The 226,274-nt window shown below is 48.9% G+C and overlaps 8 protein-coding genes and 1 long non-coding RNA gene across 10 annotated transcripts; 4 read left to right on the top strand and 5 right to left on the bottom strand.

The window, feature by feature from the left end:
* Window positions 1-6,097: 6,097 nt before the first annotated feature.
* Window positions 6,098-7,341, bottom strand: LOC118496913 (WAP four-disulfide core domain protein 15A-like). The gene is made up of 3 exons (XM_036010132.1): window positions 7,076-7,341; window positions 6,791-6,939; window positions 6,098-6,236 (listed from the first exon to the last, which is right to left on the bottom strand). The coding sequence occupies exons 1-3, from the start codon at window positions 7,161-7,163 to the stop codon at window positions 6,219-6,221; spliced, it is 255 nt and encodes an 84-aa protein (XP_035866025.1). The 5' UTR covers window positions 7,164-7,341; the 3' UTR covers window positions 6,098-6,218.
* A 4,568-nt stretch (window positions 7,342-11,909) lies between these two features.
* On the bottom strand, window positions 11,910-13,529 carry PI3 (peptidase inhibitor 3). The gene is made up of 3 exons (XM_036009877.1): window positions 13,415-13,529; window positions 12,285-12,582; window positions 11,910-12,076 (listed from the first exon to the last, which is right to left on the bottom strand). Exons 1-2 carry the CDS (start codon window positions 13,489-13,491, stop codon window positions 12,309-12,311), a joined length of 351 nt encoding a protein of 116 aa, XP_035865770.1. The 5' UTR covers window positions 13,492-13,529; the 3' UTR covers window positions 11,910-12,076; window positions 12,285-12,308.
* An 8,041-nt stretch (window positions 13,530-21,570) lies between these two features.
* On the top strand, window positions 21,571-26,423 carry WFDC5 (WAP four-disulfide core domain 5). Its single transcript, XM_036009878.1, has 4 exons — window positions 21,571-21,725; window positions 25,015-25,155; window positions 25,254-25,394; window positions 25,757-26,423. Exons 1-4 carry the CDS (start codon window positions 21,647-21,649, stop codon window positions 25,759-25,761), a joined length of 366 nt encoding a protein of 121 aa, XP_035865771.1. The 5' UTR covers window positions 21,571-21,646; the 3' UTR covers window positions 25,762-26,423.
* A 4,443-nt stretch (window positions 26,424-30,866) lies between these two features.
* Window positions 30,867-36,004, top strand: KCNS1 (potassium voltage-gated channel modifier subfamily S member 1). Its single transcript, XM_028524812.2, has 2 exons — window positions 30,867-31,907; window positions 34,196-36,004. Exons 1-2 carry the CDS (start codon window positions 30,882-30,884, stop codon window positions 34,676-34,678), a joined length of 1,509 nt encoding a protein of 502 aa, XP_028380613.1. The 5' UTR covers window positions 30,867-30,881; the 3' UTR covers window positions 34,679-36,004.
* Window positions 36,005-40,834: 4,830 nt separating this feature from the next.
* Window positions 40,835-127,324, bottom strand: STK4 (serine/threonine kinase 4). 2 transcript variants are annotated; one of them, XM_028524061.1, is made up of 11 exons: window positions 127,179-127,324; window positions 121,986-122,066; window positions 116,057-116,185; window positions 112,918-113,032; window positions 109,997-110,161; window positions 107,064-107,231; window positions 105,370-105,507; window positions 102,196-102,324; window positions 101,417-101,603; window positions 79,122-79,279; window positions 40,835-44,807 (listed from the first exon to the last, which is right to left on the bottom strand). In XM_028524061.1, the coding sequence occupies exons 1-11, from the start codon at window positions 127,211-127,213 to the stop codon at window positions 44,649-44,651; spliced, it is 1,464 nt and encodes a 487-aa protein (XP_028379862.1). In that variant the 5' UTR covers window positions 127,214-127,324; the 3' UTR covers window positions 40,835-44,648. The 2 variants fall into 2 exon arrangements, with proteins under 2 accessions (XP_028379862.1, XP_028379864.1); XM_028524063.2 differs by lacking the exon at window positions 40,835-44,807 and adding an exon at window positions 59,457-60,025 and having other exon boundaries at window positions 127,179-127,290.
* An 83-nt stretch (window positions 127,325-127,407) lies between these two features.
* Window positions 127,408-128,969, top strand: LOC118496845. The gene is made up of 2 exons (XR_004899405.1): window positions 127,408-127,671; window positions 128,679-128,969. It is a non-coding gene; the product is annotated as an uncharacterized LOC118496845 (long non-coding RNA).
* Window positions 128,970-131,535: 2,566 nt separating this feature from the next.
* On the top strand, window positions 131,536-147,528 carry TOMM34 (translocase of outer mitochondrial membrane 34). Its single transcript, XM_028524070.2, is given in 8 exon segments — window positions 131,536-131,814; window positions 136,485-136,584; window positions 137,745-137,897; window positions 140,421-140,590; window positions 143,306-143,453; window positions 146,241-146,326; window positions 146,329-146,387; window positions 146,599-147,528. Coding segments are annotated over 8 exon segments (939 nt in total). The 5' UTR covers window positions 131,536-131,687; the 3' UTR covers window positions 146,695-147,528.
* A 1,169-nt stretch (window positions 147,529-148,697) lies between these two features.
* On the bottom strand, window positions 148,698-169,908 carry PABPC1L (poly(A) binding protein cytoplasmic 1 like). The gene is given in 15 exon segments (XM_036009876.1): window positions 148,698-149,443; window positions 149,843-149,973; window positions 151,260-151,287; window positions 151,289-151,354; window positions 152,166-152,260; window positions 152,907-153,035; window positions 153,673-153,775; window positions 154,522-154,788; window positions 158,810-158,905; window positions 159,199-159,336; window positions 162,492-162,586; window positions 162,749-162,888; window positions 164,254-164,369; window positions 166,653-166,846; window positions 168,761-169,908. Coding segments are annotated over 15 exon segments (2,034 nt in total). The 5' UTR covers window positions 168,954-169,908; the 3' UTR covers window positions 148,698-149,200.
* A 540-nt stretch (window positions 169,909-170,448) lies between these two features.
* Window positions 170,449-189,314, bottom strand: YWHAB (tyrosine 3-monooxygenase/tryptophan 5-monooxygenase activation protein beta). The gene is made up of 6 exons (XM_028523958.2): window positions 189,103-189,314; window positions 176,634-176,936; window positions 174,589-174,712; window positions 173,571-173,734; window positions 172,551-172,646; window positions 170,449-172,254 (listed from the first exon to the last, which is right to left on the bottom strand). Exons 2-6 carry the CDS (start codon window positions 176,931-176,933, stop codon window positions 172,198-172,200), a joined length of 741 nt encoding a protein of 246 aa, XP_028379759.1. The 5' UTR covers window positions 176,934-176,936; window positions 189,103-189,314; the 3' UTR covers window positions 170,449-172,197.
* Between the last annotated feature and the right edge of the window lie 36,960 nt (window positions 189,315-226,274).

Below are 226,274 nucleotides of genomic sequence, written 5' to 3'. Positions count from 1 at the left end.
CAGTCTTAGCAGCTGTGAAGTGCGGGGGGGGCGGTAATAAAAACTGACCAGGTGCCCGAGCAGGATTTGAGATACAAAGGTGGAAGGACATTGAGGAGACTGAACACACTCCTCCTTGAGGCTGATGTGAAGGAAATGACATTTGAGCCACTTTTTCTGAGATCAGCTGAGAGGATTCTTCTCAGCAGCCAGGGGAGCAGCCGAGGGGGGAAAGGAGAGCTGTTGAACATGCCCAGACCCTCCCCCCACACCCCAGACAAGCCCCACTGCCCTTTCATCGCTGTAAGGAGAAGGCTCTCATTTACCGAGCACTAGCTGAGTGCAAGGAGGTCAGGGAGAGCAATTCTAAATAGCAGAGGAAAAGCTATTAAGGTGAAATAAAGAAAAAAATGCATGGGATTCAGGAAATAGAACATAAAGGAGAAAAGAAGGGACCTTCCATCCCACGTCGCTGGTGACGGAAGATCCTAGAGTGACAGTGAGGACCAGAAATACAGGGCCACCAGCCCGGACCGGAGCAGACCAGAGGTCTCTAGGAAATACATCTTCTGGCAGGTGGACTGAATAGAACACCAGATGCATGTGGATGCACGGAGGGGGGACTGGTAGCTGGTGAAGAGTTGTGGTTGAATAGGTGATGGGGAAGCATAAGGGCATAGAAAACTAAGCAAAGGCGAAACTCACAATTTTCCATTTCAGAACGGATACAAAAGTCGAGCCACCAAGGGAATGTGGTGTAATGTAGGGCACAGCTCAGCTGTGGTCCGTGTCTGCCCAGTCATGACAATGGGCACGGTGGTGCCAAGGGAATGAGGATGCTCATGCGACTTTAACGGGATGGGGGGGGGATGGAAGGAGGATGGAAGGGTGAGCCTGCCTGCCGCGGGTGTGTGGGGGGGTGGTGGGAAACCTCCTCTTCCCTCGAGGGAAGTCAATAGATGATAAAACTGGACAGTCAGGATGTAGCACAGCAGGAGTTCTGCTTGGAGCCGGGGAGGCAGGTGCCAGTGAGACCAGCCGGATGGTTCCCTCTGGGGTGCGGGGTTGTGTGTGTGGGGGGTGGTGGGCGCTGCGTTCCTCCCAGCTGTGTGACTCTTCGGTCTCCCTGTATGTATAACTCTGGTAAAATAAAGACAAACATTTAGAAAGCCTCTCATTTCTATTATTTCGCTTAGCTCGCGTGAGGACGTGCAGTCACCCAGGTGAGTCACTAAGCGTCATTCTCCTTAGGATAGGGTTCCTTTGTACATAAGACTCTCTCTCTCTCTTTCCTGTGCTCCGTCTTACCCTGCACTGAACAGTTTCTTCTTCTTTTTTTTTTAAAGATTTAATTTATTTTTAGAGAGAGGGGAAAGGAGGGGGAGAGAGAGAAACATCAATGTGGATGTGCAAGAGAAACATCCATTGGTTGCCTCTCGCACGCCCTCAGCCGGGGATCTGACCCACAGCCCAGGCATTGGCCCTGACTGGGAATCGAACCAGAGACATTTCATTTTGTGGGACGATGCCCAACCCACTGAGCCACACCAGTCAGGGGCACTTTCTTTTCTTTTTTCTTAAAAAAAATTTATTATTGGCTTTAGAGAGAGAGGAAGGGAGAGAAAGAGAGAAACATTGATGTGAGAGAGAAACATCGATTGGTTGCCTCCCATACATGCCCCAACCAGGGATTGAACCTGCAACCTAGGTATGTGCCCTGACTAGGAATCGAACCCCCAACCTTTTGGTATATGGGACAGTGCTCCCACCAACTGAGCCATCCAGCCAGGGCAGCACTTACCACCGTCTTAATGATCATCAGTGCCAGTTTATGGAAATGCCTCCCCATGAGAATATAAGGTCCTAAGGGAGAAGGACTGTGCCAGACTTGTCATTGTTGTGAAATTCACCCTGTTGTGAAAGTCACCCAGTTCAGTGTGCCGTCCTATGAGTTTTAACAAAGGCCGTGGAACCACCACCACGATAAAAGAGAGAGTTTTTTTTTGCCACCCCTCAGAATTCACTTGCATCCTGGTGGTCAGTCCCTTCCTCTGCTCTCAGCTCTCGGCAATGACAGGGGTGTGTTCTATTCCTGTAGTTTGGCCTTTATGAGGGTGTCATGGAAACGGATCAAACAGCATGTAGCCTTTTGAGTCTGCCTTCTTTCACTTAGAGTGATGTATTTAAAACTGGTTTCTTTTCCGTGCTGCGTAGTATTCCACGGTGTGGCTAGGGCATGGTTTATGTGTCCACTGCCCAGCTGAAAGACACTCGGTTTGCTGTGTTTTGGGTGATTATGAATAAAACTACTATAAGCATTCATGTCCAGGCTCTTGTGTGGCTATGTTTACATTCCTCTCAGTCAGCTCTAGGAGCAGGGTCGGCTGGTGGTATGGTAAGTGTGTGTAAACTTTAGAATAAAGTATCGTGTTGTTTCCAGAGTGGCTTCCCATTGTGTGGTCCCGCCAGCAGTGTGAGAGGTGTGATCGCGCTGAGGTTTTACTTTGTATTTCCCTGAAGACCAATGGTGAGGAAATATTTTTTTAAGATTTATTTATTATTTTTTTCAAGAGGGGAAGGGAGGGAGAGAAACATCAATATGTGGTTGCCTCTCATGTGTCCCCAAGTGGGGACCTGGACCGCAACCCACGCAGGTGCCCCTACCAGGAATCGAACCAGCGACCCTTTGGTTCGCAGCCCATGCTCAATCCACTGAGCTACACCAGCCAAGGCTGAGTGAATATTTGCGTGTGCTTGTTTGCCATCTGCGTGTCTTCTTCAGTGAAACAATTATTCAAATCTTCTACCCATTTTTATTGGGTTGCTTGTTTGCTTCTTACTGAGTTTTGAGAATTCTTTACATCCTCTACATAGAAACACTTTATCGGATATGGATTTCGCCAATATGTTCCCCCAGTTGGTGGCCTGTCTTTTATTTCTTAAGTGTTTTTCAAAGAGCAGCAGTTTTTAATTTTGATGAAACCCCAATTTGAAAATGGATGAAATCATTGCCTTTTCTTTATTATGCTTTTGGCAACAGACGTGAGAAGTCTTAGCATACCACAAAGGCCCAAGGATTTTTTTCCTTTTGTTTTCTTTTAGGGCCGCGTCTCCAAGCTTTGGCAGGTTCGTCTCCCTCCCAGGGCCCAGGGATCCTTCCCAGGGGCCAGGCCGCCACGGGCCGTCCTCCGAGGTTCTGCGCCCTGAGGACTGTGGCCGATGGTGTTGCAGGGATGAGGGTCCTGCTGGGGTCACATGTGAGCAGCCCCCTGCCCGTGAAGGCAGAGCTCCGAGGGATCTGGGCCACGTAGCGGGGTCGGGGGGTGATGGCAGGTGGGCCATGGATCTGAACCTGACCTTTCTTCTTACCTTCCTCGGGGACAACGCGCCACTTCCTGCCCTGCACGGCTAGCTCTTCAGGCTGTGTCAGCGCTGAGCATCACTTCTGCAATTGTTTGGGGGGTTGAGCATCTAACCAGTGCCTTTCACCACTGAACACTTCCCAGGCCTCACCTGACCTGGACAGAGCAGGTCCAGAGCTGAGACCCTCTGCTGTGCAGGACCACAGCCCCATCTTGTCCTGCTCCATAGAAGCCAACCCCTCCTCCCTGCCCCCAGTCCCCAAACTGAGGCCTAAGCAGCCCCATGAAAGAAGGCCGGGTTCTTTTAATCCAGTGCGCCACAGTGGACGGACCGCCGGCCAGCCTGCAGGCAAGACGACTACTGTTATTTCACTAGCTGATCGAGTGACCAGTAAAATAAGATTTACGAACTTGGCAGCGGCAGAGGACCAGCCCTACCCGGTTCTTGTCCCCAGCCAGATACAGAGGGACTCCCACCTGTACCCCAAGACTTACAGTCCTCAGTCTCAGCCTCTGCCCCTTCCTTGAAGGTAGGATCCTGTCCCCAGGCTCAGCAGGTTTGCAGGCTTTGTGGGACATGCAGTGCTACGCGCAGTGGGACAGCATGCTACACATAGTGGGGCAGCTTTTCCCCTCTGGGCAGCAACACACACCGGCACAGCGAGGGCTGACACACCTGGCGCCACTAAGGGGCGACAGGAGGGCAGGCTCCGGCTTTGTCTTCCTCTGAAGACAGACGACGTGAGAAGGAGGGAGGTGGGTTTTACAAGGGCTTAAGAGACCATCTTCCCAGGAGGCAAAAGGAGTCCCCAGAAACCAGGGTTGTGGGAAAGCAGTGAGGACCCAGAGACAGGCGAGGGGGCAGTAAGAGGGCAACGAGGGGTCCCTGGCTGGAGACGGAATGTGTAGGGTTCGCATTCAGATGTTCCTGGCCCAGAGAAAGAAAAAGAACAGAGGATGATGGAAACAGAGAGAGGAGAAAAAAAGACCAGCACGTGACAACATCAGGACAAAAATTCAGAGCTAGAGACCAAAGTACTAGGAGAGAGAGAGAGAGAGAGAGAACAGCAATAAAAATATAAATGAACCTTAAGTTTTTAAAAAGCCAGAGAGACACAGAGAGAGAAGGAGACAAAGAATAAGAGAACAAAGGAAATGTCGAAACGGAGCAGAGAGCGAGGCACAGCAGAACATGGATGGGGCGCATGTGGTGGACAGAGCTCTTCAGCCAGAGGACCATTTCAGGTGGTCCAGACATGCTCCCAGAGGAAGCCCTGACCGAGAACTTGGCCCCTATTCGCCGGGGCTCCCTTGCCTGGGCTGCCCAGTGCAAGGGCCTGACTGGGTGCTGGCTGTAAGAAAAGGAGAGGCGATCACCTACCAGGTGGCTAGGGTCCCTTCCTCTCTGAACCATTCCAACAGGTGACTTTAGTTCAAGCCCGTTTGGTCCACCTGACACTCTCCTAAAACTGTGCTGTGTTCAGAAACTCCTGCCCCACAACCCTCCCTCCTTCTCTCCTTCCCTCCCCCTTGGCAGGAGTGAGCCCTGCACTGTGGTCTGAGGACTCTCCTCTCACCTCCCATTGACCCCTCCAATAGGCGTTTCCCCCAATCAACTCTTCATTGTCTACTCCAGTCTTGACATCCGCTTTTCAGAGGCCCCAGATGCACCTGCTCACCCTTAGTTTTTCTTTGCCTTGTCCAGGCAATGAAGGGAAAGAAAGTGGGCCAACAGAAGAAGGTTAGGAAAAGAAAAAACCACTTGTTTTTTCTAATAGCGATTACTATCAAATGAAGATGGTAATTACATTCCATTGAAAACACTAAAAAAGTGAGGTCTCCATTTTATTCAAATGAGAATATTTATCATAGACCTAAAATTTTTATCACTTGCAACTATGTAAATTATGCTGGAAATCTCGTATGTCAACTTGAAACATTCTAAGGACTAAGCTGTTTTTTTTTTAAATTTTTGTTTAAGATATATGAATCCCAAAAATGGATTTTTTTGTAGATTGTGCTTCACAACCTGAAATCCCTGTGTGGACCCTACTCAAGACAGACTCACATAGCTGGAAGTGGGAAAATACAAGACTAAATAACACTTCATTGTTGGCTAGATTAGGGGTTAAACTCCCCCAGATTAAGAGTCAAGGTAGTTAAGCTGGGCAACAGATAGATCTTTCTTTTCCTGATTTATACTGGCCTAAATTTTAGACCCTAAATGTAGCCCAGAACTAAGGCCGGGTCCTCCCCCACTTCCAGCCAAAGCCCCAAATCCAGTCCTAGGTCACACTGCTCCAACAGGTGGAAAGGCCACCAGCTGCAGCGTCAGAGAAAATGTAGCAAAAAGCCTCGCTCCTCCACCTCGGAATAATGTGTGCACCTTTCATGGGATCCACACCCAGAGAACAGGACTCAAAATGCCCCAGGGCCCCAGGTCAGATTTTGGAATCTGACCAACAGAGGATCCGAGTGTGAGCAGACACTGGAAGAAAGGAACACACCAGAAAAACAGAAGTGCAGGGACTGATCGAAACTACATGGGAAACGGTGCCCTCATCCTTTATTATTATTTTTTAAACAAACCCTAAATGAAATGATCTTCCCGAAAGGCTAAAGACAGGGAAAGGGGGGTGGGGGAGCAGAGAGAGAGAGAGAGAGAGAGCGCACACACGCGTGAGCAAGATCCAGCAGCCACAGATATTCAAGGACGGTCGTTGTAAATATGTAACACTTTATTTCTTTGTGTTGTTGTCATACGAATAAGCACTGAGCTCGGACAAAAGGAGGCCTTGGGGGCGAGCAGAACCTGGGAGAACTGGAGACCAGTCATCCGGGTCTGAGCCTGGGTCACCAGTGTCTTCTCTGGCCTGGTTAAGAAGGGGTTTCTACCTGAGAAGGGAAGACAGAACCGGAGCTATAAGACGGTGCAAACCGTGCAGGGGACCTGGACCGGGTCCCAGGACCGCTGGGGTCTGACTCCTGCTGGGTACTCTCCTCCCAGGAGCCCTGAGAATCGGGGCCTGGGCATCAGCAGTTCTAGGTAAGCCATCCTAAGGAGTGACACAATCTTATAATCCTTCACTTCACAATTTAAATGGGAAGAGGAAAGTGATTCATTATTACAAGCAGAAAGGACAACTGAAAACGGCCATGATAAAAACTCAGTAACAGCTGAGGCATTTCGAGATCGTCTCGAGATGGGCTCACCCCAATGTCCCCATCCTTCCCAGGAGAGCAGGAACGCCCATTACATGAAAACGAACTGTGCGTTTTCTGAGCCAACAGGTCTCTCTACGCCCTTCAGGCAGATTTCAGGGCAGATCCCAATTGAAAAGCTCTGATCGCGAGAGTTGCCAAGGGCACTGGCAGCCCCTCTGGGGCACCTGGTTCTCCCGGGACGTTTCTGGGGCAAAGTCAGGAAGGGCAGAGGGGAGGCCTCTTACTTCAAACCACGGGTCCATACACTGGTTACGGCAATTGTAGAAACAGCACTTCTTGGACTTCTTGCAACCTTTGTCGCGATGGCACAGAGGTAACATCATGAAAGGGCAGGAAAGTGTGAACTCTGGGCAGTATCCAGGTTTGTTCACGGCTGAGGAACGAGGCCACGGGGTGAGTCGGGGGCAGCCGTGCCAGCGGGTACCCCGGACGCCTCGGAGGAAACGTTCCCCACCCCAACCAACCACACAGCACACACCACACACGGAACCGCCTTGCCCTACACGCACCTTTCGTCCTCCCAGGCTGCGCCACGTGGAGGCGGAGGAGGAGGAGGAGGAAGGTCATGGTGAGTGCAGAGAGGCTGCTCCGCTTCATCTTGCAGATCCGTGTGGGTGAACGTTGAGGCTCAATCTGTTTATATCTGCTATGCAGGGGCCCGCCGGCAGGGGGCGCTGTTAGGTCCCACCGCCCGAGGTCAGGAGCGACTTGATTTGACCTTTCCTATCAGCTGTTTTTTTTTCACCGCCCCCAGAGGCTCTGTAATAACCTCTGGGCATAACACCGAGCGCCCACGGGCGCTTCCTCTTTGTCAAGCAGCGTCCTGGCTGGCGGCCCTTCATAATTCTTGCTCTATGCGGTGGAGTTCGAGGCAATGGGAGGCCATTGTCCTTCCCAGGGCCTGCCTGCCTTCCTCCCTCCCTCCCTTCCTTCCTTCCTTCCAATTAAAGTATAGTTGACATATATTATTTTGTTAGTCAGGTGTAGAGCAGTGATTTGATATTTATATACCTTATGAAGGGATCCCCACAATAATCTAGCAACCATCCATGACCACACAAAGTGATTGCAATGTTGTGCTGTGCGTTGCGTCCCTGCGAATGACTTGCTTCCTAACTGGAAGTACCTCTTATTCCCGTTCACCCTTTTCACCCCTTCCCCCACCCTCTGGCAACGGTTCATTTGTCCTCCATCTCTACGAGTTTGTGTATGTTTCGTTTTCTTTAGATTTCACATATCAGTGAATTTACACGGTATTTTCTCTCGCTATTTGACTGACTTCATTTAGCATAGTACCCTGTAGTCCATTCATGTTGTCGCAGATAACAAGATTTCATTCTTTTTCACAGCTGAATAATGTTCGGTTGTGTGTATGTAGTACCACATCTTTACCCATTCATCTGTCCCGGACCCCTAGGTCACCTCTATAATGACTGCTGTAAATAATGCTGCGGTGAACGTACGGACACATACATCTTCTTGAATTTTGTTTTCTTTGGATAAATACTCAGAAGTAGCATTGCTAAATCATTTGGCAATTCTTTTAAATTTTTTTGAAGAAACTCCATACCATTTTCCATAGTGGCTACACCAACTTACAGTCCCACCAACAGTGCCCAAGCGTTCCCTTTTATCTGCATCTTCGCCAACCCTTGTCGCTTGTTGACTTTCTGACTGCAGCCATTCTGACCGGTGTGAGGTTCCTGTCCTTTCTTTCTGGTGCAATCTCACAGCTCCCTCACTGTATCTTTTCACTGTGCATTTCCCTGCTGTCTTCTAGCTGTGGCTTGGCCGGCCCTTTGTGCATTTTAGTCAAAAGTTAGGGGAAAAAAATCCTTCCCAATTTGTTTAACAGGCCAATAACTCAAAGTGTCTGCATGTCTAATCTCAAGACGTTTATTTTCAGCTCCACAACCCTCTTGTGACCTCCTGTTTTCAAAGAACTTTGGTATTGCAACTTTGATACCAAAACATGACAAGAATATTACATGCAAGGGAAGCTTTATGCTAATCTTGCTAGAAAAATAAGGCAAAAATCCGGAACAAAATATTAGCCAATGAATTTTGCCATACATAAAAATGGTGACGCATTATGAACAAGTGAAGTGTTATTTCAACCAGGTATAGTTGGTTTAACCCTCAAAAGCAGGTCAATAGAATATTCCCTATTTACAGTTACAGGGGGGAAAATCATATGAGTAGTAGTAAAACATGTGAAAAATCACTTAATCAATTAATAATCAATTATCTATGAATGATAGAAGAATATCATGGTACAGGGTTAGAAGTTCACTTTACTTTGATAGCAAGTTTCTAAAAAAGCCCCCTACTGCAGAGGGAAGGACTTCCAGAAAGCCTCTTGAACAGGCTGACAGGGACCAGAGGGGAGAGGGGAGGGAATTTCAGGGGAATTTCCGGGGAGAATGGGAAGGGTTTACAGGAACAAATATAAAGGACACATGGACAAAAATTAGGGGGGGGTGGTGGAAATGGGAGGGAGGTAGGGGGGAGGAGTGGGTGGGCTGGGATGGGAGTAAAGGACAGAAAACTGTACTTGAACAATGATTAAAGTAAAATTAGGGGGGAAAAAAGAAAGCCTCTAGAACATTAATATGTATCATCAAGGATCAATCTTCTCAGAACTCCAGACTTTAACCAAAGGCTCGCAACAGTCCCTGGAGGGTTCACTCAAGAAAAACAGGTGAACCTCGGCAAGGAGAGGGTGCCGACCTGCCCCACTCCCATCCCTGCCTTCCCAGCTGTGCGGCAGCCTGCGGGCAGCAGGCCTGCGCTGCAGCCCGTGGGGAGCAGCTGTGAGGACCAGCGGCCCAGCCACCTCTGCAGGGGAGGACAGAGTTGACACTTCTCTGAAGCGCTGTCTCCAGAAAACTGTCACCCTGTGGCCTGTCTGGGAGCTTCATAAAGAGTTCCATTCCCAGGGCGTGTGTTTGTTTCACCTAACTCAGAGCTTGCTTTGGGGGGTCAACTCCATCCTTGGGCCAATTTTTTGACGTCATAGCTACTTCATACAGTGAGGCCCACTGGCGCTGATAAGAAGCAGGCCAAAGAAACAGAGAAGGAAAAAGTGGGGAGTGAAATATCTGGGAGGTTTTGAAATTTCCTTTCTTGCTCCTGGGGGTTCAGAAGGCTGCACGCGTGTGGGGTTGCACCCGTGCCCGGGGCTGTGTACGGGCCCCAGGCACTGTGAAGTGAGCGGCCTGGCCTCCTAACACCCATCTTGCGTGAGGAAGACTCGAGATTCTAAGCAAAGGTCTCTGCCCAGTGAGGAGTCAGTAGGCAAGAGAAGAGCCGAAAGATCGTTGACAAGATGCCTAAAGAATGCAGAACACTTGGCCTTCTGTGGAGTGTCCGTTTATAGCTGAATTGTTCCTGTCTTCTCCCCAAATTTGCATTAGCTTTGACTCTCTGCTTTGGTTGGAGTCATTCTATGATCCTGAAATTCCTGCTGCAAACTTGATTTCTGGTTCAGGTAAAACGAATAGATCAGCGAGTCCTTTTTTATTTTTTCAAGGCTGAGTCCTCCTGACTTAGTCAACATCCTACAGAAGAGAAAAAAAAAACACATTGGGACAGGTAGTTCCCTGCCTCAGGTGTGCCCTTGACTCCTAGCATGAACTTGAATGGCACCCCACACTTCGGTTTCCCCATCTGCAGGATGAAGGTGTTTGTCTGGATTCTGCCAAAGGGGACTTTCAAGTCCAAATCCATGGAAGACGGTGGCGCAGGGCCTCTGCGACAAGCCGAGAAGCGTGTGGTGTTTGCATGACCCTTGTCACGCCGGACGCCTGGGGGCGGACACACGTGGCTGGCTAGAACAGAGTCTCCTGGATGAGGAGATTCTGCACACGGAGGGCCTCAGGAGAGGCCCAAGAATGCCCAGCGATGCTCAGTGACCCTGGCTGCTCAGCCTTCCGGGTGCACGCAGAACTGAACCTGCAGATAGGACCTCAGAGTTACAGCTCGAGGAAACTCCTCCGCGGGAGAACGCTCTGTCTCTGGCGGAGCCTGCGAGCAGCTGAGCTGTTCCCGATGAGCCGTGAATTTGAGGACTGCAGGGCTCATCCGGGGCACCTCAGCGAGCATCTCTGGGTCGTTTCCTGAATCTCTGCAGCCCCAGAGCGTCTTATCTTCCCCATCATTCTTGCCCTCTCCCTTCCCCTTCACACAGAGTTGAAAAATGCCTTTTGTGAGGCGGTAGGTGGTTTGGTGCGTAGCAGCCAAGAGGCCTTGGAAGCCTAACTAGTTCCAATCTCCTTCCTTTGTATAGCTGGTTAAACTCTAGGCCAGAAGCTGGGCTTGAACACAAAGTGCAGGGCGAGTGCGTCGCAGCCACCCGGTGCTCACGATGGGCATGAGAATGGTTTGGACAACTTTCATTGCTTGGCTGCTATGCATGAAAACACCGTCCCTATCATTAGAGCGTTGCCACCGGTCAGTCTTGGGAGTGGGAGGCTGAGCCCATGTTCCCCACGGAAGCTGGAAGGCCCACATGCCTGCTTTCCCTGCAGCCACCCCATGTGCACGGGTACTGGTTCAAAGGACACACGCAAAGGCTCTGTCACGGACGTGAGGACTAGTGACGGTAAGTGGCAGACACGGAGGAAGGACACAGTTAGAAGGTACTCCGGCAGCCAAGGGCTGCAGCGTCTCACTCTAGGGAGAGGAGTGGAAGTGATGTCCACAGCTGTGGCACTGCTGGCCGCACAGGGTGTGACACCACCTGCCCAGAGGCAGCGGTGGTGAGCTCTGCTGTGATTCAGCAGTTAAAGGTTAGGGGACAGGTATTACGGATGCACGGGTGCCTCTGGGAAAACACCGAGCTGCAGACAGGGACAACGTGGGGTACGGAAGCTGACTGTGTAACCTGTGGTTAAAATAAGGGCCCACAGAGACCCTCCTCTCCTGTCACTCCTCAGGTCTGCCTGCCCCCAACTTTATGCCTCCGGAGAACACCATTCAACGTCCCTACTAAAGGATGGAGGACTCGGTGTGTGTTGTCTCCTCATTCACACCTTAAAATAGAATGTGGGAGAGGATATTGCTTAACCCGAAGGAGTTACGTGTTGTTAATCGAGGCATCTCATGCACAAACAAGCAAAATACCCAGATGTCCATTTCCTGGTGATACGGAGACTATAGTTCTTGGCTTGATTGTTGGATTCCTGATATGAAGGCCGAGGACTGTCTGTCCTTCCCCCACCCCCACCCCCGGGACCAGCTCCCCTCAAGCTGCTCGCCCCACCTTCCCTGGAGAGCGGGAGTCCCAGCCCCCCACCCACCTCCAGGAGCTGCCAGGAGCACAGAAGTCACAGGAACCAAACAAATGGTGCGGAAAACAGTCTTTTATTAGAAAGTCAATGCGAGAAGCAGCCCCAGGCCTGGGCATGCTCAGCGAGAGGAAGAATGAGCAGTGTGGGAAAGGGGTGTGCTACAGGGACCGGGGAGGGCAGCCCCCGGGGCTTGGCGGGTGCAGCGAGGACAGGCTCCACCTGGTAGGAGAGAGGAGAACCAGGGAGGTGACTCAGCAGGTCAGAGCACTCAGTGGCTTGGATGTGAGGTCCACACGTCACGCCTCTCAGGACCCCAGCCACAGCCCCTGAGACCCCTCAGCCTCCCCCTCACCTGCCAGTACCCTCCCTCCCACCCACTGAGGACCATCCCCCACCTTCCGGCCTTCTCCGTGCCCTTGGGAGTTACCTCTTCCTGCACTCGGTTCTCACGTCAGTGGGGAGTCATGCACGCCTTGCCGCACGAGCCCTCGCAGCACTTCTTGGGTCCCGAGCACTCGGAGTCCCGCAGGCAGGCGTTCGGGGGGTTCAACATGGCGCATCTGATCAGGGTCTTGGGGCAGGTGCCCGACTTGGTGCCCACCTGGTGTGGCCCGCGGGTTTTGACCGGACCTTTCCCTTTGGCTGGATGTTGACCTCCAAATGGACCTTGTCCTTTGACCAGAACATGGCCTTTGTCTGCTTCTTGACCTTTATAAGGAACTGCCAAAAGAAGAAACGTATTCAGACCCCGCGTCCCTGCTTCAAATATCTCATCCCTATCCAGCCACTGTTCACTCCAGAGCCCCCAAACGGTGACCTGAGATGGGGAGGGTCACCAAGGCTGACTTGGGTCTGTGGTCTTGGAAGGCGACTCCCTGAGCTTTGCAGGGAGGGCCTACAAGTCCAAGGTTGCCTCGGGCATCCTTCCCTCGGCCACCCCTCCATCCCAAGTCCAGCTGCTCTCTCAGGAGGAGACGCCAGACTGGAGTGACTCCCAACTGAGGAAGACACCTTGTGACTTCCAAGGACACCGGTGGAGGGGAGAAGAGCCCTGAGACAAATGGCCCCGGGACCTGAGTTCCGCCTGGCCCTGGAGATGGCCTTGGTGATTTCTCCCTCCTCTCTGGGTCCTGGCACCCTCCTTGGTAACATGGTGGTCTTCAAATTACCCGGCTTCTAAGGCCCCGTTGGTTCTTAGCCTCCTCTTAGAGGGCTGATGACTCTCAGGTGCTTTTACGGGGCAGTCGGGTGGGCGACAGACCCCACGCCCAGGGCCCTGCGCTTCCTCACTGCATTCTGCATATCTCAGACACCGCAGCACCTGAGGCCACGGCCACCCTTCTTCCACCAACAGTCCTCAGTCCTGGGGTGGCAAGCTCCTGGGGTCTGCTGGGCAACTGCCCGCTCTTTCTGGATATGATGGAAGGGACCACAGGCTGACCTGTAGGCCTGGACCCCCCTGGGGCTGCAGAAACGCTCCCCACCAGGACCCAGGTTGCCCCTGACAGCCTCTCCTCGACCCAGCCCAGCCCCGGCGGGGCACCTGCCCACTCACCCCCGACGACGGCTGCATGCACTGCCAGCGCCCCGAGGACGACCAAAACCACCAGCACCAGGAGACTGCTAGACCTCATGTTGTCAGGAGGGTGTGTGGCTGAGAGCAGAGGCCAGGCCTGTTTTATGTTGCCGCAGCCTGGCCCGGCGCCAAGGGCGGGTCTGTGGTTTTACAAGGAGCAGGGCCTACAATTTTGTGGTTCTGCCAGGAACTCTCCACCCCCATCCTGGGAGGGAACCTGGGGCTTTCCCTGCAGATTATTGTTCACAGAGAGAAACGGCGATCGCCCAGTCACCTCCCCTCTGATGGCGCCGAGAGCTGTCCTACTTTCCCACGGGCCTGCGGGGCTGCGGGCCCTGGACGCCATCACGGCCATGTTCTCTATATTTAGAAAGAATATGAAGCCCAGAGGAAAGGCACACCTCTCCCAAGGTCGTCCAGCAAGTCAGGGGTCCGCTGTTCTGATCTCAGAACCGGAGTGGTGTTCCCCCATTACTCCTGACCCCACAAGCCCCCCCCCCCCCCCACCGTGAGCTGCCCTCACAGTTTGCCCCTCCCAGCACCAAGCTGGGCTCCCCTTGCACTCTCCCCTGGCCTGAAGAAAACTCTCGAAGGCAAATTCGCCTTAAGAGTGTCATGGCTAATCACTGCACGGTGCCATTTCACAGTTTGTGTCTGAGAGGGAGCACAAAAGGAACTGGGAAGATGGAAGTCTGGTTCTGGGTAGAAGCGGGGGAGCCCGAGGAATCACAGCAAGAAGAAGGAGAGCACTCGGAAAAGTAACAGGAAGGAATAGAAATTATCTGTGTGGTGGGCATTCTCCTTCTTAGCAGAGCCCCCCTGTTTCTTCTGAAGGACTCTTGGGTTTTTGTAGCGTCAGCCGAAGAGTTTAATGGGGACTGCTCGTCAATCACAAAAGCAGGGGTGTGTGCCCATGCGTGTGTGCCTGGCGCCGGTGGGTCAACTGACATCCTTCATTTGGATGGACATTAAGGGGCAGAGGGAAGGCCCTTCTTTTTGGTGAATGTGCTACAGATGAGCCTGGGAATTCCAGAAGCGATGGTTCCAGTCTGGGAGGAGTTCAGCTGTGAAAAAAATAAAATGAACCTAGTAGTAAATGCACTGACAGAAGCAGAGGGAAAAGTGGCGGGAGAGGATTCGGCAGGCACCAGCCCACCGTTCACTGCCTGTTCCCCTAAGAGCAGCTTTCCCACGCCCCTCCCACAGCTGGGTTATGACCCAGTGACCCAGCTTTCCGCCTAAGCGAGTCTGACTTGGTATTTTGTCACAGCTACCGACGTTGGGAGGGATAGAGATTAATGCCCAGGAGTTGGGTGTTACCGGGGACAGAACCTGAAATGTGGAAGTGACGGAGTGGGGTTCGGATGAGGCGGAGAAGAAAGCATACTAATTACTGGGTAGGAGAGCAGCGGGCTAATCCCCAATTCTTCGGCTCTGTGGATGCAGACCGCGTGTCCACCGATGCCCGCACATTAAGGGTCAGAATAAACAAAGGTCAGAATGTTGGAGATGTTGGTGACCGAAATTAAAAAAAAAAAAAAAAGACAGGTTATTGCAGAATAAACCACACAAACAAAAGGTGTGTAGAACAAACTACATTCTTGAAAGACTAGCATTAAGTTCGGCAGTCTGTACTGGCCGCCAGGTACAGAAGAATGCTTCCTGAATGTGAACCCCACCGTCCTACCCTCTTGCCCCATGTCCCCAACTGCCTCCTTCCTTCCCCTTCCCGGCGGTAACCACTTTCCTGGGGTTCCTGTTAATTAGCCTATTCGAGTATCTTGCCCATTTTTAATGGGTTGTCTATCTTTTTTTCTCATTGGTTTGAGGAGAAAAGAAATTCTCATGTATTACTAGTGAGAATCTATATTGGTGCAACCTATTTGAAAATTGATTGGGCATCAGCAATTAAAATTGAACATGTGCAAACTCTATGACCCAATTACACTCCTAAGCATATACTTGAGATAAATGTCTTCCCATGTTCACCAGGAGACATGCACAAGAATGTTCACGAAAGTGCTCTTTCTAGTAACAAAATACTGTAAACTGTCCATATCAGCAACAGGAAATAATGGCCATATAGATTGTGGCATATTAATACAATGGAATATCTTATAAGTATAAAAAGAATGTGGCTATTTGATATTTATAAATGTAATATAATTTATAAATATAAATATAAATACTGCAACAAAGTGACTCCAATTAAAATAATGTGGGAAGAAAAGTGCAAGTCCCCAAAGAAAATATTTAGGATTGCATGCTGTCATAAGGCTCAAAACTAAGGAAAACTAAGTAATAAATGGCCTAGGCACACTTATATATGTAGTAAAAGCCAAAAAAGGGTAAATGAAAATGAGGAAACTGTCCACCATGACAGATGCACACAAAGAATATTATATTTCATACATTAACAACACCAGCCAATACATAACATTTTAATGATTTTTAAAATCGTATAAAAATTATGAGGGGCTTGTAAATGAATTTAATAAATTCTGATCAGAACCACTACAGAGAGAACTCTGTGACTCCAGTAAGAGACATTTTTGGCACTCCCAATGAGAAAGGTGCACATGCTAATGCACTGGAAAACTTGGTGTGGTGAAGAGGCCAACTCTCTTCAAACTGGCTTTTAGATTCAATGCCATCCCAACGAACCCCCCCAGAAAGGCTTTTGAAAAAGCGAGCCAAAAAGGTTTTGGCAGCATGATTCTAAAATACATACTAAAAAATGCAAAAGGCCAGATAGCCAAGACACTCTTATATAAGAACAATTTAATAGGACCTTAATGCGGCAGCCGTCAAGGTTTATTTTAAAGCAGTAGTAATTAAGATAAAGTGGTATTAGAACAATGATAGGTAAATATGTAAATGCAACAGGACAGAGGGCCTCAAAAGAGAGGCATGCATGTGGTGAGAGTATGTTTCTAACGTGGTTGTTCTACGTACACATAGCTACAGTTATATCATGAGGGCTGCACGTCTCAACAGCAACATAGTTTCCTGAGTGGCTGATGGGACCAAGGTAAGGAGGGAGAAAAGGAGGGAGAAGCAAAAAAAAAAAAAAAAAAGAGGAAGTAGATAAATATTACTTCATTTAAAAACACAATTGTCTGATGTGATCCTATTACATTTATAAGTATCTTAGAAAAAGAACAAATATCACTAGTTCTCTGCTTGCTGACTTCTGGAAATGTCCATGCAACCTCACCAGCAGAGAGAAGCAAGTTGGAGAGTAATAGCTGTGTTTCGGGGATGTTTCAGTACAAACACAAAACTCGCACGTATGCCTGTGTTTACGTACAGAAAAGAGCAAAGGTATCAAGGAGTCCGCACTACGCTGCTCACGGACGAGAATTTCCAGCCGGGAAACCTGTGCAAGCAGCTACCACCACCGCGCGGCCAGCCTGTCGCAGGACGCCCAGCAGGTGCTGCAGGTCCAGAAAAGCCTGTAAGGAAAATAGCCTGAGGCTGAAGCTGGCCGAAGAGGCTGGGGCTGAACTTGCACAGTGCCACCTGCAGAGGGAGAAGGAGTTCAAGGCCAAGGGAGCTGAGGCTCTGGGATCCCCATGGCAGCTGCCACAATGAAGTGAAGGACAGCCAGGAGGAGGTGACCGTCCTCCAGACCTACTTCCCGCCGTACAGGGATGACGTCCGGGCTAACCTCTTGGCCGCCGTCGGTGACATCCGGCCAGAAACCGACGCAAACCACCGCCTAAATGGACGGGGGGACCAGAAAGAAGCGCCTGTTCCGTGGGTTGGCATTCGAGATGCTTCCCGGGAGTGGGAAGCTCTTGCAAAGCTGGAGTTACATTCTCATGAAAAGGCATTAAGTTATTTCTGTCTGTTCCACAGCAGGTCCTTTTACTTTTGGAGAATAGCAAATCTCGTTTCCTTGTGCAAACTCAGAGCTTATCCGAAGATTTCATCTTTTCGCCTCATCTTTCTTAGAAATTTAATGGGTATACATTGTTTTCCGAGCCTTTTAGCTCAAGATATGTATATTGACCTTTTTTTTTTCTTAGATGAAGTAAAAAAATCCTCACCATTTTTAAAGAAAGAGATTTTAAAAGTATTTTCCCCCGAAAGCTTTCTTGAAGGTCAGGGTCTTTATCTATGAGAAAGCAGTAGTTACCCATAACCTGTGTAAAGCCACAGCCAGCCTTGAAATAGCCCTCTCTGGCTAGGGGTTAGATAATAAATATAATTGCTTGGGCTGCTTTCAGTGTCTCTTAACCAAAGTTACCAGATGATAGAGTTCAAGAACTTTTTACATGTTATTACTGCGTGTACTGACTGATAATCATTTAAAAGTAAAGACTCCTTTAAAAAAAGAAAGAAAGCAGCCCTGGCTGGCATAGCTCAGTGGATTGAGCGTGGGCTGCGAACCAAAGTGTCGCAGGTTCGATTCCCAGTCAGGGTACATGCCTGGGTTGCAGGCCATGACCCCCAGCAACCGCACACTGATGTTTCTCTCTCTCTATCTCCCTCCCTTCCCTCTCTAAAAATAAATAAATAAAATCTTTTAAAAAAAAGAAAGAAAGAAATGTTTGCAGGAGTTAGCAAAATAGCTACCGCTGAGCATGGAACATTTGGATCGCAGAGCTAGCCCCAGAGCAAACACAGAACCAGACACGGTGAAACTTTGACCAGCTAGGACAAGGGGAGAGCAGGTGGATGAAAGAGTCAGCCCTCTGATGGCGTTATCTGTAATAGTTTGAAGTTTTAGTTTCCGTAAGAGAAAAGAGATTTTAAAAAGATATGCTCTTCGAGAAACATGAAACTTCTACACGGTAAAGCTGTCCATCTTGGCCAACATAGTTTACACCTTCAATACAACCACAATCCATACCCGGTGGGTTTGTGTCTCCTAATGAACCACTGACCCAGGCAGTGGTCATCTTGGCCTCAAAAATCACTGGGTGAGAAGCCTGATGGCGCCTGAGTGTTTATGGGGTACCTGCTCCTCACCCACTGTTTGTTGGCGGTTTATAGTAGACAAGCCCAACTTTACAAGGGGGGCATCAGGCCACCCCACCTGAAACACATCCGTCTGTCTTTTCACCACACTGAAAGTGGGTGGGCGAGACCCGTGTGCCTCCTGAGGTGAGAAGGCGCACCTGTGACGTGTGCACGCCGAGACAGCTGAACTTGAACCTCAGCGAGCCTCCAGAGCTAATAACGTTCACCTCTGGAAATACAAAGGGTAGAGAAGGAAGTTGAAAGAAATCACAGAGACGTAACGAGGAACATTCTAGAGGACAATCCACCTTCTTTCTTCAACAAATAAATAGCATGCAGAAGGAGGAGGAGGAGGAAGGGCAGGAAGGGAAGCCAGAGCTGGAGGCCGAGTTCTAGGTTAAAGTAAATGTAAGAGACGTTGCACCCGACACAAGGTGTGCGCCTTGTTTAGACTCCGACTCGAATGTACCAACGGCCCTACGCCATTTCTGAGACAATAAGATAGAATATTAGATGATATTCTAATTAACAATGCTAATATTGTTAGGAATGACAACAACATGGCGATTGTGTGAGAAAATGCCCTTCTTTCTTCAGGAAGTCTCCTGTTTCGGGAAGAGCATATTGAAGTTCTTAAGGGTAAAATGTAGGATGCACGGGATTCCCTTTAAAATCCTTCAGCCGGGAAGGGGTGGGAATGCATGATAAAGAAGTGGTGGAAAGTGTTCAAGGTCGAGACTTCCGGTGATGAGAGGAACCGTTTCCGGGGCGCTGGTGTCCAGCACAGAGACTACAACAGTCAGTACCGTGTTGTCTACCTGAAAGCTGCTCAGAGTCGCGCTCCACTGTCCTCAGAGACAACAAGGAAACGGTCGTCTTCCCCCTTCTCGTTTCCTCCATCCTTACATCTGTAGCTTAGCAGTTACCAACCAGATGCGTTACCTAAAAATGACAGCATTCTAAAAACAGCATCCAGGGCCAGGGATTGTTCATGGGTGGCCTGTGATATTCAGAAGAGGAAATGGAGTTTGGAATTGAGTACCCGTCCCACCCAAACGATAACTGCGGGAGGTGAGGGCAGCGTTACACAACTTGTCATGTTAAGCATCTCATAGTACTTACATGTATCCGACTGCCACGCCGCACACCTTGAACTCACACGATGCTGTGTGTCCGTGACAGCTCGGTGAGGCTGGGGAAAACACTCTTTGTTGAATCTGGGTGAGGGCCACAGGCGGCTTCATGAAAGTACCGCCTGTTCTTTTGTGTATTGTTGAACATTTTTATGAGGATTTTTTAAAATAAAAAGCAATAGATTTATGTTTGGAACTTAACACACGATGATTAGGTCAATAGGGAAGGATAAAACACTTAGGACATGGACGACTGAAAATGTAGAACAATGAAGGGTAATGGGACCCTGCCATCACTAAGCTGGATTGTGAAGCCACAACAGTTGCAGAAGCAGTTCTGGCCCGAGAGCCGAGAGTCACAGGAAGATGACAGGAAACTGGATTCGGCTTGTTACATATAAGACTTAAGATTTGATAAAGTTGTGCTTCCCAACCAATGGGCAAGGTTGGAATGATTTACTAAATGGTACCAGGACAGCCGTAGAAAAAGGGCATTGGCCCACCTCACACCTTTTGCCCAAATAAATTTCAGCTGGGTTAAGGAATTAACATGTTTGTTTTTTTTAATCACAAGAGAATTATATAGTGAATTATTATCTGACATTGGAGTCAAAAGGATTTTTTTGACTGACCTCACATGCCTAATTTGACAAATTTACCCCAAGAAATAGTCAAGAGATGTGACTCAGAATATATCCACAGAAAGTGTTGTCACAGCTTTACTTCTGGGAGCGGAAAAGTGGAAACCCAGATGTGTCACGAAAGGGAACTGATTATGCATGTTTTGGCATATCAGTCTTACCAAATACCACCTCGCTGTTAGAACTGGTGATACTGGAGGACACAGCATCGTCCACAAAAAGTCTAGAAAATAATCTTAATTGAAAAAGCATTTCTTTAATATGCACATGTAGCTTGAAAGCAGGGGGAAAATAGCCTCATAAAATACTGCTCCCAAATAAGGCCCCCCAGGGGATGCTAGAATTCCAGAAGTAACGTCAGATCCTGGACTAGAAGGCCCCTGATTCCTGGGATCTTAGGAGTCAGCATTCCAGCTTCAGCCCCAGGAAGAGCTTGCTCTGAGGGCAGCGCTGGACCAGAACATCCTCTTCTCCCTCAGCATCCTCGGTCGGAGGCCCAGGAACTGGTTGGGGGCTGCGGGGAGGCAGTAACAGAAGGCCCAGCTTGGTTGGAAATTAACTGCGTGTGCGTGGCCTGCAGTTTCCTCATCTTCCCAACAGGAGGGGGCGGGAGGGAGGTCCCGATCTCCTCCACTTCCGGAAAGGTCCCACGGTTCAGTGGGGTTTCTGTTCGGGGCCCCTGGGAACCCTGAGCCCCAGCTGCCTCTCTCCCACCAAATGATGTGAAATCGAAGGTGGGGTCCTTGGCTGAGACAAGTTTTTGGCTCAGGATCCCTTAGTGCCAGGGGAGGGGTCCCAGGAGCCACCTAGAACCGCTGTGACCAGCAACCTAAGCCAAATCCAAAACTTTGCTTCACCCACTCCCGACGGCTGAGCCAGACCCAGGCCCAAGGCAGTTCTACCAGATGCCACTGGACCTGAACTCATCACAGGCAGGGAGCGCTGTCCCTCTGCCTCTCGTGGAAGCCCAGGAGGAGAGGGCAGGGCCGGCCTTACTCGCAGTGCCAGCCTGGGCCAGCCTCCTCCCGCCCAGAGGAGGCTGGCCCAGAACTCCGCATATCCTTGCCGTCCAAAGCTGACTTCTACCCCTGCCTAAGCCACTGCTCAGGCTTCAAGATCATAGAGAGCCAGGAAAGGGAGTATTTGACTCAACAGCCTTCACCCATTATACAGATGAGGAAAACCGAGGCCCAGTGAGGGATAAGACTGGCCCACAGTTACCAACCAATTCAGCAATACAGGCAGGACCCCAACTCCCAGGCCCCGCCCCCACCCATCATCAATTCTTGCACAAGCGCCCCTGCGTTGAGGCTCTTGGGCAGGGGGTGGGGCCAGGATGAGGCAGACACCTGCCACTCCATCCGCCCCTTCTCCTTCCTTCTCTTACACAGCTGCTCCAGCTTCCTTGGGGCCGCAGGTGTTCATTTGGGGGCCCCTGGGCCCTGACCTCATTACGTGCCGAAGCAGAAACATGAGGGCCCAGAGCCTTCTCCTCCTGGCGGCCCTCCTGGGGAGCCAGCTGCCTGCCGCCTTGGGCAGGAGGAACAGAGGTGAGTGTGGGCCGGTTCCTCTGCTCCAGGTACCCAGGGGCTCCCACCCCTCTGGGGAGCGTGAGGGTTTGGGAGAGGCAGGGAGCTCAGTGCGTGTCTGTGTGTGTGCTGTGGGCGTCTGCTTCTCAGGGCTTGCGTGTTGTTTGGGCTTCTCCGTGCCCGCCAGCCTGCCCACGTCCGTGCCCGCAAACGCTGTCTGGCCGGGGCCTCCGCGCTCGTCTGGGCCTGTCTTCACAGCCGAGTGCGGGGCCCCGGGTGCACGCATGCCGTCTCTGTGCTGTGCGTGTGTGTCTTTCTTTGTGCCTCCGCACGTTGTGGGGACCAGCCCGTCTGTACCGCTTCTGCTCTGGTTGTCCCCACGGAGGTGCGTGGACCTGTCATCCTCTGTGGCCAGCAAGGCCGCGCCTGGTCTCGTCCTGGCCCGTCTTGTTCCCGTCTGTCTCAGGCCTTCTCCGGCCCCCAGCCGGGTGTGTGGATGCGACTCTGGGATTGAGCAGGGGCGTGGTTTCTGGGGTCCGGGACCTGCCGGGAGGACATTGTAGCCCTTCTTCTCTTCCCCCTGCCTCCCCCCAGAAGGCTGGGGCTGACCTGTCATTAGGTGCGGGAGGCGTGGGCTGCCGGGGTGGTTAGACAGGTGCCTCCCACCTGGGCGAGGCCTCCACTTCCATGCCCTTCTGGGGCCGGAACCCTCTGACCTACATACACCTGTGCCACCCCAGCCCTGCCTTGGGGAAGGCGACAGGCATGGGGACAGGTCCCCTCCTCCACAGGGTCCTGGGCAGCAGTTCCTGGCATCCTCTGTGTCCCCTCCAGCCTGGCCCCGGGGACGAGGTGGTTTGGGGAGGAGACCACTCGGAACCCCAGGCTACGGAGGGCAGGGTGCTGGCAAGTTCCAAGGCCGGACCCCATGCTGGCTGTGACTCACCCATCACCACACTCCTCCTCACCGCAAGGCTATGAGGTCACGACTATGTTTATCCCCACTTTGCGGATGAGGAAACCGAGGCTCGGTAGGAACCAACTTGCCCGAGGCCAAAGACTGACTCTGAGTCAGTGTCAGAGGGGGCCGTTGAGGGCAGTCTGTGGAATCCGGACCTCCCTCCCACCTCCCAGGCCCACCTCCCGTACAGCGGGGCCTCCCTGCACTAGCAGATGGTGTCCTGGGGAGTAATACACGCTGGTCTCCCCGAACGCCTCGCATCTCCGTCCTTCCTGACCTTCCCTGAGATCGCTGCCCAGTTCTGCCGCAGCCCCGACAGGGGAGGGCAGCAGCAGGGTGAGGGAAGGGACGTCTCTGTTTACTCCTGTGACAGCCAGCACAGTCACCTCGGTGCATAAGACCCACCCCCTCCCATACGCCTGGGAGTCTGTGACAGTGAGAGGTCGTGGCACAGGCCCCGGGAGGAACCATCTAAAGAGTGCTTCCAGTGGTCACATTGTGTTGCGAAGAGACCCGTGCTGGGCCGCATTCATAGCCATCCTGGGCCACACCTGGCCCGTGGGCCATGGGCTGGACACCCTTAGACTTTAAGCCCACCCAATTGCACAACCCAAGTTGACTTTGAGCACTTACTGTGTGAGCAAGGTGCCTACTATGCGAGCAGCCAGCACCCAGTCAGGGGCTGGAGCGGGGAGGCAGACACAAGGTGAAGTCACAGCCCCGGATCCAGCTGCCCCTGGTGACCCTTGTCTCAGGTGCTAGACTGAAGGGAAGGCCGGGAGCCAGTCCTGTCCCCAGGGCTCAGCGCCGACCAGAGCCGAGGGGGGGGCCGGTCCCAGCGGGCATTGCCCTGGGAGATGAGGACCCCAAACCCATATGCCCCTGCAGGCCTTGGTTCCTGCCTCTGAATGGAGGGAGGTACGGATTCGAGCCTTTGCATGAACTCTGGAGATGGCCCAGATCCTAACAAGAGCAGTGGCTAGGTAAAGCTCCGGGACAGAACATTCTAGAGTCATTCAGACGACAGCCTAAGACACCAAGTTAATACCAACCCCTGAAACAATGCCACTTGCAGCAGTGACGAGCCCAGTGCAGCCACGGCTGACGGTGGCTGCGTGACGCTGCACCGGGTGGCCGACCGCTGACACAGCTGTGGTGCTGGCTCTCCCTTCAAAGCCCTTCCCTTCACACAGTCCCTGAGCCCCTACGGTTGGTGTCCCGGGCTACGCTCCAGCCTAACGGTGAGCAGAGCGGGCAGGGGCCTGCTGCCGCAGCTGCTGGCCAAGTGAGAGAGGCAGAGTCACCAACGCCGGAGGAAAGGTCCTTTGGGAGTGTGTGGGGTGCGGCGGGCTGACCTGGTTCATCTGGGGTTAGAGAAGCAGGGTCTCCCGGGGATGTGGTGTGTCAGCTGAGACCCGATGAACGGGGTGCAGGAGGGAGCCCCAGGCGAAGGGCAAGGCCAAAGTAGAGAGAAGGGGCTTGGGGTGGGGCAGGGGCCACAGGGAGTGAAGGGGATGAGGCCAGAGGGACAGGCAGGGGCCGGACCAGGCGTGGCCTTGTCAGTGCAGGTGGGGATTTGAAACTTTGGTTTGTTCCCCATCCTTTCTGTCATCTGAGTCTTAAACCTGCCCAGAAGCAGGTGGGGCTGGTGGGGAGGTGTCCAGTTTCCCATTTCACAGACAAAAAACTGAGGCTTGGAGTAAAAAACAACCCCAAACTTGCCAGCCATTTGCGATGTGGATGGACCTCAGTGGCACAAGTCAGACAGAGGAGGACAAAAACCGTGTGACCTCACTTACCCGTGGAATCTAGAGACCAAACAAAACAAACAAAACTGCAGAGCACCAAGCCCGCAGACACAGAGGACAGGCTGGCGGTGGCCAGCAGCAGAGGGGCGGAGGGGTGCAGAAAGCACAAACCTCCAGTTACAAAATAAACAAGCCACTCAGAGGCGATGCACATACACACAGCAGGGCAGCCACAGTGAGTCGCACTGCAGCGCACACCTGGAAGCGGCTCCGAGAGTCGATCTTACACGTTTTCCTCCCAAGAAAGAAAAGTGTTTAACACTCTCGAGTGTTATGTATATGAGGGCGGATGTTAACGAGGCTTACTGTGGTGGTCCTTTTGCGATATATAACAAATGCTGAATCATGATGTTGTACACCCCAGACTAACATAATGGTATAGGTGGACTATACCTCAATGAAAGGACTAAATAAGAAGTAAATAAATAAAAGCAAGCTCACCCCAAAAGACAAATAATGACTTGCCCAAGGACAGGCAAGAACTACAAGGAGAATCCAGAGCAGGTGATTGCAGCTTCAGTGTTTGGGGGCTCTCTTACAGAGAAACCTGGGGGGTGTCCGCCGGACGATGGGCTGTGCCTCCGGTCGGTGCCTGACCAGTGCCTGGGGGACAGCCAGTGCTCCTCCATGATGAAGTGCTGCCGCAAAAACTGCTTCCGCCAGTGCGTCCGGATGGTCTCGGGTAAGTGTCCCCTCTGTACCTGGCTGACCCACCGCCCAGGCCCCGAGCCCCCAGCCGAGCGGAGCCTCAAGCGGGGCTCGCCGGCCCCTGTGTTGCAGTAAAGCAGGGCACCTGCCCCGAGGACCGACTGCAGTGCCTCAGCCCCATCCAGCACCTGTGCCACCAGGACTCCGACTGCCGGGGCCTCAGCCGGTGCTGCCTGGGCGCCTGCGGCCGGGACTGCCGGAACCCCGTCAAAGGTAGGGCTCGGTGGGCCAGGGCGGGTGCGTTCCCTCTCTCAGCCCTGCTCGAAGATGCCATCCCAGGTCGACAAGCCTAACAGGATGCCTCCCCAGAAAGCTGGAGCCTCCCTGTGGCCATCACTGGGGAAGTGGCCCAGGGGTGTGAGGGGTCCTGTTAGGATGACGGAGGTACCGGGAATCCTCGGTTCCCCTGGACCACAAGGGAGCTCCCGTGTGCCCTTGGGAAAGTCCTGCCTTCGCTGGGAGTCCTGCCTCAGCGGCCACCAGGGCTGCACCCATGGGGTCTGCGTGGGGGATCCAGCCCAGGAGTTAGAGCCCTGTTATGGGAGGTGGTTAACCCTTTCCTTCTCTCTCCTCAGGCTAATTCTGGTTCAGGCCTGGTGGCTCTGAACCTCAGGACGGGGTCCCCCGCAGGAAGAGGTGGTGACAGGGGCCCTGGGACCTGCCACCCGGGCAGCACCACCTCTGCCGGCAGCAGTCCCAACCTTCTGATAGACACTGACCTGCCGTGACTTCCCCTGCCGCCCGCCCGCCCCTGGCTTTTCCTCCTGGGAATCACAGTCCATGGCCAGACCTCAAACGACTCCCTGGTCCCACCGCCACCCGGGCTCCCCGTCCTTCCTAACACTCACCTTCACATCTCTTTGTATGTGTGTTTCTCCCACCTAAAATGCCTGGTTCCGGTAGGCCCCTCTCTGTGGGGGCCTGACCCCCCACCTCAGGGAGCCCGGCCGCCCGAGTGCACGTTTCAGCAGTTTCCCAGACGTGTCTGTTCGCACGGTTCGCGATTTCGCCTCGCCTGCAAGATAGCATCGTGCGGTCTCACGCACACAGCCTCTGCTCCTATGTATCCAATGCTCTTCCTTTGGCAGACTCACTTTTGTATATAAACGTTTTCAAAAGAAAACCTCAATGTCACTACTGTAAGCAGGATACCCAGGAGCACTGGCCACAAATAGAATGTAATTGCAAAAGCAAATGCAATGAAAAGAGTGAAGTTCCATTAAAACCATGTCTGATTCAACAATATCAAATGATGTTATTAAATTCTAGCCTGGTACTGCCACCTGCCAGGACTGCGCGCCTGAAGCCGGCTCTCTGTAGCAACCGGGGAAGGTCAGCAAGGGTTAGAGCGCTTTGGGACACAGGTCTCTGACCTGAGACTGTCCCCTGGTGACTCTTTCTCTCCGAGAGTCAGTGTTGATAATGTTGCATCCACGTGCACCCTAAGGTCATTTCAGATTGCTCCACATTTGGGGAAATGCCGCTTGAGCCCCTGAGATGCCAATACTTTGGGGAGGGTCTGAGTGCACCATTGGATACTACCTCATTCACCTGCATTTCTTGAGGGGCTCAATCTGTAGTCAGGGCCCTGTAAGGAGGGGGGATGTCAATGAGGGAATGCCAGCCATCCCAAGGGACATCCCTGGACCCAGAGAGCTGGATTCCTGGCTGTCCCTTTTGCCCAGGACTTGCTTGAGGGAGACGGTGGGGGTGGGCAGGCTCCTCCCTGCTTTTTATGCTGGGTGTGCTTGTGGGTGTTCATGGAACCTGAGGCTGGACAGTCAACTGTGGCGGCAGAGTTGGGAACCCTGGGTCTTCTTCCCTGGTTCCCCTGACGATGCACCGCGGTCACAGGGGAGTCACCACCCCGCCCGCCTGTCTGCCCTGCCGGAAGATGGAAAGAATCCGACTTCCTCACTGCCGGAGTCCTGCTAGTGGGATTCCAATGCCTCCGCTGTTGACTCTAAAGCAGCAAATGCCCGTTATAGGGACACACGGCGAGGCCTGGGAGAGGGGAAGAGCAATGTGAGGCCACTGATGCTGTGAGCGTGGGGTTCCCACCCTCTTCGCGGGCCTCAGTTTCCCCATCTGTAAAATCAGGTGCTTAACACAGATAATAGGGCACACTGTATTGTTTGGGCACACGCACCCCTTGCCTCCCCACCCTTATGTGCACGCTGGGCGAGCGTACACACCCCTGGCCCTGTGATGAGGGAGGGCTTTGGCCCTGGACTTGCGCTGGCTAATGGAATGTGGATGCAACGACAGTGTGACAGTTTCAGGGCACGGCACCGGCCTTCCTGCCTGCAGCTTCCACCCTCTGCCCTGGGGAGAGCTTGTCCAGAAGCCACTGGTCTCGGGATGGAAGACACGGGGTTGGGGGGGGGGACAAGGGGGGCAGGCTGAGATGTCTCAGTCAGTCCTCACACTCGCAGGAGGAAGCCAATGAGATCTGGGGATTGTTTGTTCTAAACTGACTGCAGTAAGAGCTTGTCTGATTGGGGTGATGATTACTACTCTGTAGTAAATCCCTGCACTTGTAGCCATCATTTCATTCATCCACCCTGTAACCCTGAGAAAGATGGGCCCCAAAATTCCCATTGGACAACGAAGAGACAGGGGCTTTGAAATGAGCGACTTGCCGAGACTGCCAGCTAAGAGGTGCACTAGCTGGGATTAAACCATCCTGTGGGCCCCATTAGATATTGATACAATCAGCAACGTTTCAAGTGACTGAGCACTTCCGCTGTGCACGGAGTTCTGCTCCAGGCTTCACAGCCAGCAGGGAAGAGCCAGGTCCAGAGTAGGCTGGGGAGGGCCCGCCGCTCACGGTGGGGTGAGGCCACTTTCTGCCCAACGCAGATGCCCAGGGGCAGCCTTAAAGGGCGTGAGTGTCTGTCTCAGCTACTAAGTAAGTGCCCCGAGCAGGTGACTGGGCCTCCTTTGGAAAAGGGGGATCCTACGCCCCAGTCCCTATCAAGTTGGAGTCGGCGATAACTTAGACAAGCCACCTGAACCAGAGTGACTGACACCGACCCATCTGGGAGGCTGATCTTACTGCTGCTGCTCCTCTGTCAGAGGAGCTCGGGTTGAAATGCCTCTTCAGGGGGGTATAGTCCCCTAAAGGACCCTTCCTCCCCCTGGTCCCTGACCCGGGAGGATGTCCCAGCTGTAGGGCCCAGTCCCCAGACACCCTCGCAAACCCCAACCGAGTCAGGAATAGAAACCACCGCCTCCGGCCGCCCGCGGTCTCCCTCCCTCCCCCGGCAGCGATCGATGCGGCCTCGGCCGCCGGGGACAGAGGGAGACTGAGAAGGAGGAGGAGGCTGCAGGGCCTCCGCAGCAGCGAGGAGGCTCGGCGGGGCCGCCGGGGCAGGCACAGAGCAGCCGCGTCCCGCAGTGGCTCCCCAGCCTCCGGGGACAGACGCGCTGGGCCGCAGGTAAGGGGCCTCCCTCGGGGAGGGGCGTGGTCGGGGAAGGGGCGGGGGCTGCGGGAGACCGAGGCGGGGCTGCCAGCTTCCGCGTGGTCGCGCGCTCTCGCCTTGAGACCCCCAAGGAAGGAGCGGTGTGGAGTGGCCGCACTTGGGGCCGGCCCTGTCCCTTCATCTGTCAAATGGGATTAAGAAAACCTCCCCGGCGGGGCTGGGGGAGGGATTCAAACCACCGAAGGGTGCACGGAGCCCGGGGAGGCAACCAGCACACAGCAGGTGACCAAGATAAGCGTGGAAAGAGTTTTGAGAATCACAAAACTAGCTTCACGCTTTACCTGTGCCACGGACGAGCTGGGTAACTCTGAGCACATCACTCAGTCTTTCTCACCGGTGTTCAGATTCTTGTCGGGGAAGGTTTGCTGAACTCACTGTCCTTTCTCACAGAGCAGGGAGGTGAGTTCCAGAGAGAGGAGGGGATCTGCCCCCAGAGGGGCAGCTCGTGGGTGATGGATCCGGGTTAGAGACTTCATTCCCTGACGCCAAGTCCAGGCGGAGGGTGGGAAGCCGCTGCAGCCCACACGTCCTCATTGGGCACGGTTCACGCGCCAGGGACTGTGCTGCTGATACACACCTTGCCTGGTGCAATCCTCATAGCGCTCAGGGCAAGGGCAGTGTCTCCCACTTTACAGGTGGGGGGACTGAAGCTCGGAGAAGGATCTGCTCGAGGCCAGCAGTAAGAGGCAGACTCAGAACTGGAAGAGAGCTCCGACCAGAGACACGTGCCAGGGACTAACATTTATCCAGCACAGGCTGTAGTATCAGGGGTTTTGCACACATCCTCACAATAACCCTCCCACTGAAGTGTTACTATCCCCATTCTACAGATAAGGCAGCTAAAGTCCAGAGCAGGAGGAGACTGGCATTTGATCACACAAGGAACAGAACTAAGGACTAAACCCCGGCCGGATTAACGCCAAGCCCAGGGTAAGTGAAGGACACCCTGCCGGCTCCCTGCCAGGCACTGGGCCAGCCGCCTGACGCACACTCAATCCCCTGTCCGCCCAGGAGGCAGGCATCACTGAACCAACAGCGAGGATGGCGTTACCGAGGTAAGGGGGTGAGTCTGGCCCTAGGTTCCAGCAGAGCTCAGAGACGGAGGTGGTGACAGGGTCTAAGATCTCCTTAGCACCCTCCAAGGCTGAGCCCTCCCTTAGCCTCCCATAAGCCTCCAGCCTTCCTTGGGCGCAGGTGGCATTGTCTGCATTGTGCAAGAAGCTAACGTGGAGAAAAGCATCTTCCTCAAGGCGCCAGGTGCACCCACAGTGGAGATAAACAAAGGCTCGCCTGACCCCAGGAGACAGTGAGACAGGTGGACAATTTACTAAACCACCTTCTGAGCACCAGGCCCCGTGAAGACATTCATCTAACCTTTTTCCTCGCAGTGGGAGGTGGGTATTTTTATCTCCACTTGACAGGAATTTAGGGAGGTGACGTGACTTGCCTCCAGTCACCCAAGAAAGCCCAAGTCCAAACCCACAGACCCTTTAAGTAGCGTCAACCAATGGCCGGCGCACTTGACTGTGAGTCAGAATCACCCTCGGAGCTTGCTAATAGACAGCGGCTGGTCCGCATCCCCAGACACTCTGATTCAGCAACTCTACAGCGGGCTGAGAATTTGTATTTTTGACAAATTTCCAGGTGATTTCCAGGTGATGCTGACACTGCTGGCCCCGGGAACACCCTTGGAGAACAGCACGGCCCTAGGTGGTCGGCATGCACTACCCCCATTTCGCCGAGGGAGAAACTGAGGTTCCGAGTGCTCCTGTGCGAGACCCCGCAGTAGACCTCCGGGCTTCGAAAATCCAGGTCTGTCTGGGAAAGGGAAACGTGCTATAGGAGCGCCGCTCCCTCCCCCAGCCAGGCGCCGGGACATCCAGGACAATGGCGACTCAAGCACTTTCATAGTCCTCCAAGGTGGAGCGCTGGAGCTCGGATTGTTTATGCCAGTGAGACGAGGGTAGGAAAGGTCAGTGATCTGACCAGAGCCCAGCCGGGGAGTGAGGGCTGGTCAAATCCAAACCTGGCTCTTCAGTACCGGGGGGGCACCTGACACCCATTGCGCGCCCGGGCACACCAGGGGCTTCACGCGGAGCATCTCACACCCCTGCCTGGTGAATGGGGAGGGGGGTTTGATAATCTTTTCGGAAGGGAGGTCCTGGCACCCCCTCAGCAGGCTCCTCCCGTGTCCTTAGGCCGGCGCGCGGAAACCATGGTGAGCGAGTCCCCTGGTCGCGGCGCCAGGGTCCCCTGGAGGCGAAGCGACGAGGCTCTGCGCGTGAACGTCGGCGGCGTGCGACGGCGGCTGAGCGCGCGCGCCCTGGCGCGCTTCCCGGGCACGCGGTTGGGCCGCCTGCAGGCCGCGGCATCGGAGGAGCAGGCGCGGCGCCTGTGCGACGACTACGACTCGGCGGCGCGGGAGTTCTACTTCGACCGGCACCCCGGCTTTTTCCTGGGACTGCTGCACTTCTACCGCACCGGCCACCTGCACGTGCTCGACGAACTGTGCGTCTTCGCCTTCGGCCAAGAGGCCGACTACTGGGGCCTGGGGGAGAGCGCGCTGGCCACGTGCTGCCGCGCGCGCTACCTGGAGCGGCGCGTGGCGCGGCCGCGCGCCTGGGACGAGGATAGCGACGCGCCGAGCAGCGTGGACCCGAGCCCCGGGGAGATCTCCGACGTGCAGCGCGAGCTGGCGCGCTACGGCGCCGCGCGTTGCGGCCGCCTGCGCCGCCGTCTCTGGCTCACCATGGAGAATCCGGGCTACTCGCTGCCCAGCAAGCTATTCAGCTGCGTCTCCATCGGCGTGGTGCTAGCCTCTATCGCCGCCATGTGCATCCACAGCCTGCCCGAGTACCAGGCCCGCGAGGCGGCCGCCGCCGTGGCTGCGGTGGCCGCGGGTCGCAACCCAGAAGACGTTCGCGACGACCCGGTGCTGAGGCGCCTCGAGTACTTCTGCATCGCCTGGTTCAGCTTCGAGGTGTCGTCGCGCCTCCTGCTGGCGCCCAGCACGCGTAACTTCTTCTGCCACCCGCTTAACCTCATCGACATTGTGTCTGTGCTGCCTTTCTATCTCACGCTGGTGGCCGGTGCCGCGCTCGGCCACCAGGGAGGTGCGGGCGGCGAGGACCTCGGCGACCTGGGCAAGGTGGTGCAGGTGTTCCGCCTCATGCGCATCTTCCGAGTGCTCAAGTTGGCGCGCCACTCCACGGGGCTGCGCTCGCTGGGCGCCACGCTCAAGGTAGGGTTTCTGAGGCCGGACCGGGGGTCAAGGGGGGAGGCAGGTGTAACCACGGAGCAGGTTTGCAGGTGAACTTAACAAGCCTGCTGCGTCCAGGCGCTCAGTGAAACTGAAACAGCATCCTTTGTGCCAGACACAGGGCTAGGTGACAGGTGTACGTTTTCACAGCCAGTTTGACCTTCCCAACAGCCCAGTAAGGAAGCGCTTCCGGGCATCTCTGTGTCCCAGGGGAGAACACCGAGGCAGAGCTTTGCTGGTCTTGCTTTCATAAAAAAGAAAAAGAAAGAAAAGGAAAAGGTTCGCTTTTAATCTATATGTCAAATACCAAATAATACACAGCATCAAAATATGCAACGCAGGACGCTGCCTGGCTTCCCCACTAAGCCTTTCTGCTGACGTTATCAGGGGCACCGGCGTCAGAGGTCACACGTAGCAGGCCAGGTCTACTAATAGCCCCGGGGCTAATGCTTACCGAGGGCTAATTCTGTGCCATTTCCACATCCATTATCGATTTCATCCTCAGCATAACTTCCTCAGGAAGATGCTGTTGCTTATTCCGTTTCTGTAGATGAAGAACCTGAGGCTGGCTTTTTAAAGCCTGGTTGCAATGTGCTGAGCCGCCCCCCCTGAGCCACGCCCTGCACTGGGGGTGAATCGCTGCCCTGGGGAGCTCACCCTCCAGGGGGTGAAATCAGCCTGCTTTGCGGGGGAGGACGTGTGAACATTTTGGACAAAGGCCAGAAGGGGGAACAGGATGAAGGATGGGAGGGGGCATAGGCGAAGGGGGTGCCGGTTGATGAGGCTGAAGAGGTGAGTGGGACAGGGGATGGACGGGCCATGACCTCTTGGCCCAGGAGTTTGGACTTATTCCCGAGGGAAATGGGGTTTACACCGAGGCAAGTATTATTATCTTGACTCTGCAGACGTGGGAACTGAGGCCCCAGGAGGTGACAGGACTTGTCAGAGGTTCCTCCACGAGTCCGGGGCAGAGCCTAGGGAAGGACCCCGCTGCGCCCGACTCCGGCACCTCATGTTCTTTCTCCTTCAGCCCCGTGTAACCGTGCTAGGGATCCTGAGAAGGCACTGACAGATTTCTTCCGCCCGTAAGGCACGTAAAGCCTGGTGCATGCGCTCATGGCAGGGCAGCCAGGATGCTGGGTGCAGGCAGGGTGACCCGGGCAGAAGGCGGGGGCTTTGGGCAGGTACAGAGAATTCCATTGGCCATACACCCCGAACTCAGCGCCTCTCCAGGGATGATCCCTCCCATCCCGGAACTCACCCTTGCCTCCACCGTGTGGAGAGCCAGGGCCCAGCACTGCCGGCTCTTTCTGCAAGGGGGGAGAAGAGTATCGGCGGAGGCTTCCGGGGCCCAAGACACAGGTGTAAGACTCCAGACGAGAGCCGTGCTACTCAAAGTGAAGCCCCTGACCACTAGCAGCTTTCTCGGCAGCTGCAAGCTTGCTGGCATTGCAGGATCCCTGGCCCTGTGCCAGAGCTCCTCAACTGAGTTCTGCCTTTTAAACAAGATCTCTACAGGATTCCTCTGCAGATTGCAGTTTGGGAGTCTCGGCCTCGAAGAGGAGCTCTCAGCCTCTGTTAACACTTGGGGCCAGATCACGCTTTGTTGTGGGGGTTGGCCTGTGTGTTGTAGGATAATGCTTCGCAGCATCCTTGGCCTCTACGCACTAGGTGCTGGTAGTGCACCTCTCCCAGCTGATACTGCCCAATGTCCCCTTGCGGGGGAGGGGGACAGAATTGCCCTGTGTGAGAACGCCGCCCTAGGGCTGGGCCGCGGGGGCAGAGCAAATACACACGCCCAGAGGCCAGTGCATTCAGCGAGCAGTGTAGGGAGCATGCCCATCCTCCCAGCGTTCTTGGGAGGCAGAAAATATTTTTCTCCTCATCAGAAATGTGATGAACCAGTCAAAAGAACATGAAACCAGTGCTTTGCATTGTGGAATCTAAACTGTGGCTCTCGTGGCTCTGCAACAGTGCAAAAATCACAAGCTTTTCATTAACTGGCTGGTGCCACTGGCCACCCACATTAGAAGAAGCAAATGTGGCTCAGCAGGCAGCTTGGACCCTGGAAATCAGGCCTGTGTTCAGTCCCAGGGAGTTTGGCTGCTTCTTGTAGTCGAAAGACCTTAGTTTGGAGTCAGCGGAGCTGGGTCCTGGTACCAGCTCTCCTTTGCTCTGTGACTTTGGACCTGTCCTTTCTACTCTGCGGGCCTCAGTTTCCCCACATGCCCAAGGCCAGCTCTGACTCAGCGTCCTCCATTCTCTTCCAGCACAGCTACCGCGAGGTGGGCATCTTGCTGCTGTACCTGGCCGTGGGGGTGTCCGTGTTCTCCGGTGTGGCCTACACCGCCGAGAAGGAGGAGGACTCGGGCTTTGACACCATCCCTGCCTGCTGGTGGTGGGGCACAGTGAGCATGACCACTGTGGGCTACGGGGACGTGGTGCCGGTGACCGTGGCTGGCAAGCTGGCAGCCTCGGGCTGTATCCTGGGGGGCATCCTGGTGGTGGCGCTCCCCATCACCATCATCTTCAACAAGTTCTCTCACTTCTACCGGCGCCAGAAGGCTCTGGAAGCTGCGGTGCGCAACAGCGGCCACCAGGAGTTTGAAGACTTGCTGAGCAGCATTGATGGGGTGTCGGAGGGGTCTCTGGAAACGTCCCGCGAGACCTCCCATGAGACCTCCCAGGAGGGAAGGTCTACAGACCTGGAGGCCCCGGTCCCCAGTGGGCCTCCAGACTCTCAGATTTACTAAAACCAGGGCTTCACACCCCCTTCCCACACCTCTGCAGCCAGCTACAACACAGCAGAGAGCGTCCCCTGCTGAAGTTCTTCGTGGTCACATACCCGCTCAGGGTCACTCACCCTAGCTGAGAAGTGACACCCAGAGGCTGGGTCCCTGCCCCCAAAGGCTCAGGGCAGGATGGTGTTCCCCTAGATTCTGTGAGCCGGGAGAGCAACCCAGCGACCTCCGAGCCATCGGGGAAGCAGCATGAGCCACAGGGAGGAAGTCGGAAGGGTGCTAACCATTCCCGAACACCCGCTGTCTATCAGCCGGGTCACGTTTGGCCTTGCATTGGAGGATGAGAATTATCCCCATTTCACGGATGAGGAAACCGAGGCTCAGGGAGGTACAGTGAGTTGCCCAAATGTTACACAACTAGTAGTAGAGTCGAGTTGGGAATCCATGCTTATTTGTCTGCTGAAACAGTGTTTCTTCCACCCTGTCTTCTGCCCTCGTGCAGTTTGCATGGAATCTTAGTGGGTTCATGGGTCCCCAGAGCTGACCCATAGAGTTAGAGCCCTCTGTCAGAGCTAGGGAAGGGACCAGACAGGACTCAGATGTAGGAGCCCTGGACCTCAGCTGCGGTCCTTTCCAGGAGCTTCCTCAAGGAGTCAGCTCTCTAAGATGGGGGCGGGAAGGAAGAGGGAGCCGTCTCCTTGGCTGACATGCGCAGCACTAGCTGAAGCTTCCTTCCCCGGGCTGGCCCAAGGCCTGAGGTCCAGACCCAGCTATGCCAGAACCTGATGTGTGAGGCGGGCAAGCCCCTGCCCCATGTCCAGGTTTCAGCCCACCTGTCGGATGGCCACCCTCTGGGCCCAGAGAGAGGTGGGAGCCCAGTGGGACGGGAGGCACTGATTCCAAGCCAGCCTGGCTCAGCAGTGTTGGTGGCAAGCAGCTGCCAGGTGGGGACACCCATCCCCACACCCCCCACCCCAACTGTGGCAGTTCCCGTCTGCCCGCCCTGCAGACCTCTGGCCGTACCTTGAGTTACCACCCCGGCAAACGCTTGAGGCTCCTGTCCCTTTCAGCAAGCTCCAGCCCCCTCATCCTTGCTGGGGGCTTGTCTCTTATGCTCGCCTATTGAATCCTCTCCACTTGCAGAAAAGTCGGGAGGCAAAGGGTTCCCTTAGCCCTTTCACACTGATGCCGGAACCTCCATCACTATACCCTCATTGCCGGGCCGTGACTCCGTCTGCCCCAGCACACTGAGCTTTAAGACGGAGCACGGTGTCCAGTTGAACCTGAACTTGGAGCGGAGTAGGCGGTTAGGGAACGCTGAGTGGATCAAGCGATTCGCACAGCTACTGTGTGCTGAGCCCTGGGGAGAGGGGGGAAAGAAGGAGCCGGAGGGGGACCTTGGCCACGAGAGAATGTAGACCCAACTAAAAAGGAGGTCCCTTCAGTTCTGCACCCCCTCTTCCTCCTCGCTCTTTGGAGGCTTTTACAATGATCTCCTTGTAGGTTCTTCACTCACTCGTTCAACAAGTAGCCACTGGAAAAGGCGTAAGCTGGGGCTTCACGTGTGGCCTGCAGACAGGTTTTATTGAGCCGAACAGTATTTGTAGTGTATTTAGAAGATGTGAATGCCTTCGGGTGAGGCGTGCACTCTGCCTCCGGCTCCCCACCGTGCGCCCTGCCCCCCTCCCCGCCCCCACACACAGTCGCTCCTGTGTTAGCCCCGCCGCTGAGGTTTACTTTACCCACCTGGCCTGTGATTTATTGCCATCTTTCTGGATTCAGGAGATGGAATGCCAAGCAAAACATATATCCATGTCTTGAAGCTTACAGACTGGGCGGGGTGGGGGGGGGCAGGTTTTAATCCACTAAGCACACAAATATGCAATAGTAAGTTCTACTAAATACAAGAAGTGCAAGGGTGTGTGCTGCGGCAGGGACCGTTGGCCAAGAAGTTCAGAGGACTCCTGAGCAAGGGCCGGTTTAACCCGCCATTGTACGGTAAACAGTGATTGGCCAGTGGCGGCCCCGGGAAAGCAGTGCGTGCCAAGCAGAGTGAATGGCATGTGCATGCAAGGTCGCCTGTCATGCACGGGGCCCAGGGCGTGGAAGGACCCCCGTCTCCAGATGGGAGCGGAGCCTGGAGTGAAGACAAGGAGCTGCTCATGAATGACCACACACACGCCCTGGCCCTCCTGCACGCTCATCTTCTGACCTCCAAGCCCAGCTCTGCCCGGGTCAGGGCCCCGAGACCGGGAGGGCTGTATGCACCACCCTAGCGGTCTCGCTGGACACACCAAGGAGCCAGTGAGCTTCCAGGCTTCCTGAGCCCACGGACAAGTCCCTAAGGCTGGAGTGGGGAAGCACAGGGGAGAATCATTGGGGCCGAGACTGTCACGGGGTTGTGCGTGGTCCTCCTGGCGGAAAAGCAGCCACTCCTTCCCCTTCCTGTGTGTCAGTGAAAACCATCATGCAAATAAAGAGGCTGGGCCCAGGGACCCGTTTCTGTCCGGATGGAGCTGGCTGCCCGGCGTGTTTTCTGGGTGACTGGGGAGGGTGGGGTGACACGTGGGGTGACTCAGGATCCCCATTGTCTTTGATCTTAGATTTGGCACAGGCTGCCAGTGACGGGAATCCAACTGGAACTAAGTTGGTCAAAAACGGTAATTCATCAGCCTCAGTCACCGAGGTGACAGACGACAGTTACAGCTGGGGCTCTTTGGCCCCAAGCAATAGAAACCTAAGAAAAAATGGATTTATCAGAAGGTGTATTAGTATCAGCAGGTGTAGTATTTCCTGTAGCTGCCATAACAAATGACCACCAATATGATGGCTTAAAACGACAGAATTATGCTCTCACCATTTTGGAGGCCAGAAACCCAAAATCAAGGTGTCCCCGGGGCGCACTGTCTCCGGAGGCTCTCGGGGAGGATTCTCCCCTCGCTGCTTCTAGCTTCTGGTGGCTGCCGGCGTGGCTCCGCTTGTGGCTGCATCATTCCATACACTGCCTCTGCCCTCCCTGCACCGTATCCTCTGGGTGTCCCGTCTCCCAGTGTCCCCCTCTCTCACAAGGGGAGACCCGTGATGGGATTTAAGGCCCGCTCACATAAGCCAAGATGATCTCATCTCCAGACCCTTAACCACATCTGCCCAAAGGCCTTTTCCCCGAATAAGGTCCCATGCACGGGTTCCAGAGATGAGGACGTAGACGGGTCTTGGGGACCACCAGTCAGCCCACTGCAGAAGAGTGCTGAGGTTCACACCCCCAGGCAGAGGCAAAGCCGGCTGTCCAGGCGCCAGGACATACGGGGATGAGGGGAGCTCCCCGGGCCACCGTGCGGGACCCATGAACCCTCAGTGCGGGACACTGCCGTCCAAATGACCCTCCTCCGATCACCGTCCTTCCCTGGGCCGTTCTGCTCGCAGCCCCAATCCCAGGAGACGGGTTGGTTTGCCCAGCTTGCGTCATATCCTGTCCCTTGGTGGGGATGGAGGACAGGGTCCCTGGATGAACACCTACTACAGATCACGTGGGATGGAAGAAAGGTCATCACCCAAAGAAAAGGCCACGTGATGTCCCCAAAACAAAGATGGGAGATTTGCACTGCCTCCCGGCTCTCGGCGGCCTGGCACACCTTCTTGCTGCACACACAGTTTTTGTAAGTGTTCCCGACGTGAGGAAATGACGGTGTGATTTCACCAGTGCAGCAGGTCGGTCTGCTGCCTTGTAGAGTGTCAGGGAATCAGAGACTTCTGGGTGCAGAGCCAGAAGGGCGCTGAGGTTTCCCTGAGTGGACGGTAAAGGACAACTTGTCTCCTTTCCAGCAACATGCTTCCAGTGGCTTGTTGCTTGGAAGAGACGAGACCAGTAGATGCCTCTTAGCTCCAGGGGCTGTGGTGAGGAGCGCATGGCTAATACAGCAGCTACAGCCGGAATTGCCCCTGGATGAACATAACTCCTGTCAAGACCCATCCCATCTGGCACCAGCCAAAGGGGGAAGCTGATGGCGCTTTCACGGGGGCCGTCACTCTGCGGGGTCCAGTGGAGGCACCGGTCGCCGTGGCCTTTCTAGAGACACGGCACCGCTGTTCTGTTTTCTGTTCTGGGACAGTTGCCCTGTTGGATTCTATTGGCCTTTTATATGATAACGGCCTTGATGGGTCAGGGAGCCACGTGGGGCTCTTTTCAAACTCTGGCTCGGAAACCGGAGAGAGAGGACGGCTCTGGGATCCCACAGACCCCCAGTGACACGGGAAGAGGTCAGGACACTTATTTTTCACATGAGCGATGGACCTACAGTGTCCTCTTGGACACAAGAAACTGGCATCAGCCCCAAGGGTACACCCAAGGTTCCCCGAGAGACTGGGGTATTTGCCTTTCTTTAGCACCCAGTCGCCCTGGTCCGAGGCCACAGGTCCTCCTGGAGAAGGTGGAAATACTCACATGACGTGCATGTGGCCGCGGTACAGCCATCCTTCCTCAAGGGCAAGCAGCGTGCCTTTCACCCAAAGGGCTTTAGCTCAGGGACCGAGCTCAAGGCCAGGTGTTCGGTGATGCTCTGCACCTGCCGCGGGGCCTAGGTCAGGACTCTCTCTTGGTTCGTTTGCTTTAGAGAATGCTTTTGGGTTTTGTTTTGCTTTGTTTGGTTTCTTATGTTTTGTTGGTTGTACAAATCCCGTAAGACTTGAGTGGTTACTTCCAAGTAAACTTTTTAGGGTCCTCTAGCCTGAGGTCTTGCCTCCCACAGAGCCCGCTCAGCGCTACAGTGGCCACTCCCACTTAAGTTCTGAGGGTCGGACGCCAACCCACCCCTGGCCCCCCACACCTCTGCCTTCTTCCTCTCCGCGGGCATCAGGGAGCCCCTCCACCCAGCGCTCTTGGCCTAGACTTCCCTCAAAGCCAGGGCCAAGTGTCCTGAGGTCACTGGCGGCCACAGGCAGAGGTATTTGCAGGAAGGGGGCACCAAACAGGTCCAGGCCAGCGTCCCCGTCTGCAGAAACCTTTGGGTCCTGTGGTGCAAAGGATCTGGGGCCTTTAAATTCCATTTCACGTGGGCCAGCCTCGGGTCCAAGTGTGCACTGGCCAGCCCGTCTGTAGTGCGAGGCCAGCCAGCTCCTGGCGCGAGCAGGGGGAATGCAGAACCCCTGGTACCTGCATGCGTACAGGGCCAGCCTGGTCCGACATTACAGGTCCCCCTTCTTCAAGCACCACAAAACCCACTCCCGTGAATACTCCCCACATTCCTCACGGCATCAGTGAACAAGTTTCCGCACTTCTGTATGGCTCCAAGATTCCTTCCTGCTCACTCGGAGTCTTAGCTTCACCCTCTAGGCCCAAACTGATGCCCGCCTTCCAGCTGGGCACCCAGAGGGGTGGGGCAGGCAGGCAGGCTCTCGGGAGCTTCTTCCAGTAGGGAAGGGCGGGGCTGCTTCCGCCCATGGTTTGGACGGCCTGGGTGTCCCCCCCCCACCCCCTGCTGTGTTCCCATGTGGCCAGTCCTCCCGTCCTCACCCCAAGTCCTCCTGCTGTCAGCACCCGGCCTCATCGAAGTGCAGCGGGGCTGTGGACTCGGCCGCCTGCACCCTCGACCGCCAGCTGTGGCTCGGGGACCTCAGCCCCCCGGCTGAGCCATGTGAGTCTTTCCCCTCGGTCAGGGAAGAGCCCTCCATTGCGTTCTGCACCCAAGGCATCTTGGGCTGGCTTTGTTGCCTTTCCCTTTCCCTTGGCGTTATCCTGTGCAGGCAGAAATGAGCATTCCACCCCACGGCCTCAGCTCCTTCAAGTTGGACTGGGGCAGAAGCCCCAGAAAAGCCCCTCAGATGCCCCAGCAGAACCGACCGCCCCTCCCCCGCCTATGCCCGCAGGCTGCGCACGCCCTCCCATGGCGGCCGGTGTCTCTGGTGTGGTCCCTTGGTGTCTGGCGGACTCCCCAGCTGGTCTGCAAGGGCTGTGTCTGGTTCATCTTTATTATACCCGGGCCAACTCACTCGGCACCCGGCGCGCTGCGGGGGCCCAACAGAAGCGTCCTCCCCATCCTGCTCCCTCTCCCCCTGCTCTGGGTTCCAGAATAAACTCGACACAGAGTCACTGTCATGATGAAGGTCCCCAACACCACTATTCGGGCTACAGAGGGAGGGTCTCGTTTTTAAAAAGAGAAGAGTCTGTGATCCGAAGGACAGTTTATTTAAAACAAAGGTGACAAGGCGTAGGACGAAGGAAGGAGGGGAAACAATTCCAACATAAAGGCACCTAGGAAGCATCTCAAATTTTAAAAAAGGGGGGAGCAAGGAAGGAAGCGATGTCTCGTCCATATACAAATGGCTGACTTCAGCGATTATGTACATCCAAACCCTATAAAACAGCATTTCAAGCCAGCACTTAAGCCAGTGTTATATTAGTTTTTGTTACAAAAAGGTAAAGCTACAAAATTCACATTTCGAAGTTGTACATCTGCAAGTTTTTTTTTTCCAAGTTGGTCTCAGTGCAAGCTGGTGGAAGCAATTATTCCCCCCCAAACACAAGTAAGAACATGGGTTCCAAAGATGACACACACAATCCCGGTGAAAACACAGACAGGGCGCCTGAGGAAGGCTGGGGTGGGAGGCTGCGGGCGGCAGGAGCAACTCCTGCTGGAGGAGGAGCTGCGACCTCCAGAGGCCGAGTGGTAGGCTGGAGGGGGCGCTGGAGCCGAAGTCGGAGCCGACTCTGGGTCCTGGTTCTGCCGTATTCCAGCTCCGTCACCCTCAGCAACGGACTTGAGCTCCCTGAGCCTCAGTTTCCTTTTCTGTAAAAGAGGACGAGGGTACCCCTATCTCCCAGAGCTATTAGGTTTTAAGATACAGGGCAATTCAGATGATCTGTTTCTTCTTGAGTGCAGTACTTCGTATCTTTCCATTGCTTTGTCCATTTCATGTACACTGTTGAATTTATTAGCATAAAGTTGTTCATGATATGAGCCTTTTCATATCTCTAGGGTCTACAAGGACCCCTCTCATTCCTGATATTGGTAAAAGCTATTGAGGTTTAAATGCTGGGTGCTAAGTAAGTGTGACCTGGATCGGAGCGTATAGTCTCAAGAAGTGAAGGCTATTATTTCTTAAGTTGCTTCAAAGCAGAGGTGGTCTGCCTGTCTACCTGGCCAGCCAAACGTCCATCCACCAAACCCACAGTTGGGAAAAGGGACAATGGAAAGAGGAAAATAAAAATGTACTTTCAAATTACGGATGAGGAAACCATGACCACATTCTGAGATAATTCAACATTGTTTAAAAACACAATTAGCGGTGGGTCCTTGTTTCTTAGGAGGAGAGAACAGGGAAGGGGCTGGGAGTTCCCTGGAAGCTTGGGTCACTGGCGCTCAGCAGTGACCCCCAGGGCTCCGTGACAGCCGACGGGTCTGCCTTGAATTGAGTCTTCGAGGAAGGACACGGCTGGGGACTGCCCTCTGCCTCCCTGTCGGCAGGAAACACACACACTCTGTCAGGAAGCTGAGCTGACCCGAAAGAACTTGGGTTCTGGCTGAGGACCCTGTGCGGCCAGACCGCAGAGCCACGTGCTCCGCTGGCCGGCGTGGCAGGTGTGCCCACACCTGAGACAAAATCGACCCCAGACCGAGATTCCGGAATATTCGTGGGGAGAAACGGAAACCTTCTTCACGGAATCTAGCTTAGCACGGGAGAAAAGGCCTCCCTGTCGGGCCAAGTGCGAAGTCCTTTCTCAAAAGGAGAGAGACCGAGGCGGGACTGTTCACTAGCACAGCAGAGGGGGTGTGTGTGGGGGGGGCGGGGGGGTCTGCTCCATGATCTGGGTTTTCAGACTCGCGTGGCTGCCACACCTGACTACCCATTCAGCTGTCTCCCTACTGAAAAATGCCCATGACGGGTTATTTAGCCTGTGCAAGAAAAGGTGGGCACTTCACTTTAAAAAGACTTTGCCCTGGAAATACTGGTCCCATAGAGGGACACTCTGCATCCCCATCCCACCACTTCCTAGCCGCACTGCTCCGGCAAGAACATCCCCGTCTCTGAACCCGGCTCTTCATCTGAGAAGTGGAGGCAAAGCCCTTGGCTCGCAGAGACACTGTGGGGCTGGGAGCGGACGGCAGGAGCCTCCTGAGCTCCGTGCCTGGCAAACCGTGGGCGGCGCGCAAGCGCTAGCTGCCACTCACCACTCCACGGGGACCTCCCGCTGTCCTCTCCTCTCTGTGTCTGCCACGGAGCTGCTTCGCTGGCCACGCCCTGCAGACCGACAACGGCCTCTTGCATTTTTTAAAACTTGCTTTAATTGCAGAGAATAGAATCTGGCCACAGAAGAACATTCCCTGCCTTTCCATTGATTCCCAGGTTTGGGAAGCAGAAGCAATTATGGAGTCAAATTGCAGCATCCTTAGGTGCAGCCCAGCCCCAGCCCCCTGGCCTGCCTCTGAAAGGAAGAGGTGTCTGAAAATAAACACGCATTTGCCTTCCCCAGCTGTCTCCTCTTTGCTGCGTGACTAAATGACAGGTGGCCTGAGCCAACGCTGCAGATGGGCTCAGCGCTGTCTTTTGTGAGCCCTCGGCCCTGCTTTCGGCCCTAAACCTGCCTGCGTGAGGCCTGGCTGCTAGCCGGCACGTGGCCCAGAGGCCACGGAACGGCTCCCTGGGGAACCTCTCCAGAGCCTCAGCCACCGAAGGGACAAAGCAAGAGCCAGTTCCCGTTCGCAGGCTCCCCTGAACAACTGAACCCAAACCGACACAAGTGTCTTCCCCCGGAGAAGGGGCTGTGTGGGCAGTGAACCAGGGGAGGAGCCCGAGGGCTAGTCCCGGCCCCTACGTCACCTTGCTTTGTGACTTTGGCCCTGTCACTTGCCTTTCCACCCCAGCCTCCATCAGATGACGCCTAGGGTCCCTTCCAGCTCTGGCTTTCCACGTGTCTGGGTTGAGGTCCCTGGAGAACAAATCTAAGTCTGGCATTCACTATCCTTTCCAGTAAAAATTTTTTTAAAAAAGAAGAAAAAAAGTCACATATTTGAATGCAGATCACAAAATCAATGCCCTCTACCCCTGTAAGGAACGTGGTGCAAAATGCCACATGGGTGACCTTCACACGAACAGCGAGAACCTGGAACGCCCTTTCCCTTTTGCGGACGGAACCCAGCCCCGCGTTTGCTGAGGGTTCCCGGGAGGCCTGTCCCTTCGCTGGGCGGGTCGCGCCCCCTCTAAGGCACTGGGCAGTGTCTGTGCTGTGGCTTTGGGCAGCTGGGAGAGTGACGGTGGACAGAAAGTGCTGAAGCCACAAAGGCCGATTTGCAACGAGGGCGCCGGGCTTCTCCCGGGGCTCAAGCGTCAGTGTGGCCCCCGAGGCGTTCCCTGGGCGACAGCTGTCACCTACAGCTCCCAAAGCCGGGGGAGGGGCGGCCCGCACGAGGCCGAAACCGTGGGGAAATGGGCCTGAACCCCATTTTAAATGCAGCCCTGCCGGAGGGTGAGGCTGGCTCCCGGGAGGTGGGAGGCGAGTGACCCCGAGGGCGCCCGGCGTCCCGGCCCTCGGGTCCCACAGTACCGTAATCTTCCAGAAAAGAGGCAAACCGTTGAACACTGTACCTGTACAGGGACGCCACCACGCCGAGTGGGGAATCCAGCGATAATTTATACATAGGCATATTTATAGTTTCCTAAAAAGTCTTTCCAGAAAGAACTGAAAGCTATTGGGAGAAGAGACACAAGACACTGTAAAACTTCCCCAGCTGTCACTGGGCTAGGGGTCTCTGTCCCTGGGGTGTAAGACTCTGAGCCTGAAAGCGCCAGTGTGAGTCCTCTGGAGTGGCTCCCCTGACCCAGTCAGACCCTTGCCCCAGGCGGCCGGCCGGCCCGCGAGGTGGCCCTTCCCTCTGGCGCCCGTTCCTGAGTTCTCGAAGGTGCTGTGGGGAGACGGGGCGCAGGAGTGGTGGCTGGCGAGCTCCAGTGGCTGCGACCCTGCGCTCCCCGGAGGACAGCCGGGCCCTGCTCAGAAGTTCTGCTGCCGCCGCTTCTTGGCCTCAATGGCGTCCAGGATGGGCTGCCGCTTCGACTGGTACTTCTGCCGGATCTCTTCAATCTCCTGCTCCATCATGGGGTCGAGGGCCGAGAGCCTCTTCCGGAGGTCCTCCACCGTCCAGGTCTTAAGCTGGAAGAGAGGTGGGAAGTGTGGTCACAGCAGAGCCCGGATCAGTGGCCCCGCCTGCCCGCAGGGAAGCCAGCCTTCACAGGCGCCCCAGGGGAGGGAGAGAGGAGGAGGACACCCAGGCACAGCGAGTTTGGGGTGGCAGTGGTAGGACAGTGACAGTTCATTCAAACCACGGCACGCCACCAAGCTTTTCTGAGACCACCGATCTCTGTAAGAGGGCGGAGTTCTGATCTCTTCTATGGACCCGGCCTGGACCAGGAACTTAGTGACTCACACCCCCTCTCCCCGCCCCTCTAACGCACTGGCAGGCACTACAGGAGCAGTGACTCGATGCGTGCAAACCAGCAGCTGCCTCCTGGCGCTTGTCTGCCCAGCAGAGGGACATCTGGATGGTGACCACACCGAGGAGGCCGGATACTGCCCGAGGGTCCGATGCTCTCCCCACCCTGCCTTCCCACACCCCCCACTACCATACTCATCACCTCGGTGTTTGTGGGGGACGCTCAGATGCCAGGCCCGACTCAGAACACTTTCTGTGGATGACCTGCATCAGCGCAATGGGAACACAGACACGACCGGGGGGAGGGCGGGGGGAGCTGCAGAAACCCGGACACTTCTGCGTTCCCGCCACCCCCAGGAGGAGATAGGACACATAAAGGGACAAGAGCACGGCTAGCACATGCACATGCGGTGGTTTCCACGTGCCAGTCGCAAAGTGCTTCACGCACACTGGCTCATTCCCCGCAACCACCCTCTGCTTTAAGTATGTCATCTGCCCTGTTACAGACGAACAAGCCCACGAAGAGAGTGGGCAGGAAGAGAGTGGACACTCGACTTGCTGGTGTCTCACGGCTAGTTGGGGCAGAGCCGACTCAGACCCAGAGTCCACGCCCTTCACCGGCACCGGAGAAGGAGCCGCTCGCCTCAGGCGTGGGCTTTACAGCCAGCTCAGCGCCGCTGAAAACACGGCTCCGCCCCTCAGGCACAGGCAGGTGGCCGAGCCCCGGGCCTTCCCCACCTGCAGAAGTGGGGCGGCAGCGCCCCCCCAGCTGTGTTATCAGAACGGAGTGAGAGCAGGCCTGTGGGTTGTCAGCGCAGGGCCCAGGGCACTGTGCTTGCAGATGGCACTGCGTGTGGCGACCCCCTCCCTTTGCTGCAGCCCAGGCGCGCACCCCGGTCAACCTGTGTCTGCGGCTGCCGGACACGTGGCCCGGCTGCCATGTATACGGAGTCTTCCCTGAATCCCAGCGAGGCCAGGCCTGGCTGGCAGGGTGGGAATGAATGCGGCATTATCTGCGGCAGGCGGCCATCCATCCTGTGAGCTCACAACCCTTTAATAGGTCCCGGTCTCAGGAACTCAAAAGGCTCACTCAGCCCCGGCAGAGATTTATGGAACCGTCACTCCCCTCACCCCTTCCCGAGGCCCGGGCGGGGAAGCGGTGCGGGAAGGCGGTGAAGGGGCCCCTTTCTGTCCCCGCTCCGTCAGAGGGCGGGTGTGAGTGAGTGTGCAGGGCCGCGGTGGCCTCCCCAGAAACGGCTCGGGGGCCTGTCGCCGCAGGCGTTTTCCTCGGCCCACTCCAGGGAGGAGGCTGGCTGAGCAGCGAGTAAAGCCTAACAGTCTAAGACCAAAGGCTCTTTGTAACTGAGGACGGAAAGACTTGGGAGCGTGGGAGCACGCTGGGAAGCCGGGCTGGAAAATGCCCCTTCCTTTCCAGCCGCAGTTTTATACCCTCTAGGGGGCCGGTGTTCTTGGCCCAGCACACCCCAGAAAGTGATGCTCGCCTGGTCTTGAGCCTTTCCACCCCCTTCTGCAGGGACCGCCCCAACCTGACACTGCACGCGATGTGAAGGGCTTCACCCTGGGACCGCGGATCCTGGGCCTCTAGTGGCTGTGTCACCTTGGACCGCCTCCTTGGGCCTCAGTTTCCCCTCTGGAGAACAGACGATACCAGTTCCTCCACCCCGAGGGCTGCCACAAGGACTGGATGAGTCACGGGTGTGACGTTCTCAGCTCAGCAAGTCACCCAGAACCTGCGTGGCCCATGCTGAGGATTCCGAAAATGGCAGCAGTTGCACTGCGGTTATTAAGAGCTGTTACTGCTGCTATCATTGATAGTATTGTGAGTATTATATTATTAAAAAGCCTCTCTCCATCTCCCATAAACAAGCTGGGCCTGTAACCTCTGATCTCAGCCAGAGGTCTCAAACAAAGGAAAAGAAGATACTCTACATTATTCTGGGCTGCAACACTCTACGCTAAGGGCTGGCACTTTCCCACACGGCCCACTAACAGTTCAACAAAGTATTTTTCATCCGTCCGTCCGTTTATCAAATATTCCCTGACCACCTCGTACGGGCCAGGCACTGTCCACAGCACACAGGGTGCCCGGGGGGACATTCCTACGGTGACACGCCCCTGACCCACTTCTGGGGAGGCCGCCGCAGCCCTGCACACTCGCCCGCCCGCACCCTCTGAAGGAAGGCAGAGCCGTTTTCCCAGTGACAACAACACACACAAAAACCAGTGCCCTGGCGAAGCTAACGTTTTAGTGAGGCGAGACAGATGGACAGACAACACAGTCAGTTCCTGCACATCAGAGGTGACACATGCTTCGAGAAAATAAGAAACAACACAGTGAAGGGAGGAGCCGGGAATTCAGGGGATGCCTCTTTCATCCATCGCTAGCACGCAGGGTCGACAGCAGAACGAGGAATGTGAGTTGGCAGAACCACGCTGGCTTTCCGGCTTGTTCTGTGGCTCAACGGCGGGCCCCCTGCTCCACACACCCGTCTCCCCCTTTACCAGAGGGCTGCCCGGATGACCCTGAAGGTCCTGTTAGACTTGACGTCTCCCGAAGTGTGACCATGGGTCGCCTGCACCAGAGTCACTTGGTGAGAATACAGGCTCCCGAGCCCCCGACCCAGAGCTACTGACCAGACTCCAGGGGTCGGGGGGTGAGGCACAGGGGGGCTTAGCGCCCTGCATGCTCAGGAAGCTATTCAGGGCTGTCTCACAAACCCTCAGGTTTGGTAAGCGTGATTCCGCATTGTCCTTCCCATTTTCCTGGCGGCGAAATGCTCTCAGAGCAGCTGGCCTGCCTCTGGGAGAAAGCCTCCTCCGAGTTTCCGATTTCTGTGCAGTGTTTGTGCCCTTGACGCGGACACAGGACCACAGCAAGCTCCTCTGCGTGTCTCAGCCGCCCTCAGGACAGACTTGCCCGAAGGCCTTTGCGGCTTAAGTTACACCTGACCTATTAGAAACAGCCAGCCGGTCCCTGCTAATGACTCGGCCACACCATCCAGATATGGATTTTTCTGAAAACAGGCTCAGAGAAAGGTTCTTTGGCGCCAAGTGTAGCGTTTCACCTTCCTGGCTGTGGGAGGCACCAATAAATGCCCAGGGGCCGTGCTGCAGCCACGTGACCGGGGTCCCACCGCTCTGCCACAGCCTGGCCACGCAGGCAACTGGGACTGCTGTCACGAGTTAGAGGGAAGGCCACCATTTAGTACGTCATCCCCTGGGATTTAAACGTGCCCCCTGCGCTGCGACTCCCACATTTCTGTCTCTGGACCAGAATTCTCCTCTGAACTCGGTTCACACGTCCGGATCGGATCCCACTGGATGGCTCAGCCCCCGCTGGCCGGTCCGCCGCTCCAGTGTAACTCTGCCACTTGACACTTCTACAGCACAGCTCCGGAGCCCCTTCCCTTACTCCCTGCAGTCTCCCATCTCAGGGCGCTCCGGTCACCCCCGGGTCGTCCCCTTCCCTCATGACCCGCCTGCCCCAGTCCACCTTCATTTCAGTCCGTCTCTGAAACACGAGTGTAACCCACACCCGACCCCTCCAGTCCCTCTCCCCCTCCAACGCCTCCATCCAGGCCACCGCTCTCTCAGGGCAACACACACAGTGAGAAATACAGAAACGGATTAATCACCCCACCCTTGTTTGCTGCTAGGCTTCCACTGAAACCCAACAGCTCCCGGGGCTACGAGGGCCCACACCCCGGCCCGGTCCCCCTGCCCCTCCAGCTGTGGCACCTCCTGCTCTCTCTCCCTTTGCTCAGCTCAGACCCTCTCGCCACAGTTCGCCAGGGTTTAGTTTCGATCCTCCGGCAGGCCTCGCTTTTTCTGGCCTCAGGGGAAATGACCCTTCTCCTGACGGCTCATCCCGTTCTTACTCAGAGTCCGACTCTCGGGCTGTCTGTCCGGTCTGGAGAGGCCGCCTCCTCCACATCACCCTCTCTCTCGGCCCCTAGGTAACGTCCTCCACACCAGTCACGGCACCTGGTCATCGTCCTCACTGACTTTCTTTTGCTCGTCTCTCTTCCCAGGACGAAAGCCGCACGGGGGCAGTGACTCTGTCTTGTTCACTACGCTGAACGTAGCCCTGGTGATGGAGTGGAAGAGGGCCCCTTGTTCCCAGTCCGCAGGGAAGGCAGACACGCACACCCCGGTGGTAGGTCCCCAGAGCGCCACCACGTGCGGCTGGGCTCCGGGGGAGGGGCTGAGGACGCGCTGTGGGGCGAGAAGGCAGTTCTGCCCCCAAGGAGCTCATCTTCCCCTCAACATTCTTTTGGGGTCGAAAGCAATCTCTGCTCCTTCATTAGAATGTCTGTCTGATACCCAGTGTTAAGAAGCAGGTCTCCAGTATTGGCTTTGTCAGCACTAAAGGGCATGTCCAATTTAATTTTATTTTTCCTGATCAAAAAGAACTCCCACAAGGAACACACTTCGGAAGGAATGAGAGAATCAAAGGGATAAGACTCGGCCCTCTGGACGGGACAAAACGAACGCCAAGCTCAGGGATTTCTGGCACTCTTCCCGGGAGAGCCACAGGAGGATGGAGAAGGGAGAATAAGGCTCATCCTCGGTTATCCAGAATTCCCCAGGCCCTTGGGAAGCGGAGAGGGCTGGGCTCTGAGTGTGGCGGAAGGCACCGATGCTGTGAGGTCGCACTCACTCCCTGCTGTCTGGCGAACGCCCAGAGCCCACTCCCCATTGCCTTCGGCCCTGGCTGATGACGTCTGCCGGGTGTCTGAGCCGGTGCAGGCAGCGGCGCACGTGCAAACCAGGCTTCTCTGAAACAGTGCGGTCTCTGGAAATGTGTTCCATCTGCAGGAGGCATTTTCTCAGTCCGAGAGTCAGCCTCCCTCAGTGTCAGCAGGACACCACGCTGTCTCACTGCCGATGCCACACGTCAACGTGGCAGAAGTATGTTGTTACGTGAGCACATGCTGTGCGTTCAACAAGGGCTAGGCATTTTGTCTGCACTGTTTCATGCAACCCGTCTGCACGGGAGGTACCGTTACTGTCCTCCTTTTACAGATGAGGTCGGTGAGGGTCAGAGCGGGCAAGTAGTCCCCCAAAGGGCAACAGCGAAGAACAGGAAGAGACTGTAACCGCCACCGGGAGGTTTCTGGAAGCCGGCCGCTCAGTGACGAACGTGGGCAGGCTGGAAGGGTAATCAATTTATTGGACACGAATGACATCTGATGGCCCTCACATTCAAAACGCCACCGAGCAGCAGTGAGGCTGACCTCAGGCGAACTGTGTGGCCCCTCTGGGCCTGGGTCCCCTGGTCTGTGAAACAGGGATGAGCGGGGCTGCCCACCTCGCTGCGCTTCCTCCTGGAAAATACCAGCGCCTGGTGCGTGCGCAGCACGGAGCTCAGGCGCAGCGACTCCACTCAGAGTTAACGACTGAGATTCAACCCAACCGACCGCCTTGGCGGCAGCTCCACGAGCCCGGGAACACCGTCGGGCAACATGGGAACAGAAGGCAGCATCTGTTGGAGAGGCAGGCGGGGTGAGCGGCAAGGGCACTGCCTTTGAGTCAGATGGACCCGGGTTCCTTGGGAGCTCTGCCCTTGGCGGCTCAGTGCCCTTGGGCAAGACACGCACTCTGTGCCTCAATTTCCCCATTTTTCGGTGCAGGACAACAGTATTTATCCCACCGGGGAGGCTGTGAGGCCTCGAGGTACCGGTAAAGTATGCAACACAGTGTCTGGTGCACACCAGAATGACGCTGGTAAGTGGGAGCTGCCTCCTTAAATCCTTTTCCGGAAAATGGAGGAAACTCGTGAGTAACAGAAGCGGTAGCCGCTGTTGCTGTGCCAACTGAGCTTGATGAGCCCCAAATACCGTGCGGGACACACGATGTACACACGGAGGGGTCCCCAGTGAACCGTGTCAGATGAGTCTGGCTTGCTTCCTCTGGGCCAGGCCCTGGCCAGGTCCTCAGGTTCCGGCACTGCTACGAACACAGACGGCTGATGGGAACCGATTTCTTCTCACGCAGCTTTGCAACTGTGAAATTCTGAATTGCGCCGTATCAATCAATGTTGATACACCGTTGGTTGCTCAACCGGCCCAGGAACAGCTGAGAAGACCCAGCTGTGTTTCATCACAAGCGATAACTCACAGAAATTACATTGACAATTAGCCTGTCGTGAATCAGCAGAGTCAAGCTGAACTCAACGCGAAGGAATGCATAGCAGCACTTCACCTGCCTCGGCCACAGGCGCCTGGGAACAGCCAGGGCTGGTCCTCACGCCGGGCGCTCCCTCTCGCCTCCGAAGTCTACGTATGGTGCGGACAGTGTCATGAGGCGCCCTATAAAGGCCATCGCAGAGAGCCTTGCCAGAGCCTTAGGGACAGGCTTCAGTTCTGTGCGGGCTGTACTCGGGCCCCCACGATTCTGCATCCAACGTCGCAAACAGGGTTGCTCAAACACCATCCCTTCCGGACGGGTGAGTCAGGAGGATGCCCTGTCACAGGTGATATTTTACTGAGGCCAAGAACTAGGAAAGAACACACCTTTGGACTTGAGCAAGATGATAAGGAAGCTTGATGGAAGCTGAAAAGCTGAATGAAGCCATCAACATGCCATTTCATACTTTCAACACCAGCCCCAAAGGTTAGCAAATGCGCAGCAGAGAAAACGTACGAAGGTCAGTCTACAGGCATTTGGGGCATTGATCCGGTTTCACCACTCACCCCTCCTGTCTCTGTCTAGGAGTGGACTCTAGGCTGGGGACAGGCGACGGAGCAGGGTAAGATTCCCAGGTGATGCAGTAATCTCACGGCAGGGGAGTGAGAACATAATCAAGCAGAGAAACAAGGAAGCTGACAAATCACAACCTGTGTAGGTTAAGGAAGCGCCAGACCCTTCAGTTTCAAAAGATGTTGCTCCTTAAATGAACCTTGTGAGAATTTTAATGAGCGATTTCCTCTGATTCAAACTATGGTCATGCAAATTTTGTTCCTATCAGGCCCTTATAAAATCTTCCTAATGCTTCTCCAATAAGGAAGAAAAGTTGTAAAACTATATCCATTAAAGACGACTTCTACTTCATTTTGAGTCTATGATGACTTCAAACCAGGACATGGGATAGTTTATCAAAATTCCGAACAAAGAGAACATGACCGCGTGTACATACAATATGTGCCGAGAAGCCAGGAATGAAACGCACCCTCCGGCCCGGGTGACACAGAGACACATGTGTCCAAGCAGGCCTGGGGATCGGACGGGGGCTCCGGCGGGGGTCAGCTGACTGGCTTCCCCCAGCCTGAAGGCCGGATCCAGAGAGCCTCCTGCCCAGCAAGGGCTCAGTATACAGAGTGTGTGCGGGTGTGTGCAAAGGACATGATTTGATAAATGGCATAAACAAAAAGATAATGAGCAAAAGCTTTCTTCTTTAAAAAGGTTTTACTATAATCGAAAGTATGTTACTTGCATATTGCTACTTATTTGTGATTTATTGAAAATTATTCTCAAATGTACATAGACAAAATTATTTTCTGAACTAGTACTTCTGCACGCTTAGAATTCACTCCACCTCTGCTCTGGCGTGAACTTTCACAACTCAGAATATCACGGTGCGCCTGCTTTTTGTTACTGTTGTTTCTGTTCTGCGAGTTTTGTTAGAGCCTTTGGCCTGGCCCAGGTTTTTTCTGCCCTCATGACCGACTGCGCAGCCAGCACCACAAGGGGCTCACCCCCAAACCGGAGGGACTAATGGTTCCCACAAGGCACTGCGCTGCCACTATCTAGCATTAAGTATTTAATTACGAAGATGTAGGGAGTAACTTTTCTGTGTCACACACCTGTGCTCGCCCGGCCCGGGACCGGGCAGGAGGAGGGATGGCAGGGGTGTAGTTAAGGGAGGGTGTGTGCGGGAGAAACTACGGCAGGATCCCTTCGCCCTGGAAGTGCAGATAAATGAGGCAGATAAGTCCTGGGAATGAGCTGCAGCCTGGCATTACTGATTGCACGCAGCCTGTAACTATGTGCTGGGCCAGCGGTGTCCGCCCTTTCTCATCGCATGGCACACGCAACCTCATTACTAAAATCCTGTGGCTCTGCAAAACAAAAAAAATGTATTTTTTGGCAATCTGACAAAAAAACAGGTACAGTTTTGATGCGTTCCCACGGAACGGCCCCTGCTGCGTTGGCCGTTGTCCTTTTTCTCTGACAACCGAAGGGAAAAGAGGCCAGCGCCCGTGACCACACGGTCAGGTGTCGCGTGCTTTAGAAACCCTCTCGGTGCGCCAGCAGGAGGCACTGCGCTCGGCACTCTGCACGCGTCACCTCACGGGGTCCTCGGGGCGGTGTATACGATGAGTAGTGTCACCCCGCCTCACAGAGGTGGGGACCGGGGCGTAGGGACACACACACTTGCTCCCGGTCCGACAGCCGGTCCGTGTGGGTGGCTGAGTTGGATGCGAGCCCTTAGCACGTCCGACCACACCGCCCGGGCCGACGCCGTGTCAGGGCAGCGTGGGCTGTGGGAGCTGAGAGGAGGAAGCACCTCTGTGGTCAGTCTCGGAGAGAAAGATCTTACCTTTTTTGTACATTTAAAAAAAAATCTTCACCCAAGGATAGGTTATTGATTTTAGACAGAGGGGAAGGGGAGAGGGGGGAGGAGAGAGAGAAAGCAAAACATCGATCGGTCGCCGCCCGTACATGCCCTGACAGCGGATCGAACCTGCAACCCAGGCATGTGCCTGGGTGGGGGTCAAAACTGCAGTCTCTTGGAGGGCAGGACGATGCTCCGACCTGCGGGGCCGCCCGGCCAGGGCACGTCTGTGCACTTACAGCACAGAGAACGGACGCTCACTCTGACTTGGGCAACGTCTGACTTAGGGAATTTTTAAAAAATGAAACACAACTTTATTTCAAATAATGATTACCCTTGAGATACAGGGAATCAATAAAACCAGGTTAAATACAGGGTGGGACAAAAGTAGATTTACAGTTGTGAGTATGCAAAACACAGAGTATATTCTTGTATTATTATTGCTAACCAGCAAGTGTATTAACTTCCATATGAACAACTATCAGCCTACTTTTAGCCCATCCTGTAAGCGAAAGGACCTATGAGTTCATCTGTCAGCCTTAATGTAGCCACTCGAAATGCCTTCAGGGGCTACACTGTGCACACATCCAAGCTTCTGCTGAACGGAGTTCTTTCTCTCTGTCTTTGGCTCAGGGGATGCCCACCAAACCTGCCAGCCCAACTCCAGTTCCAGCTCCTCCTTCTCCCCAACTATCTTTCCCTTTCACAAAGTGGGAGCTATTGAAGAGTGGGAACTACATCTGATATATTTTCAGAGTCAGGCCCACAGAAAAGAGTTCTCAATAAATATTTAATCAAGAAATATATCCTTAAGCTTTGCATCCTTACTCGAAAATGACCTTTTACTGGGTTCCCTCAATTATTAGTAAGACGCCAGGCTTTTAAGAAGCTCTGAAAATCCCTAATCAATAAATATGCCTGATAAGTTCATTAACTAAGGCTACGTCAAGGAGCCCAAACTGACCTGTGCGTACCAAGATCAGAATGAATGATCCTCTAGGGCCGTGGTCGCAGGCAAATCACAAGGAAAAAGGGACATAAAATTCTCTCCAGTCGTGGTGGCTCATGATTGCTTTTCAAGAAAAATTCTATTTCAAGGATCGCTCTAAATTGGTTTATAAACTTCACACCTCGGGAAGCCAAACTGTGAGAGGAAAACTCTGGGAGAGTCAGCAAACACTCGGCTTCCGGTAAGTAAACGCCCTGGAACACCTGGGTGTCTGGAGAGGGCAGGGCACGGGAACAGAGCAGAATACAATGTTCCCGATACGTGAGAGCACCGAAGGGTGACGTCAAAAGTATCGCCGCTCCTGCGGCGACATTAATCTTTCAGAAGATAGCTGTACCTAAACACCAGCTGTCCCGAGCTGCTGTTTCAATGCGGCTTAATAATTCAGGAAAAGAGCTAGCTGACTGCGTAAGAATCCCTGCAAGTTGTGCCTCCGTACACTTTCTCGGGCTGGAAATTTCCAGGATAACAGAAGGCCAGGCTTTTCCCCTCTCGTCTTGCCAAACAGAAGAAGCCCAAAGACTCCCACGCAAATCTGAAGGCTAAAATGCAAACCAGTCCCACTTTACTTAATAGAAGGGTCTTAAAAGTTATCTTCTGACTACACAGAATCCAATTTAAATACACTAAAAGAACAAAATGTGTACAGAAAACTAGTTAAGAATGCAAATAAAATTCTCTGAGTAAGCTATTTTGCAGGTCTACATTTTTACAGTTTGTGCTTTTTTTAAACTGGGAAAACTTGTAAGTGAACAGCATTCAATCTCTGGAATGTACATAAAAACCTCTGTGAGTCAGTCCTACTGCTGGGAAGACCTATATAACGACTTTACAAAACCTTATTTAGGTCGTAAATCCCTGAGGGCCCCCCAAATCCCCTCAATAGCGTTTGAGAAAAAAGAATTCTGAAACAAAAGCAGGCAAGTTCTATCCGCAAGGCATGTCAGAATTTTTCTGCAATGGCCATCAAGTCTTGTGGAAAACATAAATCAGGTACAGATAAGGGGGGGGGGTGTGTGTGAGAGAGAGAGAGAGATTGATGTTCAGTTCTGCCAAAACCACGTAACTGCCTAAGGAATTTTATCATCTTTAACATTTTTCTGATTTAAGATAGTCTAATAATAGTATTCCTATTCTGCAGAAGTATTAATATGTACATGTCCCATATACTTTGGGACAATCCTTTATTCTTCTCAACAAATGTTTAATTGGGATGAACAACGAATGTGATTTAATCTATGACATGCTAATATTTTCAAGTTCCCAGCAGAAAAAATTCTTTGCAGAGACCATACTCCGAGTTGGTTCATTCTGAAAGGGTGCCCACCATATTGCTTGCATTATGCTCATCATTTAAGCTCAGGGTTAAAAACACTTAGCTTCTCTGGTATAAAACTTTTTAAAATTTGCATCCTAAATATTTTCCATAAGGAGCTGGCATCATGAAGAAAGAAACTGTCTCCAATCTGGAGTTTGGTAAACAGCTTGGAAGCTACAATGACAGGCAGAGAGGGTAACTGACAATATCACAACGTGTATGACAATATACAATGGGAGGGTATCTTTTGTCACTAATATGATGTTCGTATTTGTCAATAAACATATTCCTTGTAAGTTCTCATTTTCTTAAACCCTTTTCCCCTCTTGAAGTGTCTGATTAATAGCACAAGCATACTGTTACTGGTGCTTTTGAGTTGATAGTATTTCAAAAAAAAAAACAGAGAGAGAGTATCAGTTATCAATTCACTGTCTCTTCGCTCCAAAGGCACCCTCCTGTACACGCGCTACAACAAACCACAGAACCCTTTAAGCACGCCCCTGAAGTGTGCATGACATTAAGCTAACACCCGTCTCAGCAGAGAGGCTGAGAGGCAGGGCAGGGAGGGGAGGCCCTCCTGAGTGTGTCTGCATGGGGGTGGCAGTGTGGGTGGGTGTGAGGACAGTAGGTGGAACGTCCCAGCAGGGCCCAGAATGTGGTCTCTCTGCAGCCCTGGTCTGGCCACAACCTTCTGGCAAGCCCCGTGAACACGGACCCCAGAGCCCCGACATAGCCTGCAGGCTCTGGGGGCTTCCTGAGCCCTCTGGTGCCCGGACCCCCAGTGCACGCCCGCACTGCTGGCTGCTGATCGCCTGCTCCCCCCTGCACTCCGAGGGGCAGCCGGTGGCTCTCCCCGAGCCTCCAGGCCATCTCTGGTGTGGTCAGACTCCTCTGCGATGCCAGGGGCTCCCCTCTCCACCGAGCTGGAACCCCTCCCTGGCAGTTCGTCCTTCGCCGGGTTTGTTCCCCAGCCCTAGGGAACCATGGTTCCCCTCCATGTTAGTTCCTCTCTGTCACAGGTAGTGACCCCTCATATAGTAAACTTCTGTCTGACCCACTGTGTGGTTTCTGCCTCCCAGCGGGACCCACGCTACTACAGGGAGGAGGGACACAGCGAGGACACGGGAGCACATCTGTCCACGACCTGGACACCTTCCAAAACGCCAAACCCTGGATAACACTTAAATACAAGAAATGCCCAAGTAATTTCAAATCCGGAATACGCTGGTATCTTTATGTGCAGCCCAAGTGCAGAATTAAAATGCTTTCCTTGGATCCCACTGAAAACTATACTAGCAGTGAACAGATAAATAAATTGCGGTATACCCATAAAATTGAAACCACTCAGTGAACAAAAGGAACAACTCCAGATAACGGAACAATACGGAGGAATCTCAGAGCAGGAAAGAAGCCGGACACGAAGGACTGCCAGCTGTGTGACTCCACTCCCACGGCATCATGGGAAAGACAAAATCACAAGGACAAAAACAAGGTATGAGGGAACCCTTGGGGGTGAGAGAAACATTCGATATCTTGTTTATGATGGTTATTTACACACTGTATACGCTTGTCAAAACTCATCAAACTGGCCCTGGCTGGTGTGGCTCAGTGGATTGTGCTCCAGCCTGTGAACCAAAGCGTCACTGGTTCAATTCCCAGTCAGGGCACATGCCTGGGTTGCAGGCCAGGTCCCCAGTAGCGGGTGCATGAGAAGCAATCACACATTGATAGTTCTCTCCCCTTCTTTCTCCCTCCCTTCTCTTCTGTCTAAAAATAAATTTTAAAAAGTTAAAAAAAAGACCTCATCAAACTGTATACTTAAACAAATTTTATGATATATAAATCAAACCTCAGTAAACCTGACTTTACAAAACCAAAAAGTATGCATCAAAAGTTATAGAAGGTAAAGTAAGACTTAAAGGAAACAGCTTTATGTACATATATTACAAAAGAGATGACTAAAAATCAATTAAGTTTAATGGTTCAATTGGAGGGGAAAAAAAAGGAATAAACCCACAAAAAGTAGACAAAGGTAGAACATAAATTCATGAATGTAAAAGCAAGGACCAACAAAACAAAAATCAGGTTCTTTCAAACGACTGGAGGGGGCGGTGAGGAGAAAACTCATGCATTTGATCAAGAAAAAAATATTTGGGATGAAAAGCAAGCTGCAAATCTTAAAATCCAAAATTTTATGCCAAAAAAAGTAAAAAGTAACAAATCAAGATTTCTAGGGGGGAAGACGCCCCCATAGATTTATCTGTAATAAACCCATAAAGACCGAGGACTGTGGATTCTGGGCACAAGGACAAAGCAGGATCCGCTGGATGATCACAGACACGCACTGAAGTGACAGAGCCAGGGAGGACGAAGCAATCTTGGAAAACAGACCAGCAGGTGCTACCAAGCAGAGGGCTTCTCCTGTGAGCAGGAGAGGAAGGACTAGTTACCTCCCACCACCAGCTCCAGCGGCCCAACAGATTACTTAGCGCCCAAAGCTTCCTCCTGTGAAAGGGGGGGAATCCCCAGGATCCTGAAACGCTGGTTCTGTGCCCACCTCATTTTCGTACAGCGCTAACTTTGTCACTCCCGGGAGGGCGGGGGGACACAACGAGAGGCGGGGTGGAGCAGCACTGCCGTGTGGGAGGGCAGGATTTCCGGACATGCCGTAAAATAATGACAGTAATGAGAACAATTAGCCGGTATTTAAAAACGCATTAACTATTACCGGCTGGTCACTGTGTTAAGCGCTTTCATGTATTATCTCATTTGATCGTCATTAAATCTTACAGCTCTAATTACTATTAGTCTGACTCTATAGATGGAACATTTGAAGTTTGCAGAATTAATCTGTCCGAGGCGACATGTCACCAGTAGCGGAGGTCACAGTGAGACCCGGCTCTGTCTGAAACGTCACCTGACTGCTGCTGCTCAGGTGCTTTCACACTCATTGGCTCAGCTGGACAACGAAGCACCTCTCCGCCAGGGAGTCTGAGTAAGGAGAGCACCCGAGATGTAGCTGCTCGCCTCAGTGACGAAGAAGAGTTACTTAGCGTAATAAGGCTGACAAGGTTTACTCAAGTCAGGTGACCGCAATACCAGGTACTGGCTAGAGGCCAGAGATGGGCTCTCCCCACCTGTAAAACGGAGAAGCCGGATAAAGCCAACCTTCCACAGAGTTTCTGTGAGAAAGAACCAAACACAGGGGTTGGAGGACCCTGGGGACCAATTTGGGCCGAAATGAGAAAACACAGTATCTTTGGGCAGAGCTTTTCAGCAATGACATGAGTTACTTCCCAACTTGTGGAGTCCCCCCTTCTTCTTGCAAGCCCACGTTTCTCTGAGTGACACAGTGCTGGAACAGCTTCCTGAGCAAGACGACGGCCTCCAGGAATTTAAGATACATGCCGTTTGGCACCTGCGCTTCCAGAGAAGCCACGTGGAAGTGACCTCAGGACTGCACCTCCTAGGGCCCCAGGTGCCAAGACACTCGTTGTGGGTCTTAGGATCCACTCCTGACCTTCGTTCCAAGCCATCTAGAGCTAAGTGATTTCTTACCACTATTCATATGCTCTCTACCCAAATTCAGAAAACGCAAGATCTGGACCCAGCTCTTTGGTTCGCCATGTGGTTAAGAGAAAAACCCGCCCTCTATCTAACAGCAGAGAGGAACTGGCCCCGGAGAGTGAACTCTGAGGAAGACAGCCGCCAGGCGGTCTCAGAACCAAACAAAGGAAATGAGAACCGGTGTGGAGCTCACACAGGCCGGCACCATTTTGAGCGACCTCCCGGGTCACGCACGAGGCCCTGGCACCTAAGTCTTGCTCTCAGCGCCACTGCAACGGCTGAGCTGAAAACCAAGCTCAGGTCAGCTAGCACGATTCACCAGCGGAGCCAGGCGACCACTGTGACTGGAGACAAAGACGACATTCATGTGCCATGTGGTTTCTCAGAAAGCGTATCTAAACAGCAGGTCTCCCTGGCAGTTCTGGATCCGTAGTTCTTTTTCGGACTGCTGTTCTTGGCTGGTTTTCTCCAAGTAAAAAGTACAAGATCTCATTATATTCCCAAGTACAAATGAATTCAGCTTGAACATACTTTAAACCCAGCTTTACAGGAAAAACAAGAAATGTGAAACGAAAATAGTATTCCTTGTCAAGACAATTTAGGGCAGTCTTCTCACCAGAAACTCCTCGGCATGGTCCCCTCGGTAAAGAGCCATCGACGGGCAGCTGGTGTTGATTTGGGTCGGCTGCTGGGCATTCACGCGGCACTGCAGGTCAGAGACCGAGACGCTAACCGTGGTCTCCGTTCCTCGTTCTTCCAGCGCCGGGTTATGAAAGCAGCTCATCAAAGAGCAGGCGAGCATGGAGACAGTCCAGGGGAGAAAGCCAGAGTCTAGGACCATAGGGTCTGCCGTTTAAAATCCCAGCTTAACTCACACGCTCGGCAGACAATAAAAAAACAAACAAAACCAAAAAACCAACCTCAAAGGCAAACACAAGTCTCAACTCTTAAGCCTGTTGTTGACAAGAAAAGACGCCTGGTCTAATAAGTTAGAACGATTTCAAAGTAACCTAACTCCAGCGAAAAATGTCCAAATACTACTAAATGCCAAATAAAAGGAGAAGGACTAAGTCAATCAAAATAATATAACGTGATAGACTATTATGTAACCATCAAAAGCGATGACTGTTTAAATGTTTTTAATATGAGAAAATGTTTAGGATATGTTAAGGAAAAAAAATCAAGATACCATATTATACACATAGAATGATCTCACATGGTAATATATATTACAATACACACATGTGTGATAATATAGAAGTATAAGAAACTGGAAGAAATAGTAAACCGTGGTTACTGTTGGGGATGGTGGAACTGTAGGAGAAATGTTCTTCACTAAGCTCTTCGACTTCTAAACTTTCTACAACGGACACGCCTTCTTTGTATAATTAAGAGGGAAACAATGGCATCGCAACATCATAGGAGAGCAAACCAATACTAAAAAAGGACGGAAAAACGGCATGCATTCAGTTTGCATGCATCACCTCACCCTACGGGAGCCCTGAGCGAGAGGTACGGCCGTCATCCCCGTCCGCTAGGTAAGGACACGAAGGGTTAGCCAGGTGGCAGAGTGAGTGGAGAAGGTGGGTTAGGAATCAAGCAGGAAGACTCTGGTGGTTTTAACCATTCTGTACACGACTTCTCAAACACAATGACAGAATGTGCCTTCCCATCTACAAAACTGACCTGAAAACAAGCATCAATAATAAAATCTACTTTTAAAAAAACCCACTATAATAATTTAGGAGATTATGACAAGAGGAATCAGCCAAGGTACTAAAGTAGTCAGGTAAATTTTCCAACTAGAAGAACTAAAAGCACCTTTAATTAAAGTTACAGAGAGAGTCTCTATGATCACACGTCACTACAGGTGAAAATATACCAGCACAACAAACTCAACAATACGGCTAAATTCTACAATGCAGAGAAGGCTAGAAATAACTGTCAAAGAAAGACTTCTGACAGCTATTCACTATACTGTATTTTAAAGCTACAATACTAGGACTGGGACAGAAAGGATCTGAATTTGTCCCCTGACCCCCGACCCCACAATGAGAGGCATTGACCCCGAAGGCTAGGGAACAGAAAGAAACTTACGAGAAAAGTAAGAAGCACTGTACCTGATGCCAAATCACATAAACTGCCACCAGCCTGGGAGGACCCCTGACTCTTTTTTCAGTCTAGCACTGCAGGCCTTTCGGTTAGAAAGAATCAATTTTGTTTGGCAAAAGGCATCAAGACATAGAAGTACTTTGGATCAAATTCTGTAGAATCAGCCTATTTGAGATGCATTAAAGTTAATGCCAAAACCAATATGGTGCTCTGTTCACAGCTCCTTTCTAGAGGTTTTAAAAGCAGAAAAATATTGAAACTCAGAATTTGAGGTGGAAACTTTCTATAAAAACAAGCCACTTTTAGATACTAGGCGCCATCAAGATTTGGTAATTCCAAATTCACCATGTACACTAGAAATTGTTGGTTTTTAGGAAAATTGGCTAGCTGTTTAGAAAAATATGAAGCTGGATCACCACCTTACTCTTTATAACAAGATAAATTATAGGCAGAATAAATACTAAAAAAAGAAATCTAAAACCAAGGGTTAATATTTTTATAATTTTGGGATGGGAAAATCTTCTAAACATGGCATAACATTTCCATAAACCACAAAGAAAAAGCTGCTAAATCAAAGTACATAAAAATTTAAATATCTGAAGTTAGACACCGTATATAAAGTTTTAAGAAACTGAAAACATTTACCATACATGTTGCCCCAGTTGCAACCTTACTTGATATACAAAGAACTCTTTGAAATCAATAAGGAAAATAAGAATTCCCTTACTGTAGATAAATCATACAAACTGGCAACTCAAACACCAAAACAATAGGGAAATGTGATAATACCCACCACAATTTCAAATCTGTAAAGTTTGACCCAAGCATTCTTATTGTAGAAATTAATTCTAAGAACATACAGATCATGCAAAGATGGTCATTAAAACAATGTTTAATATCTATTTCAGTAATTCAAATTGTAAAAATTGTATGTGTCACAGCCGAACAGACTCTTCCTTCCCTAGCCTCTCCACCACCCCCTCCCCCCAGGTTAGATGTATAATCCACAGCCATGAACTAAGTACTGCCCCCTGGCCTCTCTGAGACCAGCCGAAGACCACCGCCCTCCTGTGAATGCTGAAGGCTCGCCTATCACATTTGCGTAGCTGCCCGAGCTCACTGATGCAGCACCACTGACTCTCAGGACTGGACAGGACCTCTGACATCATCTAACCCGACACACTGAGCTGCCCTTGCAGCTTCTTCCCGGGCCCAGGTACAGAACCCCGAGAGGGGGAGGAGACTGACGGGGAAAGGGACGCTGCCAAAGGCCAGTGGTCAGGGCATAAGCAGGCTTCCTGTGGGCTTTCCATTTTCCGTGATAACAAAACTGAGACGGGAGGGTCGATGGTGTGAATTTAAAAAAAGGAGAACTCCACATCACGCACCTTTTGTATAACTGTACTTAAAACTGCACATGTTGACTACATACCAGGAGCTCAAATATGATCCTTTTCCTTTCTAATTTATTTATTTTTAGAGAGAGGAGGAAGGAGGGAGAGAAACATCAACTTTGGTTGTCTCGAACGGGCTCCCCCACTGGGGACCTGGCTTCCAACCCAGGCACGTGCCCTGACTGGGAATCGAACTGGCGACCCCTTGGTTCACAGGCCGGCACTCAATCCACTGAGCCACACCAGCCAGGGCTCAAGCACAATTTCTCAACACTCTCACACAAAGAGCTGAATTCACAGCACCGGTGTCGAACACATTCCTTCGACATTGAACTTCCAGCAGCTGCTGCCCTCACTGACCAAGGCGCACGGACGATGGGGCGGACGGCACGCGGTGTTTCATCACGCCCGAACTCACACCGGACGCTGGTTCCAATCAGTGCTGGCTCGTAACTACAGTCTCCGCGGCACTCCAAAGGCAGGAAAGCTGCACCTGAGTCTGGGATGGCGATGCTTCTTCCCGGTGTGTGAAGGTGACTTCCCGCCACACCTGAGACCAAGACCACTTCAGAAAACACAGCAAATTTCCACACTTGACTTCGTTTTAAACCCCACGACTTAAGATTTTTTTAACTTCAAAAACAGATACATTGAGTAGAGACTAGATTAGTGGTTGCTGAGAGTTAGGAACGGGGTGGCAAGCATGTAACTACAAAAGTCGACGGGAGGGGGTCTTGTGGTGCTGGAACTGCCCTTCGCCGGATCGGTCAGTGCCGGGAACACTGCACCACAAGACCGCGCTGCGGCTCTGCAAGACGCGAACACCGGGGAAACTGGGGAGAGGGGAGACGGATCTCCGTTATTTCTTACAGCTGCACGTGAATCCACAGCTGTCCCCAAATAACAAGCTTAGTTTAAGAAAGAAGGGATACAGATAAGATTTTTAAAAAGATACGGCCATGTCTGAATAGTCCCTAATATGACATTCCTAAACAGAGAGCGGGCGGGAGTGACTGGAGGGTCCGCACAGCGGCTGAGTCCGCTCCTCCTCCAGCAGCGGGTCCCTCCCGGTCCCAGGGTGTATGCATTCCGGGCGAACTCAGCCGGGCAGACAGGCTCTCACAGGTGACAGGTGATGGCTTCCAGGATGGCTTTCTGTGTCTGTCTTCTCACACTTTCACTACCTAACCCCTCCCCACACCGCTATTTTATATCAACAACACCATCAGTATTAAAAACATCAATATGGGAAATTTCCAGGAAGCTGCTCCCTGGTCAGAGGGAGTGATCTGACCAGAGAAAACACAAAAGGTCTGTTTGAATCAGCACGCTTGATACATATACCCAGAGAATAAGAAAGCCACAACAGAATTAAGCTCATCTTAATACTTAAATACTCCAAAGCAAACGACACTGAACCAGGAAGGGGGAGCTGCTGCAGCAGGGCCCTCAACAAAACTGTGAAACAGGCCTCGGGCTTGCCTCCTGCCGCTCTTGTTTTGGGAGCCTGCCTCATCACCTTTTAACTCCTCCCCGTTGGTAGTTCATCTGTCCCACCTAAGTACCACACAGGTCAGTAAAATGTCTCCGATGCCTACTATGTGCAGGGACTCTGCTAAGCACTTTATCAGTATTTTCTAATTTAATCTTTTCAATAACACGTGAAGTAAACACGGTCAGTGTCTTCGTCCCAGGTTAAGTGACTTGCCCGGAGTTGCAGATCTCATGGACAGTGGGGCCAGGACGGGACCCGGGTCTCCCTGGCTCTGAGTCAGCGAGCTGCCCTGCCTCCTGTGCTCATTCTGGTCTCCAGGGTGTCTGAGCCCCTCCCTGCATTTTAAAGGAACAGGGGGAACCCTGACGCATGCTTTACACAGGTTGTATCTATCTCTTTCAGGCTCAAATGGCCCCTGGGACAGGTATGCATTATCTCCATTTTAAAGTTTAGCAAACAAAGGCAGAGTTTGAGGGCTCTTGAAGATTTTTTTTAAAATTTTTAAAAAGATTTTATTTATTAATTTTAGAGAGGGAAGGGAGGGAGACAGAGACAGAGAAACATCAATGTGCGGTTGCTGGGGGTCATGGCCTGCAACCCAGGCATGTGCCTTGACTGGGAATCAAACCTGTGACACTTTGGTTCGCAGCCAGTGCTCAATCCACTGAGCTATGCCAGCCAGGGCTCTTGAAGATTTTTGAATCTCACTTTTACTTAGCAGATGAAGAAACAAGAGTCCCAGGAAGATTACCTGGCTTGCCTAAAGATGACAAAGCTAGTTACTGTCGGAGCTGAGATCCGTTTCCCGGTCCACTGCTCTCTACCTTTCTGTAAGCTGTCGCTTTGAAAGGAACCAACAGATTCATACAGGAGGAGGACTGCCAGGCACTTTGCTGAATGCTTTACCGCTGCACCCCACTCTGACCTAGGGGACTCCCTACACAGCAGGTCCAGTCAGCGTTTTCTGTTACACTAACATTCTACCCAAGAAGGGGAAGGACACTTAAACTTCGTATCTACCAAATCCGTAAGCTGATCGATATGCTCCTGTACACTCAGATGAATGGATATTACAAAGGAACATACAGCCCTGGCTGCTGTGGCTCAGTCGGTTGCGTGCCGGCCTGCGAACTGAAAGGTCGCCAGCGAATCCTGGTCAGGGCACAGGACTAGGTTGCGGGCCAGGTCCTCAGTCAGGGGTGTGCAAGAGGCAACCGATCCATGTTTCTCTCCCTCTCTTTCTCCCTCCCTTCTGCTCTCTCTGAAAATAAATAAAATCTTAAAAAAAAAAGAAAGTAACAAAAACATTTGGAAAGTTTTTCAAAGAATGCACAATGAGTTCGAACCAAGTAATGAAATAGCACATTTCCGTAACTGCTATTTTCACCGTTTTCTTTTCAAATTCTGCAACCTTAAGAGAGCAAGAGTCCCTGCCAATAAAACTTAAAATACGACACGACAGAGGGGAAGCAGGGCGCTGTGAGTGAAAGGGTACAAAGTCTCAGGTGCATGAGAGGAGCAAGGTCTAGAGATCTGCTGTACAGTGTGGTGCCTACAGGTAACAGTCCTGTACTGGGTACTTAAAAATCTGCCAAGAGGGCAGACCTGATGTTAGGTGTTTTACTCTGAAAAAAATTTTTTACATAAATAAAGATGGGGTAGACAAGATAATGAGCAACCAATATGAAGATAACTAGAAGTATTCAATATCTATTACAACGGTAAGAACAGTAAATTTAAAGAAAAGCTATTGTTGAATAGGTAACAGGGTATGAAAAGAGAAAATTTGGGAATAAGTGCCTGGATGAGACTGACAGGCACATTGTGACAGAGGCGTCCCCCGCGAGCGTGTCAAATGTCTGCTTCGGTCATTAAGGCTCCTCTACCACAGACACCCTTGTTTCCACAGAAGTTGGAGCTGGTAAAATAATAATGCCTTTTTTAAAAGATTTTATTTATTTATTTTTTAGAGAGGGAAGGGAGGGAGAGAGAGAGAGAGAAACATCAATGTGTGGTTGTTGGGGGTCATGGCCTGCAACCCAGGCATGTGCCCTGACTGGGAATCAAACCTGCGACACTTCGGTTCGCAGCCTGCACTCAATCCACTGAGCTACACCAGCCAGGGAATAATAATGTCTTTTTAGTTAGCATGACACATTCTTAACAGCAGCAAAATAACCATAAAACCCACGGTTACAAAGTAAATAACAAAGAATATCAAAAGAAAGTGTAAGTTCCATTGTTCCAACAAAAGAACCATTCACGTAAATAATTAATGAAAGGCAAAGCCTGACAATGGGCCTTATGTTCTAAGTACGAAAAAACCATTGGAGTCAATAATAAGTACCCCTCTAATATTACAAAATTCCCACTAAGACAACACACCGGAAACCACTCTTCCTGGCCACTAGAGCCCCACGCTCGTTTTAGCCGCTTTGTAACATTAATTAACCTATGTGCCTGGAGGTCACCATCAGTTTGTTTTGCTTTTCGTCCTATGGGAAAACGCCCAACAGTGACCAGAGGCAGGAAGACACCCGGGGACTTGGGGTCCAGACCTGACTGCAGCCCTAGGTACAAGAGTTGCCTTATAATGTCTCTGGATTTCAGATCCTCAAACCACGACAAGGATGAGAAGTCTCATGTTGCCTCCTTCACGGGAACACTGTGAGCATCGTCAGGCAAAGGAGCAAAGGATGAGTGTGCCTTTAGCAGCATCACACGCTACATTTGCACGAGATGGTAACATCACCACTGGCAAACAGAAGCAGCGCAGGAGTCGGGGCCGAACTGCCTCTTGGCCTTCTCCTGTCTCTGGATTATTTGCTACTGTTCAAAAGTCTAATAATTTTCTTTACAGAGGTGATAGTAAGAGTGAAATAATAACAAAATAGGTAATAATACTTAATACACAAGAACAACAACAAAAAACACAAGCAGTCTTATAATTCTCTGCTAGTAGAATTCTACCACAGTTCTAACTGGTAGAATTGAGAACAAACGTGGTTGAAAAGAGCCCCGGCCTCCATTACACTTGGGAAAAGCAGGGCAGGTGGTACCAGGCTTGATTTTCAGACTCACACCTGAAACTCAAAGGGGGGAGTGGCTCACGCAAACCCACTCGGCCCTGATTCTGACACAGTTTAATGTTACCAGTTACTCCTATTTCCAAGCAAACGCACTTCACGTGATGTCCAGCTTCCAGGCTGACAGATGTTATCACTCATCTTACGCCGCAGGTGACCCCACTTTACCAAAGGCAAGGCCACACAGGAGGCCGCTCACAAGAAGCGAGAGGGTGACACCTATTGGCCAAACTGTGCATTGCAACGGGAGTGTGGGAGCCTCCTTTGGAAAAATACCAGGAACAGGAAGCTTAGGACAGGAGAGATGGGCAGAAAGAAAACACTCTATGGAACAGAAACGTAAGGGAAAGCAGGCACACGCTGGGAAGTTCTAAAAATGGTACCCACGGCCACTCTGGGTAATCAATTTCCAACTAGCAATAGCCGTAGTTCCTTTTTAAAGAACAGTTTTATTTAAAGCAGTGTTTGGGGGCAAGCGTTCCTTGGGGACGGATCTTGGCCTTTACAGTGGGGGCGAGTGGCAATCGCCGGGGAAAGCAGCTTGGGTTCCTGCAACTTAGGAAAGGACAACAGGTGAAGAGAGAAAGGGAGGGCGGAGGGCCACCGGAGGAGGTGAGCCTCGTGCAGGGCCCGCCTGTGCCACAGGCCCTGGGGTAAGCTGAGGGCACTCGCGTGCACCCCTACACCCATCCTCACACACACACACCAAGTCCATCCCAGAGCTACCAGCACGCCCTTCGTCTCGCAGACAAGGAAGCTCAAGCACAGAGAGGAGGGCAGGTCGGCCCCAGTCGGCTCGGGACTGGACCCTGAAGCCCTACTGCGGTGGCCTTGCCTGCCAGGCATGCTGCTGCTGCTGCGACCGCCTCAGCCGGGAGAGCAGCCACTCGGCTCCACGCAGGCGCGATGGACTCCCGTGCGAGCTGACCCAGCTGCAACTCCGTTCAAGGGCTTCTCGACAAACGTGAAATCTAACATGTCCTTGTCCAGAAACAACCGGCACCCCAAGCTGTTTACGATGCATCACGGTCAGTGGTGGCCACACAGTAAACCACCGTGGATCAGCCCTCTCCTGTCTGAGTCTTCTCAACACCCCTGTCCCTCCCACCGTCGCTCCCGGCCTCAGCAACCCCCGCAGTGACGTGGAGAAGGGACAAGGGACCTGCCTCCCACTCAGAGAGACTGCTGCGTGGGGCGAGCACGGTCAGAGACAGAGGACGGTCACTCCCGCTGGATTTCATTTGAGGGGTGGGGCATCGGGATTTGGGGTGGGGTGGGGCAGGGTGGGGCGGGGAGGACAGAAGGAACCCATCTCAGGTGATGAGAAAACCTGCAAAGGCATGAGGCTACCAAAGCAAATGCTACTACTTCAAGAAATCGGATCAAGATTCTTTCTTTAGTGGGGGGGAGAAAATTGGCAAAAATCTTTTTCCTGTGTTCTCAGCATTTCACGCTGTGGGAATATACTGAGCTGTCAAGAGCCCGCGTGAGGGAAGAAATAGGAGCGAAGCTGAGAAGGGGGCACACGTGACACTGAAAGGGAGGAAGAAGTGAAAAGACTTGTCTAGGTAAATGGGGTCACAGCTCAAGGTCATGGCTGTGGATTCGGCAATAAGAAAAATAGTTCACATTCATCTGAGCTGAAAATTTAAAACTGCTGTCCACATGAACAATTAATTTACATTAACAATATCATTTAGCTTTTGGGACCTTCTGATCGATGGAGAGTAAATAATATAAAACCTAAAGTCATTTTTCAGACTTCAAATTAATTCAGCAAAACTAAAGCAACTGGACCAAATCTTGCCTTGGTTGAAACGTGATTCAGACTTAAGTAATCACGTTCTAGTTACAGCAGCTAGGAATTCTAGGCCTGCAGGGAACTCCTTTACTCCTCAACACTGTCCTGGCAACATTCCCACACCTGGGGCACCTAACGCGCAGGGAGAGCGCTTACTCACGACGCTCCTGTGAGCACACCTGGGGCACAGGTGTTACAACTACATTAGTCTCCTGAGTTTACACAAACAGCACCAGACTGTGGCAGAGACACACCTCTGAATAAATTTACTCTTTGTTCACCATCATCACCATCGCTGGCCTTAACTACAAAAAAAAAAAAAGAGTTCTACAGGCTTAAGGTATGTAACTTGCTTCTCGAAACTAAAAGGCTAAAGCATGAACTTTAAAAAACAAAGGTAATCATAAAAAGTTTCACTCTCCATATTTCTAAATTGACACTGTGACCAACTTTAGAACCACTACCAACACCTGCCCATCATCAGAGGACTGGCTGGATGAACTACCTACCAGACACGGAGCGAGGACTGCCTCACCTCTATGGACTGCGGCAGAGGGGCGTCTTACATACAGTTAAGGGGAAACAAAATTGTAGAGCAAAGTGTGTACCGCACACTGTTGCTTATTTAAAATGGGAATACAAACAGACCTGTGTTTGTGTGTGAGCGAACAAAACCAAGATGTAACAACAGAAAAAGAGGGAGGGGCAGAAGCTAAGTCTGCATAACTCCGTTGTCCTGTGCCGAAGCACTCGTGCAAATGAGCTGCACGCCAACCTAGCTGCTTTTTGCACGGAGCGCCATTTGTACTGGAGAGAGTGACTAACAAACTGCGGTTATTCGGACTTGAACCCTGGCAGGCATTTCACAAAAATGAGTTGAGGCTGTCACTTCAAGAAAAACAACAGAGTATTTGCCAGTGATGAAATTCAAACTTTCAAACAAAAACGAGAACTTTGGAATTCTACCACTAGGAGCTGGACAGCTTCGCTCAGAAACTTCTCTGATGAGACTGGTGGTAGCTTCAAGGAATGTGATTGTTTTTAATATTGTAGAGTGAAATACGCCAACCTTTGGAAGATCTGCGATCTCGTATGGAACTCAGGGAACCAGTGTTTTCCAAAGGAGCAGTGCGTGATGTTACAAAATCATGTGTGAGTGCAAGTTCACTCAAAGTGCAAGACGTGCAAATCAGAGCCACAATGAGATACCATGTCACACTAGTCAGGGGGGCTATTATCAGAAAAATCAGCAAGTAACAAGTGTTGGTGAGGATGTGAGGGACAGGGAATCCTTGTGCGCTGTCGGTGGGACTGCAGGTGCTGTGGCCACTACAGCAAGCAGCACGGAGATCCCTCAGAAAAGCAAAAACAGATATACCATACGACAGCAATCCCACTTCTGGATACTTATCTGAAGAAAACGAAAACACAAGTTCAAAAAGATACATCACCCCTATGTTCACTCAGCACTGTTTACAACAGCCAATATATGGAAGCAACCTAGGTGTCCATTGATAGATGAATGGATAAAGATGTCATGTATACACACACACACACGATGAAATATTACACAGCAACAAAAAAAAGAATAAAATCTAGCAATTTGCAACAACATAGATGGATCTAAAGGGTATTCCATTAAGTGAAGTCAGGCAGAGAAAGACAAATACCTCACCGTTTCACTTATACGTGAGAAATCAAAAACAAAACAAAACAAAAACAGGCTCAGAAACAGAGATCAAAGGGACGGGTACCAGAGTGGAGGGGGCGGGGGGTGGGGACACGGTGAAGGGGAACGCAGTTAATGTTACCGTGATGACACTGCATGGGGACAGATGATCACCAGCATTAGTGAGGGGGCCACACTTCAAGGCATAAAAATGCCAAATCACTATACTGTGCCCATGACAATAATACAGCTAATATAATACTGTATGCCAACCAGACACTTTTAGGAAACCAGCCAGTGCTAAGCTTCAGTGTAGACTCAAGGAAGCACGCCCCCAGGTATCTGAAAAGGCTATTAAAACACCTCCCTCTTATCCAACCACATTTCTCAGCTCGGACTTCCTTCGTGTCCTCAGCCAAAATGTGTCACAACAGCCTGGCTGACAGAAGCAGGTGTGATCACACGTTAACCGCTACAGATTTGAAGGAAATGTAAATGATGTCATTCTTCTGGCTCACTTTTTTTGTTTGGCAAAATATGGTTATTTTTCTTAAAAATATGTTATTTATATTAATGTGTAATGGGTTTATTATTTTTAAGTGAATGGATACCATTTTTAAAATTTCTCAGTTTTAATTTCACATTCAGTAAATATCAACAGATATAACGCCCTCCACACAAAAGTTGCTGGGGTCTCCAATGACATTGAAAAGTCTGAAGCAGTCCCGAGAGCTCCTATTCTAGATCAAACTGCCAATCTACAAGAAATCCAAAACACATATTAAATTTGACCACTTAGATGCAATTAGCAATAGAATGTGGGAAATGGTCTGGGATAACAATTGATTTATTCAGTAATATAAAAAATCGGAGCCCTGGCTGGCGTAGCTCAGTGGATTGAGCGCGGGCTGGGAACCACAGTGTCCCAGGTTCGATTCCCAGCCAGGGTACATTCCTGGGTTGCAGGCCATAACCCCCAGCAACCGCACATTGATGTCTGTCTGTCTGTCTGTCTTTCCCCCTCCCTCCCTCCCTCCCTCCCTCCCTTCCTTCCCTCTCTAAAAATAAATAAATAAAATCTTTAAAAAAAAAAAATCGGGTGTGGGTGCATGGCATTAAGGGGGGACCCACAGATTAAAAGCAATTTCAGAGATCTATCAAACAACTATAATGTATGAATTTTATTTGGACCCCAATTCAAACAAAGTAGGCCGGCCCATTAGCTCCGTTGCTAGAGCACGGTGCTGATTCAAACCAACTGTAAACAAACCAACAAACAAGCAAACACAAAAAAGCCCATGAAGTATGAGATGATGGGGAAAAAACTGGACACTGACACAGTAGGTATTTTATGGCATTAAAAATCATTATTAATCTGTAAAGGTATGATAAAGACACCGTGGGTTTTTTTGCTTTTTGACGCTTCACGAATTTGCGGGTCCCCCTCGCACAGGGGCCGTGCTTCTCCTCTGCACTGCTCCACTGTTAGCGCACGTGCTGCCCAAGGAGCACTGTGGGGACGTTTTTAAAGGGATCTTTGTAGACACGTATGAAAATATTTAGAAACGGAATATGCCTGGGATTTTTTTTTTTTTTTTTTTCAGAATAATCGAGTGGTGGGAATATCAGAAGTGGAGGATTAGTTATGGGTTGATGGCTGTCAGAGTTGAATGATGGAAACTTTCAGATTCTATCTTACCAATGGAGGCTGGGATATTGAAGAACATACACTAATTTTTAAAGTTTCCTTTTGAAACTGAAGGGCCATAAATTCAAAGACAGAACGTTGTGGGAGTACAGTATTTCTCTTGTTTGTATAAGATGGCAGATCAAGTTGCAAACTGTAGATCCCAAGGGTCCCACAAACATCCAGCTGCATCCTCAGGAGCACTAAGTTGAACACGTGCAAATAAAGCATCTTTGCTATCGCAGCAACAATGACACTAAATTACAAATAAGCTAATAATAATTCCCACCTCCTAGCAAATGTCTAATTTCTAACGTGTAGAACCAAAAGCAAAAAGTGCAACCTAAGAAAAAATGAGTAACTCATTATGTCCTCATAATTCAGTAAAGCTTCTCCATAAAAACCCAAAGAAACCTCGACTTTGCAATCATATCCGGAGCCCTGATCCAGGAAAGGATGATTAAGGTAAAGTTACATAAAATCAGAGACTGCCACCTTCCTCCTGGGGAAAAATCGGGATTAAAATGTATCCTTCCTTACCACACAAAGCTATGAATGGCTGATAACTTTGTAGGTACCCAGGGGATCCAATCAATCAGTCTTGTTGAGGTTATGTATTTTTATCAACTTAATTTTGAATTAACAGTTTAATGGTATTATATCCTGATGGACCCATTATGACACAACTTCAGAGAGATAGTAGGTTATTAGCTCCTTGGGCTGCATTAGAATTCTACTGCTCATTTCTCTGATTGGCCAAGGGAAATCTCCAAAGATTTGCATGCATGCATTTGCAAAGACTACTGCATGTTTCCAGGAGAAACACAGGCACACTGGGCACTCACTCGCTTCGCCGGAAGGGCTCTCCTTCCGTCCGTCCGCGGCCCCTTCCCCACGCTCCCACCCGGACTGGACCATCCCGGACCGTATGCCTCAAGCACACTGCCCAGCCCTTCCCCGCACGCCGCATTCCTCAGCACCCCCAGGGACGCACCTCCCCCTCGGCCCAGAACGCCCTTTGCCTCCTTCTCTAGCTGGAGAATTGCTCTTCATCTTTCCAAACACCCTTCGGATGAGACTTCCTGATGCCTTCCCTGGGGTTCTTGCTGAGGTTCTTGCTCCCTCTTCTGGGCTTCTACAGGACTTTGTATCTGCACTTCGTGAACAGAGTTTACCAAACTAGCCTAGAGACGGGCCCTAACAGTGTAGGCGGTTAAGGGGATGGGCTCTGGAGCCGACTGCTGTGGTTCAAACCCCTGCTGTGCCACTTACTTTCTGTAGAAGCTCAATCAGTTATTCAGCCCCTTTAACCCTCAGTTTTCTCATCCACAAAATAGCAACAATAACATTACCTACCTCGTGGGATGGCTGTGAGGACTGAGCTAGTATATACAAAGGACTTAGACCAATGCCTAGCACATAGTATATCCTCAATAAATGTAAGCTATTATCATTAGCACGATGCATCCAAATTATTTGATCATCTTTTCTGCTACACTATGAACTCTCTCTGGGTAGTGACCGCCTTTGTTGAATTAATTCAGAGACTATGTCTGAGATTAGCTGCAAAACAGTGTACTGACTCTGGTCAGGCAATGGCCAGGTGTCAGGGGCACAGACAGGAGCACAGGGAGTCCCAGCGGTCAAGGACGTTGCCGCGCGGCCTGCCCACACAAAGCGCACGCAGAGGACTTCGCTGAACAGACTGAATCAGTGTGTGGGGGCCAGCTACCGCCGACTCTCTTTACAGAGCAAGTCATAAGAAATCTGGAAACAGCTTCGTCTGAATAAACAGGAAACGTACTCCAAAACCTACGGATACCAAGAGCTGATAACCAACAATACTTGCAAAGTTAGAAACACTGAGAAGTACTGTGTTTCATCTGAGATCTGTAGACGCTCTGGCTGACCCCAGACTAAAACCAGGACAATCTAAGGAGTATTTCAAAAAACTGTTGTTGTTGTTTTTAAATTTAAGCAAGTAATATGTTAATATAGTCATACATTCTTTCTGTAAAAACAGTTAAAACTAAAGTTCCTGTCCTCCAAGGTAATGGCTCTTAAGTAATTTTATATCCTCTTTTTTAATCCATGCAGTTACACGTGTGGCTATACACAGAAATATGTAGCATGGTTTGTGCTTTTTAAAAATTTACACAAAGGATATCACTGTCTGCATTTTTTGTATTTTATCACTATTATATAATAAGTTCTTATATACACACAGGTATGTTTCAGAACTCTATTTTTTGTACCATGGGTCTACGTTGTATTTTTGTGCCAATATCATAATGGTTCACTACCGTGGTTTGGTAAGTTTTTAAGTTTCATATATACACTGATGCCAGAGAGAGAGAGAGAGAAACATCGGTGTGAGAGAAACACTGACCGGCTGCCTCCCACACCGCCCCCAACCGGGGGCCGCATCTGCAACCCAGGCATGAGCCCTGGCCGAGAGGCAAACCCCCGACCTTGCAGTTCACCAGGTGACTCTCCAACCAACCGAGCCATGCCGGCCGGGCAGTTGTGTAAGTTCTGACCTCTGGAAATAAGCACAACCTCACTATTCTTCTTGTTCAAACATATCGTGGGTATTTTTAAGCATTTACGCTTGCATATAGGAAGTGATTATGGCATAATGTTTAAATATATATTTACCTAGGCTTTCAAATGCGATGATACAAAATTATAAATAACAACATTTTCTTGTCATTCTAACATTCCTCTGTCTCTCATGGACACTCTCTCCCTCTCTCCTCCAGGGGAGTCTACTGGTATCTTCCTTCACGAAGCCGATCAAACCTGCTCAGTGCCAGGTCCTTTCAAAGAACAAACTTTTGGTTTCATCGATCAATTGTTTCGTCTTCTATTTCACTAAATTCCGCTTTTATCTTTAGCCTACTTTTATCTTAATTACAACTTTCCTTGTATTCTAAAAATAAAGTACATTTAAGGCTACAAATCTTCCTCTGAATACCATTTTTGCTGCATCCCACAGGTCTGAATTGCGGGGATCAGAATTTTAGTTTTATGATTCACTTCTAAATAGTTTTAAAATTTCTATTTTGATATTCTCTTTAAAGCAAGAATTGTTTAGAGATATACTTAGAGATATTTAGATGGATAAAGTGACTCTGGCTACTTTATTGCTGTTAATTTCTAATTTCATTGTATAACTGTCAGTGATGTGGTCTGTATGATTTGTGTTGAGATTTCTTTTTAAGAACCTTAAGACATAGGCAGATTTTGTGATATTCCACATACTTTAAAATATTCATGGATGTTTGAAAAGTGTTCCCATATCTGTTTCATCAACCTTGTTAATTGCATTCGTCTTGTTTTTGTCTAAGTGAAAGTTTACTTTTTGAGAAGAATGTTTAAGTCTTCAATTATGACGGTTTTTCTCATTGATATTTCTTTGTATTTCTATCAGTTTTTGGGAAAAAAAAAACTGGATCAAATATACCTTTTAGCAATATATATGTCTTTCCCACACAGTATTTGTTTTCCCTGGATTCTATTTTATTTTATATTAATATTGTCTCACCTACTTTTTTTAGTATTTGCCTAGCGTATCTTTTCCCATTTCTCTGATGTAAGTTTCAGTGATATTTCATTTCTCTGATGAACAGTATTTGGCTGGATGGTGACAGCTGTCTTTATCCGGAGCCTGTCTTTCAACAGGAGATGTTGACGCACTCACGTGGACTGTGATCACTGACGCGTCTGCCTGTGAACCCCACCCTGTGCGTCGCTCCGGCCACACGGACGTTGTTCCTGCCTTCCCTGCGCCCACACGTCCTGCTTCAGAGTCTTTGCTGTGCTTGTGGGTCCCCCACCTTCCTCCCAAGCCTTCGCTTCCCCTCTTTGCTCAGGTGTTTGCTGAATGTCTCACCCCTCTGCAAGGTCTTCCCTCACACTCTCTCTCTCCTGCAATTTCTTTCTTTAAATGACCGTTACCCGAACTGGTACGTGACCTGACTCAACGCCTGCTTTGGCCCCCACGCTCCACCTCCGGAGAGCACGAAGCTTGTTTGTCGGGCTCCTCGCCCCCGGCACCTGGCCACCGCAGGCTAAAATCGCACAGTGTGTTTCTGGGACACACACGAGTCAAAGGGGATTCAAGTTTACAGCTTTTTGTGGCTTTGTAAATGGCAAAACGGGAGGGTCCGAAGTCTCACAAAAGTAGCATTCATCTCCAAGAATGCAATCTGTTGGTAGAATATGAAATACCGGTTTTAGAAAATATTTTATTCTCAAGCACCTCTTATTTACATTTAATCGCTATAAATATTAAACATGAAAGGAAATCTATGTTGCATTTTCAACTTGGCAAGTGAGGCAATTCTGTTTTAGAAATGCAACAAGTATTGAGTTTCCTGTGAAAATATAAAGATTTCCATTAGCATTACGTCCTGCATTACTGATGAAATTACTCCCTATTTGCCGTTTTGGGCAGAAAGTTCATTTCAAAATAGCGACTGCCTTCACAGGAAGAAAGACAGCATCTTTTCCACAATTAAATGCTGCCTGTCGGGAAGTCGGAGAGTGTCTGGGCGAGACTGTTGAGGGAAGCCCGTCAGCTAGTCTGCTAGCTGGTCTCCTTAAGCTCCGTGAGGTTGTTCAGAATGCTCTCTTCACTCAGTGGGCCATCTCTTCCTTTGCCAGATGTCATTTATAAATACACATTTTCCTTATTTGATACCGCCAATAAGAGTCCAGGAGACTCAAAAGGGGAGTAAAAAGAAAAATTTTTAAATCATGCAACATTAATAAAACATAAATACATCCTTATCTCTGGATTTCTACAGCACCCAACTGAAAAGAAGAAACCTACGTGACCGTGGCGGGTTAGAATCATTGTACGCAGGTTAAAACAGATCACGGGGCACCACCTGTCTCCAGAGATTCTGATTCACTGTGTTGGGGGTGCGGCCCGACCACTTCCTTAACTATCATTTTAAGTTGCTATTCTCTCTCTCTCCCCCACTCTTGCTCCCTCCCCACCCCTCTCTCTCTCTCTTTACGCCCCTGCCCCACCAGTCTCCCTTTCCTGTTTTATAGTTTCTACCACTATCTGACCCACTAAATGTTTTATTCCTTATTGTCCATCTTCTAGAATGAAACCTCCATGAGAGATGGATTTTCGGCTGTTCTATTCATTACTAAATTCCTAGAAAAGTGTCCAGCTCACACGGGGGCTCAGAAAACTAAGTAAATAAATGAGTGAACAAATGGATAGTAATGACAGATGATGAATAAATGAATGAGTGAATGAATGAATGGACAAAGAGATGCTAAAACAAACTAAACTTGAGTTCTAATATGGGTTCAGTGACTAGTCAGTTAAATAACCCCAAGTGAGCTGCTTCTGGTCCTCAAAAGATCTCTGTCGTTGGCTGTGTAAGTCCGACACTGCTGCCACTCCACAAAGCAGAAATTATGTTATGGAAGAACGACATCATTTCCTCTAAGCCAGTCGGTAGGAGGGTGGAAAACCAGAACCAGAAAGGCCTCTCTCTCAGAATCCAAATCTAACGCCTGAACTAAGTTCTTCTAATCAATAAAAAAAAATTGTAACGGAATTTAAGAATGTACATTTTTTAAAAAGAATGTAAAAATTAAATATTCCTAAAGAGAAAATTCTTCTCTGAAAATATTCAGAAAAGGAACGCGCAGTCCTTAGCTTACTATTTCTTTCCCAATTTTTTATTGTCTCTGTTCATTAAGTCTCTGTGAACATTAACAAGTGTCTGTGGCCGACAGGGAATGTTCCACGGCAGACAGGAAACAGCACGCCCAGCTTTTCACGAGAAGCTGTGGAACAACTAAATGTTCATCCTTGGCAAAATGCGGAATAATCCTCTCAGAGACCCTGAAATTAGGATAATGCTTAGCAAAGCAACAACGCCACCACAAAACAGCATTAACTACCCTCCGGCCTAATTCTGAAGGACAAACTCACAGTCTGCAACAAACTATTAAAGACGGGCGCATTTTCAGCTGAGGACCAAATATTTCTTTTTCCATTAACCATGTCAAACTCAACACAAGAAAAATGGCAAGTGAGTAAAGGATTTTTAAAGTTGGAAAGATGCCACTCCCTGGGAGAACCAGAACAGCTCAAGTGTCGGTCAAAATGCCGTGTCAAACTCACAAGGCCCTCAGCCCAGAGGTGGCTCCCAGGCGGGGCTGGAGGGGACTGGAACCTTCTGGGGAAACGCCCGGGCACTTCCAGGGGAGACGACAGAACTGGAGGTGTGATGTTTCGGATAGCTCTCTCGGCGGACACAGCCACGTACTTCCGGCACTACTTACAAACTCATAGTCTCCATCCTGGGGCACTTTCCAATCCGAAGAGTTCTTCAGTGGGCCTGAAACACTCTTGCCAAAGCTGTTGATCTGGTTTTCCTTTTCTTTTTGTTCAAAGTATTCGAGGAAAGATGGTTTTGCAGGCTGCATGGTCTCATCCCTTCCTGAAAACGAGGAAAAATAAAAGGTGAAATGTATCTTAGATGTCGGATAAGTTTAATAGATCTATCTCCATCCAGGTGGGTGATAGCCTCTGGGTCCGGGGCTTTTTGTTGGGTAAGAACTTCTTCAAAAATCTGATGAACACTGTAAGAAAATGTACAAGTGCTCACTAAAAATATTTCTTACACAATTTCAGAGGATTCACAGCCCACCTAAAATACATGCAAAGATTTCCTCAGGGACCCTTTTCTATGAGGAAAGACTAGGGTGATACAGTGACTCTGAGTAAGGTGCAAACAGTATGTTTGGGTCTCCTATAGCAAACACGTCCTGTAATACTAGACTGAAAATAGAAGCGCAAGCAAAATATTTATTAATCATCTACATACGCAATATTCTCTATCATCCTTGCAGTAGGAAAGGGATATTCAGTATGATTCAGCTGAGTGACTTCCCTTGATAATCTCAGTTGGATTAATGAGAAAAATATGCATAAAAAAGAAAATATAAGTAAATAAAATCTTCTCCATGAAATATTATATAACTTTATTTTATTTTAACCTTTACTATATTTTATTCCATTACCATTTAGTCCCCTTATACCCCCTCACCCTGGCAATTACCACACTGTTGTCCACGTCCATGAGCTCTTTTCCCTTTTTGCTCAATCCCTCCCTTCCCCTCCCCCCCACTAGCTGTCATCTGCTCTCCATCTATGCATCTGTCCCCATGCTCCTTGTTAGTTCAGTCTGTTCATTAGATTTCACATAGGAATGCAATCATATGGTATTTGTCTTTCTCTGACTGGCTTATTTCACTTAGCATAATGTTCTCCAGGTCCATCCACAATGTCCCAAAGAGTAAAACTTTCTTCTTTTTTATGGCTGAGTAGTACTCCATTGTTTAAAGGTCCCATAGTTGTTTTATCCACTCAACTACTGATGGACACTTGGGCTGCTTTCATATCTTGGCAATTTTAAGTAACACTGCAATGAACATAGGGGTGCTTATGTTCTTTCGAATTAGTGTTTTGGGTTCCTTTGGATATATTCCCAGAACTGGGATCGCTGGTTCAAAAGGCAGATCCATTTTTAATTTTTTTAAGGTATCTCCATACTGCTTTCCACAGTGGCTGAAATGTAGTATGACTTTAAATTACCATTTACATCACAGCTGATCCTTGAAGCTGACTGGCCAGGGTAAGTCCCTCCCATTGACCTGCCAACAGCAACCAAGGCTCAACTACAAGAGGAGGGCGTACTCAGCCCACATGAAGGGTGTACCTCGAACACCCAGCTTGAGTGATAGGGGAGGCTGTGCCACTGGACTCTACAGGACACCTACTACATTAGGCTATGCTACCAAGACAGGGAGTCACACCAGCTCTATCCAATACATAGAAACAAACACAAGGAGGCTGCCAAAATGAGGAGACAAAGAAACATGGCCAAATAGAACAGATCAAAACTCCAGAGAAAGAAGTAAACAAAATGGAGGTAAGCGCTCTATCAGGTGTAGAGTTCAAAACACTGGTTAGAAGGATGCACAAGGAACTTCGTGAGGACCTCAACAGCATAGAAAAGGTCCGGTCAGAAACAAAGGATACATTAATTGAAATAAAGAACAATTTACAGGGAAACAACAGTAGAATGGGTGAAACCAAGAATCAAATCAATAATTTGGAACATTCGAAGCAAAAAACCAACCAATTAGAACAACAAGAAAAAAAAAAGAATCCAAAAACATAAGGATAGTGTAAGCAGCCTCTGGGACAACTTCAAGCATTCCAAAATTTGCATCATAGGGGTGTCAGAAGGAGAAGAGAAAGAGCAAGAAATTAGAAATCTATTTGAAAAAATAATGAAAGAAAACTTCCCTGATTTGGTGAAGGAAATAGACATGCAAGCCCGCGAAGCTCAGAGAGTCCCAAACAAGACAGTTGCAAAGAGGCCCACTCCAAGACACGCCATAATTAAAATGCCAAAGGTTAAAGATAAAGAGAGAATCTTAAAAGCAGCAAGAGAAAAGCAGTTAGTTACCTACAGGGGAGTTCCCATAGGACAGTCAGCTGATTACTCAAAAGAAACTTTGCAGGCAAGAAGGGACTGGCAAAAAATATTCAAAATCATGAAAAGCAGGGACCTATAGCCAAGATTGCCCTACCCAGCAAAGATGTCATTTGGAATCGAAGGGCGGATAAAGAGCTTCTCAGACAAGAAAGAACTAAAGAGTTCATCACCACCAAACCATTATTACATGAAATGTTAGAGACTTATTTAAGAAGATCAAAACTATGAACAATAAAATGGTAATAAACACTTATCTATCAACAACTGAATATAAAAATCAAACTAAGCAAACAACAGAGACAGAATCATGGATATGGAGAGTATTTTAATGGTTGTTAGATGGGAGAGGGGTATAGGGAAATTGGCAAAGAGGTGGAGGGATTAAGAAGTATGAACAGGTAGTTCTAGAACAGCCATCTGGATGTAAGTGCAGTATAGGAAATGGAGTGGGCAAAGAACTTGTACACACGGCCCATGGACATGAACAATGTGTAGGGATTGCCTGAGGGAGTGTGGGGTGGTGGGTGGAGGGGAGCAACAGGGGAAAAAGTGGACAACTGTAATAGCATAATCAATAAAATATAATTAAAAAATAAAATACCATTTACAAATGGTTTATGATAAAGAGGGAAAATGTAATATAATATTATATACACAATATGATATAAATGCTATAAAATAACATACATAGAAAAAATAAAATGACTGAAAAAATATGCAAAAATGTTAATAGGATTTGTCTCTGATAGTAGGATTGTAGGTGATTTTATTCTTTTCAACATTTTTCTTATTTTAAATAATTTTTTTAATTTTTCAGTAACAGGTTACATACAATATTATACTAGTTTCAGGTATACAGCCCAGTAATTAGACATTAACATACGAAGTGGTAACTTCAATAAATCTAGTGCCCACCTGACACCATACATAGTTCTTTTAAACATTTTTTAAAAGGAGATGGTACAGGGTAAGTATTAAATGGACAGAACTGATCATATGAATTACACAGGCCCAGAAGATGGAGAATTCTTCAAGCTGGGGGGGTCAGGAAAGACACTCTTAGGCTGGGCCTCAAACCCCGCCTCAGAAGAGCACCAGCAGTTACACAGCAGGGCGGCCAGGCAACAGCAGTCACCACACGAGAGCAGGAGACGGCAGTTACCAGTTACCACGAGTAACGACAGCAAAAGGAGTAATTTTACCTGGCATGACTGAGAAACCCAGCCAGCTCAATGCACCTATTTCCCGTGTTGAAGTGGCTTTGGCTTGTGCTCAGGAGTCTAACGCTTGGAAGTATAGCTTTTATCTAGTGCTTTCCATGAGCCTGTAGGTCCATACAGCCCTCCTTCCAGAAACCAGAAGAAAAGACAGAAGGTTCAGAGCCTTAAGAAATGGGTGGGCTACGCATGGTGCCAGGGGGGTACTAGAAATATGTGGGGGGAGAACTTCTTCGGTTATATAAATGTCTAAACACTATGCTGTAAACCTGAAACTAATACAAAATAATACTGAATATAAGCTGTAATTGAAAAAGGAAATTAAAAAAAAATTACCTTGGTTTCATCTTATTTCCGAGCATGGTTCTATGATATCCAAATAGCATTCCAACAAACTCACATTTACATAAGAAAGAAGGAGGGGCAGGGGATGGGGAAGGGGATGGGGAGGGGTCTAGCAGATGAAGAACAGCAAGTGTCTCTCCCCTGGCACCCATTCCCCGCAATCTAAGCTCGTGACCTTGCCTAGTCCAGTTCCAGGCCAGCAACCCCGCTGCCTCGCAGACATGTGTCATCCCACTATCTCCGTGGCTAAGCTTAACAGCAGCCAGTCCCAGATTTGCCCACTCCCGGCTGTGGCCAACGGCTCACTTCACTGTTGGCTGCCTCCTCCCTTATCAGGAATTACACAGGAACAAAGATTTGCTAAGACCAGCTGATGATTGTGTTCAATATGTATTTTATTTTGTCTGTGCTAGGTATGATATGTTAAGTGCTTTTCACGCTTACTGTTTAATTTGTAAGTTAAATTTGAGGTATTATTTCATCGCATAGTTCTAAAGGAACTACAACCCAATAAACCTTGGGAAAATGGGGGTGTTTGGGACTTGCTTTAAGCTAAGTCTTTCCGATCAGTGCCCTTCCCTGGGACCACTGACTGCAGCAAGCCTACACACGGCCCTACACAGGGACACGGAGGGTGTTTAGAGAGCCTCCCTGAGCCACGAAACCGCTGACACGTGAGGAATGCGGTGCCCTTTGACACGAAATACTAGATACCTGGATCAGCTGAGCAGAACAGGAAGTCTGGAAACAATAGAGAAAGCCCAGATGGCTATCCAAAGGACTGGAGAGCTATCTGGAAAAAGATTAAATTGGAGCCACACCTCATACCTTAAACTGGGAAAACTCCGAAAGGAGGGGAGCTCTAATGGTGAAAATGGAAACCATAAGTACTGGAGGAAAGCATGTGTGAATACATTTAAAACCTGGGTGTGGAAGAGGCCTTCAAGCTATGGCAAAACCCCAGATGCAATAAAAAATGGATGGATGAAAGCCTTTTGTGTGAAGAAAACACACATTTTTAAAGATTAATAAGCACACACGCGCGGTCAGCCAAGACAAACAGTGAACTGGAAGAAAACACTCACCGCAAATACCGTCATTTTTAAAAGAATTTCCTTTTCAAAAAAATTTAGGAGTTCTTCATATATGAGGGAGAGAAGCTCCCAAAGTACATAAAGAATTCTGAAAATCAAGGCAGAGAAGACCGAAGGAAAAGAAAAAGGGCTGAAGACGTGAAAAGACAGTATGTACACAACTATCCAATTAGCCCTTAAACCTGAAAAAAAAAAAATGCCTAGGTTCACAGGTAATCAAAGAAACAAAACTACTTAAGAGGTGCAACAGTTTACACTGCAGATCGGCAAAACCTCAAAAGCCTGACAGCCCTCTGCTTGCCGGCGCGGGGGTGGGGACACGCACTTTCCCGAGCTGCTGGAGTGCGAAACAGTGCAAGCCCCACGGAGGAGGTCTGGCGATATCTCGGTACCAAAACACGGGACAGGGAAGGTGCAGAAGAACCCTCTGGTGTTGTATTTGAACGGCAAGGATTAACGTGTACTATAATGTACATCATGTGTTTAAAAATTATATTCTGAGCTGTTTTCATCACAGGCTTTAAAGGCACGACACCCGGCCACCAAGGTGCACAAGGAAGGCTCAGATCTGGGTCTCTACATACCATCCCCCGCTCAAAGGAACGAAGGCTTCTCCAGGGAAAGAGCTAATTCCAGGTCTAGGGCACAACAAGCACACAGTGGGCCTGCACATCTTTTTGTGTCCAAAAAAAAAAAAAGGCAAGCAAATACTCAAAACCTGATGGGGACATATCAACAGGACAGGGGAGCCACCTTGAGGGTACATTTGGGGACACAGAGCACCGAAAACAGGACACTGAATAAAGAGAATCCCAGGGCTCAGAGGAGTCATTTGAAAGTGAGAGAGGTTGAGGAGAGAAGGGGAAAGCTCTTATTTAGAAGAGTCACCACTTGACAACCGTGGAATGGCCGCAAGAGAGAACATCCCCTTTCTTAGAAAACATACACAGACGGAATGTCTCCTTCCTTGGAAAACATGCTCTTAATGTCTAAGGGTGAGTCACATGCATCAGCCACCAGCCTGCCGTCATCACTGCCGTCATCTCGTGTCTGTCCACCCATCCGTCATTACACGTGCACAGGACAATGACCGGTACGAGTTCATCAACACACATGACAACTTCTGGAGAGAAATGACAGGCAGCTTAAAACATGTTCCCCTATGGAACTGTTACAAAAACCACAGGCATTTTTTAAAGAAAGCACCATATCTAACAATGCAAATTGTATAATTAGTACTATACACTTCTATGATGCTTCATTAATTCCTTTCGGGTGTCATACTGGTGGATTTGAGAAATTCAGTCTTTAAAACAGGGATGAAGCACTGAAAGTACCTTTTCTGTGGGCTAATTCTAAAACAGCATAAAAAGCAAAGGGATGTCTGTGAAGCCATAGTACAATCATTTGTCTCACTTCTATCACTGTTTACCTGAGACAATGGGGACATTTGTTCCCTTCACGTGTGAGTTCTCTTATGTAATGACATTAGCCCTTCCCAACTCAGTTAAAGACTTCTAATATTTTTGAAGTTCAATCGCCAACTAACTATTCTTTGTCTTTTTTGGCTGAGTGCTTCGCTGACAGGTTACGTTTATATGGAGGAGAGATAACTCCTGCTGTGACCAATGTATCTTTAAAAACATTGATCAAATTATGCTACCTGCTCTCAGTCTGATTCTTACAGACTGATAATAATTCTCAGTAAACAGACCTGCATCACTATCACAATTAGTATTACGGTATGTTGGTTGTACAATGGACACAATCCTTTCTTCCCGGTGTCTCTGCCCTTTGTAGGGCCCTCCCACAACAACTCTGGGCCTGGTCAAGGTGACTTGCTTTGGCCATTGAGACAACAGCAACTACGTGAAAAGTGCTCCTGGGTCCTGCTACCATGCAAACAAACCTGGGTGAGGCTGCCAGATGCTGAAGCACCACGTGGAGAGAAGCCTTAGTCAGCAGATGCCTTAGCTAGGGCCTTCACAAGTCGGCCAGCGCCACCCGCAATGCACCAGCTCACCTCTGAGTTTTGAGGTGATGCAGTGAAAACTAAGTCATAGTTTCTGTCTATCTTTCCCTCATTCACACACACCGCTCTATCTACAAGAAGAGTTCCATTCTTTGGGAACCGAAGTTCAAATTCAACCTACAGGTAATGGATACCTTCTAAGTTTCCAGCTTTTTACTAGGTACAGGGTACCTAGGTACTTTCACATGAAGTTCTCATCCCAATGTCACAACCACCGTGCACATAAGCACGAGGGAAGAGCATGTGCCCTTGTTAGGCACCTACCAAGTGCCAGACAAGGGACTATTTCATCTAATGCTCGAGTCTTTTGAGGCCTATATTATTATTCCCACCTTAGAGGCAAGAAATTTGCCGAAGACCTCAGGGCTAGTTACCATCAAGGCGGGAACGCAAACCCTCACCATCAGGCCTCAAGTCTGGTTCGCTGCATCTCATGTTGCAGACGCTCTAAAAACAGAATGAAAATTCTTCGCATGTCAGAGCTGCCACTAACTTGAGCGCAGAAAGAGCAGGGGAACGGAATTTTCCCAGTAACCTTATCTCCGCAGTGTCCTTTCAGCACTTCGGAGCCGGCAGCCCGTCAGCGCCCAGAGCGTAAGGGCACCATTCCAAGCTGATTAAAGGCAACACGCTCCCCAGGGCTCTGGCGGCCCGACGGGCTTTTTGTTCCCATGTGAGCCGGGGCCTCTTTTCAGGTGTATCTCAAGAAATGAAGACGTTCGGTTGAATGATAATGTCCGAAACCTGAAGCCGTACGGAGGGCAGAAAAGTCAGACTCTGAAAACAGCCGTGTCTTGCTCTGATTCTTTCATCTGATGGAGGAAAGGCATGAACTCCTGTGCTGGGACTGGCCCATTTCTCTTTGTAAGCAGCATCTGGCCGGCGAAATGGACCATCTGTCTAGGCCCACGGACAATGGGGTGGATTCATGAGTGCAACTGTAGCTCATATTTACTTCCCTTTGAAAAAATGCTCAGTAAAAGCAGAAGGACCCAGGTAACCATCAACCGATGAATACATAAATAAAATGTGGTGTATGCACCCAGTGGAGTATCATTCAGCAACAAAATGGAATGAAATACCGATTCATGGTACAATGTGGGTGAACCTCAAAAACATCATGTCAGATGAAAGAAGACAGTCACAAAAGACCACCAACAGTATTCTATGACTATTTCTATGAAATGTGCAGAATAAGCAAATCTGCAGAGACTGGTTAGTGGTTGCCTGGGGCTACGGGGTTGGGGTGAGGAAGCGGGATGGCGAGTGACTGCTCAAGGATGTGAAGTTTCTTCTGGGAGTGATCAAAATGTCCTAACATTAGATTGCAAACAAAATAGGCTATATCCACACAATGGAATATTATTCGGCCACGAAAAGGAACAGTGTGCCGATATATGCTACAAAACGGATAAACCTTGAAAAGGTTAAACTGATAAAAGAAGCCAGACACAAAGGCCATACTTTGCATGGCTCCGTTTACATAAAACGTCCGGAACAGGCCAGCCCGAAGGGACAGAAAGCCGATTACTGGCTGCTCGAGGCGAGGGCAGCGGGCAGTCAGAAGCGACTGCCACCAGGGCTGTGGTTTCTTTGGGGCGGGGGGTGATGAGAATGCCTGGAATTCAGCAGTGGTCAGGGTGGCACGACCTTGTTAATACACTGAAATCCACAGAACTGTAACTTAAAATGGTGAGTTTTATGATGTGTGGGTTATGTCGCAATTTTAAAATAATAAATTTTTAAAAACTGGATTATGGCGATGGTTGTACAACTCTATAAATACACTAAAAAACCACTGACTTGTATTTACTTTTTATTTTGGGGTGGTTTTTTTTTGCATTTCAATAAGTTTATTGAAATGTATATCCCTTAGTACCAAACATAATGGTAGTTGGTTAGGTTACTTCTGCCAACTCAAAATTAACATGGGTGAAGTCAAAATATTGCAATAGATCAGCCTTTTTGGAAAATTGAAAAGTTACCTACAAAACACTGTTTACACAAGTATAAGACATACTGTGGTTTTGGTTTACTCTATAGTGCCTATTCACCCATACCATGACGTTGAAACTGGGTGCAGCCATCCTAGATACAATTCACTGAGTGACCATTGAAAACCCTCCTAACACTGTGCATCTCCTTATGTGCACCGACTTCACAGAACATTCTGGACACCACCTCAGCAACCTCGTGATGATGAAGACGCGTGTTTGCTTCAGACTTCCTGTTGGCACAGCGGGGGAAATTGGTGGAAGTACAGTCTCTTCATTTTAGACAAAATTCTAAGTCAGAAGCAATGGCAGTTTTGATAAAAACAGTCCTCAGTACCAACTTCCGGAGTGTTAAATCACGGAATGGCGCACTTAAGATGAGTGAATTATACGGTATGCAGACATATATCAATAACTCACTTAAAAAATAGCAGCACCTTATTTCTCTTCTATTTCTTTTACTTCTGGACTCACACAGGCTGTAACACAATGCCAAGGCCGCCGTAACTGGGAAGGGGCTGGGCCGAAGTCAGAAGCCCACCTTTCCCTTGGGAACAACCGTCTCTTAGACATTAAACTCCATGCCCTTCCCCTTCAAACATTCATTTCTAAGGCCGTCACTAAGTGGACTGCAATGGCTAACCTACTCTCTCCTGAATTTCTCCAAAAGTAGCTCTCTTCTACCTCACCAGTAATGAATTCTGTTTAAACTGTAACACTGACCACAGCCTGCATTTCCTTCTCAGTTCCACACGAGAATATCAGCCAGAGAAAACCTTGAGTAAATCCCTCAAAACCTTCTTTCTTCCTTGGGATAATACGCTTTATCATAAGGCTGCTTTTCTTTTGTTTTTCCAGACAACGTTTATGATGTGCATGTGGGTTTGGGTTTTGGTGCTGTTACTGGGAGCCTGCACGTATTAACTCACTTATAACACAAGTTATTCTTCGAGCTTCAGTGTGCAGCCATACTGCTCCTTTGAATGCTCTTTGAAACCACGAAGAATTACTGGAATCGTAAGTCACAAACCCCCCTGGAGCCCGACCCAAATAACTAGCTACCCAGTCTGGGTAAGTGCCTCTCTGTAAACTGACTTGACTTCTGGGCAGCGAGCAGTACCCGGGCTCTCTAAGGCTGGTGAGCCGTCAGGTACTCAAAGAGATGCAAATCCCAGGGTCGCCAACTGGAGGGAGAAAGGCAGCACACCTAAGAAGATACGAAAGGCTTACGCAAGTGAATAATCCATGCCTTTGCTATTTCAACAATTCCCTCACTGGTCTCACCTTTTCTGGTCCTTTCAGACTCCAAATCATCCAATTGACTCTTCCAAAAAGAAACTCTTTGTTGTATCACTTTTCTGAGAAACTGTCTTCACGCTACACAATCACCAGCAGAAGGAAGTGCAGACTCCTTCCTTCGGCATTCAGAGTTCTCCAATATCTGGTCAACATCCACTTCAGTCAAACAGAGTAATCAATGTTTTTCTCTACCTTTCTGACATGGTACCCACCTGGGTGACTCCTCCCCTAGCCTTTCTGTATATCCACGTCTTTGCTTCCTTTTGTACAAATCCTTTAACACTTTTCCATACGACTAACCCAGCATTTGGCCGGGAGAACATTACCTTCATATGTGGAGGTCTGTCAGCCTTAACTAAGGTACAGCGTCAGTGAACACCACTATCCGAAGCACCCAGGCCATGCTCCTTCCACGCAACAAATCAGAAAGAACAGGTACAGCACAGTCGACACTCCACAAATATTAGACAGTGGGCTAACAACTGTCATTGTTCCCTTTTAACCTACAAACTCTTAGTCAGCAGTGAAAGTCCCACTTCATTTTTGGACAGTTTGTCACACAGTAATGACACACAGTGACTGCCTAATAAATGCTTCTTGGCTGGTATGACATTATTATTATTATTAACAAATACTGTGTCGAGTGATTTTTTTTAGAACACTTAAGAGGATCAGCTACTTTCTTTTATAGATACATTTAAGTTTATCAAAATGCATCTCCATTTCTAGCGGAACAAGAAGAGTAATAAGCAGGTCAAAACAGCGTGCAGGGGGGGTCCCACCTTTGGGGGTCTCTGGGCCACACTGGAAGAAGAATTGTCTCAGGCCACACATTAAAGACACAAACACTAACGAAAACTGATGAGCAAAAAAAGGTTTTAAGTAAATGTACCATTTTGTGTTGGGCCGCGTGCACAGCCATCCTGGCCTCACGTGGCCCTTGGGCGGTGGCTTGGACACCCCAGGGAGCAAGAGAGAAATACACTTCCCTAACTGGCTGAGACAGATTGATCTGCCTCTTAGGCATGAGAACCGAAGTGTATCTTCTGGGACTCACCTTCCTTTGCTCTCTGTTACTGTCACATACTGCCCTCTCTTGGCTCGCCTTTGCCAACAGACCTATGACGGAGCACATCATCGCCCCCCAAATGCAGGTCTGGGGCCTTTCCCCCAAGTCACACTGAGATCTGGAACTTGCGTGCCCTGACATGTGGTCTGGCAGGGTGCTCTGAATGAATTTTCAGGCACCAAGAGTCTGCGCTTTTTGGCTCATCCCAAAAGAATCAAGAATGTTAATGGTTTCCAAAGATAAAAGTGGGCCCAACATCTGGACACCATTAGAAAAACTGGGCACAAATTAGGACCCAGTCTCCACTCTGGCACGGTGGCCTTGGATTCTTCGTGCAACTGTGAGAAAAGTCTGAGAACCCAGAGGCCTGCTCTTCCACCCTCAGTCTCACCCAGGAGGGCGCTTTGGATAGGCATCCGGTGAGTCACAGCGACTATCTCTCAGGAATGGGAAAAATTCCGGGCGGTCAGTACATTCCACGGCATGAAGATAAGAGTTTGGAACTACAAAGGCAGGCTCCTGTGGATCCACAGGCTAGCCTTCTCTAAGATCCACCATCTTGTATTCTGAGCTGTTTCACAGATCCCCAGAACCTCTATCATCTCACTGACGAGGAATGTGAAACACACACACACACACACACACACACAATATCTCGCTTTCCCCCTCTCGCCTCAGCACGTTTTAAAAACATCACTGAAGCCAACAAGTGACCCGCCTTTGCATGGACCACTCCCGAGCCCGTGCTCAGACACAGACTGGCCTTCACAGAAGCCCCTGATCCCCAGAGTAAAAGCTACCAGCTAACTAGCAAGGGTTAACAGGAGTCAGGTTGCTGAAAAGGAGCCCTGGTTCAAGGAGATTTTAGGTCCAGTGAAAACGCCACTGCTAAGTATTTTCCATGGACTATTTCGTATCATCCTCACAGCCCTACAAAGGAGGGTCTTTCATGCCCCATTTTTCCCCGAGTAGAAAACTGGGGACTCAGAGAAAGGAAGGAACTGGCCCCGTCTGACTCAGTCTCGAAGACTCTGAGCCAAGTTTCGACCCAAATTACTGACTCCACAAATCACCATTCTTTCCTTCTTTCTCTTTCTCTTGCTCTCACCCCGAGATGGGATTCTAACAAAGCTGGAGTTTTAAGTTTTAGCTTCGGTCGGCGGCATACCTACACTATCTGGGGCTCTCATATAATGACGACTGTGAGTGGCAGGGATATATGACCACTTAATATCCTCTGATGACAGCTTTAAACGTCTGGGGGATCAGACGCCAGACAGTAGGCCTATTGTGGTAAGAGCAGTGTTAAAATACCTGCAGACCTTTATGTTCTGCTCACTGTCCTCGCACACGCTACCGTCCGAGGCCGAGGGAACGGGCAGACAGCACACAAGGGCGGCTGTGTTACAAGGGCCCCCTTCAGACGGCGGCCGGTGGAAAGACGCTAGGCCGGGAGTCAAGAATTTCCATCTCCCGCAGCTCCGACCCTAGTATCTGATGGACGGTGGTGAAATGAAAGCGCTCCAACTAGAGCCTGGACTTTGGTTTTCCACACAAGGACACTCACAGCAACAACAGGCGTCTTCATGGGACCTGGGGAGCCACCTGTCTGGGGAACCACCGCTGCAGGGCCTTCGTACCACGAGACGCCCTCCAGTGCCCCGCCTAAGGCTCGCTTCTGAGCCGCCGTAACCCAATGATGCCACGACGCTTTCAGATGCTGCTTCAAAGAGATTCATGCAGCAATGGCTCTGGAATAAACACTAGAAACGTACGAACGCAGTGCAAGTTTTAAAGGACACCGTCTACTCACTCCCCTTAGTTCACGGAAAGGCTGTGAGTCCGTGGAAACCACCTCTCGGTTCAGTCACCCCTCGGCCCCGCAGGCCCAGAGTCAGGAGGGGGACTGGCTGCCGGGGCATCTCTCTCTCGGGAATGCGGTCAGAACCAGAAGGCCGTGGCATCACACAGCCAACGAGCCCCGGGAGGGAGAATAGCGTGTACGATCTTTACTGGGTGGGGTGCACGTTATCTTAAGCGGCTGTCCTGGGGCCTGTAACTGCCAACCTGGGAACCCAGGCGCTTCGGGCTCTCTCAAGTGCTCCGAGACCTTTCTGTTATTGCTGCCTCTGCAAAAACCTTTTTTTTTTTTTTGGCTTTCAAATACACTTTATACATACAGTATTATTAAAGCATATGCTCTTTTACCAAAAGATATGCTTTAAGCTTGGACTCCTTCTATACTTGTACAAAACTAGAAGCTGTTGTTTTAGCTCCTAAATATCAATGTCCCGTTTGATAATGATCAATAAAACACAGGAGACATTCTTTTAAAACCATTACAAAACCCATATATAATTTAATATAAAACGCACTGGTGACAATACCTATAAAATTTCCTTATTTTCACAGCACTAATAGTATTCCGTGCCCAATGCTCTGAATGACATATAGAAACACTAATTAACACATTTCTAAACATGCTTGATTTTCTGAAGCACATATTTGTATCAATATTAATCAAAGAAATAATACCTGAATCCGTTAGTAAAAACCAACAACCTCAAGGTATCATTTTATTAGGAAACTCTTAAGTGAAACTCTTTCAATTTGCACACTATCCCAAATTGAGACATATTTCTAAAAAATGTCCCTCCATCCAACTGGCTAGCAAACTCATAAAACCCGTCTGTTCATCGTTACACAGTGGGTCTTGGTAACGTGGAACGCCAGGGCCAGAAACGGTATTCCTGACGTGCCGGACACAAGTGTCCCAAGAAAATACTGGGAGAAGATGCCACACAGACCGCATTCTCTAACTGCAATTCTGACACTGAAATGCGAAAGTAAGTGGTTTTTAAAAAGCACTGCTGAATAATTCATGGGTTAAAAAAGAAATATAAATATGTAAAAGAGCACAAAATCCCATAAGTTGGGAAAAAGATTTATAATGCACCACGTACAAAACTTTCAGGGTGCGGCTAAAACAGAACTTTGAGGAAAAATTACAATGTGAACTGAATGCATTAAGAGGAGAAATTAAACACTTAAGGGTTTGACTCAAAAAACAATAAAATTTAACACCAACTTTGGTTAAAAAATGAAATCTCTTACACTAGAAATAAGTAAGAGCTTCTTTACCAGATTATGGGCGGGTGTCTATACCAAATCCTGCTGCAAAGTCAGGCTTAATGGTAGGAACACTAGGAGAATTTTCTTTCAGGTGAGGAATGCCCACCATCACCTCTACTATTTAAAACCATAGTGGGAGGTCTTGGTAACACTGAAAAATATGTAAGTATAAAGATCAAAAGAAAAATCTCAGATTATAATTCACAAACAGTAAGACTGTCTTCATAAAAAAACAACTCCAGAAAACCCTGAATAAAACAATCCAAAATAAATCAATTTAACAAAGATCTGAAACGTTTTTGTGGATAAAATCACCAAGTTATCCAAGGATAGAAGAAATAAGCCAAACAGACGAAAAGATAAACCACGTTCAAGAGCAGAAAGGACTACCATCATAAAGATGGCAGATCTACCTAATTAATCTATGTACTCAATGCAACTCAGTCAAAATCCCCGTGCTATTTTGTGAAATTTGATACGCTGTTGCTAAAAATTATACGGAAGAATCATGACCTAAATTTCAAGCAGTACACGGTGGGAAAGGAGATTTGTTTTAGACGGACGGTCAGAGGGGGTCTGCGGAGAAAACAGAACCAATCACCTGCGTGGGAGGAGAGGAATCTTCCAGGTGGAGAAAATAAAGGTAGCTAACTATGGCTCACACTGTAAGCAAAAACACATTTCTGACATGTTAAATAAAGTCTTAGTGTGAAAAGTAAAGCTTTACAACTTAATAGAAAAAATCTATGAGACCATTTTTCAGACATCTGGGCAGCAAAAAATTTCTTACAGAAGGCAAGGGAAGCCAACTGTAAAAAAATTCAGATAAATGTGACTTCGTGAAAATGGAAGTTACTGTCAAAGAAAAGTGTGCAAAATTAAAAGTACAAGTCACAAGCTGAGAGGAAATATTTACAATGCATATAATGGCAAAAATAAAGAACTTCCACAAATCAATTTTAAAAGGGGGCGGGGGAAGCTATTTCCAAAGAAAACATTAGACTCTTGTGTAGGCCAACATGGAGAATCAGACGGAAACCAAAGAGGCCAGGCCACAAAAGCTATCAGCTGTTGTTAATAATATTTATTTTGATATGTAAAATAACTTTCCCCAAGTCAGTTCTGCACAAGAATCTGAAGTTTCATTTTTTAAATTTATTCGATTATGTGGTTAGGGTCGTTTTAGCTGATGACAGTTTCAAAACTAGATGCACGGTACCACGATGCAGAAAGAGCATATCAATTCTGGTTAAGAATTCTGAGAAATCTGGGAAGAGGGAGGGAAAGTTTAAACTATTCGGCAGGTTTTGGCTGACTTCGGTTTTATTTGAACTTGGCCAAGTGTGAGGTATCAAAACTCCTGCCTAAGTAAAATAAAGACATTGCCCTAGTGTTGCTGTGCTTACTTAAAATAGATTTAAAAGTAAATAATGGTCTTAATCTTGAATAAATCCCACCATAAAAGGGAGATTTGTGAACACAAATGGGAACACAATGTTAACTCATAACCTATGACAGAGCTCCCTCTGCTGGCCAGAGGAAATACAACGCTCCTACCACTGACAGAACCTCCCATGTCACTTTAGGAACAAGTCCTTCTGTTCTTGGGGGTTGAATAAAGTTCTCCTATAGCTCTTATCCAAAAAAAAAAAACCCACTTATATAAAGCAGAAGCCTTTCAACATCTCCAAACTGACATTTTATCCAGACATGTGTTTTCAAAGCAGTGTGGGCCATGGTTTAACTCCATGGTTCTTACAGGTGTTCTGGGGGTGTCTTATAAAGCAATCGAATCTCAGCCCACTCGAATCTCCCTCCAACTGCAATCTGACTCTTTACTGTAGACGCAGGTATCCACAACAGAAACACGCTCCCTCATGCAACAACATCACTGCCCTGTCAACAGAGGCAGGCCCCCTGTGAAAATCATCCACTCCTTGCTTCTGGAAATCCCGGGGAAACAGGTACGGCGGCCAGTTATTCGAATAACCGGCAAGGAGAGCTATGTCAGGTGGGCCAAAGCTCGCCCACGTGGGACCTGCACCACAAACACGAGCCCTGGTCCCGTCCCTCAACAACTTAATACGGGGGTCCCCCGCTGAGGGGCAGTATAATGCAGGGCGTGGCAACAGTAGGTTCACAGTTGCTTGTGTGAAAAGTAATACGATAATTCATACATAATAACACAAGAATAAATTCTGTATTTCACATACTCACAACTGTAAACCTACTTTTCCCCCACCCTGTAGAGAACTGAAGTTTTGATCAGTTAAAATTGGTGAAAATAAATAGCTTTCAACCAGTGCCTTCTTTGAACTTCTGTGAAATGTTTAATCCTTGAAAATTAAAATTATAACTGTTATCTTTTATAAAACTTATGACATACACCCCTGGCTGGCGTAGCTCAGTGGATTGAGCACGGGCTATAAACCAAAGCATTGCAGATTCGATTCCCAGTCAGGGCACATGCCTGGGTTGCAGGCCACGGCCCCCAGCAACCGCACATTGATGTTTCTCTCTTTCTCCCTCTCTCTCTCCCTCTCTCTCTCTCTCTCTCTTTCTCCTTCCCTTCCCTTCCCTCTCTAAAAATAAATAAATAAAATCTTTTAAAAAAAGCTTATGACATATACACCATTAAAGCCATTTGCATTAGTTTCGTAGAATGTAATTTTAGTTTACAATTTTAAAAAAACTTTAACATGAAAACAAAAAGATTCTTGCATTAATAACTTCTGTTTGGGAACTTCTCTGAATTTTTCGATACACGCTGACAACTGACTATATTTTACAGATTTTTAAAAAAATTTATTTGTCACCCTGGCTGGTATGGCTCAGTGGACTGAGCGGCAGCCTGCAAACCAAAGGGTCACTGGTTCGATACCCAGTCAGGGCACGTGCCTGGGTTGTAAGCCAGGTTCCCAGTGGGGGGCATGTGAGAAGCAACCATATATTGATGTTCCTCTCTCTTCTCCCTCCTGTCCCCTCTAACTAAAAATAAATAAACGAAATCTTTAAAAAATTCATTTGTCTTAGAAAAGTTAGGTATTTCATTTGTCTCTATCCTCACTTGTATTGAAAATTATTACATCAACGGTATCATACCACTATTAATGCACTGTTAAAAAAAAGAAAGGAGTTCACCCTTACTCCAACGAAGAACTCCTATTCTTGACTTTATGCCTGCATAGCTCCTATACTGCAGATACTCTGTTTTCTGATTATTTTCCACTTAGAAGCATATGCATTTCTCATGTTGCTCTATAGCCCTTTTTTGTATTTAGCACACTTAACAGTGTCTTTTAATCATTTCTCCATTGCTGGGCATTCTGGTTGTTTCTGGTTTCCCACTATTATGAATAACTCTGCAGGGACCATCTACATATAAAATGTTCCTTCTTTTTAGCACTCCCTGGGAAAATCTCCAGAAGTATTTGAAGAATTTCACGAATAGTATTAGTCGTGAGTTATATGGTTTTTATAAACATGTGGACTATTACAGCTATAAGGGACGAGGAAAATCCTTTAATAATTCTTTAACTTTATGACCCAGCCATTCTACTTCTGGGAATATATTCGGAGAAACCCGAAACACTGATTGGAAAGAATACATGCACCTGTGTTCACTGCAGCATCACTCACTACAGCCACCATCGGGAAGCAGCCCGTGTGCCTGTCAGCAGGTGAGCAGATAACACAGCTGTAGCACATTTACACACGCAAACACTGCTCGGCTATACAAGGAAGGAAATCCCACCTTTGGTGACAACACGCATGGACCCAGAGGGCATCATGCTAAGTGAAATAAGCCAGTCAGAGGAAGACAAATACTGTACGATTTCACTTATTGTGGAATCTGATGAACAAAATAAACATACACAGTAGGAACAGACTCACAGATACAAAAACAGACTGACAGCTGTCAGAGGGGCGGGGGTGGGGGCGGGGTGAAAAAGGTGAAGGGATTAAGCAAAAACAAAAACAAAAAACCTCATAGACACAGACACCAGTGTGGTGACTATCAGAGGGAAAGGGGGTGGGGGGAGGAAGGAGAGGGTAAAAGGGGATAAACGGTGACGGAAGGAGACCTGATTTTGGATGGTGAACACACAATACAATATACACACGATGGATTCTAGAATGTACACTTGAAACCTATATAATTTTATCAACCAATGTCACTCCCAATAAAGTCAATACAAAATTTTTTTAAATAATAATAATTCCTTAATGTTACTGATTAGGGCAGAGAGGCCCTACAAGGAAAGTGAATTATCCAATGCAACACAGACAGCATCTGAGTCAGACTTAGTCTAACAGTCTCCTTTAAATGCTTAAAAATCAATTCTGAAGAAATGATATGGTGCCTGAGGTTTGCTCTAAGTTATTTCAGCTTGTTTCTTTCCTTGCAGGGGGAGGGGGGACTGAAATACGATGGGCAGAGAGTTCATCATTTTTGAGACTGGGAGATAGGTCCATGGAGTCATGATATGATTCTGTGCTTTAGTTTTCTGTAATGAAAAGTTGAAATAACCCTGAAAACACGAAGGGGTGGAGATCTCAAAATAAGGGGTAAATCTATCAAACCTGCGACTCAAAAGCTGCATTGTAAGACCTGCGGCAGACTGTTTGTGAACTGAGTATATTTAATATCACTCAGCTGTGACTGCTGAGGTCTTTAAATGTTTCTTCATCATGACTATAATGAAAGACACATGTTTCTCATTAGGTATGCTAAAACGATCCAAGCTCAGATGCTGAACAAACAACCCACTGAATTAATTAGCACTTGAAATATGAAAATTACATTTGGAGCAAAATTAATTCTTTAAATTAAAAAAAGGCAGATTTTCCATGACACGTGGATGCCCACGTTTACGGATCAGGCTTGATATATTGGTGATTATAATCATCTGCATAATTAATTCAAACGAAGATATGGCACTCAGGAGCAAAAGACCAGAGGTCAGCAGCTTATTGTGGAAAAACAAACCTTCCCAGTAAATCACATGGGTGACTTTAAAAAAAGAAAAGAATTACTGCAAAACAAACCTTCCTAACAAATCACATGAACTACTTTAAAAAAAGAAAACAATTGAGTTCAAAGCATTCGCTTGGTAAGTTATGCAGCCCCAGGCACAGCTTACCTAGGGAGCTCCAGTCCTGAGTTAGGGGATGGAACGTGCCCTAAGAGCACAAGGAGATGCTAACGTCAAGAGACTAGCAGGGAGTGACAAATGTTGCTTCGTAAATATCTAGTTTGAAGGCCACAAAAAGCAGTGAGAGAAGGAAAGAAAAAAAGAATTCTTAAGGCAACACAGAGTTTGAAGTGCTAATTTACAGGATGCACTATGACACCAGCAGTGTTTTTGGTGGGATTTTTGTTTCCCAATAAATGCTAGAAAATAAATTTAAATATCTATAATCCTGTCAATCATAATAGCTACTTCTAATATTTGGTTTATTTCTCTCTAGCTCTTTTGTTGTTGTTTATTTATTTATTTATTTTTTAGAGCAAGGGGAAGAGAGGGAGAGAGGGAGAGAAACATCAATGTGTAGTTGCCTCTTATGTGCCCCCTCCTGGGGACCTGGCCTGCAACCTAGGCATGTGCCCTGGCTGGGAATCAAACCTGGGACCTTCTGGTTTGCAGACTGGTGCTCAATTCACTGAGCCACACCAGCCAGGACAGTCTTTTTTTCCTTTTGTAAATTTTGACAACTCCTTTTATCGCTCAACAATGTATCCTAAGTATTTTTCACCAAACAGGATTTTTACATAGTGCAGTATTCCATCCTATGGTCGTATCATAATTTATTTGACCAAACATCTCCACTAAATATTTAACATACCCCAGGTTTTTTTTGTTTGTTTTTTTATAATTTTAAGTAACATGTTTGAAAACAATTCTTGAATATAATTTGCTTATATCTTCAATTATTTTCTTGGACCGGATTCCTAGAAGTGGAATTTACTGGGTCAAAGGTCTGAACTCTTTAAACTCCTGATCAATACTGCATTCCACAAAGGTTACACAATGCACATCTCCATCAACTGTATTACTACTACTCCTTCCCCATCTTTGTGATCCTGATCGGATGGGATCGGAAGATCAGGGGCCAACCACCAATGGGGAGCCTCAGCCCCCCCAAACAAAACAAGAGTAAAACCTTTCCCCTTCAGAAACAAAGGGCTGATCACAAATACGAACACCTGAAAGGTGAGAACCAGCGCGCCCTGCCTGTCCCGGCCCCAGCAGACCAGCAGCGGTTCCCCTGAACTCGCCGGCCATTCTCGTCCCCCCAGGGATGTATGGACACACGGTTTCCCCTGCCGGAACATCTCCAACCCACCACTCACTCACCAGCCTGCCTGCCTTTTTCCTTCAGGGGTTTTCCAGTGACCCTCAGTCTAACTTAAACATTCTCCCACTCTGCTTCGACAACACCCCGCATTACCTCTAGTTTAGAACTCATTTCGTGCACGGGAGTATAACTAACGGTCTGTCCCTCACACTAGACAAGGAGTTCCTCCAGGGCGAGAACTGTGTCTTCACTCCCTGTGGTACTCTCAGCATCTACCGAAGTACCTGGGATACAATTCACACGGAAGAAAAACTTCTTAAGTGAATAATCATTGGCAAAGCAAAGCATCTAGGGCGGGGGTTAGAGAATGTTTTCTGTCTGTAAAGGACCACAGAGCAAAAATTTCTGGCTTTGGAAGCCACGTGGCCTCAGTCACAAATACTCAACTCTGCTTTGTAGCACAAAAGCAGTCATAGACAATATGTAAATGAATGGGCATGGCCATGTTCCAATGAAACTTGATTGTCTAAGCCAGGTGGCAGGCCAGGTTTGGGATGTGGATTACAGTTTGCCAATCCCTGGTTTAGAGGAAGAAACTTTAAATTTTAAAAAAGGAAGAAAAAAAGCCCTGGCTGGTGTGGCTCAGTGGATTGAGTGATAGCCTGAGAACCAAAGGGTCACCGGTTCAATTCCCAGTCAGGGCACATGCCAGGGCTGTGGGCCGGGTCACCTTGTAGGGGGTGTGAGAGAAGCAAGTACACATTGATGTTTCTCTCTTTCTCTCCCCCTCCGTCTAAAAATAAACAAATACAATCTTTAAAACAAAAAAAGGAAGAAAATAGATATTGATGAAAAGATCATAAGAGATTTAAACGTTTAAACCTGTGCAAAGTTTAGGCTGTACTTATACAACTCAATTATCATCACTCCGTACTCTCAAATTCCTTTTCTCTGTGACTTGGTGTGCAATGCAGAGCAAGGGGAAGAAGGGAAACAACTGAAGGAGGCAGGAGAGGGCGGCACCTGGACAAGAGCTGCACACAGGTGTTAGTTAGGCCTCAGCCACAGGCAAAAAAGGACCAGCAGGATGAGAAGTGGAGATGGGCTCAAACTGAAGGAATTTGATGGGACTTTTCCATCTGTGTAATCATTCTGAATACACTAAGTATTGGTAAACCTGGGGGAGACACACAGAACATTACGAAAACAGGCTAAAGATATGCAGCATCAACAGCTCAGAATTATGCATCAAAACAATGCATGTGCTTGCCTGCACCGATGCAGGAAAAGGAGGCAAAAATTACATCATGCAATGAAAGAACGGCCATTCAGGTTCAAAAGCAAGTCCCTTCTAATTGCTGATGCTTCTGGCCTGTGACTCCACGTGTCAGCCTTCCCCTCCCCAAAGCCGCAGCCCCCCCACCTCCCTCCAGCGTTCTGGCTGCTTTGCCTGCAGCAGCAGCAGCAGCAGCAGCAGCAGCAGCAGAAAAGGGCCCGGAGAGCCAGCCTGCGTGGACCGCGTGAACCTGTCTTCTCTGGAACGTGCACAGTTCGCCTGAGAAGTGAGTACCCTTCATCAGAGCCTTACTTTTCATCGTCCCCTCCTCTTCCTCATCCTTGGCGTTGATCACCATGGTGCCCAGCTGTGACGCCAGTGTGTCATCGTGCTCGATCATGGTACTGGCCCCATCGCTCATGGTGCTGGCCACTCGGACAGTGCCCATCTCGTCACCCGCTGCTCGGACCATCGTGCCAGAATCCAGTTCGTCCTCCTCCTGTAAAAGGACGAAATCTCAGACTGGGGCTGATTTGATCAGAAGCAAGTGTTCTGAATTGCTATTACTCATCTTGGGGCAAGTATTTCTGGATTTGACACTTATTCAGGTTCTAAGCCCACTTGGTAGAACTGAGAGCACTCTTACTCATCCAAAGAACATAAATTCACCCACGTGAGAGCAGCACATCTCACCCTAAAGGACCTTCTCCCTCTCCCCTTCTCAATGGAGCTTTGCAACACAGACCTAAGGAGCTGAGACGCACACCCTTAGACTCTCAGGGTTGTCAAGGAGTCTGGCAGTGTCAAATCTACATATTTAGTATGAACCCTAGACTCCCCCAAAAGGACACGGAAAACCAAGTCTCAGACCTAAGCATTCTCTTTCCCGAATAACAAGTTACATTGAATGAAAAATAAAAATTGCAAGTGTCTCAGGAAGCGTCATGGGAAGAGCAAGCGAGGATAGGACAGTCACGCAAGACGAGTCTCCGGCTCCAGGCTGATCCAACCTCCACGCGTCCGGCCTGGCTTGGCAACCGTGAAATAAGAAACGTTCGCGCCTGAGGCCCACGGCCAGGCCTGCCACTCACCGAGTTCTCCTCATCGTCCTGGTCCGCCTCCCGCTGCTGGGCTTCCTGGCGTTTCAGCTTCACGTCCATGGCCTCGTTAATCAAGTCCCGCAGTATCGGCACTCCTTTGGCGCTCTTCACAAACGGGTGCTGAAACAAGAAAGGGGGCGACGCCGGGACAGTGTATGGGCGACGGTGCCAAACAGTGCCTGGCACACTGCAGCTACTTGCTAATAGCTGTCGAGTCAGCCAATGAATTTCATCTTTCTCATTTGTCTCTGGACAACGGCTAAACCACACTCACTTTACCAGGGAGCAGATGCACATTCTGGCTTTGCCCGCCTTGTCCGGCCTGCCTGGCACTGCCTCCCCCTCTCTCTCTGCCAAATCTAGAGATTCTCAACAGGGTGCAGCCACCCCGGGGAGGAAGTTGTACAGTGTTGGGAGCTTGTAGTTACAATGTTGGGAGAACATGAACAGCACGGGAGGAGAGGTGGGGGTACTACACTTGGGCGCAACAATAAGCTCGAGCACATTCCGCACATCTTTTAACGTCTCAGAGCACACATACCCTCTGATAAATAATGCTGGAAACTTTTTCAAGAGATAAGCAAACGGTCTAGTAATCTGGGAGGTGAGTCTGGAGCAGGGGTTTAAAGGGAATAAATCATTGTTTAGAAATCACTGAATAATTTACTGACCCTGCTAATTCTTTCTGTTCAATGTGCTACAGCGTTTCCAACTATGTATTTAGGTAAAAATGAATTCAGTGTAAAGGTGAAGTTACTGCAGAAGTACCACAAACATTGTAACAGATGCAGGCTCAAATATTCAATCAGCAGAGATGCTTGAAACATAGGAATATTGCTGGGTTTCATTTATAAAAATTAAGTTTTTAAATATTGATACCATCTTACATTTTTGTTGTTTGTAGCACAATGTAAGAAATCTATGCTGTGAAAGTTACATATAGAAATTCTCTGTGGGGGGGGGGCGCGGTTGCTTGTTGCCTTCCAAACTCATTCTGATACTGCCCCCAGTGTTTCTCTTTGTAATCCATTCTCTGTTCCCCGCGACCTGCTGAAGGATGTGGTCCCCAGGTTCTTTGTGAATACTCTATGGATTGCAAGCATACCTCACCAGGTGGTGGGATCACAATGCAGCAGATCTCTTTTCCATGAGACTTTATCAACACCCCAGCCAGGCAGGAAAAGAATTTTGCCACTACACTTGGAAATAAGACCCAATTGTTCGCAAGAATATCATATTTCCTGTTCTCTCTGCTTGGAAAACCTATAAAATCATTTCCCTCCTTCATCATATACAAAAAGTCTGGGCTGCTATTACTTAGTATTAGTTTTATGCAAGCGCCCACCCTTCATATTCCCACCTTTTGTGTATGGAATGGTTTCTGTCCTCTTTACTGCTCTTAAATCTAAATCCCTTCATGATGACAGGTACAGGTCTCTACTTCATTACGTCTGTAAGTCGAGTAAAGTTGGAGCATTTCTATATTGACAAATACATTATTTCATTACAAATTAGTATCTTTACGTGTCTCTGTTGTACCACAGACATTATACTGATTCTTTGAAAATTATGGGCACTAATAGGTTTATCACCTATGAGTTTCATTCCAGAAGAGTACTGAGTGTTAAAAAATACATGCATATATATGACAAGGTCTGTCTGGAAAAAGTCCAGCCATTGTTAACATCTCAAGAATGGTTTGTGTGACAGCAATATAACCTGGCAGCCAAGGAGAGCGGATTGGGATGCGCATGTGTGAACACTGAGGACTTCACTGGACTAGTCAGTGGGGGTGGCAGACGCCGTAGAGTGAGCACGTGCACTGTGTGGCCATCGCATTGAGATTGACTGAGCAAGTAGAACAACGAATCTGCATCAAATTTTGTGTTAAGCTTGAACATTCCTCCTCGGAATCTACACATATGATTCAGAAGGCCACAGCTATGGGCAAATGGTGACTAGCAACTGCATCATGACAACGTGCCCAATTCATGTACCACGTCTCATGCAGTTTTCCTGTGAAACATCAAATCACCCAGGTGACTCAGCCCCCTGTAGCCCAGATTTGGTGCCCTCTGACTTCTGGCCTTTCCCAAAACTAAAATCACCTTTGAAAGGGAAGAGGTTTCAGACTGCTGAAGAGATTCAGGAAAATACAGCGGGGCAACTGATGGAGACTGGGAGAACTGTGTGAGACTAGGGGAACTGGTCCCAAGGTGCCTACTTTGAAGGGGACCGAGGTGTCACTATCCTATGTACAATGTTTTCTGTAGCTTGTATCTTCTTCAATAAATGTCTCTATTTTTCATATTACATGGCTGGATACCTTCTGGACAGACCTCATATATGTGGGGTCCAATATGGTTGAAAACCATTGGCCTAGCTCAATAATAACAGGGAATATTTGTCAAATCCATATCACACTGTCTTTAATACATGTAAATTATTATTCAAAGTTATACATCACTTAACATTCATAACATGTGAGACACTTTATCTCCATTTTATAAATAAAAGAACTAACATAACACAGAAATTATATTACTTGCCTAAGGTCATGAAGCTACTAAATAGGGAGCCCGGATTCGAACCTGGGCAGTCTGAACTCCAGAACCCAAGCTCCTAACCACTAAGCATGCTGCCTGCCAAATGCCACCCATCCTTCAAGGTCCAGGCAACCTCCTGCAGGAAAGCACTCCTAGTGTCTCCAATCCAAAGCACCTCCTTCCAGCCAGAGCTATACCACCACCTACCATCCATCTTTGCCAGAACCGGGTAGATCTGACGGCACTCCTGCCTTGGAATGAAAAAGACCTAGGTTCTAATCTCAGCGCCGCTGTTTACCTGCTGAGTGTCTACCAGAGAGCTAACCTGTGTAAGCTTCCACGTCTCACCTATGACAATGAAGTGATCCCACCCCTCCCAGGGTCTGTGTCATCATTTAGTGACTGAACACATGAAAAGCACGCAGCACCCAGCAGGCGCTCACAAACTGTCAGCCCCCATCTCTAACCCGAGAGAGCCCTCTATTTTCCAGTCACATTGTCTCCTTCAGTGATTTAACACTCTTTTCTGTGTCTTTCCTACTTAGATCCAAGGCTCCGGAGAGGCAGTAAGGTTCGCGCTTCTTTACCGTGTCTGGCAGGTGGGTTAGCGGGCTCTCACCTGCAGGAGCTGCGTGGCCGTGGCCCTCTGCTCGGGGCTCTTCACGAGACACTGCTTCACGAAGTCCATGAAGCCATCTGACCACAGCTCCGGCTTTCGGAATGTGGGAGGAGGGTTGGTGGGAATCATGAAGATCGCCTGGTGAAAACAAACAAACAAAAAAAGGTTTGGTAAAATAAAAGTGATGCTCCAATAAACATGGAACTAGAAACACATTTGAAGTTCGATAATATAATTTTTCTCTTATCCGCTGAAGAGCCCACCCAAATTCCAACAAAAGTCTACGTCTTCAAAGCAAGATGTACGACTCTCCCTCCCTCCCCTCCCTTCCCTCTCCTTCTCCCACGTATGTGTTCTGTCCCCCAAGCGTCACAAAACCCACCAAGCTTTTTCAATTTTTGTTAACCACGGGACACTGCCTTTCAAAGTGAAAAGATAAGAGCTAAGAGCACCCATACCCTGAAGATAAAACTCAGCCCCAGAGTTGTTACATTTCCCTCCCCCCAGAGGCTACCACCACCCCTGGATGTAGGCAGTGGCTCCAAGGAGACCATGAACCCAGAAGTCCCCAAAGTTACAAGCAATTCATTAACTTCCAAGCAAACCAATTCAACATACTTGAGAAAATAAAAATGGCCTACTGCACTGCAATTAGTTAAAAACATAAAATAAAACTATTACATATTGAGTTTTCAGTAAAAGAGCCACAATTTCAAAAAAAAGCTATTTGCAATTAAGCTATATTCAGCTTAAATTACAGTCTTTCAATCTAAAAATATAACCAGTAAATCATCCCACTTTCCCCACTTCTGCCCCCACCCACCCCAGCCACAAAGAGAGGAGCTTACCTTTAGGTCCATGAATACTTTTTAAATAAACTGTTCAGCCTTTCAATATGACAAGTAATTAACCAGCAAAGGGAAGGAGCTGGGTTGGGAGGTAGGGAAACTACAAAGCCCCTGAGGAAGGGTTGACAGTGAGGGGTCAAGGGTGAGGGGTCCTGGGGGTGGGTAAGGCCTAGAAACCCCTTATGGCGTTTCAGTGGCGAGTGTACTACGGGCCCCTAACACTCCAGAGGCAGGCGGAGGTGCGAGAGTACAGAACCTCCAGCTGAAGAGGGTCTGGGGAGCTGCCAACCAGAACTTGCATATTTAAATACCTGTATGGGCCAGGCCGGAAAAGGACAACACATGAACCAGCCTGGGTGTTAGCGACATGAGTTCAAAAGAGCAGTCTGTTTTCCTCTTAATACTACTATAAGTCAAACACTAGAGAAAACACCACAGTGACAACCGATACTCAGCGAACGGAACTGCGGAGGCTGATCAGGAGGGAAGCCCGTGCCCTGTGTAAAGGAGGAGACCGCTGCTCGGCTCCAGTGGATACTTATGTTAAAACGTGAGCACGCAAACTGGAAAAACAGACACTGCACAGGTCACACCAAGCTTTCTGTGGCCCACGGCCTGCCTAGGGCTGGCGGTACACAGCTTCCAGAATGGAGAGGGGCAACTCTCACCTGAACTAATTAGAGGCTACAGCTGGCAGAAGTGTCTCAGCTGGAGTCTAGACCGACACTTAGCCATGATATACAATTAATTCATTTATCACTTGGCACCTAACCAAGTACATCATGTAACTAACTGTCTAACGATGACAGTAACTAACCAGCCCACGTTTCCCATCCATGTCCTTACCCTCATCGGGTGGATGTCGGCGTAGGGGGGCTTGCCTTCAGCCATTTCTATGGCAGTGATCCCCAGCGACCAGATGTCTGCCACGCAGTTGTACCCGATCTCCTGAATCACTTCGGGGGCCATCCAGAACGGTGTCCCTATGACCGTGTTCCGCTTGGCCATGGTGTCCTGAAACAGGAAGGACAGAGATGAACACTGAGCATTGAAACTGTTAAGAAAGCCCTGGCTGGAGTAGCTCAGTGGATTGAGTGCGGGCTGCGAACCAAAGTGTCGCAGGTTCGATTCCCAGCCAGACTACATGCCTGGGTTGCAGGCCATGACCCCCAGCAACCACACACTGATGTTTCTCTCTCTCTCTCTCTTTCTCCCTCCCTTCCCTCTCTAAAAATAAATAAATAAAATCTTAAAAAAAAAGAAAAAAAAACTGTGAAGAAAAAGAGGCTTTCCCAACAATAAGACATGTCTTCTACTTAAAATACATATCAAAATCATACTCCAGGAATGACCAAGTAAGTCACAAAAGAAATTCAAATGACCTGGAGACATAAAAGAATCTCACATAAAAAAATAATAATCAATCAATCAAACATTAAAATAAGATGGACAGAAATTAAAGAGATTACTAACAACTAGTGTTGACGATACACCAGTATTACACTGTTACTCAGTTATAAACCGGTACAACTTTTAGTGGCCGATTTGGCACAATTTATTAAATTTAAATGTCCATATCCTCCGACCCAAATTTATTTCTATACCTGTACGTTATGTGTAGGCACCCCAAGATACACAGAGGGGGCAAAGGGTGTTTACAGTTGGGAGTATGTGAAACCCAGAGTTTATTCCTGTATTATTGTTCACTGTTAGATGATCTTTTGTCCGAACAACTGCACAGCCGCTCTGGCCCCACTCTGCATGCGCAAGTTTTGCAGACATAGTTGTAATGGGTGGGGAGAGGGAAGAAAAAGGAAATAACCTGAAGGACCATCTAAAGTTAAAAACAACAAATACCCATAAAATGAAATGCCACATTAAAAAAAAAGAGATAAATACATTTTTCTGGCATGGAAAAATCGTACAAGGTATATTGTGAAGCAAAAAAATTAGGCCATGAAATTATATATAATATAACCTGTTTTTGTAGAAGAAAAGTAGTAGAACAACAACCAATAATAATAAATATTGTTGTTATATGGATAGCAAAAAAACAACAAAAGCTCAAAAAAAAAAAAGCTCAAATAACATACACCAAACTACTGCCCTGGCTGGTGTGGCTCAGTGGACTGAGTGCTGGCCTGTAACCCAAAGGGTCGCCAGTTGAGTGCCTGTCAGGACACATGCCTGGTTGTGGGCCAGGTCCCCAGTAGGGGGCGTGCAACAGGCAACTACACACGGATGTTTCTCTCCCTCTCTACTTCCCTTCCCCTCTGTCTAAAAATAAAAAATAAAGTCTTAAAAAAAAATACATCAAACTATTAACAATTATAGGCAGAAGTTAGAATCACTAAAGACTTCTTTCCATCCCATATCCTTCTATAACACTCTATGGTTTACATGAGCATGTCTTACATGTGCAAATGGGAAATTTTAAAAAAGAAAATTATATATGCATATATGTAAATGCACATATATGTACATGTATAATTTAAAATATATATTTTATACAGTACATACATACATTTTTATGTAATATGCGCGCGCACACACACATACACACACACACAAAGTCCTAGTTTAGGGAGTCAAGAGGAATAAACAGATAAAGTACACAGGAGCAAATGACCACCTGCATGCTTCCCCAGAGCGGCAAACCCTAATGAAAGACAGCCTTCCTAGAATTCCTGTATTTTGGGAAAAGAAGGATTTTAAACAACTAAATATGCAAAAGAACTTCCTGTCATCTTCACCCATCTTCCTTCGGAAGCGCCCGTGGCTCACAGTAGGTTCTGTGAGTCAGGAGCGAAGGACAGGTGATACTGTTAAATCGATCTCCCTGTGGCGGTCCTGTGTAAAAAAGTTAACACAGGAACTATCTTACTGCTTAGTCATTTCCTTTGCTCTGAAACTCGAAATCTGCAGGGGGATTTTCAAACGGGGGCAGTCAACGTTGTTCTCAAGGATTATAACTAGAAATGGGCACTTGGATAACTAGAAATTCTTTGAAAATTAAAAGTGATGAGTAGATACTAAACCGACTAGGTCAACGGAAAATACTAAGTCCAGAAACAGACTAACATGTTCCAGGCAGACTTCAAATTTAAAAAATAATGCCAGCTCTAAAAAAGCAAACAGACAAAACGTATCTATATAATCTACCACCCCAGAAAACTGTTGGAGCTATAACTTTGTTGCAACTGTTAGTATACACCTCTCCAGGCTGTTTTTATTTTTTCTACATGTATTTCATATACACTTACATATTGTACAAAATCAGATAATTAATGCTGGACTTCCTGTTTTGAAAACTTTTCGTTGCTACGCACCGGTGAGGCAGCAGGCGCACCAAGAGGCTGCATCCTGGCACCACGGGAGGATGGTGTTTTCAGTGACTGCCAACAGCTACCCACACGTTCAATGAGAAGACGCTACGTCTTATTCAAGGAAAGCAGTTTGGATTTAATTGTTCTTCCTTTTAGAAATATAACCATGGAACCCAATATAATTTAAACTTCTACTCTATCATTTCTTCTTTTAGAGTTTATTTTTTTTATCAAAGTTAACCAAACTTAAACTAGGGGACCTGAACCCTAGGAAAGAATCTAAAATAACCTACTAGCTCTTTGGTAAGCTATTGGTTATCTTCTATGATTTTTCTCTTTTTTTCCACTAATAAAATTACATCAAATGTTATATTTTAAAAACAAATAAATAAGATGAATTCCTTCTCAGGACACAGCTGAAAGCTACCAGTACAAGGTTACACTCGTACTTACCGTTAGTTGCCCAGCTACCCCAAAATCTGCAAGTTTTGCATGTCCTTCTGTATTTAGCAAAATATTTCCAGCCTTGATATCTCGGTGTATTTTTCTCATAAAATGAAGGTATTCCAGTCCCTTAAGCGTTGATTGTAATATCGTAGCTATTTCATCTTCTGTTAACTGAAAAGAAAAAAAAAGAATGAGAAATCAAAATTCTATCAGTGCACATCAGCATATTTGAAAGAGGAAAAAAGCCCTGGCTGGCGCAGCTCAGTGGATTGAGCGCGGGCTGCGAACCAAAGTGTCGCAGGTTCGATTCCCAGTCAGGGCACATGCCTGGGTTGCAGGCCATGACCCCCAGCAACCACACATTGATGTTTCTCTCTCTATCTCCCTCCTCTCCCTCTCTAAAAATAAATAAAAATAAAATCTTTAAAAAAGAGGAAAAAAGAAGTCGACCCAAACTCCCTTCCCAGAATATAAACACAAGATCTCATTCAACCTGTAAGTGGCATCTGACAACTTGTAATAGCATCACTCCACAGACCACTCCCAAAGTTACGTCCCTGGCCCAGATCTCTCCCCAAACACGACACTCAGGTATCTGCCTACGCAACGTCTCCAATGAATACCTAACAAGTATCAAAAGCACCGCATGTCCAACTCAAATTCTTTATTTCTGCCACCACCCTACCCTTTTCTGACCACACACCCACCCACCCTAGTCTATTCTTCCCTGTCCCCTCTTTCTCAGTAAAAGGCGATTTCATTGTTCCAGTTGCTCTGGCCAAAAATCTTGAGGTCATCCTTGGTTTTTCTGTGTCTTCAAAATATATCTAAATACATCCTCTGCAATCACCCTGGTCCAAGCTACCATCATGTCCTGCCTGAACTAGTCTAACGATTTCCTAACTGGTCTCGTTGCTTCTGCCCTTGACCTTCTACAATGTACTTCCCTCACGGAAGCCATAACAAACCTTTTAGAATGTAAGCCAGCTCTGCTCAAAACCCCTATGGCTTCCTAGGGCACCCCAAGTTAAATGGCAGTCTAGTCCTCACCAAGGTCTCCCACAGCCTGGCCCCCAGCCACCGGCACCCTCCACCACTTCCCGCCTTGCTCGTTCCGTCTCAGCTCTGCAGGCTTCCTCGATGTTCCTTGAACACTCCAAGCACACTTCCACGTTTGCGCCTTTTCACCTGCTGTTCTTTCTCCCTACGGTGCTCTCCGCCCTGATCTCTGTGTGACTTGCTCCCTTACTTCACTGTTTCTGTCCAAATGTCACCTCATCAGAAAATCAGCGGCCCTCCCTGGCTCCCTCCACTCCTACGTCATTCTCTCTCCTTTACCTAATTGGTCAAAGCAGCATCACCACCATCTGACTTATTACACATTACGTGCATACCCATTTATGGGATGTCTTCCCTACTGGAAACATACGCCACATTTACAAATGTCTTTCATCTGCTTACTACTGAATCCCTAGCACCAAGAAAGCCAGCTGACACGAAGCAGGGTCCTGAAAAAATACCTGCTGAATGACGAGGAACACATAGAAGAACGCCGGAGACAGACACGGAATACCCGATCAGTCCCAGCCCTAAACACACTCGATCCACAGGTTCTCGCTCAGCTGCCCTCATGACTGACAACTCACGTTCGGGAGGGAGGGCACTGTGGCGCCAAATACGTGCAATTTGGAAGCAGAAAGGCCCAGCTTTCGCTCCGGGCTCTCCTTTCCAGCCGTGTGACTTAACCCAGTTACCCAACTTCTCTTGGTCTCAGTTTCTCAAACTACAGGATAAAAGTATCTCCCGTCTTCAAGAGTGCCATGCAAGTGAAAGGATACAAGGCATGTGAGAATGCACACGGTTTAAGAACTACTACACCGTCAACCAATCAACAAATTTTTAAGAAGCATGTATTATGAACCGGGTACTATGCTTAAAAACAGCTAACAATTATGAAGCCTTTAATCTACACTAGGCCGTATTTCTGTAATACTTTTCTCCTTTAATGTTTCTCCTTTAATCCTTATAATAATCAAATGAGGTACATGTATATAATTACCATGACCATTTTATAGATGATGAAGCTGAAGCCCAAATTAAGCAATCTGTGCCAAAGGTTACAGAGCTAATAAACGACAGAGCTTTCACTGAAGTCCCAGCAGACACTAGCGGCAGGGCACCGAACAAGAGTTTGGGGTCCCTTCTGTGACCAGAGGGGACAAAGCTCGCCACTTGTTTCCTGGCTCTTTATTATAAACAGCGGGGCCCAAAGAAACCTATGTGAGCCACAAGTGACAGCTTTTAATTTTGTAGTACCCACTCTTGAAAAAGAAAAAAATAACAAGCAAAATTAATTTTGATAATATATTTTACTTAATCATATTTATCCAAAGTATTATCATTTCAAAATAAGTTCAATATGAAATTATTTAATATTTTTTACATTCTTTTTTTTAAATAATTCTTCAAAATCTGGTGTTTTAAACTTATGGCATATCTCAGTTCAGACAAGCCGTATTTCAAGTCCTCAATAACTGTACGTGGCTAGGGACGGCCATGCACTCCCCATACAGCAAATAATCTTTCACAGAAAGGGCTCTCTGATTGACAGGCTATAGAGAAAGTGAATCTGTGAACACTGGGAGTGGGAGAAGAAAGCTCAATCCAAATTTAAACATTTAAATTTCCTGCTTAACCAAGACTGGATAGTCCTTTTTTTCCCAATACAAGAGAAGGAAAGCATGTACATATCACAGGGCTGGGGTGTCAAAACTGCCACATTTAAGAGACATCAAAGAGCACACGTGGTGGGGGGGACCATGGAAAGGGGAAAGCTGACGGCAGGAGAGCATGCACCAGCACAGGCTGAGGACAGAGGGTGGCATAAGAGACTGGCAAGGCGGCATCGCTCTAGAAGGTAAACTTACTGTCTTATTTCGTAATCGAATGATGTCAGACACAGAACCGGCCCCACAGTACTCCATCACAATCCACAAGTCTGTGTTCTTAAAATAGCTGCCATAGTATTTGACCACATGTGGGCTAGAGAGACAGAGAGACAATACAAATTAGTGGGAAAGCCTTCACACACCTCTATTAATTCGTGCTGTTAAATATCTGAAGATGTCTTTGCTCAAAAGATCACGTAGTCATATTTAGGGTTAAGATGGACACCCTCCTGATAAGAATGTAAACTAGTATAATTTTTCTGGAGAGCAGTATATTTAAAAAGTGGGAAAAAATGTATGGGTGCTTTAACCTAGCATTTCTAAGTGCACAATTCATCCTAAAAAAGTATAGATATTCAGTACATTTACACAATGGAATTCTATGCAGCAGAAAGAAAGAAGGAGCTCCTACCCTTTGCAACAGCGTGGATGGGGCTGGAAAGCATTATGCTAAGCGAAACAAGCCAGGCAGTGAAAGAGAAATACCATATGATCTCACCTTTAACAGGAACCTAAACAACAAAACAAAGAAACAAGCAAAATATAACCAAAGACACTGAAATAGGGGACAGACTGACAGTGACCAGAAGGGAGAGAAGAGGGAATTTCAGGGGGGAATGGGTAGGGTTTACAGGAACAAATTTGGAGGACACATGGACAAAAACTAGGGGTGGGGGGTAATGGAGGGAAAGAGGGGAGGGTTGGGTGGGTGGGCTGGAATGGGAGTAAGTGGGAGAAAACTGTGCTTGAACAATGATTAAAATAAAATTTAAAAAAGTATAGATATTCAAAAAAGAAATGATCACTATCATAGTAGCTTTTATAAAAATGAAAATTTAGATGCCATCTAAATGTCCAACATTAGGGCCCTGTCCAGGGTGGCTCAGTGGATTGAGCATCGTCGTCCTCCAAACTGAAAAATCTGGCTGGTCGCTGGTTCGATTCCCTGTCAGGGCACATGCCTGGGTTGTGGGCTAGGTCCCCAGTTGGGTTGTGTGAGAGGCAACCGATGGACGTTTCCCTCTCTTCCTCCCTCACTTTCCCTCTCCATAAAAAAGTAAATAAAATATTTAAATGTCTGACATCAGGAAGTTTAGGTAAAAAATAATGACCTATCTATATGATGAAATAACCATGAATCCACAGAAAATGTTACCAAATACTGATAGCAGGAGAACACATCCTATTCATACATACACATGAAATGGAGGTTACACAATAGTGGAACTCCAAAAAGAAATATGGAAGGATATGTATACCAAGAAGTATTTAACAATGATTATTTCTCCAAAGGGAGAAGTAACTTTATTTTCTTCTTTTTATTTGCATTTTTCCAAAAGTCACATGTACTTTGGGGGAAAAAAAAACCCCACTACAATGTATTATAAAGAAAAAATTAGGAGTTTCAAGCCTGAAGAGAAATACCAAATAAGGAAATGCAAAGCCAGACATCCCATTAAAAGGAAATAATTTGCCATCCGAGAGCTACCAGCTTTAAGTGGCTACATTTATTACCAGGGCTAAACAATGTTGCGTAATCACTAAAGATGTTAAAATCCACTCAGCTTCATTAACTCAGAATTTCAAGTCCCTGTATCCCTGGGAAACACGCCAGTGACAAGGACAGCAGGAATAAAACCACGTAAGTGGCTATTAATGAAGACATGGATGAATGAGTCTCTTAAGGTGCATTATCACCACCCTCGCTCCCTCTTCCCTGAATCCCCGTGGTACTACGGCGTCTGCGAGGCAATACTGTCAGGTACTTCCTGTCGGAACACGTCCTGTCCACCTTGTATTTTCAGCTGGATTTTCCTGTCCATTTAGATGCCTGGCCCGTCCAATCAGCCTCCTCCCCAAGGATGAGAACTCAGCCCTGTATTTCTGGATGTTTCTTATAGCACTTAGCACAGAGTAGGATCTATAAAATATCTCTTCTTAAAGAATTACAGACATCAGTGTACCCTGTTTGGAACACAGCTCTTGCAGAGTTGCTCAAAAGTGGCAAAAAAAAAAAACAACCCCACAATAAAAATAGACTATTAAAAAAAAGTGGTGAAGTCCCAATCTGCCAACTGGAAAAAGCTCCTGTAATGCATCTGACAGAGGAGAAAAAGCAACACTGCTCACTTTCTCTGGTCAAACCAATGAAGAAACATGAGGTTTTTAAAAAAATCTCATATCGAGTAACCACCAAAGTTTAGAGCATAAGAGAAAGGGAGGGAGGGAGAAGAGAGGCGACTGTATTCACGAGTCTATGAGACGTAAGGGCTCCTTGGAGAATCTCCACCTGCCCTAATGTTGAAGGGTTGTGTGTTAAAAAAACAAATAGGTACCAAGTTCACCTGCTGACCAAAAAGGCCGCAGAACAATGAATGCAACCTCAAGTGCAGGCCCGTCTCACTCTCCTTCACCTCCCCGGAACTGGCATCGCCCTAAGTGCATGTTTCTCTCAAGTCTCAGCGGCACTAAGGAAGTCTGCTCCGTCGCTGTGACCGCCCCTGTTGTCACGGAGTGTCGGAGCAGAAACCACGTGCTTTTCTGCGGTCGCCTGTTGGCCTGACTTCCTGCTACGCGGCATTTGACAAATCTTAGTTCCTCAAAAATAAAATACTTAGCTACTCTTGGCTTGAGTAAGTTCTTAAAAATTAACAGTAACACAGAAATACTAACAGAAATACAAAAACAGGTCTTCTCTTCTTACAGATCTATCTGTATATTCTAAGGTTTCTAAAGCTTCAAGCGTTTGAGTGATCTCTTCTTAGTTGCCGCTGTAGAAATGTTTTCTCAATAGGAAGTAAGAGATCACTAAAAAAAAAAAAACAACTAGCGGCATCTTCTCCCTCTTTGCCTCTTCTTCCTAGTTTTAAAAAGGGCTTACTGAAAAAAACAAAACAAAACAAAAACCTATGCAGGAATAGAAACTATAAAAGATAAAATACTAAAACACAAAGGTTTTCTGAAAAAAACAAACAAACAAAGATGCATAGTGATTCCATTAAACTTTCCCTTCTGCCAAACATCTAAGTAAATGCAACTCTAGGCATCAAACTCTATTTAAATAAGCACAGCAAATTCAAAAGCATGTTCTCGCCAAAGTAACACCACATGCCTTTACCTGTCGCACTGCTGCATTATGGAGATTTCTTTGATGATCTCCTGCAGATCTGACTCCACAGGAACTTGCTTAATGGCCACAATCTGACCGGTCTCTTTATGAATAGCTTTGTAGACGCTGCCATAGGACCTATAATTGAGAGAACATTTATAAAGTCAGGGCAAGCCAAGAGATAAAGGTGGTAAAACACAAGCAACTTACAGTTCTAATTCATATGCCTAAGTGCTAATACATACATACTTAGCTACATTTGCAAAACTGAGGTAACTAAAGCACTTAGAGGGAAAGCACTGGCATTAAGAGAACTACCACAAAACGGCATCTTAAAAACTTGACATTTAAATTGTGCTAAGTGTATCAGTATAAAATAAGTATTATGGTAGCCACTATTGCATGCCTGATGTCCGCCAGAAACTGTGCACCATCTCAGCTCATCCTTGCACAAAACAGTGAAGGGGGCTTATTATCCCTATTTCACAGGTAAATCTGGAAAGGCTCAGAGATCACATGACTTGACCAAGGTCACATAAGTGATAAATAAGTGGTCGGCCCAGAATTTGGGTCCAGTGGTGACTGGACACAAGTCTATGCTCGCTCCACACCCAGCCTGAGTCATAAGAGTAGATGTCTTTGTTTACTTGCATTCACCGTAATACTGAGAAAGAAGTCTTTCATTCCTTGCCCCTCTCACTTGCAATGAGATGTAAAACACTATGGAAACAAATTAAATATCTCAGCCTCTTTAAAGGCTAGTATCAGGTGAACAGAGCACATACCTATATTTTGCCTTCTGCTCTATCGTGAAGAGTTTATTACCAAATAAATAAAAAGTGTATGTACCCATTCCATTTGGAGGCTACAAGAGTATCAGATTTAGAATCTAAAGACCTAGGATTTTAGTTCTACCACCACATTTACAGATGCAGTATTAACCCTATTGTGCCTCCATGTTCTCATCTGTAAAATGACATGAGACAATTGTGATGGTCAAATGACATGCCATCATCATCTTAGCTAGACTGTATCTTCATTAAAATCCTGGTGGCTGTCAGTGAAATGATGAGTAAACTGTCTTTCATGGTTCCCAAATACACCTGTTTCTTTCTATTGTCGTGGTGAGCAAAAATCAGAACAACAGTGCAACCTAATATATCCAAATAGCTGAGTGCTCTGAGCTGCCAAAATGGTACTTACAAATAATTTCAAGGTGTTTTTAAAAATCTATGTGGAGCACATATTCCCACTCCTTCAAAATCCCATACATTGGCAAAACTAGTATCATGATCCTTAAATGTCATATAAAACCTTTTTTTTTTTTGCAAGAGTAAAGCAACCACTGACCACATGGAGAAGACCCTACTTCCTTGCTAAGATAACCCTCTGATTTGTCAGGGCGGTGGGCCCTGGTCCCAGGGGATACAGCACGGTGGTCCAAGCCAGCCACAGCAATCCTGTTTCCATCAGCAAGTGACCCAGCTCTGGCCAACAAAATTTAAGGGGAATTCTGCTGAAGAGTTTCGGGGAAAGACTTTCTTCCCAGGTGAGAGAGAAGCACATGAGAAGGCCCCTTTTTACTTGTCACTTCCTTTCCTATTTTGGTTTCTGTGATGAGAGGCAGGAGGCCTGAAACTGATGCGGTCATGTTGCGACTCCGAGAATTACACAAATGCTAAACTGTTACCCAGCCACTGAACCATTCGGGAATCCTTCACCCTCAGGTTTATTATTACTTCGTTGTTAAATGTCCTTCTTGGTTAGCCACTGTTAGGTGGGTATTCTGTCACTTTCATCCAATGTTATTCTGGATACATTAATTCCCGTATGTGTGAAGAGGCCTTTATTTCACTTTCATTCTGGAATGAGTTTTGGTGGGTATAGAATTCTTTAATAACAGCTTTGCCTCAGCGTTTTCACTGCGGTTTTCCAGCTATCACCACAGCCTCATGTCTCATAGGTGAGCTCTCTTCCTGTAGCTTTGAAGATTTCCTCTTTACCCTTAACGTTCTCCGATTTTACCATAATTGAACCAGGAGCTGATTTATCTGGCACTGCGGAAACTTCTTCAACCTGAAGGCACGTGTCTTTCTTCAAGTCTGGAGAATCCTCGGCATCATCTCTTTCCTTCCTCTTTATCTCTTCTAATATGTCCTTCTAGAACTCCTCTGGGACCTGTATAGGACCTCTTCAATCCGTGCTTCCTCCTGGTGTCTAACGCTGTATTTCTCGGGGCTACCTTTTGTGACCGGTCTCAGTTCTATCTTTCAGTTCACAAGTTCTCTTTTCAGCTTCTCTAGTTTGCTGTTTCTCCAATTTACTAGGCCTTTAGAATTTCAGTAAGTGTGGTTTTCACTGTCAAGATTCCCAACTTTTTAATTATTCATGGGGCTGTTCATGTTCATGGTCTTGTGTTCTGTTAAGGATGTCATTTCCTCCTTTCATCTTTCTGAAAATCATTAACATGTTGAATCCCATTCCAGATTGCTCCACTATTTCCACTTCTTTGTCAGGCCTGCCGATTATCTCAGGGCAGTGGATTCTCTTCCTGGGACACATTTCCTTTTACCTTGAATGATTTTCCTCCGCACGGTGCTCACCGTCACGAGGACTCCAGGGCATCAGGACGGTTTCAGAGGTCCCGCCCCCCAGTCATCCAAGCTGTCCAACTCAAACCAGATCTTGTTTCAGGAGTTCGGGGGCCGTGCCCCCTCAAGAGATCAGACCTGAATGCAGGCAGGCCGAGTTCCTATTGTCAGACCAGTGCCTCTCCTTGTTCCCCAGGCCACCAGCAAATGGTATTGTACTATCCAGTGGCGATCGGACACACTTGTTTAAGCTTCAGCTCACAGATGCAGAGCCTTGGCCCAGCCCACAACTCCATGTAGGAAGCTCACCTGCCGTCTCCTGACGAGGACAGGCATGCTTTAACCCCCCTCTTACTATTACCGATACCTTTTCCATCACTGGTACACAGCTGGCTATGTGTCCTAATATTTAAAAAACAATTTTCACTCATTCTTATATATTCGAAATGGAAAGGAGCGGTCTCGGCATACACTCACTCAGCAACGCTGCCCAGAACCACCCCATGCTTCCTTACACTGTCTCGGTAACAAAGAAAACTCTGACAGCTCACTGGAGCAATTAAGATTCAAAACTCTACACACTGCACTTACGGGAAGCCAAAGAGGGTTTAGAAGGCTTCAGCAATCATGCTCACTGACAGGCAAGCTCTTAAGACCCGATTCTCTGCAGCAAAAACTAAGTGGCTCAGTGAATTTTAACTGGCAGAGAAAGTCAGGAAGTAGGTGTTTCCCATAAGCCCTACAAGGCAAGGATCAACGTAGAGAAACAGAAATATGTGAGGGCAAATTAACCAGATACAAATCGTAACATTTCCACTCACTGGCCGTGCAACCACAGGCACGATGTTATCATCCTGTGATAAAAGCCTAAAGGAGCCAGTGTGTAGACTGTTACATGAACTAGAAGGCAAAAGGCACGAGGCTCTAATTCAAAACACTCCCCACGTGCAGCCCAGGCATTCTGGTCTGGATCTTTGGCCCTGCTGTCCCAGGGACCCACACAGCTCCCTTAAAGAGCCAACAAACTGCAGCCTCCAACCCAACACCGTCCTTTAGCCGTAGCTCCTCCCACACGGACTGACGAGCCAGTGAGAGTTCACGATCCATTCTTTTTCCGGAACAGTTTCAGGGGGGCGTGGCCGTTTACAACGAGAAAGCGCGGTTAAGATCTTCCTTCAGGGTTTTGCTGGTTAAATGAGGCTTGATGAGGTTTATTCAGCCATGACGACAGAAATCCAAGTATTTGCGGGGTCCTTTAAAAACACCCCATGGGAAGACAGACTTGAAGCATCATTTGTTTTCTCCCTGGTAATATTTCCATAGGGAAGTTTCCATAGATGACGATATCCATAGATCTAAAACAAAATTTTTAAAAAATCATAATTAGCGTAGTCTTTCCTTACAGTATATTCCTGATATGTTCTGTCTGTAGTTTTCTTTTGACATTCCCCAAACCCAATCGAGCCAAACAGAGCTCCCTTCAACACCTAAACGTGCTTAACGACTGGAGACTTAACTTCGTTGGACATGAGAAGCCCTGAAAAATGCTGCAGTCGATACAGTTAAAGATAAAGTCGCAGTCGCCACTTACTGAGCACTTACTATGGGACAAGCACTGCACTAAGTAACTAGTACCTGACATAGCCCCGTGAGGGAGATACTCCTGTCCCCGTTCCATGGCTGAGGCTTGTGAGGCTTCAAAATACTAAGCGGTGTGCTCAGGCTCACTCATGTATTATGACTAATGCACAGCAGAGCGAGCAAGGGTCTTAACACGGGTCTGCCTAACGTCAGGGTCTACACCCTCACTACTGCCACACACTTTTAGTAAAAAGTGAGAGAAACAAGTCAGTTACATGGTCAGTTATGCCTTGTCTTATCCTTATCTTGTGCAAACCCCTGAGCATTGTTAGGTGAAGGGCCTCCAACTCACTTCTCTGAGGAAGAGAGCAAGGACGCCGAGCTAAAGCCGGGCGTGGCGGGCAGGAGATGAGGTGGCGAGGACTGTCACCGTCCCGTACCTTCACAGGCTGCCGCTGCCGGGCCAGGTGCAGCCTTCAGAGTCATCTTGCACTTGTCTTCGCGCGGCAGATGGTGTCCCCTTTCACTTCCCTCCTCGGCTGGACTTCTCGTGTGACTCCAGAGACTATGTTTTCAACTCACAAAAAGGTGATGACTAATTTTTTCACATGGAGATAATCCATGAAAAAAACCTATTCCATATCAGCCAGGAGGGGGCTTAACATTATTACTGATCTATATTAGGCATACATGACACTAACCCCCCCCCCAGATAATTTAATGACGCGTATAAGATCTGGTTTTAACAAGCGCACAGTAATTACACAACAGACATTTGAAATCCGAACATAAATAGACATTTTTTAAAGTTAGTATTTCAGGTCTTCCCTTGAACCAGTGTTCCCTAAAGACTGAAAACACACACACACACACACACACACACACTTATTTGCTCATATATACAAACTATTTCTGAAGGATTCATAAAACACTGTTATAGTTGCATCTGGATGGCTGAGATAGAAGGGGCAGACTCTTTCACTGTACGAACTTTTATGCTGTTCAAATTTTGAATATGGACTACCTATTCAAAAATTAACAACAACGAACACTTAAAACAGGGTATCCCTAATATTTTAAATGTCCCAGTAACTACAGGAGAATAAACAAATACACAAGAATGAAAATGTACAAAAATTATGACATAAGCTTTATGTAGCATGAAAGTCAATAATGGCCACTAGCTATTACTACGTATCGCTTCACTGGTATATTACAAACGCATTCACAAAGCTGTTTCAAGAAGTCCGCTAGTTCCCAACCTGGGGTTTTGGATCTCTTAGGAAGCTATAAAACTAGTGGTAGTCCTTGATTTATTTACTTTCTTTCACAAGGTTGCACTAGCTAAAATGCTGAATTACATTTCTTAAGGGGATAAACGATTGCATATCAATCAGAAGCTATGAACTACAAATAAAAATGTCTAATAGAATTTTTTAATGAAATATCAACTAATTCGTGCCATCCATTAAATAGATAAAAATCATGCAAATCATGGATTCTACAAGAGTGAAAAAAAGAAAAAGACATCCTTGGAATTGAAAAGACCAGGAATCACTAAACCCGCCTACAGCAGCGACTGGGGAGAAGAGGGGAGAGCATTCCACGCTGTAAAGTCACCTCCCACCCCACCAGAGCAGGGCCAGGGTGCATCACTCCCTTTTCTTCCCCTTGGCTTTGCGAGAGCTTGCCACAGGAGGGGTCCTGATGTTGGGGGAAGAAAATGAAGGCGGCCTCCTGGCCCACCCCTATTTCTGTACACTCACCCTTCTCCGAGTTTCTCTAAGACGTCAAACACTTCTTCTGGCTGTTTAGTTAGACTATCTTCATCCAACTTCTTCAGCTGCCTGTGAATGAACAAATAGACACACAAAACACATTTTACGTGCTAGCAACTAGAACACGAAATACAGTGTTTATTTTAAAAGTAGCGTCTTAGGAATTTCTCTATGGAGTCTTCACTAGTGCACAACAACAAAGGTTAACTGAGAGAATTTTAAGGGAAGGTGGAGGGCGGTATACCACGGTCCCTCTGATGAGCAAAATCAGGACCGGATGGTGGAGAGCTACTGTGAGGCTAACTCCAGTCCAACGAGTGTTTGAGTTTTTTAACAATGAAGGTGGTTCCAAAGTGGCTTAGCCGGCCTTAAGGAGTCCCTAGGTCCTCATCACTAGACTTTATACAGAAAATAAATTGTCACTGACTGAAATGCTAGTAGAGGAGATTCAAGCATTCGACGTAACCATCAGAATTCATTTAAATCTTAAGACTCCGTGAATTAAAATGGTCTAACTCTTCAGAAAAGAAGACCCTGGGTCTCCCTTAGCCAGTTGTTGATAATTTTTCTGAAACAGAGATTCTACAGGTATCACAGGAGCGGGAAATGGAAAATACACGCTTGGACGTGACCAAAAGTGAAAGACAGCCAGGCAGCGCAGGGTTTCAATTCCTATCACGACGGCTCTCTCCTGAGTAGCCATGCACCTCTGCCTGGCCCCCCGAATCAAATACATGTGGTTGCTACAACTTCCAGACAATCCAGATTTTTCTGACCACGCTAGACAATGGTAATAAACACGGGAGGTTATAAATTAACAGTATTTTTAAAACTCTGAGATCTCCAAAAATTATGAGTGGGCTTCATGAAGGAGTTTGCTAAGGAATATGTGTGTGTGTGTGTGTGTGTATCTTCTACACCGTGACTTCCTGAACCTACGAAAAACAAAGAAAAGAGAGCTCAGGAAATGGTGAAATACGGAGTAGTCACACTGGTGATTTCTTTGTACACAAAAAGGTTTAAACTAGCTGAACAATATCAATTTTGACAAAGAAAAAAAAAGCCCTGAAATTTAAAACACACACACAAATGTGTGACTTCCTAGAGAAGACAATAAAACCAGAAGACAACAACAACAACAAAACTCTAAACAGTGTCAACAAACACTGATCTCAAAGGGACAACCTTCTAGAACTTTCTAAATACCCAAGACTATGTACTCGAGAAAATGCAGTTTTGCTCCAAGTCAGTAATTGCCGCAACTTGAAAAATTAACGTAACAGATGACCGCGCTGACCTTTGAAAAATCAACAGGTCCTAAAAATTAAATTCCAGTGACATCACCAAAAACTCCCAGCTGCCCAACAGAAAGGGCTGAAGTGAAACTCCTCCTCAAAGTTCAGAAGTGAAATTTCGATGAACTCCGAGGTTAGAACGGCGACTCATAAATCAGGGGGTTTTTGGAAGCGCTGCATTTATAACTGCGTGAACAACAGACAACACCTGATTCCTCAAGTCTGATTAAAAGTTTTACAAACAGCTTATGAAAAGGAAGATCCGATGTGCTCTTTTGAAGTACTGAGTCTGTGGTTTACAAAAAGCAAAACTCACGATTTCGACTACCCGGCCACCGTGGCGGCACAACGGAGGAAACCGCCACTGCCAGGGAGAGAGACAGCTGTGGGCCCCTGATAATGTGCGCACAGCAAATGTTATGGGGCTGCTCAGATACTTTTTACACACAAGCTAAGTGCTTTTTAGTTTGTTTTAGGTTGGTCGTAAGAGATCTCTGTATCACTGGTGCCTGATAACCCGGAGGTGGTCCGCAAATATTTATTTGTTAAATGGCTTAAGGAATATAATGAGGGGAATCCTAAACCTTTATCAGCAATCTTTGTGGGTTTTCAAAATAAAACAGAATTTCACCCTAAGACGTATCAGGGGGTTATCACCGAACAGGATTTCTATGGGAAATGTTTTGATAGGTGACGTGGTGGTATTTTATACCGTGACTCTGTGTGAAAGCAGCGCTGTAACCCACCAGCCGGCTCTGGTGATTCAGCTCTCCCAGCCAGGACTCCCCCAGGTCCTAGGCAGTCTCAGTGCTCGCTCACAAACGAACAGGCCCAGCCAACACAACATCCTCTGTGGACCAGATACCGACAGATACTCTTCTCCTAAGTCAGGTGGCCACGTGGATGGCTCGCATCCCAGAAATGCATTCTGCCCCTTCCGCCACACGATTACCTAACGGCAACCCACTAAAAAAATCCACCTCCTACGTGACCATCAACATTAATCTATCATCACTCACTGAGTCACACACAAATGTCAAACGCGTGAACACAAGGAGCATTTCACACATTGGGACTGCTGTCCCTTGCTGGAAACAAGCATTGTCCACATCCCTGAAAAGATACAGTACCTTTCCCAACACAAATAAGGGTGGTTCTGAAGTAGTTACTCACAGGTCTGGCTAAATCTCAAACTTCCTTCTCCCACCTTAGGGCTCTAGTGAGCTTCATTTCATGTCTGCATCTGCAGCCCGCTCTCCACACAGCATTTGATACAGGTGGGTTACAACACAGAACAGAAGGCAAACTGATGAACTTTTTTAATGAAAATGAAAGCAATGTGTTTCCACCTCCTCAATTCATATGCTGAAGTAACTCTGCGTGTGCCTATTTGGAAGCAGGGCCTTTACAGAGTTAATTACAGTAAAATTAGGTCATATGGGGTGGGCCCGAATACAACATGACTGGTGACCTTAATGGAGGACATGAGGACACAGACAGGTACAAAGGGAAGACAGTAGGGAGACATAAAAAGGAGACAGCCATCTACAAAACAAGGAGAGGGGCCTCAAAAGAAACCATCCCACGGACACCTTTTTCTCAGACTTCCAGCCTCCAGAACCGTGAGAAAATACATTTCCATTATCTAACTCACTCAGTCTGCAAAACCAAATTGCAGTCCTAACAACCAGTACAAATGATAATAAATTAATCTGCTGCAAACTAGGCAGTCCCCTAGTTATGACAGCAAGAAAGCACAAGTCGTTCGAAAATTTGGCCCTGCGACGCTCTTCTCTTGCACATTGAATGCATTTTTAAAATCCAAAAGGCAAAGGAATAGTGTCAAAAAAACGGAAAAATGTACTCTTTTTCCCAGGGTTACGCAACACAAAGCAAAGGTAGAAACAAAACTCAGATGCCTAATCCTTTTTTCAATTAAAGCTAAGCCTTGGAAAAAGAATGAACATGTTTCAGAAAGCTATATAACCAGTGTACATTTATAACTGGATCACTATGGTGCTTTAGCACATCTTGTTGACATACAAAAAGCCCTGAGAAACAAGGTACTTCCACAGAGGCATCAGAGTGAAGCTGTTAAGAGCATGGACTTTGGACCACACTGCCTGGATTAAAATCCCAGCTCTGCCACTTAATAACCATGGGGCCCCCAGCAAATCACTAACTTCTCCGAGCCTCAGTTTTATCACCTGTAAAATACAGACACAGAAATAACCACCTCATAGGATTGTTGTGGGGACCAAATGAGTCAATAAGAAGTTGAATCAGCCCTAGCTGGTGTGGCTCAGTGGATTGAGTGCCGGCCTGCGAACCAAAGGGTCATCTGTTTGATTCCCAGTCAGGGCACATGCCTGGGTTGTGGGCCGGGTCACCGGTTGGGGGAAGGCAAGAAGCAACCACACATCGATGTTTCTCTCCCTCTCTTTCTCTCTAAAAATAAATGAATAAAATCTTTTTTTTAAAAGAAGTTGAATCATATGACATTACCATTTTTATAGGTCAAAAATGGTCAAATATCAGCAATTTCATTGGGTTCAACAGGAGACCTGGAAAGCACTGAGCACAGTGTCTGGCATTCGGTAAGTGCTGCATGAGGGTGCTAATCACAATTATTTCAGTCTCAGCACACCCCAGTAGGGTGTCCGTCCCGACCAGCTATTTGCCTTCTGCAGAGCTTGCGCACTTCAAAAAAAACCCCAAGTGTGCAGCCCAGGCCGCCAATCCCTTCCCTTCACCTCTGTATTGCCCCGCACTCCCACACACTGAACACTTCCTACTTTAGTGCTCTTTCTGCTGCAGGAAGTCAGAGGTCTCTGCGAAACAGAAGTTAACTACTCTGCACCTCAGAGAAGCATGACTCCCTCAATCTCTACTGTCTACTTTTCTCCAGATGTGGCCGAGTGACATAAGACCCTGGTGTCCACAGAGCAAAGCAATGATACAACCGCAACCAACGCAGGAGTTCATACTTTCTAGGCTCAGCTTGACTTAAAACAATTCCAGGTAGCCTAAGATCTGGGGCTGATACTCACAAAACAATAGAGGCCTGAAAAAGGCAATGACCCAGACCCAGAGCAAAGAAGGAAACTCACAGGACTGTGTTTCAACTCTCCCAGGCCTCAATTTGCCACCTTGAAAGCATTCTCTTATTTCCTTATCTACCTCCCAGCATTGAGTTTTTAAGCGTAGTGGAGGATGTGAGGAAAATAAGACAGTGGATACCAGGAATGAAAGATGCCATCACCATTCTAGGATTAGGATCATCTTCTAAACGCTCTGCTCCACGAAGCCCTCCCTGGCTAGACCTTTACCCTTTCTTGGTACACCTTCAGCCTCAGGAGCAACGCTTTCGCCCTCATCAGATCCTCCCCGCCACTGCACCCCTCAGGTGGGATTCCCTCTCTTACAAAGTCCACCCAGCCTTCCTCTCTGCTTGTCCGGATCCATCCTTTACACCTCTCATAGGATCTCATCTTGCTTCAGTATTCCCCCGATCTCAATGAGTCCCTTCTAGGATCGCCCTCCCCCAGTATCCACCACCACCACCGCACCCTTAGCAGATGCTCTCCCTAACTTGTCCCCGCGTTCCTCGGCTGCTACTCCCTTTGGCGGTGCCCTCCTGCGCCCTGGAATGATCCCACAGCAAGTACTCTCCCCAACAAGCCCCACGTTTACCGCCCCTCCTCGCGTGCACCTCTCTATCGGACCCCCACCCGCCAGAGGTCCCCATTCAGCAGGTGCCCTATGAGCCGGGTCGCCACGCCCCGCAGGTGCCTTCTCTCTGGGGGCTTGCACACGCATGTCTCTCCTCCGCCAGCTCCCGCCTTTCCTTCCCGCATCCCCTTCCTCTTAGCCAGTGGCCCCTCACCGGCGCGGCGGATTCCTCAGCTGCACCGTCTCCATGGCGCTGCCGGCAGCCGCCTAGACCCGCTCACTGCTCCATCCTCCCCTGGGACCTCCCAGAGCCCGCCCGCAGACCCTCCCACACTTCCGCTTTCCGCCCAAGCCGGAAGCGGAGCATGCGCGGGGAGCGGGGCGAGGCCGAAGGACGCGGCCCGGATCACGTGGTGCGCCGAGGGTGGGGGTGGACCCGGAACTGTGGTGGCAGGCAGGCAGGTTCCTACCGAGAGTCTTCAGCCAGGATGGAGATGTCTTCGGGCGTTGTCTCGTTGCGACGCTGTTCGCCGAAGACGGTCGGCCCCCCGGCCCGGAACCCGTCTCTGCCTCGGTCCCAGGCCCTCGTTTCTCAGACGGAGATGCTGAGGCTTCGTGCGAAGCGCTGACTTGATAAGAGCTGTGGATTCTTAACAAGCCAAGTTGTAAGCGATTCCTGGGAAGCGCGGCTCCAGGGACTCCTGGAGGTACTGGTGGTTTTCTAGCTTTCTTACCCGGCGGAATTCTTCCAGATGGAAGCTGGACCCAGCATGCTCTGTCCTTGGATGTCACAGAGCATCGGCCTGCAAGTTGCCCCACCCTATTGCTTAACTGCCTCACCTTTGAGTCCCTTTGCAGACATAAAAATAGCTAATACTTATTGAGCTCTTGCCATGTACTTGCTTTCATATATTATCTCATTTAATCAGCATATCAAGCCTGTAATTTTATTCCCAGTCTTATGTATTATTTGACACATAGTCTTACTATGCCCTCAGTGCTTTACTAATACAAACTCATCTAAAGCTCCGATCAACTCTATAACGTAAGTCTGATTATTACTCTCATTAGGCCACAAAGGTGAAGATCGCAAACTCATAGTATAGGTTTAGGAATTTAAAGTCAAGTTAGTCTGATTTTAGAGCCTGTGCCACCAAACGGGACAACCACTGATGTGTCCCCTCCAACTGGACACGGGAGTCAGAGAGCTTCCTTTCCTCGCTGAGCTCTGGTTTCAACTACTGCCGCTGGTAAATCCTCAGGTGCCAACGCCATCAGCGAGTGTTAGGAAAAAGGCAGATGCCACCCAATTTACCATGGAGACAGTTACAAAAGAAGACGCCCAGAGCAACTGCCACTGTTTTTAATTGTCCTGTTTTTCCCAAAGTGATGCCATCTACGAGATTTAACACCTAAGCAACTACCTCTGAGGTCCACCCTGGTGTATGGTACCCCATATTCTAAAAATGGGATCATGGAGCCATTATCCTGACACAAGAAGAAAATATTTACTGAGGATCTACTGTGTACCCGTTCATCCTATATTGTCACTGAATCTTTATTAAAACACTATGAAATAAGAATTACTATCTCTGGTTTACAGGTAAGGAAGCTAAGACTCATATATGCACAGCTAGTGAGAACAAAGTTTTTAACCCAAAACTCTCCTAATTCCACAAAAACCCATGTTTTATTTGCCACTTTGCTCTATTAGGAATCTGTACAGATGGCAGTGGGAACCCTGAGGAAGTTAAAGATCAAGGAGAGTTTCGACAGTTCAGGAAGCCATCACAGGTCCCTCCTGCAAGAAGTCAATTTTCTGTCCTCTGAAACCCCCAAGCGCTTTTCCTATATGACCTTACTTTTCACGGTATGTTCAGGCCCCACTGCCCACTGAATATTTTCCTTCTGGAAGGATCTGACCTCCTGTTGTGCCCACATGCTCATCCCTGTACATGAGTAGGTACTCAATAAACATTTTAAAATAAGTGTCAGTTTATCAATACACAGTGTCAAACATCCCTTCTTTGTCCCCTTCACAGGATTTTCCCAGAAGATAGACATTAGCTTTGGAAGGTGCATAACACCTTTTCCACTGGTGAAGGAGGCCCGGAAGGCCCACGCAGGTTCGAGGAAAGCAGACACATCCTATCCCTTGATGGGGGAGTGGGAATATTCTTTTGGCCATTTTTAGAAACTACAATTTGCCACAAGTGCACTTGGGTAGTATACTACTTAGAATGTATTCAGTTGCAAGCAACTGGTGGGGGGGGGGGGGGGGAACCAACACACACCAAACATCTAAATGGTGACCTAAGGCACCGTGGCACTTGTTTCTTAATTTGAGGTTGACTCAGTGGCTTAACAATGTCAACTTCACCCTCCTCTTTCCTACTCAACGTGTTGGCTTCTCATGTTTGTGTGTTTATTGTTTACAAAATGTACCACACCTCCATGTATCATGCCCTTAACCCCACGCTACCCAAAGTGGAGAAAGAGCAAAAGAGGCTATTTTGAAGTCCTGTACCTCATCACAGGGAAGAAAAACTTTCCTATGAGCACCCAGCAGACATCTTATCTCTTTGGTCAGATCAGATTACATTCTAACCCCTTGACCAATCACTGGCAAAAGAGAGTAAGATTATTGTTGGTACCTGTCAACCCCCGGAAATGAATGTAGCTGCTAAGAGGGGCTCCTGGCGACTGACTGGGCTCAAATTTATAAACAGAGCCTAGCAGCTGGTGCTAAACATGGGTGTCTCATTCCTGCCGTGCTTCACAGAAAAGCCACACTGAACTGCCTGCATAGTGCACTGTGTTCCTGGCGGATGTGCTGACCTTTATAAAAGAAGAGTTCCTGGGATTAAATTGTACCAATAGGACTGAGATTTTTCCATGGTCATTGGAATTGCACATCTCTATCCTCATTTGCATCCCTATCAACCAATCAAAGTGGCTCCATTTTGACCAATTAGGATAGTGCTATTTAGACCAATCATACTGTGAGGATTTGGAGTCCTTATTTGCATAGAAATGGGCCAATCGGTAGCAGGGGGCAGGCACTCTTCTTAATGTAAGTCCAGGTTCCCCTATGTCTACTCCGGGCTCATTTTTTGGTTCCCATTGGAGGCAGCCTTTCCATGTCTGGCATGCCCAGCCTGCTTAACCACTGAATTGTTTCACAATTGAGCAGTTCACAGTGAACAAAGTTCCCCCCTTTACCATGCCCCATATTGGTGCTACATTGGCAGTGAGTTTTATCTGGTTCTCCTGCCGTATTAAGTGTTCATTCTCTCCTCTTCTATGGGGCCTGAGCTGGGCTGATAGGCTTCAGATAGAACAGTCACCCAACCCTCAGAAAGTTTATAGTCTGGTGGGTTAAGAGTTTAAACAAATAATTTTAACTAGATTCCTGAAGGCAGAGACCAGGTCTTTGTCAGCAAATTTCATAAGTGCCTACTGGGTGCCAGGTCCACTAAGTCCTGGGCAGGCATAGATACGGACCCACTTCCTGCCTTTAAAGTCCTCAAAGTCTCTGAGAAAAACTGTAAACTGACAATCACACAGTGATCAATGCTGAATTAGGGATAAACCACAGGAGCAATAGGAGCAGAGGCAGGAGTATTCATTCCTTGGAGGAGCTCTCATAGGAGATGATATTTGACTTGATTCTAGGTTGAGTCAGGATAAGGCAAGAGAAAAGTATTTGGGAAAAAATTCCGGGAGAGGGGAGAAGAGGCAAAGGTTAGGAAGCAAGAGAAAAAGCATAACGTATGCAAATAGCAGAAGGCAGTTTTTAAAAATGGGGTATTAAGTGAAACATTAAAGTCAGATGAGGCTGAAGATAAGTTGATTTCCCTCAGCGAAAGATCTTTATCAACTTGTTAGTACATTCAGCTATCATGTATATATAATATCTATAAAGCATAAGGTGCTAGTTTACAGCCTCAGGGTCTTTGTATTTATTTTTTAAAGATTTCATTTATTTTTAGAGAGGGGAAGGGAGGGAGAAAGAGGGGGAGAGAAACTCAATGTGAGAGAGAAACATCCATTGATTGCCCCTCCTGTGGGTCCCAACTGGGGACCAAACCTGCAACGCAGGCGCATGCCCTGATTGGGCATCGGACCAGCAACCTCTTGCTTTGCAGAACCACATCTAACCAACTGAGCCACACCCCTCAGGGCAGTGCCTTTGCTCTTGCTATACTTCTGCCTACATCTTCTCAGGCCTCAGCTCAATTATTAGTCCCTTAGAGATGCCTTCCCCAACCCCCTTATGTAAAACAGTTTACACGTGGTCCCTTTCTAGAGCATTAGTGTTTTGCTTTTCTTACAGCACTAATAACATGAGATTATCCTTTACATGTGCTCAGGGGTCTTTGCCTGTCAGCTCCCACTAAATGTATGCGCGAGATGAAATGGGATCCGGCCTCTTTCCCTGTTCCATCCATAACGTTTTAGCAATTCAAGGAGGTCTGCGTAGCTCCAGACACCGTGTTTGGCGACGTCAGCTCCAAAGCGGGCATGCGCCGTGCGCCAAGGACCAGGCACGACGGACCCCCGAGGCACGCAAGCCCCACCCCCGGCCCTCTGCGTCCCTCCCCCGCCGCGGCCAGCGTAGCAGTCGGCCGAGTCCTCTCCGCTTGGGCTTTATCCCCGGGCTCTGATCCGTAAGACTCGGCGCGAACGGAGGCGGCAGCCATTTGCTGGCCGGACCCCCAGGATGGCCCCCAAACTCCCAAACTCTGTGGAGGAGCTCCGCACCGCCGGCAACGTGAGCTTTCGCAACGGCCAATTCTGCGAGGCCGCCACGTACTACAGCCTCGCGCTGCGGCTGATGCTGGAGCGAGGTACGACCCTGCCCCCGCCCCCCCCTCCTTTTTCTCGGCCAGGGCTGCTTCTCTCCCCCATCTCCCCCCACCCCGACTACCCAGACCTCGCTCTGTCTGTCCCTGTTTTGGGGGGGCCTTCTTGCCCTGCGAGCCGACTGTGTCCCCCCACAACCGCCCCCCGCCCCCCAGCTCTCCCCCCACCCCCCCAGCTCTCCCCCCACCCCCAACACCCCCACCCCCGCCCCCTGGCTTGGGCGCTCCCACCACCCTTCCGGCCCATTCCCTGCGGTGGGCATCCTACGAGAAACTTCCATGCTCCATTCTTCCCGCCTTAAAAAAAAAAAAAGCAATATGTTTTTATTACTGGTTCTTTTTCACTTAATGACATGTCAGAAACATTTCCATGTTAATAGATGTTTTATCTCTTTTTAGTTGTGGTAAAAAAAAACGTTAAATTTACCATCTTAGCCATTTTTAAGTGTAGTGGCAAATATATGCTGTTCACATTGTGCAGTGGATTTCTGGAACTTTCTCTTCCTGCAACGCTGAAATTCAATATCCAGTCAACACTAATTCTCCCCTCCCTTCAGCCCTTGGTATCCACCTTCCTACCTTCTGTATGTAGGGTTTTGATTACATTAGATGTTTGAAATGAGTGAGATCATACAGCCGTTGTCTTTTGTGATTGTCTTATTTCCCTTAGCATGATGTCCTCGAGGATGTTGTAATCCATGTTGTAGCATGTGACAGGATTTCCTTCTTTTTAAGGCACCAGTATATTTTATCACATGGATATACCATTGTTTTTCATCCATTTATCCGTTGATAGGCATTTGGCTTGTGTCCCCCTCTTAGCTAATGCTGTGATGATATGGGTGTGCAGGTGTCTCCGAGATCCTGCTTTCAATCGTCCGGATAAATATCCAGAAGTGGGATTGCTGGCTCATGTGGTGGTTCAGTTTTTAACTTGGGGGGCCCCTCCATGCTGTTTTCGTAGTTGCTGCGCCATTTTACATTCCCACCCACAATGCACAGTGGTTCCACTACTTAGCATCCTCACCAGCACGTTCGCCGTTGTGTTCTGTTCCTTTGATAGTGGCCATCCTGATGGGTGTGAGCTGTCTGCTTTCTGTCAGCCGACATCCTGTTATTCAGGCCTCGTTCTGATCCCTGAGGATATATATAGCTCAGCCTTCCTTTCTCCTCGGCCATTTACTGAAATTAACATTTGTCGAGTATCTATGTACTGAGTATCTAACCAGGCAGAGAAGGTCCCCTCTCTCAACAATCATACATTGTTGTTTTGGAAGGAGGGGATGGATTTTAAGCTAGTAAACAAGATCTGTACGATAATGATTAGGGGCACATAGAAGGCACAAAGGATGACGTGATGGCGAATTCACTAGGGAGCTCCATTAGAATGGGGAGGTCAAGGACCGTTTCTTTGCAGAGGTGACATTTGAGGTGATGTCTGAATGATGAGAAGAAGCCAGGTGCACACAGTTTTGGGTGCCGAGCATTTCAGGTGGAAGGAATTGTAAGTAGAGGCATACGTCGTTTTGTCGTGCTTCTCTTTGTTGCGCTTCACGGATGTTGTGTTTTGTACAAATGGAAGACAAGACCCTCCCCCAGCAAAAAGATTACTATTTGCTTTATTGCAGGGCTGTGGGACCGAACCCACAATCACTCTGAGGTGTGCCTGTACAAAGGCACTCAGATGGAATAAGCGTGCTACGTTCCAGGAGCCAGAGCATCCTGAGCCAGGGGAGGGAGAAGAAAGATGAGGTCAGTTAGACAGGCAGAACCTTATTGTGTGGACATTTTATATGATAGGCCATGGCAAGGGGTTTGGGTTATATTCCCTGATGGGAAGCTACTGGAGAGTTCTAAACAGGGGAAGCACATTCTTATTAGTTCTCCCAGGCTCTGGTTCATTTTGCCCAACCACAGCCCTTTGCCCAAACCCTCTTCTCCAAAGTCTCTTGCCAAGGAGCTCTCATTGGGACCCTTTTTTGTAGCGTACCAACTTCCCTTTGCCTGCCTTCTCTTTCTCATTTTTTTGACTAGCGTTTGTAGGGTGCTTTACCCTGTGCTGGACGTTACAAGCATCACCCCTTTGTGGCTTCATACTAACCCGTGACTAAGTCGCCTGTCCCAGGGTTATACAACGAAGGCATGTCATAGGCTGGATTCGAATGTGGGTCTGTGTGACTCCCAAGTCCAAGTTTTTTTTTTTTTAAGATTTTATTTATTTATTTTTAGAGAGGGAAGGGAGGGAGGGGGAGGGAGAGAGAGAGACAGAGAGACAGAGAGAGAGAGGGAGAGAGAGAGAAAGAAACATCAATGTGCGGTTGCTGGGGGTCATGGCCTGCGACCCAGGCATGTGCCCTGACTGGGAATCGAACCTGTGACACTTTGGTTTGCAGCCAGCGCTCAATCCACTGAGCAACATCAGCCAGGGCTCCCAAGTCCGAGTTTTTAATCATTTTGCTAGACTTCTCCCCAAATCTTCTCCAAATTGCAGTCTTTTTGTTGTTGTTGTTGTTGTTGAAGTTTTGTAGTTTCAGCCATCTTGCCCCCTTTTTTTTTTCTAGAACATTCCTTTTTTAGGCCCCCAGTTCCCCTCAGCCTCGCTTGAAGTTGCTGAAGAATCTAAGATACTGATACTTCTATTTTTTTCTTTTATCCTGCCCCAGCCTGCATGGAAAAGTGTGTGCTTTTTATGGACTTATCCCGGGTACCTAAAAGAGCTGGCCTGGTTTCAAGAAGATCTCGGAGGGGACTGGAGTTTGGTTCTCCTCCTTTTCTAAATAATATGTGGGCACAGCTCTTGATTTCTCTGATCAGCTCTCCCTTGAAAGGAGAGCAGGGAGCAGCCGGACACATGAACCCTTGCAGCCAGTCTGTGCAGGGGTGTCTGTGTGGCCCATGAGCGCACAGGGGCAGAGGGGTTGGGCGACTGGTGTAGCAACACAGTCTGGGTTGTAGGTTCCGATGTCCTTGCCACCGCGGCACTGCTGCTTCCCAGCCCTTGTGCTGTGGGGACCCGCGATGGATTACAAGTTTTTTGGCTTAGACTTGTTCCTTAAGGGCAGGGATATATTTTACTTGTCTCTGTACAGCACCCTCTCCTTCAGGGTCTGGCAAAATAAGAAAAAAAAGTTACATTTGATTGTTTGTTATTGTTGGTATTGAGTGCAAGATACGCATCCATGTGGTAATATGATGCTTAGTGAAAAGAGCAAGTTGCAGAAGGGTAGACAATAGGGTGCCCCGTAGGAAAAGCTTTAGAAGATATAACATGGTATCTCCCCTGTGGTGACATACATGATAAAGATAGACGAGCAGGGGTGAGAAGGTTCCACACCCACTTCAGGATTGTGCTGACTTCAGGGTTGTGCTGACGCGGGGCTCTGGGGACTGAGCAGAGGGGAAGGGGTGGGGATGAGAGGAGCTTCAGCCATGTCGAAAACGAAAGGCTAGCCCTGGCTGGCGTAGCTCAGTGGATTGAGCGCGAGCTGCGAACCAAAGTGTCGCAGGTTCGATTCCCAGTCAGGGCACATGCCTGGGTTGCAGGCCATGACCCCAGCAACCGCACATTGATGTTTCTCTCTCTCTCTCTCTCTCTCTCCCTCCCTTCCCTCTCTAAAAATAAACAAATAAAATCTTTAAAAAAAAGAAAGGCTGGAAGCAAATGTAATGTATGCTGAGTCCAGTGACGGCCGGGTGCTGGCTGTCTGCTGTACCGTCTTCTGTATGTTTCAGTTTTCCCAAGAGCACTGGTTTTCAGTTATTTGGGGTATATGCCTAGGAGTGGAATTACTGGGTCAACACATAGTAGTTTCCTTTTCTTTTTTTAAAACTATGGCCCATGCTCGTGGGTGTGCAGTAGTTGAAACATTATTTTAGAAATGAAAAGCATTGCCCTGGCTGGCGTGGCTCATTGGGTCCGAGTGTCATCCCATAACCGAAGGGTTGCACGTTCGATTCTTGGTTCAGGACGTGCAGGAGACAGCTGATTGATGCGTATCTCCAGCATCGATGTTTCTTTCCTTCCCTCTCTAAAAGCAATGAAAAAATGTCCTCTATGAAAATTTTAAAAAAGAGAGAAACAAACAAACAATGAAAATCATCGTGGCCACAATAGAGGACGTGAGCTTCTGAGATCCCCGACGGCGAGGACTGCTTTCAGAGAAATGCCTGAATGATCCTCCCTGTGGGGAGCTTGGGTTCTCCCCCCAAGTGAGTTCTCTGTAGTCCTGCCAGGCCCAGGGGACCTTTCCCTGGCAAAGTCCTGTCTGATTGGACTGGTAGAATTAGTCTCTTTTATCTTTTCCTTTTTGCTTGTTCGTTTGTTTGATTTACATGCTTTTTGTAATAGAATTAACACCCCCGTTCCTCCTCCCCAGTAATTACAGCATGGGCTTCTCTGGGGCTGAAGCCACCTGTTTCATGTTTCTCTTTTGCCCCGAACCGAGTTTAGTGCCGGCGTGAGTGAGTGAGACGCTTGGTGTTCTCGCTCCCATGTGCTCAGGGCAAATGCCAGCCTACCAAACCGGCAAGCCCGATCAAGTCACAGTCACCTCTGCTCCCTTTTACCGAAGCCCAGAGAGCTCGGTGCACTTCACAACCCCAGGCATCCACTTCCCCACCTGCCGGCCTCACACCCTCTGCTTCCACCTGGGCAGGTGCATCGGACCCTAAGGAAGAGAGTGTTCTCTACTCCAACCGAGCGGCGTGCCACCTGAAGGATGGGAACTGCAGGGACTGCATCAAAGACTGCACTGCGTAAGGGTCAAGGGGACCTCGGGGGCACCCGAGGGGCTCGGGCCAGGAAGCTGGGTCCACCTGGCCTATTCCCTCTTTGGAGTGATCCCACCAGTTACGTCTGTGACGGATACTGGGAAGTGTCACTGAGTGTCACCAGGTCACTGAGAAGAGGAGGCTGTACTTGGTCTTTGCAGTCCCTGTCTTGTGTCTTTGGAGTCTTAGCTCTCCTGCTGTAAAAGGAGGAGGGAGGGCACTTCCAGTGGCCTTGCAGTCTGTGAGAGTAGGGACTTGGGGGTGAGGTAGGGTTGCAGGCCAGGGAGTGATTGGCCCAGGCTTTTTCTGGGCTGGATGCGGGTGAGAGAGGAAGAGGGGAGAAAGAGAGAGATTAACAGCTGGGAAAGAAGCAAGGAGATGGGAAGAGATGGTGCACATCAGTGCCCAGGTGCAGAGGGCATTAGACAATTTTCCATACTTCTTTCTTCTTCAAGCAAGTCTGATACTGCCCTCTTTCATCGTTGCTAAACTACCGTGCATACCTAAGGTGCTCGTGGACCTGGTATCTGTTGCCTTAGAGTCACGCCCTGGCGCTAGGTGGCAGAGAGGTGGGTATGCTCATGTGGTCTGAACTAAGTCGGCCAATACCAGGCCCAGTGCTAGGTGTCCTTAGAGTGTTCGTGGCCATGCTGTGGGCTAAGTTGACGATCCTTCCCAGGCTGGAACCGAGCTGCAGAGGACCAGGGGGTGCAGTGGGACCACTTGGTCAGTGGTACAGGCGGAATTCAGACACCGCTCCGTCTGCATTCACAGCCTCAGTGGTCCTCCCACTGGGCCCCAACTCTGGAGGCAGCAGAAGCATAAAAGCTACAAGGCACTTGCTCTTGATTTGGGGGGACTGCAAGTGTGAAAAGTGTCGCACACGCACACAGATTTTACAGTGTTAGTGGCTCTCTGCCCTCTTTCCCTTCTCCACTTCAGTCTGAGTTGAGAAGTCCCTCTTCTGAGTTTTGATATTTTTAGTAGTGTCCCTGTGCCAGAAATGCCCCGAACCCCCCGATTCCCCCCCCCACACACACACGGAATGCTGTAGGTGAGCCTGCCTGGACGGAGCTGCGGGCATGGGGCTGGGGGAGAGCCCTGGTGACGTAGCAGCCAGATGACAGTTCTGCTTCCTCCCCTAGAGCCCTGTCCTTAATGCCCTTCAGCATAAAGCCCTTGCTGCGGCGAGCGTCGGCCTACGAGGCTCTGGAGAAGTACGCCCTGGCCTACGTGGACTACAAGACTGTGCTGCAGGTCGACGGCAGCGTGCTGTCGGCCTTGGAAGGCGTCAACAGGTGAGCCTGAGCCGCTGCAGTCCTTCCCTCTGGCATTCCTTGCCCTCCGTCATTGGCTTCGAATTGTCACTTTGATACCTTCTGGCAGGATCCCTTTGGGATCAGCTTAGAAATTTCTAATGACCTTGCCCTGGCTGGTGTAGCTCAGTGGATCGAGTGCCCACCTGTGAACCAAAGGGTCCAGGGTTCCATTCCCAGTCAGGGGGCGTGTCTGGGTTGTAGGCCAGGTTGTTACTAGGGGGCGCGCATGAGAGGCAATCGCACATTGATGTTTCTCTCTCTCCTTCCCTTCCCCTCTCTCAGAATAAATAAATAAAATCTTTTTTTAAAAAACCCTAATAAGCTTGTGGGGAAAGCGTGGAAGGAGAATTTGCTGTCGTATTTGGTAGGCATTTAAGGGATCAGGATTACTGAGTTGTTTTGTTTGTTTTTGCCTAGGTGCTCAAATTCATTCACACAGTAGGGATTTGTTGAGCCCGTTTGAGGTGCTGTGCCAGGGTCAGTGGGAATGCCCAAGCAGAAGAGAGACACAGACCCCACTTGCCTCAAAGAGCTAACTAGAGTGGGGAAAGACAGACCGAGGCACAGTGCACCTTGGACCCGGGGCTGCAGGGGTGTCATTTGTGGGTGTGGCTCGGTGTATCGGACCACATCCCCTTCAGAAGGCCCATGTGGGGGTGGGGGGGCTTGGAGCAAAGGAGAGAAGTACTGGCCAGTCGTACAGATTTGGGGGTTGTCAGCACAGGCGATGGAGGCGGTGGGAGGAAAGAGCACGCACCAGTGTGTAGTGGAAGGAGGAGGCGCTCCGAGAAATTCCAGCACCTCAGGGACTTACGGAGGAACTGTGGCCAGAGCGGCTGGAGGAAACTTGAAGTGTTTGGTCTCACAAAGGGAGGAGTGTTTCCAGAAGGATGGAGCTGTCCCTCAGGTCACATGTTGCAGTGAGCTTAAGCAGACAAAGGGTTCTGGAATGACGTCAATGGTCATGCTGACAGGGGGTTAACAGGGTCAGAGGCCAGGCGGCAGTGGGATCCAGAAGGCTGGCTGGGCTGTGAGGAGGCAGAGGAGTGTGGCTGCAGGGGCGGAGGCTTCCAGGAGGGTTTAATCGAGTGAGGGAAGGGTCAGATGCCAACCGTTGGAGCCAGCAGAGAGAAATGACGACAATACGGCCCCCACCAGGGTGGGAGGGGGAGATGCTGGCTGAGGGTGGTCCTTGAGAGAGGCAGGAGGAGATGGGGTCCAGAGCCTAGGTGGGGGGTTGGCCTTGCCAGCTGTTCTTTTGTGGCAAGAAATAAGAAGGGTTAGGTGCCCATGCAGGTGCATCTGTGTTTGGGGAGAGGAGGGGTGGGGGCAGAGTAGGGGGGAGTGGGGGTTTGAAATGGCCGGGCCGATGAGAAAAACAGATCTGGGGGCTTAGAGACCGAGAATTTGTAGTGATGTCGTCGTGTCGTTTTCATTCTAGTGTCGTAGGAACGTGGCTGCAAAAGCAGGAAAAGCATACGCTTGGCTTTGCTGACTCATTGCTTCCACACATGCGTATTGGATCTTGGTGGGCGCCAGGCAGTGATGAACTAGGCGGTAGAGTTCAGTTGACAGTTGGACATGGTTTTCAGCACGTTCGCTGGGCTGAGAAGGTGGGGAGGGAGACTGGGAAGAGGGGGAGATTTTCCCAGGAGGAGGACGGCAGTGTGCAGAGACCCACACAGAAGGATCAAGAGGGAAAGCGGCACCTGATAAAGAGGGGCGGGTGGGCGGGGGCCGAGTCTCATGCCCTAGGGAGGTGGAATCACGGGAAGGGTTTTAAAATGTGAGAATGACGTGAGAGATTTGCTTTTAAAAAGAAATTTCTGAGGGTGGGTGAGCTGGGATGGGAGTAAAGGACAGAAAACTGTACTTGAACAACTATTAAAATAAAATTTAAAAAATATTTATTTCTGAGCATTAATCACATGTCAGGTGCTTGCGTGGCTTCCTAATAGATCCGTTGAGAAGTATCACACAGGCCCCGGCAGGCAGGGCATTTGGGTAAGAGCATCATCCCTGTACACCAAGGTTATAGGTTCGATCCCGGTCAGCTCACATACAAGAATCAACCAATAATGTATAAGTAAATGAAACAACAAATCAGTGTTTCTCTTTCTCCCTTCCTTTCTTTCTAAAAACCAAGTTAAAAAAAGAAAAGAAAAGATGAAACACACAGTCCTCTCCTAGGGACTGCGTGGTCCTTTGGGGTGAAGGTGGGTGGGAGTACTGGTGACAAGCAGTAGCTCTCCGCTCTGAAGCTGACGTGGCGTGACCAATGAGGGCCAGGCGGGGGGAGCGTCCCGGGGCTGAACGGAGAAGACTTTCGTGGGTGGCAGACTCCTGCTCCTTTCCTGCTGCATGTCAGGCAGATTGAAGAGATGTTTCAAACCGGGGGAAGATGATCAGCTGTCTCTTACACACTCCCCTCGGGGTTATGAGAGGAGACCCGTCATCCTGACCCCGCTGGAGACCTCCCTGTAATCCTGCCTTTGTTTCCAGAATGACCAAAGCGCTCATGGACTCGATGGGGCCCGACTGGCGCCTGAAGGTGCCTTCCGTGCCCTTGGTGCCTGCTTCCCTCCAGAAGAAGTGGAATCCCTTGTCTTCGGAGCATCACAAAGAGACGGCTAAAAGCAAATCCAAACAGATCTCAGCTGCCAAGGGCAGAGGTAAGCTGTGTCTTCCCGCTCCGTTTTAGTTTCCCCATAGCCAAATCTTGTCAAAATCGGCCTCGTTTAAGCCGAGTTACCAAAATAATATTAACACAAGAAGAGTCTCCACCTCTCGGGGACTGTCTCAGCTCCACAACGAGGGTCGTGAGGAAACCCCCGACCCGCCACTGCGGGCGTTCAGGCGCCTCAAACTCCCAGCCTGGCACCGAGCCGTGCGGTGTTAGTTCCCGTCTTTTCCGGCAGCGCTTGGGCTGTATCACACTGGACTCTTTGGTTACAAGGTCAGAAAGCTCACCATGGTAAAAATAATAAAAGAGATGCTATTGGCTCATACGATTGGGAAGTCGAGAGTTCAGGGTTGGGCAAGGTCTGCCCACCAGCTCCCTGCAGTATCAGGCTCTCACCCATTTCCCCGTACGCGCTCAGCTCCCTCCTCTGGGGTGCTCAGGGCTGTCTTTGTGCAGGCTCCCCTCTTAGTGTAAAAGAGCTGTTGGGGTTCCAGGCCCCCATCCGTATACCGTGCCTCATCACCTAGGGGAAGGGGAAAACTTTTTTTGTGAGAGTTCCTCTCCCCAAATCCCCAGCTCACTTATTTTCTCGGTTGATTCTGGCCTGTTTGGTCACAGGCCATCCCCCAAACTAGTCCCTGTGGCCAAGGCCTCCGATTTTGTGGTTAGCTCAGCCCTGACCTCCATGGCCAGGGGGTGGTGCTTCCCCGGGAAATGAGCCCTGTGCGAGTCCCCGGGCAGGAAGAGTAAGAGAAGGGAGGTCAAAGGTGGGTAGCCCTGCACAGGACACGGTCTGCCTCGGTCGCCCCCTCGGGTGGGGGCACACTGACCTTCCGATACTGCTCCAGGGGAGCTGCCCAGCTCGGAAGCTAGGCATTGAGGCCACACAGTGCAGAAGGGTCAGGGCTGGAGCCTGGCGTGGCCGGCGGGAGTTACTGCCCTTCCCAGGAGGAAACCTACCTGGCCATAGGTAGCGTTCACTCTGGTTTGCGGGAGCCTGGTAACTGTTCCCCATTCTCCCCTAGAATGAAAATGGGGGTGCTGACGAACTGTATGGCTTCAGTGCCCCTGCCACTTCCTTCACTGTTCCAGTTGCTGAGCCCTGGGTGCCCCGGCAGGCCCTGTGCTGAGCACTGCAACACCGAGACAGGATGGATGGGCGGTCCTCGCCCCTGGAAGCTCTCGGTCTCGTGAGAGACTGAGGCACGTAGACAGCGTTTTAAGATGCTGGAATAAGAGCAAGTGCCTAGGAGTCTAGTATTTGGGGAGTTCAAAATCAGAATTGACGTGTGTGGGGGAGCCAGGAAAAGGCTCACAGAGGAGGTGACAGTGGAGATGGTGGGTTGAGCTGGGCCTTACAGAGTGAGCTCTTTCAGGTGGGAAAGGGAGGAGGGACGGGAGTCTCTGGCAGGGACAGCGGAGAGCCAGCGAGTGTCGGGGTGTTGCTGCCAGACAGTGGGAGCAGGCGTGACGGCAAGTATGGTGCATTCTGGGGGTGGGGGGCAAAGCTGCGTGTACATCGCATCCTGCTGGCTCTGCTTTTAGAGAAACTCATGCACATGTGCGTAAGGGGATACGTACAGGAATGGTCACAGCAAAATGTTTATAATAGCAAGAATCAAAGCCGGAAGTGACGTGTCTCCATAGCGACCGCATTGCGGCAGTGAGACTGGACGAACCACCGAATGCATCAGCACCGGTCCAGCTCGGGAATGCAGCTTTGAGGGGAGAACGAAAACAAGGTCACGGAGGGATACGTAGAATTATTTGTCCCTTTCCGTACAGTGCAAAAACAAATGGTTTATGGATACTACTGTGTAATAAACTACCAAAAACAAAAAAGGGGGGAGGGTGCCCAGGACCGAGGATAACGGCCTCCCGCAGGGGTGGATGATCTGGGGAAGGGCCCGCAGGGCTGCCGAGGTCCTGGAAATGTCCTGTTCCTCCAGGTGAGGATGAGCGCGACGGTGTTGCTTTACTCCTAAAACCTTACCCTTGTCATAAATATTTAGTGTTTTATAGTTTTTAAAAATTAAAAAAGCAGGCGACATGGGAGCTGGGGCTGGAACGGTTGACTCGGGCCTGCAGGCCGGGCTGAGCGGCTCGGGTTCCCCGTCTTCCTCTTCCTCCCGTTTCCCCTGGGAAGCTGGGGCGGGCGTGCCGGGCGAGCGGGGTGCGCAGGGCCCAGACCGCAGCAGCCATGAGGATGGCGCTCATCTCCCTTTCCTGAACGCCTGGGGGCGCGGCCCTCTCCTTACCAGGTGCTTGTTTATTTACACAGTTATTCTCCTGCTGTAAGTTCGGAGGGGCTGTGCTCCTCCGTGTGTGGTCTCGGATTTCCAGCCCATTGCTGAGGGAACTGAAGTCCAGCGGAGCAGAGCAGGGGGCCACACAGGATCTTCCAGCTGCCCGTGCAGTGCCAGGGCTGGCGCCCGGGTTGCTTTTTATCGTGTGCATGTTACTCTGTGTGTATATGTTTACATCAGGAGTCCCCATCCTCTTCTGAACGAAGAACCGTGTTTAATTTCCCACAAGCCATTGACCGAGGTCAAACTTGGTCGGGAAGGATGCTTTCCAACAGCGCAGGAAACCGCTGGGGCCAGGGTTGTGGGGCCTAGAAGAGGCGATGCTGAGGCTACGTCACTGATCTCAGTCGGGCGTCCGCTCTGTGACTTTTTCCGCTTCTGTGTCTATCTGTGTCTAGTGCCTTCCTCTGGGGATGTGGAGAAAGCCCGAGTTCTGAAGGAAGAAGGCAACGAGCTGGTGAAGAAGGGAAACCACAAGAAGGCTATTGAGAAGTACAGCGAGAGCCTCTCGTTCAGCAACCTGGAATCTGCCACCTACAGCAACAGGTACCTTCCCCCCAGCTGCTGGCTGGGGCATTCCAGACATTGGCCATCCCGTTCCGTAATCTCCTCGTGGCCTGTGGCGTCCTCTCTCTTAAAGCGATAGAAACTGAGGGGTGCCAAAGGGCAGCCCGGGCTTTGTCAGCCCCCCGCCCCCAGAATTCTCGTTAACCACCCACATCAGATGTCTCGCTGCAGACAGCACCCCAGCACAAGTCTTGCAGGCTTCCCACCTTCCCCGCTCCCACCCCACGGCTGCTCCGAGGCCTCCGTGCCGGAAGTGTTGGCGCTGAGAACTCGGGGCAGAAGCGGGGTGTGGGGTAGTTACCGCCCAGCCCGGGAGCGAGGGACAGGTGCCGTCTCGCCTGAGGGGCCAGGCCCCTGGTGCCGCACCGGGGCCTGCACCTGCACCGCCTCTTCCCCTTGAGTTCAGAAACCTTGTCTGTGTTGCAGGCTCCCCGTGCCTTAGCCAGACCTGCGTTTCAGAGTCTCATGGGGTGATGCGGTCCATGCAGTGAGTCACATGACACTTGGGGTCTGGGGCAGCTTGTGAAGCTAACTGGTAGCATTTCTGCAGTGAAACATAAGGAAGTTACACTGCCATGTGGGGCGGTATAAAAGGACGTTGGCCTCATGCCAGTTCAGGTCGGGGTTCACTGCCTGAGTTAGGGAGAGAACTTACCATTTTAAAGCTTAAATGTGGGACCTCTGGCTTTACTGGCTGAGTGACCAGGGTGCCTCCGTCCGCCAGGCTGGCCTGATAAAGAGGCTGCAGCCCACTGGCCCCGTGTTCCTGCAGTGCCGTCTTCTGACTCCCCCGTCACCGGGCTCTCTGGCCTTGTCGGCCCAGCTTTCTGGAGACCTCCACTAGCCCATTTTCCTGAGTAGTTACCACATTTTGAGACGACGATTTGTTTAAAAATCTTTTTTCATGAAAACGTATCTGTGCCACACTGTTTTCATTACTTTTTAAAAAAATACTTTATTTATTTATTTTAGAGAGAGTGGAAGGGAGGGAGAGAGAAAGGAAGAGAAACATCGATGGGTTACTTCTCGGCCCACAACCTAGGCGTGTGCCCTGACTGGGAATCGAACCGGTGACCCTTCGGTTTGAATCCACTGAGCCACACCAGCCAGGGAATTACTCGTCTGTATAATACCTTATAGGGCTGGTCTTTTCCTCATGCTCAGTATCCGTGCCTGGCTATTTTCCTAGATTAGCTCTTCCAGCTACACCTTAGGATCATTTTGACAAATTTCTAAAAGTATCTTGTTGGGGTTTTAGTTGTGATGACACTGACTTTATAAATTTAACTTGGAGGACTGGTAACTCGACACAAAACATTGAGGCCAAAGTTCCCCCGCATCCTGGATGCTGCTGTGGTGCTCCACCTCGTGCGGGAGCGTCTGCGCGGACCCGTGCACCATCTCTGGCTCACCGCGGTTCTCTGGGTGCACGGGACACCCCAGAGGACACCGCCACTCTGGTCCCCCGCACCTACAGCTCGCCAGGTTCTGAATGGACCTCCAGAGCCTCGTTCAGTCCTCACAACAGCTCCTCAGGTTAGGTCATGGTCCCGTTTCGCCTGCGAGAAGACAGGTGCAGGAAGATGAGTAAGCAGTTAACCCGGACATGGTGGAGCTGTGACTGTGGCCAGGTCTTTGTACTCCGAGCTCGAGTGCCTCTTCGCTCGCTCCTGTTGTCTCCCAGACTGCTTTGTAATGAAAAGTAAATCAGGTGCAGCCAGCCAAGTAACTACTCTGCCCCCATTCAAAACAGTGAGGTGGCCCTGGCTGGTGTGGCTCAGTGGATTGAGCACTGGCCTATGAACCAAAGGGTCACTGGTTCGATTCCCAGTCAGGGCACATGCCTGGGTTGCAGGCCAGGTCCCCAGTAGGGGCCAGCACAAGAGGCAACTGCACATTGATGTTTCTCTCCCTGTCTTTCTTCCTCCCTCCTCCTCTGTATAAGAATAAAATCTTTAAAAACAAACCAAAAACGGTGAGGTGGAATGGATGGACTTCCATGCTGGGCTCCAGGACACCTGACTGGCGGTCTCGGTGCCTGTCTTCGGAGGGGAGGGCTAGCCCTGGTGAGGAGGTTTCACGCAGACTCTCCTCCCACCGAATGCGGCGTGGCCTCTTGTACGGCTGTGCACGGCTTGCTTTGCCAACGTCTACTTCTGAAATTTTTCCAGCATTTTGAAAATTTTCAAAATAAAAGTTGACAGACTTTTCATTGAACGTGCACATACTACCATTAACTTCATCCTTATTTTAACATTCTGTTATGTTTTCGCTTCATCACCGTTTAGCTGCCTGTTGACCCATCTCATTGGTGACGTGTTTCAGAGTTGCAGACACCTTTACCTCTCATCCCTGACACATCACGCACATGTCACGAATTAAAGTCCAGTATTTATGTGTTTGTTAGATTCCTAAGGCAGGTGACTTTCTAGTCTGTCGAGGGGAAGGTCTCAGAAGACCATTTCATTGCTTGGAAGAGCACAGTGTAGGGGTGGCGGGCAGAGTGCTGGCCTCGGCGAGGTCAGGGTCTGCCCTGCAGCAGTGGGCGTGCCATGAGCACGTCGCTGCCCCCCCCCCGCCGCCCCCACACCGAGCTGGCATTTTCGCCTGTGAAAAGGGCTGGGGTTCTTGTGAGGACTGGAGGAGGTGTGAAGTAAGCTGCACAGAGGAGGTGTTCGGGACACCAAGATCACTCCTCAAACTACCCCACGGCTCTGGTGGCCCCTCGGAAGTGACCGAAACTCCTCGGTCGGCTCTCCCCGGCAGAGCGCTGTGCCACCTCGTCCTGAAGCAGTACAAGGAGGCGGTGAAGGACTGCACCGAAGCCCTCAGGCTGGACGGGAAGAACGTGAAGCCTTTTACAGGCGGGCTCAAGCCTACAAGGCTCTCAAGGTAAGGGGACCCGACAGGAAGGCACCAGCCGTGGACACGTGTGCCTGTGAGGGCACCTCTGGGGGGGAGGGGCGGAGTCTGCCACACGCCTCTCCTCCGGGGCCGGGGCAGCCCAGGGCGGGCTGCAGCTGGGGTTTGAAAAGCCTCTGCCATCCCAGCAGCTGTCCCCAGTGGGTCTCCCCTCGGTCATGGCACGGTGCCCACACCCTTCTCTTTCCCGTTAGGACTATAGTCCAGCTTCGCAGACATCAACAGCCTCCTGAAAATTGAGCCCAGGAATGGCCCCGCCCAGAAGCTGCAGCAGGAGGTCAACCAGAGCTTAAACTAAATACCCAAAGGGGCGGCAGGAACCTCTGCCAGCCGACCTCCCTCCGTGCCTGCTCCTGGGCCCCGGCATGCCCCCGAGTGCGCTCTGAAGCACCGCCCTCTGCCCCTCGAAGAGGTAATGGCCTCCCACCCCTTAAGAGGTTTTGTTCAAATGAAGGTCAGTGTAGCCAAAAGCCAGTCGTTTTCCTGGAAAGGTCCCCCGCTGTGCTGAAGCTGTGTTCTCCGTTCCCCCTTCCCCGATAGCTAGCGGATCAGAAGACAGGTCCTCGGCAAAGCATGGGGCCCCGTCCCCGCCCCAAGCATGCCCCGGGCTGAGTGCTGCCTTTCACTCACCTCACCAGCCTCACCTCACTGTGGTTCATCTGTGCAAACTGAGCGGGTGGGGGGTGCCCACGGGACCAGAAAACCCTGTCCCACCCACACCTCAAGCAGCCTGTTGAGCTGGTTCTCCAGGGCTGCCATCCTGCCCTGTCCTTGGCATAGCGCCCTGGGCTCTGAGCTCCAGGCCCTTCTGGCCAGGACCCGCTCTGGTGGGGACGCAGAGCCGCGACTCTCAGGGGGCTCTGACGGGCTGTGGGCTGCCTCCTGCGTGGAGGCTCCTGCGCTGCTGCAGGGGCCCGGCCGTGTGACCTCTTCTGAAGGTGGGGCGGGAAGACAGGCCTCCTTGAGGTTGGTGTCCTTCTATTCTGGGCAGGGACCTGCCTTTTGATCCAACTGTGGCTCCCTCCAGGTTTCGTAGTTTTTTGTTCCCCGAGGTTACGTTGAACTGACTGACTCCGGCTTTGTTGAACTGTGTGTTTAAGTGATTCCATTAAATGTCTTTCTTCTACATAAACGTGGTGTACTTCCATTCATGCTTTTTCAGCGTAGTGCCTGGAATTTTGCAGTGACAAAAGCTACCGCTTTTTGAACATTCATCTATTCATAGAACAGATTCACTGAAAAGTCTGCTTGGGCCAGGCACGACGTGCCGTGCTGGGGAAGGAGCAGCGGATAAAGGCGCCGCCCCTGCGCTCGGAGGGCTGACAGCGCATGGGACGGCGGGACGGCAGTCAGGTGATTCCCCAGAACGAGTGCCACACTGCCGCCAACTCACGTGTTTGAAAGGAGCACCGCACAGTGCTTTCCTGACCTAACGGGGGAGATCTGACCCCCTGGAGGGAAGGGGGTCCCCGAGGAACTAAGCTTGAATTGAGGTCGAGCACGGGAGTGTAGCTGGGGAGGAGGGGAGGGAAAGGCCCTCGCAGGGAGGACAGGGACCGGAAATGCCCCCAGCTCACAAGACGCGGTACGGGCCACGGGCGAGGCCGCAGAGTGCTTCAGCATCCAGCCAGAGCCGGGGGCTGCCTGCCTTTCCCGGGCTGCGTCCTCTTACTGGAGCGACAGTTTGGTGGGCTCCGTCGAGGGGAGCAGCGTTCCCCTTGTCCCTTTGCGACCCATCCCTCCCAGTGCAGGACGGTGTCCAGCATGCTGCTTCCGGCGTTGGAAGGGGTCTGCTGAGCAATCACAGACCTGCAGGCTGTGTCCACAAACGCTGCGGCCAGGCGACCATTCTCAAAGGGGCTGTCCCCTCTTACTGCCCCCTCCTAAGCAGGCATGTTTTTACCTGGTTGGAGGCAGGTTTTAGTGGTGACATTCAGTCACAACTGTCTTTCTCTTCTTGAGGTCCAGAGAGCCAAGTACCTTGATTTGCTAATGAAACAAGCCGAGGCCTGGACAACCTGAAGAGGCTTTCCCCTCCCTGCAGGGGAGGGAAACCGTGACCTGGGAAGGTAGCCTAGAGCCATTCCTGTCCACACGCGTGTCCTTTGTTACGCCATCCCTGGCCCAGGGCCTGCGAGCAGGGCCGCCTCCCGCACGTTCGCCTGCCCTGGCGGTGCTCCCGCCCGGCGTCCAGGCGTGGGCGCCTGTGGCTGGAGTTCCTTTCTCAGCGCGGGGGTGGTGACAGCCGTTCCGGCCCTCACCGCGGGCACTGGGGGTGGCAAGCTGCTCCTCCGGGGCTCGCACCGGCGGTGCTGCTGTGGTCTGCACTCTCTGTGGCCTGCGTGTGGTGGCGTTCTGTTCCCTGCGGCCGAAGCCCCGACCCAGCCAAGCCTGCCCTCCGCTCACCCCACCTCCCTCACACAAGGCTCCTGGGAGACAAACCGCAGTTTGCAGCACTTTAATGCACAAAGCAAAGAAGGTGATGGCTGGCCAGGTGACCAACCTTCACGCCACACACACACACAGAGCTCAGGTACAGACGCAGCCCCACTGGGAATTAAGTTCCAGATCACAGAGCCAGGAGTAGAAAACGCCGTTGTCTTGTCAGCCAAGGGAGTAAGGGTTCCGTTTTCTGGGGATGAAAGGGTAAAATCAGTGTTTTCTGACGGATGGCAGACTCCTGGTCTTCGGCTAGGAACAGAGAGGGGCCAAGCCACGCCTTCGGGCAGGCAGCACGGAGTGGTGGGGCCCCAGGGAGGCCCAGCCGGGCAGCTGGCAGAGAACGCCTTCCCTGTACTTGATGGTTAACACCCATTCCAGTTGCATGCTTCCCCCAATTTTGTTCCTGGGACCTCAGAGAAAGCAGTGACATGACCTGGCTCTTGGGGACTTGGGGGAAGTCCCTGTCCCATTCTTTGCTGTTTCTGGGCTCGGCTGCTACTCTCGCCTGTCCGCACACCCTCAGCCACCCACCTGGTTTCAGTCACGTTCACTTTCATCCACTCGATGGCCTGGAGAGCCTGCAACACCGCCATCGCCTCTTCCACCTGTGGGGCGGTGGGAGGGGCTTAGTGCCACTGCCCCAGCTGGGTCCCGGGAGAGCCATCCCCCTCCCTGCCCTCCACAGCATTTCTGCAGAGCCCTCCTCTGACTGCTGCTTCCAGCCCCATGACAAGCCCCACGGTCACCTCCAGACAGATGTTTCACTGCGGGACAGCCAGGAAAACCCCAACCCTTACACTGAGTCAGGACACGGCTCCTTGTGCCAACACCTTGCCTGTGGAGCTGCAGGGAATCACCTGTCCCACTCCCGAGTTCTGCAGGTATTAGTGAGACGATAACCCTCATCCGTCCAAGCGACACTTTGCTTGCTCATTCAGGAGACGCCCTGGCCCTGAGCTGCTCTCCTGCCCTCAGGGCTCCCTGCCAGCCAGGCCCCAGCCCACCTTGGCACTGAGGGGCTCCGGGGACTCCAGCATGAGCAGCAGCTCCGAGTTGTCGGTCTCCAGCAGCATGCCCGTGATCTTGCCAGCCAGCTGGGTGTGGACATCGTAGATAAGTGGGTGGAGATGCTCACCTGCACGGAACAGCCCCTGCTGGCTTATGAACGCACCCCTGGCTGGTACCCCAGCATCCCAGGGGCTATTGTGGAACGGAGCAGTGAGACGTCTGGGTGGCTGTCACAGTACTGCCGTGTCACTTAACCTGGTGACCAGAAGCCTCTTCCCCAGCTGTGAATTGGGCATGAAAACCCCGCTCTGGAGGTTAGTCTGCAGGGTCGTGTTTGATACCAGATGTGAAAAAGTTGCACGGGGTGCTTGCTTGTTCTGCAGGAAATAGTTCTAAGTACACACACAGATTCTAGACAGGATATGATAATGCTGAACTTGACCTTATTGGGGGGTGGGGAGCCAAATACACAGGATAAATTCACTTTCCACCACCAGGTACTTCTGGGGAAGGGCCTGGGGTCGGCGGCCAGCCCGTCTCAGCCATGTGTGGAGGGTCCAGCCAGGTTGCGCTGCTGGGTGCCCTGAGGAGGAGAGCTCTCCCCGGGATGAGAAGCAGATGTTTTCACGGCACGGCTTGCGGAGCCTTCTGCCTCCGTTAAGCGCACTGAGCACTTTCCTTTGAGGTGCAGGAGTGAAGAGGGAGGACCCCTGTTTGCTGAGGAAACAACGCAATAGCGTTGCTATTTGCTGAGGGGCAGTAGCAGCGGGGAGCTACAGAGAAGGGCCAGGAGATCTCCGTGGCTTAAAAGAAAGGAACCTGCCTACCACCAGCAGGCTTGCTCATTTGTTTCAACAGTTGGCGGCCCCCTCGCACAGGGCCTGTCCCAGACACAGGAGGAACTGCACGGGAACTCAGGGTCCAGTGGAGAGCGGCACCCGTTTTCCTGATGCACACTTATGTCCTCCCCCTGCAGCGGGCTCTTCTAGGCGGCTGATGCAATGTGGTGAGAGCTGCTCCCCATGCAGGCGAGGTGCGAGGAGCCGCCCCTTATGGGCCACATGTCAGCAGAAAACCCGAGACTACACCCTCCATACTCTTACTCCTTCTCCTGGCCCCCAGCCTCCCCACATCTGGGGTCCTCTCCCAGCCTACATCAAAGTCAAGAACAGCAGAGCTGAAGGAATCCTGGGCACATCTGGTCTGACTGGTATTATAAGATGAGAGAATGGGGCCTGGATGACAGAGGCAGCTCGGGCCAGGTCACCCAGCAGGCTGGTCAGTGGCAAAGCGGGACCCTGTCCTCACGTCTGACCCCCACACTCAGGGTGTTTCCCACCAGGCTAGCCAGCTCCCAGCACCCCCCTGCCCCCCACCCCTCCCCACTCCAGAGCAGGTGAACCAGCCACTCACCAATCATCTGCTTTTGTTTGCGGAGTGGTTGTGGCGGCTGGCATGGACGCGGTCAGGGGCTCCCGTCCGGGGAGGCCTGCAGCAGGCTCCGGGACCTGCGCACGGTGCCCAGGGACACAGCCCCTCACCACCACAGACAGGCAAGGCCTGGAGACACTTGACCCCGCCAGATGAGCACAGGCCTCCAGGAAGGCCTCTGGAAGAGGGGAGCAGGGGGCAAGGTAAGGACGGTCGGGTGGGACGGAGTTCCCCAGGCAAGGGCACGGCAGACCAGACAACGAAGGTCCACTTCCAACACGGGTGTTTCCACAGCGCTAGAACCGCCTAAAGGCCCCCGATGCACGCTGCCCAGCGAAGACACACCCTACGAATCCCTTCGTGCCAGACAAAGCACTTTTGATCAAGCAGCTTTTATGGCCCTGCTCCCAACATACTTCTGACCCTTTCACATCTTGGTAACTTTAAAAGCATTTTGCTGTTTAAAGACTACTCTTGGTCCTTCCGTAAGAGGACTGTTCCAAGTATACATACTGACATTCTAGAACGGGAGATGAAATTGCTGAGTTGAGACTTTTGGGGGATAGCAGGGAGATAAATACTCAGCCTTTAAACTTAATGACAGTAGGTATGTTCAGTTCTGCTCTGCAGATTAATCATGGCTCTGCTTCTCAACACGTAAATGCTGAGACAATCCAAACTGACCAATAATCAAAACGTAACCCTGGCCCTTGTCCTCCTCCTGCTAGTAAAGGTGATCCCTTCTGGACTGCACACGTTAATACATGAAACTTTACAAGCCAAGAAAGGGAAGAAAACCAAGGCCCAGGAAGGGCCAATGCGTTAGCCAAGGCTCTATAGGCAGGCCCCCGGGACCCTGGACTGAGAGGGCAGCTGGGCCGGCCTCACCCCATAGGTGCTGGAGCATCTGTGTGTCGGGAGAGGCCTCCTTGGTGTAGAGCATCCTGCCTCGCCGGGCCCGGTGGTCTGGGTACCGATGTTGGCTGGAAGGAACGAGCAGGGATGTTAGGACCAGGCACCCACCTGAATCCGTAAAGCCTGAAGATGAGCATTCATGCAGAACCCCAGCACCAAGTGCAGGCCAGCACACACCGAGGCGCCAACACCCACCACAGGTGCTTGCCTTCAGGCTCCATCTACCCCCTTGGTCCACAGCTGCTGCTGTGAGCCTACTGAGTTCAGACCTGGCGCTAAGTCCCTGCATGTGCGATCCCATTCACCCACCCACACAGCAAAACGGGGAAAACTGTTCTCATCCCCCTTTTAAAGATGAGCCAATCTGGCCCTGGCCGGCATGGCTCAGTTGGTTGGGTGTCGTCCCGCAGAACGAAAGGTCATAGGTTCGAGTTCCAATCAGGGCACATGCCTGGGTTGCAGGTTCAGTCCCTGGTCGGGGCACATTAGAGAGGCAACTGATCCATGTTTCTCTCACATCAGTGTTTCTCCCCCTCTCTCCCTCCCTCCTCCTCTCTCCCTCCCTCCCCTTCTCACCAGCCCTGCCCTCCAGGAGGGTGAATGGCAGGCTCACTGTGGAAACCAGCTCTGACTCCCCGATACCGCCAACCCAGCACCCAGTCGCCGCCCCAGCCCCTTTGCATGCCCTTTCCTCCCGGCCCTGCCAGCACTCACCCACTCTTTGGGTGAGGGCCACCTGGTGTGGCATCTGGGGGGGGCCCTTCCTGACACTGCTGATGGGGGCCGGGGGGCGCGGAGAGGTGGCTGATGGCTGGCCCATTGAGGTGGCTGGAGGGTAGGTGGCTGCGGTACAGAGAACACCAACAGGGAAAGGTTGGCGGGAAGGGGGCATGTTAATCAGAGTGGCACACCACACCCTGACGGGGCCACGGTGCGGAAGGGGAGCCGGAACATTCCCAGCAGAAAGATGAGTGGATGCACGTCCTCGGGCAGAACCACAACTCCAGGGAGGGGGGTGTGGAAATTTACGATTACAAACCCGACTCGCGTCTCCCCGAAGCCCCAAGATGCACAGGTGTCATGACCACACACCCTCGTCCCCTCCCCCCGACAGTTTCAAGTCAGGGGGACTTCGCTCTTAGAGACAAATCATCATTCATCAGCAACACAGCGAAAGGAGTTCATTTTCTCAGCTTTGCAAGGATTTGCAGCCACCGATCAGACAGATCTTTGGCGCTGACTGAAGATAAGTGAGCCTTTCACAGGTCAGCACTGTGCTTGGTGCTTCCGCGTGTCTCATTCAGGCCCACACTCAGAAGGAGAAACCGAGGCTCGGAGACAAAGTTACCCACCCCGATGAACACCTCAGGAAGTGACAGAGAGCCAGGCTTGACCCCGAAGCTCGTGACCTTTTAACCACTATGTTGCACACCACCCCGCAGGGCCCACACTCGTGGGTGGAAGGGGCAGCGTCACTCACGGGAGGATCTAGGAGGCTGGGCCATCCACCTGGGGGCAGGCTGGACAGGGGGGGCAGGCTGGACAGGGGGGCCAGAGCCATAGTACACAGCCTGGGCTGGAGGCTGTGTGGGAGAAGATGGCCCAGAGTGAGGGGGCTGCGGCAGGGGGAGTTAGAAACCGCATCCCCTCGCGGACACCACCGGCCCCCCAGCAGACTGGCTGGGAAAGACCCACAAAGCCAGGAGGATGGCCTGCTTCCCGTTTTGGGATGTCCATTACCCCTCAGCCTTGAAGGGTGAGATCTCGGGTTCAACCCTTGCCCCTTTTATTGGAACAACTAACCCAATGATTTGGATAAAACTGCGACAGGTCCCACCGGAACTTACACCCCTTTAGGCAATTGCTGAAAGAAGAAGGAATGTCCCAGTCTAGTAGCCTTTAATGGCTAACACCTTTCTACTTCCTCTAGGTCACCAGACCTCCTTTCCCAAACCATGCCTCTCTGCGATGTTAGTACCCCACAAAAAGACCATTTAAACTGGGGGAGTATGACCTACTACTCTGCTGGTTTTGCAAAGTCAGACTGTCTGCAGGCACAGGGGGTAACAACGTATGTGGGGAAGAAACCTGGGCTTCCTTTGTTTACTGTAATACTTCCCAAATTTAAGTTTGGCCAAAGAATCCTTTTCCGCATAACATTCACAAATCCCTCTCTCCTTTTGGGAAGCGCCATTTGACAGCGACACTGTTAGCCCCGTTAGAGGTGGGGTTCAAATGACCTGCTGTCTCTGACAGAGGCAGGTTGGGAACCTATGTCTCCCAGTGAGCTCTCTTCCCGCTCCACCTGGGGTTGCAGGCAGGCCCTCACCTGGGGCACGGTGGGCAGGAAGTAGCTGGCGGGCTGCTGGAAGGAGCCCAGGACGGGCCCGCCCAGGGCCTGCGCGCACAGGCGCTGCTGCATGCACCGGTTGGTCAAGACAGCCTTCCGCTCCTCTTTGCGCTGGGCCAGTGCCACGTACAGCGGCTTGGTGCCGAGGATGCGCCCGTTCATCTCGGTCACGGCCTTTGTTGCCTCTTCTGGAGAGGAAAAACACACAAAGCCAAACCCTTTGCTGTGGCCACCCTCTGTCATCACCTAAAAGCAAGACAAGACAAGGGCTGCTGGGAAGGTGAAGGAACACTCCTGGGGCCTGTTCCTCCCCCTCCCCCGGGGGGCCCATCCTGGCCCGGAGTGGGCTCAGGAGAAAGGTGCCATCAGGGATGTACGGGCACCCCCGCATTCACTGAGGGCCGCCGCATGCCAGATGCCAGATACACTCCTCACGTTACTGCAACTCCCTCTTGAAAGGGGAGGAGCGTGGGGATCCAGAGTGACAGGCCGGAGACCAGGCCCCTGGCCACCAGAGGGCTGCTCGAGTTTCACAGACAGACTGCTGCTCCCCGGAGGAGTCGGGGAACAGCTGCATTTCAGACAACCGTGTTTTTATCTCTCAATTTTCTCTCTGAAAAGACTTCTCAGGCCGCAAAGGGGCGCTGTCACCGAGGGGGCTTTCATGAGGTGAGGTGCCGTCTAGGGTTAGAAATCTAAGACCAGGGTAGGCTCTTCGGCCAGGGCCACAGTCTTAACCGTGTCAGGTGAGGTCACCGTGATGGAAGCCGTCTGCATTCCGACCACCTCTCGGGTTTTGTTAGACTACTCGCTCAATCCTCCGCTTCACCTGTGAGCGAGGACCCGGAGAAAGGTGCTCCCGACAGCTGCCTTTCCTGGAGACTCCAGTAAAGAGTTCGATTTGTAGGGAATATGAAATAATTTGAATTGCTGTTGGTGGTGGTTTAATCTGTTCATTTTTTTTTTTTTTTACTAGAAATAAAAGTTCTGCCCTGGCTGGCGTGGCGCAGTGGATTGAGCACCGGCCTGTAAACCAAAGGGTCACCGGTGTGACTCCCAGTCAGGGCGCATGCCTTGGGCCAGGTCTCCAGTAGGGGGCGCATGAGAGGCAACCACACACTGATGTTTCTCTCTTTCTCTTCCTTCCCTCTCTATAAAAAAAATAAATAAAATCTTAAAAAAAAAGAAAGAAAAGTTCTTTGTACCATTTTTTAAAAAGTGATTTGCCCGGGGTCACCCAGCTGGCAGAGGGTGCATCAGCCAGGACTCCAGCCCAAGGCACAACCTGGGGAACTCCTGGTTGCCTCCACGTGGCCCTGAGTCAAGTCTTTCGGAGTCTGGGGAAAAGGCTCTTAGACTTTTCATTAAAATAATCTTTTTATCTTGGAGTAACTTTAGATCCACAGAAAAGTCTCAAAAATAGTACACAGTTGCTGTGTACCATTCACCCAGCTCTCCCTCAACGTTACCACGGAACGTGTGTCTAAACCAGCACGGTAACACGGGCACAAAGCTGTCAGCTAAACTGTGCCTTTCCTTTGGACTTCACCAGGTTTACTGCTGGTGTTCCTTTTCTCTTCCAGGATCCAATCCACGTTTTAGTTAGGATTCTTCGTCTTCTTTAGGATCAAGAGACTGGCCTGGCTCACCTACACCACGAGCAATGGAGCCGTGATGGTTTTTAAATCTGCTCCCTTGGAGCCCAGACTCTACATCAGTGATTTTCCGACTGCACTTTTCCACCTGCTGCTACAGAGGCCTTACCCTGAGAGTTCGCAGACCCACAGGGAGGCCCGTGCAGGGAGTTCGTGGGGTCTGTAAACACAGATGGGGAAAAAATGGCATCTGTGTTTTCATATTAGCATTCCCCTCTATTCTGAATGCGGGCAACAAAAAATACCATAGCAGTATTAGCTATGCTTGTGATTTTGACAGGAAGAGAAAATCTTTTCATATCACAGTCATTATTGCTGATCTCAAAATATCTTTTATGCTAGTTGCTACTTCCCTGGGTCTTACAGTTTGATGCATTAATGCAGAAGCACAGCCCCGGCCGGTGTGGCTCAGTTGGCTGGGCATTGTCCTGCAAACCGAAAGGTCTCCGGTTCGGTGCCCAGTCAGGGCGCATGCCTGGGTGGCGGGCTCCGTCCTGGTTGAGGCTCATACAAGGGGCAACGGATGGATGTTTCTCTCTGCAATCGACGTTTCTCTCCCTCTCTCTCCCGCCCTTCCCTTCTCTCTAAAATCTGTAAGCATGTCCTCGGGTGAGGATAAACAGTAAAATAAAAAATAAATAAAAATAAATAAAGAAGCACATACTGCTATCACCTTGGTATTTTGATCATTCTTTCAGTATAACTGTTCATTATAATCCTATGAATTTTCCCTTATGCTTTTAAAACTATTCTCCAAAGGGGTCCACAGGTTTCATCAGACAGCCAAATTTTCTTGGCACAAAAATACTGTCCTAACAAGTTAATAAGAACGTATGTTAGATAGTAAAAAATAATAACAACAATAATAAAATTAGTACAACTAACACTTATGCAAAGCTTACTATGAACTTAATAGTAATGCTTAACGTAAATACTTCATATACATTAACTCATTTGATTTTCCTAATCACTGTTTTATGAGAAAAGATATTACATTCTATAAAAATATATAAATATATAAAATCAATTAACAAAACAGGTGTGCCTCAACTCTAATCTAAAAATCCAGAGTTTTACAATTCCCTTCGTTCAAGGAGTCCTCAAGGAGGTGGGCAAATCTCCTGAAATTATACGCAATGTACCTAAATAATTAGATCATGACATCACTGCTTATTGCGGGCAGGCGCTCTACATGCAGGTTCTTCAGCTCTCAGGAAACCTCTAGAGACAGAGAACATTGCCCCATTTTACAGACAGGCAAACAGAGTCTGAAAGGCACCGCTCCTTCCCTGAGGTTCCACAGCTAGTTAACGGTAGGACTGGGATTTAGACCTAGTTCTGATTAACTTGAACATCCCAGCTTTTGACCACAACACTGCACCACATGTGCACTTGCCGGAAAAGAGGGCCCACAACTTCTTCTGGTGTGAAATCAAATTTCCTGTTGCCTAATTTACATGCCCCACAGCTTTCTGTCACTTTTTTTTTTCAAAAGCTCCTTAACTCAAAAACTGTTTGAACCTCTTTCCCAAACACTAGGACCCATAAAGGACATTTAAAGAAGGATTTAACAGGCAAAAGAACTTCTACACCACTTCCTAAGAACACAGCCATCACAATACACGTGCAGGTCCCAGCCCATTATCCACACGGATCTCTTTGGAAAGTTCCTCATTCCCATGTGCAGCTCCCTACCTCCTCATGGCCAAGTCAAATCCTGCTGCCACTGCCACTTCTTACAGGAAGCCCTCCCTCCTGTTCCACTGAGCTACCACAGCTCTGCCTCCAATACTTGCCTTATGACCGATTTCAGTTGGTGATGCATCTGACTTCCCCACTACACTACACGCTACTCAGGGACAAGGATTCGTTTCTTCCCACAGGGCCTGGTAAAACAGCAGGTGCTTAACTATGAAATGAATGAACACGGGGCCATCTTAAAATAAAGATGGCTGCTTTTAAAAATAAAATGCCCAGTCCTTACCCTCAGAGAGCTACACTCAATTTCTGACTCAGGTGTCTGCATTTAAGAGCTCCCTAGGGGATTTTAGCAAGAAGTCCAAGTTGAGAACTGACCAGCGAGGTCAACTCCCTCATCTGGAAGATGAGGCTCAGAAGATCTGCTCAAGGTCACGGAGCTACTGAGTCGAACAGCCCATCGGCACACCTCCGGTGCTAAGAGGGCTTCACAGATGGGGAAGAATAAATAACAAGTGGTATAGTCCACCCCTCTCATTTGTCAGATGGAGAAATTGAGGCCCCAGGGGGAGAGGCACGTCACCAGCCATGGCCGGACAACTGAAGTCAACAGAAATGCTCAGACATGAATTTCTGGAATCTGGCATACAGTAGGCACTCAAGAAATGCTTGGTGAATGAACCAAGGTCACGGTGAGCCCCAGTAAGACCCACTGTGCTCCTACCCTCTTCCCCTCCAGCCCAGACAGGGCTGCAGATGGACAGCGAGCTCCAGCAGCGTCAGACACAGCCCCCAAAGCCACAATGTGCAGCTCAGCACCGACTCCCTGGACGCCATGGGAGGAGGGGGGAGTGTGGGCAGCGAGAGGATGTGAGGGGGAGGCTCTGTCTCTGGTAGATGCCCACGGCCCTCACCTTGGCACTGGTGATCACTCCGTAGGGAGAGAACTCTTTCCTCAGTTTCTCATTATCGATGGAGTCATCCAGGTTCTTCACATACAGGTTCACGCCCTGGAAGGGAAGGACACTGCTAGATACGCCTTCCGCTCCCAGCTCCTGGTTGCCTTGCAGGGCGGAGGGTGGGGTGCTGCAGGCAGTGGAAGCCCTGGCCACCAAGCCTCCTGTCCCCAGTCTGGCACAGCACCCAGGCACCCCACCAGTCATGCAGCACACCCATCACCTGGAAGCTGGAGCCCCCACCATCCGTAAAGCCAAGTTCCCAGGAGTGGGATTGCTAGAGGAGGGAGTCACGTTCAGGGCCCTCCACACACAGACGCGGCCGCCTCCAGGGGGCTGGCTCTCACCTGGTAACGGTTCAGCCGGTCCTGCTTCATCTGCTCGAACCTTTGCTTAAGCTCGTTCTGCCGCTCTGCCCGCTTCTGGGCCCGGCTCACGAAGAGCAGCCGCCCGCTCACCTCCTTCCCGTTCATGTCTGTCACAGCCTGTGCAGAGAAAATGTAGCGAGAGTGCTGGGTGACCACCCTCACGGGGCCCTGGCCTCCAGTCCCCCTCCTCAGTCTAGAGGGGGCCACCTGCCAGCCAGGCCATCTTGTTAGCTGAGAAAATCAGTACCAGGATAAAGGTCATCCACTAAAAAAACAAACAAACATGGGATAGAATTTCAGCATAAACTGTAGATATTTTTTTTAAAAATACCTTGCTTTTGGCTGTATTGTAAAAAGGGAAATGGACATTTGCAAAGCTTCCCATATTTGACCATTACTTTCTGACTATACGCCGATTTTTTTTAACAAGGCACGCACAATTCTTTCAAAATGGCATGACAGCATAATCGATATCCTTTCCTTCATGTTGGATTTCATGGCACAAAGAGTCCTTTGGCTAATTATGAGGACTTTAGTTTCAGAAACATTTGTGTTTTCACGCTTGTTGATTTTTCCTTTCTCCAGTTAACCGGCCTGAGACTGCCGGGCCCTAACTTGTCTGTGGCTTTGACTGCATGAAATCCTACATCTTCGGTGAGATGTGCAACTTCTCTCGGCTACCCTTTTACACGAAACTGAATTTGCACTCACTTACCCCCACAAATCAGCAAAAGGCAGAGCCCCATGTGCCTGACTCATTATTGGTCAGGACCACAAAACAGTGTTAGTAAAGAGAAATGGTGAAGGGAACTACTTTTTTAAAAAAATTTCATCTACTTATTTTCAGAGAGAGGAGAAGGGAGGGAGAAAGAGAAGGAGAGAAGCAGTGATGTGTGAGAGAAACATCAAGTAGTTGCCTCTTGTTCACCCCCAGATGGGGACCCAGCTGCCAACCCAGGCTTGTGCCCTGACAGGGAATTGAACCGGTGACCTTTTGGTTCATAGGCCGACCCTCGATCCACTGAGCCACACCAGCCAGGGCGGGAACTGACTTTTTAAGTGGTCACTTCACTAATAAATAGTTTCACGTAATGATGACTTTTGCTTTCCTGCCTAAATATACAAATATATGCAAATATATGTAAATATACACTGGGGACCCAAGAATTGCCAGTTCTACACCAGTCTTAAAGGCCATACCAAAGTCTCTAAGAGCCTGGAGTTAATGGACCACTGTAGCTTCTTCCATCTACTCCCTCTAATCATTTTATAGTTGGAGGAAGCAAAACCTAGAGAGAGGGCGGGACTCATCCAAGGACTCACAAGAAGTTACCTTTCAATGGAGCCATTTACTTAAATACAAACTTCAGAGTCAGAAAGAGCTGGTTCTAATCCCAGTGGTCACTCTTACTAGCTCCAACCCATGGAACCTCCTAACAGCAGCAGAGCCCACCTTCGTGGGAGCAGAGATGAAAGTGTACGCAGAACCCTTAGCACAGTGCCTGGCCCAGTCCCAGTGCTCAGTGAGAAGTGGCTGCTGTCCAGATGGCCCCAGGATCCAGGTGTCCAGCCAGAACCCACCGTGAGTGGGGCTCTTCCCTGCCCAGTGGTCTTCACGGGGCCGCAGCCACGGAAAGAGCTTTCTGGTGAGAGGCCAGACACAGCATCTGTTATACCAGCGTTGTCACTGTGTGACCGCGTGCCATTCATTCGTTCAGCAGACACGTGTCTGGTATCTCCTGGCAGATACGATACTGGAGACTCAATAGTGAAACGACACCCAGGCCCCACCTGCACCTCTGCCCGTGGAAATCTGTGCTAATGATGGAGAGGGACAGACGGCATCACAAAGTCAGGGAAGGCAGGAAGAGGCAGCTCTGGAAGGAGGGAAAGTATAAGCCGAGGCCCAAAGGGCAGGTGCCGAGTAGTCTAAAGCTCCGCTGTCCAATACGGTGGCCACCGCGGCTACTACGCTCAGGAAATACGGGTAGTCTGGATTGTGCTGTCAGTACTGGACTTTAAAGAATTAAGTACAGTAAAAAAGAGTGTAAAAAAAAATCTCAAGTTTTATGTGAAATATTCATTGAAGTGGTCTAATTTAAATGTTATGTTGAATAAACTGTATTATGAAAATTAATTTCACAGTTTCTCTTTCTACCCCTTTTAATGTGGCTACTGGAAATTTTTTATTTTATTTTTTTATCTTTTGGAAAATTTTAAAGATTTTATTTATTTTTATTTTTAGAGAGGGAAGGGAGGGAGAAAGAGAGAGAGAGAAGCATCAGTGTGAGGTTGCTGGGGGTCATGGCCTGCAACCCAGGCATGTGCCCTGACTGGGAATCGAACCTGCGACACTTTGGTTCACAGCCCGCACTCAATCCACTGAGCTACACCAGCCAGTGCTATTGGAAAATTTTAAATCGCACGTGTGGCTCGTGTTACAGTTCCACTGGAAAGCACTAGTCCAAAGAGTAGGGAAAGCGATGCCCTTGGCCGCGTGGCTCAGTTGACTGGAGGACAGTCCTGATGCACCAAGGCTGTGGGTTTGATCCCTGGTCAGGGCACGTCCCAGATGCAACCAATGAATGCACGAATAAGTAGAGCATTAAATTGATGTTTCTTTCTCCCTCCCTCCCCCCCTCTAAAATTAATAATTTTTTTTTTCTTAAAGAGTAGGAAAGGGCCCTGGCTGGTGTAGCTCAGGGGATTGAGCACCAGACTGCGAATGAAAGGATCACTGGTTCGATTCCCAGGCAGGGCACAGGCCTGGGTTGCAGGCCAGGTTCCCCAGTGGGGGGCGTGTCAGAGGCAACCAACCACACATTGATGTTTCTCTCCCTTTCTCTCTCCCTCCCTCTCTGTTTAAAAATAGATTAATAAAATCTTTTAAAAAATACAAAAGAGAAGTATTGTGAGAAAACAGCATTTGCAAATGCCTGGAAGCAAGAAATAGCATAGTACTTCCCCTCCCTGGCATCCATCCCGCCATCAATTCAAGAAGAGGGTAGTGGCTGTCTAGAAGGCCCCTTCCACCTTCCAGCAAGAATGTATGCAAATAAGCCAGCCTCGTGGCTTGGAAGCCACTGAAGGAGGCTTAAGCCTTCAGCCTTCAGCACAGGCAGGAAGGACCCTGACTCGAGTGGCCGGGGCAGGGGCGGGACTTCCTTTCCTTCCACAGGCAGCTGGAGCCCTCTGCTCCTGATCTCCCTTATTCCCAGTCCTGGCTCAGCACCTCCTCCTTGAAACGGGGCCCTGGGGAGGCAGGCTCCTACCTTCTGGGCTTCCTCATGCTTCTCAAAGTTGACAAAGCCAAAGCCTCGGGAGCAGCCGCTGTCATCCCTCATCACCTTCACGCTCAGCATCTTCCCTGGGAAGACCCAACCTGGCTCAAAGGGGAGGCTGGGGAGCCTAAGGTGTTCCCCCTTTCCTCCCACAAGCCCCCGGGAAGCCCCAGGAGAGTCCCTCCTCCCAGCCTGACCAAGAAGCAGAAGAGCAAGTGACCCCAAACCCTCTAGGGAAACACACCCACCAAACGGGGAGAAGAGCTGCCCCAGGCCCTGCTCATCCACGTCCACTTGGAGGTTCTTCACGTAGACGTTGGTGAACTCCGCGGCCCCCGCCCCCAGCTCAGCCTCCCGCTCCCGTCGGGACTTGAAGTGGCCGACGAAGCTGCAGACACACCGACAGGGTAGGCAGCTGCCAGCCATCAGCCACCCCCATCTCCACCCCAGCCCATCCGTCAAGCCTGGGTCATTGGGGTCAATTCCTACCAGCCTCCAGGCCTCTGATTCCCTCATCAGAAGGCCGGGCAGGGCAACACCTCTTAGACGGAATATATCCAAGGCCAAGATTATATGTGCCAGGGTAAGGCTAAGAAGACTTAATTCTTGTGGCAATTGCCCAAGGACCTCCTACCAGACACCCCAAGCAGCTGAGTGCACAGCAGATAAGAGCATGAACTTGGAAGTCACATTTGAATCCTCGCTCAGCGGTTGCCTAGCTGTGGCAAGTTCTGTAATCTTTCCAAGTTTCCATGTTCCTTCTGGTAAAACTGGGATCAAACTCACACCACAGGGATGTGCTCATTCATTTACCGTGTACTGGGCACGCTGGGGGAACAGCGGGGAGACAGAGAGACACGGTCCACACCAGTGGTGCTCTGGGGGAACTGGCGTCTCTTAAAAACAGCAGTAATTTTTAAAATGGTAATGTCCACATTCATGTCAACGCATCGAAGAAAGTGTCACAGATGAAGAAAAAAAAAAGCATAAGAAAATCTGATGGTTTCCACAGCCCATTTAGCACAAACAAATTGTAGCTGCCACTAAAAACCAGAAAACACACTGGCATAGGTGACCTGGGACAAACTGGAGCTGACAAAGACAACGTCCTTCTGGGAAAAGCCCGCCGTGGTTCAGTTTCATGGACTGGAGCCTCCCCCGGGGAAACCCCAGACAGCAGACTCTGAGGGCAGCTCCCAGCTCAAAGCCTCCACAGCCCTGAGCAGGAGCTCCGCCACCACATGGGCAGGAGCAAAGCCGGGGGAGGGGCGCCGCCAGAGCCTCTTCCCTCCAGCACGCGCATCCCAACTTTCCCATCTGTGAAGCGGGGATGATGCCAAACTGAAACGGGTGAAGAAGGCCAGCTAAGCACATGCCTACTTTCCCTCCATCCGAAACCCCCGTGAAACGACACAAAAGACTTGAGAAAAAAATTCACAAGCAGCTAAGAAGGCTGAGTCCACTGACGATCTGGCTGTCAGCTGTTCCTGCTAGGACTTCAGGACCATCTCTTCACTTACTGCTCGGAACAACCCTCTGAGCGTACCAGCAGCCCCACCTCTCTTTGAGGAAAGGGAGGCCCTGCGAGGCCGAGCCACTCTCCCGAGGTCACACTGCCAGGAAGGACACAGGTTGCTGCTGGGTGCCTGGTGCCCGTGAGATGGTGGCGGGTCGCATGGGTCCCCAGCTGGTGGTGCCATGATTCCGTCCCTTCAGCTTCAGCCCCCCCGCCTCCCCCAGGCCCGCCACTCACACTTTGCGGTCATTCAGCAGCATCCCATTCATGGTGCGGATGGCCTTCTGCGCGGCCTCGTAGGTCTCGAAATGGACAAAGCCAAAGCCTCGGGAGCCGTGACTGTCACACACCACCTGGGCCATACAGAAAAGGGACAAGGAGAGCATCCGACCGAGGGTTCAGGTAGAAGAGAATGGCAGAACAATAACAGCTCACGTCAGAGGGCTTGCTTTGTGCACAACACTCCATTTTAGATGGGAAACTAAAGCTCAGAGAGGTTGATCCACTTGCTTAAGATCACACTGTAAGGAGGAACAGAGTCCTCAAACTGAACACAGGTCTTTTGTACCACAGACAAGTTTTTAATTATCTTGCTAAGCTGCTGGGCAAGAGGATCAGATTCAAACCTCTATTTTTGCATCCTTGTTTTGTTTTTTCTTTGCTTTTAAAAAATATTTTAAATTGTATTTATTCATTTATTTTAGAGCAAGAAGAAGAGAAAGCAGCACACACAGAAGGAAACATTGACCTGTCATTCCACTCATTCATGCAGTCACTGGTTGCTTCTCGTATGTGCCCTGATCAGGGATCGAACCCACAACCTTGGTGTATGGGGACGATGCTCTAACCAACTGGGCTACCCGGCCAGGGCCTTGCATCCTTGTTTGTAACAGCAAATTAGAAACAATCAGAGTACCCATCAAGGAGACGAGTGAGGTAAGTTACATTCATACTGGCTGACTGCGTGTGTGCAGCTGAAGGGATCTGGCAGGTTATGCACCTGACACAGACTGACCTGGAGGGCATATCATTAAGGGGAGAAAAAAATCAAGCCCCACTGGGTTAATAAAGTGACAATCTACACATGGGAAAATTTTAAACAGAAACACACAAAACTGTTAACAAAGACTATTTCTGGGGACTGGGATTGAAAAGGATGGAGCCCTCTTTTTCACCTCATTCCTTTCTACATTGTTTAAACGCTACCACTTTATGTACTGTTTCAACAACAAACTTGTTTTAATTCTGTAAAAGACCTACAAACGTTCTCCCCCCGTTCTGCAAGCCTCCTGGCTCAAATGAGAAGGACAAAGCTTGAGACCGGGAAAAGTCTGTGGGTCACACAGTTCCCATCCCTCTGGTTGAACCTGCACTAAGACCACTGAGGCCCATTTCAAGTGCCCCTGGCTCCGCCCACCTCTGCAGCCAGTGCCCAGCTCAGCCAAGTGGCATTTTCTGCCTAGGCAACCACCCCGCCTCCCAGCCCAGCTTCCATGCTGACCACTGGTATGCTTCTTCTAAAATGTTACTGTGACCGTGTCCCCTTGGGACCTCGCTTCCAGTAGCTCCTACCCTCCACGGAACTAGATCAACTTGGCATTGGAGGCTCTTCGGTTGGCCCTGGACTAGTCTTGCTTCCAAATCCAAGCCCACCACACCCTCCTCCACTTTCCAGCCCCCAACAGGGTTCCTACACTTTCAACTCAAGTGCCAGCTTTTCTGTTCGGATTCAGTCCTGTTGACTGGGTTCCTGCTTTGGGCCAAGCACCTGCTAAGGGCACTGTACACTTATCTTGTTAATAGTTGCCATAAGAACACTTTCAGCCATTTCTTAACCTCTAAGCCTGATTGGGGGAAATGGGAATAAAGATTTATTGAGCATCTACTATGTGTCATATCTCATTCCAGATACTGGGACACAAAGGTGAATAAGAACAAGTTCACTATTCATAGGAAACTTCCATTCTCTTATAAATCATAAAAACAAGATCCGGCCATTGACTGCCATGATGGCCTCCATTAATGGCCTTGTTGTAACTACAGCTTTTCTCCTATAGTTTCTGTGGTCCTCTCACTCTGAATTGGGCCTGGTGTTGTGGCTTGCTTCAGCAAATAAAATGCAGAGGAAGTGACGGTGGGCCAGTTCCGCTCTCAGATCTCAAGAGGCCGGGTGAGCTCCCACTCTGCCTCTGGGCCCCTGTCGTTGCCATGGGAACAGCCTGGGCTAGGCTGCTGGGGGAGGAAAGACCACGGGGAGGAAAGCTGAAATGCTCCAGCTGACAGCCAGCCACTGCCTCAAAGCAGAGCCAATCAGCTCTCCGCAGGCACAGGAAGGAGCTCAGCCAAGGCCAAAAGACCTGCCCAGCCGAACCTCCCCCAAATCACCAACTGCAGAATTATAAGCTAAATAATGGCTGTCGACAGTGACGTAGCTTTAGGGTGGGTACACAGCCGGAGTGGATTGAAACCCAGGCCTCCAACAGGTCTGTGAAGACGGAACTGAAAGGGTCACCATCATTCAGGTACTTCCTGAACCTGCTGCTTACATGAAGAGACCTCACATACTGTCAGGGGAGAGGCTGCTCTACCACACAGGTACCTGACGCAGACATCCCCCCCTCAGGAGGCGCACCCACCTTGCAAGAGAGGATGTTCCCAAAGGCGGAGAAGGTGTCATACAGGGCCTTGTTGTCAATGGACTCCTCCAGGTTCTTGATAAAGACGTTGCCCACGCCTGACTTGCGAAGCCCGGGGTCTCGCTGGGACCACATGATGCGGATGGGCTGGCCTTTGATCACCTCGAAGTTCATTGTGTCCAGTGCCCGCTCGGCTGGACAGGAGGAGGAGAGAAAGGAGCAAGATAAGGGGACTTTCTTTCCCTGGGTCCTCAGGTGCTTAATTGGGAGCCGCCTCCAAAAGAAAAAAAACAAAAAGCCAGTCTCTGGGTCTCACTGGAGAGAAGAGCTTGCAGACCCAGGAAGGATAAAAATGAAATGTATGGCATTCCTCCCATTTTTTAGGATCTCATTCAAACTCCTCCCTGTAGCCACGTGAGCACGAATTCCTCCCCCCACTTTACAGAAGGGAAAACTGAGGCTCAGAGAGGGGAAGGGTCGGTGGCAGAGCCAGGTCTACTGTGGTCGCTAAAGCACACTGAGCAGATGAAAATGTAAAGGAGGACTCCTACGACAAACGGTGGCAGCAGTCTAAGGAAATTAAAGCTCAAGGCGCTGAGCAGCGGAGTCGAGATTTGATCCCGAGTAGTAGGGTTCGGGGGGAGGAGCACATCACCTCTCTGAGCTGGCTTCTTCCTGTGAAGCAGGGATGGTGATAATATTAACCACCCTCTCACACTCAGCAAAGGGAGATAATACCATCTACCTCCATGTTGCTGCACAGGCTGAAAGTTAAATAAGGTCTGCAAGGTGCCCTGTCCTTTGCACCCAGCACAAAACAGGTGGTTGGCAAATGGCAACGCGTCTGAAAACAGCAGCCTTTGCCCATCTTCCTGCCACTACTGCGGCCCCCTCCCAGGTAATATGCTGTCTCCTGCTCCAAGGATCCCTCCACGTTCACAGGCAGAGAGAGAACTCGGCATTTCAGGAAGCCTGCTTTTCCCATCTAGTCCTGCCAATGAACACCCAGGGGCAAAACCCCTCTTCTCTGGAGCTCAGCTTCAGCACCTATGAAGTCTGGCCAAAAGGTCAGGTGGTGCAAGGCTTGGAGGAAGATGGAAAGGGCAGTGGGCGGGGAAAGCAGAGCAAAGGGGAAGTCCCCCTGGAGTCCAGCTCAGTCATCCCTCACCCACTGGGAAACAGGCTGAATCACCCCAGCAAACCCCCAGCTCAGGGAGCCCCCCCATCCACCCAGGAGACTCGGGTAAGGGTGCTCTCTTTTGGAGCTGGCCAGGCAAGCCTCTTTTGGTTGTTTCTAGAGACTTAACACCTGAACGATACAGTTACTATTATTGTTCTTAAATTACCACTTATTGAGGCCTTCGAATGTACTAGAGATACTTCATGGACACAGCTCGCCTTCCACGCTGCAGGGGAATAAGCCTCAGCCCCCTTCACAGATGAAGCATGGAGTGTGAACTCTTGCTCAAGCTCACACCCTAGTGGTAGAGCCCGAACAAAACCCGGTGCTCTTAGTCTTGAAACCCTCTCAGCGGAAGTGTGGACACAGCCATCTGGAAAGCTCTGGGCAGTTCTGTCAGCTCTGAGAAACGGCCTGCCGAGCCTAGAGTGGAGGTGGCTTCTCCGGGCTCGCCAAGGGGGAGGCACCCGGTGCAGACCTCCGGTTCCGCTGCTGGAAGAGGCGGAGCCCCAAGCCCAGCTCCCCTGGCTTCCCTACTCACCACCTGCGTGGCCTTCCACATCTCCCTCACCAGGTGCTTTGAATTTTCTCCTCTTCCCCACCACTCTATCAGGCAGGTGCCACCCCCTTCTTCAGACAGGCAACGGAAGCTCAGAATGGTTAGGCAATTTGCTCAAAGTCACACACAGCTGCTGGCTTTCAAATCCCAGCTCGGCCTGGCCCCCAAGTCCTTGCCTGTTTTTAAGCAGCCTTAACACCTCCCCTCTGCAAAAAGGAGCACCAGTAAAACGAACAGTAGACGCACACTAACTGCTAGTTCCTGCTTCAGGGGCGTCTCTGGGCCTGTTTTCCTGGCTGCAGAAGAGATGAAGGAGCGGATGGCCGAGATGCCGCCCGTCTGTCGGCGCCCCCCTCCCCCGGGGCTCACCGTCGGCCGGCTGCTGGAAGTTGATGTAGGCATAGCCCAGCGAGCGGCGGGTGATCACGTCGCGGCACACGCGGATGGACAGGATGGGACCCGCGGGCGAGAACTTCTCGTAGAGCATGGCCTCGGTCACGTCTGGATGCAGGTCGCCCACGTAGAGAGAGGCGAGCGGGAGACCCGCTCCGCTGGCCTGCATGGCGCGCGGCGCGGGAAACGGGGAGCGCGGGACTCTCGCTCCCCAGGATGGCCACCCCTCCCTTTACCATCCCCGGCGCCCCGCGCGCCAATCGGTATTCCTCGGGGCCCCTCCCTTCTTAGCTCCCCACCTGGAACCCCCTCAACGTTCTAGAAGCCTCAGGTGGGCGGCATCTCTGGCCCCGCCCCCAGAGGCGGGGAGAGTCTTTCTCCCCCGACCCGGGGTGCGGCTGCGAAGACGCGGTGGAGTCGAGTCCTCTGGGAGGGGCAGAGACCAGGGTTCTAATCCTCAACGTCATTGCCTTTCTGGGTCCTTCCCTTCATGTGGGAGTCCAACCACTAAAGCCTTCCTTGACACTGGCTCTTATGCCTAGGATATTCCCTGCCCACCTTCCTCACAGATTCCATTCCATGCAGGTGCACGCCACCAGGTTCACCGAAGCCTGTATGGAAAGTTGGGGACCTAACAGAACGTCAGGGTGGTGGTCCCAAGCTGCGTAGCAATACCCGTCGGTCTGAGCGTGCAACTTCGACCTCTAGCGTGGGTTCACTTCCAAGGAATTCCACCCCATTGCGAAACAGTACTCCCGATTTCCCTGCTGCAACACGGAGGGGAGGTTCCCACTGACCGACCCTTCGTTGGATGTGATTTTGACAGGGCGGGGGCTGGTGGGGCTGCCCAGCCTACAGCGGCAAGAATGCACCAGTTCTAATCTTGGACTAAAAAATACCCCCTCTGTCCTATTTCTTCTCTCCTTAGGGACATTTTTAGAAAGAGGCAAATCCCCCAAGGAAGCCCAGCGCTGCCAGCTCCCATAAACAGCGTTGGGGCAGACGACAGACTGGTATTACTTTGGAGATGACCAGGCCTGATGCAACCACCTCTCTGTCTTGGTTCCATCTCAGGGTTTAACAGCCCAGGTCAGGGCAGAGGGGCCTAGCTGGGTAGCTCAGTGGGTCAGAGCATCGCCGGATAAGCCAAGGCTGCAGGTTCAATCCAAGGGAACTCACACAACTCAATGAATGACGAATAAGCGGAACAAATTGACGTGTCTCTCCTTTCCTCCCTAAAAATCAAGTATAAAGAACGTAGAATACTTTCAAAAAATAAAAGAGCAGGGACTTGAATGTAATGCAAAATCCATGGGCTACACCAATCTTTCAAGCCCCCAAACACCTAACACCCAGTTTTCAGAAGGTGGGCAGCTTCTGTGTTAATGGTCATTTCTTTCCCCCAGCTCCCTGACCTCTGGTTCCCAAGGATGACATAGCTGTTGCCTCCTTTTTATAGAGCCCAAAAAAGGGTAATCAGAAAGTTAGCTGATTCTGGCAGTGACAGATAGTTCCACACATCAATTCACAGGCAACTAACTGATAAAACTTTTTATTTCACGTTTGAATTTTTACACGTTTCCTGATTATTCCGTGTACGGTGGAAACTAGGACTGTTTAAAAGACATACACAAATCTAGTACATCAATAACCAGGGATTTTTCTTTTTTTGCTCTACACTATTTTCACAACCACGGGTGTGCTTGCTAGGCAATATAACCATCACAGAAGCAAACGTGAGGCAGAATACTGGTAAGAAAAAACAAAGCAAGAAAGAGCTACCAGATATACAGACAGGCTCGTTCCACATTCACTACTGCATTTTCAAGCGCCAAGTATTTAACTGCACATTTTTGTTCGGCTAGAAAGAGGGGATTTTTTTTTTCTCTTTTTTTTTTTTGGTTTGTTTTCATCAGTGCATGAATGTTTCTTCTCTCATTTCAGCAGATGGACAAACAGATGGATACTACAGCTGTGTGGAATGTTACAGACAGTGGGGGGGGATACTGTGAGACTGGTAGGCCCGGGTACTCTGGATTCTCCCCATTGCAAGCGTTCATGCAACTTTCCCGCATTATAGGGTCTTGTTTAAACACGTCTGTGAACGTGGCTGGATGAGTTGGGAGATCTGGTGACAGGCACTAACAAGCATTATCAGGGCTGGCTGTAATACAGGAAGTCATGGACATTTAAAAATACTTTTTTTTTTGGATTCGGATCGTGGTGTGACTTGAGAGCAGCAGCTGTGCCGAGACAGGAAGACAGAGCTACGGTGCTGGAAGCTCTCCGCCACTCCGAGACAAGGCCCACTCGCCGAAGCACTCTCCGATTTCGCTGCTCACCCCCTCCGGCCCCTATCCCTGCCCAGACAGTATTACACCGTGAACAAAAGACACGTAGACGTCAAAAAAGAAAAAAAGGTAAAGAAGCAGGAGGGCAGAAATTTAAAGAGGGAAGAGAAAAAGAAAGCCAACAGTCAGGAAGTGGGAAAGAATGTTTAGATTTGAAAATGTAAAAGCCTGGAGCCAGGAAGAACCCAAAGACCTAGCACTACTCAAGGGAAAGGCAATCTCTGCAGAACATTATTCCTAAAGGTGCCACCCAGGAGACAGACAGGACCACGCGTAAGACACGTGGCGTTCATTCTTTAGCTCATGGTTTCAGGGAAAAGGGGTTCCACGACGGGAGTGCAGGCCGCGCATCGGTGGCGCTGTTGTGGGACAGGGGTTTCAGCCACGGGTGGCACTCTGAGCACCGGACCTTCTCATGGTGTCCCAACCCAGTTACCTGCCATGATCAACTTCAACTTTGCGCTTCCGCAGAGGAAGACACTGGACAGCTGCGGCCATAAACTTCTGAGTGGCAGTAGCCCAAAGCGGTCCAGTGTCTAGGAAGCCCTGAACAGCAGGCAGAGCTGCTGTGAACTGCCACCAGACTCGACTGTGAGTGACAGCTGTCTCACTCCGAGTCCCAGCATCACGACACAAGCTCTGTAACTTTCTGCACAACTTTACAATGGGGTTGTGTTTCAGTGACTGTTCTGGTATCAGATGAACTTCCCAAAAGGTACAGAGAATTCAGGTCTAGGTTTTTCTACCAGTAAGAGTTCTGCTTAGTTACAAAACCCCATAATCACAGTGTTCAGTTTCAAAACAAATTAAACACACAGTAATCCTGTCAATGTTAAAAATCGAAACTTCAGAATGCCGTGGCATTTATGTGACCAATCTGAGTTTGAGATACAAACACCAGCTGATTATCCCATGGACCATTTTTCCTAGGCTGAGGTTGTGAAAAATCGAAAAGTCGATGTACGATTCTTTTTTTTTCCTTTTTCTTTTTTTTTATCGCACAAAGGGTTATATGTGGAGGGTACAGAGTGACACTGAACAGATCACGAAGCACGAAAGACGTTAGTTCTCTCCCTCCCCAGCATCTCCTTCATCTCCCTGGTTCTCCGACGTCCACAGCTGCAAGAGAAGAACAGAGCGCTGGTCAAAACTGGTCCACTGAACTCACTCGGGGAGGCTTCCCGGCCCGCAGCCTCCCGTCTCCCCGGGGCGTTTAAAACTGCCGACAGTGATGGCCACACAAAGGTCAAAACTTTCGCGCTCATTTAAACATGTGAATTTAACCAGTTCAACAATGTGAACTGTACCTGGAAGATGCCAAAGCCCTCTCGAGTCCTAGGCAATAGTGAATTATGAGGTGGGTGAATAGAGACCGTCAACCCTCCAAAGCAGGCACCGAAGCCAGCGGTACTCACAGTGAGATTGTCCCTAAGCAACTGCATGATCAGCGTGCTGTCTTTGTACGACTCCTCATTCAGTGTATCCAATTCAGCAATTGCTTCATCAAATGCCTACAACAAAGAGCCTTTAGCAAAGAAGCCACAGGTTCTCTCGAGCAAGTTTAGCCCAGTTTCTTCCTGCTAACAAGTAAATACAATTTCTCCTCCTGTCCAGTGCTTGGGGAACCCGGGCCATTGTTACTTCATCTGCCAGTTGTCTCAGCAAACATATAATACATGTTTGTGAAGCACCAACCAAGAAGGACCAAAATTCCTAGGTAAGGACTTCACTGTACTCAGCAAGTCAGCAGGTATAACTGTTAAAGGAACATTCGTTCCAGGCAAATTCATCTAATTTCTTAATTACCAAAGACATTTCTAGCAATCCTTAAAAAACAAAAATAAAAACCTCAAAAGGTCTGGATACAAAAGATGAAAGAACGGAAATTCACACCACTAAATCTCATTTGATCCAGTAATGGAACTTTGAAAATACATTTCACATCCCTTTTCTAAATTAAAAAAAAAAAAAAAAAAGAAAAGAAAACCTTAAAGTAACAGTGTGCATGGTCAGTGACTACGGAAACATGCGGAAAGGGCAGCTGGGTCAGCGAGAGATGAGGAGGCAGCCCGGCACACACACAGAACACCGCGGCCCTATTTCTTCCACTTACACGGCCGGAACCTCCAACCTCAGCACCAGGGACATGTAACACGTCCAAGAGCCCAACAGTCCAGAGCTTGGCAAGAAACTACCTTCGCCCTGATTTTCCCACAACCATGCCCTTAAAATAGTAACCAAACAACAGAAGTAAAACAAAAATAGCAGATGTTAAGAAATCAAAAAGTAGGTTTGAATTTATTTCATTAACTCCTACCCGCACCTCCCCAAAGTCTTCAAATAAATCCAGGGCAATGAGTTACATTCAGGCAGTAAGTTACTGAAGAGCACAGCACTGTTTCCTATTGTCAGAGACCACAGAGGGGCCTTCTCACCGTTTTTGCCAGGCTGCAAGCCTTCTCGGGAGAGTTCAGGATCTCGTAGTAGAAGACCGAGAAATTCAGGGCCAGGCCAAGTCTAATCGGGTGTGTGGGCTGCATTTCTTTCTTGCTAATTTCAAATGCTTCCTGGTAAGCCTGCTGAGAGTTTGACACAGTGGCTAAAAGAAAGATTAAAAAATATTAAAGTCTTGGGTTCTTTCACAGGCTGCATAATACACTGGACCACTATCAAATTATTTTACCAAACTTGGCTGGATTAAATGACCTATTAAATGAGGGACTGGTGTCTTGGCAATTTGATGTACTGTATTAAATGTTTTGAAGGAAAACGAAGACAGCTAAGATGAAGCCCACTAAAGCAGTGAAGAAGCACAGCAATAACCTTTAACAAGACAGAACATAAAACCAAAATGCTCTACAGTGGAAAGGTCACGGACTTGAGACCCAAACTTGAATCACCAACTCTTCTTCACTGGGTGCATGGCTTCACCAGGTCTATGGTATGAATCTCCAGGCTTGGGTTTCTTTATCAGAAAAATGAACTGACTGCCACCTAAACTCCCAGGGGTGTAAGGAATAAATGAAGCTCAACAACACCTGGCACACAGTAGGCACTTAATAAAACCACCTACGATTACCACCATCACAGTAACTCATGTGATAAAAGAAACGCATCTCTGTACAGTGGTTTCATGTCATCCAACTTGATTTCAAGTTTCACCTCTAAAAAGAGCTACCAAATAATCCCAAGATAAAATTCTCTTTAAAAGCACTACTGCACCAGACGTTTAATGCCCTCCACTGCCTCTTCCCCTTGGACACATTTTCATCTGTCGCCCCCCGTGACCCTATCGCAGGTCAGCACGACGCTGTGATGTTTCGGACTCTGAGTACTGCAGTGCCAGTGTCCATGGTGAACGAACAAGGGAAAAACTATGTTAAAACTATTATGAAGGAAGACTAGCTGCACTACTGGTCAAATTTCTCTTAAAAAAAAAAAAAGGTTACTTACTTTGCTTATTGTCTCCAGACGCCACCTCAGAAAGATATCTAAAATAATCTCCTTTCATTTTCAAGTAGAACACCTTACTTTCTGGTTGTGTGGCATTGGGAATAAGATATTTGTCCAACAGCTCCTAAAAAATGATTCAGTTTGTTAAGAATCTGGAAATATTCACAAGACGTTAAAACTATGAGATTCGAGATACACACTACCACTTCTAAATAATTGTTTTGTAGATTAAAAAAAATTTTTCCATCCAAAGCTTTTAAATGGTTCTCAGCCCAGGCCCTAACAGCAGGCGTCTGTGTTCTTCTGCTACAAATCCCTGCGCCATCCGCAAGGGGCTGGTTGACTAAAGTGGAGGCGAACAATGGAACGCTAGGCAGGCCTTAAAAATGCCGATGCAGAACTACAGTGATAATATGAAAAGGTTCTCAAAAGAAGTCTGAGTGAAAAAAAAAAAAGATTATAAATACACAAATCCTATTTTAATATTAAAAGATATATGTGTGTACACACACAAAAATAGGTACAGAAAAAGCCTGGAAGGCTATTTCTCAATGTTAACAATGGTTCTCCAGGGGACAGGAACTATCCGCAGGACCCTGGACAAATGCCCTAATTGCCCTGAGCCTCGGTTTCCTCAGCTCTGCACCGGGAAGCACAACAGCCACCTTCTAGGGCAGCTGTGCGAAAGAGCTCACGTACGTAACAGTGCTTAACAGGCTGCCTGGCACGTAGTAAGCACTTAAAAAGTAGCTACTACTAGTACTGAGAATAAATTCCTTTAAACATTTATGCTTACAACAAAAGCAGTTCTGAAGGAGTCCAAGCTTCGTAAACAGAGCAATATTTTCGAAGAGTTGTTTTAGAATGTGGCATCCTGAAAAACTGGTTAAGAGGCAGTAAGTACCATGCTTTCTTCACATTCTTTCAGATGCTCTTAAAAGCTGGTCTACATTTTCAGGAATTATAGCACTTCCTTGCCCTCGGAATACATGCCATCCTTCATCTGAGTGCCAGATGCACCTAACATTCAGGAAGCAGTGCACCATTAACAACCCCCGCAGCACCGACAGGAGACACATTCAGTCACGACAGTCCTACACTGTGAGTCGAACAAAAAGAGCAGCTCAGTGCAAAGGCTTAGTTATAAGGGGACTGGGTCAATCCAGGGGAAAAGGTGCAAGGGGCAGGAGTCATTTCAATACTCTTTGCAGACCGGCAGGGTGTAACTCCGTATGGGTGAGGGGTGGGAGCTGCCGGACGCTGGCACACTCTCCACAGGTCTCCCAAAGAAAGGTGTCATGGGCAGTAACTTGGAGAGGCAGCCAGCGGGGGAGGAGGTGGACCCACAAGTGTGAATTCCTTTTCCCTTCAGAGCAGCCCTCACCATTCATTTCTTACCTGATTTCACCTGGAAGAAAGAGAGTTCCCGGTGGGCCCAGGATGTGAGGGAAGGACAGTATGATCATGATTTGCGCTAGGATGTGTACCCCACCCCGCCCCAGATGGTGGTCAGAGCAAAAGCAGTTAGGAATCAACCCCCGAGTACGGCTTCTATAAAACACGGGACAGGAGAACCCCCAAACCACTGCCATTTGGCTTTGCGACACAGGCCCGAGCTGCCCAACGTGGCTACCTCTCAGACAAAAACGGGACTTTACACTGGGCAGGCATGACTGGGGAAAGGCTGAAAGGCGACTCAGCTCTTTGCTCCTGAAATACAGAGCAGCGTACCTGTAGCTGCATCCATCCGTAACCCTGCCTATCCGGACTCAATCAGTAAAGAAAAGATGGAGGGGTGCTGACTCAAGGTTCCTGTTTTTCACAGGTCTTTTTGAAGGGAGAGGAAAAGTCCCCAAAAGTGATAAGCAACCTCTGATCAAATCAGAGGTGAGAAAATTCACATCATATGCCTGAAAGTTAGTTGCAAATGATCTGTAGTTCTCCAGCATATTCGGACACCTTTGCCTCATGAGCTGTTCTGAGCTGTTTGTACATTAAATCAACACAACCCAGAAGTCCCTTCAGAACAGAAACCCCGGCCTTACCAGAACATCGTTGCAGATGTCCTGCAGCTCCGCCTCTATCTTCTCACGGTACTCTTTGCCCATCTGCTGCTTCTTCTCGTTCCGCTCTGTCTTCTGCTCGATGCTGGAGATGACGCGCCAGGAGGAGCGGCGGGCGCCCACCACGTTCTTGTAGGCGACGGACAGCAGGTTTCTCTCTTCGTTGGAGAGTTCGTGCCCCTGTTCCGTGACTGCCTTCATGGCTGCGGCCATGTCATCGTAGCGCTCAGCCTGCTCGGCGAGTTTGGCTTTCTGTACCAGCTCACTTTTATCCATGGTCATTCCCTGGAACAAGAGCAGCAAAAGGAAAACAGAGACGGGGGGCGGGAGATGGAGAGGGAGGAAGCAAATGAGCAAATGTCAGGCTTCAGGACCCAGGAAATTCACGTGTGCACCACCTTCTCACCACCCACCTGGAAAGAAACACACTTACACGTGAACCATCTACTTCCAGACACCCTTGACAACGCTGACCGGAAGTGCCTATGGACTTCAGTGCACTGCACAGTCTTCCCATTACTTTGGTCTATTAACTGCACCCCCCCAGTCCTACAGGGCAGCTGTGTTCCGAACAACCGCTTCCCCCTTCTCTGAGGTGAAGAAATGGGGGTTCAGAGAAGGTAACACTGTTTGGAGATGAGAAAGCCAGAACCCAACTTCAAGTCTGTCTGTAGAGCTGTTTTCTTCCGCTTTCCTGACCTGCCTCGACACACTGAGACTGCTCCACAATTATTTCTTTAGAACCGTATGCTAAATAGAAGTCCTGGTTCTGACCGAATCTGGGTTTGCTCTTATAGTGTAGGAAAAAAAACATCTTGAGTGAGATGGTTGCTTTAATTTTCAATCTTAAAGCAAAAGATCTGACTTTAAATGTAGTTGGCAGTGCCCATCAGGCAGTAGGTACCTAAAAATACGTGCCATTTTTACCATATCTTCTGCAATTTGCTAAACTGGACACAGGAACACACTGCAGCATGAATTACCTGCAGGCAGATCTGGCCCCACCTAGCCCCAGACCTGCTGCTCCCCAAGTGTAGGACTTTGGTCACATCGCCTAACCTGTTCGCTTCAGTGTTCCTGGAGGGAAGTAAGAAAGCTACCAGCTCTCCACAGGCTGCCGTGAGGAACAGACCGAATCCATGTGAAGACGCTTTGAAAGGCCCACAGCATTATGCTGTTCACAAGTCTCAGGCACTGATCTGTGCATGGTACAGGTCTCAAGGCGTAAGAGAGTGTATTCAACAATATGTACAGCAACAGAACTTCAAATGATAACTGAGTTCATTTAAAAGTTTCTCTGAAATAGACAAAACTCTTAGTGGCTTCACTTTATCATTTTACCAAACCCTTTATACACCAATCAGTGAATACCTCTTAAATTGTTCACCTCACTTTAGTCAATTCCCCACTATAATTATCATCAATACAGAATACTGCAAGTTTTGGATAACGTGTAGCTAAAAAATTATTTATTACCCAGTATGAATTAGTTTTATGTATTGTTGGCTTAAATGTCAATATACCCACCTGTGTCAATGTAAAATGCACTAGTATACTAAGTACATAACAACCCACTTTAAACAGTAGCACAGTATCGGTATTTTTAAAACAAATTCTTTCATTACTATATACATGTACCACAATTTAAGACTGAAAATGGTTAATAATTTTAAAATAGCAAAGGAAATATAACCCCTACTCACAAAATGGTTTTGCCTCTCAGAAGTCATTTCTGTATTTTCAAGGAAGAAATTCTACAGACAGGGCCCTACCATACAAAAAACCATTTTCTGAGACGGAGCACAATGAGGAGATACACCCCAAATCTAGACAATGCAGAAAGAGCTGGTTCTCTCATTCGGAACAATGGTGTTTCTACCCCCCCCCCCCCCGGCTTGTCACTTATGTCGCATTCAGAGCTGTGTTACAGGTGCAGCTCGCTGACTGAGCTCACACTCAGTGAAAGTCTCACCTTGACCCATTTGACAAGTTCACCCACATCACTACAGCAAAACTGTAGGAGAGAGAATAACCCTCATGAAATATTCCATTTACTCTCCTACATTTCCCAACAACCCCTGCACTTCGAAGGTGTCACGTGATTAGTTCTGTCCAATGAAACGTAACCAGAAGTGACACTACTTCCAGGCTGAAACTGCGGGGAGCCTACGTGTGATCCTCCCGGCTCTCCTCCTACAGCAGCCACCTAGAAGGCCGTATGTTCTGGACGGTGCTATCACAAAACTGGAGTTTTTGTGACCTGTGTCTGTGAGGTGAAGGGACTCCTGTACACCTGTGCTGGACATGCAATGTGAAAAAACTTTTGTTGGATTAAACCACTGAGATGGTGGGACTGTTTGTTACCACAATACAACTTCGCCTGCTCTAATACAGGCACATCAAAAATTAATTCATCATCTTAAAATGATCTACTCTCTCAGTATGTCTAACTTTCTTGACCATAAAGTATCTGGGATCAGGACACTATTTCCATCACTACTAAACAACCCTACCCCATCGTTCCTAAAAGAGAGAAGCAGAAAGAAGACAACTTTAAACGGACTTTAGAGACACACGAAGGGCCAACGCTACTAAAGGAGGCCTGGGGACTCTTCGGCCCTACCAGGCTCCGCGTCCCCCACCCCCATTAAGATGCGCACCTCCTCTCCCCCTTCCCAAACACTGAAAGTTAAATCATACCTCTCTGAGGAATCCTGACTACTCCCTGGGACCTCCCAAAGTACACGCCCTATTTCTCAAAATGAAATGTTGATCTTTCTGGTTTGGGGCCAACTATTTCAAGCTTCTTTGGGATCGCTGCAGAAGCTCCTGGCGATTGAGAACCCATCACGATATAGTAAGACTGAATATAATACATGCCTTAAACAAAGTATGCATTTGTTTAAAATTTCTGAATCACACACAAAACAACTTACAACAAGAGAAAGCCATGGCTAAATGTCCTGATGCCTGCTGCTTACGTAACGTAACTTTAGACTTATATAACATGGATTCTGAAGCAGCTAGACCAATTTCAACAGGAAATGGGTTACACAACACCCAGCAGTTTGGAGGAAGGCAGCAGACAACAGAGAAATTAAATTGTTCCTATTTCTACATCTACAATAACCCTCCCATGCACACCCTTTCCCTAGCCCCGCTGCTTTCAACCGCTCCTTACCTTCAGCCCCCTCTTCATGTCACTGCTACCAGACCCATTTGGTTCCTATCAAGTCACTTCCTGCTCAAAATTATTTGAAGCCCCTTAGTGCCAATAGTAGAGTCAGATTTCCTCCCATCAGAAAACACTTTCCAAACTATCTTCCCTGGCCTTTTCCCAAAGCATGCCCTCCACACAACATGTGATTCTGTCAAAATGGGTTTCTTTCATACAAAGGATGGAGCGCACCAAGCCACTCCTCTACCTGGAACGTCCTTTCCCACCTACTCGGCACGCAGAATTCCTTCCGGCCACGGCTCCTGTGTCTTCCCCTCCATGGAGCCTTCCACAAACTGCCAAGCCTGAGCTGTCTAACATGACAGCCACCAGCCACAAGTGGCTAGGGCCACATGTTTAAATAATAATATTTGGAATATGGAATTAAATGTTAAAAAACTATTAAAATTAATTCCACTCATTTCTCTTTACTTTTTAAATGTTACTACCAGGAAAATTTAAACTACACGTGGCTCATCATGCCTCCACCCTTACTCAGTAACTTTCAACGACTCTTTTGGCCACTCCATCGAATCTAAACTACTGGCTTTCACAGTCCCAACTCAGCTCCCCAGACCCGCCAGACTTCCGCATCCAGCACTCTCCGACACGCGCCCTGCTCCCGGGCTGGACGCCCCTGCATTTTAGGCATGTTCGAGCATGCCTAGAACCGCTTCTGCACAGGCGTCTTATCTGTGGTTTCGCTTTCCAGTTTGTTACCTGCAGTCAAATGCATTCTCAGAATTCCAGAAATGAACAATTCTTAAGTTTTATGAGTAGCGTGATGAAATCTTGTCATGTCTGGTTCTAGCCCACCCAGAACGTAAATCCCCTCTTTGTCCAGAGTATCCACACTGCCAACGTTCCTTCAGTGGCCATCTTGGTGGGGGGCGGGGGGGGGGGGGGGCGACACACCACATTCACTTAACTTTTATTACAGTATACTGTTAAAATTGTTCTATTTTATTAGTAGCTACTGTTGTTCATTTCTTACTGTGCCTAATTTACAAACTAAACTTTATCATAGGCATGTTATGTACAGAAAAAAACGGCACATACAGGGTTAGATACTACCTGTGGTTTCAGAGGGGAAGTACTACAGTTCCCTTCCTCTAGAATGCTGTTTACTTCCTGCCCGTGCAAACTCCATCCATCCATCTCAGGCCAGCAGGCCTTCCCCGACTGCCCCACCCTCCCAACAGGCTTCTCTTTACCTGCGTTCGTGTGTTCTGTGGTACAGACGATGAGCGGTGTACCGTGTACGTTTCACGTGTGCATGTCCTCAAAGAAAAGCTTCACATTTGTTTCTCATCTAATGCCTAAAGCAGACCAATCACAAAACGAATGCCTAAACAAGTACCTGTGAAGTTTTTCAACAAATCATTACCGGGAGGGCAGGAAGAGCACAGGCTGCCTGCACGGGGCACGGCAGAAGGCAACAGGGCAGCGTGTGCCAGCAGGGTCTGCCACCGCACAGCCACAGGAGCTCATTCCACCTCAGTCTCAGCTCCCCACCTGTGAACAGGAGGCAACGGCTTCGACCTGAGAGGCTGTGGTGCTGGGAAGACGAGGGCAGGGAATTAAAGAACAGTAAATCCAAACCAATTTTTTAAAATGCACAGTGCACAACACTCCTCTCACAGTACCTTTACATCACTCTTTTCGCCCACAAAAGGTGAGCCTGGATTTAAAAAAAAAATATGCAACCCATGGGAAGGAAGAGCAAGTCTACATTAATACTGCACAGGAAGTGAATTTGTCACAGTGTTAACATCCTAGACAAAACTCCACCCTTCAATGTCCTCAAAACGGACACAAATGGTAACTGTAACAGTTTTACTCAACAGTTCCCAACTGAATTTCCTGGATGTCAGGTGGTGATAGTGATGGTTTGTTATCAGGACTTACTTCTCTTCTGAGCCTCGTGAAGGAAGGGCCCAGACCAAGACAAACACTGGCAGGGCCGCCTTTACCTGCCTCCTAAAATGCCTTTAAAAGGCCACAGTCCATCATCAGGCCTGTCACGAGCAGCACAGGCAAGACCGCAGAGCAGAAAAGTGTACGAAAGGCCAAAAGAGGTCTAAGCCCGCAGCGGCCAGGAGACTTCCTCGTGCCGCACAGACCAGGGGAGGCCCGCAGCTCCAGCAGGACGCCGGCCACAGGGTGACGCCGCCGGCCGTCTGGGGTTCAAAGGCACTAGATGCAGGCACGTCAGAGGACAATCTAAGTATCTAACAGGGGAGTGGTTCCAGGAGAGAGAAATGTTACAAGATTACATAGCCATCAAAAGAATTTAATGTCATTAAAATTTCGTTTAAAAGACACGAACGAGAGGAGGGTAAAGCTGCACCGCCATTATTTCATCTTTGTAAAATATCCCCTAACAAACATTATGAAGAATAATTCTGCAAGTACCCATGAAATTATAGAATTTCCTTCAAATGGAACCCCAAATCAGACAGTAAATGCTGAAACAAGAGCACACCTATAAACTAACCTAGCTTCTCTATCTCCATTCTTTGCCCAAGGAATATTTTTCTAGCCAGGGCCAGAATACCGAGAGGTTATTTCCCAGTGGCCAGAAAAAGAATCCAAGGATAAGAAGGAACAGACAAGCAAACAGTTATCCATTGTTAATCCATATTTTAAAAAAAAAAAAAGCACCGCAAAGAACAAGAGTTGAAAATGACAGCCGTGGCTTTTGGAAGTCTTAACTTTCACCTGTTTTGTTTTCAAGGCAAAGAATAGCCTCAAAATTTAATTGAGTTTAATAATTTGCTCAAGTTTAAAACAAAGACTTGACATCTACTTTCCCGTGTGGGGATTACCGAAGCCCCAACGTGAAACATACACGAGCAGGATCCGTTATCAGGAAAGCCCTACATACAACAAATCTGAGCTTCTCAAAGAAACTAGGTGATTTTAAAAAGTAACTTTTCTAAATCTGTTTCCTCAAATGTTAAAAGGAGACATTAATAGCTAACAAGCAAGATGACGTACATAAAATGCCCAGATAGTGCTGGTTGGAGAAAAGGCTCAACAGGCAAATGTTCTTAAACTACTTCACAAAAATGTAAAGTACAACGAAGAAAAGACCAGCGTTTCCAAGAACTGTTTTGACCAGCAGCTGAGAGGGCGGTTCCAGGGCAGGAGCTCGAGAAGCCAACGCATACTTAAGGGTTACAGGGCTGCTTCCTGGAGCAGGACCAGCTAGAATGAGAGGGGACCGGCTAGTTCAAAGGTGACTGGGTCCCGCCTGGCTTTGTGGGCGGGGGTGGGGTTCCCCACAGGAGAGAAAAAGGAAACTCCACACAGGGACCGAAAACACAGATGTCTAAATAAAGTGCACTCTGTTTTTCTAGATGAAACAGAAATCAAAGGCCAAGGCAGATACAGAAGTGAGAACAGGTATCAATCTGGAGAGAGGAAAACCTCCAGGAACATCTTAAAAATCTAGGCTCCAAGGTTCCCAGATTGAGCCCAGGGTGAGGAACTGACAGCAAACTCTGAGTAGCGTCCGCAGACGTGGCCCTGCAGTCCCAGAATCATAGAATGCCCAGAGCACCACAGAGCAAGGCACAGCTCCGGAGTCGCTCTGCTGCAGGAAAAACCGACGCCAAGCGACCACAGCAGGGACTGAGGAAGTCAGTGGGACCAGGTGGTCAGTGGGTGTTCCCCAGAAAACGCATTCCTGGCTCTTAAAGAAAACTACTCACTGCAAACACCCACTCTAAAAATGTCTGTGTGCTGTTCTACACGCAAAATTCAGAGTCCTGTAATAAATTTAATTCCATTCAAACATTTGCAGGCCCTTTGCTAGAGAATGAAACACAGCATGTCTCAAGTACAAAATCATTAGCACAATGTCCAGAGAACACAGAATTGTGGAGGGAAACCGAATTTCTATTTGAAAACCCCTTCCCTCTCTCACATCAGTTGCTGACTATCATTGGTAATTATGTCAGATTAGCCAAAATATAACCTAAAACAATGGAGGTAGTCGGTGATATGCCCAAGGTCACGCAATGTGAATCAATAGCAAATGGAACAATAAATCGATCTCTTGGCTTTAAGTGATCAATCCTGGCTTTAAGAAGACAATATGGTAATTCTGATCCATAAGGACAGCTCAATCGGTAGACCTTATGAACTGGGTTCAAAAGCTCCGGGCCCACTAACAGAGCCACACCCCACCTCCACAGGTGACCGGACCTCTGCGAGTCTGTCCTCGCGCATCACGCAGGCAAACCCCTCAGCAGGGCTCATATAAGGAGTACACCCGTTCCCGATGCTCTGCACACTGTAAGCACCCCGATGTCAGCCCCAGTACACGCCACACAGATTCTAACACATGGTCAGCTGGTGAAGGGACACTTAATACAGGCCTCGCTTCTCTGCAACTCAGGTGGCTTTCTTTAAAGACTTTTATGAAAGAGAGGCACATGTCAACTTACTCATGCCTCGTTCTACAATAGCAGTTATCACACTTTACTGTAAATGTTGTTGGCTCCCACACTGGATTGTGAGCTTCAGGTTTTTATCTGTGGGTGCCTGTCATGCTCAATATGAAACTTTTATCAAGTGAAGCATTTTTTTTTTAAAGGAAATGAACAGGTTGCTATTTCCTACGTGGACAGAGGCAGGCAGACCTCACCTATAAAACACAGACTGTATTTCTAACTCTGTCTTGGATTACTTTTATTCTTTTTAAAAAATGAAATTAGGTAACCTTGGTTAATAACATTATGCGTAAGTTTCAGGTGTACAACATTATGATATGTAACATATAGATATACTATCTGTATGCTACACTGTCGCTCACCACCCAGACCTAGTCTCCTTCAGTCTCCATGTGTTTCGACCCCCTTCCCTGTGGTAGCCATCACACTGTTGTCTGTGTCTGTGAGTCTGTTCGCTGCTTTTTATTTGTAATAGAGCCACTTCAGCTCCAATCAGGAGAAAACACTACACTTTCTGAATGTTTCTTAGCTACCAATTATTGTATTTACAGACTGAAACTGAGCTTCAACAAGCCCTTGGAATACTTCCTGTCCATCTCCTCTATTAAAAAGTTCAATTACTTAGCTATAAAAACGCCATACCAGCTAAATGGTTTAGTAAAAACAAACACAAAATTTCATTAACTGTGGTCTGTGTAGATGTGCAAGGCACTAAGGGTTTGTATCAGCTCATTTAATCCCGAGAATCCCGTGAGGCAGGTGTCACTGTCCCATCTACAGATGCCAAGAGCTACCTGCCCGGGGTCACACAGGCGGATCTGGGACCTACTCTTTCCTCTACACAGCACTACTTCTAAAGATCAATTACAACGGTCACTGCTTACTTAAGGAAAACACAGAATAGACAAGTCTTCAAAAATTCTTAAGAAGTTAGTACAATGAGGTGTGAAAACTGGCCTTAATTTATCTAGCTTTAAAACCCCCAATCAAACCAAGCAGCTGGAAACAGCATACGCCAGAAACTCACCAGACTGTTAAACAAGCTTTGGGGCAAGGTGTGCCCCAAACACCACCGGGGCGCTCACATCTCCTTTACTGCTGCCTCCAACCTCTGTCCTTGTCAAGGCCATTCGAAAATAACTTTTATTGTTGGGTCTCTTAGGGAAAACAATGCAACTTACATAATAGAGGAACGACCAGATTCTTTTAAAAGTCATCTCACTCAAAGTCTGCTGGGAATGGCTTGTTTTCTTGAGTCCCTCGATCAATTTCATCTCATTGTAAGTATTACAAACACATAATGATGCCCACATTAGCTCTTTTAGCAGAGAAAGCAGTAAGATGACTGCATTTTGGCATACACATTACAAAACAGAAAGTACACCAGTCTGTATTTCCTTCCTAAGCAGTCCTTTTAGAGAAATTCCCTCAGAATCCAACTCTTAGTTTCTCCATCACGATCACTACAGGATCATATTTGTACTGAGACCAAGATGGCTCCAAATCTTCAAGTTTCTATTATACAATTACTGTCTTCTCCCCAGCTAATGAACCGTCACCTCTCCCTATAAAAACGTAGGAACCCAGAAACGTCAAGTTCCTCTGCAAGTACATCTTAGTTCATTCTCTAGGGTATCCTTCCTCACTTAAAGGAAAACTGCTCAGTCTGATGCCACTGACAGAACAGGCAGCATAGCAGATGTTAGAATTCAGATTGGAATTTTCTCTCTACTTATGTAAATACACTCATCTCCTCCCTAACAAAACACAGAAAATTGAAAACTCTACAAAAAAGGTTAGCATGGTAAAGAAAAGCTAATAAAGGTGGCTTGGACCGAATTCAATGAGAGGAAGAACCAGGACTGGACAAATCAGTGCGCCCCAAGTAACTGATGACATTCCCTCTCCTATGAAGCAAATACTAGGGAAAAAGTCTTTCACAAGCACTATCAACCCCCCCCCCCCAATAAATCACATTGTACCTATTTTCAAAAATAGCTAAAATTCCCGTTTAAACACAATTACTTTAACAGAGCACTTGTGTACAAAAAACATGAAGGAGAAACAGTGTTCACATGAAAGGTATATATATGTACTGCTCTACTACAAGTAGAACCCTATCATTACAGCCAGACCGCCTGGGTTTGATTCCTGGCTACAACACTTACCTTTGTGTGTGTGTTTGTATCCCTAGGAAATTATTTTAAGCTCTCTGTGCATCAGTTTCTTCATCTGTAAGATGAGGCTAACAGTCCTTAGCGATTATCGCTTGTTATAAAGATTAGTGAATATGTGTAAAGCACTTAAAACAAAATAATCGATACAAGTGGTAGCTATTATTATACATTGTCTGACCTACCTCATCGGTAAATAATGAATGGATGAACTCTATCTATGTGCCTATGCTATACATACACACATATGTCTAATCTGTGTATGTATATATTCATTTACATGGAAAATAACATTGATTAAATACCTACGATATCTCAGATCATTATTCTGAGTTTGTCACAGTAACACTTTAAGGTTGTAACCATTTGCATTATAGAGACAAGAGAATGTGCTGGAAAGACTGGCTACATTAGACACAAAATAAGGTTCTATGATACTGTGTCAATTTTTGAAAGCATCATGTACAAAAAGGTTTGGTCTCATCAGAATGCAACTGGAGAGAAAAAAAAGAAAGCCATTAACAGTGAACTCTGGTTAGAATACAAAACCAAAAGCTTGGATTTAATTATCTACAGTTTGGAAAAGGTCTCACAACCCTAGAGATACAGAAACCAAGAAGCAGAGAATTCAACACACTGAAAAATCACAGTCAGAAAATGCTGCAGGCAAGACCAGAATCAAACTGATCTGACTCCAAGTCTAGTGCTCTTTCTGCTTCTGTATCCATAGCCAAATGGGCAAAACACACTTTCAGCACTGGCCCGGAAATCTGGAGACTCTGCCTCGGGAGCTGGCATCATGGGAATGGGCTCAGCCTGGTTTTATGGAGCTGCCTCCTGGATCTCCCGAGCTCCAGTTCTAAAATGGCTTCAGCAGCACACTAGCACTGCACGATGGGAAATGCACAGAAGATTACAGGGTAGGAGCCATACCCCAGGGGCTGACAGTCCATAAATATTTACTACTGATGAATGAAGATATTCAATCCGAAACCCAGGTGTGTGGTCTGGGCCAAATCACCTCACTTCTCATAAAGACTCCATCTGTAAGATGGGTGAATGGTTTCTTATCTCACTGAAAGGAGGGGCTAGGAAAATAGTTCAGCAGTTGCTACTGAAATTATTAGCCTTCTGTTCCGAAGACCACACGTACAATTCTAATTTGGGTCCAGAAAACTGACAGGTTTTATATCCTTATCATCCCCCATGTGCTGCTAAAGCCACAGATCCACAAAAAATGAGGACTCGGGCAACTGAGACACATACTCCTAAATAAGGAATGGCGTGCACTGGAAGTGTTCAAGAAGAATCACTAAGAACCAAGGACTACTTATACATTTAAATTTCTAACAGGGAAATGCAAAAAGCTGAGTAGCCACGTGTCCTGTTCTATAAACTGCATGTGTGTGGTTTCATACGAACCATTGAGAAAGTGAAAAATGCAATTTTTATAGTCTTACAAAAACTTCATCTTTCTGTTTGGGTTCCCGTGGCCGTCTGATTTTATGTTCCTAACATCTTGACAAATTCCGTCTCCCACACAGGGCAAGTGAAATCAGGGCCTGACGCTATCTGGCTTCACCAAAGAGACAAGCAGTGAAGGCAAGGACACGAGACATACATTTTTACAGAAAGCTCGGCAAATTATTTTACCAATACCGCCACCTTTGAAAACCCCATTACATGCGAGTCTCCATTTGCAATAGACAAAGATGTACTCATCCTATGAAGAAAAGGGGCCCAAATCACTCCCACCCCTCCCTACCACCTGGGAGGCCATCAGGCAAATTTCAGTTCTAGAACATGCTTACACACAGTATGGGGGAATTTTGGGCGAGGACAAAAGACTCTGGCAGTAATGACAATAAATATCGTGCGAAAATATTCAGTGCTCAGCTTCTTTTTTTTTTTTTTTTTTTTGAGAACCCAGCCTGACTCAGTAACCGGTGCCAATAAAGGCAATTTCTTGATTCAAACCTCAACCCTGTGCTTCCCAGGGAATCTCGAGTCCTGCCAGGCTCCAAAACCAGCGAACGATGATGAAATGGCTTTACTGCAAAGCGGGAGGGGGTTTTCTCTCGCCTCTCTCCCAAGGTTAAACCCCTTACCCATCCTAGGGGAGTGGAGCCAGGGGCACTGGGGCTCGAGAAGTCGCCCGCATCTGCTTCAATTCTAATTTTTGGAAACCGGAAAGCGAGCAGCAGGAGTGACAGGGCTGAAATGGTCGGATCTCGACGCCCAAGGCACAGGGAGGGGTCGCACGGGGATCGAAACTGGGCAGTGAAGCAGGTCCCGGGGTGCGCGCCTCGAAATCCCCTCCGGCCGGGTACAGAGCCGCACCCAACCCGCCGGGCAGAGACGCAAGCGGCGAGGGCAGCTCGGGCCTCTCCAGGAGCGGCGGGGCCGGCCCCGGAAACAGGGAGGGGCCGCGGCGAGACTGGGCCCGCGCTGCTGGCGGCCGCGCGGGACCGAAGAGGGCGCGCGCCGTTACCCTCGAGCCCACCTGGGGGTCGCCCTGGTCGCCGCCTTCACCACCACCTCCGGGAGAGTTCCGGGATTGGCCCCACGGGGGCCCCGGGCGGACCCCGCGCCGCACTCACCGTGGGAGGTCTGCAGGGGACAAAGACGCTCGCGGGCGGTGCTCCGTGCGCGGTGACCGCTTCCTTCCCAGGCCTACTCCTCAGGCAGCAGCGGCGGCGGCGACAGCGGCTGCAGTGGCGGCGCGGCAGCTACCCCGGCTCCGGAATCGGCGGCGGCGGTGGCGGCAGCTCCACTTCCGCTCCGGTCACCACTTCCGCTCCGGGCCGAGGCCCGCCCCCGCCCCTACGCCGTCTCCTCATTGGACGAGCGGGGCACGGGGTTGCCTGGGCCGCCCTAGAGGGGCGCGACGGAGGGAGAAGGAAGCGGCGCAGAGGGCCGGCTCGCAGCGGAGGGCGGAGGGCCCGGTCCTGGAGCGCGTAGAAGGGGGGCGGAAATGGGGGCGGGAGAGCGGAAAGAGGAGGTGGAGGAGAGGGGGTAGGTAGTGGAGGGCGCGGAGGAGGGTCCAGAACTGGGATGTGTGGGAACAAGGAGGACCGGGCGAGCTTTGAGGTTGGGCGGGCCTGAGGCCCTCTTCTCTGAAGCTAAAACTCACAGGGCCAGGCCGAGAAATTCCGAGGTCACCGGTTCCCACCCCACCCAAAATGTAATCGCCTAGGGATCCGAGGTTGAGGTCTGTCCCCTTTTGCTCCGTCCTTTGGGAATACTGGACCTAGGGAAGGACAGAAATTGCTTATCTCCGAATTTTCGTTTAATCTTAGTTTCAGTCCTTCAAGGTACTTACTTCCTCCTTTCATGGTCTGAAGAGGTGCCGGGGAATTGAAGCCATGAAGATCTTTTTAAGAAGTGTGCCTAAGATCTCTGTCCCGAGCTTTTGGAGGAAACTTAGGGAAAGGAAACAGGTCCCCCACTCCCGTGACTGCCCTGTCCATCATCAACATCAGGTTCCTCTCAAGGCAGTTGACTCTTTTTTTTTTAAGTTGAATTTATCAGGGTGACATTGGTTAGTACAATTATACAGGTTTCTGGTGATGGCAGTTGGCCCTTAAACACACCTTCAAACTCTTTGAAGGCACACCTTCAAAGAGCCTCTCACCTCCACTCGCTTTCATCCAATCTTTGAACAAATAGGTATGGCGCAGGCTTTGTGCTTCCCTTTGGAGACACAGCGAGAAGCCAACAGAAGACAGCCCGCCGGCTCGGACCTCACAGTCCGGCAGGAGACAGAACAAAGTGAACAGGACTTTGTCATCTCTCCTTCACCCTGACTCACTAGAGGATAGACTTCCAGCTAATCGCTTGACCCTCAGCCATTCTTATCAAGTCCCTTTCTTGCTTAAAGCCTTTGCTGATTACTCAGAGCCAGAAGACAAGGGATGAGCACCTCCAGTGAGCCGAGGTTCTCCGGAAGCTGTCCTTAACCTGTAGCCTCTCCCTGCCATTTCTCCCCCCATCATAAACCTCAGTTCAATTGGATGATTCCTTCTCCTCCCAAAATGCTAGTTCCAGGATTTCTAAACCATCTGTGTTCGTTGCCAACGGTTTTTAAAGACTTAAGCTATTTCTGTGTGAAATTCTGTCCACACAGAAATCTGCATCCCTGCCTTCTCTGGTAACACTGTGTCCACATTTGTGTGTGGCAACAGTTGGCTGACGCCAAGGAGTAGCTGCCCACTCGAGATGGGGCATGGACTTTTCAAAGTGCCAGGGGCCCCTCCTGCCTGGGCCTGCTCTCCTCGTCCATGTTACCTGTCATGAAGGCATTTGTGCCATACCACCTTTTAACCTGAGCAAGATTGAAAGAGAGTGTTGTGTAATGTAAACAGCATGGGTTCGACATCAAAACCACAGGATTGGCACCCTGGAAAAGGTTCACAGTGCAAAAACTTCCCCATGGGGACCCATCTCTGGCAAATCAAAGATTAGTAATCCAGAGACCGCTCAGGTTGGACTAAGCCTTAACGTGAGATGACTATGCCTCATGCCCTCATCCAGAAAATAGCCGAGTGGGCCACAGGTCTCATGATTATGCCAGAAAGGACTTCATTGGTGCATTGAGCGAACACAAGTGCCCTTTGCCAGGCATCCCTGGGCGCCCGCTAATGTGTTGCATAGATTAGCTGCTTTCACCATCCCTGCATTCTAGGCCGGGGGTCAGCAAACCACAGCTGTTAGCTGACAGAGACATAAAGAGATAGTTACATACAATCTGGCAGAGGCAACCATCAGAATGCCCAGGGTATTAAGGAAGCCTGGGAGAAAAGCACCTAACCCATCCTGGGGATGTGGTGGGAAAGTAGGAAAGACTTCCTGAAGGAGATGATACTTGAACCTTAGGTTTCATAATGAAGTTTTAAAAAATTTATAGACTTTAATTTTTTTAGAGCAGTTTTAGGTTTACAGAAAAATTAACCAGAGAGTACAGAGTTCTCATATACCCAGTCTCTCACACCCCTAGCTTCCCCTGTTATTAAAATCTTACATTATGTAGTATAGTGGTTGTAACTGATGAATCAGTACTGATGTTATTATTCATAAAGTCCATAGTTTACATTAGGGTTCATTCTGTTGTACAGTTCCATGGACTTTGACAAATACGTAATGCCGGGCATTTACTGTTACAGTATCATATATAGAACAGATTCCTATTGTAAAAATCTCTGCTTCAGCTGTTCACACCTCACCCCCTCGTCCCAGCCCTTGGCAGTAACTTCTTACACTCTTCAGTTTTGTCTTTTCCAGATGTCACATGGTTGGAATCATAGCCTTCACTGACGATTCATTCAAAGATTTTATTTATTTTTAGACGGAGGTGAACATTGATGTGAGAGAGAAACGTGGATTGGTTGCCTCCTGTACACACCCTGACCTGTGACCAAACCCACAACCCAGGTGTGTGCAAAGACCAGGAATCCAGCGACCTTGCACTTTGCAGAGCAATGCCCAGGGCTGTGAGGGTAGAATAAGTGGCCAGAGGGGAAATAAAGGCGGGAAGGAGGAAAGCCCTTGAAATTCTAGGTGTCATTTCCACTCTCTGGGAAAGCAAGTGTTTGAAATTGTGCTTTCGTCCCAAGGCCAGAAAGGCCGGAAAGAGCCCATAGTGCCCAAAGGGAGAAGCCCATTAACACCTTTGGGTATTCACCTGTTCCCCCAAAGCTGGCACCACCTTTACTATCAATATGTCACTTCCTTCTCACCCCTTGTCCCACCAACTGTATAAGTCCTCAGCACAAAGGGCTTGGCCCGGTGCTTGGCGTTCTTGGCTCTCTGGCTGCCGGGCCAGGCCAACCGGCCTCCGACCACCTGGCCTCTGGCCACGCGCGTGCTTGCCACCCTGGCCCTCACCACCCCTGCACTTGCCACTCTGGCCTTTGGCCACCCTTCCTTGCGCCGCCCTTACCCCGCTTCACCCTGAACCTATGCCTTTCAGCCTCCACCCCCACCCTAACTAGGCCCGCTCTCTTCCAGAAGAACGGATCTCCAGTTAACCCTGCTTGCACGCTAATAGATTTGCTGATCTGTATAATTCTTTACAGTGCTGGGGAAAAGAACCAGGTCTCTCTCGTTCACAGGGTGGCTGACAATTGTTTTATTAAGCAATGTGATTCTTCCATATCTTCTCATGGCTGAAGAGTTCATTGCTTCTTATCACTGAGTGTTATTCCACTGTATGAACATTCCAGTTTCTCCATCGCCCCCATCTGTGGTACCTGTGAATGTAACCTTATTTGGAAGAGAGCCTTTCCAGATGTAAGCAAGGTAAGATGAAGCCATTGGGCTGGGCCCCAATCCACCACGATTGACGTCCTTATAAAAAGAGGAAGACAGCCCTGGCTGATGTGGCTCAGTGGATTGAGCTCAGGCCTTCAAACCAAAGGGTCACCAATTCGATTCCCAGTCAGGGCACATGCCTGGGTTGCAGGCCAGGTCCCCAGTGGGGAGTGTGCGAGAGGCAACCACACATTGATGTTTCTGTCCCTCTCTTTCTCCCTCCCTTCCTCTCTCTCTAAAAATAAATAACTAAAAAAAAAAAAAAGAGGAAAACACTGCGTGGAGACACAGGGGCAGAAGGGAACAGTCCCAGGGAACTGTCGTACAGTTCCGTGGAATGACGGAGGCAGTGAGCGAAGTGATGCGGCTACCGGCCAAGGAGCGCTGAGGGCCCAACACCACCAGAAACTAGGAGGAGGTGAGAAAGGATTCTGCCAGAGTCTCCAGGGGGCCTGGCCCTGCTAAAACTCTGATTTCAGGCTCCTAGCCTCCAGAACTTCAAGAGAGTGCTTTCGGTCATTTGAAGCCATCTGGTGTGAGGTTCTTTGTTACGGGAACCCTGGGGAACCGGCACACCTACTCGGGGGTATGTTGAGTCAGCGTTTGACAGTTATGAATAAAGCTGCTGTAAACAACTCCGCACAGGGTTTTTGTGTGGATGTACGTTTCCAACTCATCGGGTAAATACCCAGGAGCATGGCTGCTAGATCGCCCGTGAAGACTATGTTTAGCTTCATAAGAAACTGCCCAACTGTCTTCCGAAGGGGCTCTGCCATTTTGCATTTCCCCAGCAATGAAAGAGAGTTCTTGCATTTGCTACTGTCAGGTACTGGTTTGTTTTGTCTTTTTTGTGTGTTGTGTTTTATTAATTTCAGTCAATCTTACATAGATGTGTGATGTAAGAACCTGGTTTGTCTCTCCAAAAGTTTCTTTTTGTTCTTAATCTGAAATTGCATGACCAATGACCTTGAGCCATACAATGGGTCCCCTTCCCTCTTTCCTTCCTCCCTCCCTCCCTTCCTTCTTTCCTTCCTTTTCTTCTTTCTTTTCCCCTTCCTTTCCACTCCCCTTTCTTCCTTTTTTCTTTTCTTCTCCCCCCTTGCTTCTTCCTCTCTTTCACTTTTTATGACAATTTTCAAACCCAGAAGTAGAGTAGTGCAGTAAACTTCATGTACCCCTCACCCAGCGTTCGTTTACCATTCTAAGTCAGGGAGGGACTTTGTTTCGGACTCACCAGAGCCACGACTGGGAGGTCCAGGTGGTTGCCGCTCCTCCCGTTGCTGCCGTCATAACTTCCCGGTCACATGCAGCTGGGTGCTGGGCCCTGCATCGGGAGTCTGGCCACTCACTGACAGTCGGCTCAAGAGTGAAGTTCAAAGACAAGAGGGCTATTGTTTGGCTTAAATAGGAAGTTGAAATTGCAGGGTTGTTTATGATATGTTGATGTTTGATATCCATCCAGCCAATTTTGGCTTTTCATCTTAATGGAACAAAGGCTGAAATCCTGATTCTGAGAGATCTATAGGGATAATCAGAAACAGAGCTTCCAAAGGTCTCACTAACTGCCAGATGAGGCAGGCTGTCTCAAGGAGACCAGCATTCTCCAAACTCACTGGATTAAATTTGGCTGATGTAGTCACCTTTGCTTTCACATCAATGAGGTCACCAGAAAGGCAGACATCATTAAGGTAAAAAAATAAAGATTATGAATCTGTATTTCTATCGCACGGTGGCTGAACCAGAAGTCAGTTGCACAGTGTGTCTGGGCTTTGCAGATTTCTGCCTGCAGAGAGAGCGACAAGGCATGTCACGCTCCAGTACTTCCTCTGGCCTTGGAAAGTTCGCAGAGCCGTCCACCTCCGTCTCTTTCTTCAGAGTGCCCACTGGGCCAAAGAACCATTACTTTATTGGGTGTTTGGGTATATATTTTAAGAATGATTTTTTTCCCATTTGATTTTAAGTAGGAAAACACCTTCTAACTAATGCACTTGTATTACACCGCAATTCATGAATATGTTTGCATCGTTAAGAGAATGAGAATATTAACAATAAAAGCTAGTGTCCCCTGCGATCATCACCCCCCACCCCAATGCCATTCCTCCTCCCCAGAAAGTAACCAGGTATCAATTATGTAGCCGCAGGCATTAATCATGGTAGGTTAGCTTATGCTGAAATAACAGAGGTCCTCCAGATCTCAGTTCCTTACAACACCAAAGGTGTCTTTCTTGATCCCCGCCTGTTCACCCCGCAGGGGCTTCAGGCACCTTATTGCTGGACACAGGTCAGAGGAGCAGCTGGGATATACTAATCTCACGGTAGCGGGAAAAGAATGGCGGAGCCCTTACAGCTTCCCGCTGGAAGTCTCACGTCACTTTCACGCGCATTTCCTTGGCCAAAGCAAATAGTGTGGCCAACCCTTGCTCCAGTGGGGTGGGGGTGTGTAATTGATCCATAGAGGCCGGCAGTGAACTTTTCCCAAAGTTTATTATAGAGTTTACAAAACTCTAGAAATAGTTATGGTTTTTATAAGATTTCTTACGGCCCTGAACCTTACTTTCTTCCTACAAAAAAAAAAAACGTTTTAGAAGTCTTTCCATGTTACGCAAATAGAGCCGCCTCCTTTCTAAACAGCTGCATCGCATGCCGTCACATGATGGATGTACTAGAGTTTAGCTATTTCCCTATTTGAAGGCATTTAAATTGCTTCTAATTTTTTATTATCGCAAACAAGGGTGTAGCAAATACCCTTTACTCGCCCCCTGTGCATATGAGCACGCGTTCCTCTAGGGTGGGAGCAGAAGTGGAATTGCTGATGAGCAGCTCTCCGAAGGAACCGTGCCAATTTTCTCTCCATATCCTAATGTGCGTGGCACACTCGTTAGGAGAATTTCAAAGAAAGTATAATAACAGGACTGTTTACAAAGAACAGCGCAGTCCCCCAGGGCTGGTGAGATGGGGCATGTCACTCCCCTTGGGCCCGAAGGAGCAAGAGGAGAGAGCTGGTAGTAGGCACGGAGGAGGAGAGTGGAGTGGGAAGGGATGGGTGAAGCCAGCCCAATGTGGTCCCGTTACAAGGAGCCAAGGGAATAAGTGCCTCAAATCACTCTTCTCTCCACTCTCCTACTGGGCTGACCTCAACCAGATGACAGAGGGCCAAGGAGTCTGTTGATGTGACCCATGCGGCCTGCCTCCCGGGACGTAGAGGAGGTGGAGAGGACAGAGCCAATCTGGAGGAACACCACTTTTCTGCCCACAGTCCAGGAAATGACTTAATTGTTTGCCAATATCATAAGTGAAAAATAGTACGTAAGTGCATTTTAATAATTTGCATTACCTTAATTATTAATGAGGACTTCTGCTGATAATGCAGGGACACAGTGGTGAGAAGACATAAAGCCAGGTACTGCTTCAGCCATTGTGTAGTCATATTGGGGGCGAGTAGAGAGAAGAAGAGCCAAGAAATGGATCTGGTAGCATGGTTTGAGTCCTGGATCAAGCCTTACCTGAAGTTACGCTTGACTATTTAGTGACATGAGCCAACAGACAGTTTGTTGTTGGTGGTGATGCATGTGTGTGTGTTGGTTACTCATAACTGAAAGGACTCCAACTGGCCTCGGATTTGAATGTCATTCTTTATCTCATACCAAGTGTCATATATGTTTTGTACATATACATTTAGGGCTGAATGAAACCTTAGATACTATTCTAGTCCAACCCTCATTTTTATTTATATACTCAAAAGTTTAAACATACAAAAACATAAGAGAGCCCTGGCTGGTGTGGCTCAGTGGAATGAGCACTGGCATGTGAACCAAAGGGTCACAAGTTCAGTTCCCAGCCAGGGCACATGCCTGGGTTGCAGGCCAGGTCCACAGTTGGGGGTGCATGAAACGCAACCACACATTCATGTTTCTTCCCCTCTTTTTCTCACCCTTCCTCTCTGTCTAAAAATAAATAAATAAAATCTTAAAAAAACATAAGAGGGATGGGCAACAAATCTTTTATTATTTTGCTTTTAGTTTTAAATAGTAAAGAAAAAGAACATTGTAAATAAAGTCAAAATCACTTTTATGTCCTTCTCTGGTTCATTCTCCCAGGGAGAACCACCGTCACGAATTGGTTATATAGCTTTCCCTACCATATTTTAATATTTTTACCACACATGTATATATCAATGACTAGTACATGGGATTGTTTTGTGGGTTAAAAAAATTTATAAGCACGCCACCTTGTTATATGTGTCCTTGTGTCCTTGGCTTTTATCACTCAGTATCAGGTTCTCGAGACCTAAGCATGCTCATACTCACAAATATGGTTCATTTTCGTTGTTCTTTTGTGCTCCATTGCCTGCATATAGCACAATGAACTTATCTAATTCATTTCTATAATCCATATGGAGATTATAAGCTGTTTTCTCTACACTGCAATAAACATCCTGGTGCATCTCATGGGACACACTGTTGAGACGGTCTCTAGGGTATATATTTAGAAGTTGAACTGCTGGATCACAAGATATGCACCTTTTTCAGCTTTGTGCCTATGGTTAATTTACATTGCTTGTGCCAAGTTATGTTTCCAGCATCATTGTATGAAAACTTCTGTTTCTTCCATATCCACATCAATACTTGGCTTTTTGATTTTGCCAATCTGATTGGTGTGAAATTTTATCTGCTTGTTTTAATTTGCATTTCTCTTATTCTTAGTAAAGATAAGCCTTTTTTTAAAATTTATTAATGATTCTGGTTCCTTTTCCAACCCCCTCCCCCATTTTACCTGTGAGGAAAATATGGCAAGGGGCACACAGTTCATCAGCAACAGTAGTGGGTCTAGAACTTGGGTTTTCTAGCTCCAGCCAAGTCTTTCTCCAGCACACTGAACCACTTCCAGTTATAAAATTTCAGAGTGTTATGGTTTCTACTAATAACAAAACAAACAAAAGAAAACTCTCTTTCTTTCCATCTAGTTAAATGAACTATCAATAGTTGAATGCTGTATCAGTTAGGGTTAAGTTTGTCTATGAATAACAGAGATACCAAATATCGATGACTTTAACAAATTCAAAGTTATTTTACTTCCCCTCTCTGCTAAAGTTGTAGATAGGAAGTTTGGAGTTTATTTGGAGGTTTGTGCCACAAAGTCTTCTGGGACTTAGGCCCTTTAATCTTGCTGCTTTGTTCTACATAGCTGCCACTTCCAAACTCACCTCATGATCCAAAATGGCTGTTGCAACTCCTGCCATTACATCTGCATCCAAGGCCAGAAAGAAGGGAGAAGAAATGGTGGGGCGGGGCGGGGGGGGGGGGGGGGGGAGGTATATGGTGCAACCCAGTTATCTAACAGAATATTCTAGAATCTGCTATATACTTATCTGATTTTCATCCCGTTGGATAGAACTCAGTTACATGGCTGTGCCTGGCTATAAGGGAGGCTGGGGAAATTAACATTGACTTGGGAAACCATCCGCCTAGACACAAGGGAAATGACCTGTATATACCATTCAAAGCCCAGAACTGGACAGACATCCTGATCTGACAGGTGCATTGGCTCTGCTTTCCAGGAGGAGAGTCCCTGTCCCCATGAGACTCTTCCTTGTCCAGTGTCCTTATGGCCACATCTAATGACATTAATGCCCCATTTTACAGGACTGCACAGATTTTATCACCCTGCTTCCCAACAGTTTGAGGACACTGGAGTTTCTCATTGCTCCGTGGAGGAAAGGAAGATAATTATTAGGTAACATTTAGTGGTCTCTGCCACAGGTGCTGAGGAAAAGCTGAGGAAATGGCTGGCTGCGTTGCATTTGGGTTTTCCCTTCCACCTGTGGTCCTGAGAGCACTCCACAGCAAACTCCCTGCAGGCACACCTTCGTGTTGGGGTCTGGTTCCTAGGGAACCCAACCCGAGCCAGACTCCCAAGTCAGACAGAGCTGGGTTTCGGTGCTGTCCCACATACGCACTAGCTATACGGCCTCATACATTATAAATCCACTACAAGTCTCAACAAGCCTCCGACTTTTAATGTCCAGAGAGTCAATGATAATAGGATTTGTCTCTTGTAGTTACGTGAGAATGAAGAGAAAGAGTGCATGTAAAGCACGTTAGTACCCTTTTTCCTCAGCTCCTTGCAGGCATTTCCAGAAGCCAATGTCCTCTTGCCTCACTAACGCAGACTTTCGTGAGTTAACTTATTTCCAGCAGATGGCGCCAGTGGATAAATCTGCAGCCCTGTCTAGCTGAGTTCTTTTTCTTTTTTTTTTTTTACTATAGATTACACATCAGTTTTACTCACATCATCTCATTCGATCCTCCTCCAAACCATTTAACCAAGTGCTAACTATTCTATCATTTATTCTTTCACCCCTTCCTCAACAAATGCTTACTGAGCACTTACTCCGGCTTTAAATCCCTTCTAAAACATGATGGTGGCTAAGGAACAAAACAAAACAGGGAGGAAGGAAGGGAGGGAGAAAGGGGGAAGGGAGGAAGGGAGAAAGGGAGGGATGGAGGGAGGGGGAAAAATTTCAAGTCCCGTTTGAAAGCTTGATTATGAGATGAAAAGATAAGTTTTAGCCACGGGTTCTGGGTTGGTGCCAACTCGTGTTCTTGAAGGAGGCTGCTTTAATGAAGCAGAAGAAGCTTAATTTGACTGAAATTGAGTCAGGAAGAAAGTCAAGGTGCTTCCCTAGGGACCATCCACAGTCCTTCCCCGGGGCTATTGATCTGAGGGCAGGGCCCTTGGTCCCTGGACCGATTAAAATTGCTGAGTAGGAGAAAGGAAAAAAAATCCATCGAACAAGTGTTGAAGGGCTTGTGGGGGACTCGCGGTGAGCTGGCCTGGATGCAGGAGGTCCAGACGGAAGGGGCTCTGCAGGCAGGCCAGCAGGCGTTCCTGGGAGCCACAGGCCCGGGCCCCGGGCCCCGGCTGAGGTCTGTTTCTAAGGTGGGGGGACCAAGGGTGCCCACCTCAGCCTTCTCACTCTCACTCCAGAGCAGTGGGGGAATGAGCTCACCTGAAGGTCACCTCAGCAGTGCGATTTTGAGGGTGCCAAGAAGGGTTCCCTCCATGGGTGAAATCTCTTTCTTCCTCAGCAAGCAGTCTCTGGTGCCTAAAATGCTACCATTTGGGGATGCATTGCTCCTTAACATGCATATTTGGGGAGTTAAGAGCAGGATTTCTGTATAGGCAGTGTGTGTGTGTGTGTGTGTGTGTGTGTGTAAGCGTATGTGGATGTGGAGAAAAGTCTGAAAATATACTCATCAGTTGTTAACATGGGTTACCTTGGGCCAGAAGCTATGAGACAGCTCATGTCTGAGGTGCAAAGGATGCTGGGAAGACAGCCTTTGGCATGTTCTGCCTCCTCTGTGGGAACTGAACTCCGGGTCCCCAAGCATGTGGTTCAGATGCCGGGAAGGGAAAAAGTTAATGCTTTGTTAGTGTGATGACCGTGGTGAAGTTGTTGAACTCTCAGTACCCAAGTTTCTCCATGTGTGACCTGGAAAGAATATTAGGACCTTTTTCAAATTGTTGTTTAGAAGATTAAAGGAATTAACACATATGTGTAAGATTGTTAGAGCTGTGTCAGCCACATCTTGGCTTAATGAATGTTATGTTAGGTCTGAGTTTTCAGTTATGTGAACTCTTTGGTTTAAGCCATTTTGAGAGTTGGTTGGTTTGCTTTGTTTTTCTACTTGTAACCGACAGTCCTGACTAACATGAAGACCCATGACACATGGCACAGGGTTGTTGCAAAAGCTTGAATGAGAAACTGCATGTAGAGTTTGTGGTCCATGGGAAACTCTCAGTAAATGGTAACTACCACTACCGACCAGTGGTTCTGTATGAGCTTCCCTTATGTAACTGCTAAGAGCAAGGTTTTATAAGAGGTAGCTGAGCTGGTGATCTAGAAAAAGGTTTTGATTGTTTGAGGGTTACCAGTGGATCCAGGACTCAGAGATACAGAGAACACCAATTCAGAGAAATGAACACATTTCAGATGATTTAGTAAATATTTGTTAAATGGATGACTGAAGGAATGGAAGACCTTATTTTTATTTTTTTTAAAGATTTTATTTATTTATTTTTAGGGAGGGAAGGGGGGAAGATAGATAGATAGATAGATAGATAGAGAGAGAGAGAGAGAGAGAGAAACATCAATGTGCGGTTGCTGGGGGTTATGGCCTGCAACCCAGAAATGTACCCTGGCTGGGAATCGAACCTGGGACACTTTGGTTCCCAGCCCGCACTCAATCCACTGAGCTATGCCAGCCAGGGCGGAAGACTTTAGAAAGAGGTTTTCTTCTGAAGGCAAGAGTTACATCCATGATTCCAACAAGCACTGATAGGGACTCTGAGCCAGGCACTGGGCTTGCTACTGGAGCCACAGAGATGAATACACAACTGTGACTGGTTTCAAGGGGCTCCCAGCCTAGTGCAAGGGTGAAAGCCCGGGTACCCCCAGGGTCTGATCTGGTGATGTAAATGAGGGAAGCGGACCAGGTGCGAGGAAGGAACAGGGTTAAAATAAATATTTCACATTCTCCTTTAATCCACTGTAAGAAAAAACAATATTGCAAAAGCTATGACGAATACCTCTGGTATGAGGTTTTAATGCCGAGACAGTAGGGCATGGTGGGGACTGTGGAAAAATGGAGAAACCACGCTCTCTCCAAAGGGGACTGCTGCTATGAGCATGGAGAAGAAGCACACTCATGTGGCTGAATTTCCAATTTGTCGAGAGAAGCCAGAAATCTGGATTTTTATGTGAAATCTCTTGATTTTTTTAATTTTTGGTAATAAATGCAAAAAATTTAGAAGTACCATGTGGGCCTAAACAGTGCAGGCATTTGCCAGACCTGAGCCTGAGTGCTCAGCGGATAGTCTCCAGCCCAGTGGGACAGAGAGATGGGCACATGGGAGATTTCAACCCGGCTTGAGAAGTGTGAAGATGGGTGCACAGAGGTGGGGGCAGGGGCATCTTTGAGGAGCAGATGACACCTGGTTGGATCCCTGCAGGAGGACTCAGCAGGCCAAGACACAGGGGTGGGGGCAGTCCGGTCCCAGGACCAGAAAAGGGAGCTCAGGGGTCAGGAGCCCAGAGCCCAGCCAAGCTCCGGTGTCACACGGGGGCGGGGAGGGCTGGGGAGGGCTGGGGAAGTGGGCGGGGCCAGATGGACAGTGGCCTCGATTGAGTCATCTGTCTGTTCAACAATTTCTTCATATTCCTTCCTTTGTAATTTCTGTTGTTTTTCGTAGCAAACCAGAGGCTGTCTCTGTGCTCCTGAACAACCATTGCCTGTGGTAAAAAAGCCCGTGCAGCTATCAAAGTTGGCAACAAGCCTCTTTCTTCCTCCTTTCCCCACTCTGACTCCCCTTCATCTGTGTCTCACCCTTAGCCTTAGAGTACTACAGTAAATAAATGTGTCTGACCTTTGTCAGAACATCTTGGGCTTGCCAGCACAAAAAAGAACAATTTTCACATGGAGGAAATGTTTCCATTCTTCCCAAATGGCTCTCTGTCTTTCCTCTATGTCCAGAGCCAAATGCAGTTATGGTTCTGAGGTGCGCTGGGCCAGCAGGGCCCTGGGCTGGGAGTCAGGAGCTGGTTCCTGTCCTGGTTCTGCAGACTGACCCCTCGTGTAGCTGTGGACAAGGCCACGCCACTTGGACCTGACCGTAGTGGGCTTAGAATGAGTTTGTTATACCACGTATAGCTCACTGTATCTCAAATCACTTTCACATATTTATCTTACGTGTGGTAACGTCATTCATCAGGGAGCCCAACAGTGAGACTCAGAGGCGGAAAGCCACAGAATAGGAGAGGAACATTTTCATCATTGTATTGGACAATAAACAAGAATTCCTGCTGTTCCACATCCTCACCAGCTTGTGGTGTCTGCGTTTCCAGCATCTGGCTGTTCTAAGGGTATCTCGTTCCATTGGATTTGCTTTTCTCTGATGATGTATAATATGGAGTATCGTTTCATATACTTATTTGTCACTTAGGTATCTTCTTTGATGAGGTGTCTGTTAGGGTCTTTGATCCATTTTTTAAAAATCATATTATTTGTTTTCTTATTGTCGAGTTCTAAGAGTTCCATGTCCTTGTGTATTTTGGGCAGCAGCCCTTTATCAGAGGTGCCTTTGGCAAATACTTTCTTTCCAGGCTGTAGCTTATCTTCTCATTCTCCTCACATTGTCTTTTGCAGAGTAGAAGTTTTTAATTTTGTGAAATTCATTGATTCGAGAGAGAGGGAGAGAAACCTCAATGTGTTGTCCCACTTGTTTATGCATTGATTGTTTGCCTCTTGTATGTGCTCTGACTGGGGATGGAATCGGCGACCTTGGCGTGTCGGGACGATGCTCTGACCAACCGAGCTCCGTAGCCAGGGCCAGAAGTTTTTAATTTTAGCGAAGTCCAGCTTATTGACAATTCCTTTCATGGATCGTGCCTTTGGTGTTGGAACTAAAAGGTCATCACCATACCCAAGGCTTTCTCCTGTTACCTGCTAGGGGTTTAGGGCGTGTGTGGTTCTATCCCAACCTGTGGCTTTTGCCCCTTGCGGTTGGCTTCCCACAATGCCTTTGGCATACTGTCCTCTCGCTATCACGGTAACGCGAACACTCTGTAACCTTCTCTTGCTGAGAAGGCAATTTCAGAGCAGCATTTAAAATCTCTAAGTACTTAGGTCCGCCAGACCATTTCCCCTCCCTCTCTCTACAAGCCTTCTTATCAAATTCAACGAGGACTTACACTTCCGTAGCCGGGATTTGTTTGATTCTGCACAGGCTTAGGGGCTGATGCCTTCTCTCGGGGCTGGAATTCCATTTCCCATGCTCCTGTGACCGACACGGAAACCTGTCCTGGCCGCGTACTCTCGGATAACGAGAAATGCAAGTGTTAAGCGGGCTGCAGCCTTCTGATCAGCATGGCCGGCACATTCTTTCCTGAAAGGCCTATCTAAGTGAAAAGTCAAATTATACAAAGAAGGCAGCTTGGTGAGCATTTGATCATTCAGCTCTATTGACTACAAGCCTCTTACACGTCAAGTCACTGAGTGGGGCGTTTGGAGGAGAATAGGGAATAAGACACGGCCCCGTGCTCATGAATCCTAAGGGGCAGGGGGAAGACAGGCCCTGGAAAGATAATGAGACTTCCAGGTTAAAAAAAAAAAAAAAAGACTGCTCATCTCAGCCTCCGCTTCCCCTTTGAGCCTGAGAAAGTAATGGCACAAAGAGGGTTTTTAAAAGGCAAAGCACCGAGAGAGCAGCAGGCACACCCTAATTCGGGCCCAGATCTAGCCTGCCGCCAATTTAGGGACAATCTGTAAGCTAAGAATAGTTTTACTTGTGCCCAGGGTTGGAGAAAAATCAAAAGAAAAGTAATATTTGCAGCACGTGACAATGACAGGAAATTCGGATTTCCGTGTCAGAGGACGTTTCCCTGGAGCACCGGCCACGTGTCCTGATGCGTGCTCCGTGTGTCGCCACCTGTGGCTGCTCTCACGCGACAAGGACACAGCTGAGTCGGTGCCGTGGTGACCATATGGTACGCAAAGCCAAAAGTATTTACTCTCCGGCCTCGTACAGAACCATACGCCGACCCCTGCTCTGAGCGGCGCTGTTTCGTGGAAATTTCGGGAAGGACGGACAGGTCCGTGCTGTCTGGCACCGGAGCTGGTCACAGTCCCCTGTGGTCATGGAACGCTGGGAATATGGCTAGTGAGTGCGGCAAAGGACCCGAGAGTTTATTTCCTTGAATACACTTTATTGTATTACAATCACGCTTAACTAACGCACGTGGCAGAGGCTGCTGTGTCGGATGATGCAGCCTCAAGGATGACAGGAGGGTGTGGAGACGGGGGGGGGACCCCAGGTGTTGTGGGAGGTGGGGTGTCGCCCTCCAAGCAGAGGGGTGCGTGAAAGCTTTCCAACTCAGGACTGAGAGGCCCTGCTCAGCCTCCTCCTCGCAGGCTTTTGTCCCAGCCTACCTACATGCGAGGACGCTGGCAGGGAGGGTTACACTCTCCTAAAGAGAAGCCAGAAGAGCCTTCTCTGGACAGTGTGACCAGCTCAGGAGGAAAGGCCTGTAGATGCTCCCTAAGGGAGGGTCCCACCGAAGCTCCTAGTTAATGAAGGCTCTGCACAAGCACAGGCCTCCCCTGCCCTTCAGTCTGGGCCCCACCCTTCGCTCTGAGAAGGCAGCCCAGGATCGTCAAACCTGTGAGGACAGAGGGACACGAGAAAGAGACCAAACAAACAGATTCACAGACTTAAGCAGAGATCTATGGGAGCACATGCTTCATTAAACTTGGAGAGCTGTGAAGTTGGATGAGAAAAAATGGTCTCTATTGTCACTAAGTCCCACTTCAATCCAGCCTTTCCTTCACTTACAAACATGAGCCACACACCACTGTGGTAGTAGCAGCTCCTGGGGCTTCACGACCAGCAGAAACCAGACCTCTTCCCCCCACACTGCCGTCGCTGAAGCTTTCTCAAAATACCGTTTGTGCTCATCACGACTTGCAATTTAGAGTAGTTATTAGCACACTGCTGAGTCTTCTAATATAGAAGCACATATGTCACTACGTGACAGATTTGTTTTTTTTAATATTTTGATAACTGCATTTCAAGAAAAGTAATTTCCTTGGAAATCCTATGTATGGAAGTTTATTTGTTTAAAAATACACGGGTGGGCAAAAGTAGGTTTACAGTTTTCATACAAATAAATAATACAATAATGAATACGTGGTAACACAAGAATAAACCTCGAGTTTTGCACGCTCACAACCTCGAACCGACCTTTGCTCGCCCCTGTATTACGCTGAGAAGAGGCTCCAAGACTCCATCAGACTGTGGAGGGGTCCATGGCTCAGGCCCTGCATTAACGTTCTCTCTGGGGCTGCACGTGGAAGAGACGCAGAAGGGATGGTCATCAAGCACTCGGCGCCAGTTTTAGACCTCATGATTCCAAGAGTAGGCATCATTGTGGTTATTATCTCCATGGCTTTCATTAGCACCTTGCCACTCGCCTTTTGTCCTTTCAATGGGCTGTTGGGAGGCAGGAGAGAGAAACAGATGCGCTTCATCAGCCCTCTTGACCTGGAAGTTCCGCTTTCTTTTGTAACAATGGTACATGCCCCTCGTGAACAGGTGAGGGAAGTACACAGAGGACAGCAAAACTCACCTCCGCTCCAGGGCCTGTTCCGTGAATGTCGTTCTGGACAGCACTGCGTGGGCGTGTACATGAATCTACACGTGCACACGCTGAATTATATAAGGATAATTACATCTATAAAGATATACACGTGATTTTTAACAGAACAGGATCAGAGTTTTGGTAAGTTAGTGTTGTTTCACTACATAGCTTATTGCATTTATTTTTCTAAGCTGTGATAAGGACGAGGCAGGTAATTATTTTCACCATGCAGGTAAGGGAACTGAGATCAGATCATTAAAGCCTTGTCTGTGGTCAGGCCTGGTGAGAGAGGAGAAAGTTCCCTTGGTCGTCGCAGACCTGCTCACTCTTCAAGGACCTCACTCATCTCTGGGGGTGAGGGGAAAGGGCAGATCCTCGAGCTCAGCTGGGCCGAGAAGACTTCCTCTTTTCAGCTGCATCTACCTGAAAGCGTATCACCTTACAGTATAGCTGGAAGCCTTAGCAGTTTCAGGGGACTGTAGCTTGGGGGCAGGTGACCCATATGCCAAGTCTTAACATGATTCGCTGCTGAAAAACTTAAATTTAACTGTCACACTCAGAGAGGGGAATCTGGTCCACCCTGGCTCCTTGCCTTACTTCCATTCTGATTCCTTTGTGAAGCAAACGGGATCTTTGAGCCAATTCCTCTCGTGAACTCCAAATGCAGTGACTAACCACCAGGTGTCTCCGTGGGCACCCGGTGGGGCAGTGGGTGGGTAGAGAGCCTTTCACACCAACGTTGACCTGTTCAGGTTTGGCTCCCAGGAACTGGAGAAAGATGAGAGAAGCCAGACTTTCTAAGGTCAATCCTAGTGTTTATTTAATCTGCAGGATCCCAGAGCTTGGATGGGCGACATCAGAACCACGTGAGGAGCTTGGTGAACGCAGTGACGCCAACGTTTCACTCCCAGAGCAGTGGGTACCAGCCTTGGCCATGTAACAGTAGGGAATTGTAACGGTGGGAAGTTGTAGCCCACCCCACCATTCCTTTGATGTTGTTTCCGTAAGTGCTGACTAATATGTTACTTGTAGATAAACAGCATGTTTGTGCAGGAATCCTAGCAACTAACTTCAAAAGACACAGACTCTGACCTTCAGGCATCCCAGCTCCGGGAGATTTGCTGACCTTCCACCGTGGGGTCAGGATGATGTGAAGCTGAGATGATGGGAAGCCAGAATGACTAAGCCAGGATGATGTGCTCCGGACCATCACTGGTCTTACTGGAATGGACCATCTTCGTCTGCACACGGAGACCTTTTCAACTCCCTTCCTTCATCTCGTTGTCTGTCTCCCTCTCCCTCCTTATAAAAACCTCTGCCTGCACTGAGAGGCGGAGATGGGCCTTGTGACCCGAGTGCCCCATCTTCCCAGGAGATGAGCTTTGAGACGAGAGTCCCCCATCTTCCAGGTGGCTGGCCCCTGAAAACAAACCACTTTTCTCTACCTCAGCCCCTGCCTCATCAATGCTTGCAAAGATGCAGGCAGCTGGACCTGCTTGCAGTTACAGACATATATTCATAACACCAGGGAAGCTTTTACAAAAAATATAAAATGGCAGAGCATGTGTGTTGTGGACTGAATGTCTGTGTTCTCCCAAAATTCACATGTTGAAATCCTACCCCTCCCCATGTGATAACATTAGTGGGGGAGGTTTGGGAGGTAATTAAAATCAGATGAGGTCCTTAGGGTGGTGCCCTCATGAATAGTATCAGTTCCCTTATACGAGTCACAGGAGAGCTCGCTTGGCCTTCCCACTCTCCACTGTGTGGGGATGCAACAGGAAGATGGCAGTCTGCAGGCCGGAAGAGGGATCTCACCAGCCCCGACCGTGCTGGTGCCCTGATCTGGGACTTCCACCCTCCAGAACTGTAGGAAATAAGTGCCTGCCATTCACAAGCCAGCTGGTCTGCGGGAGTTACCTTAAAGTGGCCCAGACTGCTGGTAAGGCAAGGTGTTCCAAGCTCCTCCACAGAAACACTGGAAAGACGAGCAGGAGCTGCCAGAACCAATGTTACCAGAACTCTGGAAAACCACTGAGGTTTATGGCAACCAAGTGAATGCTCAGCTCAGAAAAAAGGAAAAAACAACAACAAACTTTAAAAAAGCCCAGAGCAAGCAGCCTAAGGCAGAGTTTTTTTAAAAAACCCCGGCTATGTTGAAGTGTTGAAGCCAAACACGGAGAGGTATTCGTTTTGTTTGTTTGCCTAGGGTTTAGTTCCTGGCGGTCAAGGAGATCTCTGTCAAAGCACTAGTTGAACGTGAGCTGAAGGAACAGCGGCTCCAGTGACTACACATGACAAGGAATGCAGTCTTCGTAAAATGGCTTGGGAAAACCTCTAAACAAATGGATGACTGCAGCTGTCAGCAATCAAGACCAGCAAACCCTGGGGAAGAAGGGTTTCTAATATTCAAATGTCCAGTTCTTGGAAAAAATCACAAGGCATTCAAAAGAAACAAAAGTATAGTCCGGTCAAAGGAACCAAATAAACTGACAGACAGTGTCCCTGAGGGAGACTCGACATTGGACTTACTAGCCAAAGACTTTAACTCAACTTTCTTAAATATTCTCAGTAAACCAAAGGAAACCACAGACAAAGAATTAAAAGAAATCAGAAAGACCATGTATGAACAGAATGAGAATATCGATATTCCATTGAAAGAGATGTAAATGATGAAAAGAACTGAATAGAAATCCTGGAGCTAGAAAGTATAATAACAAATGGAAAATCTGATGCCAAGGCCTCACCTCAGTCTAACTACATCCAAATCTCTGGGTGCACAGCGGAAGCATCAGTATGTCCCCAAACTGTCAGGGCTCAGACCCACCGTCCGAGAGGTCCTGTTTCAGGAGGTCCAAGGCAGTGAATTTCAGCCATGGAGACACATTAGCATCACTTAAAGAGCCTTAAAAACACTGATTTCTAGACTCCTCCTCAGATCAACTGATAGAGAAACATGGATCAGTTGTCTCTGGACTGTCCAGACCGGGGATCGAACACAAAACCTTTGGTGTATGGAGTAATGTTCCAATCAGTTGAGCCACCCGGCCAGGGCAAAACTGGTCCATCTCTTGTGTTTCTGAGAACCTCTCACTCAGCCCTTCAGAGCCTTCTGTTTCCCATCTCACCTTTGGCAATGGATACTACTGGTTGCTTAACCAGTATCTACTCTCCCCTTCTTAGTAACAAAATCCCAATTTCGTTCGGGTAAAATGTGCCTAGTTGAAAACACCCCTCCGCATCCCTTGCAGCCAGTGGTGGTCCTCTGACCTGGTTCTGGCCAATGAGATGTAAGTGGAAACTTGGATGAGGCGTCCTGAGAATCTATTGTCTTCCTCACACAAAGGGGTCGGGGAACTCAGCAGAAACATGCCTTATCTCATCGCCTTTGCTTTCACTCCTGCCTGGGAAGTAGGTGAGATTTCTGGAAGCGGAGCAGCCATCCTGTGACTACGAGGGTGTGAGCCACCTGCTAAGGATAACAGAGCAGGAAGATAGAAATAACTTCGGTCCTTAATGATTTCTTTGAGCCTCTGCCCCAGCCTGGACTGCTTATTCCTAGACTTCTTTTGTTTTGTTTTTTTTTAGATTTTTTTTTAGAGAAAAAGGAAGGGAGGGAGAAAGAGAAGGAGAGAAACATCAATGTGTGAGAGAAACATGGATCAGTGGCCCCTCGCACTCCCTCAGCTGGGGACCTGGCCCACAACCCAGGCCTGTGCCCTGACTGGGAATCAAACCGGCGACGTTTCAGTTCACAGGCTGATGCTCAACCCACTGAACCACACCAGCCAGGGCCCTAGACTTCCCGTCACGTGAGAGAAATAAAGCTTCATTTGGTTCTATGAAACTCCATGCCATCCTAACTGAGAAGTCCTCCAAGAAACGTCTCTCATCGGCCCCGTAGCCCTGACATGTGGCCTTGATAAGCACCTGTGGTGATCCAAAAATAGACCTGGGGGGAGGAGGGATTGGCCATGGCTGCGATTCTGAACTTGCTGAGCCTTCACCTGTTCTGTCCACGCTCCGAAGACGAGGACCATTAATTACCCTCTCCGCGGCCAGCCAGTGCACAGGAGGCTGCGTCTGCGCTCTCAGGGAAGCTCAAATATAGCTCAGGCTCCTCCGCGGCTTCTGCTGAGCGTGCAGGATCTATGTCTGGCAGCCCCAGGAAAGAATGGGGAAGCTGCTCTTGGGAGAAGGGAGCTGAGATGGGGTCTGGAGAAGGTGCTTAGAAACCGGAGATTTTGGCAAGACCTTCCCTCCTGCTTCCTGCAAGGCGGGTGTTATGTCTCCTAGTTAACAGGCGGAGTGACCAGGTGTTGGTCCTGTTACAGTGCATGTAACAGGGTGCATGTAGCAGAAGCGGACTCTATAACCGGAGAAAGAAATATGGGGGAAGGATACGAGATGGCTCCCAGAACGGCAGCCCAGCCTGAGAAACCAGCTTGGATGCCAAGGGAACGTAGTTCGGGAGCTCTGGGTTGAGCAGGAGCCAGCACTGGGATGACATAGCTTAGGTCATGAGCCCACGACACAGTCAGGGGGCAGGACGCTTTGCCCGATGGTCTTTCTAGATGGCATGGGGACGAGTGCTGTTCCGGAAGCAACCCCAGTGTTTGAGGACCAGAAGAACGGCAAGAGGATGCTGGGTGGTGAAAACAAGCAAACAAAAGATGTTCACTGCAGGTAGTGTAGAATCAGTCAAGGGTTTGGGTTTTGGGGGAGGGGCTGGCCTTAGTGAAAATCACAGCTCTTCCCTTTACTCCCTGTCCTTGGTCAAGTCAATTTCCTCATCTGTGAGTGGTGAGAATGGGACACGTTTAAAGGCACAAGAACATAAGCCCTTGAGGACAGAGATTTTCATCTCTCCTGCCCCCACCCTGCCAGGCCCCTGGTTATAACCCCATCACCTAGACCAGGACACAGCTCGGAGTGAATGCTCAGTACGTATTTATTGCAGGAGTGGGCAAACCTTACATTTGTCCCAGAATGCCTCTTCGGTAGGGAGCTATGCTGTTGAAAACATAATGAGACAGGTGCTTGGAGCGGAAAGTGAACATTCCCACTTGTCTCACCACACCCCGCCCCCCCACTCTGGGGAGAGAGCAGGTGAGAGCGGGAGACACGCAGGCAGACGCCGAGATGGAGGGAGAGACTCCGCCGCGTAGGCTCTGCCCCGACACGCTCCCCGCCGGCACACGGACCTGCTCACTCACACCGGTGGCTCTGCCCTCACCCCCCGAGCGAGGCTCTTTAGCCGAGGACGACAAGCCCATGTTAAGTGCAGGATGGCCCTGGTGCAGAAATCCCCAGCACTTCCTGACATGACGCTGGGGTATTAAACTCTGCTCGTGGGTTTGGCGAGTGAAGGAGGCGGAAGCCACCAGGTCCCTCCGTTTCGCTGTGAACCAGGACATGTAGTGGCGTACAGAGTAGATCACAGCCCCGGGGAGTGTGTGCCTTGTTTACAAAAATACACGTGGTGTGTGCGGGGGAGGATATTATTGGTGAGAGGAAGGTCTTTCCTCTCTGTCAGTCATGTTTTCACCCACGGGTCCTCACAAGATGAAATTCTACGTTGTGCCATTCCCCAGGGCCGCTGTAGAGACACGAAGCATAAAACAAAGAGCCAAACCTGGAAGAAATAGGGATTTTTGGTAGCCTTGGTCCCCCAATAACCAGCATCTTCATCATAGTCATCATCACCCTCGGAAGCACCACCATCACCAGCACGATTTGTCACACTACTGTCACACCACCATTATTACCACTGTCACCAGGATGTCACCAACTGCCATCAACACTGCCCCCAACCCAACCAGCCCGATGTTGCCACCCGTGGTGAAACCACCACCACCGTTACCATTTCCAGCATCTCTATCACCATCATCTTCACCATGAAAAGTATCATCAACGTTGCTATCACCACACAGTAAACGGTACTGGGCCCCTTCACCAGGTTGGTACACTCATCCTCGAGCTGCTGGGAGAGTCAGTTACTGACAGGTCACAGCTGCTCCCTGCTGCTGAGACTTCCCTTCAGCCAACAGATCTCCCTCGACAGGAAATGCCTGGGAAGTCCCACCCCTGCAGGCGACCTGCACCCAGTGACCGGCTCCCTGGGATGCATAAATCCCCTGACCCCTACTCTCACTCGCGCTGGGACAAGTCTGTGGTAGTAGTCACACTCCAGAGCTCTCGCGCGACCAGGCTGAGGCTGGACCTCAATGGAACCCACATTTTTTGCCCCAGCTTTTTCTCCTGTCCTATTCTGCCTACCTCAACCCTTCCCAGGCTTCACCTGGAGAAGTCAAGAATCCCATTTCAGACTTTGCTTCAAGAGAACCCGGACTAAGACGTACTACTGCCTCTTTCGTCACTGCTCTGGGAGACAGGTTTGGGGAATGCACGCCCTGCCGAATCCCCTTCTTGGGGAGATTCCACCTGCACAGGCAGTACAGGGCCCACCCAGAACACCCTCCCCAGCTTTGCATTCAGGGACATCACTTGGGTAGCTTGAAGTCAGCCTTGGCGGGAATGTTTACACCTCTGCTGTTTGTTTGTTTGTTTGTTTGTTTGTTTTGACATGCTGGTGGTTAATATTTACTGGCATATCCCTGGGCACAGGCTGTCATGCAATTCCAAACCTTTGTTGAAATTCCAGCCCAAAGTTGAAACTTAAGGGTCTGAGATAGACTCCTACCCATGGGGAGGCTTCTCCACAAGTTGCCAGTGGTGCATAAGTTGTGTGGCCTGGTGAGACAAAATGGCTTAGGCCAGCAGATGTCTCGTGGCATTGGGAAATCGATCAATTGTGGTCGGTTGACAAGGAGAGTTGAATAATGACAATAATCATAGCTACCATTTATTGGATGCTAAGCTAAATTTGTGTCGTGCTAAGCATTTGTGTTGCATGCATTACCTTGTGTCATTCTTATAATACCGGTTATAGGAATATTATCAGCTCCCTTTATCAGAATGAGTAAGTTCAAGGAGGTGAAGTGCTTGCTCAAGGCCACATCGCTTGTTGGTGGAGAAACGTCTTCAGACCCCAGAGCCTGCAGTTGCAACCACCCAGGCAAAAATCGCAGGCCCAATGCTGGGAGAGAGTAGAACCTAGTGCAAGGAGAACGTGCTCATCAGGATGCTTTGGTTTGAACCAAACTTCACTAGCTTCGATGGAAAAAAAAAAAGAGTTCTTCACGGGCTCAAATCCATCCCTGGGAGGGGCAGAATGGGCTGGGCTTGGGACTGGCTGGAAGAAGAGTCTAGAATCCAAAGCCAAGCAGTTCTCACTCTCATTCTCTCTCTCTCCTCTTCTCTCCATTTTCCACTCTCTCCATCTCCGTTTCTGTCTGCAACCTGGCATCCTGCCGAGGAGAGGTCAGGGGAAAGCTGCCCCCGCTGCCCCGGGCCCCCAGCCCCATCTCATTGCGGAGGGCAGTTGTCCGAGGCACCCAGAGGGCAGTGCAGTCCTGAACCCAGGGAGTCATGCCAGGTGACTCTGTGGTCAGTGAGGGGACAGAGAGATTATGACGAACGTGAAGATTCTGAGGGATGGAGGATCGTCGCCAAAGCTCACCTTCTTTTCCCGTGACTGGAATTCCCGTACTCACTCATGGCTCTTCCCCCTGGGCAGCAGGTGGTGTGACAGGAAAGAGACATAGCGTAGGTGTGATGCCACAGAGATCTAGGTTCAAACAGTGGCTCTCCTGTGCCTACCCAGTAGATATGTGATGACATGTGCGATGGTTAACTGACAGTGTGGCTTTGGGCAAGTTGCTTCACTTCTCGGAGCCTTGAGTTTCCGTCTGTAACATGGAGACGATCGGCACACACAGTGGAGTCGTGAAGGTTCAATGAGTGTGAAGCGCCTGGGACACAGGCGGTGCTTAGTCAATGGCAGTTCCCCCACCCACTCAGTGTTCAGCAGAATCAGCTCCCCTCCGCTGCGTCGTCTTCAGCTTGACCGGTGAGGCGGCCTCTGCTCTCACCCGGGCTATAGGGTAAAGGGAAATCAATTATTTTAAAAATATCTGGACAAGGCCCCAGTTCTTTGCTCTGCGAGCAGTTACATAAATCCTAAAGTCGTCTCTGTCTTCCCCTGCCGCCCTGGCTAGCCTCCAGACCAATTAAACATTGATGTTGTAGCTATACTTGTCTTCTTCCCCCTCTTCCAGCCGAAACTTGGACATCAGTTCTTTCAAATAAAAAATTGAACTCTTACATTTTGTGGGCTTCTTTGGTTTAAGAAGGACTTCCAGATTCCCTATTTTCATGTACTCATTATAGGAATTAAAGCGCCATGGAAAAATACAGGTAAGAAAGTAAAAATAATAAAAAAACAACCCTGGCTGCTGTGGCTCAATGGATTGAGCCCTGGCCTGTGAACCAGAAGGTCACTGGTTCAATTCCTGCTCAGGGCCCATGCCTGGGTTGCGGGCCAGTATGCAATTAGCAAGCAATTGATATTTTTTCTCACACCTTGATGTTTGTCTCCCCCTCTCTTTCTCCTTCCCTTCTTCTTTCTCTCTAAAAGTAAATAAATAAAATCTTTTTTAAAAAAGTTTAAAAACAAAAAAACCCTTGAAATTCACATAATTCAAATGAGATGAACACTGTGGCAAACATCTCTCAAAGCATATATACAGATAATCAGAAATAACTTTAATTATAAAATTATTTTTTTAATGAAAATTATTTTTTCATATTATAATACTCTTCTTACCTTTTGAAAGATGTTTAACTTTGATTCAACAAAATTTTTAAATGAAAGTAAAGATAAAGGAATTTCTGAATGTTAGGTAAGTATCCTTCTACCAAAGAGACATTAGCTCTTCAAAGGTCCCTTTGGAAAACATCAAGAGGTCATAGCCATCATCTTTTTCTTTTTTCCAATTACAGTTGACATTCGGTATTTCAATTTTAGTTGTGGTTACCTGCAATGAAACATTGGCACTGTTACACTTTTCCTGACCATATCTCCACAACTTCCTGCTTTATAGTAGTTACATTGATATTTTTACATTGTTGGGTGAATCTGTTAAAGATTGGGTGATTGTATTTAGTCACAGTTTACAGGAAACCTAAGCAAACAGTAGCTTAAATAAATGAATAGTGAAGAGTTAGAGAATTGCTGTCACTGGTTCAGTGCCTCAAGGATGTCAGCTCTGTGTTCTCTGAAGTTCTTCAGCAGTTTTCCTCATGGTTGCTAAGCAGCTGCTGCTACTCCAGCCATCATGTTCTTCTTCCACCAAGGAAGATGGTGAAAATTACTCTATCAAGAAACAAAAGCTTTCCACAAATTCTTACTCTGTGTTTCATTGGCCACAGCTATATTATGGCAGCCCCAAGCTGCAACAGAGGCTAGGAAATAGGGAATATTTTACTAGTCACATTTGATGGCCCCAATAAAACTGGTATTTGTTAGTAAGGAAGAAAGGAAGAAATGCTGATTCTCAGTTATTTTTTTTGTTTTGTATTTAAATATATTTAATACTTACAGGTATCCTTACATACCAAAATTTCTTCATACTTAAATTTTTTCTTTTGGTACAATTCTCGGTTTGTAGGATTTCATTGTTGGGATGAGCCAAGGCTGGAATCTCAGGAAGCACCCACAGACACCTGCCTTGCATCTCCCTAATTTGTCCATGGCCTTGGAATCAGACTCTAAGTGGAAAGAGTCAAGGTGGCCCGGACCTGCTTCCCTTACCCAGGCAGGAGCTGTCTCTTTAAAAGAAGCTGACGGCAGCGGTGGCTCACTGCCATCAGAAATGGCTTTTGATTGACAGCCAAGGTGCCCCCTGAGGGCCTGGCATCTGACTGGCAACAGAAGTGTGAGTTGTCCAGGATGGGTTTGTGTAACACTTGCCAGCAGGATTTTTAAATTGAAGGAATTTGTCTTAAGGGCGTCACTTCTAGTCCATTGCAGGCACCTCAGGGCCTCTCCGCTTTTCCTTCCAAACAGGGCTGGGCACGGGCTTCAATCCTCCACTCTCTCTGTTCTAGGAACCGGCGAGTCCTGCCTGCGAGACCAGACTCAGGTGGGCGCCCAGGGCTGCAGACCCTTGACCAGCGCTGCCCACCCCCGGAGTTCCAGGTCTGGACAGCAACCAGCTCTCATGTGTGTGTCCTCCTCTCCCACCCCCTCCGATAATGAACTTGGCATTATTTTTCCTAATTATGAACATAATATGAGCTCATGATAAAAAAAGATATACAAAATATACAGAATATTATGAAAAATAAAATGGAAATTATACTTAGCAATAATCACTGCTAAAATTCTCCTGATCTTTTCCTCCAGGACTTTTTCTATTCATTTATGCATGTTATTAGTGAGATAGACTTATACAAACTTACAGTAAAGCACACAAATTTCAGCTACAAGTGGATGTGTTATGTACGAATTCATGGATGTGACCACAACCCACATCAAGATCTAGAGCATTTCCGTAGCCCAGCAGGCGTCCCAATTAACAATCCTTTTTTTAAAGGTTTTACTTATTTTTAGAGAGAAAGGAGGGAGAAGGAGAAGGAGAGAATCATGGATGTGCGAGAGAATAGATCGGTTACCTCTCACACACACCCTAACTGGGAACCTGGCCTGCAACGCAGCCATGTGCCCTGACTGGGAATCGAACCGGTGACCTTTCAGTTCACAGGCTGACACTCAGTCCACTGAGCCACACCAGCCAGGGCTAATCCCCCACTAAATCTCGATCATCATAGTCTGGTCTTTTCTAATTTTGAACTTCATGAAAATGGCATAGTTGCATTTTTAAAATTAAAGTGAGACATAACTATTTTACATCATGTTTTTCTCTAATTAATGTATCATGACTATTTCTCCATGTCATTATTCTTTCAAAAGTTATTTTTCGTGGCTATGTATTTTATCATAGGACTCTATGTGATTTGCTTAATGACCCTTGAAATTTTGCTATTTTAAACAGTACTATTTGGAGCGTCCTCTTTCACATGGTATAGCAGGGTGGCTCAGAACATGGGTTTGGAGTTAAAGAGACCAGGGTTCAAGCCCCAGCCTGTCACTTACCAGTTGCTCGAACTTGCACAACTTATAACACCTCTTTGAGCCTCAGTTTCCCCACCTGAGAATAAACACAATAATATTCGTCTCATTATGTGTTGCTGGAAGGTATAAGTGTAAAGTACTTAGCATACGGCCTGGCACAGGATGAACACCCAGTAAATGTTAAGCCACCATTACTCATCTCTGTGTTCACTTCTAATTATTTCAGAAAAAAAATTCCTAGAAGTAGAATTGCTGGATCAAAAAGAATGCTTCTCTTTAGGGTTTTTGAACACAGCCTGCCAAATTGCCCTCCAGAGAAGCTGTGCCAACTCACAGAACTAGCAGCTGTGGGCAAGGAAAGGACCATGTTAGCAGTGAATGGTGTCCCCTTACTACTCTCTAATCTGTGGGTCTCATCCAGAGAGAGAGAAAGAGGGAGAGGGAGAGAGAGAGACAGAGAGACAGAGAGAATATGACAAAGGAAAAAGAAAAAAGAAACCTTGCCAATCACATGAGAAAAAAACAACCCTTATTTTTGGTTTGCTTCCTAGTGAGGTTGAACATTTTCCTTTTTTATATTGGCCATTTGTTTTTCTTCATTTGGACATTTGCTTGGTCTGTTTTTTTGCTATTTTTTTTTTCTGTTGGGGCATGTGTTGGTGTTTCAGTAACTGGACTCCTACCGGATCCAAGAAGCCCTGTTCTGTCCTGCGTGGGTGGCAGTTCCGACAAGAGGGCTTTGGCCTTGGCCCTCATTTCCAAGTTTCCAGCGTGGTGGTCAACCTGGTTTCCCGGTTCCTCTGGGTTTGGGCTTCTGCTCCATTCTCGCCGGGACCCCTTGTTACCGGACTATCCCTTTTCACCGCCCTTCGCCAGCCTGAGATGTATAGCTTCCCAGAGCAACTATTGTAATAACTTAGTGTCTCTTTTTCCCTTTAAGTACATGTTTGTTCAACATTGGTTTAGGAGAGAGACTGGGTGGTACATGAAGGTAGAGTTGAGAAGGACTCCTTATGGCAACAAGCAATTCAGCTCTGGCCCCCAGCTTGCATGGCTGGCTGAATGAAGCTAGAAGCTGGAGCTGCTGCGGTTAAGCAGATCCGTCTTCCTTAGAAGGTTGTTTAAGAGTACAAATCATCTGTCCGCCCCCCTCCCCAGTGCCCCAAACGGTTTTCTAAAGTATCATCTTTGAGTAAGGATAGTGACATCCTTGAGAGGAATTCGGGTCAATATAATTCTCTGTATCTCATTCTATCTCCAAAGTTAATTTAGAGCTCAGAGGAGCTTAGCACCTTCTATAGGTCAGCATGCTTGGGAACTGCGTCCTCTGACTAGTGCCTCGCTGGTTCTGCCTGGATTTCTCAGATCTTTGAGGACATCCTTTGCCAAAGAGGTGACCCGGGAGGAAGGCCCACGACAGAAATGCATAGAAAAGTGGTTGTCCTGAAAGAGGACACCATTCCCACCTATTAAATTAGAGAATATTTTTAAAAAGGGAGACAGAGAGAAGGACAGAAAATGAATTATCTAGAAACTTATCAAGCATGTCAAAAAAATACCTACTAAAGGATTTTTTTTAATCTCCTGGGTAAATAGAGGTCCTGCATAAATGGAGAAATAGCCTATGTTTGTGGAAGGTAAGGCATGTAGCATTGGAACGATGTCAATTCACGTAGTTTTAACTAAGTATCTGTGGGAGAGCAACTGGATAAACCGATTCTAAAATTTGCATGGAAGAACGAGTTTCCACAAGTGCCTACGACAAGTGTTCTCAAAATGAAAAGCAGAGGTGGGAGGTCACGCAAATAGGCATTGAGGCATACTATGAACTCTAATTTGACAGTGTGCTAGTGATGCAAGAACTATGACCAATGGAACGGAAGATGAGAATCCAGAAGCAGAGCCGTGTACATGGCTATTTGGCATGTGATAGATGTACATCAGTGTGGAGAGCGTGGATTGTTTGAAAGGTATTGGGGGAGTGGCTCCGCTCTACACAAAAAAATAAAATTACATTCCATCCACACCGTATAAAGACAAACCTCAGGTGGTTTAAGAAGCTGTAAAATATTGAAAGGCAAATCTTCATGATATTGAATTAGGGATATCTTTGTGATATTCATTTCTTAAATAAGATACAAAAAGTCCCAACCATAAAGAAAAGGATGGAAGGATTTCTCTCCCATAAATGAGATCTCATACAAAACTAATGAATGATGGACAGGTTGCAAAAAGCATTGGCCACGACAATCAATGAAGGATTGAAAATTAAATTACACAAGAAACTCAGCGACCTAACAGAAAAATGGGCCAACTCACTCTCAGGGGAGCTCGAGTAGTGAATAAACAGGTGAAGAGAAACTCAACTTATTAGTAACCAGAGAAAGAACAATGACAACACCAACACTGACTTACCCCTCTGCATTCATTTATCAGAGTAACAACAACAGCAACATTGTAACATCCAGGGCACGCCAGGATGTAGAAAGATGAGCACCTTTGCCTTGTAAATTAGTGTAGCCCCTCTGAAGAGAAATTTCAAAATATTTAGTCAAACTGAATATATTTTAATCCATTATTTTTTGAATTGTGGGTCATGTCCCATTAATATGTTATAAAATCGGTTTAGTAGTTTGTAAGCAACATTGTAATAAGGAAGTTGAATTAAATAGAACAAAGCTTATCAGAATGCTAATAAAAGTTAAGTGTTATCTCACGAAACTTTTGTTTTACTCATGTGTGTGGAGGGGGCCTTACCAGATTATGACGGGAAATGTATTTCCTATTGTGGGTCACGGTCAAGTAAACTTGAAAGGCACTGGCAGCCCTACCCCCTAGCCGTCCCGCTTCTGCATAGACTCTCTAACAGGGATAAAGACATAGGTATGAAGACAGTCACCAGCACCGTCTACAACAGCCAAGTGATGGCAACCAGCTACATCAGTCTGAGCGTGAATTTTAAAACGGAAGACAAAAGTTAAACAGTAGTTCAAATGGATAAATTAGAGTTACACAAAATAACACAGATCTTTCAAATAGCACTGACTGAACAAAGGGGCAACAGAGCCCCGGCCGGAGAGGCTCATTGGTTGGAGTGTCATCCCGTTCACAAGCAGTTGCGGGTTCCGTTCCCAGTCCGGGCACATCCGTGGGTCGTGGTTTCGATGCCCCAGTCGGGGGGCCTATGACAGGCAACCAACTGAAGTTTCTCTCTCACATCGATGATTCTCTCTCTCTCTCTCATTACCCCTTCTTTTTTCTCTAAAAGCAGTGAAAAAATGTCTTTGGGTAAGGATAATAAATAAATAAATAAATAAGTAAAAAGAATATTAAAAAGGGGGCAATAGAATAAAATACATAGCATGATAACATTACCGGGAGGTGGGCACTCACCTTCCTGTCTCCCCTTTCTTCACGGAATCAAAAACAAAGACACCCGCCATTGAAATCCACACTTAGAAGTGTCTCGAAGTGGGTCTGGCTGAGTGTGGGGTTACTTGGTTTCCAAAGACAAAAGGAGGAGAGGGTGTTATTGAAGGAGGCAGGTGAATGTCAAAAGGGGTCTTTGGCAGGAAATACCGTCAGGTGAGTGTAGCCATTGGGATATTTTTGGTGACAAAAAAAAGCCCAAAGTAATATGTGTTAAACAATAATGAAATGTATACGCTAACAGCTACACTAAGACACTAAGTAGGGCAGTGCCGAGGTTGGTTAACTCGGTGGCTCAGTGACATCATTAAGGATCTGGGTTCTTTCTTTCACCTGCTCTGCCAAACTGTGTTTCAGCGTTGCCCTAATTTAGCTTCACTCCTGGTTGCAATGAGCGTATGTCCAGCAACGGAGAAGCTAATGTTTCTCTGTGAGTGTTTATTTTCCAAGAGTGAGGAGACCTTTCCAGGTAGCTGCTTGCCCCCCCCGATTTCACTCCCATCCCCCAGATTTCACTCCCATCACACTGGTAGAATTGAGTCATAGGCACGCAGTGAACACTGGCAGAGGGAGTGGCTGTGTAGTGGAGGGAGAATTACCGAAATAAAAACAGAGGAAGGGGCAGGAAGAGGGATTTGGGTAGGCAACCCACCCTGTATGTTTCAGATGATTTCAAGGGGAAATGGGGAAAAAAAGAAGAAGAAATGGGCCCAAGGCTGACTTTGTCTGTTCATCTCTACGGGGCTCTCCACTCTCCTGCTTTCCTGCGCGGTCTGGCCTTCTCTGCCCACTAGGGCCCGGGCCCCAGACGAGGCTCCTTGAGCCCCACCCGAATGTCTCCTCCCAGTTCACGTGCACGCACCCTGAGTGACTGTGTGAGCCAGGGTGGGCTAGTTGCTGTAACAAACATGTCGGAAATCCCAGTGACTTCGGACAATAACATTTGATTTCTTGCTCACATCGCAGTCCAGTTTGGGTCCGTGTGTGTGTGCACATGCTCGCGTTAAAGATGACCAAGAAGAACGGCAACTCTCGGTGCAGGGGCTGCTGCAGGCGAACTCTTCACGGGAGCAGCCCAAACCAGGGCTGCGGTGAAGCCTGACTTCATTCCCTCCGCCTTCCCGTCTCCAGGTCCCTCCAGGTCCCTCCCTCCCTCTCCCTTGTTTCTGCCTCCGCCTCTTGTTTCCTGTCTCTCGTGTCTCTCTGTTTCCTGCCTCTGTTCTGACCTCAGTCTCCTTCTAACTGCTGTTTCCTTCTTTCTCTGTCTCTTGTCCAAAGTGGTGGTTTTGGGGTGCAGAAATCACACCCCCTATAACTGTTCTTTTTCCCTCCCTCCCTCCCTCCCTCCCTTCCTTCCTCCCTTCCTTCCTTCCTTCCTTCTCCCTTCCCTTCCCTTCCCTTCCCTTCCCTTCCCTTCCCTTCCCTTCCCTTCCTTTCCTTTCCTTCCCTTTCCTTTCCTTTCCTTTCCTTTCCTTTCCTTTCCTTTCCTTTCCTTTCCTTTCCTTTCCTTTCCTTTCCTTTCCTTCCTTTCTCCTTCTTTCCTTCCTCCACCAGGAGCCGCTCCAATAGTGAGTGAAGATGCTCTTTGTGGAGACGAAGGTGTGTTCTTGCCCCATCTGCTTCCCGAACCCCCACGTTCTCCCACCACTAGAGCACATTGGGTGCTTCTCCAGAGGGAGACCAGAGACCAAAAGTCACGGGAAGGAAGCAGCAGGAAGCAGTGGACTAAGCTCCAGGTTCTGGCGTTGTCCCAGCTCTGCCTGACCGTCCAGATGACACAGGACAAGACCCTGCCATTCTGAAGCTTTGGGATGTCCCCTGGCCTGCTACATGCCTGTGCACAGAACTGCTACAAAATGCAGTTTTTGAAGTACTGGTGCACTCAGAATCCCCATGGGGGAGGGGGGCAAGGGTGCACTATCCATTCCTGGGGTATAGAGAGGGCGTAGCCTTTATCCAAGGTCACACAAGAAGGTGGTGGCAGAAATGCTTAATGGCCTCTGCTATAGTAGAGCTTTTCCAGCTTCTAGCTCAGGGGCGGGAAGTAAAGTTGTTGATGAGAACTTGCTGAAATATACTGGCCACCACAATGATGATGATGATAGTTAATACAGTAAGCACTTACTATGTGCTATGCAACATGCTAAGTGCTTTATATACAATATCTCACTTAATCCTCTTCTAGCCCACTCCCTGCCCTATAAGATAGATACCTGTACTATCCTCATTTTATAGATGAGAAAACAGACACACAGAGAAATTTGGTAATTTGTCTAAGGCAGATAACTACATAGCTAGTAAATGTCAGTGTATTTGAGATAAGTGGGCGAGTGGGTGAATGAATGGATGGATGGAAGACTGAATTAATGGCTAGGATGGTTAGAAACAGAAAGCTTAAATGTCGATGCACAGATATAACCAACACAACCCAGTCTGTTTCAATCTCTCTCTCTCCCTCTCACACACACACACACACACACACACACACACAGACACTAATACACTCACAGGTAAGGCAGACACAGAGAAGGACACACTATGAATAGAAGACACCAGCGCGTACCCACTCAAGCAGATGCAGACACACACAGAGATTGGGACACACGGGTCATGCGCACGGAGATCGGACAAGCACTCTTTGTTTCTCTGTTTCTCTGTCCTCCCACCCTTCTCTCTCTCTCACGCCCCCCAGTACATACAAAGACCAGGCTGCATGCTGCATTTAAAGCCAGACTGGGCTCACTTAACACAAGAACACACGCTTTGCAAGGACATGCTTAGAGACAAGGTCATTCACAGACAAGGATACAGCTATGCAGGAATGCCCATCTGTTCAGAGACATGCACACATACACAGACACGTTTACACACACGCACACAGGTACCCCTACCCCAGCGGGCATTACACAGACAGGACCACCTTCCTCTCTCTGACAAAGCAGCAAACTGGGTCCTGCTAAGCTCTAGCTACATTCCAGCCACGTCCCACTTTCTCTGGAAATGCACTTGCCTGGGTCTTGCTAATGCGCAACATTTAGGGGCCACTTCCCCCAGAGCTTCACCTTGGAGGAGAGACGCTGAGGAAGAGGGGTACCCCCAGACGTGCTGTTTTCTCTGAACGTGCCGCAGCCGGGCAGTGCCTGTCCCCCCACTTTTCCTTCCTGATCCTCACTTGCCCAGCCTGTCTCTTAATCCTGCTCCAGTTGTCTCTGGAACTTTCTGAGGCTCAGCCCTTCCTGCCTTCTCCTCAGCCTTGGCTCCTGTTGCCTCCGACCCAGGTCCCACAGCCTTCCATCTGGCCTCGGGACCCATGGTCCCCCACCTCCTCCACGTCACCTTTCCACGGGGAATTCTCTCTCAGCCCCCACTGCCTTTTCCATTTTAAAAGCCAGCAGTGGCTTCTTGGTTCAAACCAGGACTCACTGAAGAGAAGAGGGAAGGCAGTCCTCAGAAGAGAGAAGGTATTCACTCCAATGCCTTCCCCCCAAAGCAGCCCCGCCAATCATTTCAAAACGCACGTGCAGAGGGAATGACGTTATTGTGCGTGTGCCAAGAGATCCTCAGGGCCAAGAACAGCCCCGGCACACAGTAGGTGTCGTTTTCTCCTTAAATGTCACCTCCCCAGGGAAACCATCCTAGATCCCCTCAGGCTGGGTTAGATGGGGTGGGGGTTACTTGCAGGTGCACACACATGCATTATAAAATACACAGATATAAATCTTGCATGGCAGTTGACACAATTATAATTAAAATTATTATTATAATGAAGCTATTATACAATGTTGCCATCGATTACTGGCACAGGTCTTTATTTAATTTTGCTAGACTACGAAGTTCAGGAAGCCAGAGACCAAGTCTGTTTTATCCATCTCTGGGTTCTTAGTGCTGGGCACAATGGCCAGCAGAGGGTGGCACTCGAAATGTTTATTCAGTGAATGTATCTATTAAGCGACATCTCATCTTCACCATGCCTTTGCCAAGTGAGGGTTAATCGTGTTCATTTAAGAATTTAAATTTTTTTCTGTGACAGGTGATATTCGATATTATTTTATATTAGTTTCAGGTATATAGCACAGCGGTGAGACCAGCGATTTTCAACGGGCGTGCTGCAAGAGAAACGCTGGTACCCCCCCCCCCCCCGAATTTTAACACATGTCCTACTTGATTATTTAGTCAGGGGCACTTACCTCTTTTCCCTCAGACTGTCAAATTGAAAAATGACAACAGCCAACACGACAATAACCATCTGGTGTGAATGAATCAAAATTACACCTATTTTTTTTTGTCAGATTGGCAAAAGTGTATTTTGGGGAGTGCAGCAGAATTTTAGTAATTCGTTTATGTGTGCCATGAGATGACAAACGTTGGAATCACTGCATCGGACAACTGCACACCGTACCGAGTTGTCCCCCTGATAATGCAAGTGCCCACCTGGCCCCGTTACACGACGTTACCGGCCGCATTCCCTCTGCTGTGCTCCACATCCCCGCGGCCATTTGGTACCGGCCAATCCGTACCTCCTAGTCCCTTCACCTTCCTCACTCACCACCCCAGCCCCACTCTCATCAGGCCGCCCTCAGCCCGTTCTCTGTATCTATGACTCTGTTTCTGTTTTGTTCTTTAGATTCTACGTGTACGTGAGGGGGCCCCTCCAAGGTCCCCCAGCTAACATAAGGACTGACACACCCAAGGCAAGCGCTACCTCTTCATCTCCAGTCCCCGCAGCCGTGTAGCCCTTGGCATCTCCGCCTCCCTGACTTCTCCCCCGTCCCTTTCCTGCACTGACCACCCCCACCCCCACACCCGCCTCGCACACCCCCTACCGTCCGTCTTGTCCACAGAACATTATTTATACTCAGGCGCAAATGGTGGGTTTCCCATGGGGAAATGACATCTTTGCAAGGGACCAAAGAGTTCAGCTTACAGATGCAAACCCTGCTGGTGGGCACGAGCTAACCAAGAAAGGAGAGATCACCCCAGGAGCTTCCCGCCTGGGTTATTGGCCAGAGGCCGAGTCAGCCTCATCAGTTGCCTTTCCTCTTCCACACTGTCAGCTTTGGGGACCACCTGCCGCTCTTGCCAGGTGAGTAGGCAACCTGGAGCGCAGAAGGGAGAGCTTTGGCCTCCATCCGGAGGCTTCTGTCCTGCCCGCAGCTTTGCCCCAATGTGCTGTGGGGCGTTAGGCAGTCCCTTGCACCTCCTGGGCCTCAGTTTCCCTCTCTTCCAGAAGAGGCAGTTGGATGACCTTTCCGATCCTTCCAGCGCTGACGTCTGCCTCTGACCCAGATGGGGCTGTCCTGTGCTTCCTAGTAGGAGCTCACACTCACGGAGCACTTACTGCGTTTGGGCAGTGTTCTGAGAACTCTGCATTTGTCCCCCAGCCCATGAGGACACACCGTGAGGCACTGTCCCCACTTTACAGTTGAAGAAACCGAGGACCAGAGAGGCTCCTTCCCTCCCTCAAGGTTACTATTCCACTGTGGCCTATAACATCATCCCAAAACTTAGGGGGGTAAAACCATCGCCATTGATTCTGTGGGTCAGGAATTTGGGGCGGGCTCTCTCACACAGTTGCCCTCGGATGTCAGCTGGGGCTCCGTGGGAGTGAGGTGCCCAAGATCATGCAGTCACATGCCACATCCTTGTTGGCTAGGAGGCCAGCGGAGCTTGCTGAGACCTCTCCAGCACGACCATCTCAGGGTGTCCAGGCTTTTTGTGTGGAGGCCAGCTCTCTACGAAGTGGGTAGCCTGAGTGAGCCAGAAAGGAGCGGCAGGAAGCTTTCTGACCTAGCTTCAGAAGT

Source organism: Phyllostomus discolor, chromosome 9, assembly GCF_004126475.2.
Source record: "Phyllostomus discolor isolate MPI-MPIP mPhyDis1 chromosome 9, mPhyDis1.pri.v3, whole genome shotgun sequence".
Lineage (NCBI taxonomy): Eukaryota > Metazoa > Chordata > Mammalia > Chiroptera > Phyllostomidae > Phyllostomus > Phyllostomus discolor.
This window is presented reverse-complemented; position numbering and strand designations above follow the sequence as displayed.

Excerpts from the sequence above, each read along its gene's own strand:
- YWHAB (XM_028523958.2), bottom strand. The coding sequence starts at position 176,933 with ATGACCATGGATAAAAGTGAGCTGGTACAGAAAGCCAAACTCGCCGAG. Across the intron at positions 173,735-174,588 it reads GTCTGGAGACAATAAGCAAA|CCACTGTGTCAAACTCTCAG; the intron begins GTAAGTAACCTT and ends TCTTTCTTTTAG. Across the intron at positions 172,255-172,550 it reads TGCTTAGGGACAATCTCACT|CTGTGGACGTCGGAGAACCA; the intron begins GTGAGTACCGCT and ends CTTCTCTTGCAG.
- LOC118496913 (XM_036010132.1), bottom strand. The coding sequence starts at position 7,163 with ATGAAGCGGAGCAGCCTCTCTGCACTCACCATGACCTTCCTCCTCCTC. Across the intron at positions 6,940-7,075 it reads GCAGCCTGGGAGGACGAAAG|CCGTGAACAAACCTGGATAC; the intron begins GTGCGTGTAGGG and ends CTCGTTCCTCAG.
- STK4 (XM_028524061.1), bottom strand. The coding sequence starts at position 127,213 with ATGGAGACGGTGCAGCTGAGGAATCCGCCGCGCCG. Across the intron at positions 105,508-107,063 it reads CCGACATCCACCCGATGAGG|GCGATCTTCATGATTCCCAC; the intron begins GTAAGGACATGG and ends TGTTTTCACCAG. Across the intron at positions 102,325-105,369 it reads CGGCCACGCAGCTCCTGCAG|CACCCGTTTGTGAAGAGCGC; the intron begins GTGAGAGCCCGC and ends TTCTTGTTTCAG.
- WFDC5 (XM_036009878.1), top strand. The coding sequence starts at position 21,647 with ATGAGGGCCCAGAGCCTTCTCCTCCTGGCGGCCCTCCTGGGGAGCCAG. Across the intron at positions 21,726-25,014 it reads CTTGGGCAGGAGGAACAGAG|AGAAACCTGGGGGGTGTCCG; the intron begins GTGAGTGTGGGC and ends GCTCTCTTACAG. Across the intron at positions 25,156-25,253 it reads GTGCGTCCGGATGGTCTCGG|TAAAGCAGGGCACCTGCCCC; the intron begins GTAAGTGTCCCC and ends CCTGTGTTGCAG.
- PI3 (XM_036009877.1), bottom strand. The coding sequence starts at position 13,491 with ATGAGGTCTAGCAGTCTCCTGGTGCTGGTGGTTTTGGTCGTCCTCGGG. Across the intron at positions 12,583-13,414 it reads GTGCATGCAGCCGTCGTCGG|GGCAGTTCCTTATAAAGGTC; the intron begins GGGTGAGTGGGC and ends GTTTCTTCTTTT.
- KCNS1 (XM_028524812.2), top strand. The coding sequence starts at position 30,882 with ATGGTGAGCGAGTCCCCTGGTCGCGGCGCCAGGGTCCCCTGGAGGCGA. Across the intron at positions 31,908-34,195 it reads CGCTGGGCGCCACGCTCAAG|CACAGCTACCGCGAGGTGGG; the intron begins GTAGGGTTTCTG and ends ATTCTCTTCCAG.